Raw genomic sequence first — 288,358 nt, 5'->3', positions numbered from 1 at the left:
AAAAATTTCCCTTTAATTATTTTACATATATATATTGTTTGGTTTTATGATAATAATATATATGCAATAAAAAGTCATGAACTCGGGAATTTTTATTGTGACGCAGTTATTGTGATATAAAATAAAGTTTGACTCATCATGAATTAATTTTTACGTTTAAGACTTCTTTAATAACTTTCATAAGATGATGCCATGAAATTAATATCATCTTAATAAAAAATTAAACATCAAATTTCAATCAAAAAATTTTTAACCAAATAATTTTTACATTGACCAATAATTTTTATACTTTTAAGATATAAATAAAAAACGATAACCTATTAAGTGAAAAAAAAAAAATAAAATAATTCTTCAGGTCATTAATCTCTGATTAATTTTTATTTACGTCACAGATATTCGCTAAAAATAAAAAGTTAAATCAAAATATATATTACACACCTTTATAATCAATAAATTTATAGATAAAGAATAGCCGATAAAAATATTTTTATATCAATAAAATTACACCCAAAAAAAAAATTATTAGATAAATTTAATCGTTGAAATCAAGCGTAAAAAATTGTAATATAAAATTTGATGAGTTTTTACTTGATTTAAACGATTATCATTAATTATATTATCAAAAGATTATGTTTAAACTATGTCAAAAAATCAAACTGACGTCAAAGATAAAATAATTATTAACAGAACAATTATTCTCTATGTATCAAAATCAACATAATAACTTTATAAATTTCATTAACGCAGTTATTTAACGACAGAACCGGTCTGATTATTAATACAATCCAAACACATACATACGGATTCTCCTATATGGATATCGATGTGTGTGATGTGTGTACAGATGTAAACATATATTCATATGCTCATCTCTATTCAGTCGCATTTACAATGAGATAAACGAGCAAACTTGTGTGTCCGCCTCTGTATCTCTCTATACAATTTTCTCTCATTGGTTTAAAGTCATCCGGGATCTATTTTAAGATCGAAGGTTGTACGTAGTAGTAGTACTAGTAGTAGTAGTAGAAGATTTAAAAATCTTGTATCAGAATATTCATCAAGTGTCCTTGATATCATAATAAATTTTCTTTTTAATCGCAACTATTCTATTATATCAAATCAAACATCGATTACGGCTTCATATCACACACTTACTCCCTATCATATTATCCACCTGCGTTACAAAAACATTTTTTTATTGTCACTTTATCTTCACTGTTCAATAATAACAAGCATAAAAATATTCAAGATTGCGAATATAACTCGGGACTTTTTAAATTTTATTTAGTACCAAGACAATGTATTTTTTCTTATCGGTAACTTATTTACGGTTAAGAATAAAATTAAAAAAAAAAAAAAAAAAAAAAACATTAGATAGCAGTGACTAGAAATAATCGGTACACATACTTGCGCTACTGTCAGCGTATTACACGGGGAGATAGATGTCTTTTTATGAAAAATATATCAAGTTTTATTAACTGCTGTAGCCACACTGTCTGCGCCTTTATTTTTGTATTTTTGACTCTGATGTAAGAGTAATAATTTATCTTAAATTAATGAAAGAAAATTTTAATGCGGGTGATAGTGAATTTTAACAAGAAATTTTTAATTGGTTTATATTGATTTGATTTAAATAATTTTATTAATTTAAATACTCCAAAAATTGTATGATGAATTGAGCCAAAATTTGACAAATTTTTTTACATAAAATTAAAAAAATTTTGAATGATTAATCATCTAAATTTTATTTAATATTAAATCAAATATCGAATAAAAAAATTCTCGTTCAAATTAATTTTAATTTTTATTTCAATTAATTTACAATTGAAACGGAATTTTTTCTAAATTTTATGTACATTAATTGATTTATTATTACATAAATGATAAATAATTAAAAATAATGACATCATACGATGTCACAACTTTTAATCTCAATTTTGATTACTAATAAATCTATAAATCCCTTTTTATCATCGACCACTATCAGTTTACGACTAATTATAAATACAAATACTAGATGTATACAATTGTAGGCATTGTAATTGAAAATAAAAATAAAAATTAACGATAAAATACTAATGACTCTTGATAGTTAATATTAAGAAAATCCGTGAGCACAATTAATATAAATAAAATGTAAAAATTATTAATTAATTAAAAATAAATCCACCGAAATGAGCAATTTGGGGGAAGATAAATAAATAAATAAATAAACAATGTAAATGGTTATTTAAGTCGATTATATCAGAAATATAGCATCAAGAGGATAGATGTATAGAGTGAACGAATAAGAGTCTTGACGAGACAAAAGAAAAATAAAAAAAAGGATGAGAAGATGAAATAAAGGAGGCCGCGTACCGCAGAGTTGCTGAGGAACGCGACAGCGGCGGCGGCGCCCACACGATGGAAGGAAATTGAGGGAGCAAGCGAGTAACCGAGTAGGTGAGTGAGTAGAGTGGAGGTCAGTGTACGGCGCATTCCTTCGAGTCAAGTCCAAGGCTACGAGTCAGAGGAGGATCCGGCTGCTTCAATCCTCTTCTTCGATACTTTTTGTACTTTTTTACCTTTAGTTTTCGTTATGATCCCTCTACTTCATTCGCAAGCCCCTCACTCGCTATCTTTAATGCTATTTCAATCTTACTTTCATTTTTGTACTTTTATTTTTTCTAAAAATTCTTTAAAATAATAGTCCGGGTTATTTAAAAAATTGTTCGGACTAATGATAGCTACCTTTAATTAGAATTATTTTATGATAAAAATATGTGAAGTTTAAATTTATCACTCAAGTGCGGTATGATGCAATAAAAAATATTTTAGGTGTGTCTACTGATAAGAAAATTTTATCAATGAGATATATATTACTATAATATAAAATTCATGACTAAGTTGAAGTTGGTTAGTATCGAAATATATCGAAATATCGAAAAAATATGGTCCCCGATTCCTTATTGGTCGAAATTAAGGCGCGCGTATGCGCGCAATTTGAATTCCTAGTTTTATTTTAAAATTAATTTTGATTTATTTATTCACGATTTTAATTATTCAAAAATAATTTTATAATTGTGTTAATAAAAAAAAACAAAAAAAAATTAATTTTTTTATTTAATTTAAAAATAAAAAATTTTATTGAATCGAGTTCTAAATTTTTTTGAAAAATTTTTTCGCGGTTTTTTTTTTTTTTTTAAATCTAATTGCCGTCAAAATATCGTAATTACACGGATGATATTAGGAAGAATGATTAAAAAATTAAATTACTATTATATCCGATGTTTTTATGAAATATCAGTTCCAAAAATAAAACGAAACTATAAGTAATTATTCAGGAATTAAATTGTTATTGCGCAATGCCGCGTGTGAAAAGGGTTAGAGTCGTGAAGCAAGTCATAACGAGGAAACGTAATATAAGGTAAAAATAAAAATGACAGAACGGTTAAAAGATAAGTTGAGAAAAAAAAAAGGAGATTTGAGAGAAAAGTTTCGTTATTCGGGAGTATTGAAAGATAAAGTAAGAGAGAAAAAGACGGAGATGAATTGCAATGTAGAGGACCAAGATTTTCGTGGAACCCGTGGGTTTCGTCGATGATTGATATTACGGCATTCCTCGGGGCACGCAGACCTTTCAAGTCTTCTTTTTGTGCTCAGTGTTACGAAAAAGAATAAAAAGTTCGAAAAGAAGAAGAAGAACATATAGGAATAAGAATAAGTTGATATCTGTTCTATATTGCAGCGTTCAATGTCGACCCGCGGGAACGTGTTACAACTTTTCTGGTGCGATAACTTTATCGTAAAATGTCATAAATAAATTCTTGGGTTTGAAAGAGAGCTTCAATTGGTAGCGGCAATGTTTTATTACATTTATTAAATTTAAGTAAGACAATTTAATTTTATAAATAAATTTATAATAATATTGATATTAATAATAAACATTTAATTACGATGCATTAATGTTAACGAGACTGGAAAATTTGATAACAGATTTATTGAAGTTGATTTTTTTTTTTGCAATGATCATTTTTATTTACAATAAATTATTGATAAATGGCGGGATAATTATTTTTGTTAACAGTTTTATTAATGATTATAATATGTATGTAATAATATTTATCAATTAAATCGGCTGAATTAATACTAAAGTAATTGATAAAAAATTAAATAACATAAAAAAATTTTTTTTTTCCATTATTACCGCGGAAGTGCTTTTGATAATTAACGATCAGATATCAGTAATTAATCGGAAGAATAAAAAAATATAACAAACTATAAGACATTAATGCGGATAATTGCTGTTATTTTTTAAAACTAAACCATTATTTGATTGAAACAATGTAATTTTATTGTTCACACGAAGACACTTACACCAGTCTGGATTGTTAAGGTCATATTTTTTTTCTTATCTTCATTTATTTCCAGCCAAGAGTGTACAGAGACATTACAATATTATTTATATATTTAAAAAAAAAACAATATTGTTATTATATTTTTTAATTATCTTAACTGAATTTCTATTTATAAACGCATTTAAATTCCAATAAAATTAATGTTTAAACGAAAAATTAAATATATGTAAAACAATATTTATTAATTTGTTTAACAAGTGTTTATTGTAAATACTTTAACAAATAAAATTACAAGGTGTAGTTGTATTATATTTAATTAGTATTATATTATATTATATTAAGAATAATTTCCGACGGAATTTGCACACGCAGCTATAGTAAGGAAAATAATAGGTTTGGAAGAGGCATTTGAAGCTGTCGTACAAAATGGCTTGACTTTCTTCTGAGAGGCGTAGCCATCGCCAGTAATTTCGAGACACTCTCGTTCTGCGGCTTCTTCTTCTTCTTCTATACCTTTATTCTCAATTCTTTCCTCATCTACTTCTTCTTATTATTATTACCACCGTCTCTTCCTCGGCTGGGAGTTATTGCACACCTCAAATCGCGCCTTAGTAGTTAAACTATTCGTTTGCTGGCTTATTCAATTTTTGGTCTGACGTAACACATTTTTTATCAGTGCAAGGCTTTTTACGGTGAATAAAGTCAAATATTTGCTTGAAAAAAAAAAAAAAAATTATTGGACTGGTAATTTAAATTAATGTGATAATGATTTTTTTAAATAATTAACATTAGTATGTGCTGATTAATTTCGAGACACACTACACGTTTTATATTAAAATCTTTATCCTCATTCGTATCATGCGCCCTTGTTCCTTATTCTTGTTTCTCAGCTCGTGGTCTTTTGATTCGACCTCCAACACAAGTTGCACGTGCTTGGCTTGCTTGTCGGTTACAATCGAGCGATAGCAAACATACCGCAAATTCAAGGGCAACTTAAGAATCAACAGAGTACGAACGAGACTGTTTGCCGACAACCGGTGTTGTATATACATATTATGAATAATATTGAATTTATTTTATAAGCCAACAATTTTGTATTACTTTTTAAATATTCGACAAATTTTCTTTTATTTTAAATCATCCACGCATTAATGTTTTCATTTCCTGATAAAGTGATAAATAAATAAATAAAGTGTATACATATCGGAGAATTGTCTCTTTATTTTGTATTTTTATCGCGGATTTTTTAATAAAAAAATTTTTAAAGGACAATTTTTAATTAAAAAATGAAAATTCTAAAAATTTTATTATAATTTTTTTTTTTCTTTTAATTTTTATAAAAAAAATTTTTACCAATGAGAATTTAAAGGACATTTTAAAAAAATAAAATACGATGCTAGTTCTGTCGAGGTTATTGCACGGGATAAGATATTTTTGATTCTATCTAATAAGTGTTCAATTAAAAGCTTTTACATATAAAATTCAATTAAATTCATACATATGTATGCCCGTAAATAGACGTATCATTAATAAAAGCATCATTAAAATAAAAATGAGCGAATAATTGATGGCAAAAATTATAAGAAGGATAAAATAGAACGGTGGAGTAGTGTATATTATATATGCTGTATGTTTATATAAAACAATGATAGGAATCATCGCTGTGACGTGAGTTAAATTATTCAGAAAGTATTCGTGGGATAGATTGGTTGATATTTTTAGAGCATCGGATTATCGGTACGAGCTTCAGAGTAATGAAGTTACGTAAATAATAAATCATCCGGCGGGTTTCAAATGACGATATTAATAAATCCAAGCTGTAAAGCTCTGTCACATAGGAAAAAAAAAATTGTGACCTTTTACGTGGACGTAAATTTTTTATTTCATTAAATAAATAAATTTTTTAGCAGATTAATAATTATTTTTTTTAAATGTCAAATACTTTTGTTAAAATGATAAGAGCGTAAAATATAGTTTAACATAAAAGAACTCGTTTTTACTAGCTCATTCTTTGATAAATAATATAAAATTTGATCAAATAAATTTTCCATTGTAGTTTGTAAAATTAATTATAATTGTTTAAACTTGAGAATGAAGGTAATTTTGAAAAAACGTCAATGAGTTAATTGCTAGTAATTAAAAAAATTTTTATCGCTAACATAATTTAACAAGTTTTCTTATCACTTTTGACTTCCTAACTATGACAGAGATAAAAATTACTACAAAAGTCGTCAATGGCAAACTTCATAAAATTCAGCAGTAGAATTTAAATAAAAATTGCAAGCTCAACTATTAATTAAAAATTTTAATTTAAAAAAAAATCAACCCACAATTTTTGATCATGTAATGATAATAAATAAAAAAAAAATAAATATAGATTGGCATTTGGGTTTTATCATAAAATATATCACGAAAGAACGGGATCTTGTTGCTTTACACCACTGGGAAGAGCCATTAATCAGCCGTCGACGATAATATTCCAATAAATCGACAGTAACGCAATATATATTGCGGTCGCGCTTGTCGATTTACAACGTGTGGGCGCAATCACGTTATACACAGTACAGTTGAGAGAAAACCGCACACTCTGAGTAGCACAAAGTCAGCCGAGCCCCTTAACATTATATTACGCTCTTACTATCTTTGTCTGTTTATAGTTGCTGTACTGGCACTTTAACTTACTAACATAATCCAGCCAAACATAAAAAAGTCTCTACGTCTATATACACTCTACTCCGTACTATAATATAATAATATAATAAAACATAAAACATAATACAAGAAAAGTACCCGCTCAATGAGCGGGTGGGTCAAATTAGGGTGGGTCAAAAAAATCGAATAATTTATTTTTGACTTTATACTCTGAAAAATAGGTTCGTAGACACCTAAAAAGAATTCTCTCCAAGTATAAGCTCTTAATTATAACGGGAAGGTCCTCCGCTTTGCGGGTTTCTATTTTTTTCGAATAATCAGATAAAAAAATTTATATCTCGCTTCCAACTGCTTGGAAAAATATTCCGTGGCATAGATTTTGTGAGAAATTGAATGCTTTACAAAAAAGGTCTCTTATGACTTTTTCAAAAACTCAACCGATTAAAAGATATTCATAGTTGAAGTTTGGTTATTTTAAGGAAAATATTCGTTTTTATTATGAATTTTATAAGTCGATGAAAAAAATTATTTCGGATTGCGGAACTCATGATTTTGTAGGAAATTTACTGCTCTACAAAAATGGTCTCTTATGATTTTTGATTAAGTGAAGCCGTTACGAGATATTCATCGTCAAACATTAACGAATATCAATATTTCCAGTTTTTGATCAATAATTCGATAAATTTTAATTTAAACTATGAGTTTCAGGAAAATTTTCATAAATTTGAGTTTCGATCGATAAAGAAATGTTATAAACAATTTTTTTAATATTGTTTTCAGTCTTGAGCTTGTTTGATTGCATTAAAACAAGAAATTAGAGCATTTTTTTCGACATATAGCCAATGATTAGTTTAATTTGAAGTGAATGACATATTTCTTTGTCAAATTTAATATGAAAAGTATTGAATCAAGTGAGAAACAACCAGTATTTAACTTTTTTATAGATAAATTTTTTATTGAATTATCAATTGCAATATAATTGTCTATATTTTTAACATAACAGTACGCTATTACTATAAATAATTTCTTTTATTACAATTTGGGAATGTTTTTGATGTTCTTTGACAACTTGCAATAAGTACTGGAATTGTTCTTCATTTTTGTCAAGCATTGATTATATTCACTGACTAATGCAACAGCTCGCTCTGCTGAATCATTGACAACTTTTAGTTGTTGAAAGTATTCTTTATTTTCGAGATAACTCTCATTAGTAGGCCATAATTCAACATCGACATCAAGAAAGTCATACGGTAGATCGAAGATTTTGAAAAGATTTAATGACTTTTTAGACACAAAGTCACTCAGAGTTCTCTGCGCCAATGAATTCAAATCTTTTTAGCAATTACAAATCTTTTAGCTTTAGAATCTGTACCTTCACGAGTATTAACAGCTTCAACAATACTTTTTTTACTTCTAATGGAACGCCATCGTCAAACAGTGATAAAATGGCAAGTTCATCGCTCAAATACCATAAGTGCGAAATCATTTTTTCACACGTAGCTGAAGAAATCAAAGGATTGATATGTTTGTACTCCAATAAATTTTTCATAAACTGCAAGTCATGATAAGCAGCAGTTGTTGCAGAAGTTGATGAAAACCAAGCTTTTAAATACAATGTGACTATAAAAATACAGAAATGACGAAGACCATGCAATTCTTTCTGAGAGAGTTTGAATTCATCTCTGAATAGATACATTTTCAAACTATAAATGGCCTTAGCCATCCATCTAGCATGATGAACAGCACCAGGACGTTTGAAAGAAATCTTTTCTTGAGGCATTTCTCCAAGGAAAATCAATGATAATTCCAATAATTCTTTATCTAACTTATTATAACATTTCTTTATCGATCGAAACTCAAATTTATGTAAATTTTCCTGAAACTCATAGTTTAAATTAAAATTTATCGAATTATTGATCAAAAACTGGAAATATTGATATTCGTTAATGTTTGACGATGAATATCTCGTAACGGCTTCACTTAATCAAAAAATCATAAGAGACCATTTTTGTAGAGCAGTAAATTTCCTACAAAATCATGAGTTCCGCAATCCGAAATAATTTTTTTCATCGACTTATAAAATTCATAATAAAAACGAATATTTTCCTTAAAATAGCCAAACTTCAACTATGAATATCTTTTAATCGGTTGAGTTTTTGAAAAAGTCATAAGAGACCTTTTTGTAAAGCATTCAATTTCTCACAAAATCTATGCCACGGAATATTTTTCCAAGCAGTTGGAAGCGAGATATAAATTTTTTTATCTGATTATTCGAAAAAAATAGAAACCCGCAAAGCGGAGGACCTTCCCGTTATAATTAAGAGCTTATACTTGGAGAGAATTCTTTTTAGGTGTCTATGAACCTATTTTTCAGAGTATAAAGTCAAAAATAAATTATTCGATTTTTTTGACCCACCCTACCGCTCATACGTGTTCCTTCTCACTATTATTATCCATGTGCTCAACAAAATGTAACGAGAGTGTTATTACATTAAAGAGATTGAGTAGCAGTCAACAAATCATCAACTGCGACAACCAATAAATTTATATGGATATAAAAAAGTCAATCATTCTTATTACTGCTACGATTTTTAATATCAATGCTTATTTATCTCAGCAAGATAATTCACCACTCGCTTTTACATTTATTATTATTGAATTTAACATTATGTATGTATCTCACTGGTTGATGTGTACAATAGCAACAATAATGATAATAACAACGGTCAATGACCGACAATTGAGTTTTATTTCATTCTTTGTCATACAAATATACGCGCAATGTATACACCACATATTATATAGGATATATACCAGTTAATATTGAAAATAAAAATAATTAGGGCCTACACTAATTAAGATAATTGCGTCAAGCATACCAAACAGCGAACTATATACAGATGCATACATATGTACTATTTTATGTACTCTGGAGCATACACAGTCCGGATGTACGCACTTAGACCCTCATTTTATAACTTATGATTAAGATTAATTTTAATACCTCACGCTCTTATTTTATTTATAATTATTTAAATAGATTCTAGTGATGTCATAGACATGAAAGGTCTATTTATTATGCTCATCATCACAAAATAAACTACTGTCAGAATGTAAATGATTTGTAATTTAATTTTCTTTAATTACTTCATTCATTTTCTTTATTTTGAATTTTTTTAATTTTTATAAATTAGACTTTCGTTAAATTGCACTGTACTTTTTTAAATATTGACATTTTTAAAGATATAAGCTCATCCCGATGTTACACTCATCAAGAGCTTTCATTTGAGTACCCACATGTATTTTGATATATTTATATATATATATATATATATATATATATATATATATATATATATATATATATATATATATATATATATATATATATATATAAATATATAAATATATGAAAAATTGATGTGGGTACTCAAATGAAAGATCTCAATAAGTATAACATCGGGATGAGCTTATATCTTTAAAAATGTCAATAGTTCACAAGATACGAGGTCATTTCTTAATTAGATATCTAGAGATTGATTAATTGACATTTTAATTAACGTCGTAATTTTTCTCGATGATTTAAAAATTGTCAAAAAAGTATGCAATATTTTTAGATCAAATATTTTTTGTTGTAAACATTTTTACGCAGCTGATATTAATTGATATAAATTACAAAAATTATTCATCAAGGTGTTATTTAGATATGATAATCAACTTTGATAACTCGTGTAATTTTTATAATCGATATATGCAGATAGCCAAATGTTTCTATCGATTTTAAATTGTTACTTGAAAGAAGAAATTTTTAATGAATTAAAGATACAAAAAAATTAAATTATTCTATTTTATTGATTGCATGAAATACTGAACTAAAAATATATTCGATCGATAGTCACCTCTTCTCAGAGCAAATATTTAACATTTAATGGGCCGGAGGAAATGTTAAATAAATACGTGAATCATTTGATAGACTCATAGCAATATAAGCAGCTATGTAATTTATAAAATTGAAATAGTTAAATTTACAAAATAAAACGTTTAGAGGTTAATTCGTAGAAAACAAAGTATTGTTTTATTCAATGAAAGAGTGAATCACCAGATTATATCGTAAACAATCTAATCGTAATAATATGACCTTACATGCATTATGCAGCACTGTAATGGAAGTTGCATACTGTTTAAATATTCAATTAGCGTCAAACAATAAATATCTATGGATCTCTTAATTAATAACTGTGCCGTTTATTATAAATTATATTTAGGTTACCAGTGAATCATACATTGGTACTTATTTATAGAAGTCTCTATTATATTGTCTGTCGTTGAAAAAAGTTCAGGTATATTAAAGCTATATCCCTTGTATTTTTAATTTGTTGAAAAATATTATTTAAAGTGAAAAATTAAACTTATCATTAAGAATATTATATAGCAAATAAATAATAGGCTTATATTATTATAACCTGGTTGCTAATACGTTAAGAAAATAACAATTTATACTTTACGTTGAACAGTGGCTCATGTGTGGCTCAACTACCTAAGTGCAACTAAGTGCTGCGTAATTGATAGTTTTAACACTATTATATTGTTGGCTTCACTTGTATAATTAGATATATAAGAAATTTCAGTAAATCTTCCTCTTTTTTATTTGTTTATTTATTTATTATTATTATTATTTTAAGCTAAGGATTTTTTTATGATAACAATAATAATAAACTCTTTGACTGGCTAAAAGTTTCTTTTTTTGGGTATTAATTTGGGAAGCCAATTCACCAAAAATTGTCATTAGTTTGTTTGGAAAAAAAATCTGGGAAACAGTTGACTCTAAAGGCCATCTCTGCAACTTCCCGTGAAGCCAATAATTTCCCGAATTAAAAAAATTTTTAATTTTTTTTAGCGGGAAATTAAAAAAAGCTAAATTTACCGTTAACTTTAATTCATAATCAATGTAATAAGTAATGAATAATTGAACACAAAAATCCGGCGGTGAGAAGGAGTAAAAGTATGAACAGTCACGCAAATAATGATTATTGTGTAGGGTCAAGGTGATATTGGTGAAAAAAATAAAAAATTTCACTAGAAAATAATATAACAAGAGTAAAAGTTTTTTATACAACTGGTAGTTTTTGTTGCCCAACTCAACCCGACTCTATATCCATCGCTTAACGAAATCACACGTCAATATTGCCTTGAATATTTGAAGAAAAAATTTTTTTAGCGCTCGCGATTTAAAAATAGTTTAAGACCCTTCGATATAACCTTGGCTAAATATATAAAAATCGCTATATATACAATAAACATTTTTTTTTAACTCTAAAGCTTTATTTATAGCTGCTAAAATATTTTATGAGTAATTCTGAGTAATGTATTTTTACATTGAACTGGCTATATTTGAGTAATTAGTCATTAATCATTAAACATGCCGAACTTGTCGAATAAAAATTTTTAATTTCAATAAAAATATATAATTCGGCGTAAATAACTGTTAAATAGTATTTCGTAACATTATCGGCAAGCGTCTAACTCCCTTTCGGCCCGGCTTTGTCTCTCTTTGTGACAAAATTAGAAATGTGGCAACTAAAAATACGATGGCTGGCGGCTAGAAGCCACCCTGATTATTTCTGTCTTAGGACTTCCACGTGTTTAGAAACAGGCGTCGTTCTTTCTCTCGATTTCGTCTACTCCTCACACACATAACACAACATACTATCATCATCATCATCATCATCATCATCATACACAACAAACATGTATAGCTTAAACTGCTGCACACATCGCCGCGAAATAAACTAAATACATACATGCACACATACAATTAAATTTGATTCTGCCGAGCAGTGACTGCACAAGTAGTATACGCCAGTATAGTGTCAGTGATAGTTTATTTTAAAGTCACTACACACTACTACACATTCCAAGTAATATAATAAACCCAATATAGTTTTTATAGCAATAATAATTCAAAACTACCGATATTTAAGATAAAATGTTTACGTTTAATGTTAAAGTATATTTTTACACCCAGCCAGATAATTTTTCTAACCCAATTTACATTTTTACCCTTTTAATGTTCAAAATTTCTTTGATGTAGTCATCTAGCCAATTTATATTGCTATAACATGTGAGTTTACTTGCGTATATAAATAAATAGACGGACGTTTGAGATAAAATTTGAGTTTTAAAAAATACACAGGTAGACAGAGAGGTCTGTGTCCAAGTGTTAGTGGTATAAGCGAATGTTCGTGTTGATAGAAAGTAGGATTTAAAAATAACGAAGCTAAAAAAATGGGGGTGTATAGTACGGGGGTGGATAAATCTGGTGAGACAAAATCTTTTGGCTTGAGTTTGTATTTCTGTCCGGTGGCCGACTGCTAATATTAGACGCTTGGCTTCTATATATAGTTTGACATTTGTGTACAGTAGCTCTTGAAACATTCTCGCCCGTAGAGTAACAGCGAAGGTGCTGTGCGCTGACGGAAAACTAATTTGAAAAAGTAATAAAAATAGTCGAATAAATAAATGTAAATAAGATTGTTTAATTTATATGAGGATAAATTATTCATTGAAAACAAAGATTTTATAAGAGAACTTTTGAGAGGATTTTTGATACCGACATAATGTATGCTAAAATTAATAAGCAAATGGTGGTTGGTAAATTAATCGTTGCCTTACTTTATGTAATCTCGAGATATGTAGATATGTGTAATATAAATCAAACACGTGCTGTGGATCTTAAACGGTTATTGTTGACATTCGTGAGTTTACATTTTGCGTATGAATGCTTTGGATGATTTAATACCGCGTATAAGTGTCACTTTTTATTGTATTTCGAAGTTTTTAAATGTTAATACCATATTTTAGATAATTTATTCTATTTTACAGTTGGAAGAAAACCAAATTTTCAATTGTTGTATTTAAAAAAATTTTTTTATGCAAAATACTTGTTTTGGTAAATGAAAAATTTTTCTACTGAATAATTCAAATGTCAAGAGATTGAAAAAAAAAAAATACTTTACACGTAGGATTTTTTTCAATGAAATTTTGATTCTATTCTTAATTTAATCAATATTTCAAAGCGTATTTTATTGAAAATTATAAGAATGATTCTTTTATGAAACGTAAACAGGATTTTTGAAATAACTCAGGAACAAAGCGTTAAATAATTCACAATGTTCAGTGCAAAACACTTTTGAAAATTGAACTAGTGCCAATTTTGAACTCGATCAATTTTTATTTGAATCAAATAAACTCTTGATTTTACATTGGAAGATAAATGAAGAATCATTTATAGAAAAACGATACTTTTGATGTATGTTAACCATTCCAATAATTCACTGGCATAAAAGAGAGTCTGTTCGTGTAACAAAGAGGACTTCTTTTTAGATATTATCGGAATAAATAGGATTTGAAATAACTAATTCTATTCTACAAAGATTTATTCGTAAAAATAACTTCAAAGATTCGATAATATATAGCGTATTAGATGATACTAAAATTATTGCAGAAGCCTTGTTCAATTTTTTCTAAAGATATTACATTACGTGATCATAAAAAAAAAAAATGAATGAAAAATTCCAACGCTTAATCGCCAATTGTTTTCTAAAAATAATAGCAATGAGTTTTTTAAACTCGAATTACGATAAACTTTATCCTCTTGTGTAATATTTGCGTTGTCATGTGTGCGTATCTCTTGATTACGTACTTATACTCTAGAAATAGAGTTCATAACAATATAAATGATTAATCCACTATTTTTTTTTTTTTTTTTTTTTTTTAGTTTTCAACATTTAAAATGTAATAATACAGCACACACACTTGTTGTATTGAATTCTGGTTCTTTGTTCTTGAATATCCACCGTATTTTTAAAATGTCATCATGACTTTGATAACGTGAATTTTTTTTATTGTCAATGCGTCAATGTTGAGGCTTCTATTAATAGCAGTGTTGCGCAATTACGATAAAACGAATTTAAAACTCGATCCGCAGCTTTATTTACTAATAAAACTTTTTCAAACAAATTATGATAAAAAGTTGATTTATCTTTTTTTTTTTTTTTTTTTTTTTTTTTAATTGTCCACGCGAATAATAGACCGGTTGTATAATGAAATTGATTTTTTTGTACCACCACTACACTCTGGCTCTGATTTATAAATTAAAAGTTATACCGTGAGCAATGTGACACAGAATGGAGTATAGACCCGAAGAGAGGGAAGTGACAGCTATTGTTATCCTTATCGATCGAGTTATTATTATCCAGACGACTGTATCTATCCCTGAGGCATGTCGCGAAAAATATCGTACAGTAATAAACCTGTGATTGTTGTCTAAGCCATAGTCATTATCTAAAAAGTTACGCAAGTGTACGTACAACTTGTAATACACAATAGCTCCTATAATAAACACTTGATACACGACCGAGCTAAGTTTATTCTTATAGATAATTGTTTATTTATAAACGATGACAATAAAAATTAAATATACGTAACTTGACTATCGATCGATTTATTAAACAGCGAGTGATTAATGATATTTGTATTTATATTTGTTTTGATGCGAGACTAATTTATGAAAAAATAATTTTTTTTTTTTTTTTTCATTATTGTTAAATTTTTCGTGCTTTAACTAAATAATTTTATACTTATTTTTCTTACAAATAAATTTTTTAAAAAATTCATCGTAAACATATTTCTTAGAATTCAAATTTTAAATCTAAAAAATGTCAAAAAAATTTAGAAAATTATTTAGCAGACGATAAAAATAGCTCATTATCGTAATTGGTCAGATTAGAATGGATTATATTATTATTCATTAAAAATTAGTTATTCAAAAATTTTATCTTAAAAATTATAACATAAATTGCATGAAATTAAATATATATTTAAAAAAAAAATTCAATTTTTGCAGCTCCATCTTGGAACATTTATATCAATAGAATAAGTATTTTTTCATTGTTCGAAAGTTAAAATTAAGTTTAGAATCTTGCCAAAATTAAACAACTGAACTGGCCAAAAATTGACCGCTCACATTATCTAACCATTTGACACTTTTTACTCTCTCGAATAAACAGTAATAAAAACAGAGTTAATATTATTGCGGTAAAATGACAAGAAAAAATACGTACCTAATTGATTTGGATGGTGCATGCTAGAGATACCATAGTCCAGGGCCATATGCCCTGCTTTGATAACTTAGCTAACGTATTTTGTAAGAATGAATCACAAACCACACAAAATAATAATATTTTCCTCCACAAAGTGTTATTTTTTTTTTCTATTTAATTTTAGACACACAATAAATTTCCACTTTGATATCCAAAAGATATAAATATGTCACTATAAATTAGAATAATGTTCTATTCTAGTGAATTTAAAATGAAAAATAGTTTATCACCTTTATTGATACGAACTAAGTGTTGAACAGAAATAGTTTATTCTCAATACGGCATTCCTATCACACCTTGTTTATTCATAATTGCTCATGCGTTTTTTCATTTAAAAATCCCCTGGAGCATCTATAATATAAGAAAAGATCAGAGATAATTATAGCAGCTAAATGATTAGATGCTCGCTTTCTAAATAGAATGGGAGTAGACCGAGCCTTGGAAGAAAATAAAAAAATGATGCGTGGGACTTACGTCGACGAAATAATACGTCTCGAAGGTCAGTTTTTTTTTTTAAATAAAATTTTATTTTATTTATGTTCCCTCGAGATATTTAGCTATTTAAAAAAGAGCCCTTTGCTACGCTTACGAAGGAAGATAAAAAGTTTGATGGATATGTGCAATAAAAAATTTAAGATCCATTGAATTTATTTCGTCGCACCGGTTGTATAATACGCAAAGTTGATATAATGAAAATATCAATAATAGTATTATGGAATGATATGGACACATTGAAAGCTGTAGTTGTGATAGAGCAGTTACGCCTTTGCCGTCAAATACAATGAAATAAGTATTACTATACACTCCAGAGAAGTCCAATGACCGCGTAATAGGCGATGTAACGACACTAAGTCAATGTTTAAAGAAATTTTTTAAATTATATCTTTGGATTTTTTTTATTTATTTATTTATTTTTTTGTTGGGAGAAACTTTCGCAGAAGCTATTGATTGTTCGTAACCTTTGATGTTAATATTAAACGACTAATTGAACTTTTATTTTTACAGTACATGTAATTTTATAGTTACTTGATGTATAAACAATAAATAAGGTGAAAATCGCGGGAAAAAATTATTTTTTTTTGCAAGAAAGTTTTTATAAAAATTCAAATTTAATCAGATTTTTTTTTTAGAAATTTTCTTAATATTTTATGAATAAATAAGCAAATATAATTTTAAGTGTGCAAAATGTTCACTTAACTGTCTGTACCACAGAGTAATTTTCTACAGAGTAGACACTTTAAGATAATTTAATTTAATACACAATATCGATTTTACTTAACAGCGAAAATTTTAGCTTTTCTTCTAAAGATTTCTAACCATTTTGTTTTATGTTTAAATTTTTTTCAAGTAATTAATTATTACGGTTTCTTTTTTAATGAGATTTATTTTATTTAAAATATCCTGTTAGTCAGTACTGAGTTTTCGGATAAAAATAGACTAGAACATTTTTACCATCTTAATAATTTATCATAAAGAATTAATCGTGTTCTTAATATAAATCTAATAAATTACAGTGAAAAAAAAAAAAAATGATTTGTAGATTTTAAAAATATTAGCTGTTTAAACATGTGTTCGTACAGTTCCCCTTTATACTATATATATCCCAGTCTTTAAAATCTAACATGGTGACCTCAATATTCTGTTCTTTGTTCAAATATGGTGAAGAATAAAAAAACTCCTAAAAAAAAAGCAGAATCGAAAAATATGATAGTTTAATATCTTTATCAGATCTAGATGCCTTATAAATTCCATTCCTTGAAAAAAAGTTTTTACCTCGCAAAGAATCTAAAAAAATTGCGATAGTATATATATTTATATATTTTGAGATGATTCGAGTTATAACAGACATTATATGACGAGACGATGCGCTGGAGAATTCTATTCTTGGCTCCTAATTTCACGGTTCAATCTGCATGTAATATGTTAGATGTATATCTTCTCGTATAACCCTTTGCCTTGTCTACTCAACATCAATTCAACCCTTATTACCCCGTTGAGGACATAACCTATTTATGAGATATCGATCAGCTTCCCAGATACTCGATTATCAGTTGATTATAATGTTATGCACCATACCAGTCTCTGCACTACTTGATGATCTAAATTACTCCGAGCTTCCCATCAAATACCTCGGGCAATTACATTTATCAAGTTTAGAAGTAGGTGACGCGTACGCCACTAGGTGGTGAGGAAGATTAATCAGTTTTCGCATGTTATTTGTGCAAACAGAAAGGTTATTAGTAAGATTTATTTAAGGCTCACTTTTTTCAAGTCTTAGCAAAGTTTTTTTGATAATTTTAACCAAAAAAATTTTAGTACACAGCAAATAAAAATTTAAACAAAAACTTAACCATGGATTTTCTGAGCAAAAATAAATCCCACACAGTAAAAAATTTTGTGTTAAATATTTAACACTTTTAGGTGTAAATTTAACATTTATTGTGTTAAATTAACACAAAAAAGTGTTCAAAATTTAAAATAAAAATTTTTTGACGCATTTTTTTACAATAAAGATTCTATTTGAATTACTCTATCTAAATTATTTATTATCAATTCTATCTATAACTTTCTACATTAAATAAAAATAAATTTCTTTGTCAATCACTGAATAAAAATTTTTCTAAGTAGTTTAATCATAAAAAAATTTTCTTTGATCATAAAATAAAAACTTTTGATAACATAGCCCATTAAAATTTTATCACAGTATTATAAGTATTAAAAAAATAATTGATGAATTTTCTTGAGAGTAGGGAAGTAAATTAAACAGTACATTTATTTTCTACGTGTATATTTGTCATACGTTCCCTAAGGGGTGAAGTTTTGTGCGCTACAAAACTATTATGTAAAAACTTTTAAGCTGGCTGACTTACATGCAATATACAGTAACAATATTATATTATAGTAGTTTATATGATATCTGACGTGGTATATATATGTGTGTATAAAACATCTAAAGACCGATCGAACGAAACATAACAAAAGACAGCCTTCAATTATTATATGTATATCGTTGTTGACTTATACGATACATATTCCATATTTATAATTCATATCTTACTACATGCATATAACCAATGGCATATTTACAAAACCTACTTCGCAACCGCCCGATACAATCCCCTATAGTATAAATATTTAAATATATAAATATATATATATATATATATATATATATATATATATATATATATATATATATATATATATTTAAAAATGAAATGAAATGAAATATATAAATTTAAAGAATATTTTTGGTTTAAATAAATCAAGTAAACAGAAGACTTTCCGCCAATTCTTTTACCATGTCTTATATGCAATTTTTTATCTCCACGAAATGGCACTTAACGAGCTGCTGGCGGACCACTTTTTCTACCCGTATTCACCGCCTGGACGTTCCTTTACTTGTTGACTTGTTGTGCAAAAGAATACGAGGAAGAGGAAAAAAATAAAACCGAAACAGAAACAAAAACAAAACTAAAAAGTTTAAGAAACGATACTGGGATCACGAAATATTATGAACTTAAAAAAAAAAAAAAAGGTCCAGATGTTAATATATTCATTGTGAAAACTTATAAATAAATTTCTCTAAATAAAACTTTATATATTTATTGCTAAAAAATATATTATAAAATAAAAATTTCTATTTATATCTATAACTAGATTTATTAACGCGATAAAAGTGAAATCGAAATCCAAGGACTTGTACGAGATTTTAGCCATATATTCAAAGATAAAATTTAAATATATATATATGTATGTATACAAATATTTTTAATTTTAAAAAACCGACGAAAAATTTTTTTTATTGGTTCGTTTATTACGATTGATATTTAGAATTTTATGTTTATTTTTACTCTGCATAAAATATTATTTATTCTTTGGCATATAAAGTCAATTTTGTGTTAAAATTTGACGTGAGATAATTAATAAATAAATATATAACTGCGACTGTGGTCGCGTAATCGATTTTTTAAGTTTAATTAATCTGTAAATAATTCCCAACGGTTCGGTCAGGTTGATTCTTTCATTTACCTATCCACTAATTTATTCATCGGTAAATTAATCTGTGTTTTATTTATCATCCATAAATGACTGGTTTTTGTTCTTTATCTAAAAAGTATCGACTTGTTATACAAACAAAAGCCTTTGTATCAAACAAATTGAGAAAAAAAAGTGAAAAGACTATGGATCAAAGAACGATATACAGTAGGTATAATAGAATAGCTTTGGCTGGGTACAGAATTATGCATGTACATCATAAATGCACGTGACCAAATCGATATCGAAATGTTCGTCGAGCGTTAAATCAAGTAGACTCCAAGTAGAAGGAATCATACAATACTATAAAACTTGCTATCTTTTACACATATCATACGCTCATTTAACACATACTTATTATTTACATTTCCGTATTTTAATACTTTTTATCTTGGGCTAATGTGGATGGATATGTATTGCTACATTGATATAAAAAAAATTGACTTGATTCAAGAAACAAATTTTAATTCATTTTTTTTTTTTTGCTTTAATCGAGTTTGTAACTTATTATATTGAAACTTTTAATATTTTATATTGCTTTAAAAAAATAATATACATTTATTATGATTAATCCTCAATCCTTTATCGACCTATTGACAGTATATCAAAGATGTGTTTGTATAAAAGCACTCAAAAAATAAACAAATAAATATTTAAGTCGAGTTAATTTTTCGACTAATATTTATTTTTATTTTCAATATTACCAATATTTATAATTAAATAAAATAATAAAATTTTACATTACTCCATTTAGACTTTTAATTTTTTTTTACTGTTTTAAATTTAATTGAAAAATTTTAACTAAAATTTCTTTACTTGAAATGCAAGTTATACTCCAAAAAAAAAAAATTTTATTGGTCTTAAGAACTTGAGGAATAATTTATTCAACTACTTATATGTACTGTTTATAAACATGGATTTAAACTCTAAAAATTACTCTCAATTCCAGTCATCAGGTAATTAAAAAATTATCATGTCAACAAAAAAAAAAGGAGCAAAAAATTTTCTTGAATACAAACTGTATTACATTAATGAAAATAAAAATAACCAATTAATTATAGATTAATAAAAAAAAAAAATAGATACAAAATAAAGAGCAAATGTATTCAGTGTGGTATGAAAAAAAGGCGAAGGCATGGGCACCCATTAGTGGCGTCACGGTGAATATTGTCAACGATCAAAATTACGAGCCGTCGACACCGCGTCCTCGGCAATCCGCACAACAGGTGTTCGCGACGAAGCCATTTCCCTCGGTCCGTTTTAACGACCCACCGACGACGTTAAGCGAGGTCGCACGAGCCCCAGGAACGTCGACCCCGTGTGCACTTTGATTCGCCTACTCTTTTTATATTACATATTAATACTTTATTCTCATATTTTTTCTTACTCCTCATGACCTATAGGTTTTCCCCCTAACAATGTACGCTGTAAAACTTGTAGCGAATTAACACAGTTCCAAAGAAACTATAACTACCGGGCAATTTCAAACAACAAATGCTTTAATCTAATAAGTGTCTTCAATAAATAAATGATATTTTAATTTTTTGTTCCAATATTAATATGAAATATTTAACTTTTGCTTTTTTATTCAACAAAATATCAAGAAAATAATTTTAAATGTTTTTTTTTTCCACCTAGCGTTTATGTATTTAAATTTTAGTGCTTTGTATTTTTTATCAACTGATAAATTATATTCACTTATCGGAAAATTTTATCGAACATCTAACGGCGTAATTTATATGCGGGTATTAAATTAAAATAGATAAAATGGAGTGTCTAAAATGTTCGACAAATAATATTACTAACATTGGACACTCAAAAAATTTATAAATTTAATTTTGAAGAAAAATTATATGGTAAAAAAATTTTTTTTTGAATTACTGCTGAATTTTTTCATTTATAAGACGAATTTTAAGAACAAATGTTTGCGCAAGTCCCATATCATAAAATTACTCTCCTAAAGACTTGAGATACTCTGAAGAATTAAAAGATGATGTTACAGCTCGAGTATGTTAATAAATAAACGTCATTTATGTATTAAAACGAGGGAAATTTTACCTTGGACTCTGGTCTTGATCTAAAAAAAAAGTCACACAACAGTAAATAAACATAAATCTCACTGAGATGAACAGAAACTATAGCCAATGAGCGTTTTAGATAAAAAAAAAAATGAGTGAAAAGTTTATAAATTAATTAAATTAATTTATATTTGTATTTTTAGTTAATAAATAAAACTAAAAAATATCACTTGGGACATAGGAGCCCAATTAGCGACTAGATCACACGATTGCAAACTGTCTTGACCAACAAAACTGTCATCAGTTGTTATATTTATATACATATAAATATATGTAACACACTTATATCAACAGATACACGCGATAATGAGATAACGCTTGTACATCACACGGTGTTATCACTTACACAAATTCACCGGAGAATTGAGATTTCTGTATTAAAAGCTAAAAAAATTTTTCGACAAATTTTTTTCTGTACTTTTTTATTGACTCGGTTATTATTTATCGATTAAAGACCAATAAAACAAATCGGAGTAGTGATCAATATAATAATTAATCGTACAATCAATTGTCAGGAGATAACTGGTGTTATTATTGTTATTATTATTATTGATATTAATGATAGTTATGATTACTATTAGTAATAAAAATCCATAACGATAATTACAAATAGCAAACTAATGAATCGTAAATATGAACGTTTTCACACGCGTGACGAACAAGAACTGAAGAGTCGTTTCTGTCTTGTAGAACTTTCGCGCCGCGCCGACCAGAGCGCCGCCAAACGGACGCGGTTAGCAACTTTCAACTCTATTTTTAGATCATTTGCATTGTTGCATCCACGTTGTAACTTCGTCTGTGTGGTATCAGTGTGTATTGCATGGATCTATATAATAGTATAGCTATATAATCCTGCCGCTTACCTCTTACCTCTTTCCACTCCGTTACGCCGGTATGTAATGTATGTTATAGTAATGGTACTGTACAGTAGTTCTGTCGTTTACAATCAGGTTGGGTACGTGCTATGGCGTGCAAGTGGTTAAATGAGTATACAGAGGACACTGTACCGAATGCTGGATATATTATCTCAGACATATTTTATTAAAGCGCAGCTATATACGTTCAGTTTGTCCGATTTTTTTCCTTTTTTTAATTTAAGATTCGATCGCTGTCCTGTTAATTTATTTTTTCTGGTAATCAATGAAAAATTAATTGTTAAACTTAAATTAATTTTTTTAATTAATTCAGAACACTAAAAATTTATAAAAAAATAGAAAATATGAAAAAGAAGGAATTTTTTCTGCAAAATTCAAAATTTACGCGCCAACATAAATTAGGTACTCAAAAATTATGATTTAGTATGAAAAAAAATTTTTTTAGAGTTCAAAAATTATTGAGTATCTTTTTGGAGTTTTTCGTAACAATTTTTAAGGCTCAAAAAATTTTTTAAATTTAAAATTATAAAAAATGTAAAGGCCGTTCTAATGGCTGATGATGCAAAAACATAAAAATTAAAAAATTTAATTTATTATGTTTATTGTATAGATTATATAAATATATAAAAACTCGTTAATAATATCTAATGTTCAACGACACCAATTAGGAAACAAAATTATCTAAAATTCGAGGCTGAAAAAATTCCACTTGAATATGTTGTAATTTTGATAACATAAATCTTAATCACAATAATGTAATGGATGGTTATTATTTTTTTTTTTTCTTTAATCTGTGTTAACGTTGAAATAAAAGCTAGTTGAACTATAATCAATTGGATATGTTGTTGATTACCTTGTTATTGTTTTTTCCGAGTAAGCGTTTATCTGATTATTATTTTTCGAGGGTTTATTTTTGGACTTTATTGGAGCCAACAATAATTGATTTTAGTGATAGCAGATATTTATAAACAGAATTCAAAATACTGTGATCAATAAAAAAAAATTTACGGCAATAAACTTTCATGAAAAAACTATTTATACATTTTTTTTTGGTTAACTTACTCGTAATCTTTCATTACTTTTTATTATTTATTAATACAAACTATACTAATATAATTGTACGATTGAATCGAAATAATGTGGGTCAAATAGCTATCGATAAGGACATTTTTATTTGTTCTTTATGTTATCGAGCATTTATATATTTTTATCACCGTTTTTATTGAGTCGCTACGACCAAATCAAATTTTTCTACGTAAAAAAATAATTTTTAAAAATACTTTTGCAATCTTGATTTTTATTGATGTAATTTATTTTTTATAAATAGAGAAAAAATTGCTTATTTCCCTATATATAGTAAATAAACAATGTATTTATTTTTATCCACCCAATATCTACATTTTTTTTTTGTTTTTGCAAAATAATAAATGTGACTTTGCGGACAATAGATCCTGATGAAAATTGATCCAGTAGAAATTCAATATGACAAACATGCTTACTATTTATCAGTTTTATAAGTAACATTCAGCGGAAAAATGCAATTCAACTATTTTTGTGAATGTCAAACGTCAAATGTCACTTTTTTTTTTTTTTTAACAATTATTCCGCAAGAATTTCGAGAAATTTTTTAACAAAAGACAATTAAATTTTATTTTAATAATCTTAAAGTATAAAATTAATAATTGTCAAAATCAATAAATTAAATTAATTTTGACGCAGTCATATTACCGTCCGTGTTCTCTGTTCTCAGCAACATAATAAACTTGCCGTGTTTATTTGCTAATTGTTCAATTATAAATAAATACTCTTGATTAGAATTAACCACAAGTGCTCGAATAATTAAAAAAAAAAATTATAAATAAATAAATAATTAAATAAAAAAAAAAAAAACTAAAACACCGGATTAAAAAAATGTTTATCAAAAAGTCCGTGGGACGTTTGCGTATCCGAGATCATTAGACCGGAAGTTAATTTATCATCACAAGACATGTATAAAGAGGAGTACAATAGTACATTCATAAGCGTTATGCAGCATTGAGTTTTGAAATCTATTAAATAATTACGAAGCAGTTAACAAATACTTACGAGGTAGCTTATTAATTAATGATTACGTGCTGTTACTTGTTATATACATTGGACGCCATTAAACAGAAAAGGAAGACCGATAAAAAAGTAAACAAGGACAATAAAACCCTTGTCTTGGTTATTATAACATATCGGACAAAAATAGACTGCTAACTCGATGCTTTTGCTCACGCTAACCAACGGACAATTACGCCTACGTAGAATGAACACCCTTAAAACGCCCCCTCATTGATCTGCTTTTCATGGCATTGCCGAAGCTCCCATTTATACTTTAGTCTATAATTTATTTACGTTCTGCGGAATCGGCTGGGACACTTTTAAAAAACGAGAATTAAGTACTGCAATATAAGTTGGGGTAGACCGACAATACATTCGTTCCCCTTTTCGCTTTTCCCAGCACAATGTACGATATTATATTGTATTACATTGTCTACAGACGATATGATAGTGTTGAAAAAGTTATTTTTAAAAACCACCATTAATTTTTTCACTCAAACAGTTTGTACACATATTAAGACTATTTATAAGTCGCTCGATAAATTGGATTTATTTTTAGCATACAATTTACCTGTAGCAATTTATTTTCATGTTTCAATCCTTATAAATGACGATATAGTTTATTATTTATTTACCTTTTTCGGTTTAATTGTTTTTTTTTTTTTTTTTTTTTTTTTTTTTTTTTTTAAACGTTAAAATTCGTTCTATCCTTGTCAGTTTTATTTCATGCTATTAACCCTGTTACACTTTTGTAACTCTCACATCAGACATTGGTAGAAAAACTCTACTTACCTGAAACAAAAATAACAATAATAAGATTAAAATGCTGTATGACTTTCACTTTTAGTTTTAGGCTGATAAATTAAAAATACTGGACAAAAAAATATAAATATAACTTTATAAATTATTTATAACTTTTCAGATTAATATTAAGTCAAGATTTTTTTTTTTTTTCAAGAGTATACTAACATAGTTTATATAATTATAAATTTATTTATATCTTAGATGTATAAGAATGATTGTATAGTTTTAAAATAAATTTAGATAGATCTATTTTAAATTTAAAACATCGTCAGTTAATTACGACTTTATTTCGTTACGTATCTACTATACTTATTTAAAGGATACTATGTAAGACTATTTTAGTCAATTTTAATTGACTAACCAAATAAGTTGCAAAACCGGTACGTTGATGGACTACAATTATCACTACGGTGTTACGTTGTTGATAATAATAAAGTTATAAAATAAGCTTACTGTTGCTGTATTTATTTTTAATTTATATTACATAATTAATGTTATTAGATTTGTATTGAAAGATGTTATTGATTTTTTATTTTTATCCTATCGTATTTTTAGGATATGTACGTTTAAATACATCTAAATCGCTTAAATTTTTAGCCGAGCTTAAAATAGTTTTATAAAAAATTGTATTCTTTACTTTAAAAAAAAAAAAAAAAAAAAAAAAATTATAAATGCATTAAAAGACGTCTGCTCTCAGCGTGAGGTCGTGGTAAAAATACTTTGTACTTTTTTAGAAAAAACAAAAAAAAAAAATTATGCGAGACTCACTTTTATGAAAAATAAGGGTGAGTTTTTATACCAAGTCTTTTAAAGTGTAAGAAAAAATTTTTCTAATGCTTCTAAAAAATTTTATATGTAATTGTGCTTTTATTTAATAGTAAAACTATTTTTTTTTTCTGTATTAAAATTTTTAAGTTTTAGCAAAATTTATGTGTGTATAGATAGATATTAAAAATGTGTATTTGTATATGTAGACACTATAACACTCTAAAGAATATTTCAAAAATAGTGACGACCCGTTCGAAAATATCGGATCTAAAAATACAGACAAAAATAAACGTCTGCACGTGTAAAAACAAGCATTAATATTCACTGATGTTTGTGACGATGAAATTCAGGTTTGATTCTTTTCTACAGATTTGAATAAAATCCTCACTAGATAATAAATTTAATATATTGTTTGTTATATAATGAATATTTTAATGTAAAAAATTTATATCTAGAAAAATTTTTAAATCTTAAAATTTAAAAGAGATTTCAAACTATTTAAAAAAGTAAAATTTAAACTATTTTAATTAAAATATACATTACATAAAAATAACTTGAAGAAATAAAATAAAAAAAAAAAGAATATAAAAAATGGTAAATACTAATCTTTATTTATGGTATGCAAATGCGATTAAAACGTTTTATTACTTTATATGGCTCCTTTGAAATCTAGGTCATTTGAGGTCACGTTAAATGCAACTCAGCTTCATAATAACTATTCCAATCATTTTTTTAACATTTAGTAAAAATTTTAAATTTAAATTGCTTCTAAAATTGTGACCTTTATACAATTTACACATATTAATTTAATATAATAAATTTGATCGGTGAAAAAAGGAATTTTATTGTTATTTTTTGGTTTAAAAATTTTTTTTAACCACCCAAAAAAGCCGAGACACTTAAATAATTATTTCAAAAGAGTACCTCAAATAAAAGATGATTGAAAGCCAGAGTAAACTCTGATGGCTTTTGATTATTTAATGTCGCATTTAAATATTACGAGCCGCGAAAATTAGAGTGACTCAACTAGCTCATACCAGATGAGACATCAGCACCAAAGTATAAAGGGAAGGTTGTCATGAACTTGACTTCACAGAGAGAAAGAACATTTGAGTATTAATAGTGCCACTTGCCTCAGAGAAGCAACATATTTCATGTAAGCTCAAATGCTTTCTTTGAAATGGATTTAAAATCAGTATTTTTACAAGATGTAAACATGTGATCCTAACAGGGTGTATTTATTTCATGTTTACTAACTTTTATTTTTTTTTATTTATTTATTTATTGACAGGTACAGCCTCAAGTTTATCCCACTTTTATTATCATAACATTTTAAATGTCACAATATAATAAATACTTCACTGAATTCATCCTCTGCTTGTTCGATATTCAAGAGAAAATTTTAATAGAATTTATTAGAGTATCAAGTAATTAGGCGATATGTTTTAATATGGATCTGGTTCTTAAAAAAATGGGCATGAGTAATCCTGAGTGACGAGTAATTAATATTAATTCCAAAAATACATTCGGCGCCAGTTAAATCGCGGATGAGCAAAAAACCAAGTAAACATCGTATAAATTGTCGACACATTATTTTTAGCGTCAACTTGTCTCAGTTAAACTTGTAAAATTTATAAAAATGATTATTTGACCAATATTATTTCCCAGAGATCGATAGTGTGGATACAGTAGCAGGTTGTTTTCTCGCAATTATTTTTCGTCTAAGTCTATTTGATAAATTGTTCTTGATGGGAATAGAAAGAGGGTAGCGAAAATTTATTCTTGTTTCAACTCGTGAAATCTGTATAAAAAATATACTAAATTCATTTAATTTATAAAATTTATGTCCATCAATTTTGAGAAATTTTTTTTCGCGTAAAAACTTCAGGATAATTTTAAATAATGTTTAAAAATCTATTAGAAGGTTTAAATTTTTTTAATATAATAATTTACAATCTCACGAATCCTTAAAAGGTCGATAGATATTTTATTTATGCCAAGGCCAGATCACAAAATTATCATAAAAAAAATAAATGAATAATAATGCTTAAATTTTAAACTGAATTAACTAGTGCTAGTAGTATAACTCAAAATTAAAAGCTACAATTTAATTACATCAACTACAAGCACGAGAAATAACGAAAAGTGAGACAAAAATAAAAACGTGACTTTTAATTGATAGCCTAAACTGTCTAGTTGTCTGGAGACTTGTCAAATCCAAGTTGTTTCAACCAGCAAAAATTAAAAGAAGAAAGAAAAAAAAAGAATTAAAAACCTAAAAGTCTCAAGTAAGTATATAGTGGCGCCTCGTGTCAGTATGGCGCCATTTTCTGACTCAGAGTTCAGCACGTCGAAGACCCTTGTTACAACCCGCCCGAGCAACAAGAGTACAAAGACAACGATGACAAGTACAAAAGCAATCCGCGTGGGATGAAACCACCGGAGATTACGAGCTGACTCAGGTGACTCAATTTCCTTGACACATATTCTCCTTCCTTCTTTCTCTTTCACACAAACTTTAATCAAAAGATACTATTAATCTTACAGGTATTTACGCCACTCAATTACATCTGTTATTACTGTCATAAATTTAATAATCTCTATTTTGGCTTTCTTCCTAACGACATCAATTTGTCAATTACCGTAAAACCATTAATCAAATTATTTATAATAAATAATCACAATAACAAAAAAAAAAAAAAAAAAAAAAAAATTACTTTATTGAGATCACGACTTGGCAGAACTGTAATTAAGTTTCGCATTCGTTTGTATCAGCGGAGTAATTGTATATGCTGAAGCTCAATTAAATTTGATTACACCCAGAGATCCATCAGAACAAGTTGTCAATTAACTTATGTTATATCTTTTAAATTCTCTTCCCTCTCGTCTATTTGCATGTAAAATTGAAATCCATCGAGGTAGTCGTCGGTTAATATAATACACACATACAGACATATGAATCTGAGTATGAGTGTGGAATTGTGCTGTAAATGCGTCAGATTCTACCACCGGCTGGTTGCCACCGAGGTTGATGAAGCTAGAATCGCACATAAGCGCGGGGTCGAGTTCTATTTATAACTCGAGAGATTTTCGTGGGATGAGGGGTAAGGAGATTTGAAAGGGTGGTTTTACTATAAATAGAGTTCGCGAGTCATCTTATTGGATCTCCTCTTTTTGCTTCTCTTATCGATTTTCTATTTTTAAACATAATACTTTTTATACTTCTTCCTAATGACCTTTACTATAAAAACAAGAACTATCATACACTATATCCTTGTCTTTTATTTATCTGAGCCGATTATTGATTTTATTGTTGCTCAAATTCGATTAAGTGAGTGCTTAAAATGTATTTTTTTTTTTGCCTCCAGTCTTATTTTTAAAGCTAACGTTTAGAAACACTGACAAAATTTAATAATAAAAGGGAAAGTCTCTCTAAACCCTTGTAAGCCTCAGGCGTCTTATGTCAATAATTGGCTCGGAAATAGTCTGGGGAGTCTTTGCTAACAAATCTTTGAGAAATTGCAGTGGCTTATGTAGGGTAATTATTCATGTGTATTTACTGGCGCAATCCCATTTTTTAAAGAGCTTAGATTTGGGGTTGAATATTCCTTATCATCAGACTCAACGGCTGTAATATAAATTACATTGAACATATTGATGGTAATTGTGGACTGACGTTTAATTAGGGGAGTAGAGACCAAGCTCATTGCCGGGAAAAATCGCAATGCGGATGATTGGCAGATAAAACAGAGTAAAACAACCTGTCAGTTAACCCCGAAATTTGGCAGAACGTATATGCTAGAAATGATATTGTGGTATGGCTTCTGTGAGTTTATTTCGTTGTCTAACTGTGCCAAATTTTTTATTCAACCAGTACTGCAGTAATTGCCAGTTACTAAAAGCTCTGCTTTATGTCATACTGTATAAATAATATATCATTATTTATGTTTACCTGGATAATTAATATTTATGTTTTATTATTCAATACTAAAAGTGTTTTAACACTTATATAATTATTTTCATTAATTACCATAATTTTTTTTCCTAATTATATATTTTTTTTTCCAACTATTAATTGTCTGAAAAAATTACTCGTAATTTTTTAAATTAATTTTTAAAGCTCATAAATATTAGTAATATTTTTTTTTCATTATTTATCGTGGTGAAAATAATAATAATTGAGTGTATTAGATTATACAAATAAATAAATAAGTGAAATGTATTTTTGGAAAATCAATAAAAGAGCATAGTAAAGAAAAATAAAAGAAAAAAATAATAGAGGGTGTGTTTAACAATAAAAACCCATCAGTTGTCACCCACTATAGTATTAAACAGCAATACACTAACATACAACAAAATTAGCGCAGCACAATGAGTACCCGCCTTCGCATGAGAAAATAGAATTGGCATTATACCAGAGCCAGGACTCGAATAGATTCAAGCTATAAGTATACCTTATATTTTATCATCTTGTTGTTATATATTTTCCCTTAATATCTCTCAAGACACAATAATTTTACCCCTAAGACTGTATTGTGTCATATTTTATTTCATAAATATATAATATAGTCTTTATTGTCGTGATACATGTTATAAAATTTCCTGTGTGTCTTGTCTCATCTCTTATTTATTCATCCTCTTCTATTTAGCTGTCGAAACAGTATCTCGCTGATAAAAGTTCTCTCGGGATATTATATCATGCTGTATAGGATATTTTTATCGTATTAATGTCACCGTAACAAATTTCGAGATATTTTAATATTATTTTACCGATATTTATTTTTTTTTTTTTTTTAATAACCCGAATTTTTCGGGGTTTAAATTTAATAAACGCGACTAGTATTGTGTAGGAATAATTTTTTTTAAATTATATATAGAGTGACATTTGATCGTGTAAAAAAAAAATTAAAAAATGAAGAATGTAATAGACCAGTGAGAGCTTTTAAACTCAAAGAAATTTAGTCAGCCAATTGGTGATTCTTGGAAAACAGCAACTACGAAAATAAATAAGCTTGCCAAAAATATTCTCAAGGCTCGTACTATTTTGTACACGCTTTTATGTATTTTAATATTTCTACTGATAGAAAATCTAGAGTAGGCGTAACTCACTTAAATTAATGATTAATATTTAGCCAAGGTACGTGATTAATGATCACTATTAACCAAATATCTCAAACATTTAAACAAATAATTATAATATAATCATTTATTTCTGAAGTTACTTTCACAGTCAAGGTAAAACATTTATATGCTTTTAACAAATATTAATTTGTTAAATTATTTTTATCTATTTTCAAATTCATACTGTATTAATTTTTAATGATTATTATTGTAATTAATTTTATAAATATTGTATGAGATTAAAAATATTGATTATTTTTATAATTTGAGAGAAATTCTCTTTACATTAAGCTATAAATTTTTATTTCATCGTATAATTTAAAGTTATATCACATTAAATTCACAACTTCAATATGGCAAAGTGTCGGATTGTTTACCTTAATGATAAATTGTAGTAAAACTTTACATGAATCCAGCACATGTTGTAAATAAAAATTTAAGACAAAAATAAGTTTCAATTTAATATTGTAAGTGAGCATTTTGTCGTTAAATATTTGTAAAAAGATAACGTCAAAGAGTTATTATTTAAAAAATTTTTAATAATCAATATCTGTAAGGCAATAAATAATTCTAATATGTACTTGTGATTATTAATACGTACCCTTGTACTTTGTATAATGAAAAAGAATAAATAAAAAGTTAACATCAAGTTCTAATATATATTATATGCATTAACTTATTTGCGAGATAAGAACATGATAAATATAAAATAAATTTAATTAAACGGCAATATTAATAGACTAGGAAGAGAGGAGATAAGCGCGATATGTATCTTAACATTCTCAATAAAGGAACTCGTTTATCGTGACCTGAGAGACTAGATTCTCGTCTCTTATAGTCGGCGCGGCGACTGTGAATCCTCATTTTCTAATAATAGAGCATAATAGTGTCGTAATTTTATTACCACGTTGCTATGACACAAACATCGTAATTTTATTATCAACATCAATATCAATACTGGTTAATTATTTTTAATTATAATTTATATTTTTGGAATGGCATTTCAATCAATTTTATACATTTAAAATTATTCAAATATTTAAACTACAGCTTTTGAAAAAGTTTTACCAATAAAGATTAAAAATTAATATGAGTACTTTTAGCTTTTTGTAGAGATTAATTATTTTCGAAAGACTTCTGAATTTATTATTTAATTTTTAATAACTTAGTTTAAGTTTAAACACGGTAAATGGAAAAGTCAAGTATTAATCAGAGTTTTTTTAGTTCATATCATTATTATTTATTTATTTGTTAAAAAAAATTTTTTTCATATAAATTTATATTAAAAAATCTCATAGGTACGCGGAAAAAATTTTAATTAAATTATTTAAAGTGTAGCATAACTCAAGACTATTTCCCTCATATTATTTCAGTCAGACGCAAAGTATGCTTGTTCTAATTTGTCGGGCATAAAACTTTTACCTTGACCATAAGGATCAAAAAGTTATAAACTTGTAAAACTTCCCCTTAACTTAATATTATTCTTCTACATTATTATTCTACAGAAGGAAAAATTTCTAAGAATCGATCGATGAAGCGTTTAATAATTTAAGTTTATTTATAATTTTGATTAAAATGCTTTGATTTAATAATCGATTTTTTTTTTTTTTATTTAGACATTGAATAATTTCAATTTCCGTTCATGAAGTGAACAACGAGTTGACTTAAAAACCGTTCCGCGTCACGTCAAGAGCAAAAGTGAGCTCGACAAGGGTAGAAAAGGGGCAATATAGTCGTAGTTATAAGTATATAGAGCATAATAGAGTGGTATATCAATAGAAGCGGTCAATGCTGCTATGGGAACACCAGCACATTTTGCAGGATAGTATCAAGGGACGAGAGGGAGTAAAAGATTTAAATGTTGATAAAAAAAAAGTGAGTTTAAATTTGATAAAACTTTTTTTTTTTTTTTTTTTTTAATTTTATTACTGTCACGGTAAATCTATACTACTGAGCTTTGTTTATTTTTGAACTAATTTTATTTACTTACTAAGGCGTGGATAAATATACAGTTCATAAATAAACACTGATTTTGAAAGCTTAAAATGTTGTAAAAAATATGTTAAAGGCCAATAAAAATATATAACTAATTCAGCGAAATGTCTTTTTGATTTTTATCACGAAGGTATTTTACGATTTTATGCTAGTAACTGTAATAGCCTCAGGGTTATTATATTGATCGTTATACAAATCCTACCCTGTACTATTTCCACTTAGATATCATTAAATATTTTTTGTTCTCTTTTAATACGCATGGTATCAAAAAATAATTCTCTTCATGTAAAGCTATTTTTTATTTAGCTGCATTATTTAAGTGAAAAAGGTTTTTTTATATACAATTTTATTTAACAATTAAATTTAATTTTTTTTTGTCAAGGTTAATGCTTCAAAGTGACCGAATTTGAGGATAATTTGAAAATAAATGAGGGTGTTTTTTTTACTTCTTACTTTTCAAATCATTATCAAAAACTTATCGCACTTTAATCGATGACTCAAATTTTAAATCAAACTAATTAAAAAGAAAATTGGATTATTAATTTTTTTAAATACCATTCACGTAATTGTATCGACACGTTATTACTACAGAGATAACAATAGTCATTTGAAATTGATCACTTATAAATGATTAATTTTTAGTAATCAGCATAATAACATAATTGGTGTGCTTTAATTAAATTTCAATTAAAAAGTTTAACTCAAAAAAATAAATCGATCACAGAAATAAAAAATAAATCGAGAAGTTTTTCTCAGAAAAAATTGAGACAACTCGACAGTGTGTAGAAAGATTTTATTATGAAGAAAAAAAAGATTGAATTTTTTCCGCTGAAAGCTGTCAAAGTTTATAAATAAAAAAGAAGCACGTGGCAAAATGATTCTATTAATCAAGCTAAAGGCTACAATATCGATCGAATCCTCGGCGGAGGGTGAATTTTCCCTTTTTTTGTAACCGAGAGCCTGGTTCATCGGGTGTTAGCAGTTTTCTGATGTATTTTTTCTAAATACCAATATTTTTTCGAAGCAAATAGCCGCTTGACTTCTTGCGTGCCCTCAAGAAATTAAAAAAATTTGCTAAAATTAAATATTATGAAACAATTATAGACAAAAAAAAATTAATCTTATGTTTATTATTCAACAAAGTAAAGATTAGTTACTTAATTAACTACTCGTTAATAATTTTATAAATATATCCAAAGGTAAGACGGAAAATATTAGCATTTATTTACATTATTAAGTGCACGAAACATTTCTTAGTGTTGTGTTAAAAGTCGGCCTTGATTGTTATAATTATTTTTTTCTTTAAATTAAACACGTGTTGCCAGTAAAAATACTCTGATAACCTTCGACATTTTCCGATGCAATTACTATTATTTTATCGTTATCATACTTGATTATCACAACTCGTTATGTAACCTACACTAATAAAATGTTACGTGTAATAGAAACGTACATTGTCGGACGTATCACTGACCTTACTACTCATCAGAATAAATACATCTTACAAGTCATTTCAATTTTTTTTTCATCATTTTTAAGATCCTTCAATTTATTATTTTATAATTTAAATTTACGATCATTTACATTCCAAGTGTATTATGCTATTCGTTTTAAGTTTCCGCAGTTTATTTAGCATGATAAATTAGTATAAAAAGTACTTTTTCCATATAAAAAAGCATTTAGATATTCAAGCACGATAAGAGGTTAGATCGATATTTATAATAATATTATATATTTATAAACAACTATCGAATTGAATTGTAAATTTTTTCCGGTAGACAAACTGCGTTTTTTTTTTTTTTTTTTTTTTTTAAATTCAAAATTCCCGCATGAAGGGTCGATTATCTTAGGGGCAAATCGTAAAAAATTATTACTTTATTTTAAAACTTTCTTTATAGTCATCAGTCATAACTATAAAGCTAGAATTTAAAGTCCGAGACACTTTCAACTTTTTTATTGACGATTTATAAAATTTTGAATTACTGATCTACAATTTTTGATACCATAAAAATTATAAAAGACAAATACAGTCAATAGTTACTGCAAAAAGTAAAAATAAAAGCAAAAATTGACGCAGTAGTAATAATTAAGAAATGTAGTAAAATGTATGAATAAACACCTGTTAAGAGCTACACCATCTGGCAAATTTCCAAGTTGGTTCCGCCAGTTGACGAAGGTATTTATTATTCGCTCAATTAAAGATGACGACAAGAGAAGATGAGAATGTATCTTATTTTAATAATTTCTTTTGATATTAAATATTAAATACTCAAGTAAATAATATTTAATTTCAAAATTAAAATAAAAAATTATTTTTGTGCTTTTTACAGTGGATGCAAATTAATTTAATAATTAAACAATTTTATAAAATAATTCAAAGTTAACCGCTCAAGTTACAAATCTCATTTTCTCCGTACAGTTGATTCAAACGTACAAGGAATGGAAATTTCGCTAACTATAAGGGAAAACTTCATTTTGTACACGGCTAATTATTCGCCTCGGTGCATTTCTAGACTATAAACTCACAAGTAATGAGCTTCTGAACTTTAACAAACACTGAAATATTTATCTCTTGCTTTCCTATCCTTTGTTTTCTATTATTTTACTTTAATCATAAATTCACGTTATTTATTTTTAATTTCTTCAAATAATTTATTTACTTTTCGTTAATTAGCAGCAAAAATATATTAGAAATAATTTTTTATTTAAATGCAGAGCTTATACCAAGCAATTGTAAATAAAATACTGGTCGAAAATAAATATCAAGGACACCTAAATGTATAATAGAAATAAATACAAAAACAATTATTTTCCTATATCATAAGACGAGTTTAAAAAACCGATTTATAATTGTAAATATATAATATAATGAGAATACGTCATAAGGAAGTGTATAAATACTCAATAGTTATACTAATAGATCTTCTAAAGAAGCAAGATGAATATGAATGCATTATATTCTGATGATGAACAGGTAAATGCGTAACACAACCGAGTAAATACGCGGGGGCCTGCATAATCAAGTTTTTCTATTTATACCTACCTCGGATATACCCTCGTGGGCTTACTCTCAAATAGTTACATAAGAGTAACCAACTCTTGTTGTGCAACTGTCATTCAATGTTTGTATCTTACATATTCAACAACAGTTTAAGGATAATATATACTAAGAAGATTGAACAATTTAATTAACATGGACAAGAGATCAATCACATAATAATAAAAAACATTATGAATCAATTGTTTACATGATCTAACTCTATTAAATAATACTTGTTTATAACTATTACTCTTCACACTAATTTATCTGTTAATTTTCCGTTTACTCAACTCTATCATTATTTGTTGTTATTTAATTGATTCTGAGATCAACAGACGTCTAATTAATTTTTTAAATAAAATTCTTGTGAAAAAAATTTTATAAAAAATTCCACACGTAGAAATTAAAAAAAAAATTTTTTTTTATGATAATTGACTTGTTAAAAAAATTTCAAAAATTTTGAAACGTCTGCTGATTTAATGTGTCATGTTATTTATTACTTTTTTTTTTTTTTTTTTTTTTTTTTTTTTACGTATGTACTGAAACTAATATCATCAGTCAAGCTGAAATAAAAGATTAGTTTTGGACAATCGAGTTAGAAAAAATAAATTGAAATACTGCTATCGGTTAAGCTTCAATTTGATAACAGTAAAATCGATTGTTATTTCTGTTTCGTATTTATTTTTCAGATACTCTAAAATAAAAACTTGATAAATAAAAGACTTGAAAGAATCTCAATAAAAAATATTGTGAAAACAATAGAGATTTCACACAATTGTCTAGTTTGATATTGGCAGTTGAAAGGTACGAATTTATGAGTTTTTCGATTAATTTAATAATTTTTGCTAGCATAAATAAAACGTAGGAAAGCTTTCTAAATTTGGATTAATAACAAAGAAAAAAAATTAAAGATTAATAAAAAAGAAAAAAAATTATTCGACCCTTTTATTATTTCGAGTGACTCGAAATAAATTATTATTCCATAAAATAATAATAATAATTGTGTCTATTTGAACGAATATGCTTACAAAAATAAAATCGAGTGACCAAATAAAATATAAATAACAATAAAGATTAATACACAACAATCCGGAAACATTGTCTTTTAGAAGAAGCGATTTCACATACTTAAACAATGCCAAGAAACATATGTCAACTGGTACAGGACAAGCCGGACATCTAATGCATGTCAAATCATTTGAAATCACTTACGGCTTGTAAATATAAAACAAACATACTGAAATAAACTTCTATTTATACAAAAAATACTTGATAAATTTTTTTTAATTTATTTGAGTACAATCAACCCAATAATTTTTATAATGAACGTGAAACTAAGTTCGCGTAATTGTTTTAATTTAAAAAAATAAACAATAAGATCAGCATTATATGAAATATATTTAATGCGACGGAATAAAATTAGAATTTGGGTCGTATATATGTAAAATATAATTTTCCCAAAATTTTATTTTAAACAATAAATAAATAAATAAATAATTTATCTGATTTATTTTACTTAGGCTTGCGTAATTTAGTAGCTATTTATCCTTGAGAATATTTTAAAACAACTTTATAAATAGAAAAAATGAAGGAAATGGTAACAAACATATTAACGATTTCTCTTATATGAGTCGTTAACTTCAGGATGACCACAGCTACATTTAAGTTGGTAAATCTATTTTAGTGAACAGCTCTCACAATTTATTTTAAGCAAAGGAATGCTTATTGCCCATATAAATTAATTATGTCCAATTCCAAATATATATATATTTCCGTAAATTGCCGCTTTATTGATACCTACAAAAGAAAGTATGGACAATTGACTAGATATATTTTTTTTTCATTAAATTTTCTTCTTCCTCTCACAATTAATGAAAAATTTATCAAATAAAAAAAATATTGATAATTTTTTTTTCTACGACACTTTGTCATTTTATGATAGACGTCACTGCGGATAGCGCTTCTCTTAACTTAAGTTAAGTACTTGTCAGATTCAATTATATGAAAGTCTCACCAGTATTAGCTCTTCATCGGCTGACAAATGTACAAGCCAGCAACAAAATGCGCATGTATTAAAAATTTATTCCGCAGAACATTAACTTTATCTATCGAAGTACGTTTAAAAATTAAATCAACTTGTGATTATAGGTCGCGACTACCAAATCACTAGTCACGAAAGCTGCAAAGGTTTTCCATAAATATACAATCATCAAACACCAATGTTGGAATTCTGATTTATTTTCTTAAATATTAAATTTGTTTTTCTACCGCTTACTTAATTTCAGTTTAAAGACTTAGTTGCGTTACATTACTTAGTACAGAAAAAATTTTCCTTCTTTATTATAGTCTGGCTTCTTTAAGAACAAACGGAAGTGGATTTAACGTTCAAGGACAAAATGATACAAATATATACGATACACCCACGGTAAAGCAATAAATGTCATTTAAAGAAGCCAAGATTATTTTGTAAATGTTGTGTATATTACGAAGGTTGAAATTTTATTATATTCAATGTAAATGTACTGTAATAATTGCTGAATAAAAAATCTTTTGTCGTCAAATTAGCAATTTTTTTTTTTTTATTTATTTTATAATACTGTGAATTTATTTTTAGTTTTTGTTAAATTGAAGTAATGAAATACGTAAAGTGTAATTGAATAATTATGTATTATAAAATTTATCGCCTAGACAATTAGTTAAGCCGCGAGCCAAGTCTAGACTTTTAAGACCTATGACTTTCATAATTAGTTGTCTTAGTGCTCTATGCTAGATTCATTTACATGTCACAATCAATTGTCAGTATGGCAATTTGCCAAATAATTGAATTGTATGTTTATTAGTAAGCTTTCGAATGAAGACATATAAAATGAAGCCGTGAAAAAAATGTTTCATTCGTTTCATTCGTACTTTTAAACAAATTTGACTTAATAATTAATTTATCAAAAAAGCATTTTAATTTTTAATAATGTATGAAATTTTTTTTTCAAATAAATATTTCAGAAAAAAAAAATTCTGTTTGTAAAAATTGATGTTTTTTAAACCAGTTAAATAATTATTCTATTAATTATGCAAATAAAAAACCGGCCCAAATTTTTTTTTATGTAAAAGTATAACACATTGTGACAGCTAATTTTAAAAATTCACTAAAATATTTATAAAACTTGTAAAAAATATTTTATAGAAAAATTTACGAAAAAATTATTCAATATATTTTTAAATAAAAAAAAGAATAAATTTTACACGAATTAATCGACGTTGAAAGATGTAATTAACAAAGCAAACACAACACGCAGTGATTGATAAAATTAATTACTATCTCCGATAATCAATAATGAATGTCAATAAATACATAATTAAAATTGAATATAACATAAAATGAAATTAATTTCGATTGAAACAATAGACATCAAACAGCAGCTAATTTAGGTGCCAACAGATAGTCTTTAAAAAAGTCGTGCTCGATTAATCACCGCGATTTGGACTTTTTACAGTGGCTTCTATTTGGTAAACCCTCAACATTATAATTAATTATGCATAGCGTTATTATAGTTTAAGCGTCAAGAAATTCGTGAGAGGAGCAAATACAGAGGTACGAGGCGTTTGAGCGTTTGGTAAACTCTTGGAAGTGGTTTATTTTGAAAGCTTGGCACGACACTTTCGATTAATTATAGTCTTTGGGTATTTAGTGTCTTATATCTCTTAGCGGTACACCAGTTCTTCCCATTAGATATTAAACAATATATTTTACTCGGCAAGATGCCGAATCGTGGGAGTTTTGTGTGTTCTCAAATTATATCCGCTCAAAAGTACTATATGAGCATGTATTACAGCACATAACATGTGTAAGATATTGCATCAGCTTTTTAACAGTAGCTGAATTCCATCCCACTTGATTTTAAAGTTAAAAATTGCTCGTTTACTACAAAATCCTCTTCTCACTCAATAAACAAATTTATTTTCCCACCCAATTCCTTTCTAGTCTGTTGGCAGTGACAGGATCGTCTTGCGCTTCATTCATGTGAAAATACGTAAACAAAAATTAGAATTTTTGTCCCACGTTAGTTTTTTTTTTATTTTTTCCCGCATCGCGTTCAAGTTTTTAATTTATTTATTTTCATTCTCTCACACTTTTATTTATGTTTATTTACGTCACTGCTGATCTGTATTAATAAATCGAAAAAAATCACCAGAATTGTATTTTTGTTTATAAATAATACGAGTTGTATAACATTTCTTACGTTCTAGTCATTATTGGCAGAATAAACCGGTTCTATTCATTCATGCTAAAACTTGCCAGCTAATATGATGCACTGCGAGGAGCTTTTGTCTAATTTGGTCGGTTACACGCTCACCAAGACACTTTTCATGCAAATAAATGTATTTTACAGCGGACATAATTATCTGTATGTACACGCTGATGATGCTTGAAAAAAGGAATAAAAATAGTGCAGAAAAAAGTGACAAACATATGGCTGCCACACGACCCGGCGACTTGCCCAATCTACAACACTATTTCATTCATATTATTATCTCGTCTAAATACAGAATTTTTTGGTCTCGGGTAAGCTAAATATTTTTTTTTTTTTTTTTTTTTTAATTTATATTCGTTAGAAATTTATTTTATTTTTTGTTTAAAGACCGACAAATTGAGGTAATTTTTTAAAATAATTTCAACGTAAAAAAATAATTATTAGTAGCTTGTCTTTTAATTTTAGTAAAATAATAGACATTTTTATTATTGTTCTCGAAAAAAATACTTAATAGTCTAAAAAATTCTAAGAATTTTTTTTAGTGTCAAATTATTAATCATCTAAAAGTATAAATTGGTGAGTTTAACAACCTAAGTATAAAAAAAAAAAAAAAAAAAAAAAAAAAAAAAACTTGGTAAATAAGTTAATTAAATTTTATCACCATATATTTAGCAAGAAGCATTTAAAAAAGTTTATTGTTAAATAAATTATATGAATATGAATATTATTACATGATACATTAATTACATGTATTTTTAAATACTTTCTACACTGTAGTATTTAACACGCTTAAATGCCACTTGTTGATGACAAGTGACAAGAAATAATAACCGTGAAAACATTAATTAATAGTGTGCAAGGTAATTTGTTACGGCAATAATTGACTGTAACATGAAAAAAAAAAAAATATTTTATTTTACTTTTCTTCCGATCATTAGTACCGCAATAAATTTACGCTACATTAAAAAAATAAATCTACAAGAAATTAATTTAAAGAAAAAAAGTTTTCCACCTATTGTTATTATTATTATACAAATGATTTATGATTTTTTAAAGGCATTGAGTTCCAGTAAATAGATCAAAATATTATTTATTAAAATTAAAATGATTGTTTAATTATGTGATTTTATTACAATTATAAATGTGTCGCGGTCATCAGTAGCGAAATGATTAGTATATATTAACGAGACATTAGTCATTCACATTACGTCTATGCTGGGCTATTAAATATGTAATAGACATTAGACTGACATGGCAATGCCTAAAAATAGCTTAACAATAAACGAAATTCACGTTATACATTATCCATACGAATATATCCACTTGCATAATTAAATAGACCCATATCAATGTATATTATATTATAATACTATCATTAACTCGCTTAAATCTCTCTACTCTGGATTTAATGTCTTCGAAGCTCTTGAATAATTATTTAATCCGAAAAATTACACGTAATAGCACTTTAGATTGCCGAATATTTTAATTTATTTTAGGACCTTTTTTTCAAATGTCAAAACCGTGGCTTAATGGGTCTAATTTTGATAAGTGTCGCATATATTAATTTAACTATTGTTTTTTGTTTTAAAGAATATTAATTTCTTTAATACATCCGGCAAAACTATTTTGATAAAATAATTAACAAAAATGTAGTTCTCAGACAAATTATTTATCACCTGTTTATATTTGATAACTTTACTAAAATAGTTACGAAAATGTTTATAAAGTCTGGACGTTAATTAATGACACATACATAATAAATAAGCACATGAATAAAAATATTTGAAATTTAACAACCAAGACATTTGAATTCAATCCTCATGAATAAATAATAACTGTCTATCGCGTAAAAATAGAAACTGATTAAAAATCGCCAAAGTTTTTTTAAACAAAAAACTATTTTTTTAAATTATAAAATTGTCTCGACATATTTTCATGAATTTTTAATAAAATTTCGGGGATTTTTTAACTTAAATTAAAATTTTATCAGTAACCTGAAACGTTAAACTATTTTTACCCGGATTTTTTTATTTAAATTCTCGCTGTCTAACTTTCGGACGCTTAAATCAATCTTCGATTTATTAAAAAATAACTATCGGGAAAGGGCCGGTGTATGTGGTATTGTAAGTACTTGGATATACGGTAGACTATATATTTATCTATCTATATGGATTTATATAGATGTATATAGGTATATATAGAGAGAAAAAGGGAGCCAATGAGAGGGAAAGAGAGATAACGTATTACTAACATGTACCAAAGTGCATAATCTATAAATACGCAAATTATGCGGATGGCAAGTAAAGTATCAGGCGCGGTCATGTGGGGAAGGGTGTGAATTGTAAATGTGAAGCCCATCAACTATAATATACTAACGCACCCCAAGCAAAGCGATATATCTATTTCTGGAGATAGCGTATCCGGAATGCCCTCAAGTTACAATAACAAAAAATAAACTTCCTTATTTTAACTTGTTACTTTTTTTTCCTATAATTGAGTTAGTGGTTCCCAGGATATTTAAATTTGTTCTTATATTGTTTTTTGAAGTATAAATACTGCTCAAAAAATCAGACATCGATCAGATGAAGTTTAAATAGTATTAAAAGTTTTATCGCTGCTTCTTCAATTGCAAATCTTAGTTATTTTTAATTTAAAAAGATTTTTTCATTTTAAAATAGTCATGAATTTATGATAATGAGTATTTAGATGATGCTCTATTCCTCTATGTCAACTATTGACATTTTTAAAGATATAAGCTCATCCTGATGTTACACTCATCAAGACCTTTCATTTGAGTACCCACATCAATTTTTCATATATATATATATATGTATATATGAAAAATGTATGAAAATGCATGTGGGTACTCAAATGAAAGCTCTTGATGAGTGTAACATCGGAATGAGCTTATATCTTTAAAAACGTCAATATTTAAGAAAGTACAGTGCAATTTAACAAAATTCATTATGTAATAAAGCAAAATTTTATTTATCTACAGTTCAAGAGTCACGGCAGTCACATAGTGACTGCAAGGTTTCTAGTAATTCTACTAATCTAAAAATGTACCTGAACTTTTTCTAAAACTAAATAAGTGAAAACAATTAAAATGAAAACAAAATTAAAGTGAAAACAAAAAATTAAAATGCCTAAAAATGATAAAATTAATATTTGAGTAAACTTATGAATATTCATGAAATAAATTACGCCTTATTAATAAATATTTAAAATATTCATAAGATAAAGTAAACATATAAAATTGTAGATATAATTTAAATATTTACCATTAACAGGATTGATGTCTGCTGGCGGTGGCTCACTGGACATATTCTCACAATTACCTCAAATGTCCATCATACACTGCATTTACCACCTGCCCCCCAACCCCCTGGCGACCCGGTACGCCCCCAACACTAGCTAAACGTTTTTCCTTATTGGTCACATGCGTGCACACGCGCTAAAATGAAACAGAGAACACAAAAAAAATGATTTTAAATAACATTCAATGACAACAATCATTGCATGAATAAATACATAATTAAATATTCATTTATAAATTATGACAGCAGTGGATTATATATTTATGTATTACTAATTATTAATATATTTGCTTATAAATTCGTGTTATGATGTAATTTTATATTTATAAGTCTATAAATAATATTTGCGTCTTTCAATGGATTTATTATTACCAATTAAAAGTGTCCTGATTGATTTATTGTTGTATCCAGATCCAGAATATCCAAAGTTATTCAACTTTTTTTTAAATGAAATTTTTTAAATGAACTTTGAATATTATTTTATTTTTTCCAATAATTTATATTGAAGAATTTTAAAAGAATTCAAAGGACTTGTAGAAATTTTATTTAAGTTTTTGAAATAATTTAAAGCGTCAAGAGAATTTCTGATGGAAAATGAACTAAAGGTCAAAGGGTAAGTATTTATCAATACATTTCTGTAATATTTAACTTATTTTGAGTTCTAAAATAAATCTAAATAAAAATTAATTTTAAACCTTTGAAATTTATTTAAACGGATTAAATTCCTTATAAATTTTATAGCTTACGCTTTTTTTTACTCTATTTTTTTTCTACTGTGAATAAATTAATTTTTTATGTGTGATAAAATATTTAGTGCCTCAAAGAGTTTATGTAATAATTACCATCCATTGAAAATTCAATATTAGGTGCTAAGAAACATGTAAGCAAATGTACAGTGTAAATTAAAAAGATGAGACACGTGTTGGATTTTCCCGATGATACATCAGGGTTCCACTTGGCACAAGATGGGACTAGGAATGCTTGTCACTTTCAGGTATATAAATTAAAATACGCGTCTGATATTGATCTATCTAGCTTTGATTCTTTTAATAAATTTTAATAAATAAAATAAATATATATTGAAAATTAAATAAAATAAAAAAAACCACTGAATAATTAAATTAACAGCAGCAGGATGACCCACTTTCAATGAAAGATTATGTTTCTTAAAATAGAATTTAGTTGTTACTTTTCAGCTTAACAATATCAGAATTTTACTTTTTGACTTTTTAAATTTGTGAAGTGAAAAATAAATCAAATTGAAAATATTGAATGCAATTATATAGCATTGTTATTTTATTAGAAGTAACTTTTAATTGACAGCAATCACTAATGGTCTTTTTTATTTTTATTGCGAGTATCGGTAAATTTTTTTTTTTAAATTGATGCAATTGTAAATAAAAGGAATAATGTTTTAATTTAAAAAAATATTTTTTTATGATATTAAACTTTGATGACACTTAACAATTTATTAATTTTATTTAATAAACAAATTTGCTCCGAATAATTATATAAAAAAATTGCAATTTTAATATTTTTTAATTTTTACATGTCAATTTTTTTGTGATAATTTATTCGTTAAAAAAAAATTACTAAAATTGTTAAATCTCTACTAAATAAATTTTAATGTTTTTTTTTAGAGACAATGACAGTATTTTTTAGCTAATAAAATAAAAATGAATTAAAAATGTACCTGATAAGAAAAAAAAGAATCAAGCTATTAAATAATTCTTAATTTAAAAAATATGACATTTAATTTAGCTATCACTTGACAATTTTTTAATTTTCTTTAACAAAAAAATTTGTTCTAAAAAATAATTAAAAAAAAAAAATTGCATTTTTAATTTTATTAAATTTCCACAAATCAATTTTTTTTGCAATAATTCATTTATTAAAGAAATTTAAAAAAATTGTCAAGTGACAGCTAAATTTAATGACGAAGATTAAGTTAGCCGACATTTAAAAATTTTTAGAATTTTTTTTGTTGAAAAAATTATTGAGATAAAAATAAAAAAAAATTTTCACTTGTGAAAAACTTGAAAAACTATGAGTGCAATTTTCATTGAAGTAAGCCGTCAGCTGTCAATTGAAAAAAATTTTCTAACAAATTAATTACAATAAAAAAATACTTCTAAAAATTGTCACTTATAATTTTTATTAATTTTCACGTGGATTTATTTTATACCAATTTAATTATTATAAAATTCTAAAAAAATTTGTAATGTCTGTCAACTTCAGTGTTATTGAGTGCAATTTTTAAAAAATATTTTTTAGCTCAAATTTAATGAATTAAAAAAAATCAATTAACTAAAAAATGTGATCAAACAATCACTGGCTCCAATAATACAAAAAAAAAAAAAAAAAAAAAACCATTCCACTATCGTGATTTTTATTTCTTCCAAGCACGTCTCGAGGTCAATTTATTTCAGATTCCTCAAATCATACCAAAAAAATCCACAAATAAAAATTCAGCTCCTGTATTTATAAATAAATAAACCTAAACATCAGTAAAATAATTAAAAAATTAGTATCCTAAAATAAAAATAAGTGTAAGATGAATTTTATTACCTCACTACTAATCACCTTGAGTAAATGGCGCGAAATACCAAAACACTTGATGATAATAGTGATTAAAACTTGACACAATTGAAACCCAACACGAACTTTAACCATCTAATGACTCGGAATTTAATAATTATTATAAATTACTATAATAAGGTATTTAATTAGGACGAATATAAAACAAAATCCTCCGACGCCGAGTATGTACAACAGTAACGAAAACAATGTGACTGCAGCGCCACCTTGCCGCGAGATTTAAAACTAACGCGCTACCGAAATCCGATTATTGCCTCTACGCGAATGAGCTGATAAAGTTCAGTTATTTTAGATATTTATTTATATTTTAATACGCATGCGTTTATTAATATTTTTATTTATTATTTATTACACTTAGAAATGTCTACCGATATATATTGACATTTCTTTTGTTATTATCCTTGATAATAAAATAATTATAAAAAAAAAAAAAAAAACTCCTATTAGCAATTAAAATTTAATCTAATCTTAAACACTTTGAGTTTTTATTTTTAACGAAACTTTAATCGACGGCTAATTGAATTTTAAGTATTAAAAAATTATTACTTGACTTGCGCAGTAAAAATTTAATGTAAAAAATTCTTTTTTTATTTTATTAATTTTCTTTTTAGCTTTAAATCAATTTTTAATCACTTTTTACTTTCAACGGTTTCTGATTTGACTTAACAATCGATACAAACTATCGATTGTTTTTTTTTTAAATCGATTTTAGGTTTTTTTTTTTTTTTTTTATTATAATTTGTAAAAACTATTTTACTTTATAAATTTTGTATTAAATTGTATTTTAAAATATTTAACACTTTTTTATTGAGGAAAAATTGAGAGTTTTTAATTTAATTAGAAGAAATTTTTTAATTCTTTTAAAAAACAATTGTCATTTTCGATTCGATAATCGACTGTCAGTACAATCGAATCAACTCCCGCTAATATTTCGATAGTGACTAAATAATATGAAAATTAAGTTAGCTATTTAAAAATTTTAATAATATATTTTATTGAAAAATAAAAAAATAATTTTTCAATGTAGGAAATTTTTAAAATTACACATGGAATTTTGTAAAAATTTTTTTTTTGTTATAATTAAATAAATGACAATTATTCAAATAATTAAAAACGTCGGCTAAGTTTAATATTATATTTTTATTAATTTTCTCATGGGAAATTTTTTAATCAATTTTTCTATAATTTAATTGTCATAAAATTATAAAAAAATTTTTAATGTCTGTCAACTAGTGTTATCAATTGTGAAGTTAAAAATTAAAAACAAATAGTTTGTAAATAAAAAAGTTAAGAATAAATAATTGTTAAAATTGTATAAATTATGACTTACGTTGTGATAGAACAACACTGAAGTTAGCTGACATTAGAAATTTTTTTTTTTAATTTTACAGCAAAGAAATTAATAAAGAAAAAATTCTTTGTGTGAAAATTAATAAAAACTACAAGTGAATATTTTTAGGAGCATTTTTTTATTACAATTGATTTGTTATAAAAATATTTAAAATCGACAGCTGACGGCCAACTTCAGTATCATGTGATAATTTTTAACCTTTAAGATCACTCATGTGTTATATATTTATAAACGATTACAAATACTAGAGATATGGGATGCGGAGAACAACGCATGAGTGTCAGCTGTTTAGTTTTATTTTGTCATATGGTGACAAATTAATTAATCCTTGTCCAAAACACTCTCAAGTAATTAATTTCATCGTTTAAATTAATTCAAACCTCAAGTGTGATGTCATTGTGATAGAATATTTTTTATTGGTTTATATTATTTTACAAGTAAGTTTATTTTTATTACTAAATAAACAATTGCGTAGATTATTTTTATTTATTTTACATTCTTTGCACTTTATTTGTTTCTGTACATGTATTTTTACAAATATTTTTATCTATATTGCTTTTAATTTTATTATTCTATTTTTAACCTCAAGTGTTTGGAGCTAAATTGTAATTTTATAAAATTACAGAGAGGAAAAATAAAATTGTATTATTCTCAAGAAATATTCAGTGATTTAACAAAGAGATTTATATTAATTATTAATATTATTTTTTGTTTTTAGAAATAAATCATTTTACCAGCTCTTTATATTATTAAATCAATTGGAGTTTATCTAAAGATGATAAATAATATTTTCTTTATAATTAAAAAAATTATCTTATTAAGTAAAATTAAAAAAAAAAATTATTTTAACCTGATTAAATTTACAATTTAATTATAAAATTATATATTGTACAATTTAAATCTAAATAAAAATTTATAAAATTAATTTAGCAGATATTTAATAATTTTAAGAATTTTTTTAATTTTTTAAATTATTTAAAAAATTTTAAATACAATTTTTTGGAAAAAATCTACTTGTCAAAAAAAAAATTAAAAAATGGTTAAGTATAACTGCTAACTTAAATATCATTAAAAATTTAATAATTAAATAAAAATTCTTATAATAAATATTTAACATTTATTAATGCAATTATTTTATTCAACAGTTTAAAATGTCGTGGTTTTTCGGAAAGAAAAAGAACAAAGAATCGCCAACAGAGTCAACAGAGGAGATATCATCGCCCTCAAGTCAAAATGACAATTATATAATAATTGAAAAACAGGCAAATCCATTCGCACCGGGTCCAGAAGCCTCCGGTAATATTCCATCGGGATCAAGCGGACTTTACCCGACCTTGGGTGGTGATCGTGGGGTGAACCTCCCAATTGTTCCTCCTCTACCTGGATCAAGATCATCGGCTTTAGCTGATCAAAATGCATTAGGTGATACTCAAGCTTATTTAAGTGTGATTCCATTTGAATTGAATAAAGAGTTAGACAGAGACATTGAGTTAGATAGGCATCGTGTTGACGAGATAGCTAATTTTATTACACGTATTATGAGTCAAGATTATCAGTATGACTTTAGCGTTGAAAAAGGTGTAATTAATGAAATGGATGCTGCAACAGAATGAGCCATTATAAATATTTTTTTTATATTATTTACTAGCAATGTAATTAAAAAAAAAAAAAAAAACTATGGAATATTTTTTTAATAAGTTTATTAAGAACTTTTGGTATTTAACTTGCCCATAAATGATCCGATTTTTAATCATTAAAATTGTAATAATAGATTTATAATTTTTTCACAGCAAATTTTAAATCAAGTTAATAAAAAAAATTAATTAAATTATTAAATTATCTGTAAATTTTTGGTGTGTATTGTGCTGCTAAATCAAAACTAGTTAACAATTTGTGTCATTGATAGTAATTTAGTTATTAGAATAATAATGAGATTATTAATCTGCTTAAATTATACGTAACCATGTAATGATAAATTATATGTACTATTGTAAAATTGTAAAATATCGCTCGCATTCTCCTGATGAATAATTATTTTTATAATAAACTTATTAACGTATAATTTTAGTTATAAAATTTTGTGAATCCTGGATTAATTTTTAAATAATTAAACAAACCGTAAATACTTACATATATTTTAATAATTTATTGTTGTTAATGAAAAATTAATATAATTTTTTATTTCCATAAAAATTCCTTAATAGACAGTGATAAGTATTGTTACAATTGTTATGATTATAACAAAAGGCAACCACGTCTTAACAAATCCTAAGAAGCTTAAAAAATAAAGTAATATTAAACTTTATGAATATTCATTATTTATTATGTGTAATACTTTGAATAAATTAAAAAAATATTTATTTACCCAACATATTTTCCTTTTATTAACATGAAGAATGCTAGCTTCACCATGTTCCAATTACTTGAGTTGTCGTAATTCATTAAATTTAAAGCTGTTGCTACGTGCGAATGGCAATTATCACAAAATAAGTTGTGCTAATAATATAAATATATTTTTTATTAAATAATTTAATAGAAGTTAAAAATAAAAAAATATTTTATACCATTTTTTTCTTATAAATATCACTAGCTTCTGAAACAGCAGCATCCCATCCAGCTAGACCACCACGTGCTCGTGAATAATCTAATTGCCAGTATTTTGTTGGTTTTCCAAACGCCATGTTATCTTCAGAAACATGATATGGACTAGCGAAATCACGAATTACACCAGCTGACGTTGATATTCCCATATGACCAATAAATGGAAAAAAATATCTAAAAAAAATTTTTTTTAATAAATTAACCAAAATCAAAAAATCAAAAATGTCGACTAACTTTATTATACAATTTTAATAACATTCAAGTTAGCTGTCACTTGACAATTTTTTAATTTTATCTTACAAAAAGATTTGTTCCAAAAAATTATTTTTAAAAAATTGCATTTTTTATTTTTTTTAATTTCTAAATTTCAATTTTTTTTTTTACTATAATTTATTTATTATAAAATTTTTTAAATGATTAAATATATGCTACATTAATTTTCATATAATTTTATTGATAATACTAAAGTTTAGCCGACGTTTTTAATTTTTGGATTTTTTTTTTTTTTTCAATAATTAAATTAAAACACAAAAACATTTTTTAAAATTTGCATTTACAGTTTTTCAAGTTTTTTACAAATTAAATTTTTCTTTATTTTTTAAATAATTTTTCTAATAAATAAATTGCTGCATAAAAAAATGAGAAAAAAAAATGAACATTTAGAAATTTTAATAAATTAAAAATGAAATTTTTTTTAAATAGTTTTTCGGAAAAAATTTTTTTTGTTAAATAAAATTAAAAAATTGTCAAGCGACAGCTAACTTTAATATCATAATAAAAATATACATACGTCAGAAAAGGTATTGGAGTCCACACGATACAGAATGGAAATTTTTTTCTTGCTGGGTCAATAACAAGGTCTATAATAGAGGAGGTACTAGAAGAATTTGTGGATCTCGCCAAATAATCGCTGTCTCTCATTTTATTTATTTTTTTTAATTTGACAGTGGCCACGTGCTGTCAAATATTTGTAAATAAACTCCAAAAATGTACACAACACTTTTTTAACCTCAAAACATTCTACAGTGTATAGTTACTGTCAAAGCTCTGGATTCAAATGGACACACACTATACTGCGTGAGAGTATATGTACATAGATTAATATCAGCTGATTTGCGTTTGTGTTTGTATAGAGCAGCCATCTCATTCTCCACAGGCTGGTCTGTCTCACTTGTTGTTATCGGAATTAAATTACGCAAATAAAGAAACAAAATGTGAATTTTGACACATTTAAACGTCATTGATCTTTAAAAATTTAAATAGCAAACCTCTCGAGTACAAATCACCCGTTAGTGACGGGTATGTTTGTAATAATAATGTGTTGGTGAAAAAAATTCACTGCTGCTAGAAAATGATTGGTCTATGAGATTTTTCGTCATTTACTTTGCTGTAAACATCAATAAGTAAGTATTTGTTTTACTATTGTACTATTGAATGCTACATATACTTTCGCGACATTAAAGTCAGCTGTCACTTGACAATTTTTTAATTTTCTTTAACAAAAAAATTATTTAAAAAAAATTGCATTTTTAATTTATTAAAATTTCTACAAGTTTATTTTTTTAATAATTTTTTTTTTGCTATAATTTATTTGTTGAAAAAAATTAAAACACTTGTGAAGTGACAGATAAATTTAATGTCATATACTTTCACTTAAAAATTTGTGATAGTAAAATTAGACATTCATTAATTAAATTAGAAAAAATTGCATGAATTGTTTTTTAAATTTTCTACATGTGGAATTATTTAAAAAATAAATTTTTCCATAAAAAAAATTGTAAAATGTCAGCTAATTTTATTTTCATAAAAAATTTAGAAATGTAAAAATTTTTAGAATTTTTTTTAAAAAACTGTAAATGCAATTTTTAAAAAAAATTTTTTGTTTTAATTTAATTATTGAAAAAAAATCCAAAAATTAAAAACTTCGGCTAACTTTAGTATTATAAAAATTTACAAGATATGGAGATTAGTGACAGACAACAAATTAATCATCAATCATTAATGATAATAATAATAATAATAATGATATTAAATTTTTTTTCAGTGAATCTAAGTACAGACTAGTATTTATTAGTTGCTGCCAGTTGTATCGCTAGCTCCAGATATGTATGAGCAAGCTCCATTTATTTTATTATGTTTTTATATTCCTAGACAATAAATTAGTGTATCTGTATTAAATCTTACAATTCAGTGCTTTATGTTTCTTAAAAGTTGGATCATATTATTTTAAAGTAAGTAAATTATTTTTAATAATTATAAATATTAATTTTTATTCAATATTTTCTCTAGGCAAGAAGAAATATTTAATTTTTTACTGACAACAGATTAATTATTTATGACATAAAAACTTACAGACACTTTGCAGTTTTTTTTTTAAATAATAAACTAGATTTAAAAAATTATTTGTAAAAATTTGCACATAATTTTTTAGAGCTTCTATAGTTTGTTATATTTTATTAGTTCAACAATTTTGATTTTGTTATTAATTAAATTAGAACTAAAAAAATTGAAAAAAAAATTGCACGAATAATTTTTAATATTTTCTACATGTGAATTTTTTTTTTTTTTTTTTTTTTTTTAATAAAGATTAAAAAGAAATTGTAAAAATTTCCAGATGTCTAATTTAATTTTAATACAATTACACTAGTCACAAAAATTAAGGGATATAAAAAAAATTCCAAATTTTTTGGTGATTTTCAGCGAGCTGTAACTCCGAGGAAAATGATCGCACAGAAAAAAAAAAAAAAAAAATTGTAGCTCCAAGTGTCTAGTTTTTAGATATGACCATGAAAATTTTTGTCATCGTCAGGTCTGGAGAAATCCTAAGAAAACTACTGAAAAAAATTTTCGAAATTTTTTTCGTCTTAAAAAGGTCTACGGGCTTCAAAAAAATTTTTTCGATTGTTTCGTTTAAAAGCTCTTTTAGTAAATTTAATACCCTTTAATTTGACGTAATCAAAAGCCTGTACGATAATTTGCCGCGGAGTTATCGTCAATCAAAGCAAAAAGTTTTTTTGACTTTGGAAATCAATAACTCTGGAAATAATGACCGTATAGGAAATCGAAGGAGGGTTTTGAAAACTACACAATATTTTCTATAAGAAAACGTAAACCGCTTTTGAAGAAAAAATTTTTTTGAATTGAAAACTCGGACTGAAAAAAGACAAAAATTCGCATAATTAAGGATATTTGGATAACTTGGTATAACTTTGGATAAAATGGATGAACAAGGGATATCGTTGGTAATTTTTTAACTTCAAAGTGTCCCCTAAAATCCCTAAGAAATTCAAAGCGCTGCGATTTTTTTTTCATAGTGCCCAGAAGCTTCAAATTCTGTGTTTTCGCAAAAATCACCATTATGAGCAATTTTGTGATTTTTATTCATTTTTCCATTGAAAAAAATTTTTTTTTTCAAAATTCTTTATTTTTTCGATCAAAGAGATTGATTTTTCAAGAAATTTGAAAAAAAAAAAATTTCAATTTTTTTCGAAAATTTTTTTCGAAATTTTCTCAATTTTTTTCGACTGTTGTTTTACCGCCGGCATTAGCGTTACCCAAAGCGTACCACGTGGAGGTTGCTCGGTCGGATTTACGCTTCTCACACACACGTGTGTGTGTGTGTGTGTGTGTGTCTTTGTCTGCGTGTTTGTCTGTTTGCAGCTGCCGAATGACCTCTGTACGCACGGCAGTAACTGCTCAGTACCGTGTATTGCCACCTCTGTTCCGAATCACAGCTCGTAAACGCTCTTGCATGTTGATGCATCGTCGAACATCACGTTGCGAAATTCCTTGCCAACAACGTAACAACGCTTGAGTCAACTGATGAAGATTGTGCAGTTGCGGATAGTCTCGCCGCAATCGACGCCCAAGCATGTCCCAAACATGCTCAATTGGGTTCAAATCAGGACTCATTGCTGGATGATTAAGCGTTGTTACGTTGTTGGCGCGGAGAAAAGTTCGCGTACGAACTGCAGTGTGAGGACGAGCATTATCCTGCATCAAAATGAACCGTCTTGCCCCCATGCGTGTGCGCATAGGCAGGACGTGTTGCTCCAGAATTTCGTCGACGTACCTATCGGCAGTCAACGTCCCACGAACGATGACCAACGGGGTTCTGGTATTGAAGGACACGCCTGCCCACACCATGACTGATCCACCATTGAAAGCTGTAACTGGTCTCGTAAAACCATCCCGATCTCGTTCTCCACGACGGCGCCAAACGAGAGATCGTCTATCGCTGCCATGAAGACAAAATCGAGATTCGTCAGTCCATAATACACTGGTCCACTGTCTACGACCCCAATGGTGATGATCATGAGCATAGGCCAATCGGGCTCGGCGATGTCGTGGAGTGAGCATAGGCACGCGATTTGCGAGTCTAGCGCGTAGTCCTTGCTCTCGAAAGCGATTTCGAACCGTCGATGCCGATATGTGTTGTTGGGGAGGACGTTGTCGACGATTGCGAAATTGATGAGCGATCGTGTGGGCATGCGCAGTAGGGTTTCGACGAGCTTCTCGAATGATAGCTCGATCATCACGCTCGGTAGTGATTCGTAGTCTACCTTGACCCGGACGACGATCGTAACTTTGAGTCGCGTTAAATCGGGCATAGGCCCGACTGATAACGGACTGGCTCACTCCCATAGAAGCTGCTACTTCCACCTGACTGTAGCCCTCTTGAAGGAGGGTAACAATGCGAGCCACATCTGTGGCAGCTAAATGTCGACGAGGCATATCAAAAGGTGCTTATCAAAGAAAAGCTTACATAAAATTCACGTAAGGAATTTAGGCTAAAAAGAAAACGTAAAATTCAAGTTTTGTGTGAAGAAAAGCCGAACTCCGCGGGGGTATATCAATTTGTTTTTATTGAATTTTTAAAATGAGATTTAAAACTAAGGCAGTTGTAGCGGACAGAAAAAATTGAGTTAATTTTTTTGACAATAGTGAAGCATTCTGAAGACGATAAAAAAAAATTTCGAAAAAAATTTTCGAAAAAATTGAAAATTTTTTTTTTTTTTTTTCAAATTTCTTGAAAAATCAATCTCTTTGATCGAAAAATAAAGAATTTTGAAAAAAATTTTTTTCAATGGAAAAATGAATAAAAATCACAAAATTGCTCATAATGGTGATTTTTGCGAAAACACAGAATTTGAAGCTTCTGGGCACTATGAAAAAAAAATCGCAGCGCTTTGAATTTCTTAGGGATTTTAGGGGACACTTTGAAGTTAAAAAATTACCAACGATATCCCTTGTTCATCCATTTTATCCAAAGTTATACCAAGTTATCCAAATATCCTTAATTATGCGAATTTTTGTCTTTTTTTCAGTCCGAGTTTTCAATTCAAAAAAAATTTTTTCTTCAAAAGCGGTTTACGTTTTCTTATAGAAAATATTGTGTAGTTTTCAAAACCCTCCTTCGATTTCCTATACGGTCATTATTTCCAGAGTTATTGATTTCCAAAGTCAAAAAAAACTTTTTTGCTTTGATTGACGATAACTCCGCGGCAAATTATCGTACAGGCTTTTTGATTACGTCAAATTAAAGGGTATTAAATTTACTAAAAGAGCTTTTAAACGAAACAATCGAAAAAATTTTTTTGAAGCCCGTAGACCTTTTTAAGACGAAAAAAATTTCGAAAAATTTTTTTCAGTAGTTTTCTTAGGATTTCTCCAGACCTGACGATGACAAAAATTTTCATGGTCATATCTAAAAACTAGACACTTGGAGCTACAATTTTCTTTTTTTTTTTTTTTCTGTGCGATCATTTTCCTCGGAGTTACAGCTCGCTGAAAATCACCAAAAAATTTGGAATTTTTTTTATATCCCTTAATTTTTGTGACTAGTGTATTTAATAATATTTTGTTTACAGAAAATGGCGTATCCAATAAATAGAAAACCATTGTTAAGTAATATTGCAAGTGATAGTGAATCTGAAGATATAGAAACGGAAATTGATGACGCTAGTGTTTCTATACCAGATAAAAAACCATTTTTTAAACCACAACCAGCTGACAGGTATTTTTAGAATTTTAAAATAAAAATTTCAGACTAAACTTTACGTCTAATGTTTATAAATTTTTCAGATATCATTTAGCATATATCGTTTTTTATTTACTTGGAATAAATACTCTGATACCATGGAGTTTTTTCATCACTGCCGACGACTACTGGATGTTTAAATTCCGGCAAATCCATCCAAATAACAGCGGAACCAATAATTACACGCACACAGAAATATTAGAGAGTAAAACAGACTTGCAAGTTAGCTTCACTTCGTATTTAAATGTCTCCAGTGCTTTACCCAACATGTTATTTTTGATAATCAATACATTTCTCAGTAAGCGGTGAGTCTAAACTCCAATTAAAGCTCTACTGAAAATTAATCTTGTTAAAAAAAAATTATTTTCAGACTGTCACAAAAATTCCGGATGATATCTTCGCAATTGTTGATATTTATTCTCTTTATTATGACGACAATTTTCGTTAAAATAAACACCGACGAATGTAAGAAATTTTTTTGTAATTAAAAATTGTTTTTAATTACTTCTTCATTAATTTTTATTATTTTAGGGCAAAATACATTTTTGATAATAACTTTGAGCACTGTTGCGATTGTAAACGGTAAGCGGTAAATAAATTATTAACTATTAATTTTGTAAAATAATAAAAATTAATTTTAGCACTAAGCGCAATATTTGGTGGGACTCTAATGGGCATCGTCGGGCGTTTTTCTCCGAGATACATCACAGCAATGTCCGGAGGACAGGCACTTGGTGGAATTTTCACTGCCCTTACCGAAATATGTTCCTTGTGGATCGGAGCTAGCCCCGTAGTATCCGGTTTAGTTTATTTCATCATCGGAGATGTTGTACTTTTATTTTCTTTAATTGCTTACATTGTTCTCGAAGAAGAAGTAAGTATTTGTTTCATAATCTATTTTATTAAGAGAATAAGAAAAATTTTGTCTCCAGTAATTTATTTAAATCCCCAACTGTAATGATAATTTTATTCTGATAAATTTTAATATGTAAACATCTTGATATATTTTATATTTTTTATTTTTAAGGAATTTTTCAAACATCATATGATACAGAAGCCAAGAGAAGAGCCTAATTTTTCAGTCAACGCCGAAATTAGCTTTATTGACGAACCGAAAATATCTTATCGGAGAATATTTAAAAGGATACTGCCCTATGGACTGACAATGTTTTCGGTATTCTTCGTAACCATGGCAGTCTATCCAGGAGTTACTGTGTTAATAGAGAGCCAAGGTTTCGGTCAAGGACACGCTTGGAATGACGTTTATTTTGTACCCGTTGTTACTTATCTTACATTCAGTTGTGGAGATTATGTTGGGCGTCTGTTGTCGGGGATACTCTTGTGGGTTAGTAAATTTTTTTTTTAATTACAAAAACATGATTTTAAATTCTTTATCAATGCTTCGTATTATTTTCTAATTCCAAGTATAAATTTAATTATTAATTAATTTGCCATTTATGTCTTATCTTGGTATTTAAATAGTATACGAAGTAATTTTATTACAACTAAAATGTAAAAAATTTTTTATACGTCCAATATTTTTGCCGCAATATCAAAAATTTTGCGTCATTGTGTCAAAAAATTTTGTTTTAAATATTTATTTATTAACAATCAAGCCCAACAGACAAAGCCATTTAAATTAACACAAAGAAGTGTTAAATATTTAACATAAAAATTTTTTGACGCAAAATTTTTTACTGTGTAATTATTTAATTAATAAAATTATTTTTTTTTTTCAGCCTCAAAAAAAGCCGTGGGTTGTTCTCGCTCTCAGTCTACTAAGAGCTCTATTTATCCCAGTGTTCATGGTATGCAACGCCCAACCACGTCATTTTCTACCAGTGTATATTCAAAGTGATATTTATTATATTTTAATAACAATATTATTCGCCATTAGTAACGGATACTTGTGCAACATTGCATTTATCCTAACTCCGACGTAAGCGATTAATTAGAGCATACAGTATGATTCACTAAGTAGTTATTATTCGTTTTAATATTAATTTTTTTTTTTTTTTTGCAGTGTTGTTGAGTCTCAAGATAAAGAAGTTGCCTCGACAATGATGGGAGCTTTTCTTGGATTAGGAATAACAACTGGCTCGGCTTTGAGTATCGCATTAATTAAGTATCTTTAATATTCCAAAGTATATTAATAGCGTAATTTATTTTTTAAATTATTCCATTTATTAATGATTATTTAACGGATCATTTTTTTAGGATATGTTACCAATTGTTTTTAAGTTTTAATTTAAATAATTTTATTACTAATTAATGCTCAATTGCATGTGCTATTAATTTTAAATTTTAAATTACTGGACTGTATTTTTAATTATCAATGACGTATAATTTTTAATTTATTAAATTTAGAAAGTTTTAACAATATTTTAAAAGACAATTGCTTATAAAAAAATCTCCTAATATTAATTTTAATATTTGACTCGCATAATTATATTAATTTCGTAATTAATCTTATTTTAAAAATTTTTGGATGTACAAAATTTTAATTTATTTACTTTAAAAAATTTAATTTTTTCATTTTATTGACAAAAGTATTTTTTTTTTTTTTTTTTTTCAATTAAATAATTTCTTGTTTAATTATTTTAAATATTATTCGATAAATTTTTTAATTTAAAAATTTTTAAAATAAAAAAATCATATCAGAATTATATAAATAATTATTTTTATTTATATAAAATATTGTAATAAAAAAACAAGATTACGTACCTAGAAAAAATGTTGAAAAAAAGAAATATATCGCGCAAACAAATAAAGTTAAATTAAGTAAAAATAGTATTTATTTAATTATTGATACTTAATACGTATATACTAGTTGAAAATCAGTCATTAAATTAAATTAAATTACTTGATGGTTATTTTTATGCCACTATTGTAATAATTGTTAGATTAATTTATATTTTATGTAAATGTATACAATTTTAATTAAAAATAAATCTGCTGTAAATTTTTAAATTAACAAATCTAATTAATATGTTCCTAATTGTGACTGTTAATCAATTAATTTTTTTTTTTTTTTTTTTTTTTGTGAAAAAAAATCTAAATAATGACATTTAAAAAAAAATTAAAGAAAAAAAAAAAATTTCTTTTCTAAATATTAAGAATTGTTTTGATTAAATATCAGTAAATTGTAGAAAAAAAAAAAAAAAAAAAAAGAGTAACTTATTGAAGCAAACACTTATTTCATGAATATTGTCGTTCTTTGTCAGTCAGAGGTACATAAACGACTCCCATGAGCGATCGTTGTTGTATTTCTCCATTTATTGTTTTATCAATTTGTACGAGTTTTTGGTCAGCACCTTCGGGACCTATTGGTACTATTAAACGACCCCCTGGTGCTAATTGATCAATTAGCTGGAAAATAATTCAATTTGTGTATTTATTATTAAATTAAATAATATTAACTCTTACATTTTTCTTTTTATTAAATTAAATTGTCTTGATGAAGAACAATTTATTTTAGTTAAAAGAAGTAATAATATTATATTTACAGCGTATGGTGTCTCCTTGGCTGCTGCTCCAACGTGAATTGCATCGTATGGTGCATCATTTGGATACCCTTGTCTTCCATCTCCAACTATTAGTAATTATTTAAAATAAAACTTTATTAATCCATAATTATAATTATAATTACTTAAAAAAATACCTGTGAAGAATCGAAACATACCGATTAATTTGACTCGACCACTTTCTAGCAATTCTGGCTTATCAGCTTTGATGTTTCGTGTAGCAAGAGCCTGGAGCTCAGAGATATGATCAATACCAACGGCAACTCCGTCAGGACCAACCATCGTTCCCATGCATGCTGTTAAATATCCAGAACCTGAACCAACATCCAGCGCTCGCTTTCCATTTTTTAATTTGTCCTCGAGATACTCCAATGCATAAGCGTGCTAAAAAATAACCTTTTGTTTTTCTGAATTGTTAATCTTTATAATTATATTTTTTAATATTAAATTAACAGATATTTTACCATTTTTTTAATATTTTTATAAAAAATTTTAATAAAAAAAATCCCACATGTACAGGGAAAGAACAAGATGACACTGGATATCATCCCAGATTACACTAAGTATAATTCCAGATTACAATGATTATAATTCCAGATTATAATGATTATAATTCCAGATATCACTCAGTATAATCTGGATTTTTTTTTTTTTTTTTTTTAAACTAATATCTGAATTTTTTTTTTTTACCACATATATCACTGAGTATTATCTGGGATAATATCCAGTGTCATATTCTTCTTTTCGTGTAGAAATAAAAAAAAAAAAAAAATTGTTTTTTTTTTTTTTTTTTAATTTATTACAATTTAACAAAAAATTTTTTTTCAAAAAAAATTTATTTATTAAATAAAATTAAAAAATTATCAAGTGACTGCTAACTTTAATGTTATAAAAATATTCACCATGTGTGGAGCACTTATTGTCACGCCATAACCAATACCTTGAGGTGAATCTACATACGGGTTTCCTCTAACTACGTACTTTGCACGATCAACAGAACTCATCGCTTCAAACACACGATCAGACTTAATAATTCCTGATCCTGAAATAAAAATATATTAATGACACTGAAGTTAGGCTTCAGCTGTTGATTTTAAAAATTTTTTTAACAAATCAATTACAATAAAAATTTAGTTGTTTACTTACGTTTAAGGTAGTTGACAAGCTCTTGATTAGATCGCCCATTGTATCTTCCAAATGAAGCCATTTATAAAAACAACAATACAATACAATTAAAAAAGTATAAAAATTAAACATTCACCAATTTTTAATTTATTTTTATTTTTATCTGGTTTAATGGAATCGTGATTTTTTGTTGTGATTGTTTTGTAAAACTTGACAGCTAGAGGTCACTTAAAAATATTTTATGAATTTCTTAAAATGAAAACTTTATTACCGACTTAAAAAAAATTTAAAAATTTTTTTTTTTTTTTTTAACAATAAAAAGATATTTTTTTAAATTTTATTTACTAATAAATTATCATAAAATAAAATATTAATCTTAAATAAAAATTTTTAATTTATTTAATTTCTTTTTTTTTACTTAATATTCGGTTTGAAATTTTTCCTTTAATAGATTTACTGACTCCCGAATGTTCAGTTATGCCATTTAGTTCATGGATAATAGATTGTAAGCTTCTTCCTTTTGTTTCTGGTAACATGCAAGTAATAACTGTAAGAGTAAGTAAACCAACAATAGCAGATAGGAAGAAATTACTGTGTATTCCCATGAAATCAACGAGAAAAGGAAAAGTGTTCATATAAACGAAGCCCATTAGACCCATAAAAAGAAGAGCGATGGAAGAAGCTAGTGCAGAAATATCGGAACTGAAAATTTCGGACATGACGACAAAAGGCGCTGGGCCCATTCCAAGACAATATAATATTGAAAATGCCGAAAGTGATATTAGAGGTAGCCAATTTACTGAGGACACGTCGTACGAGTGAGACTTGAGATAAAAAAATACTCCTAAAATACAATTGCATGTTACAATGCCTATACATGAAATTAATATCAATGTTTTTCTTCCAGCTCGTTCCATCAGCAGTATCGATAACCAGCAGCTTATTATTTGGATGAAGCCAATTATAATTGCGCATATATTTGGATGCAATGCACTTCCTGCCATTTCGAAAATTTTTGCCGTGTATGCCAGCTAAAATAATTAAAATTTTTTTATTAATTTTATTTTTATTGATCATGATACTTAAATTAAACATTTGTTAATTTTTATAAGAAAAAAAAAAAATTAATTAAAAAGTTTTTCACATTTAAAAATTGAAAAAAATTCTAAATTTTTTTTTTTTTTTATAAAAATTAAAAAAAATTGAAAAATGTCAGCTGATTTCAATATTAATGAAAATTAAACTAACGGACATTTAAAAATTTTTAGAAATTTTTTTATTGAAAAATTTCATTTGTAAAAAACTTGAAAAACTGTAAGTGTAATTTTTAAAAAATATTTTTTTGTTCTAATTTAATTAATGAATAAAAAATAAAAAATTAGGTGATTTTCGAGAATTTTTTGGACTGAGATAATAAAGGAATTTAAAATTAATAAATTAATTATTAATTTATCAGAATAATACTTACAACAATCATAATTCCGCAAGTTTGTTGGCCGCACAACAGTGTCATCGCAATTATAAAAGCTTTAATAGTGCCTTTATCACGGAATAAATCTTTCAAACTTACAGTTTTTTTAGCATTATAATTTTTTTCAACAAAAATTTTCATCCGAGATAATTCACGTTCAACTGCAGTTTCATCATTATTCTTCAACCACATTAAAGACCTGTAAGACAAATTTTATTTATTAATATTAGTTAAAAAGTAAAGAATGTAATAAAAAAATTAATTTACTCGGTGCTCGCAACTTCTTTTTCATTGCTTAGAAGATAAATCGGAGTTTCTGGGAGAAAATTGAAGCACAAAAAATAAAGAAAACACATTAAAAGTGCGCATACAGCGAATAAATGATACGACAAAAATGCACCGATAATATAACCGAGTAAAATTCCAAATTTAAGTGAGAACATGAAGATACTTCCTAGTTGCCCTCTGATACTGTCACCGGAGATCTCCGATACATAAATCGGTGTTAAAAACAGACTTGTTGTCCCGCCGACACCAGCAAGGTAGCGAGCGATAAGTAAGTGCCAAAAATTACTCGCTGATAAAGTGAGAATCCAGCAGGTTATCAGAGGCATGGTTATCAGATAACCAACTCTTTTTCGTCCATAATTTTCTGATACATATCTACAAATTGGTAAGACAGTAAGTGATCCAATGTACACGATACTATTTAACCAGGAGACTTGATAGTCCGACAAAGGTTCGTTTCCAACAGGTGTTTCTGGACTTTGGAGCCGAGGCATTGTTGGTGAAGGCCATCCAATTGCCAAACCATGCAATAATGCTGATAAATTCACTGAAAAATAATTAACAAGCTTAAAAATAAAAACTTGCAACCTTGCAGTCACTATGTGACTTGTTAAATTGCACTGTACTTTTTTAAATATTGACATTTTTAAAGATATAAGCTCATCCCGATGTTACACTCATCAAAAGCTTTCATTTGAGTACCCACATGCATTTTTGATATATTTTTCATATATACATATATATAATATATATAAATATATGAAAAATTGATGTGGGTACTCAAATGAAAGGTCTTGATGAGAGTAACATCGGGATGAGCTTATATCTTTAAAAATGTCAATATTTCATAAAGTGAAAGGTCATTTCTTAATTATTTATGTAGAGATAATAGAAATTAATTATTGATGAAATTGATATAAAACTTTGAAAAGACATTAATTTAAGTCAAGACTTTTTCAATTACACTGAATTTCATTAAAAAAAAAAAACAAATTTACCATGTGACTATACTGAAAAAAATTTTTCTTATTCTTTTAATAATATAAATTTTTTATTGTCACAAATTTAATTTAATTTAAAAATAAAAAATAAAAACATACCAACAATTGCTGCTAGAAATTGTCGAGATTTACCAGACTCAAATGTCATGTTTGTTCAAACTTTGGTAATTTTTATATAAATTATTATGCAATACAATATCGCGTTGCCAAGAAAAATATATTTTATAAAAATATTTTATTATTACTGCTTGCAAGCTGAAGACTTTACTGTTTAATTAAAGTAAACAGTATTCTGCTGAGCTTGTCGCTTGTCTTCTTACTCTATAACATGTTCTGCTAATGTTTCATTGGTTAGTAAGATAATTTATATTATTAAAAATATTTTCAATGACCTTTACATCAAGTAAACTTTGTTTCATCGATGATTAATTATTTTTGATTAGTTGGCCATCAACATATTTAACGTTCCTTGGACTCGATGAATTTTGTATTATTAATAAATTTGTCTATCAGACCAGATTTTTAAAACAATATATGATATTTATAAACATTAAATGTTAATTTAATAAATTAATATAATTTTACAATCTGTTTCACATGAAATATGATAATCTCTATGACCTTTCCGACAAAGTATACGCACATACAATACATAGGGAAATAACTTTCTTAATATTATGACTAAAACTCAATGTGCAATCAGAAAAACAGAAATTACTGTTTTAATAAAATATATTTATTTATTAAATTTATCTCCTAATTATAATTTAATTTTTTTCATAAATTCGCTAGGTTCTTTTAAATTTAATAATTAAAATTTTCTACTTTGCTAGTTTAATTATTTTGTATATAAAAAAAAAATTAATATATTTAATTATTTAATTTTGTAATTGACTCGTAGGGTCGGTTAATGGCACGTAAGAAACGTGCATCAATTTCGTTTGAGTTATAGATCCATCTTGATCTTTATCCACTTGCAAGAGATCCTGAAACTTTTGAAATCCTTCCATTGCTACCACGGGTATGATCATGCGACCGCCTGGTGCTAATTGTTTAATTAACTGTAAAATACACATGTTAATTAATTTTTTAGACAATCATTTAATAATTAGATTTTTAACAATTGAAAAAATTCAAGTATTAAATATTTAATAATTTATTTAAAAAATAATAAATTTTTTAAAATAACGTTTAGTTATAATCATAAAAATATTTTTAAAACAATTTTAAATGTAAATAAATTTATTTTGAAAATCTAAAAAATGTAATATGTCAAATTAGGAAAATTGTCATTAATTTTATCATTCAATTATATTACACACTAACTGGCAGATTTTATGAAAATAAATCAAATTAATGTTTCAGATAAAAATTTTATCTCTTAAAGTAAAAAAAAAAAAAAAAATGAAGTGAAATAATCAGATAGTCATTTAATAATTAGATTTTTAACAATTATTAAATTTTTTAAAATGACTTTTAGTAATTATCATAAAAAAAATTTTTAAAGTAATTTTAAATATAAATAAATTTATTTTGAAAATATTTAAAAAATTTAATATTTCAAATTAAGGAAATTATAATTAATTTTGTCATTTAATTATATTATACAATAATTAGCAAATCTTATAAAAATAAATCAAATGAATGGATTGAATAAAAATTTTTTCTGTCATAAAAAAAAAATAAAAAGATAATTACTTGCTCAGGTACAAAATCAGCAGCAGCACCAACGTGAATAGCATCGTAGGGGCTATCAGTTGGATATCCCTCCCTTCCATCCGTCTCTAAGTTTCATTTACAATGACCTGTCATTAATATTGAACAGAAATTCGAAACTCGGAAAAATCACACAATTTTAAAAATAATTCAACTCCAAAAAAAAAGAAAAAATTAAAAAAATTTACCAACGAATTTAATGCGACCTTCCTCGATAAAATTCGGACAATCCTTCTGTATGTTTTTGATTGATACTTCAATCAACTCGGGAATATGTTCGACGCCAATAACGCGGCCCTGTGGACCGACCATCCTCGCCATGCAGGCTGTCAGGTAGCCAGAACCAGATCCGACGTCCAACGCACGTGCTCCCGTTTTCAGTTGATCGCTCAGGAAGGACAGAGCGTATGCATGCTGAAATAATTAATAAGATTTGTTTTAGTAAAATGTGTTTTAATAATGAATGGTTTTATATCTTGGAAATTTTCCGATTAATGATAAAATAATTTTTTTGTTCAAACAATAGCGACATGCTGAGATAATACAGTGACCCTGATACCCCTAATTTATTTATGTTTGCTGACAAACGTAGTATCAATTTTTATCGGTGCACTGCTCATTGATTTTGTGATAGTTTGCTTGTTTGAAAATGATAAAAATAAAATATTTTATTGATTAAAAGATTTTAAATTATTATTTATTAATTTATTATTTTTATTTATTTATTGAGCTTTTTTTTTTAATTAATTAATAAATAAATAATTTTTTTAATAAATAAATAAATTACAAATGAAATGAAAATAAAAATTTTAATTAAAAAAAAAAAATAATAATAATATTTAGTAACTGTCCTCTCAACAGTATAAATATTATTAATTTATTATAAATAAGATAATAGGTCATTTATGTAATTATTAATCATGTATTTTTTATCTCAACCCGCTACGAGATAGTTGAGTAATTTAAAAATAATTATTCTTTAATGAATTGACGTAAATTCTTTTAGTTGGTCGATGACTTACTTTAACGATAATCATATGAATTGACTGATAAAATGGTTAAAAGAAAATTACCATGTGTGGAGCACTGATTGTTACGTTGTATCCTATTCTTCGGGGACGATCTAAATAAGGATCTGGCTCGTGGCAGTATTTACCGCGGTCGATTGCTATCATTGCCGCTTCTGCAGAGGCAGATGTTAGAATTTTAGCTTCTGAAAAATTTTATTATAATTATTTAAGTATTTTATGATTTTATAAAATTTTTAGAATTTTTTTTTTATTGATAAATTAAAAAAAAAAATTTTATTTGTAAAAAACTTAAAAAACTATAGATGCAATTTAAAAAAAAAAAATATTTTTTAGTTTTAATTTAATAAATTTGACAATTTTTTGATTTTTGAAAAATTGCAATTACAATTTTTTAGAATTTCTAAAGATGGAATTTTTTAAATAAATTATTTTTGTTATAATTCATTATTTTAAAAAATTTTTTATAATTATTAAATGTCTTAAAATTTTTTTTTTATAATTCTGAAAAAAAAAACTTAAAAAATTGAAAGATAAAATTTTTTTTCAACAGTTAAAACATGAAATAAATAAATCGATGTAAAATAACAATTAAATACAAAAATTGTGTTATTGTTTAATACCTTTTAATTTGTCAATCATCTCTTGATTTGTAGTCCCATTGCAGTGCCATGTCATCGTACAATTATTTTCTGAATTTAGCTTCTATCTGGAATTTAAAAAAAATAAAAATATGATGAGAAAAAAAATGATAAATCTTAATACTGTAAAAAAATTACAGTGGAATGTTTTTTAAAAGATTTAATAAAATAAATAATTACGCGACAATACGTAAGATAGTTTTGCTATGCATTACAATTTTATAAAACGTTTGTATATTTAGAAATTACTTAGATGTAATTTATATTTAAATTTAATATCGTAAATTATTTGTGACAAAAGTTAATCCCGCAATGATAATCTGTAACTTCAGTGACGTTGAAGAAATATTATTAATTTTAATTTATTATTAAATTTAAATCAAAGACAAATAAGATATCTTGTAAGACTTTTAGTTTTTTTGTTCAACTATCAATTAAAAAATAAAAAAAAAATTTTTTTTATATAATTAAATTCTTATTTAAAATTGGATGGAAAAATTTTCTAAAGATTAAATAAAAATTTGGGAATCAGTTGAAATTGTTGTAATTATTCTTAATATTGCAAGTCTAACTCGGTAAATAATGATAAGAACTACACAACCACCTCCGGAGACAGCCAATCGCTATAAATTGAAATACAAAAGATGACTAGCTACAAGTTGCATCAACAGTCGAGCCTCTAACAAACTCAAGACCGACATGTACTCGGTGCTTTTTGTAATTAATCTTTGATAAATTTGCAATAAGTGATTAAATTATTATAATTTTATCAATGAAGTTAAAAAAATCAATGGAAGTTACTAAAGTTTTGCCTCCAGCAGAGCCAGGAAAATTTCGGCAATTTCTGGCTGCTGTTAGTGGTATGTTATCCAAAACAAATTTAATTTATTTATTAAAAATTTCATTTAAATTAAAATTTTTTTTTTTTATTTTTCTGTAATATGTTTATAGTTTTTGCTATCAACATGATACTAGAATAAACAGACGTCAGACAATTCTGTTTAAAAATAAGTACTTATATAATTAAAAAAATTAACATAATAATTTTTCAAAAATTTCCATGAAAATTAAAAATAAATTTTTTTTTTTTTTAATTTTTATAACTTAAAATTAGCAAACTTACAGTCACTATGTGACTGCCGTAACTTGTAAACTATAAATAAAAAACATTTTGATTTATTAAACAATGACTTGTTAAATTGCATTGTACTTTCTTAAATATTTAAGTTTTAAAAGATATAAGCTCATCCCGATATTACACTCATCAAGAGCTTTCATTTGAGTACCCACATGCATTTTCATATATTTTTCATATATATATATATATGAAATATTGATGTGGGTACTCAAATGAAAGGTCTCGATGAGTGTAACGTCAGAGTGAGCTTATATTATACCTTTTATACTTTTTATTAAAAATATTTTTTTTTCCGTATTTAAAATTATAAACTATTTTCTATTTTTAAATAATCAATTTGTTTTTTCTTTTTTCTCCAAGTTAACACTTCAATTCTGGTGTATGGAATGATGCTGGGCTGGGCATCTCCAACAATACCAGTGCTAAAAAGCCCAGAGACACCGGTTGGCGAAACGCCTTTAAACGACGACCAGGCATCATGGCTAAACAGTATAATGCTTGCAGCGGGTATTTTAGTAATCCCACTTTGTGGATGGATATCAGAAAAATACGGGCGCAAAATGACTGGATATGTGTTGAGCATTCCTTGCGTAACTTCCTGGCTACTCACTCTGTTCGCGACTAATTACTGGTATCTTTTAATGGCAAGAGTTTTCGGAGGTTTCGGAGGCGCGATTTGTTTCTTCTTGGTACCGTTGTACGTCGCCGAGATCTCCGGAGACAGCATCAGAGGACAGCTCGGCAGCTTGATGGTATTTTCAGTTAACATTGGAATCCTTCTGGGATTCATACTGGGAGCTGTTTTGTCCTATCAACTATTCGCAATAGTTGCTTTGATAGTACCCCTGGTTTTTCTTGGCTCTTTCGTATTCGTTCCAGATACTCCGGTGTATCTCGTCCGCAAGGAACGGATCGACGACGCTATCAAGTAGGTTTTATTTAAATAAATAATTCTATTTGTACTAGATAGACGGTAGTCTGTCAATTATTCAATTCAATACTTGATAATTATTGAATCATCTTTATGTAGTTTCAAGTTTAAGTTGATTCGGCGCCAAGTGAATAATTATCGTATGATTGCTGGTCAGGTCCTTGATGTGGCTGAAAAACGACGACAAATCTGCTGCCGACCGTGAATTACTCAGGCTCCAGTCACTAGTAAAAGAGAATTCTGACGTCAGTAAAGCCGTCGGGCTCAGAGACTTGATTAGAGACAAAGCGACTATCAAGGGTCTTGTCATAGCCATTGCACTGCTGAGTGGACAACAGACCTGTGGGATTTCAGCTATGGTACGCTATTTTATAAGAATTCAATTGTACTGAAATTGAAAGACATTTGATTGGTTTTAGAATTTTTTTTGTCTAATTGATTGATTTAAAAATCAAATTTTTTGAAGCTGTAAAAAATTTTAAATGCTATTTTTTAAAGCTAGTTCATCTTTCAAGAAAAATAAAAAAATTGCCAAGTCTCTATTGAAACCAAGAGACATTTAATAGTTTTTTTTTTTTTTTTTAAATTAATTATAGCAAGAAAAATTAAATTTTAGAAGCTGTAAAAAATTGTAAATGCAATTTTTAAAAAATTATTTTCTAAAGCTATTTTATTTTTAAAGAAAAATCAAAAAATTATCAAGTCTCTGCTAATCTCAGTGTCATTAATTTATAATACTACAATTGAGGGACATTTGATAGTTTTTTTTTTTTTTTTTTTAAATTAATTATAATAAGAAAAATTAATTAATTAAAAAAATTAAATTTTTAGAAGTTCTAAAAATTTTTAAATGCAATTTTTTTCAAAATAATTATTTAAAGCTATTTAATTTTTTAAAAATTGTCAAATCTCTACTTCTTCCAGTATCATTAATTCAATAATTACCAAATTGCTACTATAAATAATTAACAATGCAATTAAAATATTAAAAATTCCAGCTGACTTATACAGCAATGATTTTTGAAATGGCTGGAAGTTCACTTTCGCCAAATTCCGCAACAATCGTAGTTGGCGCAATCCAATTATTCGGCTCCTGGTTATCAACCATGCTGATGGAACGCGCGGGGAGAAGACCTCTACTTCTCATCTCCTGTGTAGGAATGCTCGTTTGTCACTGGATCCTCGCTTCATTCCTGTACTTGCAGCACAAATCCTACGACGTGTCTTCATTCGGGTGGATACCGCTGCTCGCTCTTTCGGTTTACTGCGTCGTTTATTGCATAGGAATGGGTCCAGCTCCTTTTATTGTTGCCTCGGAAGTCTTCAGTCCGGATATTGCTGCTCTTGCTAGCACTGTCAATATGATTGTGCTGTTTTTCAGCGCGTTTGTGGTCGTTAAAGTATTCCCACTGCTAATCGCCGTTTTAGGAATGTATGGCTGCTTTTTCTTCCTCGGGGGCTGTTGCGGGCTCACATTTTTGTTCACGTTTTTCTTCGTCCCGGAAACCAAGGGCAGAAGTGTTGAGTCTATTATTGACGAGCTTAATGGCACGCCGGGTCAGTTTAATGATAAGGGATACTTTAAAGCGGCTCTTGAGAATGAAAAAAATGTACAGTCTTCTAATGTGTGAATGATTCCTGAGATATTTTATTTTTTAAATAATAATCTAATTTATAAATATATATATATATTTATAGATTAGATGTAATAAATTATCTAGTATTTATTTTGTAAAAAAATTTTTTCTAGTTTTAATTTAACACTACTAATTTTTATATTAATTAGGTGTAAATATTTTTAACAGACTGAATTATTGTTACCTTACCAATGTAATTTATATAAAATTTAATAATCTTATTATTTTAATAAAGTAACTGTTTTTTTATTTAAAAATTATTTAAAATTATAGTCACTGCAATAAAATAAATTTTTTTTTATCGTCATCAATGCCCAATTGTTTAGTGAATAATACAAAAATAAATACCCAACTAAAATTATGATACTGAAATTAGATTAAAATTAATTTAGCAGATATTTTATAATTTTAAGAATTTTTTTACAATAAATTAATTATGTCAAAAAAAAAAATTGATATTTAGAAGACTAAAAAAAAATTAAAAATATAATTTTTCGGAGCAAATTTATTTATTAAAAAATGGTCAAGCGACTGCTAACTTTAATGTCATAAAATTTGCTGATATATAAAAATTATTAAAATTTTTATAACAAATTAATTATTATAAAAAAAATATTTAAAAAAATTCGCACTTATAATCTATTAAAATTTCAACCTGTCAAAGTTTTTTGCTAAATTTTTTTTACTATAATTTAATTGTTATAAAAATTTTTTAAATTGTTAAATTTAGTATCGTCTAAAGCTTAGCATAAATAATTTAATTTTTTCATCACATCTGATAATAATAATTTGTTTATTTAAAGTTAAATTTTTTTCCCAGTGAAAAAATTAAAAAAAAATAATGAAAATAAAGTTGGCCGACATCTAAAAATTTTCACCCTTTTTTTTTTTTAATGAAAAATTAAAAAAAAAAAATTCAATTGTAAAAAATTTGATAAACTATAAAAACAATTTAAAAAAAAAATTTTTTAGTTTAAATTTAAAAAATTAAAAATGTCAGCTTACTTAATTGTTATAATGAAATAAATTAACGAGGTTGATTTCTGAATTTAAACGTGAAATGTCACAACCGTGAAAATGTTTTTGTGTCATTGACCTCATTAACTATAAACAAAGATTTTCTTGAATAACATTTTCCCTGGATGTTAAAAATAAACAATAAAAAAATAATTAAAAATCACATGTAAATAAACTCCAACTCAGAAACAACGATAAAGTTAATTTAACGAATATTTATTCATCAACTTACATGAATGGTGTGTAAAATTTCCTTGATTTATTGTGATGATATAAAAAATGAAAATAAAAATCTTGCTCTGTCTAATTTATGCGCAGCGCCACTGAAAGTACGGCGGCGGACTGTTGGAATTATTTAATCGAATTGCCATGGTGTCAGCACTGTCGGAGTACTGTCAGCTGACACCCAAATTCCAGCAGACCACGTGGTACGAACGGAGCAATTTCATTGGTTAGCAAGTATTTTTAACCAATCACGTCAAGCCTTTACGAAAATTGCTGTTAATCCCATGTGATAATTTTTAAAACTCCAAGCGTTGTTTTCCGTTCAAGTTCAAACTTGTAGCATTAACGGCCACCGGCACAATTGTTGTATTTACAAGTGCACACTGTTGATCACGCTCAAATTAAAATAAGTATTTTCTTATTTATAAGTGCCATATTTTTTTATCAGTGGTTTGTTACAAGTTTGCAGTGGTCTGTTTATTATTCGTGAATTAATCATATATATTTTATTAAATATATACATAAATTATTTATCAGCATCCAGGTTGGTTACTTTATCATTAATCACAATATTAATTATTTTTTTACTACTGATTATTTTTTTTTTTTTTTTTTTAATTTATAGATTTAATTCATTTGTTTATTCTTTCTCAGTTCTAATTAAATCGGTGTTTATTTACTCTAACCTTACTTTAGTGACATTTAAGTCCATAATTGAATTTATTGGTTACTTACATTAAAATTCCTGGATAAAATATTTTTAACAAAAATTTTTTCAAGATGAATGAATCAGTAAATTATTTAAAAAATATATTAAAATTAATTTAGCATATATTTAATAATTTTATAACAAATAAATTATAGTAAAAAAAATTGGCAATTTTTTAAAATTATTAAATATCTTTTAATTAAAACATGAAAATAAATTTAGCAGATATTTAATAATTTTTTTAAAATTAATTATGGCAAAAAAAAAATTGACATAGAAATTAAAAAAAATTAAAAATACAATTTTTTTGAACAAATATGTTTGTTAAAAAAAAAAAAAAATAAAAATATTCACGAGTGACTGCTAACATTAATGTCATAAAAAACTTTCTTAAATAAAATTCCTGACAGTTAAATAAATAATTATATTAATTATAAAAATACTTTCAGATGGAGTCACGTTTACCGAAGCCTAAATTTGGTATAAAAAAGCCAGTAAATGGTACGAGTGTTGCCGGAAGTTCAAACAGTTCCTTACAAGTACCAAAAACCACAACATCAACGACTCTATTAAAAGATATAGGTAAATCAAAGACAATTATCACAGATGATCCACCGAAAGTAACGAGAAAGGAGAACAAGCCTCCAGTATCGCAGCCACCATTGGCTCGAGCGAAAACAATGGCCTCGATGGTGCGTAAGAACACGACCCAAGAGCCAGCGGTCACCCGAGCAGCAGTGAAGAGACCTGGTGGAGCAACGAACCCGATACCTGCCAAGCGCCCCGCAATCAGGCCTCTCCCGAAGACTGGAGCCAGCTCAGCCGCATCTAGCAACTCAGTGGCCGGAAAAACGTCAAAAACAGCCGCAAAAGCTGCGCCCGCCAAGTCTGTCAGCAAGTGGGACTGGAAGGGAAGGTTCGAGCTGGTGAACACCGAGTTAACGACCTTAAAAAGTAAAACTAAGGAGCTGACTGATCAGCGCGACGAGCTGCAGGGTATTGTCGATGAGTTTCAAGAAAAGGAGGACATCAGTACTCAGAAGATCGTGGATCTTGAAGCAGCCAACTCGCAGCTGAGCGAGGAGCTGACGGTGGTGAAGAAGGACATGAAGGAGATAACTGATAGAAATGAACAGATAGAAACCGAGCTGAAGGAAACCAAAGAGTCCTTGGACAAAGCGAATGCCTCGTTGAAGGAGTTCCGGGAGCTCTGCAAGAAGCACCGCAAGACAATTGAAGAGAACGCCGATCAGATAAAAGATCTGGAGACTATTCTGAGCTCTAAAAGTAAAACTGTCGACGAACTCACCGAGCGGGTCAAAGATTTGCAGAACTTATGCCACGAGATGGACAAAGACCGGCGAGTTCTCCACAATACTATCCAAGAAATGAAGGGTAACATCCGCGTCTTCTGCAGAGTGCGTCCGAGGATCGCCAAGGAGTCTGCGAAGACTCTCTGTGCGATAAATTACATTGATGAGAGCACCCTGGAAATCGGACGGGCGGACGGCTCTGACTCGCTGAGCTGCAGCGGAAAAATTCGCGGCGGTAAGCAGGAGTTCTCCTTCGACAAAGTATTTCCTCCCACAGCTTCTCAGGCGTCTGTCTTCGAGGAGCTGTCCATGCTGGTCCAGTCGGCGCTCGAGGGCTACAACGTCTGTGTGTTCGCTTACGGGCAGACTGGCTCCGGGAAAACTTACACTATGGAAGGCTCCAACGACCGCGAGCTAGAGGGCATGATCCCCAGGACCGTCAGGCATATCTTTGACCAGATGAAGGAGTTCGAGCTCCTCGGCTGGGAGTACAAGATCGAGGCGAGCTTCCTGGAGATTTACAACGAGCATATTGTTGATCTTCTGGACTTTAACCAGAAGACTCACGACATTCGCATGGTCGACTCCAAAGGCCAGGACTTGTACGTCACTAATTTGCAGGTCGAGGAGATCCACAGCCCTGAGGAGCTTCACCAGTGTCTGAGAATTGCTCAACAAAATCGCGCGGTCGCTGCAACTAAGTCCAATGAGCGCTCCTCCAGGTCCCACTCCGTCGCGAGGATCAGGCTGATCGGTACTCACACGGAAAAAGAGGAAATGTGCATCGGGAACCTCAATTTAGTCGACCTGGCTGGCTCTGAAAGGCTTAAGGGCGAAGAAGCTGCCAGAACTGCTGAGACTAAGAATATTAATAAGTCCTTGGCTAATTTGGGGAATGTTATTCTTGCTTTGTTGAAGAAACAAGATCATATTCCTTACAGGAATTCTAAGCTGACGCACTTACTCATGCCCTCGCTTGGTGGAAACTCCAAGACTCTTATGTTGCTTAATATTTCACCGCTGGATGATTGCTATAATGAAACTCTCAATTCTCTGAGATTCGCGAGTAATGTTAACAACTGCAAGCTTGGCAATGTCAAGCGGACCAAAACCATGCTCCAAAATCCTAATTCGAGTAATAATACTTCTCAAGTTTAGTTATTATTATTATTATTGAGATTTAATTTTAATTATACATTTTTTAAACTTTATTTTTTAAATCTCATTCTAGATTGAAGTTTTTCAATGAGACTTAGGGCGTGACCGAGATAAATATAACAGCAATTTAGTTAAGAGCTTTGATTATAACTATTTTTTTTTATCTACTGTGCATATTTTTTTTTTTTTTTTTTTTTTTTTTTAATTAATGACAATTTATATGGTTTATTCCTAAATTAAATTATGGCTTAGAATTAGTTAGTGCCTCTAGGCATTGAACAAATAAAATTTTCGTTTTTATGTCGGTCTAAAAAAATACTTTATAAATTAAATGAGTACTGCATTTTTGTATCAGTCTATTTTTATAAAGCAGTACAATATTATTTAAATTAGTAAGTAAAAAAATTTTATACATAAATATGTAATCAAAATAGTTAAGAACAAATTAATGTATAATTAGTATATAATAAAATTTATAAATTTAATATTGGATCAAATGGATTTGTGTCATTTAATTTTAGTAAGAATTTTTTAAATGCCGGCGAAGAACTAATGAACTTATTATTTAAACGATCATTTTTTAATTTATTTTTTAATGGTTTTCTACTGTTATTTTTTAATCTCAAAATAGATTTTGTAACAGCTGATTTTTTGGATTTTATTCTACTAAGTCTGTCTAATTTAGTGTCTGTTGATTTATCGAATTTAACAGGTGGTTTTTTTCCGTAATTTATAAATTTACTGATTTCTAAATCATAAGTCTCAACAAAAGAGTTTTTATCACAGTAACATATTTTTTTTTCATTTAATTTATTTAAATGGTAAATACTTGTATCAACTTCTTTTACTTGGTTTATTACTTCAACTTGGTCTAAATAATTGTCCGTATTTTTTGTGTATGTAATTTCGCTGGAATTATCGAGAATTTTTAATTGCCAGTATAGATCTGGATCTATTATTAATTGTTTAAATTCTAAATTTTTTACATTAAATTTCCCATCAGTGTGTAAATTTTTTTCAATTTGTTGACATGGATTGTCAAATAATTTAATGAATAATTCATTTTTATTGGAATCATTTGAATTAAATTTTGAATCATCGCAGTATTGTCTGTAATTATAAATATTAATTGAATTTAATAATTTTTTAGATTTTTGTAATGAAAAAAATTTTACACAAATTTATATAAATTTTTAAATATCTGTAAATTGCATTATAATTTAATTAAATTTAAAAAACTTACGTCCAATTTTCGCGAGTATTTTTCCTTTTTTTTTTCAATTTTTTTTCCATGCAAATAAATATTCCAATAAAAAGGGCAAATAAATAAGTATCTGTTGAATTTGAAGCAATACTAGCTGCATGACAGATACTTGAGTAAAACGCCGAAAACAATTTTGAAAATTTATTTTCATTGGACAAATTAAAATTAATTTTTTCAGGAATATTTTGCGGTACTCTTGTAATTTTACCTTCCTTTGACGAAGCCGGTGATCGCAAAAGAATTTTATCTGTTATACAAAGAAGAATCCAAAGTCCTAAACTAAATGTCAAGAGTATTCTCCACTGGATGTAATTACTCCACTCCAATTGCAATAATTTATCGTGAAATTTTTTTCTTGCAATATTTAATTTTTTTTAATTTTTTACTCCTGATATTTTTTTATATTTTTTTACCGGCAGTTTTTGATAGCTGATATCTTCATTATTGAGACACGAAGAGTAATTTGACTGAGAGGACAATGACGAGGACGAGGAATGGAGTTGCGACACTTTCATCAATGTTTTTATCACGTTATTCGGAGGTAAAATTCTCTCCTTGGGTTTTCCATTGTCCATTTCATTTGTAAATCATCTTTATAATTTTTAACTATCAAAATTTATCAGCTATGAAGTTATCAAAATATTTTACTGTTTATATCTTCAAGTTTATTTTTTAAAACATCAAAATTAAGTTAGTAAATATTTAAAAATTTTTTTTATTACAAAAATTACATAAAAATTAATTTCCAAAATATTTAATAATTTTGGTGATAAATAAATTATTGCAAAAAAAAATTTTTAAAAATTAAAAATGCAATTTTTTAAAAAATTACATTTTTAATTTATTAAAATTCCTACAAGTCCATTTTTTAAATAATTTATTTTTGCTTTAATTTATTTGTTAAATAAAATTAAAAATTTAATGTCATAAATTTTTTTTTATTTTTTTGTAACAATTCTTTTAATAAAAAAAAATTTTTTAAATCTCGGCCAACTTGATTTTCATATTTTTATGAGTGAAAAAATTATTTTACCGACAGACGTTACATGTCTCGAGTTTCCACTCATGAAAATAAACCTTAAGACAACTGAAAACGTTTTTCATCTAGCAGAAACATAAAATGTGATAAAGTACATAATTAATAAACTTTATTGACGATTAAATAATTTTTTTATTAATACTCACATAAATATTCATTTGCTTAATGAAATATTTAAAGAAATAAAAAATAAATTTGTTTAGTGCAGTTGCATGTTTGCGGGAAAAGTGACAGATTCCCGCGTTCACGCGAATCTCATTGTTGTTAAAAAGTTATAAATATATAAAACACATTTTAATAATCGTTAATTAAAAATTTTATGTAAAAATAATAATGAAGAATATTGTTAATAAATTGGAGCAGCGATACACTGGTTTTGGTAAGTAATAACATTGTAGTTTTAATTTAGTAACCCTTGAACCTTATTATCCGAACTTTTTGAGGTTACAATCTGGACTAAAGTCTGCAATTTATTTATTTAGTATTCAATATTTATTTCAATAATTTAATACTAAATAATATCGTTTTATTATTTTTTTGCAAGTAAATTATTGATGTGAAATATTTATTGACAAGTTGTCATTCATAAAAAAATATTTTAATAATTATTTATATTCTTTCAGGTACAAATTTAGACCATGACATTGCTATCAGACGTTTAATATGTTATTACTGTGATGTTTATCGTGGTGTTTCGGTAAATCCTGACAGTCACCAAGACTTAACGCGAGACCCGTTCATATTCGCTTGCAAATTTTCTACAAGTGCTGGATGGGAAGACACACTGGCTTTGGCCTCTGAAGATGGCAGAATTGCATTACAGGACACTACTGTTAAATCAGAGGAACCTCATTTGTCAATGGAAGGCACTACTGTGAGTATTTATTAAATTTTTTTTTAAATAAAAATTTTTTTCATCAGTTAAATTAGAACCAAAAAAATATTCTTTTATTTATTTATTCAGATTTAAATGCCAAGGCAAAATCCAGATAAAAATATATTTTTACTTGTAAATATTTTAGAAAATAATTAATTTTTATTTCTTTTCAAAAATTTTAATAAATTTAAATTATATTTTTAATAAATTTATTTAGTTAAAAAAAAAAAAAAAAAGTAGAATCTTTCATGAGTTTGAGAAAAAAATTTTTGTACATATCATCAGTTTATCCTATAAATTTTTTAGAATTTTTCCAGACTTCGGTTTCTAATTAAAAAATTCTGATTAAAAATTCTACGCATCGTTTTTTAAATTATTTACTTGTAAAATAAAAAAAAAATTTTTTTGTCATAAATTTTTTTAATTAAAAAAAAATTCTAGAGATTTTCTGATTTTATTTTCATAAATTTCAAAGTTTTTTTTATAAAAATATATTTTTACTTGTAAATATTTTATAAAAAAAATCACTTTTTATTTCTTTAAAAAAATTTTAATAAATAAATAAATTGTAATAAAAATTTATTTAGTAAAAAAAAAAAAAAAATTGGCATCTGTCTGATAACTTCCAGTTACATAATAAAAATAAATATTTTTTCAGGCCCACTACAACGCAATATTTGACATAAACTGGATGCCAGGTGAAATGAAGCTCATAACCGCCTCAGGAGACCATTCAATAAAATTATGGGACTTGGACGAGGAGAAAATCACATTAATAAATACTTTTAATTGTCATGACCGCTGCGTTAAAACAGCCGTGTTCCGGCCGGAAGACAAGTCAGTGTTCGTATCTGGAGCGCGAGACGGTAACATATTTCTGTGGGACATCCGTGCGAAGCACCCGCACGACCACCCGAAACCCGACAGCGGAATTTACAACGCACACGGAACTACCAAAGTCCTAACAAGCCACAACAGCAGTAGACCGCGTTGTCGTAGACGGTCGCTGATAAGCGGAGAAAGAGCGCAAAGTATCACAGGACTAGTCTTCCAAGATGACGACACTCTGATATCGTGCGGAGCCGGTGACGGTGTCATCAAGGTCTGGGACATGAGGAAGCACTACACGATACACAAAAAGGAGCCACTTCCTAAACACACTTTTAAATACAAAGGCAATAGTACGCAGTATGGTTTCACATCACTGGCAATTTGCCCGTCAAGACTGATTCTCTACGTAAATTGTAGAGATAATGTTATTTACTCATACAATTTATCGTCCTATAACCAAAACCCGATGGCCGAGTACTACGGGCACCGAAATGAGTCCTATTATGTTAAAAGCTGCCTCAGTCCAGATGGCAAGTATCTCTTGAGCGGTTCGACGGATGAGTTCGCGTATATTTGGAAGACAAGCAAGCCTGGTGGGCCTATATTCAAATTATGTGGCCATACGGAGGAAGTCACTTCAGTTGCTTGGAAGCCCTATGGTGAGCCAGTGATCGCTACAGCTTGTGACGACGGATATCACCGGATTTGGAGAGTCGGTCTGGAAAACAAAGGCGAGAATGACGAGATTGAAGTCCAAGGACGAGCTGAACCGATTACTTTTACTATGCACCCTCAGCAATCTAAGCTTGAATCTACGCCGACGTTTTCAGGGTTCAAAAAATCACATCTTTTTTGTTCACCTGATTCTGATGTTGCTTACAGTACGTATAATTTTTTTTTTCGACTTTTATTAATTTAAATTATTAAGAGAATCAGCAAAAATTTTTTATATGATTAAATGGACAGTGCAATTTAACAAAATTTTATTTTATTTATTTATAGTTCACAAGTGACGGCAGTCACAAAGTGACTGCCAGATTGGTAGTTTTATTATTATTTAAAAATATAAAAATTTTTTTTTTTTTAATAATTTTATCGTTTAAAATATTGGCAAATATATTTTTTCAATTTTTATTAATTGTATTATTATTTAAAAATAGTAATAATTTTTTTTAATTAATTTTATTATTGTTCTAAAATATTAATTATTTTTTTTTCAATTTTGATAATTTTTTTTATCGCCTAAAAATATGAATAAATTTATTTTTTTAATTTTTTAGGAAGTGATACCGATCACAGTACCATAGAATCACCGGACGTAGGGACACCCGGAAGTTCTGCCAAACGAAAATACTCACAAATCTCCACGGAAAACAGCAAGTTCAAGACAATCCTATCACCGATACGAGAGAATGAGCAGCCGTCCAAGCGAGCACACTTCGAGAATAGAGGCGCAAGGAGACTATTTAGCCCGACGAATTCTCAAGACGTGGCTGGTCCGAAAAACAAATGCTTTGAACCCCAACCGGGCACGTCGACTTCGCCAGATAGGCCGATTTTATTCTCGCCGACGATGAACTTGCCGAACTTCGCGATCGACGGGACCGCGCCACATCTCATACACAGATCGCCGATAAAAAGCAAAGAGAATATTGACTGGCTGACGAAAATACGCTACGAAAGGTTCTTGTCGCAGATTGAAAACAATCCTGGTAATGCTAACAGTAGTGTAAATAGTAATAATAGTAATAATAACAATAATAATAATAATAATAATAATAATAATAATAATAATAATAATAATAATAATAATAATAATAATGCTGTTAATAGTAATAGTAATCAAGAAACAACGCCGGGGAGAAAAAAAGCTCGATCGAGATCGAGGTCTACAGAAACGAGGATCAAAAGTCCTGCGGTTTCATTGCTTAAATTTTTTAAAAGAGAATCTTCCACCGAAAAAGATACTGAACGATAATCAAAAGTAATTTTAATAAATTATAATGATAAATATTGTTAATTATTGACTTTAAGGGATAAATGTGACGTTTTTGTTATCGTTTTTGATAATTAATATTCAAGCTCTCGTCTATATTTAAAATATCGCGTCCCAGATGCCATAATAAGAGCGTATAATAAAAATTTTTTTTGGACTTGGAAAAAAAAAAAGGATTTTTATTATACGCCCTCACGGTATCAGTAACGCGATATTTAAATAAAAATCTTGGAAATTTGGACAGTAAATGAAGATATTAAATCATAAGAATTGCAACGTTTCGCTGATTTATTTCAGCTTCATCAGACAAACTAAAAATCAAAAAAATAATTTTTAACTAACACGAATATTTGACATATAAACCAAAAATCAATGAAAATAACAATAGTTACTTAATTTATTGTCCAAATTCTCAAGATTAAGTTTTTAATAATGTTCTTCGTCTTCGGTGTTCAATTATTCGATTAGTATTTTTTTACTTGAGCCGATTGTTTAAATTATAATTAAAATTCGTCGTTATTTTTTAGAATAGGATAAAGAAAGTATTGATACGTTGCCATGTGTAATTGGAAGTAAAAACTGTCCAGTTAATAAATAATTAGCTTAAGTTTTTATAAAATACAATTAAAAAAATCCGTAATCAATATTGTAAGACTTTTAATTTTAAAATTTGCATTTAAAGATCAATATTATTTATAAGATTTATGACAGTACAAGTTATTTGATATGATTTATTAAGTTTTTTTTTCTTTTTTTTTTTTTTTTTTTTTTAGCAACGGATGAAAAGATCTAATATTTTATATTAAAAAAATTGTAATGATTTTAAACGATTGTTATAATGTATTACATCACATCTGAACAATAAGTAATACACAAAGTATTAAATATAAGGTTTAATCATATAATCGCAAGTTGAATTGATATAAATTATTTTTTATAAAACTTTTTATACTTTCCATAATAAAATATTTTAAAAAAAATTAATTTAATTTTATTTCTTTTATTATTAATAAACATAATTATTTAAATGATTTATCTAAACATTTTAGATTAAAAGAACGATCGTTAATATTTTTGATTTTGGGATTTTATTTTCATGTTTTACATAAAGGCGTCTTCTTTTAATGTTAAGTTCTTTATTACACATATATATGTTAATAGTAAGTGTGTTAAATCGAGTTACGATCGTAAAATGGACTCATTCGTGTTAGTAATTTCGGCGAGACGCTATTCCGATTGGCACCTTCCCAGCTATTAATGTCAAATAAGTTTTTCACTTTCTTTTATTTTGGAGATCGCTGAATTCTTTATATATGTTTTAATACGAATACCACAACAGGTCTAATAAAAAAAAAAAAAAAAAAATAATAAGTGGACCTTGACTTGTTTATTTTTTTCATTTTCCCTCGTTTTGTCACAGAGGTAAAGGAACTGCGATAAAATAACCTTTTTTAGTATTAAAAACTAAATAACGCGGTGACAAAAATTTTAATAAAAAAAAATTTTTATATTGCTTAAATTAAGAGCGACTATTAATGTTCATTACAGGGCAATAATTTTTGATGCAAGCATTTAAATTTTCCGTGATAAATTAACGGCAATTATTTTAGCCATAAGATGACAATCTTGGAGGCCTACTACTGTTTTACACGCGTTTATTATATTTAAGTTTTGTCTGTTGGAAGTTCAGAAGCCGTGTAAAGTTTTATTGATTAATTAATTATTTATAAATGCTAATTTATTATTGTAGTTCGATATTGCTGGAGACGCACCGATTCGATAGCTGCGAATGTACTAAAAACGGGTCATTTGGCCACACCAGATGTGGGTCTAGTGCGGCCAAATGACATTTTTCCAGGGAAATATAAAAAAATAAATTTATAATTTTGTATAAAAATTTATTTTGAGATAAAGGTCCAAAATTAATTTTATGAAATTTTTTTTTTCACTTTTTAAGCCACAAAAAAAATTGAAACAATAAATAAAAAAATAATTAATTGAAGAATTATTTCAAAATTTACTAAATAAAAATTTATATAAATTTTTCAGCCAAAATTTTTCGGTGTAATTTAATAAAATAAAACAGACTAGAAACAAACTAAATTTCACTAAAAAAAAAAAAAAACCGATTTTATCATGTGACTATCTGGAGATTAAATTTTTCTTATTTTCTTAATAGTATAAATTATGACGAAAATTCCCTAAAATAGCGATAAAAGGCCGGCTACAACTGTTTTCTAGAAAAATCTACCTTAATAGCTAGTCTGATTAAAAAAAAAAAAAAAAAAATAAGAACCATTATTTATTTGCGTCACAGCGATAAAAGTAAGAAAAAAATAATAATAAAGTACACACATATTTATGTGCGTACATAGATGGAAAATGTAGAAGTAGTTAAGCCGTAAATCAAGTTTTACTTGGCTATCAAGTTGTTAAAACACCTCCTGACACTGCATGGAGCTTATTTCACGGTCGAGCTGCTCGTGAATGACAAACTCAACATAACAAGACGAGTGGTACATACGAGAGTATATAGGGCATTCTAACGGCAAGAGCTTCTCGATTCACGCCCACAATGTCGTTACACTCGCATGCTGTAATATTTATTATTATCGCACTACCTGGTAAATTACTCCTATTTAACTGTCAACATTTTCATTATTTTATTAAATCACTCTCTTATCCTCTTCTCCATTTTCGCGAATCTCAGTTTCGTTAAATCACCAAGCCATTATAATTACAACGAAGGTTCGGCAATTTAAGTTAATTCACACAACCATTTTCCTTCTCGCATTTCTGTTTTATTAAATCGCTATACCATCAATTTTTTTTTTTTTTTTAATATATATAATAATCATCACTTGTTAAAATAATTTTTTTTAGCATACGGATCGGGTTTCAGTGCATTTAGCGGACGCCGAGCTGCTGAATGTAAGTTTTGAGTATCTTATTATTTGTCTTGTAATAAATTTTATTACCGGTTGATTATATTTAAAATTGAAAATTATCGTAAATATTTTAGATGAAAATTCAATTTGTGAGCCAAATAAAAAACATTTAGACTTGGATGGCTGCGCTGAGTGCATTTGTAAGAGCCACGGGTATGGCAGTTTGTGCGAACAAGTTACATGTTCTAAAACTTTCAAAAGACCGATTCGTAAGTTTATTTTTATTATTAAAATTTATTTATTTATTTACAAAAAAATAAATAAATATTTTTTTTTTTGAAGCTTTGATTTTATTGCTATTAAAAAAAATATATAAAAAAATAAAAGATAATGTATTAAATTAAAAAAAAAATTTTAATAAAATTATTTAATTTTAAATAATTATTATGAAAAGATGATCGAGAATGTACGCCACTAGAAGATTTTTCAACCTACTGTCATTACTGTAAATGTTCAGCGGGTGGAATACCAGTGGACTGTCGCGAAAAAAGACGAGGGTGTATGGACGAATTAATGGAACGTCTGCACATAAAAAGACTTGAAAGAAGAGCGCGACGCAACATGCGAATCAAAGAAGATAAAATGAATCGTCCTTTAGATCGTTCTCTTTTCCTCAGTCTCTTTTAATCAGTTGACAATTATATCCATTATAATTAAATAAATAATATTGTACAACTGTGTAATTTAAGTTAATTAAAAATAAAAGTTCCGTTAAATTGAGTTTACAAAATGATTGATTGATTTATTGGAAAATATTGATTTTTCGATTATGTAAGAACAATGAAAACGATATCGAAGATTGAAAATAAAATCCCATGTAATTACCGATTAATTTTCTCTTTTAAATCAATAGACTGTAGTTTCAACTGATTTACTCGGGTATCAAGGATTTGAGTCATGACTTACGCAATCGCCGTGCCAATCTATGTAATAAACTACCTGAAAAATCATTATTAACTATCCAAGTTAGTATTAAGTGCCTTTCAATGGTTGCAAGTTTTAAATTCACCGGAATATTTTTCTAAGTCTTTTATTTTATTTAGAGAATAAAAAAAATTTTGTTTCCAGGATAGTCATAAAATAAAATCAGTTTTTTTAGTGAAATTTAGTGTCATTACAAAGGTCTTGACTTGGATTTGTGTCTTTTCAAGGTTTCATTTCATTCTTATAATAATTTCTTGAGAAAAAAAAATTTTTTTCATTGAAGAAATGAATAAAAATTGAAAAATTGCTCATAATGGTTATTTTTGCAAAAAAAAAAAAAAAAAGAATTTGAAGCTTCGGAGCACTATGAAAAAAAAATCGCAGCGCTTTGAATTTTTCAGGGATTTTAGGGGTCACTTGGAAGTTAAAAAATTACCAACGATATCCTTTATTCATCCATTTTATCCAAAGCTATACCAAGTTATCCAAACATCCTTAATAATGCGAATTTTTGTTGTTTTTTCAATTAAAGTTTTCAATTAAAAAAAAATTTTTTTGACAAAAGCTATTCACGGTATTTTATAAAGAATATCGTGCAGTTTTCAAAACCGCCGTTCGATTTACTATACGATTATTATTTCCAGAATTATTGATTGTCAAAGTGAAAAAGTACTTTTTTGCTTTGACTGACGATAACTTCGCGGCAAATCATCGTACAAGCTTTCTAATTACGTCAAATTGAAGGGCAATACATTTTCTACAAACTCTTTTCAGCGAAACGATGGAAAAAAATTTTTTTGAAACCCGTAGAATTTTTTTAAGACGAGAAAAAATTTGGAAAATTTTTTTTTAGTAGTTTTCTTGGGATTTCTCCAGACCCGAACACGATAAAAAATTTTCATGGTCATATCTGAAAACTAGACACGTGGCTGAGATCATACTTTATTTATTTAGTGTGTACGGTAGGGCTCATTGTTACATTACAGTACTTATTTATTTTTATGTTTATATTTATATTGTTGCTCGGAGTAAAAAACGAATTGAGTTCTCGAACAATGCTAAAGCTGAACAATGTGCTAAAATATTTTTAGATGACCATTGACCCTTTGTTCTTATTATATGAGCATAGTACGCTGTACTGCAACGGTGTTGGAAGAATTCCCGGCGGCGAAATGCATTACACGACAAGAGGGCGGATAAGCATGCGAAAAATCTCCGATAAAGGTAAACTTCAAAGGTAATGCAGTCGGCGCCTGCTCTAGGTCCCCCCTCGCCTGGACCTGAACCTCGGCTATTGTCCGGGATTCTGATCAACTTTTTAACTGGGACGAAGACATAAAAATTTGTCGGTACTCGGTACTCGGTGTACAGTGCAAGTTTAATTGAATAAGTCGTGCGATCCGTCCGAGGATATAACTATGCTTTGCCTGTAATTATCTTGCGGGTGGAGCTTCGATGGTTGTTCTGGGTATTCTCTGAATTATGGACCTTGCTTCATTGTTTTTGTTGAATTCTTATTAGATTGCGAAATTGCTTTTTATTTTTATAAATAACTTCATTTTTTATAGGCGTATTTTATATTGATTTTATGCAAAAAAAATTTTTATGGGCCATCAATTTCAAACTACTAGGACTTATAATAAATTTGGAATAAAATTATTATGATTTTTTTTTATAAAAATTGGATTTAAAAAATTTTTTTCCAACGTTAAAATTATATCAAAATTTAATATAGTTAATTTTAATTTTTTAATAGTCAAAATTTTACAGACATATTAATTTTTCAATTAAATTCTGATACAAAATCATCTAGAAGATAGTTGTGTTATAAATTATAAATTTTATAATTTATTATTTTTTTTTTAAATAAAAAAAGAAAATACTTTATAAAAAATTAAAAAATTATAAATTTTATAATTGATTATTTTTTTAAGCCACAAAAAAAAAAATACTTAATAAAAAATTAAAAATTAAAAAATTGAATAATTATAAAATCATATATTTTTACTTAAAAATTTAATAAAATATTTTATTTCATTAATTTTATGCAAAAAACTTCCTCATTCTTTAAAATTTGCATTGAAATTAAAAAAAAAATTTATTTTTAGACTTGACAGAAAAATCTTGCCACAAATTTATTTCAAAATCAAAATTTCACCACAAATAAAAATTTTTACGCAAGAATTAAAAAAAAATAGCAACAATTATTGACAGGATAAAAAATCATGTAACAATTATTAATTACTCGAATTGTTAATTTTTTTTTTAATGTATTGGTAGCTGGTAAAAAATTGAAAGAGCCTCGTATAGTCCAGTAAAATAAAGTAGTTAAGCCTTAATTATAGATCAAGAAGCTAGTCAGCGATTTGTAGTCTGAGCCACGACACGAAGAAAGTAAATAAGTCTTGGGATTATATTCGGAAGACTAATATAACACTTTCACGCCCAAGGACGCAGATACATCCCCGGTACGGCTGCTAGAATGTAAGTTGTAAGTGGTTACTCAACAGTCAACAATTTAAAGATTTCACAAATTGGCTTACATTATTTCCAGATCCAGATCCAGCTTCGTCAGCTGGAACGGGCCCGGAACCCATGACTGAATAACAACAAATTACATTTCGGATGCTTGTGTATTTATCGGTATACTGTGTGTATAATTATGTACGCCGTACTTCGTAGTATAGTCATGTGACAGGTTCTTCGGGTTTTTAATCACGTCCATGACATTGCATTTCATTTCATTTGTACATATGTGACTAGGATATTTTATTTATATTTATGAATACATTTATTATTTAAGTTTTTCTTTTGCTTCAATTATCTAATAAGTTATTAGTTATTAGTCAACGTTTTTATGACGCGTATTTAAATAAATCATTTCAATTATTTATTTATTTTAGTATATATTTTTTATATAACTTTTAAATGTTACCGTCGCGAGTAATGATTAATTTAAATTGACGGAAGGATTTTTTTGCAGTGTCAATTTATTTTAAAAATTAATTGCTTGATAATAGAATTAATTACATAGTCCAGTTTAAAAATAACGGAGAAAATAATTTGTAATTTGTAATTCTTGCAAAAAAAAAAATTATCAATTTTTATAAATTAAAATTTTTAAACTACAAAGTTACAATTAAGGTTCTCGATTTAAAATAAAAAAATAAATATTGGATATATTAAGGATTTACGGGTTAAGTTTAATGTCTTTAGGATATATAAAAAGGAAGGAAAAAAAAAAAAAAAAAAAAACAGCCATTATCCTGAAAAGAAGGCAATAAAATAAAAAATTTTTTTGGGCTCCATACCGCGGAGTTAAATTTAATTTAAGGGAAACTCAAGTTACCGAGGAAACTAATTTAATAAGTTTATTTATACTAAGTATGACTTTTATCATAATCATCTCGTTCAAGGTTTAAGAAGACTTGGAAATAACAGTAATCATCCCTTTGAAGATTAGCTCATTTTTATTAGCAAAGGAGCCGACTTTCTTGCTTTATAGTGATCAAAGGGAAGATTTTTATGTTAATGAAATATTTATTGTCAACTTTTTGATGGTTCTCGTAAATGTAACGAATAAATTATTTTTTTTAAACCGTTAGAAGTTTTAAATTTAAATTTCAAGACAAAAAATTCTTGAGTTAAGTAAAATTTATTTGATTAAATAAAAATTTTTTAGCTCAGGAATTTTTCTAATGTTTCATAATGACATTCATAACAATATCAAAATTTTTAATATGAATAATATATGTCAAGGACTAAAATTTTATGAAATTCGTCACCTAAGCCGCGATAATTCTTTTGATTCATATAAAATAATTGAATTACGAATGATTCAGATTAAAATTTCGTATTTCTGATGTGTCATTTTAAAATCAAGGTCACAAATTGCGTCAAAAAATTTGAGGAAATTCATATCATCAAGTTCACACAAGATGCGTGTCGATACTGCCATTATAATACGTCGTATCCTACAAAATTTGATAAATTGACTTTTTTTGAAAAATGGAAGCATAAAAATATGATACAAGTCGTATTAAAATTTTAAAAGTCAAATAGTTTAATTACTATTTTTAAATAAATATTTTCTTAGTCGAATCCTGTTTAATTAATGTTAAAAAAACACAATTATTGATACTTGCAATGTAATTTTGTAAAATAAAAAATCAACTCTAATAAATTAATAAATATAATTTAAAAATAATAGGTTTTTTGAAAACATTTTATTTTTTAATTAAATAAAAATTGCAAGTGTCAAAAAATTGAGCTAGTGTCAATAAATTGGTCTTTTACTCTAACTATTCATTAAAATGAACTCTTAGTAAAAATTAATTCAACAAAAATAAATTAATTGAATTATCCTCAACAATTATTAAACTTGATTCTCCTTTTGAGAGGAAAAAAAATTAATTATTAATTATTTAATTAAAAAGGCGCCTGGAGGATCTGCGTGAGGATTATCAGGTCCTTATCTGAAGGAGAAAGCCTGCAAATGATCCTCTGATGACGGGCTTATCCAGGATGGTACTTAAAATCTCTGGAGTGCAAGATCGCGTGTCACACATGATCCTCAGAGGTTGCAAGCATTAGCGCGATTATTCATTTACTTATATTACTTATTCTCATTGCTTGAGCTGTTTTTCACTCTACTGCACTCAACTAGTTATAGCTGAAGTGTATCTTGTATGTTTATATGTATCTCGGTTGTTTATTTAGAGAGAGGGTAGATGAAACTGAGAGCAGCGAGCAACAAGCGCTGAGAGATCAGCTGTGAGCGGCGTGGCGGCGCCGTCGACCGCGGTGACTGTGACCTGCTGTCAGTTGCCCGAGCCCTGTGCCACGGTTAGGACCGTCACATTATCAGTCTAACGACTGAGAGACGAAAGGCATCACGAGGAGTCGATAGGCAATTTTTTATTTGTTTTTAAAGTTATTGTTAGAAGAATAATAATTATTGTCAAACACAATCAACCTGATTTTCGTCTAGTCGTGAGCTAGAGGTTTTTTTTTTTTTTTTATAAAAAATTGTAAAAAATAAATAAATAATTAATTGAATGGTTTGTGGTGTTTTTTAAAATTCAGTGACTTGTACCAAGTGAAAATAATAAAATATAAATAACAGGGCAGGTCATTGCTCATATCACAGCGTGCCTAAGGATGTCCTGGTAGCGCTGGAGAATCGCATCACTCCCCGGCGAGTCGCGAGAAGAGATGGCGTGGAGATTATCGTACGAGCAAAGCACTGCAACGAGCACGATACTTCTCGTCCTGCTGGTAAGTCCCTGTTGTCCTTTATCCTTTATCTTTTTTGTTACATACACATTTCGTAAGGTTATCTCGCTGTGCTCACCTATGTGTGACTGTGACGTATTTACTCACTCAACTCAACTACACTCTACCACTTTTATTATTTTATTACGCAATTTTCATCAATTGTTTCATCAATTTCTTTAGATTCTGCTCTCTGAGTCTTATTTTTATTTTTTATCAGCTATTATTGGAATAATTATAATTGTTGATAATTTTTATCAATTTAAGGGAGTCAATAATTAAAAATTTCAGGGGTTGCTAATTTTTTTTAATCTATTATTTTATCATCAGGGTTGATCGAATTATTTAAATAAAATTTTTTGCACTAATTTTCATAAAAATAAAAGTCAATTTTGCGGCCCTATTTTTAAATAATTGATTTTTTTTTTATTTTTCCAAAATTTCAAATTCTAAATTTATACAGCCAAAATATTTATTTAAAAAAATTTTTTAAAAAATTTTTAAATTGAAAAAAAAAAAAAAAAAATGTAACAATACCAAAAAATTTTGCAATTAAAAATAAGACAGCGGAATTAGTCATTTGATTGCAGATAATTGCGTAAATTTATCGGTAAGACTGAAATAAAATTTACACTACTGAATCCAAGAAAAAAAAAATTTCTAAAGTATTTTATAATTTTATCAATAATAAAAAATGTTTTTAACAATGATTCACTATCTCTATTATTTATTATTAACTCTAATTGTCATAAATTTTTTCCAAAAAAAAAAAATTAGTAATTTGACTGAATAAAAATCAACGATCCTATATAAATAAATGAGCATGTTAATTTTTTTATTACACCGATTATTAGTAAATACTTGATAGTCAGAATAGTTAGCATTCCATCGGTATTGTTTTGTAAGAGCAGTCCGAGTCATAAGGCTCGAGCCGGTGGATATATAATACATAAATATAAATAGGGTAATATGTCCCGTTTCGCTCATTGCTATCTCTTTATGCCACAGACCAATTACATTACGCTTTCTCGTAAAATTACCTCGCACACGTGTCGGATCAATACAGAATATAACTCTAGCCGAACTCTACGGTAATTTTAAATTTAAACTCTGGTACACATTGTAATGCAATATGTAATCTAACAATACAGCAATATACTTGCCTACATATATTTACACACATAAATAATAACAATAATATTATTCACATATCAGCCTTAACTTTATGAATTGAAAACATAATCCCGTCACTCGGTAATTTCTTATGACCATTCCACTCGCGGTTTGTATAATTCGATCGCGATCATATCACAGATCAGTAATCAGTTCAACACAAGAGACCCACATGGCATAAACAAAGAATCAAACGCACCTACGCGAACGCGTATGTCACTGGAGTCAAGGATATGGCTGTTATCTGGACAATATGAGTGCCCGCACTTGTAATTTTTTTTTTTGTTTATTTAAGTAATATTTTATTCAAATTTTTGACGAATCACGCGGATGACTGTCTCGTTTTTTAATTATTTTTATCTACGATCTAATTTAACCGTTAATGATATTTACACGTAGTATGATTTTAGCTGCTAGTTAATTATAATTAGTAGCATATTATGTGGTAAACATATTTATATATAAAAAAGTGTTTCAAAAAAAAAATAAAACGGAATGTAACCTTGCTAAATGACCTTAGATACTATCAGAGAAAGTGATTGATTGACTCGAAACTGTTGACGTGCTATAGTGTAGATAATAGTAATATAGTAGTATAATATACAACGCTCTGCTGGTAAAAATAAAAATTGGTCTGTCAACATAAAAGTGTTACGATTTTGAGGTCACTCGGATTAAATATTGGAAAGGTTAGGAACTTTTGACCAAAATATTACATATTTTTTATGAGTTAAATAATACTAATCAATAAAAATTTGTGTAATTTTGTAGTCAGATTTTTGAAAAAAAAAAATTTTTTTTTTAACCAAAATTGGTTAATTGAGATTGACAAAAGTGAAAGTAAATTTGTACAGGGTAAGACTCTTGACTTGCAATCGAACCTCAGCTCAGAGAATTTGAATTATTTTTTTTTAATTGAAAAAAAAATTAAAATTTTGAACTTATGCAAAATTTATTAAAATTATTAATAAAATATAAATGCAATAAATAAATAAGTCGATTGACAATGAAGATCAACTTTTACTTTGATTGCAACAATTCTGCGATTATTTAACTCGGAAATTCCGTGCATCTATTAAACATTTATGATTTATATTTATCCTTCCATTTTTCTTCAGGCTTTGGATTATAATTTTAATATATAAATTGTAGTTATATAAATTAATTGTTAAGCGACTGTGAATACATAATTTGATTGATTGAGATCAGGATTCTAAGGCGACTGTGTGCGTTCAGTAAGCCAGTGGAAATAATTAAATGTCGTGACAATGAAGTTGTTACAAATACGATCAATTATTGATAAGAAAATTAAAAGTATATGAATAAATAAGTGTGTGTCGCGGACCTTGTATGATATTACAAACACTCGGGTTAATTATAGGCGCGATTTTCATTAAGTTACTACCTACTGTTGATTTTTATCTCGGTTATTAAATAATTAAGACTCAAAAGAAGGAAACTATATTTGTCTAATATTAACTTATAATTCATAAATTAAATAAAATTAATTTAATTTATTCCTGCAAAGTGAAAATTAGCATTAAATTTTAATTATTATTCGGTTGTTATGTGAGCAAGGTGTAGTGTGAGATGAAGGTAACATTAAGATAAATAGATAAAACCGTGATAGGACGTGTTTAGATGGCAAGATGTTCGAACCAGAGATTTAAAGCGGCGCCAGAAAGTTGCTGCCAGCGATACTGAATGTGCTGGACTCAATTAAATAATATTGATGTGATCGCTGTGATATGATAGTATTAATTCCAGGTTGTTGGTTTCCCGCGGCGTTAACACGAGTCAACTATTTAAAAAAAAAAAAAAAAAAAAAAAAATTATCGGCAATTTTAGCTTCTGGTATATAAATTTACTTTTTTCTATTTTATTTAATTTATTAGTTTCCTTTTTATCCCACTAATTTGCTTAAATTAAGCGACACTTTTAAATGATAATTTGATAGTGATAGTGTTCAATTTCACGTCACTAATTCATTAATTCAGCAAAATTTTTCAGCTAAATTTAAAAAAATAACAAAAACAATTTACAGTTAATATAAATTAAAAATAAATATTCCATATAAGTAGAAGTACAAGATATGTATCCAAATGTACGATGGAACGCGTATGTTCTTCACTTGGAGTAAACTATGCCCGTGAAAATATTCCACTGTTTACTATCAGACGGAGATATCTCCTTAAAGTTGTGTTTCTCTGAACATCTCCGCTCACACCTCGCTACAAGACTCACTACTACGCAGAAAATAACTTCTTGTGGTTCATTCACCATTTGTTTATTTTATTCTATCTAACTGGTTTTGTTTTGGCTTCTTGAAATATGCATACTCTCAACTCTTTTTCCATCAAATTACTTCCGTCTTCACTTAATGCACTTTAATGCAGACTTTTATACTCAATTATCAGTGATTAACTATTTCCGTATGTATTTGTATCTTCAAATTAATTACCTTCATAAAATTATCTTTCTTGTATTAGTTTGATACATTATTTGTCTTTACGTGTGTGGTATATCAAATTCCTACATTTTATTGCGGTAAGAAAAATATTCAATGACTTTTTCTTAAATTTTATCATCATAATAATAATCACTCTGTGACTGCCGTGACTTGTGAACTACAAATGAATAAAATTTTGCTTTATTATGTTACACTCATCAAGAGCTTTTATTTGAGTACCCACATGTATTTTTGATATATTTTTCATATATACATATATATATAATATATATAAATATATGAAAAATTGATATGGGTACTCAAATGAAAGGTCTCGATTAGTTTAACATTGAGATGAGCTTATATCTTCATAAATGTCAATAGTTCACCAGATACAAGGTCATTTCTTAATTATGTTTCTAGAGATAGAGCATTTTCGAATGCAGCCTAAATACTTATCATAATAAATTGGCTATCGGTGAGAATAATGTGAAACTTTAAAAAGGCACAAATTTAAATCAAGACTTTTGCAATGACACTAAATTTCACTAAAAAAAAAATGATTTTATCATGTGACTATCCTGAAGACAAAATTTTTCTTATTCTCTTATTCTCTTAATAATATAGATAATAATAATAATAATAATAATAATAATAAATAATAATAAAAACTATGATATAACAGAAATTAATGAAGAAATTACAGTAACAGTATCAGTGAGAGTAGAGTCACTAATACAATTAAATTTTAATATTTACATAGAGGATGTTATCAATTTAAGTAGGACTCATTTTTTAATGGGATACGATACTTCCGTTGTGTTTCTCGTGACCGTATTAAGCTAAATATATTCATATATGTATAAGTGCATACATAATGCATGTTCTTACAGTAAAAATAAACATATAACGGTGTATTAGTCTTTATACAGTACTTACTTATAAAGGAAATAAGAGTGAATTTAAAGCATGTAATTAAATGAAAAATATGAATTTTAGTGCAAAGACTAGTCATTCTGAAGAATTTCAAAGTAAAACTGCATAATTAAAAGTGCTTCTCCGCGTTTGAGAAGTATATCAAGTAAATATTCAATGCAAATATACAAATCTATTGCATTAACTGATTCCGCACGTGTACGTATAGAATAAATTATCTATGTTTGCAATCCTGAATTCAAAAATCCGCGAATTCGTGGCTTGGAATTACAATTAAATTATTTAACTTCTTTGCTGATCGATTTCGATTGTTAATTATCTTATGAATATTCTCGTAGACTTTGCAAAACTTCTTCATGCAATTAAAGATAATCTTAAGGATTCGAATGTAAGATATGGATCAGTAATCTTACTCAATACAAGATTAATGGTTTGTTTTGGTAAAATAATTGCAGATAGGAAGGAAATAGTGTATCTATAATTACTGAGTTTATCACTTTAATTTGCATATGAAAAAACAATTTATCATGATTAAAATTTCATTTGATGAATAAATTACAAGTAAAAAAAAAAATGTTAATGTCAAATATAATAAATGTCCCCAAAAGACATGAGTGCATTATATTATCAAAACGGTCATTTTATTATGGAGCGCATTAAAAAATTAAAATCTTGACGGGTTTATTGAACGATATGATGAATATTAAGTATATTTCATGTGCAGTCAATTTAAAAGATGACATTAATCCTACCTAACACGGATTTCCTGTTGTCTCAACGAGAGATTTCCTCTTTTGTCCAACGATCATTTATCTTTTGTTTCAATTTAAATAAATTTGTTGTAAATTCTAGATTAGCTACTTTCTAAAGCATATAAGCTTTTCGATAAAACAAACACTCAAATAATAACTAACTATGTGACTGCCGTGACTTGTTAATTATAAATAAATAAAATTTTGCTTTATTAAATAATAAATTTTGTTGAATTGCATTGTACTATCTTAAATGTTGACATTTTTGAAGATATAAGTTCATCCTGATGTTACACTCATCAAGAGCTTTCATTTGAGTATCCACATGCATTTTTAATATATTTTTTATATATACATACATATATATATATATATATATAATATATGAAAAATTGATGTGGGTATTCAAATGAAAGGTCTCAATGAGTATAATGTCGAAGTGAGCTTATATCCTTAAAAATACCAATAGTTAAGAAATTATGTACTGAAAACAAAATTATTCTTATTCTCTTAATAATATAGATAATAAAATAAATAAAATCAATTTGTGGTCAATAGACAATTGATACACAATCAGAAGTGATTTAAAAAACAATAAATTAGCAACAATCGCTTGTAACGATATGTAAGGAGCGATGATAGGCGTGACTGTCAATTAACATGTCAAAGTTTGAGTCGATGGAATATTATCAATCCCCAAGATCGACGATACTTATTACATGAAACGAAACGTCGAGATCGCGATATTTTCTCTTGAAGATATTCCCTTAGCGGAGATCAAGACGCGGATTAACGTGCCGTAGTCATGGGATTTTACTTCGAAGATCTGCTCTTTCTCCTGCAAGTTGAAATCCTCGTGTTTCTTTGTTTTATTATTTATTTCAATACTGTGTCGAGACGGCGTCGCGGTTTCTGTGATACCCTCTGTCTGCTGACGCTTTGTTCACATCTCGGCCACGACACTCTTCATGTTGAAAATTCCAGGGCAATTTATACACTTCAATACCTTTGTCAATGTTGTGTTATTCAATAAATATATATTCTTCTCTTGGTAACTAATTCTCGACAAAATTTTTTCACGCTTTGAAGAACAAAGCCCGAGCTTTTTTTTTATCAATATCATGCACAGAGTCTCAAGGTAATGCCAGAAGACCCATCTCAAGTTATCTTGCTAATGCTCACTTGCACTTATGTTGAGTAAAAAATAATTCAAATGTTGTATCAAGAAATAAATTAACCCAAAAAGGAATAACAAAAGAAGACATTTAATTTTTTAGTAAAAATTTATTTTCCTAATTTGTTATTCCGAAATAATTGTATATATTTAAATACCAATTTATCGTTATTTAAATGTTAAATGTCGAAAAAATTATCAGCTTACTCTCTTTCTCTGTATAAGTCAATGTTCTTTGTTTTTTTTTTTAAGCATGTAAGCCAGTAATTGGTGTCTGAAGTCAAGTTCAAATTCTTCTCACTCAATTCGTCTCGCATGGTGCAGTGCATTATCCTGCTCATGTACTTTTACGTGCATCAAATGACAGGTTGGCATCGTCCCAATAAAGTAAGCCAATCCAGACTGAATTTTTAAGTTGGTCCACCGTGCAGTATTGCTTGTAGCAGCTGTCGGCTTATGTCCGTACGAATATACCGTATTCCATCTTGATGCTTCCGACTCCACCCGTTCGGACGTTCCAGATTGGAGAATTTCCCCGGAGGCAAAAAGGTGGAAGATCGAACAAAAAAGTAAACTACTTATGCTAGTAGGCAGTTTCATTTCCTTCTGATGATCGGGTTTTCCAAGGCCTACGTGTTTTTCTCGCAGAAACGATTGGCCTACGTGATAACCTTCGGAGAGTTGAATTGTACTCTACTCTCATGTCCATGTCCTCATCTCCTATCCCACAGACTTTTGATGCTTTTGTTGAAAAAGGGGTGTAGAAAAAGAGACAAGATATATGACGAAGGTTGCTACATTATAACGCTATAAATTTATTAACTATCCAGTTTATATATATTTTTTGTCCCCACCCATACTCATAAATTAAGTTTTAATGCTTGCTGATATTGTCGCTGCTTGATGCTCAAATTCAAATTCATACTTTTATGAATTAGTAAGGTTTTAATAATAAAATTTCGATTGTTTTTCATGTTACTGTTAAATAATCTAAATTTCAATGGATATTTTTATAATTTATAAAATTTACTCATCGCTTTAAATAGCCGAATTATTTTACTGCCGGAATAAAAATTAATTTTAATACTATGTTCAATTGCAAACAGACGTTAATGGTTATAGTATCAATAAACTTGCTAAAAATGTTTTATTTCACGGATAATTATGCTTTAATATATCAAGGATAACGCGAAGAAGTTGAAGGATTCGCGGACTCAGCGACAGAAAGAAGGATTGAGAATTTTGGACGGTATTTCGACACTATGGAGTGTATGTTGCTGTTTTTAATGTTTTAAAAATATATTTTTTATTTTTATCTATACTAATAAAAAAAAAAAAAAAAAACGAATTCGATTCAAGAATAAAAGTCTTGAATTCAGAAGATAATTTTAAACTTTAAAATTTTGGTTCAAGATTATTTTCCTCGACTCAGATTTATTTTTTTATTAGTACAAAAGCAACTTTAAAAAATTTTTTTCTTGATATTTAAAAATTCGTCGTTTTATAAACGTGAAAAAAATTGCATACTGTCGACTATATTTCGTAAAATTAATAATTTTTAATTTTTTAAATTATGCTACTCATAAAATATATCGGATTCATTTTTTTTTTAAGAATAAGATTTTAAATTCGCGACCACCTTGTGAGAATAATTTCAATGTTTATATATAATACTCTGTATAGCTATTACGTATGATAATTTTTAGCTTCAACATTTATTGACACTTACATGTTGAGATGTGTGTATTTATTCCACCCCCGCAGGTTACCGGCAGCTTGACTAGACGTCTTACGTCAACCGATATATTCTATTTTGTATTTTAATGCATGCTTGTTTTTAACAGCGACCACTTGTTGGACGTCACGTGTCCATCGATTTATGAAGTCCATGTCCGGTTATGCACACATATATATACATACATCTATTACACTACTATATCTATTTACAGTATAGATATAGTTACATAGTTAGATAGTTACATGAGACGTCAAGAGTGATCGGATAATCTCGCGATTAAATTTCTGTCATCCATTTGTATGCTAACTCTACTCTCTAGTGTTATTCCTCGTTCCTTTATTCTTTATTAACTACCATTAATATCAAAATGTCAGGTATTGTGCACTTCCAGTGAGTACTTTTGTTGGGCATTAATCATTTGTTAACATGTATTGTTTATTTGTACGATCACAGGACGGACATTCTCAAGTTTAACTTTATATTTATTATATTAATATTAATATTTATTATTTGCTTTTGTTGTCGGGATGTCGCACTGCGGTATGGTGTGCGGTCACTTTATCGATAAAGATGGCTTTTAATACTGCTTGTGTAAGCTTTCACATTTAATACCGGACATGGATAATATTCATTGAAGGTAGTCTACTTGTCAATTTAGTATAATTAATTTTATTTATGAGTCTAAGGGTGAAATAAATTTACATTTAATTTTTTTTTAATTTTTATCACTCTATTCTTCATTGGTTTAATAAATCTCTTTTTACTGAAGTAATGAAAGTTATTTGTTAAAAATTATTTTCGGACTTAAAGTAAAGATTAATGGCGACTTTTTAATCAAAATAATTTTTCTATACATCAATTTTTTATTAATTTTATTGAAAAGATTTATGGCAATAATTTTTGTAAATTTTTTTTTAATAATAAAACTTTATTTAAAAAAATTTTCCAAATATGCTTATTAGTTTAGTAGCAGCTTATTTTTACCGGTTTTGGGTGGAATGCCATCTGTGGAATGTGAATCCGAAAGTGAATAAAAAACTCGGGAAACACCACCCCAATATAAGATTTAGTTTCGGTACGGGCAATAACCCCGGAGTTCCAACGACCTGTGAATTAGTATTTTTTTTTTTTTTTTTTTTTTTTTTTTTAAATACTAAAATGCCCATGATGTTACACTTTTACGATATCTCAGAAAAATAAAAACAGTATAAGTATTAATTTTACATGTATAACATACTATCAATTTTTATAATAATATTAAATTAGAAAGGAATGGGTTCACCGGAAATATTAAAGCCAAAAATAAACCCGAATAAAATTCCCGTCAATGGACGATAAATAAGTTTGAGAAATTCTTGCCCTTATCAGCAAAAACTTGTATAAAAAAAATGTCCATTATTTTTGGATCACTAAAGTGTTATCTTACCGCATGTATGTGTATAACTTGCGTCATATATTATTTGGGCCATTGACGCGGCGTTAGGTGTGAGACCTCGACAAGGACGAAGACGAGAAACCGAGAGAAGTAAAACCGATGACTTCAGTCCAACGACACACGAATTAATCCATTCGTATAGAAATAAAAAAAAAATGATAAAAAAAAATTTAATACTTCGTCTGCTGTGCAAATAAAAATTAATTTTTCTTACATCGAGTTGAGGTTATTATTGAACATTTTGTCACCTTTCTCTCGATCAATACCACAAACATACATTGTACACTAAACACATGTGTGTTTTGTTGTCATTTTATTTATTCACCTCGTCCCTCGCAGTATCTCAGTATCATCTCAGTGCGCGAGATAGCCCGACTACTTTTATTATCACTTTTATAGCCTTTCTTTTTACAAGCGAGACTAGATGACCCTGTAGTGAAAGAAGACCACACCAAGGATCAGATTTTTTGAGTTCATACGTATTATCCCCCTGTCGCTATTCTTTTCGCAAAATTATCTTTAATACCTCTACCTGTGTCTCTGTTTTCATTCTCATATTTATTTTTGTTGGTATATTTCACTGGATTGTAGGCAATAATTCATGCGGTAACACTTGCTTTAAAGCAATTGCTTTGACACTTCAGAAAAACCTTTTATTTATTGTATTTTGCGCTCACGTTCGCACATCCGGCTAGTTTATTTTTATTTTTTAGTTTTTATGTCCAATATTATATTAACAGAAAACGTGTTTTTCTCACTTGCAATATTAATTAATTTATTAATTCTTCTCACTCACTAAAATTTTTATAATCAAATAATTAGTACTAAATTATCAAGTTCTTCATAAAATAAAATAATACTGAAATTAGCAGTCAGCTGTTAATTTAAAAAATTTTTTTAATAAATCAATTACAGTAAAAAAATGCTTCTAAAAATTTTCACTTGTAATTTTTATTAATTTTTACATCTGAAACATTTTAATTTAATTTTTTTTATAATAATTTAATTGCTATAAAATTCTAAAAAATTTTTTAATGTCTGTCAACTTCAGTGTCTCATAAAATAAATTAATTCCAAAATATTTTATAAATATTAATAAATTATTTAAAAAACTAATTTTAGTATTTATTTTATATACTTTAACTATAATTAATATAAATTAAAAATATATAAAAAAAATTTTTTTATCAATATTTTTAATAATTCAAAATAAATTTTTTTTTTATTAAAAGAAAATAAATCGATAATTTTAATTTCTCTCAGCCTGTAAAAGCCTAATGATCACTTCGTTTGGTATTTATAAAAGTCTCTTGCACAACAAACTCAACAATAGAGCAAATAGCACAATACATTAAAAAAAGAAAGCAAAAAAGCTTATACGAATAAAAAGGATGCCGACCATCAGCTGATATAAAGTGAAAGATCTATTAATAAGTATTGGCGAATACTTTCATTTAAAAAAAGCAAGAGTTAATTCAATTCTCCAGGTCTACAGTTAAGTACAATATACAATATATGTAACAGTAATATAAAGGAAAAGGAATCCTGAGAAGGGTAGTCGGATCGGATAGGTGGCATTGAACGACCTTCGGAAATCGGGTCTTGTGGCTTGTGTCTTGTCTTAACTCTTGCTCCCTTCTATGGATTTATTTGCGTACAAACGTCCTCTTCGTGGTCGTTGTCTTCTGTACAGCTACTGATGGTACTTATCAGAATAGTAATTCAATCTTCTTGCTCCACGCTCATGCCAGACTTCACTTATATCCTGTTACTTCTTCTATCACATTTATATACACATTTGTACCATCGTATCATGTACAATTTATATTAAATTATTAAAAACTCAGTTAACATGTTTTAGCCATTAAATAAAAGTTTTTGTCCGCTTCTTTGTTAATAAATAAAAAAAAAAGTGCGCGCGTTGACAAGTTGCTAATTAATTAATTTATCTATTTAATAAAATCATTGGTCACGGTTGTCATGGTTTGTTTTATTAATATGGATTTAAATATTCAGCTAGTTAATTAATTGGCCAATTAATTGTTCGCGGTGTTTTATTATATTTATTGTATAAAGTGATTTAGTGGCTTAACGCGAAATTTATCTTTTATATAAATTTATTATATTTTTTTTTAATTTAAATGTTAAAAAATTAGAGTCAGAAGTTAATGAACTTTAATTTGTTATTCACGTCATTTAGGCGCCGGGAACTCCTGTCACGGAATAAATTTAAAGTCCGACAGAAGGCTAATGTGATAAAACATCGGTTGTTTGTTTATTTTTGATTCGTGTTTGTGTATGAGATAAAAAAATTAATCATTCCAATTGTTAGATCCTTTTTGATTTATTTAATTCATATTCTGTCTAATTGTTTCAAATTTCAAGTATGTGAAATTATAAATTATAAAAAATAAATTTATATTTTTTTTTTTAATTTTAAATTTAGTAAAAAATCAAATTTTTTATGATTATAAATTTAACCAATTTATAATTAAAAATCTTATCTTAATTTCTATACTACCAGTTGGTATTTCCTCAAGTAATATTTTACAATTTAATTGAACCACTTGAAATTTAGTTAATTAATAAAACTTACTCTCGAGGAATTTTAGTGAAATAAATGTCATAGGCTAGATAATTTTTGGCATTATAAATTTTTTTGTAAAAGTTAAACTCATCAGACTTGATGCTACACGTAAAATAAAATTGCAATTTGATTATAAAGAGCCTAGTGTTGCATGTTTTTAGAAAAACAGGATTTTTGTCTTGTAATTTATTTAAAAAATCATGTTAAATTAATTTTCAAGGATACTCTTGATTTGTTAATTTTTTTTTAAGGCCGTTCAAAGAACTCAATAAATTTCCAAGAAAAAAATTTTTTAATAAATTTTTTACTCTGTGAATTTATCTAGCAATAAAAAATATGATTTTTTTCACTATAAACTCACACCGCAATTCAATAAAGCATGTGAAACATCTCGAAAGAATTTCTCTGAAAGTCATTTCTAATTTAACTGAATTCGAAAAAAATAAAATACCAGAGTGCTGTATAGTAAGTACACATTAAATTAAAGAAATAGCCGGTCGTGATCGTATGTAATTAGCCTATCTGCAAAATCGAAGTCTCTGGAGCTTGTGTGTCACAATAATGATTCTGAATAAAGTGGAAATTAATGTTAAATATATCCTGCATAGTGTTCCAAACGAGTTATCGTCCAGGAATTATCAATCACTTCTTTGTTGTTTTTATGTTTATTTTTAGTCAATTACACACATTACTTTGATTGAATTTTGCAAAACATGTTAGATTTCTCTGTGCAGGATATTTTTATTGAATGTTAATTGCTTGGAATAAATTATTCAAATTAAAACAGTTTCATTTTTGAATAACAAAATTTTAAAAATCAGAGCATTGTAATTAAAAATTTACAATGAAGCTAATTTTATAAATAATTCAACGAATAAATAAATCCCAGGCTTACTACTGACGTACTTGGATTACCAGAGTATCAACTCATTTGACGACATTTTTATTACTCCGAACTCCTTTTTAAATCCAACAACATTCAGACTTATATCTTTATTTATTGATATGAAGCTGTGTGAAGTGAATGCTAAATAAAATGGTTTAACCACCACGCAGCTGGAGTGTTATTTGTCGGCATTTAATTTTTAAAAAACTATAAATAATTACTGACCTCGCTAGCTAGAGAACTAACCTCAACTTCTCTTCTCTGATTATTTATTATCCGTTTATATAGATATTAATATTAATTGAAGATCTCAGCCTTCCACGGTAATTCAATTTTCAATGAATTAATTCACGACGTTTCAAATTTCTAATCCCCAAGATTTCACTTTCTTTAATGGATCCGGGATCTAATTAATAACTTTATTCATCGAATTTATTTTTATTAAAATATTTAGTTAAATATTTTATTCTTGTTCTTTCTGCTGAAAATTTGAGTCGAGTGCCTGCAAGGTGCTTCAATAATTTGCTGTAGAACAGAGTAGTTAGCAATAATGTTTTGAACTTTTGTATAATGTCGAAATGTGCCTATAAGTTGGTCGTGATAAAATAGTATAAAGAGCCATCCTATTATTCTCTTGAGTTACCTGGTGGATACACTAGTGAAGCATGACTTGTGGCTACAATGTCTCGGGATCTTGACCCGTCGCCGTGGGCACTAAATCACTATTCACTATTTCTTTTACCATCTCTTGTCTCAGTGCAGCTAAACACTTAACTTCTGAGCCTTGGAATCATTTGTATATACAAATATGTTATTCAAATCAAATTTATTCATCAAAAATTACTACCCATCCTAGTTTTCATTTTATTTTTAATATTTATTATTGTATTTTTGCTTTAGAAAATTTTTTACAGAATATTTTTGTAGATTTGTTGTAAAAATTTTTATTGAAAAATTTTTTAACACAAATTATTTAAAAAAAAAAAAAAAAAAAAAACATTTCATAAAATTTGCACTTTAAGATTTTTTAATTTTTTTAAGTGTAAATTTTTTTTTTTATTTTAAGACAATTTATTTGTCAAAAATAGATTTAAAAAATCATATGTTATTTAATATCAATTTTTTTTAGTTTTTTTGTAACACATCAATTACTATAAAAAAAATAATAAAATTTGTACTTAAGATTTTTTTAATTTTTTAAAATAATTTTAACAAACAAAAAAAAATAAAACGAAATAATATAAAAGAGTAATCGAAAAAGAATTGAAAGAATTCAAAAAATTCATTACAAATGTAAATATAAAAAGTGAATGAAGATATAAGGAATGCAGACAAGTGCAATGAGATCAAGCAGGCAATCGATAGAAGATAGACGATAGACCTGAAGAGTCTTTTTCTCAAGTGTGCGTGTTTTGACGTGGTAGATAGAACAGTACCTTGATCGAACCTGACTCTGATACTACACCTTTCACATTGCTAAGAGAGTAAATGCCAGGCACTCGAGTTAACCATACGTACCCGTGCCTGTATAATAATAGTACGTACATACGTTTAGTTATAAACGCTAGTTAACAGAATAACACTAACAATATGTTTCTTTACTCTGCTGGTAGCCTGGACCCGTGATAGTGCTGTCTAAGTCCATGGAATAGAACATAATGTAAGTTAGACCAGATGGATAATTGAGCCAGTGCCATGCCGATCCGAGCCGAGGGTCATCGAAAACCGGCAGGTTACGTGTTATGTGTTATTATTGAGTAATCTCTCGGTAAACTTAAGGATTGTTAACAATTGACGCAGCGCATATGAAGAAGATTTTAAAAGGGCGGTTTTGCGAAATCCCTACAATTGTCTATTTTATTTTTATTTATTATTTCTTATTACTTGTTAGTTATTATTTCGTAATGTCAAATATTTACATTGCCTAATAGTTCGGATAAACAAATAACAGCGAATAGCAAATAAAAATATTTTTATGGTTAGAAATTTATTCACTTCGTCAAGCGTGAGATCCTTCATGATTTTTAATTCAATTACGAATTATTCAAGAGAATAATTATTTAATGATAGATAAAAGATTGATTTAGCATTATTATGCTATGGTACACATGACCTTGGTTGAATTTATTTTCAAAATTTTATAAATTTGGACATTGAATATTTTAAATGTACACGAAAAAAAAAAAAAAAAAAAAAATTAATTTTTTTTTGTGAACCTAAATCAAATAAATATTTTTTCATCAATTTATAATAGCTCGATAGAATCAAGTGATGTACGAGTTTTTTTTTTTTTTTTTTTTTTTTTAAATTATAAAGAGGATTTATTAAGTCGTAAGTCGTGACAAAAAAAACAATCTTACGGTGGTATGGAATTAAATTAGCGTGTAATTGGAATATAATTGAGTAACAGCGGGTACCATCGACATCTTAATTAATGAGAAATTCGTGCGGAATCGTCAAGAATAATTTAACATTATTTATATTTTATTATTATTATTATTATTATTATTGAGCCGGTTAATTTTGATGAGTAGTTTAGTTAAGAAGTATAAGAATGTCCGTGACCATGCATTTAATAAAATTATTAATATTTATTATTATTATCACACTTAAAATATGCAACTAGATCTTGATATAAAAAGTTCAAAATAAACTCGACCTTGATGAATTGAATCCGGAGTTATATTTTCTTTGTTCGAGGTTTTTATTGTTCGAAGTAAATATTTTTTTCCTTTCGAAATTATATGAGTACTTGTATTTTTATATTTTTTTCATTTTATTTATTTTAATCCTGTTTTTTTTTTTTTTTTTTTTTTTTTTTTTTTTCGATTTATTAGTTCGAACGGCCTTGTAAATGGTTATTATTGTTATTGCGATAAATATAATTGAGCTACTGGTGTAAAAAATGAAATAATAATAGCCAGCAAAGATTAAAGGGGAGTTGTTCAATTCAATTTGTAGTCCGGGTTTGAATTGGGTATAACCGAATGCTAATGTGTTTCATAATTTTGATGATCAACATAATTACTTCCTCTTGAAATATTTTTTTTTATTACATAAATTTTTTTTTCCCAATAAAATATCAATTAGAAATTAAAAAAAAATGTGACAGATATTTTGAGAGCATTAACAACAAAAAAATAAAATAATAAATGACAATTCATTTTATCTGTTATTAGAATAAAAATTTGACCTACTTAAATTTGTCTGTCACTCAAAATATTCTACATACCACTGGAATTTATTACGCAATTTAAAATATTCTTAAGATAAATTAGCGGGAATTATTGCACTTATAAATATTTATTCTCTTATCTAAAAGAAATATCTTCCGGAAAAAAAAAAAAATAAATAAATAAATTTAAAATTTATTATCATCATAAAAGCAGCGTGAAAACATAACGTGGAAATAATTATAGTATTTTTGACAGATAGAGCGTATATCATTAGTGTATTTAATGTAATGTCAAAAAATATGCAAACACCCGGGGGCAAATGAACTAAACAACACGTCTGCCGCGACCTAATCTCCTTTTATTATTTTCTCCGATTAAAAAACATCAATGTGTGTGTGTGTGTATATATAAATTGTTAACAACACAAATATACAATAATACAATCTTAGCTGAGTCTTGATCTCTTTTCCTTCAAGTAATTGCACAAGGCCGCGTGAACTTAACTCGGACATCGTATCGATCAATGTAACAAACATATGTATCCCTTTTTATACAGTACACTGTTGAATACAGAGATATATTTATTACATTAGTTAGTAAAATATATATGTATATATATAAATATAAATAAATTTATAAAGGTAGATTGTAATAATATGAACACTGAGCTAACGTAAGCTAGTTGTCTACAACACAAGTCTTTCTACAGAACTTCATTAGATTACATTAATGTAGATTAGTGCAATACTTTTATTATTATCAAGAACTTTTATAAGGAATAAATAATTCCTTGGGTGCCGATTGTTATCTCACCGGCTACGCACATCGACTCAACTTTAATTTCTACTTCAGACAACCGATTTATATATTAGGTGATTATTGATCTATTTAATTATAGACTGTGTTGATTGCTACGAAATCTGACACCGAGTTCCGGAATTGCTTTTAGAATTATTACTTCTTAACTATATTTTATTATTATGTTTATTTACATAATAATAATAATTATTATATCGATCATGAGAGGTGTTACTACAATATTTATTTATGGAGAAATTTTTTAAAAAATCAAAGCTAAATTTTTAGAAAATTCTGTTAAAATATTTAATTTTGGAAGGAAAAGAAATTTTTTTTTTTTTTTTTTTGAATAGAAAAATATCTGGGTCATTAAAAAATTCAATTGTACGATGAGCCCTCACTGAAAACCGCAACATTGAACCGTAAAAAGGTGCTTGAAGTGTATTTTGTGTGTTCTTTTTACGGTCGCGGCTTAAAAGATCATAAGGGCGCGTTATATTTTTCCGAGGTAACTTCTTGTATGTCTGGACCCCAGCGGGTGTTCCTCGGCGCCGCATCACCGGGCTTAGTCACAAAAATCCAATGCCAAACCATTAAAATAACAGACTTTTTAATCTTTTTGTATTTATAATGTAAAATATACATACATTTGATGCGTCTTAAATTAAATTCTCGGTGCAGATTCGACGCTCATACTGTCAACAATTTTAATTTAAATATTTTTTACTTCAAGACTATTATTAATAAATTATTCAATAAAAGTGTCGTTAAAAGCTTTTATACTCTTACTATTGACGTAATACTTTTTTACAATTTATTACATTGCAATGTTTCATCGTAAGTCACAACGTCTTTAGACCCTCTAATTGTTATTTATGCTCGAATAATTTATCTTTGTAATTACTGTTATTGTACACCCGAATTAGCTCATAGAAATTACCATTATTTTTTTATTATAATTAAATTCACGATGGAGAAATTATTAAAAGTCAATTTGATTATAATTATCTTGTAACTAATTTTTATGGATAATATAATTATGGCTTGTGTATTAAATCTAGCACATTTAGCTCGTAATTTATTCGTTATTTTACGAATTTTAAGTTTACTTTTACTTTGCTTTCTTATGTCATTAATATAAATTTTTAATAAAACAACTTTTTATTAGTAATAATTCATATTCTGTTATGCAGTTATGACTAGAATGATTTCATGTCTACAATTAGTTGATTAATAAAAATTATCTTCAATTAATCTATGTTTGTGTAATCACAAACTAGTAATTTATTCAGCGTTTCTCTGTTACACTAAATACTATTAACAGCACAGTGAATTAAACTCGTCTAACTTTATCCTACGTATCACACAAAAAATTAAAAAAAAAATGAACTTTTTTAAAAATTTGATCCAACATATTGTAAAATTGAGATTAATTGCACGTTAAAATACAAATCTACCGAGGGAATAGAATATTTGTGTAACATAAACTATATTTGACCCACATTGACTGATTTGCTCTACATGCATAGAAAAATTAAACAACCGTGTACTACCACCGTACTCAATGACATAACCGTTCACTTTACCGCAGTGGTTCATTAGTTATTACACGCTGTATCGTAAATAATATTTGCCAAAGTTAAGTTTGTTGGCTCTGCTTGTGAAATTAAACTTTTAGGGTTAAATGTAATAAATCAAAACTAACATCTAGTATATCAGTATCCGTAATATTAAGTAATTGGCCATTACACACTTCATGTTTTAATTACTCTGCTTCTGGTACTGTATTTATGTACAGCAAATAAGTCTGCTGATAGATGGATTAAATGTCCTTGACACATGAAAGCTAAACACTCACCAATGGAGATTGAAATGACGTGTACTAGCCACTGGTTTTGCTAGAGTCTATTTATGGTTCTAATTAACTTTTTTTGTAATAACGAATCGTACTTGAATTTAAACTTTAATATAAAAAATAAAACGATAATAATAACTTGTCAATCTGCAGTCACTATGAGACTGCCGGAAATTAAGAACTATGATAAATAAAATTTTGTTTAATTATATTATGAATTTTGTTGAAGTGTACTGTACTTTCTTAACTATTGACATTTTTAAAGATCTAAGCTCATCCCGACGTTACACTCATCAAGAGCTTTCATTTGAGTACCCACTTGCATTTTTGATATATTTTTCATATATATATATATATATATATATATATATATATATATATATATATATATATATATATATATATATATATATATATATATATATATATAAATATATGAAAAATAAATGTGGGTACTCAAATGTAAGAGATTAGATAATGAGTCCTACTTAAGACTTTGTAACTCTTAAAATACTGAAGATAGCCTCATATAACAAAAACATTTTTCATAAGAAATTTTCCAAGCTACAACTTTGCATTCTTATCACTTTTCCCAAAAATCAATATTTCAGAAGTTACAGCCATTTTAAAAGTGACTAAATGATTCAGTGTTTAATTAAAAAATTATCTTTTCAAATAATAATAATAAAAACTAATTGTATATATTTATAACTTTAATTTCATTCGCGTGTACCGTACTACTCTTTGTTACTCAATAACTATGTATATTATATATTAATATAATTTAAACAGAAATATTACTATCATCAACGTGTGCAGTTAACTATAGTTGTAAATTTTTTTCTAAAACTAGATCATTATTTATTGACAGCGAGGCAGTAAAAGCCTTATATTAGTTTTCAAATTGAATACAGCGACCCCGAGAAAACCCAGGGCATACGTTCGATGAACTTTACATATTAATTACGATGTAGTTACTCGACGTAAACTCGTACTACTACTTTTAAAAGATCTCTCTCTCTGCTCATTTTATTCCCATATTACTCTCTGCTATTTTACTGTTAAATTAATTATTACCGTCATTATTATTATTATTTATTATTTGTTGTTAGTATTATTATTATCATCATTATATGATAAGTATGTATACTTTATTAGTTTTTAGACTTTTACTATCTTAGTTATGAATATTTATTATTTTAGAAAAAATTTATCACATCATTGTTTGTTTATTTTTTATCTTAACTATAATTATTGCACTTTACTGTGAGAAAAAAATTTTTTTAATAAAAAAAAAAATTTAATTAAATAAAATTAGAACCCAAAAGTGAGTCACAATAAATAAAAAAAATTATAAAATCCGAAAAATTCCATCGGCAAAAAATAATAAATAAAAACACAAAGTGAAATTACCTTTTTACAGGGACATTAAGTAACTTAAGCGCCGCGAATCAGATGTCAAATGGCGCCAGAAAAGTCCACGCGTAACAGTAGGTGATGAAATTCCATTGCATGTTACTAAAATTTACAGAAAAGAGAACACATTAATATGTATGGTGAAAAAAGTAATACAACTTCTTCCCCTTCCGTAATTCCCTCAACATTAACCATTTATTTATCATCTCCTTTATCTCAAAAACAGTTATTTATATTCATAATTATATTACTTAATTTCTTTAATTTTAAATGCCCATTAACAGAGGATTACTGAAAAATAAAAAAGTTATTGGTCAGAGGGCAAAATTGAAAGTGAAACTCCTTCAGGATTATTCATATAACCCAAGCATAAAATGAGAATCTCGTATCGTCTTTCTTTCTTTCTTTCTTTCTTTCTCTGGCTTTAATATCAATAACTAGTTTAGCTCATTTTACCTTGATGCAGTAACTTTAAATTCCAATGCACAAACGAGCAACAAAATGACTTACAGCACCCACGCACTTGAGCATAAAATGCAAGGATGATTGATAATCGATACGGAAGGCCACGTTATTTATTTTTGACCTAAATACTTTATCTTATTCAATCATAAACAATAATTATTTAATTATACCTTTATCTTAAGAGTCTCGAGCGAGTGAATTTATTGAAATAATTCTCTTTCATACATACCGACTCAGTTCACAGTCCCAGTCCATTATCAAAAAATACGCGATTTGTTAGCGTTTAAAATTTAATTATATTAAATTAAAATAATTATTCAAATATTTCAATTTATCGGAAAAAAATGGAATTACTTATTAACTTATTTTTATCTCAATATAATAATATAATATAATATAACCATGTAACCAGTTGTTACTTCACGAGAATTACACAATCCTCGAGAGAAAGAGAGCATTGAATGCCGTATATCCGGATGGCGTAGTCCTCCTCTTTAACAAGGAACAAGGACAACAAAAGATTTAAGTTCACGAGGACGATTGGCGTCCTCGCCGGGTCGAAGATAGTATATAGCGACAACAAATGTGTTTATGTCTGTGTTACACACTTTTGCCACTCGATCGAGTGAATCACCCGATCACGCCCCCGTCGATTTAACATTAAACATTACATAGTCCTATGGTACACATATCCACTAATATTTTTACATACATACATATCTTGAAGTTAAGTATAGAGTATTGTAATCCATACGGTACAAAACGCACAACATAACAGTGTGAAAGTCGCTGTCACTTGGCACTTTACGTTATTAATATTGGCTTTGGCTACTTTTTCGGTTTTGGTTTATTTATTTGTCGTCTTTCAATTTGACTAATTTTTTTATTAATTTATTTTATAGATATTTTATGATATATTGAAAGGATAAGTGATATAGGTGTACCGTCGCGCCGCCTTATTCATTAAAAAGCTTTAATATTAATTATTAAAGACTTATTTGAGCTAAAAAATGAATAAAAAATCTTTTACAAGTCAATTTTTGCCCAAAAAAATTACATTAAAAATTTTAGAATGGATAGATTTTATTTAAAGTTATTTAAAGTAGGGATAAAATATCTAAGTAAAATTTACGAGCTCAAATCAATTTAATAAAATTCTTAAAAATAAATTTTTTGGAGCAAGATTTTTTTTTTCTTTCAATGTAATTTTTTTATTGATAAAATTCGTGTAATTATTTTTTTTATAAATAAATATCGAGCTAGAAAATAATAACTATGCTCAAAAAAAAAAAAAAATGACATTGGTTATAAAAATACACAATGCCATGAAATGTAAATAAAAAATACGAAGAGCTAGATAATTAACTTGACCAAGACCTTAAACATCGCGATTAATTACCCCACGCCTGAGAGTGGCTAATCCCCGTACGTTCATTATATCACAGGAAAATAAATGTTGGTGAATAGAAGTAACGCTTGATTAGTTAGAAAACACCTTGAAAAAAAATGAAAGCGTGATTTCCTCGTTATAATTACAATAATTAATTTATTTTTCGACTTTTCCTACACGATTCAGGAAGTTTCCGAATATTATTAATGCTTATTTTTATTTTTGTTAGCAAAGAGATATTTATCAAACTGGCAGCTGAAGCAAAAATATATTCTGTAATTTTTAAGAACTTGCTTTGCAAGTTAATTACAAATATAATTTTCAGTTAAAGAATTTATGATAATAAATGTAAACAGGTAATAATAAGAGTAATTAAATCAGACTGGGACGGTTAAGTGATAGTGAACGCCTTCGCGCTGGGGGTGCGCAATTAATATCGAAGATATTGAATCAATATTTTTATTATTCGATACTTAATACCCGACATGTATTAATTAGCTGGTCTATCGGGAAGAAAATAAAATAAAATAATTTTTTTTTTTTTATAATTGAGTATTTATACAAAAGATTAAAAAATGTTGATACAAATATTGAGCAGTATCCTGCAGAATGGTAATTAAGAGAGGCTTCTCGGTAATCTTGAGCAGTGTTTTGCCAAGGCCGAAAGCCCAGCAACAGAAACAGAATCAGCAACTGAGTTGTGTGTTGCAGTCAAGTACTAAGATAATTAGTTTGATCGGGTGGGAGCCTAAGATTTGCTGTTCCCAATGGTATGCCATGCACCATATACATGCACCGATTTATAAGCAGTATAGAGAGAGAATGGATTAAAGAACTCACCGTGTGACTTGCATGCATGTGTTATTGGTTATATCGTGAGTGGAATATACACGCGACCAGAAATGTAATGCATGTAGTTACACACATTGTAATGAGGAGCGCAGCGTAGGACTACATGTAGATAGTAAGCTGTGAATAATAAAAAATAAAAAAAAAGGGAATACGATATACATATGTCGCTGGCCAATCAATCGTAACCTTGATCAGCTCTTTCTTGAGATTCCTCGGAAACCCAGTGCATCGACTCTAACTGTTTGTACTTTACAAGAGAATCATTTTCATTTATTGCATTTAGAAGTAGAGTATATTTTTATTAATGAGGTCTAGATACTCTAGACTAACGTGGGATTAACAGGATGTATGTTTGTTGATATGATGCTAAGCCGAGCAATGTTTAAGCGATATGATTGCACGCGTATCAAGTTGAATGATCAGTTTCTCAAGGTAACTTATTCTTAGATACAAATATTTTATATTTTTAACCAGTACCAGTCCAATTAGGTTTATCTTTTATCTGTACTTAATATTGTTGTCTAAAAAGTATTTATTCTTAATCAACTTTTTTAATTATTCGATACTGTTTTATTTTAAAATAATAAAATCTGGTGAGTGTTGAATTATTAATCATGGTCTGAATGTGCCACTGGTAATTTATTTTGTCGTAAATAAATTTCATTTGCTGCTGAGTGTAATGAAGTTATCGAGATTTTACTCAAGGTGGAACTGGTCAGAATTTAATGAAATTTTGTATGGTAATTAATTATGATTATTTTTAAAATAATTCTATTCGTAAATAGAAAAATTAAAAATTATAAAAAATTATAGTTTTTATTTTATTTTACAAAAATTTTATAAAAAATATAATTTAAATATTTTAAAAATATCTATATTCAATAGACTTTTTTATAAATTGTTTTCATCAGGAAAATATTGTTCAGATTAAAATAAATATTGATAAAATGATGAAAAATACTGAATTAAATATTTTTCATCATCGAACAATATGATAATTTTTTTTTTTAATTTAAATATTTTTTTTCACTGCCGCAGATGTTAATATGAACATTGAAGTTATTTACATCTGTTTTTAATTAAAACTAACATGAATCATACTTTTTAATTATTCGGTTTCTTGCATAATTACAAGCATAAGCTCGTTAAAAGAAAGTAATCGTATGATTTGACATTGAATTTTATTACGACATATTATCTAAAACTTATTATTTAACGTCACATTGTCATGTAAGTGAATTGTAAACAATTTTTCAAGTTATATAACACATATTTATTTATCAAATAAATTACCAGCAGGTAACTGGTATTATTCAGTTTGTAAAAAAACACAAAAAATAATACATCAAAAAATTATAAGGATGATTAGCATACGAAAATAAGTTTTGTTAATTGGTCTAAGTCGAAAAACTCTAGGTTATTAAGTCTTCAATCTTAATAAATCAAGAGCATATGAATATGAATGAATAATAAGTAAGTAAGTCTTTTGAAACGCAATCCCGTTTATAATAGACAGTGGCATATTACGGTTTGCCTTTCAACATTCAACAGGAAACCATTCTAGTTTCACTGGTCACTCTGTAACCGCAAGAACAAGGAGACATAAAGGCGTACGAAGAAACGCCTACATTTAAATTCGTTTTTGCCCTTTTATTACCACCATTGTATCAATACACATGTGTAATAAATGTAGATACAATTTTACAGTAACGAACCAATCCATATCCATCTACGAATGCCCGGAGAGTGTCTCTATAACCGAGATTTATTTTATAGGCCCGTAAATAAATAAAACTAGCTCATTCCACTTGATTGATTAAATAAATGGCATTTTTATGTTAACTATCGTTTAAATAAAAGCTGACAATCGATAAATTAATTAATTAATTGATTATTACATTCAATAAAAGGTTAATTTGGATCAAAAGGAAGAAATTGCTATTTTTATTTTATATCTTAATCAAAAGCTTCATAAGGAGCGAATAAGTAAATCAAGTAATTTTTGGCCTTAAAAATTATGTCGAGCCAAAATAATTCACAGTAAATCAAGATAACCTTTTGTTAATTAGCATTCTGAGTAAAAAAAAATAATTAAACAAGCAATAGAGAAGTTGAGTAGATAAATTTATCAATCTCAATAAAAAAGTACTTTATATTAGCATAATTACTTTTTTAAGGAATCGCAAGAGATTCAAATCGTGTGCATCAAATATAGTACGGGAAATATAAATAAGACAGAGACAGGGAATCAAGGTCAGGTGAGTTGATATCTTGAGTTGCATGCGGGTCGAAAGCGAAGAGATCGGATGTCCCTGAGGTGGTGAGTTCGACTTAACTATGTGCAAATGTCACACTTTATTGTGGTTATAGTCTGCGAGATGAGCCAAGATGGGAAAAAAATATAATTATGCATATATGTATATGGGAGGATATTATCGTGACTTAGATGCATATCGCTCACCATCCCTTTATTAAATTTTTAACGGTATTTATATGTAATTTATCGCTTTTTCAAGCTAATATTTAATTAAAATATGCAAGATTTTTTTCTCTAAAAGATTGATTGAGTGATAATGCTCCTAAATGACCGCAATTAGGAACAAGTCGGCACTTTTTAATGGTAAATTAGATTTTTTCTGATTAAAATTTTTGGTTAAAAAATTTTATAAATTAAGATTTTTATTTATTTTTTATTGTAATATTTTGATCGTATCTGATGTGCAGAAATAATGTATTTAGATCGTTGCAATTATAGAAATGAGTCAACTCTTTTTTTTAATGTAATGAACTCATTCTCAGAAAAAAGTGATGGGATATGTTGAGACATTGACGTATAAATCCGGTTATATTCTTTTTCGTAACGACGTCTACGTCTTTATCTACGTTTTCAAATAATTACGCTCGAAAAATGCGTTGCAATGTGTCAGAAAAAAATTTATCTGCTAAATGGCACGGTGGAATGCGAGAATCTAATTATTTTGCATCTTATTTAAATCTGACTACAATTTAAAATTTTTGTAAGTAGCTCTAGACTACGCAGGTATAAATATTTTTATAGGATGATTACTGGCCAGTAATAAAATCCACGACAACTTAATTTAGCTTTGTTTGTCGATTGTAAAAAAATTTTTTACTTCCTTTCTTGGAAGCAAAAATTTAAAATATTTAAAACTTGTAAAATTTTATTTAAAGTAATAAAAATTGAATGATCAAACAAAATATCAATTTAAAATTCACTTTTTTCCTCTGACAAATTTTATTATGCTTTGTACACTGATAAATTCACAGTTACTTATTTGTATATTTCACACACAAACGTCTATGGTAATTTACAGCAACAGCATCTCTGACAGTTTTAAATTAAATTCGAGCAACTTACTCGTACAAAAATAATTCGCAATTGTTATTGAAAGCTTAAAAAAAAAAAAAAAAAAAAAAAAAGTTAGTCTTCCATCTATATCAGTGTCACGGACTTTGCTCGTTCACCACACATGATTTATGGGGTATGCAGCCAAGTGACTGCTGGTAACTCGTGAACAAGCTTCGTACTAAATTTTATTTATTATTTTTTTATAACACAAGCTCCATGCCAATTTGTTTTTTCTACAACCAAAGTCTTTGTTAACGCCCCATTTTATCTTTCATTGCTTGTAGATACAAATGTTAAATTAACATCTACATTTAATTAGATCACTCTACATTGATAAAACTTCATTCCTTTCATCATGATAATCCAAAATGACTGATCTAGTTGTTTGCAGGATAAAATGCAATAATTAACTGGCAACCTGTCGTCACTAAATCACGGTTGAAAATTATAAATTATTAACAAAAAATCTTTGGTTGAATGATTTTCAATGATTTATAATTGGAAAATAATATTGCGATCATCAAATCCATCATTGAAAATTTATTCAAAAATACGACGAAACAAATAAATATTTTGTAAAATTAACAATTTTTTTTAAAACTGCTTTAAAAATTTAACAAAAACAATGTTTACTTTTTTAAGTCAAATCTTTTTCAATAATAATTTTTTTCATTGATAATCATTTAATTAAAAAAAAAATTTTAATTTATATTTTCAGGTACTGCTCGATGCAACATTCGTATGGAAGCAGGTAAACGCAGCACCAATAAAACGCAACGACGTTTCAGCGGGGACTGAATTTCTAAGTGTATTCATAAACGGTGCAATGGCACCAACACCACGGCGTCGAGGTTTCAGACGCAACCAGCACTCGATACAGGACAATGCAGTAGCTGAATCTCGACACAACGAGGCATCAATTTACCGGATATCACGCGCACCCTCCAGTCCAAGGCCAACGACATCGCGACCGAGTCACCGGGAAATCGGCACGAAATTCTACCCAGTTAGCCACAAGTCTTTGGAGCCGCACAATCGAGAGCACACGCATGTGTCTGACGAGTTGGGAACGGAAGACATAGTCCGTTTGAAACCTCTCATGTCGGTAACGCATCACCCTTTAAGTGACAAACGTGTCAACGGAAACACAACCAAGCCTAAAAGCGTCAGCAGAAAAGTTATCGGGGTTAGTGTCACGTCGACAGTCGAGGCGACGCCCTACAAAGTAAGAGTCGAGCACTACGACAATGAGCAGCTGACAATGATAACAAGGCCGCCAATTAGCGGGTCTTATTTCACCGCAAGCAGTGGCAATTTAGCGGCAACCGGTATCGGAACCGGTACCGCTAAATCGGGCTCAATGATCACCGAAACTTCAACCTGGACCACGTCAACTATCCCGACGCCCGTAAAAACGTCAACTGTTAAAACGTCGACCCCGATTCCTGCTAAATTAGTGACCGAGGAGCTCACCAATATTGTGTCGGAGTCGAACCGCAGCGAGTTTTCGGTGGACGAAGGCCTTCCGCGAACCAGTTGGCGAGCAAGGTCATCAGTGACACCAGAATCGACGATCACACACTCAGTGCCATTTTCAACTTCGTCAAGCTTCCCGAAATCACAAGAGCACAAAGACTCTCTGGAGATGGCCACTAGCTCCGAGCCTGTCGAGCAGAGTTACGAGCTGCCCGATGAGAACTCGGAAATCCACGAGGTCCAAGATGTTGCTCACCTGCAGGCTCGCAAAGCGGGCAGGCACTATGACAGCCCTTTGTTAAATCAGCCGCCCAAGGTCTATCCCCAGCCCTCGAAAATTTACGGGAAACCCTCGCGGATTTATGGAGAACCTGCCAAAGTCTACAGCGAGCCGGCAAAAGTCTACGGCGAGCCCGAAAAAGTCTACAGCGAGCCGGCTAAGATTTACAGCGAGCCTTCGAAAATTTACAGCGAGCCTTCGAAAGTTTACAGTGAGCCCTCGAAAATTTACAGCGAACCCGCGAAAGTTTACGCAGAGCCCGAAAAAGTCTACGGAGAGCCTGCGAAAATTTATTCCAAGCCTGCTAGGGTTTACAGCGAGCCCGCTAAGGTTTACAGTGAGCCTGCTAAGGTTTACAGCGAGCCCAGCAAAATTTATGGGCTGGACGGGCAGCCGATCAACCACGAGCCCGAAGAAGAGAACTACGAGGTCGACGAGGCCGTGAGTGTTGGCAGTAATGGAAATGTTCATGGTCCCCAAGTGGTCACAGAAGCGCCTAACTCGAGTGCAGTCGACGCTTCTGAAGACGGGCACAACAAAGTTGGGTACGTAGTCGAGGGAAGAAATTATCGCAAGTACCGCGTCGAGGAGCGTACGCCTGACGGATTTATCGTCGGGGAATACGGCGTTGTTAGCCATGATGATGGTTCTTTAAGGGGAGTTCGTTACACTGCTGACGGAACCATAAATCCTCGGCTAATTTACGACGCGTTGATGAAATTTCTTGCTCTTTAATTAATAGAAACTTTAATAATCGCATTACACAGAAAAAAGGCTAACTTGAATGAGAAATTTCTTTAAAAAATTAAATAATTAAATTTTTTAAAAATCTTTTTTATACAGAATTAGTTTGATAGAAATTTTGTCAGCCTTTAATTATTTAAAAAATTATTTTTATAGAGAAATCTTTTGATCAAGACATCTTTTTTCTCTGTACAGCGTTTTATAGGGTAATAATATGATAAAGGGAAGTTTAAATGCCGTTTTCATATAGGCAATAACGAACACGACTGATTATTATTTTCTTCGCTCTTGCCAACTCAACTGCCTCAACTTGTAATATTAAATAATTATAAATATATAAATATAGATTGTAAGATTTTTTCCCTCTCACCCTTGACAATATGACCTTTTTCATTTTAGCAGTAACATGTCTCAATTGCTAGTTTACTTTTATTTTATTTTATTTTTTTTTTTATATAATTCGTGTTATATTAAAAGGAATCGATCATTAATGATTCTTATGAATAATAAAGTAAAGTTAAAGGAAAAAAATTCATTAATAACGGTCAATTTTCCTACCTACGGTTTTATTATTATAGAGAAACACGAGATTAAGTTTTCTCGATAATGCCAGATTGAAGGCGTCCTTCTTATTATGCTTTAATATAGTGAGAAATGATGTTCGGTCTACCCTTTCGCACGGTAGATCAGAGTTACGTCGTGACTAGCTTACGGTTTATATCCTCCTACTATACTTGTATAGATTATTAAGTTTCGATACTGTGGGATTATTAATAATTGATCGACGCTGATGATCACTGACAAGATGCACACAAGTCAAGAGTGTGTGCGTCTTGTTTCTTGTAGAAACGCTTCTGTGACGAAGAGGCTTATAAATACTAATAAATTAAAAAAAAAAAAAAAAATAATCATTAGCCAACTTGTCGCGGCAGCGTTTCCACTTTTTTGTAATTTTTTAAAAACCCTAGTCAAAAGTCTCGAGTGAGAAATTTTGTGGGGTTCGTAATTGTTATTTTATTTTAAATAATTAATTATTAATTACTTTATTTCAGACTCCTCTCATTACCTCAATTATTGAGATAGTTTTTCTTGCCTTTTATTTAGCAATAGTTGTGATTCTGGTGAAACTTTAAATGATTGAAAATAATAAAATTGTTTAAATTTTACTAAATTATTATTTTAAAAATTTTTTTTATAAAATTTTGTATGTGAATGTTAAAGTGGTGCTTGAGATGCAATCGGCAATTGCCAATTGATATTTATATTTAACATTGATATTATGAATGTAATTTAATTTATATTTAATATAATATATATTTAGATTTTTTTTTAACTGTTGGGAGTAAGTGTAAGAACGATAATGTGCTGTTGTCAAATTTAAAATGTGATTATATGGTAAAATTTTGCAATACAAGTGTTCTTAAAAGTATTTATTCTATCGAAGAAGAAAATTTAAAGTTAATTTAATGATTTTAATAAATTTAAATTAATTTATTGAGTTATTATTATGATTTGCGAAAATTTTAATTGTAATTATTGAAAATATTTAGGATAAATAGTTTTAAAAATACTTGTATGTACGATGTACGTATTTAGCCATTGGCGACTGATACTCGATTGTAACTTTGTATAAATAATCTGTAATTGAAGACAGTCGAGAATGCTCAAGCGTAATTTTATTTGATTTCTTCAGATATTGTAATTAAACTTAATCATGTTATTACATGTTATTATTTGAATATTTCGACAGTTGAACCTTTTTTTAAAATAAATTGTCATCTGTATCTTGGTTTAAGCCGTATAATTATTTTAAATCATTTTTAGAGTCATACTTTTTGTAATTTTAGTTATTAAAACTGTCAAAAAATGAGTAGTTTTAAATGATATTTAAGGAAAAATGTGCCACTATTGAAAAAAATTGTAATAAATCTATTATTTGTAAAAAATTGTTTGTTTTGGTTTTAATATTTTTTTTTTCCCGTATTTCGTAATAATTTTTATCGATAACTTAAAAAAACAATAATCAAAGTATATCGTAAAAACGACTTCTTAAAAAATTACACAATTTTTTTTTTTTTTATTATTTTAAGAAAATTTTATATTTAGCCAAGTGAAAAAATTTTAAAAGCCTTGAAAAATTACAGGCTAGTAAAGAAAAAATTTGGGAGAACAGAGGCATATAAAACGCGGAAAATTATCAGTTATCTGAAATTTTTTATTAAAGATCAAAATGTGAAGGCTTTTTATAACTTTGGTAATAATCGGAGGAGCTTCTTCCACCAAGCCAAAATGTGGAATGTGTCCTACTATACCTCGTGAAGACATTGACGTAATTAGAGTAAGTATTATTCTCGAAAAAATTTGTATTTAATGATAAATTTTTATTTATATAAATTCTTCAGTTAGTTGGCGATTGGGAGGAATGGGAACGTAGTACCAACACTAAGGATGATACTGGGAGTTGCGGAAAACTGTCCTTGTTCGCACCTGCCGCCAACGGTGATGTACAATTGACCTTTTCCACGATTTCTACATTGTAATTTGAAAACCTTTTTTTTTTTTTATCTTTATGTCACTTTTTTCTGTATAATTTTATTTGATTCTATTGTGTGCCCCAGAATAGGAGGCAATTCCTCACTCCCTGGTATAGCGAGATTTGATCAAAATAAAGTAACCGTCGATCTTCATTTGCCGGTTTTGGGAATTTACAAAAATATGATCTTCTACATAATTGAGACCGATTATGACAATTATTATATTGTGTGGAGTTGTCAACAATTCGAAAAGGGATAGTAAGTTGTCAGATAAAAAACTATTTTTATTAATTAAGTGTCATCAAGCTTGATTAATTTTATTGAGGTTCCAAATCTGACTGATATTTGTTTTCAGTATACCTATAGTTTATGTTAAAGTTCGTAGTCTAGATTCAGTAGATGGTCTTGAGGAGATAGTTAAAAATGCATTAAAGAAACGTAATCTTCCGATGGTAGAGCTGACCAGAGAAAACCGAGCTGGTTGCGCTGATTGTCCTAGCGACGATTAAAAATTATTCATCGTTATTTTTAATTATTGTACTGGCAAAGTGTGCAAGTTTTAAATAAATTTGAAATAAATAAATAAATGTCTCGAGAATTTTCTTCCTATGACCTTCTAATTTTGAGCATTAAATTAATTAGATTTTAAGAACAAATTTATTATCGAAATTTAAATTCTGATAAGAACTAAAAGATACTCTCAAATTGTTTATAAATTATTTAATTAAAAAAATACAATATTCTATTCTAAAAATTATTATAAGTAAAAATATATTTTTATTAATTTTTAGCAGACATACTATTTTATTGTGAGTAAATAAATTTTTTTTTTCATTATTTCAATGCATTTAATTAATTTCAATAAAATATGTATATAAAAATAAGAGTATAACTTTCAATAATTCGGTTAGAACTTGTTAGGAAATCCGATTTTTTATGCAAGAAAAATAGTTTTTATTTTTTTTCAATTATGGCGTACCGTTTTATAGATTTAGATATTTTTTTTATATGATTTAGATATTTTCTACTGGAATTTTTACTTTGCTTGTCCCCCTATAGCCTTTCTATGGATCTCCAAAGGGAAATAATTTTTTTTTGCATTGATTTGCATATAATATTGCGTAATCCGAGATTCAGCCATTAAATTGAAAAAATATTGAAACAAATGTCGATAAGAAATGAAAATAAAACTCAAATGCAAAAGATTACAATAGCCATAATACAATATTTATATTATCTTCATTTTAGAAATACGGATATTGATCAAGAATTTTTTCGATTGTTTGGCCATTTATTTACGCATAAATAAACACCAAAAAATATTTTTTTATTAGATAACTTCTCAAAGCTGATGTCACTCAAAAACTAAGTATAAAAAGGCTCCGATCGGCAGAGTTAAATCACTTGACAAGAATTTTTTGCTAAGAAATCACTCAAATACTAAACAAAAATGTTGTACTATTTGGTAGCTTTCTGTGCCATTGCTGGAGCTTATGCTCAAACAATGGAAAATGGTTCTTGTCCGTCGTTCAGCGCCAGCCGTATCAACGCTAACCAAGTAAGTTTTTCGTTTTCTGGTTGTTAATTCATTTATTTATGTGTTATAATTAATAAGTTTTATCAAAAATAGTTTATTGGAAGTAAATTTTATTCTCAAAAATGATTTGTTTTTTTAGATGGTTGGAAAATGGTACGATTGGGCTCGTAGCAGCAATAACCCGATGAACGGACAAAGATGTGGATGGGACAACTGGAACACCCCCGTCAACGGTCTATCAAAATTAGTCCAATCTGCTATTTCCCCATTGTATGAAGACTTCTTTATATAATTTATTATTCATACCACATTATTTAAAAGATTTTACTAACGAACATTTTATGGTTTAGCATCGGTGGTTGGTCACGAGTTGTCTCTGATATCCGATTCATCAATGACAGCCAATACAACATTGGATTTGAAATCCCGAATATTGGAACCATAACCGTAACCCACGCCGTCCTCGACACCGACTACCAAAGCTACGTCATCTACTACCAATGCCTCAACCAAGGATCCACCTAGTAAGTATATTACCAAAAAAAAAAAATCAGTTATTTTTTCATGCTAATTACTAATGTTTGGCAAATTATTTTTTTTATTAGCTCCACCTCCCTTTGGATCAAGACCAGAGCCCAATTCCCAGGATCTCAAGTAGAAAACCAAATCCGCAATAGATTGGCTAGATACGGTCTCTCGTACGTGCCATTGACCCGTGCCAGTCAACAAAACTGCTAATCGAATAATTACATCTAACACTTGTATCTTTGAAATGTTGCCAAGTGCCACATAAATAATAAAATTAACAAAATATAATATTTAACATCTATACATTTGATTTATTATTTTTAAACCTCTATTTTTTTTTTTTTTTAAACCTTTAGTTAACTTTCTAGAATTTAATATTGCACGATTTTGTATCCAAAAACTTCTTTTGAAGTTATTGTTGGAATGTTTTTTTTTGAACGAGTTGGATTATCTAATTTTTGAGGGGTATGAATTCTGCGAAGCAAATGAATTTTTTCTATTATTGATATTTATACGAAGAAAAAAAAATTGGTATTTTTTCTATAAGTTGATATAAAAATATTATTCATTCGACGCAGTTTTTTTTTTCAATTTCTTCTGTCTTAGATCTAATCAGATCTAAGTTTTAATTAATCCTTTCGAATGAGGTGTCGTAGAATTCAATTGGTTGATTCGTTTTTAAGAAACCGTTCGACAAAAATTTATTTATACACACACGGATACTCTCTGATGCTTCAGATCATGAATAATGCAACATATAAAAAAAATATACCGACATTTTTCGCATGAATTTGAATATATTTTTAACACATTATTTTTCACTTTTCAAATATACTCAGATAATAAGAATTCAAAGATAAAATTTCCAGATTTGAATTATTTTTATACGGCTTTATATTTTTTAAAGGTATCTTTTACTGTAATATGCTTTTATGGAATCTATAACGCAAATTTTTCCGACGACAAGATGTCCTATATGTGCATATTATATATATTAACAATAAGATTATTCTTATTTTATAAGAATATCATTTTTAAAATTATTCTAAAAATTAAAGTAGATTGTGAAAAAGAAAGAAAATTAATTAAATCGAATAAAAATCCATATGAAGTATTTTTTTGAACAGTTTTTCTTAAAAATGTTTACTATATATAATAGGAATGATTTATGTCAATATAGGTATTAACCCGTTTTATATAGATATTTTTCCTATATTTTTATGGGAAGTATTCCAACATCAGCAAAGAAACAATCCCCATTTCTTACATAAGCGATTCCTACAAAATATTATGTAAAATAAATTCAAAAGATCAATTATAATTTATCAAGTTCTAAAGTATTTACTTTGCGATAATCATAAATTATAATTCTGATTTTTATGAAATTATTTTATTTTCTTGCAATCACGACAGATAACAATATTAAAACAAGTTTAAATTTAGAAACGAGAGTCCGGCAGGTTACGGTAATATTTTTTTAGCAGCAATCGGACATTAAATAACACATGAATAAACAAATCAAACATACATTGTTGGTCTATTTATTATAGTCAATCAGCTACTGAAACTGGATATATAAAGGTTTTGACAAGCAGTTAATAAATCATCCGACGCAAGTATCTTGTTCAGAAGACACTAAAAAATAATTCTGTGCAGAATGTTGTACTATTTGATCGCTTTTTGTGCCATTGCTGGGCTCGGAGCTTCAGCTCAATTTCAAACCAATCTATACCAAAACTCTTAATCTCGTTCTTGTCCTTCAGTCCGTTTCTTCAACGTCGACTTAAATCGAGTAAGTTAATCATTTTAAATTAATTGATTTTTTAAAATTAATAAATTGCATCAAAAATAGTTTGTTGGAAATAAATTTTGATCCTAAGAATAATTTGTTTATTTAGATGTCTGGCAAATGGTTTTTACAAGTGGTTAGCAGCAACAGTGTTGTTAAGAATGATGATGAAAGTTGCAAACAAGATTTTTGGGACCGACCTGTCGGAAATACTGCACGAGTTATTTTGTCTGCCTACTCATCATAGTATGAACATTGCTTTCTATATAATCTATTATTCATTTCTTATTTAATGAGAGATTTTACTAACATAAATTTTATGGTTCAGCCTCGGCTATTACTCAGAAGTTGTTATTGATCTTTCATTCAACCGTAATGCATAAAACATGACCGTCAGAGTACCAGGTGTCGAAGGTGTATAAGAAATTTTTATAAACAACTATTTAATAGAAATAATAGCTTTCAAAGAATTACTTTAATTTCTGCACTTATTCTCATTGCAAATAATACCGTCGATTAAATAAAAAACACTTGAAGCCAAATAAAGGAACCAAATAATTGAATAAAGTAGTTACCTCCGGAGTATCGCGGCAATAAAATGACGTGTAATTTAACTTGATCGATGAATTAAAGGATAACACAAGAGACTCCTTATTGCAAGTTTAATTTACATAAACATATCAGTCGTTAATTCCCGGTTGGGGGATAGGGCCTTGATCAGTCTTCATGTGGCTCAAGGCATGGGCGTACTCCAGGGAAATTCTTTTATTTGTGATTTAATGTACTCGAGTATCACTATCTTACGATGACGCAGACGGTAGACCTCCCTCTGATAATCATTGTCCTTTAACGCAGGACCTGGTCATACCTTCCCCATTATTTAACGAGTAAAATTCAGCGCTCGACACTTGTTAATCATTTTTTAATTTTATAATTTTCTGTACAGCATGTAAAGTTTCGTTCTTTTAAATAAAAATTCAACCAACTACTGGTATGTATAGTAGCGAAGAATTTAAATTATTTAATAATTAGGTTGCTAAAAAAAATAATTATAATTATTTCCCATAACTGGAATTTTTTCTCAGTATCTTTAAATACATTCACAATTAAATTGCACGTGTTCATTTAAACTTTGTATTGCTTTGTATATTTATTCGATTCGATTTGATTTTTTTATCATTATTTCTTTTGCTCTCAAGTTACTTGTTGTTATTGTAGTTATTGCACAACAAAATCACAGTGGGCCTAAGTAATGTAATAAAAGGGAAGGAACGCGGCTATAGATATTCGTGTATCGGCTGTAAGTGCTCGGAGCTTTAGCTTTTTACACAAATACACGTTTATACGAAAATATAAATCCTGTACGAATTATAAGAATTAAAAAAAACGAGGATCGTACTATGTTATTCGAGAATAAACTCATGTTATGTAACTTAGTGCTGTCTTGGACACACATTTACTCGTAAACAACCCCTTGTGCAATGACATTTAATTAAACAACTAAATTGACAAAGTCAATTATTGAGTGAATTATAAATTATAAATTAAATAAATCATGTTGTTTTATTATTTATTTAATTCAATTTAATATCCTTGTTATTATTTATTATTATTGATTATTTTCATTACTCTAGTTCTAAATTATTGCGAAATTTCATCTTTAATAATTTATAAGATAAAAAAGTAACGATCGATTCCTGTGAAAAATTATCCTACGCCGAGCTAAAGACTTTAGTCACGCAATGTCAAAGTGCACTTTAAGTAAATTATGATTTTTTTTTTAATTTTATTATTTAAGCTCAGTATTAGTTTAATTATTTCACTGAATAAATATAAGTATTAACATAAATTTTGTTATTTTTACTCAAAGCGTACTTGAGCAGTCTAGATTATTTTGATTTCAAGTTCAACCTTATGTAAACAATTTTTTTATAATAAATTATTCATTGTGATTACATAAAATTATTTACCATGCCTTCCTTAAAAGATTAATATAAAAAAAATGGATTATTTAATTTAAATGATTATATTTTCAGAAGTCAAACATTAAAAAATTGAAGACTGCCCGAGGGCTGACAGCCTCTGACAACAGATTGTCAAGAGTTTTGATCAACTACAAAGCGATGTAGGCGATTAAAAAATCTTTGGATAAATGTGCATTAATAAAATACACTTGTATTAAATAAAAAAAAAAATTAATACACTGTGTAAAATGAAATGTATTGAAAATAAATAAAAGAAAATAAATTAGGAGTACGTGTGGCGCCATGAAAGACCAAGTATTCAGGCGTGTACCCATTACGATAAAATAAAAATAAATGGATAAATAAAAGTGGGAGAACACGAAAAGCCCGTTAGGTATGCACATGTATTTTTGGTTGACGAGGGCACTGAACGTCCTTGGTCCTGCGTATGGTTCCGTTTATGCCCATGCTACTTATACCGAGCTGGACGATACCCTTTTATTCCAGTAATTGCTTTGTGCTTTCACGATAAAATCCACATTTGCATTCGACATTATATAAATAAATTTCAGATACTTTTTATCATCTCTGGGCTAAATTTTTATCGTTACAATAAGCTTCGTTACTTCATCTTGATAAATTTATTATTAATTGTCCTTGCCACAAAGATTCAATAATTTTAATCCGATAGCAAATATTATTAATTGCTTAATTATTGGTTTATATAAATAAATAAATAAATTGATATGTTCTTTATTGACTCACTGTATTTTATCTGCATCGATATCTTCATCTACAAATTCATGACACTCAAAATAGCAGACAATTTTTTTATGTATTTTAAAATGATAATTAATTTAGAATATAGTTGATAATTTTAAGAATTTTTCTAACAAATAAATTATGAAAAAAAAAAAAAAAATTATTAAAAAAATTGACTTTTAGGAATTTTAAAAAATTAGAAATGCAATTTTTTAAAAATAATTCTTTGGAACAAATTTATTTGTTAAAAAAAATTAAAAAATTGTTAAGTGACAGCTAAATTTAATGTCATTATTTTAAAATATAAAAAAATAATAATAAGTCCGATTTATGAATTTTTTATTTTTTTTTTCTTATATAGAAAATTTATGACTTATAAAGTCAGCAGTCACTAGAGAATTTTTTGATTTTATTTAACAAAAAAATTGTATTTTTAATTTTTTTTTAATTTCTAAATGTCAATTTTTTTTTCTAATTTTTTTTGCCATAATTTGTTTGTTAAAAAAAAATTATTAAATATCTGCTAAATTTATTTTCATAGAAAATTTATTTAAAAACATAAAAATTGCATGTCTGCTCGAGTATCATCCTTCAGCTTCATCCGGCACCTGTTAAGTAGTAAAATAAAATTAATAACTTAATTTTACAACAATTACTCAAAATAACAATAATAAATAACAATTTAAAAAAAAACTCATTATTATTAAACAACAATAATTTAATCTCCAAGGTTATACTCAGCAATTTTCATCCCGGAAGATCGCGTGCAAGTTTGATAAAAAAAAAAAAATAACCAAAACTTGACATACCAATTTGCATAATGATACACATTTAAAAGAAACTTTACTTTTGAAACATTTCATTTTAATTCACTGAGTACTTTCCTCGACAATTTAGTTTGTAATTAAAGTCACCAGTTGAATTTAAGTTTCTATTAAAAATAATAATAATTTAATATTTTTACACGGAGTAGAACGATTGACACACGACGGTACAATAAGCGACTGAAATATCGATAGCCGACATCTTGCTGCTCAGTTGCGCGGGGAGCTGCGCAGTTGGTAAAAAAGTGACAGCGTTCAAAAATAACGGTCAGTGCCGCCATCTTGAAGTCATCAGTGTTACTTGAGTTCGGGAGTGAGATAGACAATGACATTAGAGTTTTGATAATTTTTTTTGATAAATAAATTAGTTCCAAATAATGATTTTAAAAGAAATTGTATTTATTATGTTTTCAAATATTTATAAGTTCATTTTTTTTCTAATAATACTCAAGTTAGCTGCCATGAAATTTAATTTAGCATATATTTAATAATTTTAAGAATTTTCTAACAAATAAATTATGACAAATTTAAATATTCATTTGGAACAAAACTTTTTGTTAAATAAAATTAAAAAATTGTCAAGTGACTAACTTTAATGTCATTAGCTATCACTTGATAATTTTTTTTATTTTTTCTAACACAAAGTTTTGTTCTAAAAAATTATTTTTAAAAAATTGCATTTTTTTTTTTTTTTTTTTAATTTTCTAGACATCAACTTTTTTTTTGGTTATAATTTTTTTTTATTTTAAAAATTATTAAATATTTGCTACATTAATTTTTTTTTTTGACATTATTTATTATTAAAAAAAAATTATTAAATAAATTTTTATCGAGAAAAAAATTGCCGGGCAGTGAATGTAAGTGTGTGTAATTGTAAATTGAATCGTATGTAAACATAGACACGCGACTGTACTCGATATTGCAGACAGTCGTTATTATGAGCTGCCATTACATGGCGAAGCTGGGATCGGAATAAAAAGAACAGATAAAAATGACAATAATGACAAGAAAGAAGACAGAGGTTTATAAATAAGGGAGAGAAAAGGCTTTGACACTCTCATTGTACAAATAATTGAAATACTAATCCTAACCCAGTACATAAGGACGAGTTGGCGCTAGAGCGGAGCTACTTCCAGAGCCAAAGTACATACGCACCCCCTGACGTAACGTATAACAGTGAATAGTAGTATAAAGTTCGCGGAATGACAGTCGCGATAATCGAATCAGACAATGGGGCGTTTAGAAGTGGCCGAGCCGAAAACGGCAGGGGCGCGACCCCGTAACGGATAGAAATAAAATAGATTCTAGAGTTTAGTTGTATATCCCAGTGCCAGTGGTTGATGTCATCAGGAGGATTCTGATGAGTTAAAAGTAAACGGACAACGTATGCAGAGACCCCAAAGGGCCACACGTGACTTTTATCCCTCAATATCTGTATCTCCAATGTCTATATCACGAAGCAGTTGTTAAGTACGATTAAGTCTGCTTACGACCAAAATCTTTTTATTTTTTTAAACGTCGATCAGACTTAATTCCTCTAAACTCTAAACAAATAAGGTATTTAATCTTTAAATTAAATAAATTAATACCAAAGTACGATCTCTTTTATAAATTGTTTTATTTTTTCACAGTGGAGCTCAATTGACAGGAAAATTACGACTAGATCAACTTGTTTTTTATTTGTCAGCGCTGCAGGACTCCAAATTTATTTCTGTGATATTTAATTCAGCGGTTTGTAAGCGTGGAATCAGTTGCTGCTCACAAAACAGCGAGTAGAAGAACTAGAACAGGTAAGTGGTAGTTGTACTTGGCAAACATAACAATGAAAGTACCGTAAACAGTAAATAGTAAAGGAGTTTTGTCCTTGGTTGGTTCTTAAAAGGATAATGATGAAAAATTAGTGGTGCGTAAAGGTACAAAAAAAATAAAATCTTAAAACACGATATCGTGTTGTTAGAGAATGTAGGCGAAATAAAAGCCTCGTATGGATTACTACAAGTACACATATGTTCACCTGTGTTGTTTAGTATCCTACGCTGGTAACCCATCACTTGATCACTTGTTCAGCATCAAATGCTCCCGATGATATATTTATACTCTACTTGGTAGCATATTACCTCTCAGCGTTTTGAGTTTTGAGTCTTGAGTCTTGATCATCATCTTCATCTCGCGTTTCTTGTTTCTTGAGTATACACCGGTATTTAGTTGAGTATTGAGTGGTGATGCAGAGATGGAAGATGAGAACGCCTCCAACAGGACAAAAAGATTCTAACAGAGTTCATACTGGATATAGCATATAGCATATATTCAAAGCAACATTGAGATCTCGACTTGATAAAACATTGAATACCTCGCTTCTTGGTTCGCCATTCAACAGCCATCTCGTCCATTCATCCCCTCTTCATTACTCCTCAGCTTCTTTTTTTTATACACTTATTATGTGGATGCATGTATGCTATCCACCTATGAGAAGTTTACCTTCAAGTATAAGTAATACAAAATAAACTGGAAATGTCATCGCTTAATAGTATAGACGGTAGACGTTTTAATCTTCGTCATCTAGCGTCAGCACATCAACCATCAACCTCTACACTTTTTTCAATTGAATTCAATTTTCTAAACCAGAATTTTATTATTTGTTTAAAATATTGAGAAGATTTTTTTGGCTTAACTGATTTTAAGATTTCTCTTGATTTTTTTTTTTTTTTTGTTGGGATATTTCTTTTTGTGTATTCACACATTGCGACTTGTTACTTCCTAAGTCTTAAATTTCAGAAGTTTATTGTTGCCTGACTATTTAACATTTTTGTTTTCGGTTGATTTTATTTGTAAATATTTTTTGAAAATTTTTTATAATTTTTTTTGTGATAGTAAATTTATTTAAAACAATTTATAACAGAGTTGTCTCGGTGTATATATTCAAGTATTTTATCAAAACGGGTAGAATGTGACGGATGATTTTTCATTCTATCCGAGCTGAATGAATTCTAAGTGCTCTTGGATCTAAATCCTCTGCTATTTTATTTTAATAAAAATGTCTGGTAATGCAGGAACATATAAATATTTTGAATAATTTTTCACGTCAAAAAACATTTTTCTTTTAGTATTTATGAATAACTAGGGTAACTTGGCTCCACATTCGACATTAATTTAATTTTTTAAATGAAAAATTTACTCTTGAAACCATCTGTTTAAAAAATAATGGAAAAAGTGGATGTAAATTTTCATCATTAAATTATCTTGTCAATATTTTTGATCCCTTGAAAAAATATTTAAAGATCACAAGTAATAATTTAAAAAATATTGAATTAGAACTTGGAGGAATCAAATAATTCATAGAAACGTATAAATAAACCTCGATTGAATTATTCACAATGTAATGTTAATATAACATATTTTAACCCTTGCCGACTATAGACCGCATCTATCGTAGGGTATATTTTGCGAAGACGATGCGGGTCGATAAATGCTACCAAAGGATCCAAGAGGAATAAATGATAACAATAATAAAAGAACGACCTCCCTCGAGTTCGTCCAGTACTTGTGCCCGATGTACTGGAGCACATACGGTACCAAGTGCGAGGAAAAAGGACAGATATAGGGGTAGTTTCAAAAACCGGTACACCAATTCCACTCTTAGAACTTCTTTATTATCGCATTTGTATTTGGTTTTCTAAAAATATATAACATCAGCCCGACCCGGATGACAGACGGAACAAAGTAAAGAATATATAAACCGGAGTACCTTCCGCCACGAGCATTATATTTACGACCCTCGACACCTCTCTACTTTGCCTCCTCAATCAAAAAATAAAACACTTTTTCTCCTTTTTTTTTTCTCGGTCTTCATGAGTCTTACACTTTAAAAATAAATATTTATGTCGTAAATGCTTGGTGGATTGTAAATCTTTACAAGATTTAGCTAAAAAATTTACAGTCCATGTAAACATCTAGGAAAATTGACTTTATTTAAGATAATAAATCTTGAACCAAGTAAAATTTTTTTGTTCAATAATTTTTCTTTTTTATTTTGTACTTAAAAAAAATTTTTATTTGTTTTTTTACGATAATAACTAAAGTCACTTTTAAAAAATTAATAATTAATTTCAAAGCACATATTTGCGACACAATTATATTGTATCAAGTTATAAAGCTTAGAAAAAATCAAAATATCAATAAACATCTCGTAGAAATATGAGAAAAAAATGATGTGAATAAACAGGTAACATCTGATAGAAATTTTGTCGGATCCCCGGTGACTAATGATCACCATCTGATGATTTATTCCCTGGTTGAATTTTCTCATGGGATCGTATGTCACGTGTTGAAATTGTTCATCATTCAGATTACTATGTACAATGTACAGTACATACAAAAACAGTGTAAAAGTAGAAGTGTTCGTGTCATCGGTGGCGCGGTAGAGTTAAACCCGTAGTTGAAAGAGACAGCGAGTGCGCGAAACACGTATGTGGGGGTGTTTTAAGTAGGCGTGGCAAACTAGAACGCAACCCTCGGATGCTTACCCTCTGATCGTAACATCAACGCCTGGAACCTTGTATTCACTTTAAGCGCTTTGTGCTGCATGCTATTTTATGCGTTATAGTTACAATAATCTTCATGCAACTGCGGTGCCCTTTCAACTTCACCAAGTCATCGAGTATATAATTTTCGATGCTTAAAATTGCAGTTTAAACTATCATTTACTCACAAGCTATGTCATTATGTACTTGAATCATCTACAAGCTTTAATTTTTAATCATTCAAGTGCCGAAAGATTTTCTGATTTTTTGCCAAACTTTAATTTTATTTTTTTAATTAAATTTATTCATATTTGTTATAATTATTACTTTTTTTTTAGAGAGAAAAATCAATTTATAATTGATCTTTCTATTGCAGATTAAAATTTTTAAATTATTTTAACTAGCAACCTTGCAGTTGCACTGGACATAAAATTTTTCTTATTCTCTTAATAATATAGATGAAAAAACTTGTTAACGTTTGAAAAGTTTTTTATGATGAACACATTTCATTTTTATAAAATCATCATACAAGATACTTAATACATAACACATCAACAAAATTGTATCCAGATAATAGAAGCTCCACGGGGATTCTCCGATACGGAAGAAATAAATTGAAATAGATAAACGAGCTTCTACATACAAAGGATGATAGGTGTCGAGAATAGATTAGATTGGTGTTAATAAAAATGGTTTTCATGTGAACACTTGTATTCAATAGCATATGTGGAACATCGTGAATGATACCTTGTAGTTCTGTAGATCAATGTTTATTTCTCTGTGATATAGATGTCTATCCATAATTGGATTTTTTTTCTGTCACATTAACGGTAGTTTATTGCAAATTAATTTTATTTAAAAAAAAATGACTAGGCAAATTTAATCTGTTGCAGTCATAAATTATGCTTTGGTCTGTACAATTTTTACATTTGTTTTTAATTACTTTTTAGTACTGGACATTATTATCGTAACCCGATTATAGCTAGCAGCATTGTAAAATTTTAATGGCTGGGAAATTTTTTTCCTCAGGTAAACTCAAAACCTAGAACCTTTTGCTGCAATCAATATTACTAACCTTGTCTTTGGGACTCCCGTTTTTACAATTTAAGATGTATTAGTTCTTTGGGTCTTTATATGGTTCTAGATTTTAAACTTAGACGGTAATACTGAGTTTTTTGTTTCTTATCTCGAAGATTTTACATTTTCTTGGAACTAAGTAAATGATACAGGTGAACATAATGCTTTTAAAACGTTCTTTATTTCGTACTTATCGTAATTTATATAATTTACAAGCCAGACTACAACTTTAAATATTTTTTATTTTATGAATAAAAAAATTACGATTTTAAAAAATTGTTTGGAATAAAATCAATTTTTGAATGATTGGAATCGATTTTTATACATAACACAATTACATTTACAAGTGTTTAACTTTATATTTAACGGTGTCCTTCAGAATAATGTTCAAATTATGTTTTAGGCTTAGAGAGAAGACAAAATAGGATTAGTTGAGAAATATTACATCCAATAAATTTTAGACATTTTCAAAAAGGTTGTGCTTTGAAAATCTAAACCTGTCCAAGAAGATTATGTACGTTTTCGAGATATTACTTTCTTATTTACAGTAAACCTGAGATACACTTCAAGTAGTTTGTTTAAAGTCTTTAGAAGGCGCAAAAATTATTTAACGTTTTATAAAACTTAAACGCATAAAAATAAACAGCTTGTGTACATACGGGTACAGTAAAATCTATTTTAGTAACAACGAGTCAGAATTTTAAAAGTAATTTTTCCTATTTCATTTCAACCATTTTTTTTTTTTTAAATAATAAAAGTCGTTTTAGTGATTTTAAAAATTTAAAAATTTAAAAATTTTTAAATATTTGTTAAAGAAAAAAAAATTCTTTTAGTCGACTTTAAATTAGTAATTTTTTATATGTGATTTTATAGATAATTAAATAATCATATTTTAAAGTTTTTAAAGAAAAAAATCATTTCGTTATAAAAAATTGATGTTGAAAGCTCAAATTTTAACTGATTTCTCTTCTGATTGTATGTAGGAAATATCTCTTTGCCAACATATGCTATATTCAAAAATTTTAAATCATTTAAAACACGTCAAAATATTTCAAGTGATAAAAGTCAACTACGATAAGACAATCACAATATTTGACTCTTAAAAGTCAACAAAACTCCCAGAAATTTTGTCTCATTAACTTACCCATAAATAATGTGTAAAATCATCTTTAACTCAAACAAAAAGATCGGCTAAAATACAAAAAAAATCATCTTACTTCTTTGTAAGATCCTCTAATTGTGGTTTTAAAGGCCTAACTGCTGAAATCAAGAAACAATAAAATTGAATTTTTTATTTTAATGACCTAAAAAAGTTTTAAGGTTATTCACCTAAAAAAGATTTCCAAATTAGTTGCTCGAGGGAATACAAAGTATTAAGAAAGCAAAAACGTCTATTTACTTTTAGCTTTATCTTTTTTTCATCTCGCCCTCAGAATAAAGTATATTATTTGGGCATGAAAAAAAAAAAAAAAAAAAAAAAAAGACAAAAAGAGAAAAAATGTCGAAAATCGCTTAAATTCCATGTATCCTAAACTCTGGAGCCAGGAGTCTGGCAAAATCTTGGTCCTGGAGCCAAGAAAACTAAACACCAAACGTAAGAGAGAAAATCATAAAGAAGCGAGTGAGTGGTACCTGCCCTTAAATCTCATATACTTCCGGAAGCTCTTTGTTGTCGAAGGTATTGAATAACGCGGGTTTCAAACTAAAGAAGCACTTCGTCAAAAGGCGAATCGCTGGAAGATGCAAGTGGGAGGGCTCTGGAGTCGTCGGTATGTTGTAGAAAATACACATAATATATGAGGCGAAAATAAAATTTTCGTGTGTATACATCCACTCTTACGGGAACGGTAATTTGAGATGTGGAAGAGTACAGCCAAAATGAGAACACTGCGGGCTTTCGTTTATACTTGATGTATAACAGGAACGAGTGGATGAGGCCGAGTGCAGACTAGTGTGGAGTATAAGTAGGATAAGGCACTATTGAGAGACTGACAGCAGCACTGTCAGCATCACAGTGACGCAGGGCTCGAGTTACGTAACTGGCTGTACACCAGTACAATGTATGCTGTTGTGCTTTTTCAGGGTCCATTCACCAATCGCCTGCTGGTTGCTGGTGCGGGCGAGATTCCGAATCACGAGGGATCCTCAAACGCCTCGAGAACCCAACAGTTTACACTTTTTGCTATGGACGACTTTGCTTGACGCCATTTTTAGATACCACCGTCTTTTTAGTCATTTTTTTAATTAATTTTTCTTGAATTGTTCTAACAATTATTACACATTGAATTTTTTAGAACAATTGTTTCATCTCTCAAAATTTTTATATCAAACTTATTTATATTATTAAAGCATTAATTTTTGACTATCGAACTTACTGCTAACTCAGTAAAAGTTCTGTTAGTTCAATCGGGGCAAATTACATGGTTCAAATAATACGAACAGAGCAGAGCCGTTTATTGAATAAAAAGAAGCTTTATCAACGAACTTTTATTCGCAAAGAATGTAGGAGTAACTAATTGTTCGCAACACTTATTTTTTTTATTCAAATTCTATTTTTTATGGTTTAAATCCGTGAAAAAAATTTTTAAAAAAATCACCTCGTTAAAAAGCAAGTCCGTGAGTAAAAAGATTTAAAGAAATTCCCACCGGTTGACATACTCCAAGTTGTTATGTACCAAAAAGAAAAAAAAAATGAACATGGATAGGTGAATACGTAATCGGAGGCCGGATGTTGACGCCCAGGATGGGTGTACGTATGTCTTGCAAGGTCTTCTTGAAGACGTCTTCGCCTTGTTCACTCCATAGTCCTTCTATTGAATCCGAGCATTGTTAAGATAGTCTCTGATTTCTGATCTACCAGCCAGTGAGCCAGTGCAACTTGTCATCGTTGTGACGCGTTACGCCCACTTATCCCGGCAAAAAACGTTCGTTATGTCAGTCAGGACGAGAATCTCAGTCGGTTATTGCTTTAGCATATTTTTTAACATTAAACTTTTGTTAATTTTAGTTTTTAACCGACTCTTTTCACTTACTCTACTCTCCAGTCTCGTCTCGTGTCGATCCACGCTCTGATTTTCATAACATTGAACTTCCTGCCGACTAACGGACATTAACCGGTCGCCATCAATGTATATATTTTGCCGGTCGCGAGCCAAAAACGTGAAGACCTAAAGATGTGTATGTCTTTTATATGAGACAAGAAAGATTTCAAAAGAATTTTTTAAAAATAATAATGATATTGAAATTATTTTATAACCGTCGAACTTTTTAATCAAAATTCAAGTAGCTTTTTGCCTTTTTTCTCTCTGAAGACTGTGATTTATATTTTAAACATTCATTTTAACAAAATCATCGACTATTGATTAAATAATTTATAAAATAACCACTTGCATAGATTGAATTTGTTCTTGGAATTTTTTATTGAATAATCATATGTATAAAAGAAGTTTCTTTATAAGTATATATAGACTTATAATAAGAGTATAATTTAAACGTAATAAGGTGGAGATGATGGGTGCATGAGCAAATGAAAATTAAATTCATATCGACATAAAATGGAAAAATAGTAAAAGTTCACTCGGCAAACTTCCCATGTTAAATTAGTTATATATTAGTTGTAGCTAAGCGATGAGTGTGTAGTTCTCATGAGTTTATAAATTTCACATATGGTGAAATATCGACAATCATTCCGTGTATCGTGCCGTGGCCTGTTCACTTTTTCTCCCTCACCCTCAACTAGGTAGATGGATTATGTATACCGCCGACCGCCACCCTGTTTGTCAGAATACGCACTATACTACAAAGTGATGTGTAATGCGCTCGGTGGAGAGCTTGTTGAGTGTACATTATATGTATACAGAGAATTAGAGCAGACTAGATCATCATTTAGAAATAACAATCACTTGCCCATATGCCTCGAGATTCCCATGGCGCCCCCGCGAGTTTTTAATTCATCGATATTTTACGGAAGGGAAACAGGTTGCGGTCTGCCGTCTTTTTTTAACCCTTTGTTTTATTGTTTTGTTTCAAATTGAGTCATTAAATTGTTTTTTCAAGTATATCTATGCACGGTATGGAAATATATTAATTATATTTACTTTTATTTGGGGATTTTTGATATGAAATTAATAAAATTTTAATTATTGCTCAAAATTAAAATAGTTTCTAAATTTTTTTATACAAGTAGTACAAGTTAATGACCGAAGTAATAGTAGCAAATAATTTTTAAAAAGCAAATCTGGCTTTTTTTTTTTTTTTTTAATTTTTTTATTTTATTTATGAGCCATTTCATTTCAATTTTATTTTTAAATTAATATTTTGAAACAAATATGGCTTTATTATAAATTTATCAAAAAATTTTTTAGCTGATCATTTCAGTATTTTTTCTTCAGCTGATTTAAATCATAAAAAAATTTATTTTTCATTATTACTACTCATTAAAATAATTAAAAAATTTTAACTAGAATATTTTCTTTTAAAATGACAGTTTGTTTAGAAATAAACCGAAACTAGCAATTATGAGATTTTAAAGTTACTAAGCAGGTGAGCAAAAATTTTAAGACGTCATTTGAGACCCTAAAGTATGTATATAAGAAACGGAAGGATATACACACAGACGTCTAAATCTAAGCTAGTGTATATGTACAAAATATATATACAGAGGGTGAAAATATTTCTTTAGCAGAGTCAGTCCTTCACCACGGCTTATCCTCCATTACGCGGGACTAGTCTGTGAGTTTTTGAGCTCCCTGCAGTTATAGAGTAGCCTACAATACTTATTTTCAATTTCGAGTCCTGACGGACACTAGATCCTACAGAGACTAACAACCCAAGCGTATCATTGCCATAGGATTACCGCGACTTGTCGTTCTCTCGCTCCAATGGGTACAATGTATCAGGCGCTTCTTAACAAATATATGTCAACCTAATTTCGCTAGATCCCTAATTCTGTCGATCGCTAACGAAAAAAATTTTTCAGTTCTGTATCTCCCATTGCCGACATTTAATCCCGACAAATGAGGAGAGTCATACGTGTAGATTAAAATACAAAAGCGCTATTCATTTATTTATTATACAGTAATACCTATTTAAATTTTCTTAGTTCCCATCAGCCAGCAATTTTATAATCGATGTTTTAATTTTTTTTCAATCAATTAAATTACATTAATTCGTATGCACACAATAGAAATAAAATTTTATTTATCATCATTAAAATATTCAAATTTATATTTTATTTAGGGTTGCTTTTCGACACTTCATATAATTGCATCTAGTATGTAAAAAAAATTTTTTTTTAATTTATTAGCAAGTCTAATAATAATCGACGAGTATGCATAAAATTTACTCACGAAGATTTACCTTCAATTGACGTAAACCTGCATATTGAGAAAATAAATCAAACAGCTTATTGATTTGTTCAGTCAAGTAGGGGAATCCTGTGCGGTATTAGGGGAGCGGAAATAAATAAGATAACATATTTTTTGTCAGTTTTCGATGTACATAATTTGAATTAATGAAACATCGTCATATTTTTGATTCCAGACAAGAAAAATTATTTTATCAAGAAAAAAAAAAAAAATATTTATTCATGGTTGTCTCATTTTACTCTGAATTGTTATTCAAAACATATCACTTTTTTATTTATACTGACAATGATATACCACCATTAGTTTTTCTCGGTACGCATTTTTACCCTAAAATTTCTCTTTCGTTGATTTTCTCCCTTTTTTAACACTCAAAATGTCAATATTGAAGTTGAAAAATAATTCAAGAGTTTGTAAAATAATTTTTTATAAAATTATAAATAAAAAAATTGACGATAAATAAAAAAACGTTTGTAAATAAATAATGGTAATTAAAAATCAAGTACTACAAAAGTATTGCAAATAAAAATGACCATAAAAATGATCTTTCTTTGTTAGAAAAAAAAAAATATGACCGAAGACTTGAGTACAATGTTCGCAAGACACCTTTCAGGTCCTGTGAAAAAAAGGCCGCTTTACCGGATGAGCTTAGAGGCAAAGAAGTAAGGAGAACGTCTTGTCACCGCGGCAAAGACGGGAGAGCCTCGTTAAATGCAATACCAGTAAAACAAGGCGTAAACAGTTGAATGCCCAAAGAACTAGGATTACAGAGGGAGAAAAAGAGTAAGAGAAAACTATCCTTTCTCTTCGTTTTAGTTGGTTCTGATGGTCTTGATCTTTGGCCGACTTCTTTTGGACTCTTTGGTTTTATTCCTTCATTATTCTCTATTATATGCATACATACAAATATCCATGCATGTATTTTGGATACTGGTACGGAAGAGGAAACAAGATGATGAAGATAGCGGCGACTTGAGAAGTCTTGGTATACCTGAATAAGGGATGCTAGTGGATTAAAATTTTTTGGACGCTAAGCACGAGCCTCACTTCCTATTTCAATTGTATTCACCTATGCTTTCTGTCCTGGAGTTTTTATAGTTATACTTCATTATATACTGGCGTCGACTCAATGTGATTGAAGAGAGACTTAGAACCGAAACTGGCTAGTGTCGCGATTATTCCTTCCGGTTCTAAAAGCGGATTCGTGGAGCCTTGGCGTCTGTGTAATTTACAAACTTAAACTCGAGATAAAAATTAAATGTGCTTCAAATATTTTTTTCTTCAATTAAAAATTATTAACTTCATTTAAAATAAATTACATAATCATGAAAAATATTTCAATCCATTTTTGAGCTGACAGTTTTTTTAAAAAAGTAAAGTCTTCATTCTTTGGACAGACATCGACGCAATTGTTTAGAACCAGTACACAATCACTCGTAAAATATTTAAAAAATAACAAAAAGCTCTTTTGTCCGTGTTTGACAGCAATAATCTACTAAAAATTGACCATTTATAGAGTGAAAATAATTGTGACTAAATAAATAGTAAATATAATGACAATAACCCCGTCAACTGCTGTCGCAGCAGTGCATTTAAGTCAATGTTTAACAAAGTGACAAAAAATACACGCGACATTTGCTCTAAAATAACAAAAAGTCCGAAACATCGGTGCCCAAAAGTTCTCTACTATTGTTACAACAAATATATTTTCAGCATGCCCGTAGCAGCTTTCATTGAATCTGTTATTATCAAAAGCAGCATTAACAGACTCGACGTTGAATAGCGATGAGATGAAGTCTTATTCTTTGGCTTTTATACACATTTAACCCCTGTCCGGACAATCGTATTTTGATTTGGTCCCCATATTACCAGCCGTTTAGCCACAGAGTTTGCCTTCTTGACAAAGCGACTTGAGTCTCGTATTTAGTGTTGAAGGTTATAGTGCACTGGATAAACCCACACTCATACACCCATGGAAAAATAAATCCATATATATATATATTAACAGTCAGGCCCACTGATGGCAAGCCGACTCGACGCACGGGAATATAAACGCCTTTGTGTTTAAGATTTTTGACGGATAGTTGCGTGGATAATCTTCCCGACATATTGCGCTAAAGCCAAAATGACGTATGGTTCACCGAGCATACGCCAAACCTGGTGAACCTCTGCAAGGCATCCTTACCCACTTTTTCAGTACAGAAAAAATATCTGTATTATATATCCAGAAGTTTTTTTTGGTTTTCTTCGTCTTGTTTTTTGCTCAGGGATTTATCCTCACTCTCTCATTCTCTTCTCTCGATCTCAATCACGATGAAAGTTGCCTTGAATACACATGCTGCCTCCTAAAATGTGAAGTGCCACATCGCCGGGAATACATGTCTATTATATTGAGATGCGGACATACATTTCTATTATTCTCTCTGTATATACACGAACATTCAGTCCTGGAATTTTTTATAATTTAAGTTTAAATTCACAAGTCTTGTCTTGTTTTTTTAAGTGATTTTTACGATTGATGTGTGGAGTTTTTTTACTAAATATTTTTATTTTAAAATTTGTTTGAATTTTTTAAAAATATACAAACATTTTCAGTCAAGTTATTTTCAACTGAATTTTTTTTTATTTTCAAGCTCAAGAAATTTCTTTAAAAAAAAAAGAATGAATAAATTTTTTGATGCATAACTTATTGGACAGATGAATTATTTAAATAAAAATCTCTTGAAGCGTTAATATTTCTATGATATCATTTACGAGTTGACTATGCGATTATATTCACCCCCTTGGGTACTTGTAAACGATGATAAAAGGGGATCGTCTTGCGCATCGCCAGGGGATCAACCATCAGATATAATTCAAGATGGAGTCATAGAGTCATATCGCACAAAATAAAAAGTTAAAAAAAAAAAATTAAATCAACTCACTCTCAAAGCACACATTTATTTATTGAGTATATATGATACACATGTAGGTATAAATATATATATTTAGGGCACATCTGCAGGAAAATATTCCCTTACGCGTTCTCCTATTCTCGTCTTTTTGTGTTTTGCTCTCGACGCATACACCGCTTTTGTACTCTCAATGCAGATACCGAACATCAGTTAGCCCTCGGGGTAAACGATTGCGTGGACTCTGATCTCATCGTATCCCAGGATGAGATACTTACCTGTGTTATACTGACACTGACGTCAACGGTAAATTAGTGGATCCCATACTGTACCTTTATTATAACAATACTCAGCACAATAAGAAGTACATGTTGCCCAAGTTTTCGCCTTTGACTCGCCGTAGAAAATTTGACCGTTTCTGTATTTAGTTTCTTCAGGATTTTTACCAGAAAAAAGAACCAGCCAAGTAGCGCTAATTTGTGGTTTCAAATTTTCTTTTTATAAAAATTTTTATGTAATTTCTACTATTACTTTTGTTTCACGTGATTTAGTTTTATGAATTTACATTGTAGAAAATAATTAATGTCAATTTTTGACCATATATTATAAAATTTTATTCATAAGAATAATAATTTCAAGCACTCAATTATTTATAAATTTTAATTCATTTTTTTATGCATAAATAAGTGGATTTACATCTACAATAACTCTTGTACCAAACATATTTTCAGCAAAAAATGTACCCATAAGATTGCTATCTACTTGTTGTAAGGGCAATTCATTAGGCAAATCTGCATCATAAAATAAGGATGATAGTTTTGTTGATGGCTTTTATTTCGTACTACATTCATGTCTTATATATGTGTATGTAGTTTGTAATATATGGAAGGTATAGAGTGTGTAATAGAAGGGCGCGTGACAGTGACTTCTTTTTTGTCAGTCTATATCGCCGCAATGAATAGGGTGAGTTACGTACTTGAGGGGCGGCAACGTACGCTCTTCTGGGGTGGCCAACGTGACGGTCAATCAGTAGCAGAAGCAATGCTTGTGTTACCTCTAACTAATTTATTAACTATCTTCCATGTATCTTTAATTGTAAACGCGTCAAAAAATACTCCTGCACAAAAAAAAAATAATTTTAATATTTTTCTTTAAAATTTCGTTGCATAAATTTTTTTCAATGATTTTTTTACTAGCACCTTTTTTATCACTAAAATGTAATTTATCTGACTTGTGAGGACAAGGTTATAATAAATCAAAAAAAAAAAAGTAAAAATTGTACGTCCAGGCTTATGACGAGGTCTTTTCATAGTAATTATGAGTCTTAAGTTGTATTTTAAACTTTAATACTTCAAAATCTTAATACTTATTATCTATTTAAAGATTAAATGTAAATTTTAACTAACAATACAACATTAGTGGCAATTGTAAAAGATCATTAAGGCGACAAAAGTGGGATGGAAAAGTTTGCTTTTATCAAAAATAGTCAACAAGCCGCCTACTCATTAGATCTCATTATCTCGAGATTTGTTAGTTGATTTATTATATGTGTAATGTATAAGCCTCTATTTATTTATTTAATGTACATTTTTTTACCCTACGGGTGTAAAGCGTCAACTTTAGCCCCGCTGCGCTAAACCAAGTTGCCGCTTTTCGCCTCCGTCGAGGAAAAAAATAGTATACACTCCTCGGAAAGTAAATAAGAAACCTTAGATCACATTTACATGTGATCTGAGACATTTTTTACTTTACTTCCCTCGGAGTGTAATATACTATTTTTTTTTGTTAAGTGCTTAAAAAATTTTTTAATTTAATTAATTCTAGTATTCTATAAATCTTGGTCTCAAAAATTTAAAAAAGTGTTTTACTTTATAAAATATAAAAATTAAACTATCTAAAAAAAGAACTAAAATATATTTTACTTTATATTTTTTCTATGCGTACACTTGGTTTAAGATTTTTTTTCTCTTAAATTAAGATAATTTTTCTATCAGTGTAGTTACAAACTTCATAAACTTTCATACAAAAATCTTACAAAATGAATTACTATTTATTAAAACAATCAACTAATTTAAAACTTCTATAAAAATTGTTTGTAAGAATTTAAAAAGTAATAATTTATAAACAGCAAAAATGGGTTAAATTTGATGACATTGTTAGACTTTAAATGAATTGTCAGACAACAAAAGGGTCATAGTCATCAGTATAGTTAGCATAGTACATTTTTATCCATACATGTGTGTATAAACACATGTATGTGGTAGCACAGGGTGTATGGAATGGAGCGAGATGCCAACTGATGTTCGTTGCCGCGCGTAAAGCTCACCGTTCAACCTTCAACCCTCGAGCAGTGGTCGTGGGCTCAAGGAGAGGGAAATATTATTCTATATACATATACAATCAGCTCTATATACTACAAATTGTACATAAGTCCTCGGTTCCGCCCTTTTTCTGGGAGTAGGGTGAACTTCGGCCAATAGGATTGAAAGCTTTTTTCAAAACCTACCCGACTTACCATCAAAAAGCCTCGACTCCGATCATTGTCAGTCACTGCTCATTCAAGAGTCTGCGACGGAACTGTCTCAGGTATTCAGAGCTCATCCATCGTTAAAACGCACGCGACTTAAATTTTGTCAGATTTTTCTAACCAATCTATATGTCTGCGCTACTCGTAACAATTTTAATAGCTCAGAATTATCAACTATTATTAACCTAAGTGCTAAAAGTGGTGAAAATTAGAACAGAACTAACTTTGTTCTTTTTTCATTTGTGTATTTGATTATTGAAACGTTTCAAAGCTGGCGAAAGAACGGAATTCACTCATGAGTTCAGTTGATAATCGAAGAACACAAATTCCCAATAGAAAAATGCAAACACAATCAAGTAAGTGGATTATTTATTTTTTTTTTTTTTAATAATAAATTTATTTCAATCGGGTGGATTTGAGAAAATATTTTTCTTGTTAATTTTTAAGTAAAACTTTTATTTTTATTGTAAATTTAATTTTTCTCGTAAATTATACTTTTGAACTTTTCTTTATTTTATTTATTTGCGACTTAAATTTACATTAAACATAAATCGAATGAACATAAAAACAAACAAGTAATTATTTTCTCAGAACTTTGATAAGCCCAGTGTTAGTAAAGTACACTGATAAAAAAATTGACTTGACTCAAGAGCCAAACTCTTGAACTAAGAATTCAATTTTGAAGAAAATCATTTTCTTGAGTCAAGAGAAGAAATTCTTGAAACAAGAAAATTTTCTTAGACCAAGAATAATTTCTTAGCTCAAGAATTTATTCTTTTGACTCAAGAAAATTGTTTTCTTCAAAATGGAATTCTTGGTTCAAGAGTTTGGCTCTTGAGTCAAGTCAATTTTTTTATCAGTGTATAAAATAATAATCGTTTGAAAAGTTTTAAGCTCATATATTTATAAAATTCAAACCTTTTATATTTTGTCACTTTGCAACAAAGTATATTTAATATCATCGAAAAATAGACGAAATTACTCAAAAAAAATATATTTGCCATTTAAAATAGTTAATTAGATTTTTCTATTGTAACTTGACCATAAAATACTATTTACTCAACTTTTTCTCCTCGTAAATAAAAAAAAAAAAAAAATCGTTATTGCTTCAGTGAATTTTAATCAAAATATTCTTGACTAAATCCACAAAAAAAAAGTTATTCAAAAGTACACAATTTAAGTCAAAGGAATATAAATTCAATTTTCTCTTGCAAACATTTTTCCTTTCTTAAATAATCAACTTTTAATTCGAAATCCTGATTAGGGCTTATTGTATTGTATTTATATTTTATTTTATATGTCTAATCTCGTGTGAAACAAATAGCATGTGTATTCCTGATGAACCGAGTGACGATAAATATTTTTACAATTTAAAGTCCATGAGAAAATAACGGCAGATGTTTCGGGGGCGATAGACAGTGGGATGCGTGCGTTAAATAAACCTACGAATCACATCATATATCAATTAACAGGTTGCTGGGTGTCATTTGGTCGGCAATCAGTGCAAGCTTAGCAATTGCAATAATATATAATGTATAAAAATAAAAATACTATTAACGAAGCATGTGTACGGTAGTCAGTAAACGTGTATCAAGGGTTCGCTGATGATGAGGTGGAATTCTGGCGTAGGTAATCGACCCGCGACCCCCAGCAAACTTTCAAGTGGGGCAACAGATGACGGTGTCGTGCGTAAAGTATCCCCTTTAAATATTTATCGAAATAAATTTACCTTGTTAGATGTAACATCTAGTTTTTTAAAATAACACATGACGGTGAATTCCCATGCTTCAATGACTAATCACACCTGATATATTCTTGATAATTATTAATGACTGTAAATTATCAGAGGGATAAAATGAAGAAAAAAAAAAAAAAACGGGACAGCTAAAAAATATAAAATTTTCACAATTATTTATATTTAACTTTTACAACTAAAATCATTGTTCTTTAATATCGATTATTGTTATATTTACTTAACAATTGCTGGTCATACATTGTCTATCTCCATTAAAACAATTGTCGCGTGCAATTTGCCACCAATTTGCTATATCAGGTATAGTCTCCTCCAGCAGGCAATTGACTATAATTTTCTATAACTTTAAATACAGTTACAAAACTTCGCAGCCGCCTGTGACAATAAAAAGCCAAGAAACTTTCAAGTTTAAGAAAAAAAAAAAAAAACAACTAATGAACCCAAAGCGTACTTCAGTAAATGACACGCAACTACAAGATACTTTTTTATTTCTATTAAATTCAGCTCAAGGTTTCGCCCTTCACAAAAATATTAATTTTAAGAGTGAATCACATATTCGTACAAATTATTATTCGTAATTATTAACAACTTGCAATTACTCGATTTAAAAGCATGCATTAAAGTTCGTCTCTCGGATATTTTCTGGTATAACTTTTGAGGTTGTTGTCCTTTTAGGTTACTGGCCTTTTAAGGTTAAAATTTTGTAAATTAATAATAGCCACGAGAGTGGACACTTTACTTTTATGTTGAAACAAACGAAAACTAAAAATGTAAGGGAGAAATAACGCACTCGGAGTGCAGGTTACAAACGACCTATGGAAGAAAGACTTGCGGGGTATCAAAAATTCACGCGGTATACAAGTTGTTGAGAACGCCCACAAACTGTCCTCCAACTCGCATTAGCATCTTCTTTTTCTTATTTTTTATTTTTATAATAATTACAATATTATTCTTAGTCTTTTTTACTAACTTTATAGTTATTATTCTTTTTAAATTACCGGTTCGGTTGCTGTGTGCGTGCGTGTTTTGCTTCTGAAGCTCAAGCTTAACTTCAGTTTCCTTTCTCTCTATTTTTTCTGTATGTCCATATATACATGCGTCAATACTTTCCCCAGTGAGGAAATACTTACCCTGTTATTGCGGTGCTTTGAATAAGCATTAATATGAATATACATATGTGTGCATGTACATCATGAGCTTCGATGCAATGCTCACTTCCCTTCGATGCACTTGATGTATTACCTTACTATTAGATTGATTGATTATTCATAGAAAATTCAGTATATACTTAATGCGTATAATCCAAGACAAACTTTTCTTCCAAGTTTTCGGAAGGATAAAAATAAATATACATTTTTCTATCGAAGGGTAAATTTTTTAGACGACTCGATGTCTGGCAATAGTTTTACGAGTATAAATATTTTTTTTTAATTCTCCTCAGACTTAAACAAAAGTTTTTAAATTAAAAAGTTCATAAAAATTTTTCGACAGATATTTTTATAATTTTTATTAGTAAATTTTTAGTTTAATTAATTAATTAATTAAATTTATTATTTTAATGAATTATAAATTTTTTTTTTAATATTTCAATAAAAAATTATAGTTAGTAAATATATAAATTTATTATAAAGCAACAATAGATTATTTTATTGACGTTAATTTTCACAGTAGTAAAAAAGAAAATAAAAATATTTTCACTCATATTGATCAACCATATATTGTCACAAAAATCAACTTATGGTCACGGTGCGACGTGTATTATTGATGTATAACAACAACGTCAGGTCGTGACAAAACGGAATATTTAAAAGGGCTTTTACGATTTAAAGTTTGGCAGGACAGCGTATACTTTGTGTTAAAACCCGTTTACGCGAAAAAGGAAAACATATACACATGAATGACACATTGAAAGTATATTGTTGAATGGATCGATTTGCCGTTGAGTTAACTGGAGAGTTATCCATACATGCCTGTCCAAGTAATATAAATATAATAATAATAAAAAAAAAAAAAAAATAAAAAAGATGATTCTACAATGACATAGAAAAGGCGCGTACGTTTCTCACTGGTTCAAGAGTTTATAATAGACTCTCGGTTGTACTCATGCTCGGTGCTTCTGTCATTTTCGCGATCCGCCCTCACACCATTCAAGCCTCCTTTAATACTACCCCTACCTCGGGTTGTAAGTATTATATGTGCAAGATAGTAAAGCGTAAATCAAACTAGAGAGACAGAGAAAAAGCTAGAAAAGAGCTTATGAATAGCGCTGTTTGAATAATGGACCGGATGTGGCTGCTGGCATATTCAATAGCCAAGTGAGCAACCAGAAACACGACACTCCATCGTATCACGATCTCCCAATCAATCCTCAGGTTCTTTATTCCTATTTAAACGCCCATTTAACTATATAATGCTAGTACATACTTTTCTTCAATGCTTTATTTCAACACACTCTACTATTTTCTTTTATCCTCCTTGCTTCTTATTCCTTCATTTAATGTCTAGTTCCTTTGATTTTTTTCTCGACTCCCTTGTAAGGTGGGCAAGGTGTATGAAGTTCCAGATCAACAACAAATATACTTCCAAGTTGTAAATAAAATTTTATGGTCTAAAAAAATTCGAGCTCTATTTTTTAATTTTACAAATTATTTATTTTTAGATTAGATTTTAAAATTAAAATTACTTACAAATAATTTTTGTTTAGGCCGCATTTTGTACGATATACCTTGCAAAGTCTGTCGCGATCACTCATCAGGTAAACACTACGGAATATTTGCCTGTGATGGCTGTGCTGGCTTCTTCAAACGATCTATTCGACGCAACCGTCAGTACGTTTGCAAAGCCAAGTCTGAGGGTGGATGTATGGTTGACAAAACTCACCGCAATCAATGCAGAGCTTGTCGGCTCAAAAAGTGTATCCAAGTTGGCATGAACAAAGAAGGTACGGGTCGTTTTTTTTTTTTTTTTTTGTCGGTTTGTTAAATGTAAATATTAAATTAATATATTAATAAGCTGTTTTTGTTTTGATTTAAATAGCCGTTCAGCATGAACGGGGACCCAGAAATGCTACACTCCGTAGACAAATGGCTTTGTACTTCAAAGAACCTGAAGCAATCAACAACATTACGGCTAGCATGATAACACCACCGCCACCGGCTACCGTATTGGATCTGGCATTACCGAAAAATCCGAATGATCAGATACGAGCATCTAGTATCGGGAATATGGCTCCTCCCGCTCACATTCATCTTTACTCTGGAAGTATTCCGCTACCCAAAGTCGGCTCTTATCGATCTTATGTAAGTATTTTTTTAATTTATACTCTAAAATTTTTTTTAAATTATAAAAATATTAGTGCAAAAAAAAATAATCTTGATTTTTTTACAAAAATGTAAAAAAAAAAATTTTAAGTCAAAATTGGATTTAGCAATTTTTTTTTTATATTTATTTATAATTTTACTGAAAAATTTTATTTAATAATTATTTTTGTACGTAAAAAAATTTTTATAATATCTGAAAGGATAAAAAAAAAATTTGGCTCACTTTCGATCCAATTTTTAACATTTTGAACTTTATTTAGATTCCTGTCAGTATGCCAGCGATACCATCGATTTCATTGGCAAACTTCTTCACCCCAGACGCAGTCTGTGAGCAAGCGGCGCGCATATTGTTCCTAAACGTCCGTTGGGCAAAGGACTTGACCATGGGCACGGGTCTCTCCTTGGAGGACCAACTGACGCTCCTCGATGCGTCTTGGCGCGATGAATTTCTCATATCGACAGCCCAAATGTCACCCGGACTGGATCCAGGTGTTCTCTTAACCTCCGAGCAGCAAAACAGCCCTCTGGTACTGGAAGTTCACCGTTTCCGCGAAGTAATGGTAGCCATAAACGCCGCAGCCATGGACCCCCATGAGTTCGCTTGCTTGCGGGCCATCGTGTTCTTCACCTCCGTTCTCGAAGACAGCAAAAGACAAATTACTAGCCAGAACAGTGACGGGTCAATGTCACCCCCTTCAGCAACTCTAGCACCTGGGTACCACGTAAAGGACCTCCCTACTATCATGCGGCTGCGCGACGGAGTTTACTTGGCACTAGGACAAATGCTCAGCCGCTCATCCTTCGGGGCTTTGAGATTCGGAAGAATATTGCTATTGCTCCCCTTTTTAAAGTCTGTTTCGAGTGGTGCTATTGAAACGTTATTTTTCCGTCGGACTATTGGTGTTATTCCTATTGAACGGATTATATGTGACGTTTATAAGTCGCAATGATTTTCTTTCAAGGTTACAATTTTATTTTTTAATAAATATAGTTGCAAGTCTTGAAAAAAAAAACTTTCTAAATTTAAAGAACAATTTTATTAAAATTTAGAGCGTTTTTTTTTTTTCAAGGAAATCTGTAAATATTATTTTAAGTGAAGCAAAAGCTGATGTTCAGCGACCGTGTATAGATTACATGCTGTAAATTGTACCTGTAAATAATTGTTAAAGATTATTCATTAATCATTGTAGAGTTTAAATAACTGTGATGTTGACATATCACTAATTTTATTACATACTTGCTTTTGATTAAACATATTATATAGAGTTATTAACATTTTTAAGTATAGAATATAAAAAATTATTTATATTAGTTGATATGCTTCAGCAATAAACTTACTTTTAAGTTTAATCGATAGGTTTACTTGTAAATAGTAGATTAACTACTTGTAAATATTCACGCGATTCAAAATGGGGTTATGGAGTAGCTTAAGAAGCTTAAAAACTTGATTTTTGAGCAATATTTTAAAATTGAAAGATCGGCATTGAAAGGGCGCTCAGAGTTAGAGACTAATTTTTTCCGATAAAATTTTGTCACCTATTTTTTTAAAATTAGCGGTCAAATTTTTTAAAAATAGTTTTTTTTTTTTTTTTTTTTTTTTTCCCCGGTTGGAAGCGTATATTGTCAAAATTGCAACTTTTAGTTTTTTTTAACCATTTTCAAGTTCTTGATTTACTTTTACAACCCTTTTTTATGACTTACAGCTTGAATCATTATTAATAAGCTTAACAAGATTCAAATTTTTTTTTTTATTTCTACCTTAGCTTGTTAGTAATGTTCGACCTTTGTAAAAGAGGGTTGTACCGAAAATCAAGAGCTTGAAAAAGCTTAAAACTGCAATTTTGACATTATACCTCTTCTACTTCATTTAAAAGATCCAAAAAATTAAGTCAAACTTTAAAAAATTTTTTTTTAATTCCGAGCGCCATCGCTCTTTATGATTCTTTCAACACCGTATTTTTCAAATCATTAATTTTATTTATTTATTCAATTAATTTAAGTTTCAAAAACGCCTAGCAGAACCCTAGTTAAATAATGTGTAAATAAAAATTAAATGCATGCGCTACGAAATTAATTGTAACCTTAAGATTAATACTAGTAATACATTGTACAGAATCGCTTCAGCGATTATTAATAAATAACTAAGACTAAAAAATTTTGACTTATTTTTATTAAAATTTCTCGTCACAAATTTGGTTTAAATAATTTGGGAAAAAGCTAAGGTATAGTTTAAAAAAACCGGCCTGGAGATTGTTAAATCTTACCTGGGTCACAATGGCCATGATTTTCACGAGCATTTCACGGTGATTTGACTGGTAATCTTGGTACAAAGGCCCGCAACTCACAACTCTGTTAGCAGTGGCTTAATTCAGTAACATTGTCCAGAGCCTGAACATAAGTTTCATTTGCTCGGGGCTATATAACCCGCGGTACTGTAATCACTAAGCGAGCAGGTAAATAATCGCCTTCTAAACTTTTCCGACTTAAAAAGACTTTGGACTCCAGAGCTACTTTTTATTATGGACGTGAGAGTCTACACACACAAGGTCTGAACTTTTATTTTGTGGAAAAAAATTTTTTTAATAAAAAACGGGTTAGTATTTAAAGACGATTATCCTTGGAGACATATTTTGTCACGCTTTTTAAAGAATCAACTGCGTATTTATTTATTTTTTTAACAAAATCATTTTTTTTATTAATTTTTAATATTTTTACTTGCTAAGAAACAGTTTTTTGTAACGTTTAATCTTCAATATTATTGTGTAAAAATTTTTTTTTCTCAAGTGTAAGTGGATAGCGCATAATAGAAACTTGAGAAAATATATTCTCACGAATTTCTTAACGGAGCGTATGTTAACAAGGATCTTTATATAAAGTTTACTTGTTGCGAAAGTGATGCGGGATAGAGAAAAGCACCGGCGCTCGTTCTAATGGTTTAAGTGACTCTTGTTCTTCGCATGACTGGCTTTTCAAATGTTGTGCCACTTATCGTGTATACGTATACGCGGCACCCTGTGGCATCCCCTCAATTCATCGTTCAACGTGTTTACGACAAATACTCGTTATCGCAAATTGCCAATGAATGGAAAAAAAAAAAAAAAAAAAAAAAAAAAAAATAAATAAATAAATTCCTGCAGTATAAAAATATAAATAAAAATAACACTTAAAAATTATTAACGGCCAAAATAAATAATAAAAAATTGAAAAGTCAACCGTAAAATTTGTTGAAGCAGAATTTAATTCACTGTGAGATCAATGCGGTGTCTAATATTTATTTTTTAACATCCAACATCTGTATCGTTCTTCAGCGGCAACATCAATATAATATATGTGACCGTACTGCACATTATATTATATTTAACATAAGTTTTTTCGGCAACAATTTTAGTGAAAACCTCCAGAGACCGCCCGTTGATTCGTTTCGGCCACTGTAGCCATCATCTAACGTCACTATTACCCCACCAACATTTCACTTTGCCCGGATTTACCCTCGCTATTGAGTCCATTATACTTCCTGACAAATTACTCAGGTAAACAGCCCGCCCAAAGATATCTATGAATGAAAAATACATCCTGTGAATTTACCGCTCTAAGCGCCTAGTGTGACAAATAATTCGTTTCACTTTCTATGCTATCTTCTGACCATTCATTATACTATAATGTCCATTTCAACGAGTTGTTTAAATATTTACACCTATTTACCGCAATTATTGTCCATTCATTTATTTTCTTTCTTTATTTTTGAAAAAAATCACTTATTATTTCTTTTATAAATTTTTAACCCCGGTTAAATTCCAGTTTTGCGTTTTTCTCTATTCAATTCTATAAGTAATTAAATTTAGTCATCAAAAATAAACAAAAATCCAAAAAATATCGAATCCAGTCAATTTTTTTTTAGTTCTGCATTTCCACAATTTTAAATAATTACTGCAATTATTTTCCATTAATTCAATAAAAATTTTCTTTCAGAATTTCAACGAATTTCCAGTTCAGAATTTCCAGTTCAATTCTATCCAGTGTGGTGAGTAATTAAACACAGTAATTAAAACTACTCTATAATAATCACACCGTATGGTAAAAAAATCCGTATGTTTTCGAGCACTAGCGAATACTTGAAACAAACAATAAAGCATAAAAAATATCCATGCATTTAACAGTAGCGCTTCCAGACGATCGAATAGTAACAAACTACTCACACTTGAGCCGAAAATAATTAAATTCATCGGCAATTAAATTAACCCCTCAATATTTAGTTACATATTGGGCGTTTCTCCCTCTCCGATTCTCCGAGACTCTTTATTAAACATTTGGCTCGAATAGGTGAAAAAATTCCAGCAGTTGAAATAAAAGGAACATGAAATGTGGGACCGAATAATATAAGTGTGCATGCGTTTCAAATTTAAACGACAAGTGGTTCCCACCGGGAATGTTACACCTTGCCTCCACGCCTATGTGTCGCGTACATGTATGTTTTGCTGATTTACACAATTGAGGGGTGAGTTTCTGCGCGGGAGCTCAAGAGGCTCGTCGATTGAGGATCGAGGGGCGAGGTAGGCCCAATCTTTAAAAGAAATGCCCAAGTGTAACAGTAACAAAATATAAAACGCTATCGATGCTTGTATATATATACATACAATGAACATTGCCCCGCTGTAATTGCAATTCGGCGATACAATGAACCCTCGACTATGTGTTACATCAATTGGTCGGTCAATTCCCTCGGTCATGCCGGCAGTGTATCAATCTGTGCCTCTGGTTTGTATATTATGTTAGAAGGTCCTGAGATCTACTAAGTTCAAAGCTGCAACACTCGAGAGTCGGCATTGTTTCGAGGCAACAAAACAGAAAAAAGTGTGCTCATGCTCTCATGAGTCTGAGACTGGAGCAGCTTCCATACGTCAATTAATTAATGTGGTCGCGTGATGGGGTCGCGGTTTTGTTTTTGCTCGATCAGCTTGTCATCTTGCCTAGTTTTTTGGCTTATTGTTAAATCGACTGAAAAATCGACTCAAGTATTATTGTGTTATTATTATATGTTATTGATATCAAATCTTCCGAATGATTTAATCTCTATTGAGACTTCAAACGTTCGAACTTTTTAACCCTTGTAATTATTATTTTTTACGCACGCTTTTCTTAAATCGACACTGATAAAAATATCAACGGAATTAGAGAGTAAAAATCTAGAACCAAAAACGTAATTTTGAAGAATTTAATCATTTTTAATCAAACAGAAAAATTCTTGATCTAATAAATTAATTTTTTATTTCAAGAATTTTTCTCTTAAATCAAGTAAATTTTTTTATCAGTAAATATTAATTGACTGAATTTTCTGTAGAAAAATTTTAGTAAATATTTTTGTATACAAACATAGAGAGAAATTTGTGCAATAACATTGTTAGAATTTAAAACATAAACAATAGGAGTAATTTAACAGATATGTACAATGATAACAGTGTAATTGAAGGCAAGTTATGCACGGAGAATTTAGCAGCTGAATCTCAACAATAATAAATTCTATCCTTATAAATGAAAGAATTTTATTTTATAAACCAGAGATAGAGTGTAGAAGCTGGCGTTGAGAGAGCCAACGAATCAGGAAGTTTCTTAAGTCATCCCCGAGCAGTGAAACGCCGTGGACCCTACGCGAAATATTTGCACGTGCGACGCGCCTCGTGTCAGGAATTTAATAAAGCAAATCCGAGCTAGCGACTGAGGTGGGCGTACATTTACCTTGCAAATTATTTACATCCACACATATAACTCAAAATTTAAATAAATATATAAATTTTAGAGAAAAATTGAAAAAAATTTTTTTTCGGTGTAGAACAGCTCTATTCGTTAGGTAAAAACGTAAAGACAGGCGTTTCTATTTCAGTTGCTTGGTTTAATTCTGCAGAAGCAAAATGTTCTATTGTTGGCTCCCGATGATGCATCCATTATGTCTATGTTGATGGGAACAGATTATATGTTGGTCGCTCTAGCTGTCATTGAGGGGTTCATCGCTGTCATGACACGGATGCTGCCTCCAGCTCCCAGAGGGGGTCTTTTACGGAAAAAAGACACTGGTTTATACACACTACTCGTATAAATTATCGAATCTGTGCATGTACATGTGAGCGTGTATTTCTATGACATGATAGTAATAATAATAATAATGAAAATAGTGAGCACATGAGTGTACAATATCCATCAGCTTATAATAGTTTGGCGTATGCCACTCTTCCGCAATACTCTACTTCATTATATATGAGCGAGCATGAAAAAGAATGCGCTCAAGCAACCACCCAGTATTTTATTGGCTATTATTTTCAAAACAAATCAAACGTTTTACTTTAATTGCCATCGGTTCAATAAATAATTATTGTACTTACTGTTTTTTGGGCATTCAAAAACTCATTTATCATTTACATTTGGATTGGAATATTAAACATCAATAGTATAATATATTTTCTCATTAGAATAAACGATTTTACAGTTGGTATGGTGGAAAGAATTATTTATTGAGATTTTTATTATAATTTATGAAAACTACCCCTGCAAAAAATAATTTAAGCCTTGTCTTAAATTTATAATTGAACTTACTTTTTTATTTCACATATTTTTATAAAAAAATTCAAATTTTAAATTATAAAATAGTAACTGTTTAAAAATATCAATTCAAGGATCAAATTCATCATGAAAATTTTTTTTGCATATTTTTAACTTTGAAAAGTCTTAAAAAAAAATAATAGTGATGGAATCAACCCGACTTTTCTCTTATCGATTACCAAAAGTGAAAATAAAGACAAACAATGACATAAAAGCAACCTCATAATGGTATCAACTGGTTTGTCCATAAAAGCCTTCTGTATTTGTAAGACTAAGTCCATCAGCGCCAGATTATTCAGATGGCCAGTATGTCACATGGCTATTATTAGATAGACTAAACGCATCAGGAGGTAGACCACAATCTTCACCTGATCCTGTCACATCCCATCATGACGCAGCAGATTTCCTCGGTCCTTCCATCCTTCCCGAAACGGCTCTATTTCCTTCTCTTTATCTTCCCCGACTTCGAGGAATATACACCCAGGATATATACAATCAGACTTGATTAAAGGTGTCATTGCCGAATGGTTGTCAAAGATTTCTCATTTTGTCTTCTCAAAAGATTATGTTTACTAAAGTCTTTGGCTTTTGAAACACTTTTTAAACGTCTCTTAGGACACTTTCAACTTTCAACAGATACACCTATTTTCATTACGGCCCAAAAAATTCTACCACGCTTCAACGAGTTTTCCCGGCCTTACATGAATCTCGGAAAGTGGTAATCCGTTGACTTTTATTGTTTTCAAAATGACAGTTTTTCGATGCTTATTTTTCTTTTTACACCAAAAAGCGATACTGTTTCTTCATTCTCTACAATGGACAATGAGATTCATCATACCTGCTTAAAATTATTATCTATATTATCCTTTCCAACAAAACTTATTTTTCCACTTATTGTATGAACTGAATTCCTCAAATCATAATAAGTTCTTTTGATTTTTTAATCTTCAAAGTCATCAATTTCACCCGTCTGGAAAGATCTCCAAAATATATCTATAACAGGAACAGAGTCACGTTAAAAAATGGACTGAGTCCTAGAAACCATCAGTGGAAACAAAACAAAATAAGCTTTCTTTTAGATAAAAATATTCTGAATTCTCCGAAAAAATCAAAAGTTTGAATTTTTGGAAATTCAATCCTGCTAGCTTCTTTATGTCCCATATTTTATTTTCTCAACAATTAAATCCACAAAGGAACATCTGTTTTCCAGCATGTAAACTTAAAAAAAAAATTTGGAACAATCCATTAACTCAAAATTTTAATTGCAAATGCGAATCATTTCATCGAATTATAAATATTTTGGATCGATGAAAGCTTCGTACATTTTTCGATTAAGGTATTTAGTACTTAAATTATTCTTTACAATACAGTATCGCTGTTGAATAAAGAGAAAAAAAAAAATATTCTATTTGCCAACGGATACTGATTCCAATTGTTTGGATTGCACGATGAAGAAATGTATCAAGGGGTGAAACTGGTTAAAGTTTTGAAGTCAAACAAGACTATGGAAGTGTTTTTTGTGCCGTTGAATTAGGAGAAAAACTAGTCTCTTTTCATAATGGCTGACTTCATGAAGGCAAAAATCACAAAGTTAGGGACTGCTCGGCTTTCTTAAAGGCCTGATATGATGCTGGATATAGTTTGCCGGCGAGGGGTGCACTATTTAGTCCCGAGGGATGCGCAGCTGTCATCTAGTGCATCCTGATTGGCCATCAGTTACCGTCGGCCATGCTGAATTTTTACGGTCTAGCTTCTTACTACAATGAAATCAAACGTGTTCAAAAAGGATCACTGATGATGCTGTATTGGGATCCAGGATCATCGTCTCCTATTTCACCGGAGAATTAAAACCGTTTTGCTCTAAATAGTAGGTGGCTTTTTTTCTTCAGAGCCGACGTCTATATTTATTTTATTCTTTTATTTTTCAAAAAGTTAACGGATTTACGAATGTATTTTCAGGGCCGCTAAATACACAGTAAAAAATTTTGCGTCAATGCGTCAAAAAATTTTGTGTTGAAAATTTTATAGTGTTAAATTTTTAACACAAAATTATTTAATCCAATGATGAAAAATTTTTTACTGTGTATTGTGTGTATTTTAAATAAATCCGGCTGGACTCAAACGCAAACATTTGAGTTTTCGGTTTGTCACTCTTCAGTGTTATTGAAACAAATCCTGAGCGACGTCGACGTTGTCGTTAATGCAACTCGAGCATATGAAAACGTTTTCAAGTACTTGAGCTTCGAAGGCACCCATTAATGTATATGTATATGAATATGTGTACACGCAGTACACAGATAAGTGTTTGGCTGATATTACAATAAGACGCGGTATGTGCAGTAGAAAGGATAGGAGATGAGAGTCGAATTTATGAGAGGGTTACAGGGATATCATCCACCGCTGGCGGGACGCGTGTGTGGCCACCCTCGTAAGGATTAAGCGCAATTATTGGAATCGCGTACTAAACCACAATGTGATTCACACGCTTCTTCTCTATACAAGATGCTATTTTTTAAATTTTATTGTTTATTTATATTTTGTGAATAAATATCTCTTGTAAAATCAATCAAATTAATTTCAAGATTAAAAAACTTTGAGTTCTGTTTTTAATTTTTTTTTGTGTCGAAATATTCAAAAAAATTTAAACATTATAAACTTAGAAAATAATGAAAAAATTTTTTGACCAAATATTATTTTAAATTTTAATATATAATGACATTAATTATTTATTGCAATCAATTTATTGAAAAAAAATTTTTTTATTTGAACCAAGAAAATTAATGAAGAAGCTTTTGGCTCAAATAAAATTTTTTTCAAAGCCAAAAAATTTTTTTATAAATATTTTCTTGTATTAAAATATTTTTATAAGGAAATATTTAATTTTTTTTAGCTTGCAATAATTTTTAGATTCATTTTTTATTTCTAGATCTTATGCAATATACAAAAATAAATTAATTAAAGTAATAAATCATGAGAATATAAAATTATTGGTGGTATATTATCGATAATACTTCTTAAAAAAATTATTGAATTGATATTCTGACTAAAATAGATAAATTGATCTGTAAAAAAATCATAATTTCAAAAATAACCCCGAATTCTTATATAAAAATCGAAAATGATTTAACAATTTAGAGCTCCAAGCAACACAGTATTATTGTCGTCTTGTTTAACCCCCTCAGGACCCTCCGAGCGACTGGCTGATGGCTTGTTAGGTATAAATAACTCCGATAATTATGTTACCAATGCGTCGAAGGACAAAGAGCTCTTGAAACGAGTAGAGATGAATTGATGCAAGGAGAACTCCAGGCACGAGAGCAATGAGCGTGGATGATGGTTGATGGCTCTACTTCGCAATGCCCGCGATTCATAATGTGTATAAGTATATACTAATACGAGTTCAACAAAACCACCACCACCACCACGACCCACGAGGACGACGATTACGATGATGGTTAGCCTGGTAGCCCAGCTGCCGGTAATCCTCCCTTTGTAATTTACTTCCATGCCCCCCTGACATCAGTGGCGCGGGCCCTTCAGGAGTTTTCAATCCTATACTACAAAGTACACTAAAAGTGCTTTTATTTTTACTAAATTAAACCCAACTCTAACTAAAAAAAATTTTTTTAAACGCATTTCAAAAATTCGTAAATAAAAAATTTTTTTTTCATACATTTATTCATTAGATTAATGACAAAAATTTTCATCAGTCGAAAAAATTAATTTTTTCATCAACAAATTATTAAAAAAATTGTTTTTAATAAATTATTAGACTTCAATAAATTTTTAAGAAAATATCAAGATAAAAAATAAATTTTTTGGAGCTGCGCCAATGCTTGACAGTTGATGTCACTATAGACGTGCCCTACGGATAATAGAGTCCGCGACTTTAATGGACTCGCTAATCCTCTTCCCTGTTTGACGGTGAGGGCACTTTATTGTACGTCACACATATGTGTAGTGTGTATTTATTATTATAGAGCAGATATAATAGAAAATTACCGAATACATAGAAGAGACTGGAGCAGGGGTGGTGACTGCGCGGCTCAAACTTAGGGATGAACTGGCCGCACGTACCAACTCTGTCGACGCGTAATCGTCCTGCTTATGCTGAAAGGATCATCAAAATAGGGACTGCAAAATAGGAGCGATGGAGGCCAGAGCGACAGTACAGAGTTTAAGCGTAAAGAAGACAACTTCAATGTAGAAAAGGACGGACTTTAAGAGACACGTCAGGATACATCGCTGTATGTAGCAGATACGCCCCTTGTGTGCAACCACTGGTGCGATGATACCTTGATTTCTCAAGTGACGAGTCAGGCACCCTCTCACTACTCTGTGCCAAGCAACATACACGTGGTTACTTGTACACACATCTATATATTTAGCCAAACTTACCTGTGATACAAAATACGGATTATATTTTGTTTGATTTAATTAATTCGATACAAATTTTTTTTTTTCAATTCGTGTTACTTAAATTTTTTAATTAAAAAAATTTATTCCTTCATTCAATATGTTTTTTTTTTTTATTTTTATAAGGGTAAAAAAAATCTTACGATTTAATTAAAACCATAGACTTGCAATTATTTTTAATTACCAAGAATTAAGAATTTTTGTTGAAGAAATTTAAGCTCCATTATTTTTTAAATTTCATTATTTATTATTTAAATAGTGTTAAAATCAATTCAATTGAATTTATAGGACCAATAAATTAAAATTACTTCAAAAGATTATAATAAACTTACTATTGTTAAAAAAAAAAAATTACATAAAATCATGAAAGTGCATCTATTTAGGAGAAGACAAAAAATTATTCTTATTAATTAAATTATTTAAAAAAAAAAAAAAAGAAAAAGAATATTTATAATTATTAGTTAATCAAACTAGCTAATAATCATTTTATTTAGTATAATTATTTTTTTAGTTATTAATCCATTATTATTAATTATTAATTAATAATCCAAAAAAAAATTATTTATTAGCCATATATAATAGCTAAATTTGTCATTAAAGACAAATTTTTGGGAATTAGGGAAATAAAGGATAAGGGCGAAGGGGAGGACCTTTACTCAGTAGGAATTTTCGGTAACTGAAAAAGTAATTCGGACAGCCCAGACTGGGAATCGAACCCGGATCGTTTGGTTACGCGCCAAAGGCTCTATCAGTTAAGCTATCCGAGACACTGTCCGTAATTACTATTCACTCACCTAATAAGACCTATCGGGTAATAAACGCCACCGTCCATCTTACGGTAAAGAGCCATATATAATAGCTAAATTTGTCATTAAAGACAAATTTTTCTTTATACTTTATACTAATTATACTTATAATTTTAGAAAAATAATAATTATAATTATTGAAAAGATAAATAGAGTAAAAATCTAAACTGACCATTAATTAGCTGAATAAAAGCGGCAATGAAGAGAAAAGTAAAAAATTCTTTATTGAGTGTAGCTTGAATTACATGATTAAGTAAGTGATCTTAATTATATTAATCATATATCATTACAGAAAATTACACTGAAACAAAGCACAGTAACTAGATTTACAATCAGGTCGCGAGAGTAACTACAAAAATATATATCTACATACATATACAGAAATATGCAGTCTAGTAAGTGAGTAAAGATACAGATCGAGCGGTTACTCCACTTGCTCCCTCCTCTCCGGCGTGTGTTAAAGTGAAAGCAATTGTGCAGGAGAAACGAGCCAGGAAACGTGAGTACTCTAAGCGCGGATTCATTGGGTCAGTGAAACGAAAACTAAACTTGTCAGCTTGAATTTATGTATTAAACAATCGATTGTTCTCTTAAATTTTAAATTAATCTACACAATAACTTTTAATTTTTTTAATTGATAATTAACAATTATTTTAAACACTCTACTGTTCTATTTAATTTAATTTCTTTCATTTAAAAAATTAGTTAATTAATTATTGTAACGATTAATGATAAAGATACTTGAATTATCCCTGGTATTGCGGGTTCGCTTGAGGGTACTGAGGTTGGGGCTGAGGGTACTGAGGCCCAGGAGCTGTTTGGGGCTGCTGAGGCTGCTGAGGTTGGTACTGGGCCGCGAACGCAGCAGCTTGATTCGCGTAATTCGGCTGCTGCGGGTTGGCGCCGTACTGCACTTGAGGCTGGTATTGATGGGCCGGAAGCTGACCCTGGGCAGTCTGGACCGGCTTGGCGGGTGTCGCGGGCCCCAAATTAGGGACAGGCTGCGGTGGAAGATGGATCACTGGCTCTCGTGCCTGCTGGAGCTGGAGCAATTGCTTTATGTTTGCTGGCGCTTGAGAAAATGGTCGATAATTCAATTGCGGCTCTTGGTAATTTTGTGGTTGAGACTGCGCTTGTGGTTGAGCCTGATGTTGAGCGTTAATTGTCATCACTGACGCTAAAATCACAGCAATCTGCAAAACAGAGCGAAAAGTATTTAAATTCCTTTTTTTACTTCGATATAATTTGATGATTTAACAGTTGGGTACTCAATTTAATTTATCGCAAAAAATTAGTGCTTAGAAAATTTTAATAAAAAAAAAAATCACTTGTTAGCAGATAAAAATATAAATTAAAAAAACTTACTGAGAACTTCATGGTTGTTTATTTAATTAGCAGAGCGCTTTGGTCTTGGTGGATTGGGTTTAAAGGGAGTCCTCTAATCAGAGGACGAGATTCTGAACGAACTGAGACAAAACAGCTTGAGGAGACTTCTATATGGGTGTCGTTTTCCATTACCCTTTACTTAGCTTACTAGAATATATCAGCCACCACCAACTTTCATGCACGATTGGCCACAAATTTTTAGCGCAAACCTCGCGATACATTATATTGTCATTATACAAAATATATAACCTATCACGTAATCCAACTTCTCGTTTACCTGCTTCTTGACAGCTTACAAACCAGGAAATGATTGCAAGTTTTATATTTTATTTTTTTCGTTTCCTAAGGTTCATTAAAACGGGAAATATTCACTTCTTGTAATAATTATGCATCAAATATCAATATTTTTTTTTTTTGGTAAAAAAAAAATTTTTTTTTCTGACCATATTCATAAAAGTACAGCCACTAACATTACAAAAAAAAATATGAAAAGAAAAGTGGTTTTTTTTTTCAAGTATGTAAACTAATTTTCTGACGCAATATTAAATTTACACGTCAATAACTAGTCGCAATTTATTTTTACGATCATATTTATCTAGATGTTAATTTCATCAGAGTCATTATCATATTTCTTATTGAAGTTCATTGCCCTGAGTTCATATAGTTAAGAAAAAAAAAAAATATATAAGTAAAAGTACAATTTGAATTATAAGAAAATAAATTTATTTATTTATACAAAATAATTTTATTTTTCAATAAAAATATAAAATCTTAAAAATAATATTTATTATATAAAATAAATGAAATTGATTAAAGTTTTTCTAGTTATACATATTTAAACTATCACATTGCGTGAATGAACCAGTTTTGCTCACCACAGCTGCAAGAGATTATGTTATATATTTTTAACCGTCGATAATATTAATTCTCCACCAATCGGTGTTGATTAATAATTAGTTATTTAAAATAAATAAAATAAAAATATATTTTTATCGCCGAAGAAAAAAAAAAAATTTCATAGATCGAAGTTCAATTACTTGACACTCAATACTGATTTTCGGTAACAGGACGAACGTTATTTTGTGGTGGCTGGGGGAATTGCGGGTACTGCTCCTGAATTTGTCGATTAAAGGCAGCGGGAAGGGCGTTTGGGTGGTATTGCGGCCGGATGAGTTGAGATTGAAGGTTTCGCTGTTGATTGAGTTGATGGTTGGCTTGTTGGAACTGGGGCTGCGCTGGCAAGCCGGGTTGGTAGGCTGGCGACTGAGGTTGAGGTTGAGGCTGCTGGTAGAAAGAATTTGGCTGCTGATACGCTTGAGATTGAGGTTGAGGTTGAGCTAAAGGCGATGGTTGATAAACTGGAGCTACAGATTGAGGTTGCGGCTGCGGATATTGGGGCTGATACTGGGGCTGAGGTTGTGGAGTCGGTTCTTGGTAAATTGGCTGAGCTTGATGTTGAGGCTGTGGTTGCTGTTGGTAAGGCACAATTGGTGCAGGCGCAATTTGCTGAGGCACATAAGGCTTGTCTAACTTGTAACTTATGCTGTTGGCGATGATATCGTAAGGAACTTGAGATTGAAACTGGAGGAGCTCTTTTATCGAACTCGGGAGGTTTGTTGAGTATTGGGGGGAGGCTTCTACTTGTGGTTGAGCTACTCTGCGATACTGAGAAAGATCAACTTCTGCTTGAGATTGCTGATTAGAGTACCGCAGTGCTTGGCGCTTTTGTCTTTGATTGCCAATCAGTTTAGCGGCGCTGTATAAGACCAAAACTCATTATTAGCTGCTAATTATTAACACAAAAATTTAATAAAAATATCTAGCCACCTAAATTGTTCAGGAATAGCACTGGTATAAGGAGTTTGTGCTAAAAACTTCAGTAACTGTTCAATATGAGCTGGGCGATTCGTGCTGTAATGAGGTTGAGGCTCGGCTGCGGGTTGTTGTTGAGCTTGACGCTTTTGACGTTGATGTCCTTGTTGAGCGGCTAGTCTTTCGTATCTGAAATTCGATTTGTTAGAGAAGGTTGATGGTTGATAGTTAATAAAATTAAATGCAGTACCTCAAATGTTCTGGAATACCGTTGACATAAGGAATCTGGGCTTGGAATTTCAATAATTCTTGCAAATGAGCTGGGAGGTTTGATTTGTACTGGGGTTGAGCTTGACGCTTTTGACGTTGATGCCCTTGTTGAGCTGCTAGTCTTTCATACCTACAATTCAAATGATAAATTCAATTTCTAATGAATAGAAAAGATATTTTGAAGTTTTGTACGACTATTCAAATATCAAATTCGAACATGAAATAATTTTTAGACACCTTAAATGTTCTGGAATACCGTTGACATAAGGAATCTGTGCTTGGAATTTCAAAAGCTCTTGTAAATGAGCTGGAAGACTTAATTTGTACTGGGGTTGAGCTTGACGCTTTTGACGTTGATGTCCTTGTTGAGCTGCTAGTCTTTCATACCTACAATTAAATTTTCAATCCATAGAAAAAACAATTTGAAATTATATCGGACTATTAAAGTATCAAATTTGAGTATAAAATCATTTCTACACACCTTAAATGTTCCGGAATGCCGTTAACATAAGGAATCTGTGCTTGGAACTTCAGAAGCTCTTGCAAATGAGCTGGAAGGCTTGATTTGTACTGAGGTTGAGTTTGCCGTTTTTGTCTGACACGTTGGCTGTGACGTACTGGTTCTGGTTCAGGTTGTCGTTGGAATTTCGGTTGGGGTAATTCTTTCTCTTGAGCTAATAAAGCTTCGTATCTGCAATCAAATGGATCAATTATCCAAATGATCAAAGTATTTGTCAAATATCATCAATAAAATTACCTCCATTGCTCAGGAATATGATTTACATAAGGAATTTGCTGTTGGAAGTTGAGCAGCTCTTGAATACGAGAAGGAACATTTGTCTGAAGTTTTGGTTGTGGCTCAGCTGGTTGAGGTTGTTGAGGTTGTTGATAGTTTCCTTGTTGACGACTACGACGAACCTGATCAGCTTGACGTTTCTGTCTGCTGTATCCTCGAGGTCTTCCGCGGTATGGACGAGCTCGTTGTTCAACTGGTTGATGAGCTTCTGCTGGTACTTCATTGACAGTTGGTTCCGATGTTGGAGCTGGACGTGGCGCTGGTGCTGGACGTGGTGCTGGCGCTGGCGCTAGTTTGGATTGACCTTGTTGCTGAGGCGAATACGCCAATGCGCTGTTAAAATCATACCTGACAAGGAAAAAAAAATTTACAAGCATGAAAATGAATCTAATTGATAACTTTTGAACTTTAAAAATTTTTTTCACCTGAATTGTTGAGGAATGATGTTCAAATACGGAATTTGCTGTTGAAATTGCAAAATTTGCATAATTTGTGGTGGCGCTTTGTTAAACACTTTGTAATTCAAATTCTGTTTTTGAACTGGAGCTTCTGGTTGTTGCTGATAAACTTGTTGCTGTTTTTGCTTCCTGCGTCTAGCAACTGGAACTGGAGCTGGTGCGTATTCTTCAGAATCCGCAGCAAGTTGGGCTCGGGGGGTATTGTGGTAGGACCTCCAGTTTACATTAACTCCTGAGTAACACACTTTGCTTCAATAAAATATTCTAAAAGATCAATTTATCGAAATAATTACCGCTATTAGGATCTCTGTACTGCAAAGCACGTTGCGCTCCTTGATTACCGTCATAAGGACCTTGAACAGAGCTTTGACTATGTCCATCAGTGGCTCCTTGAATCTGGAAATTGGCGTTTCCATCAGTAGCACCCTGAATTTGGAAATTAGCGTTTCCATCGGTAGCTCCTTGGATTTGGAAGTTTGCGTTTCCTGCCGAAGGTCCGTAGTACTGAGCCCTACCGTCCGTAGCGCCATGGATTTGGAAATCAGTATTTCCGTCTGAAGCGCCTTGGATATTGAAATTAGTGGTTCCATCACTCGCACCTTGGATTGAAAAATCCCCAGTGCCTAATGAATCTTTTTCAACAAACAATTGTTAATCATTCATTAATAAATTCAATCTTTCAATGTAAAAAAAAAAAAAAATTCAGTTGTGGAGTCTCTGGATTTACCTTTTTGGTCATCATAACTAATTCCCTTTTGATTATCATAGGTTAATCCTTGAGCTTTTCGATTACCATCGCTCGGTCCTGAAATTCTGAACTGAGCTGCACAATATGGCAGTACCACCAGTAGTAATACCTGCAAAGTTAATTAATCAAGTAAAGCAAGTTAATAAATAATTGTGGAGATTATTAAGATAATAAGAGAGAGTAAAATACATTTCTAATAGACCCCGCAGGTGGCGGAAATTAATCAGGAAATTATAAAATGATAATTAACGTCTTGCGATAAATATTTGTCGTGTTAATTTTTTAAAAATCATTAGACTTATCTAGAGTAAGTAGGCACGCGTTTATATTTATAGAGGCAATAAACTATCTTGTTTTCTCGGATAAATTGGCATAATGCTGCTTCGACAAATAAAGTGGAAGGGAAAGTTGCTGGTTCACTAACTGCATTTGCTTTTGCTTGTATTATTTGTAAGGACTTTGACTTACATTATGTATTATATATTATATATTTACACGTATACACAGGAATGGCAAATCCACAATAATGATGAGACTAAAATGCAATTTAACCTTTATGAAATTTAACAAACGACTTGCAATTGCGGTTGATGTCTTTGTTGGTTATTTCACTTTTATGGGGCTTCATCATGTGAAAATTAATGGTTGAGAAACTTTCGATGTTTTTATTCGATGATTGAGTCTAATTCAGTTAAATAAAATATATATAGGCGTATCATTACTCCGATATTACGTGAATAGAAAGTGAAGTATAATTTAGAAGTTGCCTTTCCTCGTATATGTTTATTTGCTACAACTTTTCTGGGCGTGTTATATGTGTTTATGATAAAAAAAGAGACTGTTATTTTATTTATCTAATTTTTTGTTTCTCAATAAGTAATAAATAATTTTACAAAGAAATATTTTTAATAATTACAATTAAATTAGTAAATAATTTTCAATTAAATTTTTGAAAATTCGTTCAATATAAATGAATAATAATTATTTTAATTTTCCGGGAAAAATAATTTATTTAAATTTAATAAAATCAAAATCACAACAAAATGATTTTTAGAGCAGATTAGAGCTCAAAATTTTTTGCAAAAAACACAAAACACTTTTTGAACAAAATAATAAATTAATAATTACTTCACTTTGTTTTTTTGATTAATTTTCAAACAAAAATTAGTAGAAGAATGGTTTATTATTTAATTAATTATTAATAATTGATAAATTTGATTATATGATTAGTATTTTTTTTTAATTATGAATTAAAAAATCAAAAACTATCGCGCGAAATAAAAATTAAATAATTAAACTAAAAATACAAGTGCAAAGGTGTTAATTGGATGCAATATATAATATTTAAAATAACTTACGAGCAATCTCGTCATGATGAAGAGGCAATGCCCTGTCATGCTCAAGGGTGGAGTGTGTCTGAGGCGGGCGCGCGGCTCTCGAAACCACTTTATAGGCGAGGGTAATAGGCGAGGGGATGTGACTCGTGAAACCCACCTCCATTCCCTTTTAAACGGCTGCAAGTTACCCAGCTACTGTCTGATAACTCCACAGATACAATCTTCGCGTCTCTTTCTACAAATAATACCACTAATAATTACAATAAATCATAAATTATTATTATTACACTTGTAATTTATTGTTTAGCAAGTTGAGTTACGGGTCAGGTTAAAATCTCCGACTGAACAAACTAGTTGGACGTCTAACGGATAAACCATAACGTTTTTCATCGCCGCAAGACGTAATTACGAGATTTTTTTTATTTTTGAACTTTAAGTTAAAAAGAAAACTCACTGAATTATAATAATAATAATAATCATTATTATTATTATTATTATTTATAAGGTAAAGTAGGCGAGTAAGTTTCCTATTATAGAGCGAGCATTTTATATCGTAAGAGTTCACTTTTTAGCGGAAGTTCTAATATGGATTAAAAGATACCTCCGATGTGTGTTCAGGAGATCAATGAACTTGTTATAAGTAATTAATAGCTTCAAAGTTTCTTAATTGTTATTTTTTAATACATATTTCGCAAATGTGTAATGGAAAATTTTTGGAAAGCACTTTTACACGTTACATAATTTTTTTTTCCATTTCAAATATTAATTTCCGATTATAAAATCTTATGTAACAAATATTATCTAATTTAAAAAAAAATCAAAATCTTAAATGATGTGTATTAATTCAAAAATTACATAGATTATTGATGGTATGCAAAAACGAAAGGAACATCCAGCATGCGATAGTTTGAACGAGTCCATGTAAAGTCAGTGCACCGTGAAGGCCACGAAAGTGGATCGCTTAAACGGCATACAGCCTTCCTGACCCGGAGAAAATCTCACTATCCTGTTCAGTTCTCCAAAGTGAAATCCAGTAAAATTAACCCCCACCCTCTCCTTCCGTACATTAGATTTATTGATAATTACTGATTAATGATGTCCGAAAAATTCCTTTCAATCAATAGCGCATATTAATACGTCGCGTATGATTTCACATTTAACGTCCATTAGAATATTTAATTCCTGCAATTTTTCTCTTCTAAATTTTTTACAAATACATTCTTATTTATTCTTATTATCCTTTAATTTTCCTCACCAATTGATTTCTATTTAGATATAAATACAACCATGAATTTTTTTATTTAAATTCTTACTTGGAAATTTTCTTTACACTTTACTTAATAATTTCCAACGAAAGCGTCAATTAAAAATAATTCTTTATTAACAACATTAATTACAACGTTTTTTTATATGACACATAAATTGATAGCATACAATCAACGTCAAAAACATTACAATTTACATTATAAATTCATAAGAACTGATAATTTATACAACTTTCTACAATAAGATAAATCAAAGTCCCCAACTAATACTTATAATTTTGCCCACTTGAGGCCTCTTCGGGAGGATGGTCGACAATTTCGCCATCAGGTCGCACGTAGTAAACCTTGTTAGGATAGTGTCCTGAGTATTGGATGTCATTGGGAAATGGCTGTGGAACAAATGGTTTTTTGAACTCGAACAAAATTTGGTTCGCGAGAACATTGTACGGAATTTGAGCCTGGAACTGTAAAATTTGGCTGATTTCATGGGGCATATTTGGATATCCTTGGCTGGGTTTTTGTTCGTAATTTCCCAAGTCCTTTTCTAGAGACCGTTTGCCTTGATCTTGGAGGGAGTTTGCCGATGATCGATAACCAAAACGTTGATGGTTTTGATTTTGATATTGATTAGGAGTCAGATCATTTTTGTACTTGATTTCCGCCTTCGGGGTTTTCTTTATCGAAGCTAGCGTGTGACTCGGGTAATTTGAACGATGATTTAGTGAATTTTGTTGGTTTTGGTTTTGGTTGTGATTATGACCAGCAGGAGGCGAATAAATCGGTTGTCTTGTCGATGGGGACCAAGATTCTGGTCCAGAAAGTTGTTGAGACGCCGAAAATTGTTTGGATTCTTGGGGTGGTAAATATTCTTGTTGGTTATCTCCCGAATTATCTTGAGCGAGCGTTTGCATAGGATTGATGTTGTAAAAAAATGAATGAGGATTAACATACGGCGCTTGAGGTGTGTAATAATAATTCAGTAGTTGCTTGATGTTTTCCGGAATCGCTGAGTATGGTTTGTACTGATAAAACTCCTCTGTCTGTTTTTGAACTGGAGCTCTGGGTTCTTGTCGCGTGTTTCGTCCTTGCTCGCGTGCTTTCCATTGAGAATTAGGGGTGAATGTTTTTCCGTTTACTTGGTATCCTGAAATGAATAATTATTAGTGATAAATTGATAATGATAGGGATAATAATTGTGATTGGAAAAATGGTTGACTAACCATCTGGAGTCTGATAGTCAGCACGACTTTGCTGCGGCGCACGAAGTCTACGGTGTGGAGCATCTTCGGCATAAATAAACTGGGACGAAACAGTCACCAAGAGGAATGCCTTGGAACAAAAAACAACAGTGCATGTAATATAGCTATTCAAAAGGTTATTTGCGATGTTACTTGATGATGTAACTCGTGGGTGAATCTAATGATAGAAAGTATACACATGCTTCATGCGCATCCTTGAATGTACGATTCTTCATACATTAAACATACGATGTTTATCGTATTAATAATGTTAATTTATAATTTACATTTTTTCATTCACGCTACAGTTAATTATTTACTACGAATAAATAATTGTAATTTTATTTATTTATTTGCTAGAAAAATGCAATTTTTTTTCGTAGATTCTAAAAAAAAAAAAAATAAGAAAATTCAAAAGGAGTAAAAATAAAAAATTTCGACAAATATTTATTTTTTGAACGGCAAAAATTTGGAATTAAAATTACAATTTATGGATTCTTAAAATATTTTCGGGAAAATTAATTTTTGGAGAAATTTAAACACTCAAATAATTAATAAGAGACTTTCACTTTAATTACAATCATTTAGACTCAAAATTGGTTAATTTATCACTTAAAAAAAAAAAAAAATAAAAAAATCACACCACGATTTAACTTGTCTATAAATAGATTGCTAGTAAAATAATAAAATAAAAATTATAAACTCACGGTAAATAATACCATGATGTTAAAAATATGTGGAGATTTTTTCTCGTGGATGTACGACACAAGTTTTGTCGAAGAAATCAGCCGCGGAGACTCGAGAGACTTCTTTATAGAGGCTGAGGTTCTCAAGTGTAAGCGGTTCTATTCCCGCTGCTTTGCTTTACTATTTACTACTTTTGAGATAATGTCTGCCGAGGTAAAAAGTTTCCATCAAGTAAAAATACTCGTAAAAATTCACAGGTTATTATATTATAGGATCTCTTTCTATCTGATCAGTTAAATATTGTAATATTGTTCGAAGCTTTTGAAATGCATTGTTACTGTAACAATAGTAACAATAACTATTAAAATAAATTCAATGATATTCCGGAAGTCGGGCTGGATTTTTATTGTCCCTTTTAAAAATTTATGATGATCATTTACTGTATACAAATGATGCATCTACTTAAAATGTGCAAAAACATAAAAAGTTCGCTCAAGAATTAATCCATTGTTTTCGTAAATTTTGAGTTCTTTTATTTGCTGAAATTATACGATAAAAATTGTTGTTAAATATGGGAAGCAATAATAATTTTATTATTGTATGTTTTATTTAATTATGAAAGCGTATTACATGAGAATTTTCTGAGTATTACATTTAATGTAGTTGAAAAATTTTATTGTTCTATTGAAAATAAAATTTTATTTTCACTCAAGAGTCCTAACTATGCAATCGATTATGAATTTATTTATTTGTTCGAAGTTTTCTCAATCAATTTTTACTGCAAACATTAAATGTTAGTAATTTATAATCATATTTTATCATTTACTGCATTGTGAGTGAGCAAAAAGTTTTTTCATTCGATATGTGATCATATGAGCAAGAAGTAAATGATGGTAAAATCAGCGCCTATATTTCCAGGTTATCCAGGTACTTATCAACCATCGAATAAATCCCAAACTTTCATTTTTAAATTATCATCTTTAAAAAAATCCTATTTTTTCAAAATTTATGTCTATTATATTTTTATTATAATTCTTTGTATTTTTACACAATTCATTAGCTATCTTCATAATAATTTAATAAATGAATTAATTATTAATATAAAAAATTTCTTCAACAATTTTTAATGAAAAATTTTTTAAGACTCAATTTAATAGATACATTTCATATAATTCACAATTCATAACAAATTAATACGTCGTATTTTTATTGTAATACTTATTTCGCCTTCAATCAATTGGTAAGCACAGATTATCGGAGTGAGCTGTAAAATGATCTTTACACTGGCATAAACTATTGACGCACTTAGAGTGATTGGGAAAACATACATCGTCTTGGTAACACACATGACCTAGCGGTGGCATGCATGTTCCGTTTCTCTTTTCATAAAGTGCAGGGCATTCACACTTATTGTCGCTGTTACAATTTGCGTGTCGGTCATTACAATCTTCTTTATTATAACAGAGTTTAGGGGGTTCAACTGAAAATATCCAACGAGATAAATTACAGATACTTATAACATAACTTATGATAATTATTGATTTAAAAAAAACCTACTTGGTATGCATTGATCATTGGACACAGCTATGAACTTTTTTTGGCACCTACATTTTCCATAAAAACATTCAGAATGATCAGACAAACAGTCATCATCACTTAAACAAATTCCGCCCAAAAGAGGCCTACAATTGGTTTGATTTTCCTCAACGTACGATGCTGTACAAACACATTTGTTGTATTGCGAACATTTTACATAACTCGTAGTGATGCAATCAGAATTTATCACACAAAATTCTCCTAACGGCACTAAAAAAATGAAATATTCCACCAAAAATGAATCAAAAAAAGTCTTAACATAGATTTTTGATCAAAATCATTTTCCAAAATTACATTTTACGCAATGAGTAGAAGATAATGGCACAAAAGAAGGTTTACATCGACATTTATTTTGCATACAAACAGAATTATCTGGAGCGCATTTTTCATTCTTCCAACAAAAACTGCCCAAAAGTGGCTCGCAACTAGAACTGCTTACCGCAATATTGTTCTCTCTGCAAATACAAACATTGTCATTTGAACATTTTGAATGATTTATTTCACGGCAATCTATATCCATTTCACAAGGTTTTCCCAACAGAGCTGAAACAAGTATTTTTCAATGAAATTTGTAAAACACTATGATTCAAAAATTTTATTTACCTAGTACACATTCAGTATTGGATTGAGCTACAAACCCTGATTGACAGTGACATTCATTTTCGAAGCATACAGACCGATGTGGTGCGCAATCTTCGCCACCAAGACAAAATTCTCCAAGCAGTGGCGCACATCGTGAGCCGTCAACTACTATGTGATTCTTTTTGCAAACACATGTTTTATTATCTGAGCACTCTGATTGCCAAACATTTCCACAGTCTTCATCCTTGTTACAATTTTTATTCATAGAAGCTTAAATGACCAAAATCATTAAAATTTTTCTACATGAGATGGTATTAATTCAAAGCTTGATACTCTAAATTACAGAATTTACCTGAGGCACATTGAAATTTTGACTCTTGAACAAATCCGATCTTACACTGACATTTTTGGTTGACACAAATCGAATTATATACTTCGCATTCTTTATCTTCAATACAAAAACCGTTCAATAATGATCCACACGTTGTATCATCGATTGCATAATGATTTTGTTTACAAACACACAAATGGTCTTCGGAACATTTTGCGTATCTGATATCTTCGCAATCTGCATTAACCTTGCAATGCTGCCCCAAAAGTTCTAAAATGAAAATTATTCACGATAAGTGTTGCAGTTAATAGTAAAAATCAAGTCAAGTAATTTTACTAACTTCGTACGCAGTGATTATTAGACCGAAGTTCAAAATGTGCTTTACATGCACATCTATCACCTACACAATTAGTGTTAGCAGGTATACAATCTTCGTGACGCCAACAATATCCACCCACTAACGACACACATACTGAGTCTTCAAATGGAGTATGATTTTCTTTACAGACACATTTTTTATCTTCAGAACACATTGCTCGATCAGAATCAATACACTCTTCATCTTTGTTGCAAGTTTTCCCTAAATAAACTGAAATTTAACGAGAGTTGCTTGTCAAAATCGTTGTTTTCAAATTCTGACTAAAAAACATAGATGAAAATTGAACTTACACAATTTACATTCACGATTAGATAAAGGCATGTACATGTAGTCGCAAATACAATCATTATTTCGACAAATGGAATTTAAAGGAACGCAATCGGAATCTTTGGTACAATAGCCTGCTATTAACGATAAACAAACATCATTATCCATTCTTGCAAAGCTGTTTTCTCTACATATACATTTGTGGCCATCTGAACAAGTTGCTCGGTCAACATCAAAACAATCTTGATCGGAGTTGCAAAATCGTCCAGTGTAAGCTAATAATTTCCAAAAATTTTTATTAAAAAAAATAATTACATCGATAATGTAAAACATTTAAAAACTAACTTTGAGCGCATTCATTTTCTGTAACAAAGGTGAAATCAGGTTTGCAAGCGCACGCTTTATTCACGCAATGCGAATTTTCGGCAACACATTCCTCATCAACTTCACAGCCACCGTTTATTAATGATCCACATGCTGTGGCATTTAATGGCGCAAAATTTTCAGCGCAAACGCATTTATTTTCAGAACAAATTGTGTTCTGTACCAAGTTGCAATCTATGTCATTCTTACAAAAGTCTTGTAATGTGCCTAAATTAAATCAAGAAATTGTGATCAAGAAACGAAGGAATTTAAGAAAAAATTAATAAGTATGAGGATTATTATTTTGCCAACGTACCATTACCTAAACAGTAATACTGATTTGGCCAATCATAGAAGTCACAAATGGTAAAATTTTCACAGCATGGATTTTCAAGATCGGGGTTACACTATAAAATTTTTATTTATGACAATAATAATTATTATTATTAAAGATACTTACAAGCCATAGTGTCTTATGGAAATTAATACTTACGAGAAATCCATGATCAACGCATTCTGTTACCTCAGAATAATCTTGAATCTCCAAATCTTCGTCAGCAAATATTGGACTTGGAGCCAAAATTCGAAAAATTATTGGAAAGATCAAACACTTCATACTTACCATTTTGGTTTTTAATTATCAAAAACCAAATCGGCAAATATTTGAATAATAATAATAGGAGAAAAAATTATATTTGTTGAAAATATTAGTTAGTTTGTTACTGATTTTAGATTGACACTGTTTAAAAGAACTCACCATTCAGTAAATGATATATTTCATCAAAAGTTATTAGATATTATAGGTAGATACTTAATGCGAATTTTATTAGTTAAAGTTATTTTTTCTACAAGGTCGGAAGAAATAAAGCTTGAAATCATATTTATTTTAGGATAACTTTATCGATAATAGCACACTTGTATTCCATAGTAGTAAAAAACTATCTATCGAATAATCGATATGCTACATCTCAACCTTGAACATCACTAACATATTTTTTACTTAAAAAATATTACTGCTTTAAAATTTTCGACAAATAACTCTTACAATATTCAACTGCTATAAAAAAAACCTTTATTATTAATGTTACATAATAAGATTGGATTACATGAAAAAATTATTTACAGCAGATTGATATTCATATATTTATATATTGAATTAATATTTGTTATAGTGCTTCAAAATTTTATTTGTTAAAAAAAAATTATATTCATTACATTTTAACTCTCGGAAATTTGTGTGATTGATATCAGCTTAGTAATTATCAGAACTATTTATAGTGTTAATAAGTTTTTTAACGTATCTAATCACTAATTGAAGCTCTGATTTTTTTATTAAAAAAAAAAAAAAAAAATAGAATTATCTTTTTTACATCTTTTCAAAAGAAATTTCTGCAATATTTTTTTATTTACTGAAATCGACTTCTGGAGAGTAGAAAAAATTTTATCGAAAAGCCTAGAGTACATTTTCCATGTAAAGACACTTGTAAGCAATAATTTTCATTACAATATCGCACACCGGATACAATCGCCGTGGGCTGTAACTAGTTATGTCTGACACACCTGTTAAAAATGTATTGCTAAAAGAAAAGAGCTTCGTTAATGATAAACCTGTCTATTAGCGGCTACCTGGTCTCTGAAATGCATTTGCCTAATAAGTTATTACCCAGGCGTGGCTGGAGCGTATATTAATCATCAACAAATTAAAAAATTATCATTAATAATTTTGATTTTGATAAAAAATTCAAAATTTATAAATTACAAATATTTTGCAACCCTGCGCAGCACTTGCTTAAGTGATTCGATAAATAACAAACTAACAATGATACAATTCATGACGTCGATTTACAATTGACTGGATAAATTCTGGAGAAGCGAAAGAGACACTTGGCTGCAGAACGATCAAGGCCTTTTGGCCCCGCAGATCATGAGAAACTCGAGAACTCTGCCCGGTATAAAACGCCCCTCTTGTTCATTCCTGGTGCATTATTGTTGTTCCTCCTCTTGTCGAACGTCTCGACATTAGACACATCAAAATGTATCTTGTCTTCGTAAGTTCCATTTATTGTAAAAAAAATTAGGCGATTTAATTTTCATAAAATAGTGAGCTTGATAAAATAAAATAAAAATGTTTGTAGATATTAGGATTAGTCAGTTCTTCAATAGCTCAAGATTTACGGCAACCTGCGATTGTATCCGAGGCGAGGTATCTTTCTGGTGATGGTACATTTGGTGCAGCTTATACGCAGGATGACGGTGTACAGTTTAAAGAGGAAAGTGACGCTAATGGTGATCGTAAAGGTTCTTATTCTTACATAGATCCGAATGGACAAAGAAGAACTGTTTACTATACTGCTGGAAAAAATGGCTTTCAGGTAAGTTATTTATTTTATTAATTGAATTATAGTTTCTGTCTTTGTAGAAGTAGTTTTTACAGTTTTTAAAAATTTGTAATTATTCCAGTTTTGTAATTTAATTTAAGAGCAAAAAATTGTAATTTTTTAATTCACTAGAAAAGGATTTTTTCCGTATTAAAATTATTTAAATAAAACCGACAATTTTTTTTTCAATAAATCATTTATTTTAAATTTTTGTAAGTCAGATAATTTTATATTTTTAAAAAATCATTAATTTATTCAGATCGAATAAAAAAATTATTTTTTCAATGAAAAAAATTTTAAAGTCTCTTACTTTAATTTTAAAATGAATTTAAATTAAAAAAAAAAAAAAGAACTTTTTTAAAAATATAATTTTAACTTACATTTACTCAAACTTTAATTTTTTTTTTAAATGACATTAGTTTGTATTACACCAATAATTCCAATAATAAATTACTTTTAAAAAAAATCAAAATCAATATTCAGGCAAGCGGAGACGGTATCCCCGAAATAACACCACCGACACCCGAGTACGAGGCTCTACCAGAGTACAACCCCCCGGACTACCAGCCACCACAGCCTCGATCGTACAAATTCCAAAGCGACCCAGACATCAGACAACTCGCCTACGAACCGGCCTCTCCTGCCTCACACCCACCCCCAACACCTCCTCCCCGTCCTCGCCAACACTTCCACCCCCAGCCCCACTCGCAACCGCGACCCGTCCGCCCGCGAATAGTCTTCCAGCCCCAATATCACCCGGAATACTCGCCTGTGACTCCAACACCAGAGGTCCACGAGTACCAGTACGAACCTCGTCCAACTCCAGCTTACAAGCCGCGATTGCAGATTCGGTACACCCCCGAGCAGCCTCGACAGCCTCTTCAGCCTCTACAGCCTCTTCAGCACCAGCCCCAACTTCATTACAATCCTCCAAGACAACAACCTCAGCGATTCCAGCCGGAGCCCGAGTCAGAGCCTGAGTACAACGAACCGGAGCCTCAGTATCAACAAACAGAGCCGCAGTACCAGCGACCTGATGCTCTCCGACCTTATGTCGAGTACTCTTTTCAAACGGCTACAAATCCAGCGCCTCGACCTCGCTACAATGCGATCACGACTCCTGCGCCTCGGAGGTTTTATCCGCCAGGTAAATTAGATTTTACCAGAACTTCTGATGGCTTCTCTTATACTTTTAATAAGAGTTAAATTTTTAATTATTTTTTTTTTACCATTTTGATAGATTTTAATTGATTTAAATTTAGTAAAAAGATTCTCAAAAAAATTTTGATAAATTTGTAATATTTTTTTTTTTTCTTAATAATTTTTTCTGTCAATATGGCGCTTAAATTTTTATTTAAATATTTATAAAAAATAAATTAATAATTTTCATGTATTTATATATTAATTTTGTAACGATAAATACTTGTAATAATAATAAAAATATAATATTAAAAATAAAAATGTATCGATACAATGTAAAGGTCGACGAGTTTATTTAAATTGCGAGAAGTGTAGGAATAAAATCCGACGTTAAATAACTTCCGTACGTACTAGTTCAGTACGCAAATAATTTATTTAATATATTCAAGGAATTAAGTGATAGTGATAATGCTAATTATATATTTAAATGACGAGAAAGTATGCATACTTACGGAGTACCGGTATAAAAATGAATTATTTATTAAAATCAATAACCATATTAACAATTGTCGTGAAATCAATCATTCGACTACGCTCTGAAACAAAATGCTGGTGGAAATACAATCAGTAGGCAATACTTGCAGTAATCTTTAGCAAAGGCTGGTGTCTTAAGTTCAATTCACATCACTTTACTTTACTTTCATCTTTTAACCTTTGAGACTCTCCCTTTGCGATGATGCAACAGACTCCGAATCGGTCGGTTCGCAGCCCACGCTCTCCGTCAATTCGCGGATTTTAATTTAACAGCGATCTATGAAAGAATTGGATATGGAAATCCAAATGGCAATTCCATGAGTTCAATACTCGGTTGTTGGTTTCATTCTACTCTATCATTAATCTGTCGTATGTAATTATAGTAATTAAAATAACGGCTTTTATAAGTCTTTTATTTATTTATAGATCATATTAACTTTTTATTTATCACTCGAGTAATTATTAGTTTCTTGGTTTTAGAAAATTATTTTTAATCTTTTAAGTCTCCATTAGCCTTTCGTAAGAATTTATCAAATTTTTATATTAAAAATAATAATTGATGATAATTGATAAATTTTTAATAAATTAATTTTTGAGCTTTTAAAATTTTAATTTGTTTCGATCATAAAATCTTAAAAAATTAAATTTCATCAAAATTTGATAATTAATTCATCTCTTGATTAAAATCTGTGATTTTATCTAAATTGAAATTTTTTTATCGCTAAAATTAAATAATAATTTTTTTACAAAATTGAAAAAATTTTTTCAATTAAAAAAATTAAATCACAAATAAGTATTTTGAATTTTATTTATTTATATAAAGATATTATGAGTATACAGTTGCATTATAATGATTATGGCAGTAATATACTGACTCTTAGCTTACAATAAGTGACATCAACAGTATAAAAGTAGATAAAAACAGCTGCTAGAGGCGATGGCATTTTAATACAAATTTCTTAACAAAAATAAACTTATACAAAATAAAATAATAAAAAATTAATAACTAAAAAAAATAATAATAATGCTTATATAAAATTATATATTTATATTAACCTTAAGTCTATCTTTCTACTTAATAATTATATTGATAATAAATGCGTGCCAGTGTGCCTCCTTTTCACATTACAGTTAAATCTAAGACACCTAAATTATTTAAACAATAGTAATAATAATAAATTCACATTACGTAGTTCCAAATACAAGGCACTATGCGTCTAATAAAACAGTTTGTCGATTATTATTTATAGTTAACTTTTTTTATATATCGTTGCATATTGTTTATCTATTCACACGCTAGTAATTACTATTTATTTTATAATTTATCATTTATCATTAATTTGTATCTTCCTTTCAGTAATTATTATCATATTCATATCAATATCCATATAAAAGATTATCGAAGCGCAGAAAAGTTTCATTTAATCATTATTCAATTGCACTGTAATTTTATTTTCACTCAACCGAAAAATTTTTTACGTCACCTTGTCTATTATTTAAAAAAAAAATTAAATTCAAAATTAACAAATTATCTTACTCGGTAAAAAATAAAGTACTTTAAAAAACTAAGGGCTTACTTGATAAAATCACTGAAAAAAAATATAAAAGTATTATTATTATTGTTAATAACCAATTTTTAAATTTACATTAAAAATATTTTAAGCTAAAAAAATTTTCACTATTTTTCTCTAAACATTTTACCAACAAGTTAGCTATGTACAACCACTCAAACATTTTTTTTTCATCAAAAAACTTTCATTCTATTTTAAATTTAACGTGAAATATTAAAATGAATAATAAACAAACAAATTAACTCTTAATTAACTATTTAAAAATAAAATGGCTAAAGTCTAGTAGCAATCAGTCGTTGGCCAGTCCAAATAAAGTGGAAAATTAATGGTGTTTGCGTAGGAGGCACGGCAACTTTTGCATACTCATTTTTCAATTAAATTCTTATTTTTTTACTCTACATATCGAATGAAATTAAAGTAATTATTTAAATTTTATGTTTATATTTACGAAGACGTAAAGGAAGAAAGCGATGTTTAAAGCAATTTTTTTTTTTTTTTTAAGCAAATATAATTAAAGATAAAAATAATACATCGCATTATAATTTATTGTGGAAGCTTATTGACTTTTAATTGTATTATAAATTATTAATGACATTAGTGTACGAAAAAAAATTTTTTTTTTTCAAAAATTTAATAAATACCTCGATAATTAAAATTTTTAAATATATAATTGATATAAGAGGTAGTAACAGTCGCTTTTTATTATCCTGCATTGAAAAAAATATTAACTTGATTTAAAATAAAAAATTTTGTATTTAAATTAATTTTTTTAATTATTTTTTTGCTTTTGAATTAAGATAAAATTTTTTTTCAGCGCGGATATTATCAAGAACAATGACGACTATGATAAATATTAAATATATTTAAATTATCGTGGTATTTAAATTATTCATTTGAAAATAAAACTAATTTTTGAACTGTACACTAGTGTATCTTATTAATAAAACATGAAATAAAAAAAAAAAGAATGTAAATTAAAACTTAGATACCGACTTGACAGTTAAAAAAAAGTCATACGATACCTAAAGATAGCATTCAATATTTATCCGCAGAATATTTAAAAATTGCGATAAAGCTATCAAGTGGTACGCAATTAGCACCCACTCAATCAACAATATTATTTAGCCAATGCATTTTCATGCTAGAAAAATCAATTAAAAAAATTAAAAAAAGAATTATAAAAAAAATATATCTAAAAATACGATCACAAAACGCACGGTGATGCAGCCGTAATTACAATATGTGGATTAATAATTATAATTATTATTAAAAATGTTATTTGTTTTTTTTTATACTACAGTAAGACACGTGTCGACGTTGCTTTACGATAGAGGAAAATTTTAGCTGCACAAAGTAGGATCAACCATTCCGCGAGCTATCATTTCGGCAGTAGCCGGGTCTTGTTTAATCTGATTTTGGAGTGTCTGTTGTGAGGGAGGAAAATGAGTCCGTATGTGGAACATAAACTCCTCTTTGTCGGGGAAGTCTATGCGACACATTAAACAGTAATTAACTCCCGTGGTGTAGGTCTGTGGTGGAGGCGCCGAATTAGGGAAGTATGCTGCTGCATGTTGAATTTGGGCTGGGGCGTCGACTAAATGGGATCTGAAAAGGACAAAAAAATTATTATAAATTATCATACATTTTCTTTCTCAAAGTATTTTTTTTTTACTACACGGTAAGAACAAAATTACACTGAATATCATCCTAGATTATACTGCGTGAAAAAAAATTTCAAATAGTAGTTAGTATAATCCAGATTATAATGAGTATAATCCAGATATTACGCAGTATAATCTGGGATGATATCCAGTGTCATCTTGTTCTTTCCGTGTACTAAATTTTTTTTAATTCTTCACCAAACTTAAAAATTAAAAATTATATTATTTTTTATTTTTTCTTCTATTGACAAAAAATTGAAAAAAATTTTTGCTAAAAAATGAATAAAAAAAAAATTACCGTGCATGCTGCGTCCATTCTTCTCTGACAGTAAACACTCGACTGCAAATTTCGCAAACGTAAGTAAGAGGTTCTTCTTTCAATTTATGAACAGAAACTTCTCTACGTAATTGTTGTTGCTGTTGTTGTTGCTGTTGCTGTTGCTGTTGCTGTTGCTGTTGCTGTTGCTGCTGTTGTTGTTGTTGCTGTTGCTGCTGTTGTTGTTGTTGCTGTTGCTGTTGCTGTTGTTGTTGCTGTTGCTGCTGTTGCTGTTGGTCGGTATTAGGAGCAGTAGGCGTTGATAATGGAGTGACCCCCGGTCTGTGTCGCAGTTTATTCATGTGAATCACAAGCTTATCACGTCGAGCAAACGCTTTGCCTGAAACGTACAACAAATTAACAAAAAAATTTATCGCTTGATTATTATAATCAATCATTAAATAAATCATTAAGTTAAATGAAGCGTAATTAAATCGGTAAAAGTATATAAAAATAAAAACGTACCACAAACTTCACACGAGTAGGGTTTTTCGCCAGTATGTATACGCATGTGTATAACAAGTTTATCCTTGCGAGCTAAACCTTTACCACAGACTGTGCAAGCGAATGCTTTGGTCGTTGGCTCCCCAGTGTTTGTTGCCTTCGATACAGAACCAGGACGAACACCGCCTACATTATTTGTCGTTCTTAATGGCTGGTTTATTGTCGCGCCTCGATTATTTGAGAATTGCTGATCTGTGGTACCTGGAAACACCGACATCACTCCGCTTGGTCGGGCCATCGCTGCTGAATAATCTGGAGACCTTTATAAATTTGAATTTCATTTATTAAAAAGTTCAAGAGTCCAATTAAATTTGCACGCAGTAACATCTTAATTTTTTTCTAAATTTTGTAGATAGCAAATTTATTTTCAGGCTCAAAAATGCTTGCTTACTAAAATTGCATTGTCAAAAAATTTTTTCAGTAATGGTCAAGATGTTATTGCTTATTTATGTCCATTTATTGGTGATAGAAAAATTGTAGCGACGTACCACGTGCCAATCGACCGGAGAACTCGGTGTCCATCGTCGTAACCCAGGCCATCATCCGGCAATGTGAAAGTAGGATTAAGTGGCTGGGGTGCTGACGGGAGTCCTGGACCAGAGAGTCTCGCTTGAGCTACTTGCTGAGCCATGTGTTGTTGCAGTGTCGCATGCGCTGCTGCATGTGCTTCCACGTATGACGGACGTTGCTGTTGCTGCTGCCCGGTTGTCGACATTTTGTCTTTATCGTTCTGTTAATTATTGTTATTATGATTTTTTTTTCATTTTTAATTACATTAAATTGAAGGATACTTTGTCTGATCCAAAATTCAATTTTTTTTTCATAGACTTCATTATTTTTTTTTATATTTAAAATTCTTAAAAAAAAAAAAAAAAAAAAATTAAAAAAATTAATTTTTTTTTACTTGTAAAAATTTTTTACATTTCATTTGATTTATTTAATTTTTTGTTAAAATATTAAATTGAGAATATCCGAAGTTATAACTGAATAAAAATCTCTATTAAAAAAAAAATTATCAAAATAAAAAATCATCAATCTCAAATTTCTTAAAATAATCGTAAAAAATAAAAAAACAACAACAAAATTGAACCTTTTATCGTCCAGAGTATCTTAGAATTTATTTATTCCCCGAAGCAATTTAAAACTGCGATGTTTCAGTTTTTAGTAGCTAAATTTCCGATCCGAGGCAACTTATATACAGCGAACTATAGGACCCGTACTTCGTGTATCCCACACATTAACTTACGATGCAATACAATAGTAACTCTATACACCAGAGCGATCAATGTCTCAGCCCTAGTGTACTCCGCCCGGAAATTTAACACATACAAATAAATTAATCCTCGTTAATTTCAATCTAGATACCTGTTCCCTTGAGTAAATAAAAAAAATACCTCCTATTATGGTCATAAAACTAGACCTAAGTCATTAAAAATACTCCCGACTATACCAATAATTCGAATTATTTATCAAACGTTTTAAATTGTACCAGGGTAAATTGTAATTGTAAAAACATATTCGACCTTCGATCAATGCTGACTGGATTCTTCAGAGCGCTCCGGCAAAACCGATGAACAATCAAAAAATTATCCTTGATAAAAATCAAACGATTATTTATCTCACTGTCTTGATAAAAAAATTTACCAACATATTTTTATTTATTTATTTATTTATTTATTTTTTTTTTTTTGATAAAAGTTTAACTAAGCAAGTCTCACATACGACTACATTAATCACTTATCAGTCCTTTGATTGCTTTAAAATAAAATTAAAAAAAATTATTACAATAACAAATTTGCAAATTGTTGAATCCGCAAAGAAAAATAAAATTGTATTTGCTATGTAAAAAAAAAAATAAAACCGTACAAAAGTGAAAGGACCAGAGGTAAAAACAAATAAAAATAAAATCAAGTAGTTAGCACCGCGATGCGTGGAGACAGACTGGCTAGAAATTTAGAGCCATTTTTACCCTGCACATTAATATATCAATCTAATCACAACTGATAAATAAAATACGGATGTTTTAAAATTGCGGATCTATGTCATATAATATTAAATATTAAATATAAATATTTAAAAAAATGAAAAAGAAGAAGACACGTAAACATACACTTGTTAAACAGAAGGAGGCACGCGGAATGCAGCGTGCCGGACGAGAGAGGAGAGACTGGCGCGTCCGACGACTGTAACCGTCGTCGAGTGTGCTATGCCCCGAAACACGAATCGCTGTGTGTTGTGTGTGATACCAGTGGAGGAGCACACAACGCTGAAACAAACTTGTGGATACAAGAAACTGTGAAAATGTATATAGCGAACTGTATACTGTATACAGTGTGTCCATGAGACTGGATGAACCAACACAGATTGAAAGAGAATGAGGAAAAAAAGTGGAGGGTCTGGGGCCGCGTGAAGGTCCCGCCACCGCGGACCTCTCAGATACGTTTAACGTGTATTACGACCAGCTAAAAGCTACTTTAACTCTTTAAGCCTTAAGTACTCCGCAAGTAATCACAATCACGTATCCTTTCGGTACATCATTTATCATTTTCATTACCCTTCAACTTCTTGCACTCTGTTAGTCAATTTTTTTTTTTTTTTTTTTTTTTTTGGGGGAAATATTGAGGTACTTTATCTAGCTCACTGTCTGACGTAATCGAGCAGACCACAATCAGTGCCTCCTTGATGAGTAACTTTCACTTTAGTACGCTGTCTCATCAGTAAGTGTGATACTTTACAGGACCACTGTAGGTAATATTCTGTCGAAAAGTTGCAGATGCAATTTTAACCCTGAGTACTCTACTTTCTTGCAGATACAATGCATTACTAGGTAATGGCTACTCAATTATACTGGCTAGATAGAGACCCGAGATATATTATGGATGGTATGATAACTATTCATGTAATCGTGTAATGGGTAGACGTAGACAGACAGACAGACGGCTAACCATTACCGCGCAGTGCGTCGGCCCGGTGACCTTGACATTGACATTCAGCCCGACAACTTGTATTTTGTATTGCTCTCTGATTAGAGTTTATCTCAGGATTTTGGTACTAGTCGTCTAATTTTTATCTTGGGTTTGTGGAATTTTATTTTTTTGGCAATAAGTAGTCTCGCTGAGAAGTTTTGATTTGAATTTTTTTTTAATTAAATCAAGACGAAGCTTTTCAAAATTATTTTATTGACTTAGGATTTTTTTTCTTGAATCAAGTTAATATTTTTTTAGAGTTTATTAAAGAGCAAATAATGTTTTAAATTTATTTGATAAATAAAACGAAAAAAAATTTTCATAAAGGTTAGTAGAATATTTTTTGTCCATTAATATATTTTTGATAAAGAATTTTGATAAGAATTCAAGAAAAAAAAATCGAAAAAGTTGTCTGTTGAATTCAGTAGGAATATTTTTAAATTTACGACCTAAAATATTTATTTTTGATGCTGAATTCTGATAAAATAAAAAATAAAAATTTCATGAATAACATAAATATTTTTTTGGTGTAAAAATATTCTGTCAAAAATTAAAATACGTGGAGTAAAAAAATGGTGAGCATTGAATTTTTAGAGTCAGCAGAATGTCATTGTCCTGAATATGAAGAACCAGATATTTTATTCAGATGCTAAATGTTTTCGTTCTTTATTTGGATATTATTCGTTGTTTTATAAATGTTGTGTTCGTTAGTACTACGGCTAAGTATTATGATATTTTATTTTATTTAAAAATTTTTTGCCCGAGTACTGCGGTTCTCGAGGCGAGGTCTCGGTACCTCAAACCTCATCCTCCAATGATCTCTCGTCATTTACAAGCGACAATACTTGCGAAGGGTATTGTGTGTTTGTTGTCGATCTTAACGAAACAGGTTTTCTCGCGGATAGTAGCAGCCAGTACAACCAATACAACCAAGTTAAGGAAGGTAGCCGGAGCACCTGTACCTCTCTCTACTATGCTCAGCTAAACGGGAAAAAGAATATCGACTTTTACTCTTTATATTGTTACTCTACTCAGACTCTCCTCAGCGTATAACAACCAAACGTGTAACCAATTTTAGACTCAACTTTACTTTCATTACATTTTGCATTTACACTCATAAATCCAAACTTAAACTTATTATTTCTACTCTACAAAAAATTATTATAAATCCTAAAATTAATAAAAAATTGACAAAAAATTTTTTCTTCCTTATAACAATTAAAATCTTTCTGAAAAAAATTTTTTTTTATTTTAATTTTAATTAAAATGCACTTTTGCATTACAATTAAAAAATATTGCTGCAATTAACACTTAAAAATCAATTTAATTAAAAAAAATTTCCTCTTATTATTATCAAAATTCAATAAAAAAAATTCCAATGCATAATAAAATCAAATAGTACCCCAATAAAAATATTCTGATTAAAATCAACAATCCTATTCGACTATTGTTGCTCTCACGCAAGTATGCGAAGCAAAAACAAGTAAAAGTATCCCAAAAAAAAAGGGTTCTATTGGAGACATTCATGCTTTGTTGGTTTAGCTTAGTCAGTAGCCATACACCCAAGCTACGCATACAGATCCCGAAGTCCGACAAGGACAGCTTGAGGCGAGACGTCGAAGAAAGGAGAACTGACTTTCGCTTTCGGAGCGCGACACAGCCCGCGCCGATCAATAGTACAGCGATGCTCTACCATTTACCATCTACCAAGTTGCCACCGTGTGTGTGAGGGGGTGGAATTATTGAGATGGTCGCCCGCATCGGGAGTTGCTGATATAAACGAGGGTACGACCGCTGAGACCCGCGACACCTACGTTAGGGTCACTAACTATTGGGATTGTCTCCGCAACTACGCTCCCGTCCAGACTTATGGATCACCCCTAGGCCGATAGCGTCGCGCCCCGCTGAAGGGTTGAAGGGTTGAGACCGGAGAAACTGAACCAGAGCGATCACCAACGCCTGAATTATTTTATTCACCATTATTTTTTACATTTTATGCCTATAAATAGATTGTTATTTATGGAAAAACACGGAGCTTGTACGCATTGATAATTGCTACGTTAATTAGAGTCTTATGCGCTCCCGTGGATAACCACGTGTTGTATTTACTTACACGTTTATGTTTGTCTACATGGATTATATTTTTAAGTCAGTTTTTCTCGACGCAGGTGGGTGTGAATGTGAATGTGTTGCGCGGATGTAAAAGTACCATGTAAGCAAGGGCAAATGAATTTACACCTCTGCTCCTAAAGGGATGACAAGGTCGAGAGGATGCCGAGAAATAAACAGAAGCTAAAGACCTGAAATCGCAACAGCTACTGCCGAAGGTCTTGACATTCTCGACGCATTGCACATAACACAAGTTCATTTATTGACGAGAACGAGTATTGGAATTTTATTCTACGTTTTCACGAAATTAAAACGTCAAAATTTTTTTATAAAATATTTTTTTACCTGATTGCTGACTGACTGTGCAAGTTGCTTCAATGTGTCGGCATAATTTTTTAAAACAGTTTCGGTGGCCATACAGCTTGCCCGAAATTCGAAAAACATGTCCAATTTATAGAGACACTTCTGGCAAATATTTTTCGGCAAGACATCCTCCTTTGTTGTCTGTGTAATTAATTTATTTTATTAATTTCTTATATTTCATTTTAATAACTAATGTTATTATTATTAGTTTAAAAACAAATGACTTACCACAGAGCCAATGAGAGTGCGAATTTTAAAAAGTATTTGCCTCTGCTCGCCTTCTTTGTCAAAAATTTGTAGCTGATGATTTGTTTTTAATGAGCACAGACGACACAATTCGGAGTAATTAAAATTTTCATTCATTGCCATCGTCGAGAAAAGGGAAATTTTATGAACGTAATAGGTTGTTAGGTTATAATGTCACCGAAGGAAATTGAAAGAATTTATACTACTTTATTTATATTTACTATCACTTTAATACCGACGTGATGAGTGTTTACACTTTTTGAATTATCACTGATTTTATCGGAGTAGTTATAGTGGTGAAGAATTCGAGACCGGATTTATTAGATAATTGTTGTTTATAATGTCAAAATCGCACATTAGTACAAGTACTCAATGCCGGAAGGAGTTAACAGTCGCCATTTTTGAGACCCTTTGCAACCCTATTCAACATATATTCCATGCTCGTGCTCAGTGGGCTTCAGAAATCGGACATTTTTAGACATTAGTGTAGTTTTGCATTAAGGACTCACTGCGGGAGAAATTCAAAACTCCTGAAGAGTTTCTATTGGTTAATGAAAGTGACGGTCATGGCTCGATTGTCAGTAAGAAGATAGCTACACTATCGGCGGGCGGAAGAGTGGGCTTTCAATCTGAAAGTAAACTTCTGTGCCATGCGACGCGCAGAAGGATAACTGCTGTATCAAGCATACAATTTCAGTTATTATAGAAATTATTATTACCATAAATCGGTAATAATAATTCTTTTTTTTTATGGATACTGAATTTTTAACCATGCATGGTAAATATTAGACAGCCATCGTTTATAGTAACTTGCATAAAATCCAGAATCGGAATTTTCAGTCAATTCCAGGAAAATGGTTAAAAAGGTCAAAGTTGTCGAAAAGTTGACTGCAATTTGGGCACAATTGACTAAAAAAAAAAAAAAAACTAGAGAAGTTATTGAAGTGAACTTGTGACAAAGTTGTACTATATATTGTACTTCAAGTTTGTCTTCAACTTGTCTTAAATTATCGGCTGAAGAAAAATGTTGCTAACGAAAAAACTCATCGTAAACTTGACTCAAAACTCCAGATTTTTTATTTTCAACTTTTAATAATGATTTGTCAATATAAAGTTTACTTTTGATGGCAATTAAACTGCGACGTTATTGAAAGTAATACTTATTACTTATTATAAATTACTAAATGGACTCGACATAATTAAAATCAACTAGAAATTATTTTGAATTCATTAATGCTTACTTCTTTAACTCATAAAATTAAAAATCATAACTCAAAGCCAGAATAACAAAAGTAAAGATAGTAAACGAAAAAACACTTTAATTCACCACAGTTTCATTTACCGGCGTGTCATTTTCTTAAACGGTTCGCGAGGGCTGAAAGCATCACTTGTAAACGAGTCGGGTGGCAAAAAAGTGGTAAACTACACCAGTAATAAAACAAAAAGAAAAAAAATAACTAAAAAGTATAAAGAAAGATTTTAGGTTAATCACATGGCAGTCCTCGCAGTCATAGAGAAAGATATAGAGCAATAAAGTGTTAGGATTGATGGAGTTGCCTAGTCGTTGAGCTCATATTTATAGATCTTTTTATGCCCAAGGATGTAATAATTTATACCAAGAATTTCTCTCAGGCACACACTTTCCTTACTCTGACTCACTTTTCGTGGCAACTGGTTCGTTCTCATTTGAATGGTTTTCAAAATCGCGAGGGGAGCCGCGGCAGTTTTTCTCAGTGATTGTCGAGTAAAGGAGCAAAAAAATGTAAATAAAAGAAAGGGTCGCCAATGTTCTCTTTTTTTCTCTTCCTAATACATAACACAGTGCTCACTTTTAGCGGCCATGCGTGTATTTATATGCGTGCGTGCACGCATCTCTACTTGCTTTAATATTTTTTTATCGTCGGCTATAACTCACCGCGAGGGTATAAACAATAAACTTTTACCATCAACTCAGTTAGATTATTTTATTTATAACACAAAATACAAATTTTTTGTGACGGTCACTTGTATGTGTATCACGAAGTAAATAGAAATATAGCGAATAAAAAATATTTTAGGTCAAGAATGTGATTAAGAGGGCGGTTTTACTAATAATTAAGTGAAATAAACTCGTTTTTTATTTTTTGTTTATTTTTCAATAGTTACGAATTTTAAAACGTTAAAATTAATGTCTGGCATGTTATGCAGCTAAATGTGTAATTTTAACGAAAATATTTCTCATAAATATGACAATAGGACCTTGTCGTGATATTAATACTATAATATCAGATATCACAACTCGAATATACGAATATGAGTTTTCTCGAGTTAAATAAAGGCTCGACAAAATTAAACGAGCTACGTGTCACTATTTTCAGCAATTTCAATGGTTTATTTCAAGCAAACTTATAAAATTATTACACATTATTTTACTTTTTGTATCAAAATATTTTAATTAAGATTTTGAAATAAAAATAATAAATCTAAGAGAGTATATTAATTAAAGCGACGAGTTCAACGGGTCACTGACAAATTTTATTAATATTTTTAACGACATCAATTAATTTAAAAAAGTTTGTTGCTGATATATCAAAGGGAAATTCTCACTTAGAAAAGCCGCCGGGTGTAGAGGTGTGTGAAACGCTTTTAAAACTCGAGAAAAAGTGAGTAGATTGCGAATAAAAAGTAGAGGAGAAAAGAATGGTTAAAAAAAATTGTCCAATTAACGAGAAGGGACCCACTCGAGTAAGAGAAAATTGCGGTGTAACTGATGTAAAGGACACACCTGATAATTCTTCTCTCTCGCGCCCTCGGGCGTCTAGCCTTGGCGAAACGGCTGAGCTATCCTTTGATCCTGTAATTGGAGGTGTCCTCGACCAATGAGGATTACGCGGCGAGACAAGACTCGCGGCTGTCCGAGATATGTAATCTGAACCCACTTTTACACCTTTTTTTTTTTTTCTCTTCATCTAATTTGCAATTTTATTTCATAATCTCTGTGATATTATTAATAATTATTATGAAAATTGTGAAGAAAGTATCTCATAAAAAAATTTTACCTTATTCATTTAACAATGGACGTTAAAATTATATTGATAAGAACTTTTGTGGAATAAAACTTTTTCAATTTCACGTTTATTGATATAACTTGGTCGGCCAGTTGAAAATACGCTCTATACACGCGGTTAGATTTTATATTTATATGACTTTCTCTATACACAATATATATCTATACGTACTTGATATAATGATAATAAAAATAATAATGATAATATGTAGAAAGAATAAGAGACATGAGAATTCGTTCAATTCAACCGATAGTGGCGGAACATTCGAGAAAAATCTTTTTACAGTGCACTTGGCGACCAATTTATCGTTAAAGAGAGGACACTTTACTGCAGGATGTAAAAAATAAGTTTACTATGTATAGTAGAGAAGGGAAAGTAGAACAGAGGGGTAAAAGGTACACAGAAAAGTAACCTAGGGGTTGAAATGTATTTTTTTTTCTCGATTTTTATTTTTATTTTATACATCAGAAATAATGGAAGACAGACCACCCAATGGTTCGGCGGAGACGAGGATGACTTCCTGCGGGACGTAGAGATGTATAATGGCTAATAGGAGAAACGGGATCGTAAAATCATACGCGCCCGTAAAAGTATTTCTGAGTCAATAACGACACGATAAAGGTGCATCATAAAAATTCTGTTGGGCATTTTATCGTAAGTCATGTGGATATTTTTCGTCGTTTGAATTTTTCACCCTTGCACTCGGGCGTGTTCTATGATTCTCTTCATACACCAACTACCACTACCAACCTTTTTTTATTATTTATACTTTACTGGTGCAGATCTTCATCGTATTTTTTCTTTCTTTACACATCATGTGCAACACCAAATCATGCTTTTTATTACTAAATGTAGGGTATAAATATTTATAAGGTTTATTATTCATAAACAACATGATCAGACATAAATGTGTCTCTGTAAAATCGAGAGTTAGTATTTACTTTTCAAGAGTTCATTCATAAATTTATTATTCCTTATTTTCTTTAAAAACATTTTCTGAGGAATTATTTTTTGAATTTTCGTGAGCTAAAAAAAAAGAATTTATGCTTTAAAAGCGATGAAGTACTTAAAAAATTATTGTACAAGTCTTCAAAAATTTTTTCGGTTCTTTTTTTAGTACTCGAGTATTTTACGAATTTCAGGATAAATTTAATTATATCGACTAAATGCGGCTGACGGGTTCATATACCGTTCAAAATCTATGTAAATCAAGAAATCGAGTAGAGAAATAATTGGATTGCATAACACAATTTTGCAAAAATTAAAATACGCTTTGACAGAGAAAATTTCTAAATCAAACGTAAAACACACCGAGTACTTTGTAAAAATAAAAAACAATATTTTTTGGTAATTTGTAATCGAATAATCGTTCAGCAATGATTGCTTCGGCCAGTCTAGACTTTATATATCATTTAAACAGCGAATAATTTAATTAATTTTGATAACTCCTGCCGATAAAAAATATTTAATGATCAGCTGACGAGTAATAATATTTATAGCGTTCAATCAAGCCAATATCGTGATCGATTCTGACCCAGAGACTATAATAGTGGCAACGTCTATAAAGATAAGCGTAAAATCTAACGGCTAAACTTGATTTGCTCATCGTTATCTTTTTGTGGGTTCCCACTTGTCCTCACATTCTCCGGCACCTCAAGCTCATTCTACATCCACTCGTCTACATTCACTTTATTCTCATATCCTTTCTCGGCTACTTCTCGAGTAATTCGGCTCGTTCAGACCAGCACGAGCACTTTGCCAAGATGAGATTTTGCGTCCGCAAACGCGTTTTCTCCTCTATACATCTACATCTACATCTACTTATTACAAATCCTAAGGTACATCCTTTCTCACTTATTTTTTCCACTTTCATTTCGCAAACGCTTTTCCACATGCTGTTCGACAGTCTTTCGATCTACCCAACGTACACACACTCGCTCGCTTCTATCCTCTCAAAACGTACGTGTGCATGCATTTTTAAAGGATGCGCATTTATGTATATTACATGTTAAGGAATAATATCAGTAAAATGAAAGGGTGAAAGACTCAGCATGCTAAGCTGGATCAACTCTTTAGCTTGATAGTAAACATTAGGCACTAAGCGTAAACTCAAGACTGGAGTATCCAGACTTAAACCTAGACTAAACTTTAATTCAATGTTCGTAAACGTTAGGCATGTGACATTATTCAGAGCTAGAAATCTTTATTGAATGATACATACTAATCTTAGGAGTAAAGACTCCTATCTAGCTTCAAATATAGCTCCTACATGTCTTATATATTCATAATATGGCTTAGACAGTTTCGGATATCCGATTAAGCTGTCGCTCGATCTCCTGTCATTATCAGAATCCTCTAATCAAAGTTTACGTTATAAGCTCACTCATCTCTGGGGGGTATATCAAAACAATCATCTCACAGCATGCAGTTTTTAGTTTAAACACTTAATTAAACTGGTTATTTTACGCTCATTTAAATATTTATTCTCAATAAATTACCGAGAAGAAAAAATAATTATTTTTCTAATTTTCATTCTTGAAACAAGAACGCATATTTTTAAAAATTTACTTTTTTGTCTCAATAATTGATTAGATTAACTAAAATAATTTTTTTTTTTAATTCAAGTGAAGCTGATCTTTTTTATTTGTTAATAATAATGACAACAAAAATTTACGTTCTTTTGTTAAAAAATTATATCATTTTTTTTTCTCAGTAATTAGAAACAAAATTCAAATGGTAACTTTTTAATTTTAAATAATTTTATGAGCTTAAATATATAATTATTTGAGATGTAAATTTTAATAACGATTAAATACGCTCCATTTCTCCAGCTGTGGACACTCGTTCATGGATCGTTGCTCTTGATCTACGGCAACAGCGTCGCGCTAGCGCGTATGTTGGAGTGTGGGCGGGTATTATATACGTATGAATACCTATATTCATGTTAATTCCATGGAATATACTGTAAGTATATATGTTATGTAATGTAATGTACAAACGGGATGATAGTCGAAGCAAATGACTGGTTCGAGTCATTATCGTCCTGCCGCACGATCATCAGTGAAAAGCGCCGGCTATTTCCCCTGAATCGAGTGAATTCTGTATCGTATCGCATCATCCACCGATTATCATCCACACTGTACGCTAGAATGTGTTTTAATGACGGTAAACTATTTATGTGCATGAATATAGACGATGTAGTGGATCGCGTCGTTTGCTAATTCGTAACATTAAATTACACTATTCATAATTTAAGCGCTTGTATGATGGCGATCTATTTATAAATATTTTATAGCAAATTTTAATGAAAATTTATATTGACATAGAAGTGAATTTATTTCAAGATAAATTTAAATTTAATTATTTTTTTTTGGTTCAAGAATTTTTCTCTATAATTAAATTTGATATTATTTTCTCTAAAATTTATTTGTAGCAGATTAAGCTATTGTTGTTCTTAAATGCTCAGAAGTATGCCAAGGGAACAAAAGGATGATAAACATGGTCTACAAGTTAGATGCCAGAGAGTTGGAAAAAACAGTAGAATGATTTTGAGATTTAAGAGAATAAACTTTACTGTGGCACATGAAAATATATCTTTTTTTTAAATGTGCATTTTACTGGCCATAAAAATGATCATACGATTCTCGAATAAATCACACAGTCTCGCTATTGAAATAAAACCAAAAACAATACAAAATAACATATTGAAATTTCGTGGTTGTCGAGTTAACAAATCCAAAAGAAAAACCTACATATAAATATATTTACAAGTGTTCAGTGTAATAATAATCGATCGATGTCATTTTTTTTTTCGACCCAAAAAATATATTCATGTAATAAAAAAATCTAGGAAAAATACCAGTTGACATTTGGATATCGTCATACTTGAAATGTCTGTTAAAAAAACTCAAATAAAAAACTGGTAACGAAAAAACGAGATAGTGCGCTCTTGGATTAAAAACAAAAAAGTTTAAAGCTAAATAAAATGCAATCCCCGATGCTCGATCGTTGGACATTGTATACGCTGAGTATTCAGCGTATCGGGCTTTAACCAAAAAAAAAAATGATAACGAAACATAACCCGAGTTGGTGTACATTTGCTACCCGATAAACAGAGAGCGCAAGTGCAATATAAGCAGGAAAAAAAATAGCACAACTTCGGAGTACACCGGGCTGCTCGCCGATCAGCGATAACGATTCAACGACAAATTTTAAAAAATAAAATGAATACACTCTACATGCATAAGCAGTAAAATAACAAAAAAATTAGGAGCAAGTAAAAAACAATAGCCGAGAATTTTTTTTTTATTTTTATAAAATGTCACGACTATAAACTACGTGAGTTTATTATTCGGAAAATCGCGACATGAACTGAGAAAACGTAACGATGAGAAAGATGATTTACTCTCGGTCCAGCGAGAGGATTTCCAAGCAACGTCGTACGTCCTCTCAAGTAACGCGGATCAACCAGCCGGTAAGCTCTCTTACGTGCGGGCAAGTACGTGTGCAAGGATCCCAGGACAGTGGAATTTTAAAAGTCATAGTATTAGTCTCGAAGACTCCTTATATTAGTAGCTGTGGTAGTACAATAGTTGCTGTATGTTAGTGAGTTTAGTCCTCGTTTTCCACAACTATACACAACTCTTGTCGTCTTTTGTCGTTCACGTTCTCCGCTATTACTACACTAGCTCGATTTTCCTGTATCCCGTGCAGTGTATAATCCACCGAAGATCTCAGTACAGAAACGAGGGATACCCCGATGGCATCCAGACAAATTTCGCGAGCCAAGAGCTCATAAAAGCCAAAAAAAGCTCCGACTGCCGACAAAACCGCCCCTTGCCAGCGTTACTCGCCATCTCCAACCCTCTGTAATGTGTAATGTGTATCTCAATCCATATACATACATGCCATGGCTATTTCGCAGTATACTTTGCTGCGCGGACAACTTCTTTTTATATCGTCGAGTTGGTGTGCTCTTGCGAGGCTGTGATGCTATTTTATTCTGTGGTTCGGGGCAACTTTCAATGGACTTTGCTTAATAGTCTGGAGTTCCTATCCGCTCGGGACCCAAGTCTAATAAACAATAAATCCTTCCCTTTTTATTCTATGCTGTACAGTAATATAGGCTATAACGGGAAAAAGTCTTTATGATATTTTGTTAACCCTCAGTCACTTTGCCATTGGCTTCAACTACTCACTGGCGCTATAATCTTGATGAAAAAGTTATGTTTATTGCTTTTATTATTATGCATATACATATATATATATATATATATATATATATATATATATATATATATATATATATATATATATATATATATATTTACTCTTATTTGTATTTTTTGAATAATGTACTTGAGACGTTTAAATTTTATTTTCTTTACTTTTGGATTTCATATTCAAAGTATTATGCCTGTAAAATTTAACTGTCCGTGATTTATGTTTCGTTTAATTTAACTAAGTATTTTTATCGGCAAAAAGTTAAAATAAAGAGCGCTGACTGTGCGTGTGTGTGGATAAAAGCAAGATTATTGAACGAAAATGGAAATTTGTCTCGACAGTCTGCGCGACTACTCAAGTTTTCGTAAATCTCCATAAGGAGAAACTGCTTCCAATGTTTATACAGATATCTAAGGAAATTTGTATAAAGCCACCCACCAAAGTACGCTTGCCGTACTGTTACAGAAGCGAGATAGGAAGGGTAGGATGTAAATACACATAAGGAAAGGATGTGACGGAGGATGAATGTCAGAAGTTTTATACGCGTTTGCATTGGGACTATTTGCCCCGCGTGAATGGTCGACGCCGGAAGTAAGCCGACTATGTTGTAGGAAGTCACGCAGGGAATTTCAGACGCAAACACCACTATCTTCTCATCCTCTTCTTCCTCTTCAGCCTTATATTACTCCCGGTATCCACCACTTTCCCAGATTCTCTCTATTAAATTAATATCCCTCAGACACTTTATTTGTCGAGATATTTGTGCTACTTTTCCGGTATCCCTTATTACAGAGCTTGCGGCTAAATTATTTTCCAATTGTGGAAAATATATGTTTTCATTTCTCCTGTTCGAGGTAAATAGACTTTAACAGCAACTGAAACCGTAAAAATGATTTACTTTTAAATGTTAACAAAGAAAACGTAGTAGATATTTTCTCCAGTAATAAATCGTTAAAAGAAAATACTAATTTTAAAAACTATTAAATTTTATTTGTTCTCTTTATCGCTTTGGTTTTATTGTAAATTATCTAATTTATAAAAATATCTGAGATTTTATTAAAGTGCCGTTTTGGAGTGTACTTTCCAAGCAAGTACTCTATAAATAATTCAGAATTTCCCAGTAATAGCTCCAGTAAGAAGTAATTAGTGGACTCGTGTGTCCTAGTAATTAATACCCTCCGGTAAACGAACTGAAGCACAAGATCAAGACGATTTTCGAGCCCCTCAAACGAAGAATAGAGCTCTCCTTGATACTACACACCCTCGTCCCAAATACCACCGCAATTATCTCTCTCTCGACATAGAAAGGAAACAAAGCATCACGGAATCGTATTTCGGAGGGTTTAGTCAACGTGGCGCAAACCGATAAGAAACTCCTGGCAGCTCTGCTGTGCCTACCAGGGGGTGTCCGATAATACAGTCGCCCATTTCGTCTATGCAGAGACATTTCGCACAATATACATATCTCTGGGTTACATCTGTGTGACTACCGTAAGAGTATTAAAATCGCGAGAGTACACAGACACACATCTAGATATTTATATAGACATTTGTCTGTGTGTGGAGAGTATAGTTGGGTTTGACAGGACGAGAAAGGAGAAAGCGAGCTTTCGATTGTTAGAGGGTGTTAGGGGTAGCATATTGTCCGATCCTCGGTACAAGTAGGGTCGCCACCCTTATCTTTAACGTACAGTATTCCAATCGAAGTTTGTCCATGTGGTTATACATATATACACAACTCTCACTGAAAATTTTCTCTCTTTTTATCACTCACTCGCCTATTCTTTTTATCTTCACCCCATACTCTTGGAATCATCAACCCCTAGTCCAGTGTGTGTGTGTGTGTGTGTGTGTGTGTGTGTGTGTGTGTGTGTGTGTGTGTGTGTGTGTGTGTGTGTGTGTGTGTGTGTGTGTGTGTGTGTGTGTGTGTGTGTGTGTGTTCACATGTGTATATGTATATGTATAACTAGGAGAATACTTCACCGGTAGACTGGCAAACACAAGCTCTAAACGAGTCGTTCGTCTCTAATGAATGGGGTTAATGAATGTCCCGAGTGTCGAGACGCTCTGGGAACTTAATCGAATGGAATCGAACGGGTACAATGCTGGAAGCTCTGTACTGATGTGTTAGTACATGCGAATATATAAAATAAAATAAAATTGAAATTTTGCTTATGAATAATATAAACACTCGCTACTGAATTTATGGCAGTTTTTATCTTTGTCAATTTTATTTACAATGATGTGTGAAGAGTATTTATTTTAACGTTTGGTTCTCTCGATGAATTCCACTTGATTGTTTGAAATGAAAAATATCGATAGAGTACGTTGGTATTTTTTTAAATTTAACAAGTCAACTGTTGATGATATATAAAAATTGTAGATTGTTGTCATTGTATAGGTTGCAACTTAATGGATGTGAAATTTAATCACTTTAATTAATCTCGAAGGTACATGGGTGTTTTAATTTATATTCCGTACGAAAAAATACCTTTCAGTTGATTTAGTTGATGAGAACTAATATTATGACAAGAAATTTATTTTTAATTCTTTAACATTATTGGATTATTTTTTATTTTCAGACCGTATATAAATAATGGATAAAGAATAGAATAATATTGAAAAATGTAAATTAAAAAAGAAGTGTATCTCATATAATCTTTGAGAATATAGATGAGAGCGTTATTGAAGTTTACGTAATGGACTTTTAATGTTGTGTGCATCAGAAAATCGATTTACTGATCGTCTAACATTTTTCTTTGAATGAGTTCTTTGACCTTGGAATATATTTACATAATATTCAGGCGAGACCTATCAACGTCTGCTTTGTAATACAAAGCTTTGGATGGATAGATAGAAATTTGCGCTGAGAAGATTCGGTATATGAGTAATTCTCATTTCTGGGTACAATAATTGAGAAAAAATTTCAGAATTTATTGATTTTATTGCTTACTTGTTTTTTTCGATAAAATTCCTGCGATAACTTGAATAATTTATTTGCTATAAGTTAAAATTGTTTAAAAAATATCAAACAATTAAATTGAAATAATATACAATCAAATAGTTTTAAACAAAACTTATCAGAAAGTAAACATGTTTATTGAACGCAATGTACTAAGCAAATGAAGTACGTAATGGAAACTTTGTATGCATACGAGAGTTATGTACCTGTCGATGATGTTGTTGTACGGATGAATCATGCTTTACTAATATTTCGCTATTTATCTATTGCTCTCCTTTCAGTGGAATATAATTTCTATTAGCTCTCGTCCTCTGTGTGCATGTATAGTTTGTCCGATGCAACGTACCTAATTACCTAGCAATGATATAAATCAATAGAAGTTGCAATGGAGATAGAGCAATGAAGGGAGCGGAACCGACAAAGCGAGAGACACAGCTCCAAACAATCCAAGTTATACCGTACATACAGCTGCATATACACATATCATATTGTGGCTATTATATACGTTTATATATATTATGTAGGCGGAATCATTGAATATCATTTTGTGAGCAAAACTTTGATGAGCGATAGTTTGCACCAGTAAACACAAGGGGGCACTAGCGAGTAACAATTCTACCGATTACTTTGTTCTCTTTTTTGGTGAAATAAAATACAAAGGTTTACTGTGTAATTAATAGCCTTTTTCAGTATTTGTTTAAACGGATTTATTTTTTAAATTTTGTTGTATGCTTTTAATTGGATATCGGTAACGTTAAAAAAAAAAAAAAATCTATACATATATGAATAATTATTTTCCTAAATTTGAATTAAGAATTCCGGTAAAAATTTAAGATTATTTAATTATTTAATTATTTTTACACTGATAGAAGGATTTGTTTATATTCAATAAGCTTTATTAACTGTTAATAAACGATTTTTTAACATTATAAAATTTAATAAATATTTATTAATGGTTAATGAATATTTTGTTAACTATTAATAAATGTATTTTCCTCCCAAATAAATATTTATTGAATGTAAAATAATATTTATTAAAATTTAATAAATTAAATAATTGTCTTCAAATATAATTAAATAATTAATATTTAATAAATCCTTCTATCAGTGTACTTGATTAAAATTGAAGTGACTTATTTAAAAAATTTCACTTTTTTTATATCATAAAAATTCTAGAGTAAAAAATTTTAATTAAAATAAATTAATTATTAATATTTAATGATAAAAGTAATGCAAACAAAAATAATTTTCCACTAAAATAAATGAGACTTTCATTAACTTGAAATTGTGGGTTTTAGAATAGGGATGGCAGATATTAATTGAAGATAGAAATGTCCAGCTAATTTTGTGGCATACTGTATAAGTATAGAAGTAATTCTTGGCGGTTTGTACATTATGAAGGATAAGTAGTTTGAGACTTAGTAAAAGGGACAGAGGGAAAAACAAGCGCTTTGATTTCATCCCCGAGATGAGAACGAAAGAGAGGGAGAGGGAGAGAGAGAGCATCGGTAGCTGTAGCTGTGCACTCTTATTTCGCCTCGGGGCGATTTTCTCAGTGAGGCGTGCGCGATTAAATGGCATTCCGTATATAACGTCACCGGGGAAAACTTTGACGCGCGCTCGTTCGCACCGTCGGGCAAGGAGTGTACAACATCAGCTCCGTGCACCACACGTTTCAGCAAATAAAGAGAGACGAAAGAATATATAATATACATATACAAGTACATTTATAAGTATACATACACATCGAGTTCATCTGTACTTTCATATACACATAAACACAATCCGTTAACACTGGAACTCAACTCGACGTTCTCGATCCGTCGCTTTCTACAAAATTCACTCGACCCTCGTTAATGCTACGTTAACGCTGAATCTCATGTCGAATAATAATGCGCATTATACCTTGCTTATGGACCTATATATATATTTTCATGAAAATACGCTAATTCTGCATATAAGGAATAAAATAATGAGTCGAATTATTAAAATGAAACTCCAAAAAAATTATAACTACTTATTTTTACAATATATTGTGCAGTACATTTTAATATATTAAAAATATTTATAAAAAGTTTGTATTGCACTAAATCAGTTATTGAAGTGTATCAAATTAATCTCGATTAAATTATCTTGACAATAGTATGCCAAATATTTTGATTCCGTGAATTAATAAGACTATAATAATAAAAATAATTGCCGAAATGAGGCGAAAAAAATTTTTCGACCGTAAAGCACTGAAAATTTTTATCCAAATGATTTTGATCTACTGATAAAAAATTTTGAACTAAAAATATATTTTTTAAAGAAATTGATTTTTTTTAGTCAAAAAAATAATTTGTGAACAAAATAAAATTTACATAAATTGAACTAAAAATAATTTGCTGACTCAAGAAAATTTTTTTTTTTTTTTAAATAGTATTCTTGATTTAAGACTTTTTTTCATGAGTCAAGTTAACTTTTTTATCAGTGTATCTATTATCAATAATTATAAGCGTATAATTTAAATTATTCATTACACTGGTTGCACACACATATATTTATGCCAGAATAAATAAATAAATAAAGTTGATCTATTGAAATGTATGCCTGTCATTAAAAATTATACCGAAGAGTATAATAATTACAAACCGGAAAATCGCAACTCGACGATAACCACAGAAGAGAGGAGAGGCAACCACTTCACTCGTGGTGCCACAAATTCCAGGTGGTCGTCAGCGAAATTCTGCGGCTAATTATCGTGCGTTTGAAATGTTCTGTAGTGGATGTGTTATTACAGTATACGCAGACGCGTTTACTCGGATCAGTCTATACATACATGTATATGCATATTATATATCGTAGACATACCGTGGATAGTACATCTAACCAATGGGAATTATTACTAGAATTCATGATTGAACGGAGATCGATATTAATTACAGAATTTAATGACCCAACTGATTGAGAGCTATACAGAACGTTGCGTCTCGAGGATCTTGTTAGTCTCGCATCGAAGGTCAATTTCTCTCTCTGCTCGGGTGTATATTCCCTTGCAGCCTTAGTTTAGCTCGTGTACTCGTCAATCTACATCCACTTGATCATTTGCTCTCATCAAAATTCACACACACGCGGGAGCTGTACACAATTGAGGCGGAAATTTAAATGTCTCAGCCACAGAGTAAATGTAAGCGATTAGGCGCCATCAATTTTTCTTTGTATAAATTGATTAAAGAGACTGAAAGTTGTTAATCAACGCGTTGATTTATTCATTTGGTCTGATTACTCGTCCAATTAGAATTGATTAATTCACGGTGTTAATTGTCTTTGAAATTGAAAGAAAAGAATTAGAAGCCAGCGACAAAGAAGAAGAAGAAGTAAAAGTATAAGAAGCGAAGGCAAGAGTTTTACTCTGTTAGTTTTCTTATTTTCTATTTTCTCTTCAGTCTATGAAATGGAGTAGTACAGTCAACAATCGTCGATTTAATTTGTCTAGCTCTTATGTATTTCTTCGGCTGTCTTACGAGTGTCGTCTGCAATGATATAGATGGAAGTATATAGACACTATAAATGTATATAGTTTGTATAAACTGAAGAGTGGATATTATTCTTGAATATTACACCGCTTGTTCCTTTTCTTGTGAACAAAAGTTTTAGTTATATATAGCTAGAGAAATAACGGTGGTGATAGACGTAGACAAGGAAGCAGTTGTTCTCCTCTTTGAATCAATGACTATCGACTAATGAGAAAAGTTTAAATAATTAATGAAACACGAACGAAGGGCTCCGACTGTCCGACGCGCCGGCTGATCGATATGTATGTCGTGAGTGTCCTTTGTATTTTTGACCTCAAGAAGTCGATAGTCCCGTGGTTATATACACTAGTCTAAAAATAAATAAAAATTTTCAAAGGAAAGTAGATATCAGTGTCTACATATGTTTCCGCTTTGTGATTTATATTTTATTTCCTTTACAATTTTTTTTATCATTTTTTATTATTTTTTATTGCTTTGTTTTGAGGTATCCGTTTAAAACAGCCTCTAGGTACTCATAAAACTTGTACTTTATTTATTTTTGTCATTATATTAATTGGATACAATTAATCGCGAGTAATAAAGGCTTAATAAAATAAAATCAACATAATTTGGATGGAATATTCGTATTAAAATAAGGTAACTGTCATCACAAATAATTACAGTTTGTAATAATATTCATAGATTAAAATTTGCATAATTACTTTCAAATTTGATTGTATCGATAATTTATTAAACATATTTACAATTACATTTAACAAGATCAACAAATTTTGCTCAAAATAATTACATATTCTCATTTATATGGTTATTATTTAAATAGCGGAACATTTTCACAGGCCAACAACTGAATAAATTTAAAACATAATAAATTTTTCGTAAAACCGATGAGACAAATACCGTTTTATACATAGCCGATGAAATAAAATCGAAGAACAAAAGAGAAACGAAAGCAGAAGTTGAAGCAAAAAACTTGAGAGTCAAAAAGTTTAAGAAATAACATCTTAAAGTTTAGTGAATTTATCGAGTACTTCGTTAAGTTCATTGAAACAATAAATTTATGTAAATTTTAGTTTTCGTGAGCTCGCGACTCTTTATACACTTGGTACTCGGTGGTTCAACTTTATACCTTTATCCTTATGTAAAACTTAAACTTTTGGCACACAGAGTCTATTTAACAAAATTCATTTATGATAAAATTACCCAGTCTAATTGTCAGTACTAGTTAAACTAAACTTGTTTAATTTATAATCCTTTTATTTTATTAAATTACTAAAAATTCAAACTGCGCGATCTAATCCTACAGGGAATCGGGGTCCATTTTTTCGATTAGTATCGAAAATTTTGATGCTAGATTTCACAGTAAAAAATTTTGCGTCATTGCGTCAAAAAACTTTAACATATAAATTTTTAACACAAAATTTTTTGACACAATGACGCAAAATGATAAAACTTTATACAATTCTCAAATGCTTTGCAATCATTCTGTTACTCATACCAATAAAACTATTGCATGAATTTTATTACCCGTATCAGATCGCCAGTCATTAGGCTACTAATTCGTCCGATTCTCCGTCGTAAAAAAAAAAAAAAAAAAAAAAAAAGAAGGAATAAGAAAAAAGAATAAAACACGCGGCAATTATGCCCCGATCACTAAAGGGAATACTCGACATTTGGTGATATTTCATTAAATTTAATTAAGTTAATTGTAACCCAAATGAATCCTAATTAAACTCTTGTTTTTCTCACTCCTTCTCAATCACATTCATTAATTCCCAACTATTTTCGGATTCTCGGGAAAATCATTCTCAGTAATCATTCTCAGTAATTTAAACTAAATCGTGTCTGGGAGATTTTTGGCGAGCGGAGATACAGCGACAGACTATTAGACAAAACACGTCCAACTGTCCACAGCATCAGGAGCAGAGTAGAGGGTGTTAAATGAGAAAGAGGATACCGTTGAGGGTTATACCACCAGAGTACACACTCAATAGCTCATCGGTGTAGAGTAGTACTGGCAATACACCAGCTACAGACGTAAGAGAGAAAGGGTGAGTGGAAAGGAGAGCGAAAGAGAGGGTAGATCGGTACGAATTGTCACCAAGGGATCGGGATCGCACGTCTATTTTAATTAAATTCTGGCATTCGTAAACCCCGTGGTGCTTACTCGGGCGCGCGCGTTGCTCTTGCACGATTGAAAATCCATGATCGTCCGATAAATTAATGCGACAGCCACTGTATTTTTATTTTGTATGTATAAAACATCCCTTTATGCACATATTTTTTCTGGTTTTTTTTTTTTTTTTTTTTTTTTTAGCTCTTGGTGCTTCTTTTGTGGATCCTCCTCTGTATAGTAGTTTGGCTGTTTGTGTCTCTGTTGCAGTCATTAATCGCGATGCGATGCTTTTTGATTGCGCCTCTTGTTGCCAGCTGGTTCACACCCAACCGCAACCTTTTACTCTCGCGCCACGTGGACGCTCAAACGTATGACTAAAAAATACATAAAGTGAATATAAAAAATATATACGACTGTATGCTTTCCATACGACCGTACTGTTGGTTAAATTCACTTCCGATGGTTTGATATAAAATTTATACATTTACTGAAAAAAAAAAAAAATTATTAATGCCAGAAAATTATTTTCTAAAGTTCAAAAATTTTTTTCCTCGTTAGTATTTAGGCTGCATTCGAAAATGCTCTATCTCTAGATACATAATTGAAAAATGACCTTTTATTTAGTGAAATATTGACTTTTTTCAAAATATAAACTCACTTTGACATTACACTCGTCGAGACTTGTCATTTGAGTACCCACATCAATTTTTCATATATTTATATATATTATGTATATGTATATATGACAAATATATAAAAAATGCATGTGGGTACTCAAATGAAAGCTCTTGATTAGTGTAACATCGGGATGAGCTTATATCTTTAAGAACGTCAATATTTAAGAAAGTACAGTGCATTTTAACAAAACTCATTATTTAAAAAAGCAAAATTTTATTTATTTATAGTTCACAAGTCTCGGCAGTCACTCCGTGACTGCAAGGTTGCTAGTTATTATTATTACTATCTATTTTTTTTTCTGAAAAGTATAAATTGATTTTATATTTTTAATTAATGAGTCGGCAGGTGAAATGAAATTATTGAATCAGAATTTCTAAATGAAATAAATGTTGACAGAAGTAAAATAAATTACCTGGTTAAATTGATAAGGTATACAATGCAGACATGACAAACCTAGAGAGACTTATGTGGGACTAGGGTTATCCACTAGTCCAGTAGCAGGTAATAGCAGTAGGAGTTGCGGCTACAGTAGCAGGGAAGCCACGTACGCACGATTTCCGGAAATTCGTCATTTATCCGTTCATCCCCCATCCAAACTGCCCCTGGGAGCGGACTATTCCGCGGGCCGCCGAGTGAGACCGAAACATTGAAAGAGGGTAGTTTTAGATATATCTATACAAATATCCCGACGCCTGCGCTAGAAGTGATATCGTCGAAACCACACGCTGGGCGACGTTTCAGTTGCGTCTCGACACCGACGTCGACGACCTCACGCAGTCTATCTGCATCCCTACGCTTTAATACTCACGTTGCCTCACCACGTGTCAGCTGAGTTTTTTAATAAATTTTCTAGGGACTTTATTAATATTTTTTTTTTTTAATTATGGATTGATTTCACTTCTCGCAGGGGAAAGATGTTATGCGCGGTCCCTCGGATTTGTTTATTATTTTTAAATGCCATTCTTTAAGTGCAAATAATTTGAAAGTGAAAGGTGAGATCCTTTACTGGATCGGGCAATGAAGGATGTGACAATGCAGTGGAGTCCTGTTAAAATTTTTAGGCTTGGAATTTTTTTCCTTCTTGTTATTGTTGGGTGTAGTGACGGGTATCTCAATATTTTTATCAGTCAGTCTCAAGTTATGAAATTATTGGGTAAGTTTTCATTAATAATTAATACTATCCAATAAATTATTGAATTAATTATGAGACAAAATATTAAAAAAAAAAAAAAAATTTAATATTTGCCTTAGTTTGGATCAATTTATCATCGGATTTATGATCAAAAAGTAATTGAATAAACTTTTAATTGAATTTAAATGTAACTGAATAAATCATCGGTGAATATATTTGATGAAAATTAATAATTGGGCATTTGTCATGTAATGAAATTCCATAAATGTCCTTTGAATAAATTAATGAGCATAAACAATTCAGTAGTATCATTTTGTTGGATCACTTCCAAAAGTTTGTTTGAATAAAACAGTTTAATTAATGACAATTAAACCTGATGATTATTTTCATTAATAATTTAAAAATCGGGACTTTTAATTTTAACATCAAGCTGAGCAAACTTTGAATATTAAATTAAATCTGGAACTCTTGTTTGTTCATTCGTCTGCTTGTTTTATTAATTTATTGTTTACCAAGGTAAAAGGCCAATTCCAGGTCCGACCTCGAGCCTATGTAGATAAAACTTTTTTTTTTAATTTGCACAGAACGGCAAGTCGAAAATAATGAAAGTCTATTTTTTTAGCTGACAGTTTTTGCTCACATTTTATTTTACGTTTCAACACAATTTAATGAAATGTCACTGGCAATTGACGTAAAAATAAAAATGTCATTTTATTTAGAGTTACAAATTGCTGAATTTTATTTTCAAAAATTTTTTTATTACACACGTAATAAGTCAAAATTATTATGGTCAACTAATGAACAATTTTTTCCGACTGACCGGTGGAATAATAAGAGGACGTATGGTGCGGGGAAACGATTTAACGTTCCATTTGAAATAACCAATCGAGTAATATATATTTATGTAGGCGAAAACTTTATTTCCAATATATTCAACCACTAGAATTACCACAACGAACAAATGTATGCTTCACTGGTATCTACTTCCGCCGCAGTGCGAAAAAAAAATTTTTTTGTTCACAAATTTTTATCCCAACAATTTCATAAAAAATGTCAAAGTACTGATAATTTTATTTTAATGTGTAAAAGCTCTTTTAACTTTGGATAAAAATAAACATAAATTCATATTAACATGAAAAATTATTTTAATATAAAAGTAATTTTTAGTATGTGTATAAAAGTTGAGCTGGAACAATATGTAGCAGCTATTGAAGCATTTACGAATATAGGAAAATGAGCTAAAAAGTTAATAAAATTATGAAACAAGAAAAACACAGCGGCGTTGTTGGAACAGAGTACTTTACTGTCGGAAGTGGTACAGAGTACAACAACGTATATATAAGTAACGCGTGTGATATCAGCAAAACAACCAAGAGTTACTCGACTATATGATACAATAATAATAATTATAATAATGAAATGTACATAGATACACATCCATATGCATTTAAGTGTAATACAGTGTATACAGAAGTACGTATATATTACTTTACGAGGTAATAATTCATAGTTAAATGTATGTAGGTACACACTGGGCGGAGACTTTAAGCGACGAGAGCTATTCATTAAATGAAAACAAAATATCGTTATTGAAATAGCACGTGCCTCGACACACCCTAAACTAAACTCATCTTTTTGTTATTACTTTTTTTTTTTTTTTTTTTTTTTCTGGCACAGTATTTTTGCCACAAACATAAAAGCATACCGCGAATTAAATCCATCAAAGTAATGAAATATTTTAGTGAGAAAAAAAATTCAAATTTCATTAGAGATATAAATATTATTGTTGCTATTTTTATTAAAAACGATTTACACTTTTTTCTCTTTCGTCTTCTATCGGACAAACGGAAGTATCTCTATCACACTTTTACAATAAATAAAATTTTTAAAACGCATTTAAATGGAAATTTTTAAAAAAAGTGCTTCGCTCTTCGATGAATAATTTAATTTTCTTTAAATTCTTACTAATACACGTTTGAAAATTAATTATCAATTGTTCTTAGACTTAAAATTGTACGAGACTTTAGTTGGGGAAAGGAAGGGGATATAAAAATTTTTTTCGCATTATATTTGGTTGGTGTGTTTCTGAGTTATCGACGCGAATGAAATAGTTTTGCGGGTGATACTTTAGAAGGATTCATCGAAGCTATTAAAGAGTAGAAAGCCACTCAATTTCCGGATTGGATGGAGCTAACAGGTTACAAGTTAAAGAGCAGAGATGAAATTTCAAACAAAAGTTTTGTACAACTCGCGTTTCGTGTCTCCTACAAGCGCGACCAATTCAACTCTCTTGAGTATTTCAAGTAGAGAAAGAAAACTAAAGACTAAGAGTTTTACTGATTTCTTTTTTTTTTAATTTAATATTTATTTTATTTATTTTTTGTCTTTTGAGCTTGGAAAAATTATTTGAAATCTGTTCTTAGATGAAAAAAATTTTCAAAATTCGTAATTAATTAAATGAAAATTGAACATAAACTAATTCTCAACCGGATAATGTTTTCACTGTGATTATAATAAAAAATTTTAATATTTTTAAGTAACTGACTACTTAGTAATCTGGCAGGTATGCCCTTAGTTTAATTTAAAGAAAGTCATTCGTCCGGAGAACGTCTCGTTACTAAACTCCGTAGCAGGTCAAAATCGCAGAGACCGAGCGGAGTTTTAGAGAGTACATATATAGAATGCGAAGCACTGAGCCTGGTGGAGTCTCTCTTGGAAGTCACTTAACTTAGATTGCACTGGTGAAATGACTTTACTTCCATGGAAAGTTCTTTCTCCATAGATCGTCAGACACGTTGGCATAGAATGGATCTGCCATGTATACGTACCCGCAGCTCACAGAGCAGAGACGAATAATAATAACTGCAATAATAAAAAAATTTAAAGTGAAGCTTCTACGATGTAGCGCCGCAATGTAAATAATATTAGTTATAGCGTATAGCAGTCTATATAGGATTTAAAATGGTTCTTGAGTAAAAATTGCTTCTTTTCAGCGGATTAATTGGAACTATTCAAAAAGAAATTGCAGCCAAGTGTCCCTTGAGTTTTTTCTCAACTTTAACCTCTTCAACTCTTTGCTCTCGTAATATTATTAAAATTTATTATTCTATTATCATTATAATAACTTTTTGCTTTTATATTTTATTATATTTTGTAATAACCAGCTTTAGTCTGGCTATTAATTAGTTTTGTGATTAAAAAATCTTGATTATTATTAACAGCAAAGATATATATATATATATATATATATATATATATATATATATATATATATATATATATATATATATATATATTTTACCGGAACAATAAACCGTTTGAAATTTCGTAATTGCATTTCGCGGTTTGTTCGATGAATGATGTGGTAATCCTAATTCTAAAACCAATTAGCAACACCACAATTATTGTGAGTGCTTTAGTATGGGTTATCATCCAGATAAATTAATATTGATATTACCGAATACTCATTTTATAGGTCAACGTTCTTGAAATTCATTTGAATTAAAGGGCCGAGTATCCTTTTATAAATATCATGCATAATTTTCTTTTCTCGTTCAATAAATTGATAATTTAATTTTTTTAATTATAAAATTTTTATTATTTTTAAATAAAAATATTTCTACAAGCGTAAAATCAAAAAATCTAATCTTTGTACAGATTTCTATGGATATTAGCTTAAAAAAGTAATCAAACTGGAAGATTTTAATTTTTTCTAGCGTATATACTAGGGTGATTCAAAAAAAAAGAATATTTTTTTTTTCGTTTGGTACTCTGAAAAATAGGTTCCTAGACACCTCTAAGAAAGCCTCTCCAAGCATGAGTTCTTAATTGTAACGGGAAGGTCCTCCTTCTTACAGTTTTCTATTTTTTCTTATTATCAGATAGAAAAATTTATATCTCGCTTCCAACTACTTGAAAAAATATCTTGTTCCTTAGATTTTGTAGGAAATTGAATGCTCTACAAAAAGGTCTCTTACGATTTTTCGTAAACCCAACCGTTTGAAAGATATTAACGGTTAAAGTTTGATTATTTTTGGGAAAATTTTTTATTTCTTATGAATTTTATAACTCAATGAAAAAAATCATTATGAATGATGAAACTCATAGTTTTGTAGGAAATTTACTGCTCTATAAAAATGGTCTCTTATGATTTTTCGATCAAGTTGAGCGTTTACGAGATATTCATCGTCAAACATCAATGCATATCAATTTTTCTAGTTTTTGATCAATAATTCGAAAAATTTCAATTTATTCTGTGAGTTTCAAGGAAATTTAGACAAATTTGAGTTTTTATTATAAAAGCAACTCCTATAGATGTTTTCTGTTCAAAAATTCATTTGAAAGTTTTTATTCTAATAATATTTTTTTAATTTTATCTTTAATAATTTAAAATCTTAATCGCGTTGTCATTTATTATTATGAAATTTGTTCAGTGCGTATTTTTAAATTGTTTTTCACAAAATATACATAAAATTTTCGTTCGAGGGGATTTTTGTTTTGAATTCCATTTCTTCTTCTGTTTGTCTTCTGAAACTAACGCCATCTATGTTTTTACTCTCAACTATCTTCAGTATCTACCCATTTAATACCGTATTTTCAGTGTTCCTAAAACTGATCATCTTGAATACGTAATAAAATAATTCATTTTAAATAAGTCTTATAATCATCACATAAATTTATTTATCATCAATTAACCTACAATGAATAAAGAAATACGTTTTATCGGAATACCTCTACAAAGAATTTCGGAACGTAAGTTACCAAAAGTGAAAGAGGTTATGCGTGTGTTTTTCTACCAACTTAAAATTTTAAAGTATTCAATCAAACAAAGTGCTAAAAATTTAGTTGACCAAGTTATTGAACTGTGGAGAAAAATCAGATTCCAACTAGTGGAGCTCCTAATGCAGTCAAAAATTTCTTCGCTATCACAGTCAATGGTTAAAATTACAAAAAAATTTCGATAAAAAGAATTCAGCGCAAAACCAAAAGGAAATGAAATTTCAGACTGATCTTGAACAATTATTCGACATTGTGAGCGAAAAATCCTTAAAAGTGCTTGATGATAATATTAGAAAGTTGTATTTGGATCAAAAATTCGGTACCCATAAAGAGATTCTTTCTAATAATGTACCTGTATCAAACTTAACCACAACTATGATGGGAATAGATGAGAGTAGTAAGTATCTGAGATATTTAATTATTATAAAGTCAGGTAGTAGTGTAACTTTTCATAGATGACTAGATGACATTTGACTAGACAATTTTTGGAGTCCTTTCTTAATTATTTGTCATCAAAATGAATAAATTCTATACATTTTCTTCGTTTAATTTATAAAACAGATCTTATTCCAGACTTAGATCAACCGTCTACCAGTCATGCGATTGTTCCAAGTGAAAAATCAGAGTCGTTCTCTACGTATACATTAAGTGGAGTTACAAATTTTGGATCTGATTCAGAGTATGAACCTCCAATTCCGACAAAACGAGCAAAACTTGATGTCTTAACTCCTGAAGTCATTTTTGGACTCGACCGAGCTAATGTCAGCAGTAGAAATGCGATGTTTATTATTGCTCCGGTTTTACTAGCAGTAGGTATTAAAATTGAAGATACAACGCTCAGTTATAGTTCAATTCAACGAGCTCGTATCCTTCAAAGAGAAGACATTGCTAAAGGACTTAATGACAACTTTAAGACACACGATAAATACGTTGTGCATTGGGACGGAAAAATGCTGAATGACCTTGTTGGATCAAAATCTGTGGAACGGCTACCAGTTATTTTAACTGCATTTGGTACCGAACAATTACTTGGGGTTCCAAAAATGAATTCTGGGACGGCAGACAATCAAACATCAGCCATTTTATCGACATTGAGTGAATGGGGTATTACTAATTATGTTAAGGCGATGTGTTTTGACACGACGGCAGTTAATACAGGTAACTTATCAATGATAATTTAATCTAAAAAATATTTAATTATTAACGTTCTAGTTTAATTTTTATTGCTTACTGAATTTCACTTTTGAAATTATTGAGAATTATTTACTCATTTGGATTTTAAATATAATCTACAATTTGTTGAAAATATTAAATTTAACGATAGTTATCTATTTTCTTTATACAGGAATTCATAACGGTACATGTAAGGCAATTGAAAAGACTTTGGGAAGAGAGTTAATCTGGTTACCATGTCGTCACCACATTTTTGAGATCATATTGAGAAGTGCATTTGAAGTATATTGGCCTGTGTCATCTGGGCCAAACGTACCAATGTTCGGAAGATTTAAAAAATCATGGGATGAAATAAATAAAACTAATTATAAATCTGGAATTGAAGATACTGTTGTTGCTGATATCATTTTGGACAAAAAAATGAAATATCTAGTTTAATTGCACAATCCTTACAGGTATGATTTAACTGCGATTTTAAGAAAAAAATTTTCTTTGTTTCTGACAAATTTTTAAATTGTTTTTGATAGTTACTACAACCCCGAGATGACTATAAAGAATTGTTGGAATTGTCGTTGATTTTCCTTGGAGAAATGCCTCAAGAAGAAATTTTTTCAAACGTCCTGGTGCAATTCATCATGCTAGGTGGATGGCGAAGGCAATTTACAGTTTAAAAATGTTTCTATTCAGAAATGAATTTAAACTTTCTAATAAAGAATTGGACGGTCTTCGGCAAATTTGTATATTTATAGTTACACTGTATTTAAAAGCTTGGTTTTCATCAACTTCTGCAACAACTGCTGCTAATCATGACTTGCAGTTTTTGAAAAATTTATTCGAGTACAAAAATATCAATTCATTGATTTCTTCAGCAACTTGTGAAAAAATGATTTTGCATTTATGGTATTTAAGTGATGAACTTGCCATTTTATCATTATTTGACGATACCGTTTCATTGGAAGTAAAAAAATATTGTTGGAGCTGTTAATACTCGTAACGGTACAGATTCTAAAGCTAAAAAATTTATAATTGATAAAAACGATTTGAATTCATTAACGCAAAAAGTCTGAGTGACTTTGTTTCTAAAAAGTCTTTAAATCTCTTTAAAATCTTTGATTTACCATATGACTTCCTTGATAAAGATATTGAATCGTGGCCTACTAATGACAGTTACATTGAAAATAAAGAATACTTTAACCAATTGAAAGTTGTTAATGATTCAGCAGAACGAGCTGTTGCATTAGTTAGTGAGTATAATCAATGCTTGACAAAAAATGAAGAGCAATTCCAATACTTATTGCAAATTATCAAAGAACATCGAAAAAACTACCCAAACTGCAATAGAGGAAATTATTTACAGTAAAAGTGTACCGTTATGTTGAAAATATTGAAAATTATATGGCAGTTGATAATTAAATAAATAAATTCTTCGATAAAAAAGTGAAACACATGTGAAACGAAAAAAAAAATATTCTTTTTTTTTGAATCACCCTAGTATATACAGAGAGGAAAAAAATCGACTGAGTGCTGAGTGTTAGCCAACAGCACTTGGTAATAGTTGAATTGATTTTTGATTTGCTTTGGTGCAAATCCTGACAACTAGACCCCGTCGTTATTTGCTCTGTCTGGGTGGACATTCCAGGTTCAAGAGTTTCTCTGATGATGACTACAGATCGACTGTACTAGACTAGACGTCGAGCCTCGCACCATCATATCAGTAGTATGTAAACATTGTCGAAACAGTATCAAGTGAAAGAGAATTCCCAACATCACTTTAAAGCTAAATCAAAACTAACAATCGTTGAACTATAGTTTACATCTAAACAGATCCTCGCTCTAAAATTCTTTCTATAGAAAAAAAAAAATTAACTCGATTTGAGCAGAAAAATTTTTCCTGATTTAAGTAAATTTTTCTTCAAAATTATTTACTTGGTTCAAGAATTTTTCTTTTGATTATAGTTAATTTTTTTTTAGTGCACATAAAAAAAAATTTTTGGCGCCAGGAAAATTTTAAGGAAAACAAAAATTATTTTGGAGCAAGAAATTTTTTTCAAGGAACTTTAACTTCATTTAAGAAGTTTTTAATCTTCTTTAATATTTTTTTGAGCCGAGAAAATTTACACTCCAATCAAGAATATTTTTTTTCAGTGTGTATAAATGCAAAGATTGAGAAACTGAAGGACCAGTCAAAAATATCTGGATTTCATAAGCAAATAATAAATAATTTATAGTTTCCAACAAAAAGGCTTGAGATTTACGATGAGATATAAATGACGTTGAAATAGAGGTCGTAAATTAATGATCCATAGTTGTGTCCTGGTGTCAATCCCATGACGAATGCCCGATCAATTTATTACCGGTGGATTATGCGGAAATATAGGAGTCACGAGACATAACTGGATAGGAAAGCAGACATTCGTTGTGTACAGTGAATATAATATATGTTCAGTTATCTGCATCTGTATGCATATATATGAAGGTAAATTTGTACGTATTTGTATGTAAAGAGGTAGACGATGGATGAGCAGGATAACCGACAGCAATGGGCTCTGGACAAATGTCCAGGAGGCCATAAACCACACCGGTTTACGTTATCACCCGACCGGATCTCCCCAGTCGATGAACTACTGCAATTTGGCTAACTCACCACCTCCGACGCGTGTTTGTCGGTTAAATTGATGGTCTCCCGTTACACTTTTTCATCTAAAATTTTTATTTTATTTCGATCTTTCAACTTATAATTACATTTATGCTTTATGGTCTCCATGCTGACCGGACTCCCAGCAGTAAGCTCACTTTTAATAAGGATCAGTTCGATTGGTCGAGGTTTTATTTTTGCGGTGACTAATTTTATTAATAAAATTCATTTTAAGTAAAAGTTTTTCCGCGAAAAAATAATAAACTCTGTTGTTTTGAATATTTGAGACACTTTCCTTAAAACTCGCGAAAGAGAAACTAAAGCCAAAAGTTTATATATACATACACATATATATATATGTATAGACACAACGTGCATAAGTCGAGTATTCAAGAGCTCGTTAATTATTCATTCGGCTTTGGAGCCGAGTAAAATGGGGATAAATAATAAATGTCTCCATCGTAAGCTTTTCTTTCCTTTCCTCGCCGAAAACTCTGTAACAACCCGAGAAGGTCGAGATCCTAGTTGTTGTTGTTGCTCTGCCTCTTGTACTTCATTATAACTTTATTTCCGCTTTATCTATTATTTATTTATTTCCCTTTTTTTTTTCCGTAAGTAAACAAAAGTTTCAAGTGTTTTTTTTTTAACTCGTTCGATATTCGTTATAATTTAATGCCAAGAAATTAACAAATAAATAGCTTTTATTTTGGAAAATAAGCGCAGAGGAATTCGCAGACCCAATATACGATGATACGCGATGCGAATTGTCAAGCTAAAAGTGCCGGGGCTAGATATCGAGAGAGCTGATTCCCGTTAGTGCCTATCATGGCATATCAATTATCGATCGCCCGAGCGCTTTATCGTGAAACCGATTCGATACCAAATGCATCAACAGCAGAAGCACTTGCTGCAGTAAGCAATGAAAGCACCAAACGATTGCACTAATAGCTCTTGTCTATAGAGAAAATTGATATACAAATCCGTCCGAGTCTTCTATATATGGAGTGAGTTACTGGTTTGATATGTTTCTCTATGATTGTATATCAAGTATATTCACTCAGTAATTTATGGAATTTCATTCCGGTGCTTGAAAAAATTCTTTACTTCACAAATTATTATTTTTTTAATTAATAAAATGTTTATTTTTACTTAAATAATTTGAACACTTAAATATTGATTGGATCCCAGTATTTAACAAGACTAGATTTTACAAGCACGACTGATTGTAAATAAAGTTGTTGATGTGAACCGTTTTATTCACTTGGGGATGCAAATGCTCGACAATTACAGGTGTAACGATGCGCGGTTACGCCGATGATAACTCGAGTACTCCCACAACCGTGAGAAACGTCTGCATAATATCTGTTTAATGCAAATCACATTTGAGAGTTGAGTTTCTTGTCCCGTGACGGTATAAACTACTTTTTCTTTCATTTATTTTTTCTTTAAATTTATTCACTAAGTATCTCGTTAACTTTCTCGCTCGTAAAATTTTTTGTTTACTGCCATCATATACATTTAATATTTATGTATTTATTTATTTATTACATTCGCGAGATTTGACATAATAAATTATGACACAACTCATAACGATCGATTAAAAAATACTTGACACTAAAATAATCACAATTTGATTTAATTTAATCCACCAAGTTGTTTATTTATATTATTTGCGGTTGAATTTATTGGAAAAATATCACGGGAATGGAAAATGAATTTTAATTTAATTAAAATGCAATTACCCCAGGGATTGCGCATCAAAATGTATCAATAATAAAATGAATATGAACTAAAAAAAATTATATTTTCTCACGTCGCCTATTTTTTTTTTTTTTTGTAATTACGTTCTATATTTATCTTCAACTCCCGACGGTTTCTGTCTGCTTGAGATGATAATTTAAAATGTTTTTTTTTTTTTTTTTTTATTTATAATTTTTTCGCTATTTATTCACTGCATAACACACAGAGGAGTTAATAAATATTGAGCAGTTTGCGTGCCGAGGAAAAGCAAAGCTTCAATCATCTTCATCGTCATCTGTTCTGTCCTATCCTTCTATCTATCGGCGTCCTCATCTGAACTCTCATTCTCATCCTAGTTTGGTTCTCTGCTGAGTCTGCTTCTTTTTGTTGTCCCTAGCTCTTCCACTCAACTATAATACTGTATTACGGAAAGTTTTGTCGCTTGGGCTGGAAATAAAAATAAAAATAAAATAATAAATAAACGGGAGAGTCATCGGGGAAATAAAGAATGAGAAAAAAAAATAACCTCGTCAGTTTTTCAATAAAAAAATTCCTTCTTAAACGCGATATTGATAAGACCAAGTACGCCGCGTGATTGCCAACGAGTCTCTAATTAAGAAATTTGTATATATATATATTATATCTATATAATTCAGACCGGTAATGCGTGAATTGGCGTATCGATTGATTTTATTCTTCGGCTTTGAAATTTAATTCAAATTTTTTTTTTTTTTAAATTCAACTATTTAAAAATTAATAAAAATAGTCTGATATTTTTCTTAATTTTTTGTGAATAAATAAATAAATTGAAATTGATTTCTCGTTTGGCCTTTTAAATTTTCAATCAAGCAAGAAAATTCCGGGCGTTATTGAAAAAATATTAATAAAAAAAAAGCATTGATAAAAGAGTGAAAAAAAGTTAAGTAAAGTGGAAGATGATATAATCGAGTTTGCTTGGCACTAAAATCGCTGAACGAGAATATGAGCAAGAGCCAAAGTAATCGCAAGGTAGCCGTACTAGGTATAAAGACGAACCAGGTATATACTCTGTCTTCAAAGTCTCCCCAAGTATCCGTAATAAGTCCGCGAGGAGCGGGAAGTTAAATGCCAGATAGTATAAATAGTTGAGAGTAGGCTTAGTCCTCGTTCTCAAGATTCAAGACTGATCTCGTCTTAAATTTAACCTTTTATTATTAAACAATTTATTTATTAACTCTCAACTTGACGCTCAAATCTCCAGATAATGGATATACTTTTTTAATGCTGTGAATATTCATAGAATCGCTTTTTGGAATTTTGTTATGTATCTGAATATCTCAGACGACAGTCTGAGCTGTTAATTTCACTTGATTCTTACATTATCTTTTTTAGTATACTTTTTGTAAAACGAGGAAAGTAATGCTAAAGCATTTTCCCCCAAGCTTGCAGGTTTATCTTATTTACAGGCTCATTGCTGTTTCATTTTCTCGATTTCTGTATTCATACCTTCAATTCAACATTTAACATTCCAAGGAATAGGATAAAACTCCCTTAAATCTTACTAAAAAGTAAAAATAAACTCCTCGTACTTCAAGTACCATTATAACATCTTATTCAATAACTCCACAATTAGTTTTTTTCATGTTACCCTCTTACTCTACTCTTCCTTTAGCTCTACATTAAGCAAAACAACCCACCCAGCCAAGTAAATAAAATAAACTGAGTCTTTACCGTGATTTTTTCACGTGAAATAATTTTAAACGTCGGGCTTCATGTCTATTGAAATTTTAAATTTTATTCTATTTATTCCGATAAATTATTTACTGAGAAAAATACCAGCTCTCTGATTTTTCTTTAATAATTAATTACTTTTAAACCTTTCAATCCGTTTATAAATATTTGTCTATACCGTCAATGTCAGTCACAGTTTCTAAAAGCATACAACAATGGAGCCCGTATTTTTAACAGCTCATACCTTGGGCTATTATTCGTTAATTCAATTACGCTCGTATATTTTCTATTTCTCTCTTTTATAGAAGACTCTTTCGATACCACAATTTTCTCAAACCATTGGTTTTACTTTTTTTTTTCTTTTTATTAAACCTCTACTTCACTAGTTTATACACGGTTTCTCTTAACTGGCAGTAATGTAAGGTAAAATAAAAGGAGTAAACAATTGTGGAAAAACCAGCATCTGTAGATTTAACTCCCTTTGAACCCATTTCACTCATTTTATTTTTTATTTTTTATCTAACTATTTTTATATCCACTGTAACAACCTTTGTTTCCGACTGTTATTACCAGCTCGTAAAAGCCACTTTAATAGAACGTACATGCGTTCAATGTTACAAATTTTATTTCATTAAAGAAAAAAAAATCTTATTTTTGTTTTATCTTTACAGTGTCTGTTAAAATGGGTGTAATAATGAACTTAACTACCAGATTATTAACAAAAAAAAAATATATATATATCCGAGGTACGCGTTCGAGAGATAAAAACCCATAATTTTTTGTTCTATTTAATGGTAGTGTAATTACACGAAAAATTTCTCGTTGGAAATCTGAACATAGTATGGAAGAATAAAGAAAAGTGTTGGAATTGTTGTTGAAAGGAGTGTAAGAGAGAAAATATTCAGTTGTTTGAATTGTACGGGCAGAAAATCGTAGGTGTCGGGTGCAATTGTCGTTGCCGACTGTCAAGTAATACCACAGCGGTACTATACACGTTAACGAGTTATACAGTCTTTTACACACACACGCACACACACACACACCAGTATGTGTGGCTATAAAGGGTCTATCGACGCAGACGTTTGTAAGTCAGAGAAAGAACAAACTTGACGATAATTAGCTGAACACTGCGCTGTTTCATTTGTGTCTCTGTCGTCTAACAATTTAACTTTCTACCTCCCTTTTCACTCTCAAGTTTTTATTTTATTTTACATCCTACCGTTTTTTGCAGATAATTTTATTTCATTTCATTTTATTTTGTTTCTTTTATTCGTTTCACGGGCTTTTCTGACACTTCAATGGCATTCATCGGCGATTGATTTATGTCGAATGTGTGAATTGTTCGTTTCACGATTGTTCGGAGTCTGTTTTAATATATTATGAAATCGTTATAGAGCTTCAAAGCCACGACAATATTTGTTTTTTTTTTCTGAATGCTTTACGATTTTTTATTTAACTCAAAAATAAAACAATAAATTTAGCCTTTTTAATTTTATTTCAACTAAAAGATTATTTTTTTGATTTTTTTTTTTTTACATAAAAACACCAATTTATATTTTTCGGATAACTTTAATTATAAAACATTATTTTTTCATATTTTTTTTATTGTTGACATAATTTTACATCTCAATATGTTGTATGTATAAATTTTTGATGACTCTGATGATTATTTAATAACAATTATTCTGATTAACTGGTTTCGTAGTTATGTTGAGGCCCAACTGCTGTTTTAAGGTTTCAAAACGTTCTTTATAATTTGAGCATTGACTATGATCTTTTGCGAGCATCCAAAGTTTTGGAATTCTAGAAAATTAAAAATTTATTTAAAAAATATCAGCGGTAAAAATTTAAATAAAAAGAAAGAATTTTAATTCTTATGTGTTGATTAATTGTTCTTACGATTCAGGATCGTTAGGGTCGCAACTCCAATAAACGACGGATTTATAGTCAGTGTACAAAATCCAGAGATTCAAAATGAATGTAGTTTCAACCAATGAGTTGTAAGTTACTTTTATATGTTTTTCTTCATTTACAGTACATGCAGCTGTATATGATTCTAGGTAACCAGTTCTGAATAATCGAGAAGATAAATATTTATATTAATTATCATTCATTATATAATGTGAAAATAGAATTTAGAATACGAAGTTACTTCTTTGAAAATCCAGAAAAGATTGAAGACCAGCCATTGGGGCCGTTGGGTACCAATACCAGTGAGGTGCAACTCAAGTCAGGAAAATTGGTAGCACTCTCTTCACATCCATAAAACGTACCATTAAGCTAAAATAATTATTTTATCGTGAAAATGTCTAATTTAATTATTTTTCCAAAAAATTTTAGTAAAAGCCGTTTAGATAAATTTAAAATTAAATTTTTAACGCATACCATGGGAACTTCCATATTCGGCATAGGTGGAACCCCGGGACATGAATAATTTCTTGTTGACGGTGACTGTCCTTCACCGTAAGCCCCAGCAATAACACAGAAAATAACGATGAAGAAGTTCATGTTTCGATTATTATTCCTCAAAAAATATTTTTGAGAACTGAAATGTGACTTGAAAATCCTCGGCTTATATTCGGATGTTCATACGACTGCAGAAGGGGATTCGCGAATTCAATTGGGCGAAAAAACCATGCGGTAGTTATTACTAGAATATTTCGAAATAGAATTGGATGGAAGAGAAACACAAACTATTAAATTCGTAACTTGTTCTTTTTTTTTTATTTTTTAAAAGTTTTGAGCACTTTTTTTTCTTTACTAATCTATATCAATTTTTTTAATTGAAGTAACTAATGTCAAAAAAAATTAATTAAGTTTTAGAACCTATTTCGATAATTGATAAAAAAAGTCGTTGAGATTATACTTTGCAACACTATTATTTTTTTCTTTAATTACTTTGTTTTTTGATAAAAATTGAATTGTTTTTCTGTCATAATCGACTAATTAATTAATAAATTTTTATTTCGGAATTTTTAACTAAAGCTGAATGTTGAAATAATATATCAGCAAAAAAAGTAACAATAATAATAATTATTATTAATTTAATTGCTCTTTTTTCTATCTCAAAAGTTATTTTATACATTCTCAATTTTTTTAAATAATACTATAGAAAATTCATTTTATTATTATTGCGATTACTTTCGTATAAAAAATATGTAAATATAATATTTACTTCTAATAATAAAAAATTGAAATATATTTTTTAATTTCTTAAGAAGAAAAAAATTGCGGAAATAATCTGTGTGAAAAACAATTAAAGTTATATTTTAAAATATTTATTTTTTTGACGATGTCAATTTTTGCAATTGATACAATTTATAAAGTAAAGCAGTACTAAGTTGATAGTAAACTTAATAGTAAACACATCCGGACTGATTAATTGGAGTCATGATTTCGTTTATGCCCAAAGATTTCATTGCACTTGCTAGATCTTCTTCATCATCATCGCTTGAGCAGTCTTCGGGTCTTCTTTTGTTCGACCAAAGCTGTAATTGGCTAGAGAGACAAAAAATGATTTAAAATTTAAGTATTCAATTACTGATTATTTATTGAACTTACTGTTGAGATCGTATTTGTTCGCAACTGACAACAATGGCTTTATGGATATAATCTGTGCTCATAACCCAGTACGTCTTCACTAATGGTACCGAAGAATTAGTGTTGTAATTTACAATGGTAGTTTTTTGGTCGACAATCTTGGCAGTAGCAGTAACTGATAATCTTTCGTTCGTTCTAAATAATTTAATTAACCAGAAAAAATTATACTAGTGCAAGGAATTGATAGTACAATAGTAATCTATTCAACATCTATTTACTTCCGTGAGATTCCAGAATATAGTACAGCCCATTGGTCGGCACCATGACGTTGCAATGTTAGTAAAGAACAATCGACACGGCCGAGAATATCAAGGGAATTTTATTTGGCTCCATACCAATTTCCGGAAAACTTTAACAAATATTTTCATAAATATTAATTGATTGAGTTAAATTTTTTCGATAAAAGTTGAATTAAAAAATTATATTTTTTACTTTAGCGATATCAAAAGATAAAGCATTCTTGATATGGGGACATGGTCCATCTCGTAAAGCCGACGAATGATCTTCACCATACGCAACAACGATAATGCCAAAAATAACTATGAAACTGTTCATAATTCGGTGATTATTCCTCAGAATTAAATTTTTGATAACTATTTTGTGGATTAACGCTCTGTCTCATTTATACTCAGGTTGCAAAATTAAAGTAGGGGAATCTACATTTTATTGGTTGAAAATAATTAGGCTTCAGAAACTATTAAAGTATATGAACTAATAACAAAAAAAAAAAAATAACAATTAAAGTCGGATATTTCGGATTGCTTTTTAATTTTTTTCTTTTTATAAATTTTACTGTATTTTTTTTTCACTGTATCATGATTATTCTTGAGAAGTAAATTCTTGATAACTGTATTGCAAGTAAAGATTCAGTTATTTAATATTCAGAATATTGAATAATTATATAATAAATAATAAAAAAATAATTAAAGTTTATTGATATTACTTTTAAAAGTTTATTGATATAGTAAATTAAATGTTTGATATGAGGGTTGGTTTTCTCAAATTTCTTTAATATATAATTGATAAATATCCAATTATTATATTTCAAAATTTTTATCTTAAATTTTATTAGAAGCATAAAAAATAAAGTATCAATAACAAATCTTAATTACTTTTTCATTTTAATCGTTAAAAAAATTAACGATAACAAAATCATAAATTCCATTTCTATTTTTATAACAGCTATTATTATTTCTTAACAATACTCTAAGAAAAAATCAATTAAAAGAAGTCAATTGGCTAAAAGTAAACCCCTGACTTTAATAATTATAATTATAAATAAATAATTAACCCTTGTGGCTGAGGAAAATGATAATTTTAGCCGGCGGTATTATTAATTACCTTTTTGTGACGAGTAATTGTGGTTTTCCGTACACGGTAAGCATTAATTAATTAAGCTGCAGTACATTATTAAAACAACAAACAACAAACAAGTGTCACGATCAACATAAAAGACCCAAAAGTGGGAGTAAGGGAGAGAGAAGAAAATTGTGTTGATGATTAAAAGCTCGCCGAGATAATTGAATATTAAGAACTCCACTTGACAAAGTAGTGCCTCTCCATTGTCTGTCTCTTACTCTTAAACAGTGTCTTCTTCCCGAGCTCGAGCTCTGGTATTCCTCGTACGAAGGGTAGCGCCGGAATCGCGAGCTGGAAATGGGTTGATTTTAATTAAAGACAAACATCATCTCTCTACAACTCACGGGCTCTTCCAGCTGAACCACTCCGTGAAAACAATACATTCTACTTGCTCCTTTTTGAGATTCTCCGCTCTCTCCTCCTTCTCCCCTCGCTCTTTATCTCATCCCTCATCCGTCTCCTTCCATCAGCTCGTTCCGTCATTTTACTATTTACTCAGTTCGCAAAAAAACAACATAAAATAACATAAAAATGTTAACCCGTAAAAAATCTGGTTTACGTCCGTTGGCCCCATCATCGGCATGTGCTTGGTACACTCAGTACACTTATAAATTCATAACAAAGACCTAAATTAGTGACGTAAAAAAACTCTGGAGCCTTTTTCAAGGCGACAATAATTTACACCGGAAAAAAAAAAAAAAAAATCGGTATCTTTTTTTTTTATCATTTACGTCGTTTTTAAGGCGATATTCCTCAAAGTTTTATTTTTCTCAAATGTACTTTTGATCTGAATGGAGAAAAACTCTTCAGCACTCGATAGTGAAACCCAGTGGGGTCGTAAGTGGAAGCAAAAGTGTTTACAAGATAGAACGAAAGAAGAAAAAGAAAACAAGGTTATTTAGTTTTTCAAGTGCAACAAATGAGTCGTGATTGTCCTTGCAGATTGAAACTGTCTTAACCTGAAGCTGCAAATGAAAACAAATAAGGTTAAGTAAAGTAAAAAAGCGATCCTTGAAATTAATTGGAGAACTGGGTAAGCTCAGTTCTAATCGAACGTGATAAACGATTTTTCCACGGAAGGTATTTTTTATATGGTACCTTCGTGTTTGGTAAACTCCTCACGTACATACTGTGTCGTAAAGACAAATAATCCTATCTCTTTCTCCATCTTACCTTTACTTAAAATAAACTATTTTTATTTTACTTCATTTTATTTTCTACTGCTAAATAAAAATAAAAAATAAATAGTGATAAAAATAAAAATAGCTCCACCTAATGAAAGTGGGACGTCCGACAAAAAGATTTATGGACAAAAGCTTTTGTGGCTGTGGTATTTTTGTTTTATTATTTTAAATGATAAAAATATGAATAAAAGCCATAGTACGTAGTACAGATATATTTATATAAAGAGGACTTTTATCTATAGCGATACATGTAGAAATAAATATCAAATTAAATGAATTGTTTTTTTTTTTTTTGTGAATGAGAGAAATTAAATTGGACGATTCAATTTCAAGTTCAGCGGAGCGAATAAAAAATTGCCGGATGGAAAAATTTTCAGTAACTTTGTATCCTTCTGTGGAGTATATGTTTTTTTTTGTTTTTTTTTTTTTTTTGTAAATGAGTGTTATGTACATGTATGAAATAAAAATAGCGGGTATAAAGGTAAAAGTTGCGTCGAGAGTTTTCCCTAGAAATTTCATCCCTCAATATCGCGAGCGACAGAGAGTGTAGAAGAGAGTGTACCCGAAGTAAAGTAGCCCGCAGAGCCGCATCGAATCTCGTCCCTAGACAGGATATTCTCCCGCAGGATGTTGTATCCTTAATGTATTTACCTTGGCTCCTAACCCCTATCGAACTACCACTAGCTCCTTTGATGGCCCCCACGGCCTTACGATCTCAACCTTACAACACGCTCTTTCCTTTACTCACCCACTCGCTTGCTTTCGCTCTATACGCTCTTGTAAATTGTGTTTAGATGTGTCCTCGACACACGCCACAGCCAGAGGGAGACCCTGAGAAGTCTCCTCGATGTCGTAAAGATCCGTTTAGCCTTTACCGAGGGATTAGAGACGAATATATATAGATACTTGCTCCAGAAGATACTTAATCTTACGTTTGTTTATACAATATAAAATAGTAAATTTTAAATTAAAGTTATCTATTTATTTTTATTCTTTAAAATTTTTTTAAAATTATTGCAAATTGATTAAAAATATAAGAAAATATTTTATGTTGATTGCTTGAAGGTCTTTAAAATTATTTAGAATATTTTATAGCTAATAAAATAATAAAAAATTTTAGAATCAAAAATTGATAAAAAAAAGTAGCTTACTATAAAATTTCAAACACAATTAATACTTTAATTTAAGAAATATTTTCCGTAAAAAATAACAAACATTATTAGACAGCCTAATTACGGTAACAGAAAGTATCTTGAAAGTTAGTTATCCAACAACAAGTATTTAAGATGTTTAAGAAAAGTTTATCCGTGTTATGTTATTTCTAAATTGAAATAAAAGTGTCAGGCAACAGTTTGAGAAAGTTTAGTCTCTCGGCTGAGTGCTCAGCTCCGACGTCGAGATGAGAGGGTGGGTGGTCTGACGGCATATATACCCCGGAGCCACGTGTGTACATCGTCTTCGAATTAGTAAAATCCCCCGATGCTAATTTCACCTCATTAGCATGTCGCAGGGTGTGCCAAGGAAATTTTACCAAAGTTTCACAACCCAATGCCTTGGAGTAAAGGTGTGTCTCGAATAGTGCACCAGAGTCTGTTTTCCTTCTCTCCTCTTGAGAGTTTGAGTTTGCTTATCAGTGTGAAGTCGGGCTAGCGGTGTGTCCCCGCTATTTAGATGTGCTTGCGCGTGAGATTATGTATAAGGAATTCTCTGTACTCTATTCTATCCTTAGATAACGATAACGATAATAACAATAATAATTTAATAATAACAATGATGATAATAGTCACAGTAGGAGTAGTTGGTACTGGCATTAACAGTTGGCGTCGTCTGCTTCTGGCAGGAGCTCTTCATACGCCAGACACGATTTTCTACTTAGCAGTGGAGCCGCATCCAGCACGTGGAGTCGATGATGGCATGACGTCCGACACCGAATACCTATCTATATAGGATGGACCCTGTTATATTGAGAAAAAAAGTCAACCGGGAAAATAAAAGGAAGGAGAGAGACCCGAGAGGAAAAATGAATAGAATAAAAGAACAAAGATGAAATATTCCCGCGAGACTCGTTGAATAAGACTGATCGGAATTATTATATATACTTGAGAGCAGTAGGTAGATAATACTTTCTTTAATGGCTTTCCGGTGCACTTTCGGTTTATATGCTAGTGTGAGCGACCTTCGTAACCCCAATGTCTTTACACTTGACGGCTGTTCGGCAACCCTGTGAGTTCTGAGAGTGATCGATAGCAAGAGACACAACTCCATTGATTTATTTTCTCTCAGTGGAGTCTATACTATTTTTGTCATAATATTTGTTGTACTAAAATGTTTAACGTGGCTTTAGCTTAATATATACCACACAATGTGGGTTTTATAAATATCTTTGTGAAAACAGTTTTAGTACAAGAGTTTTCCATCGAAATTACAATCTAAGAAAATAAATTAGATCCAATTGAGAGTCGTTAGTAAAATTATGTATTGATAAAATTAAGAAGGTCAATAAATAATTTTTTATTATCAATTTTGAACCGTTGAATGTTGTTAGTTTTATAAATTATTATTTTTTATTTAAATAATTTTTTAATTTTTAATTTAAAAATTATTAAAATTAATATCCAAATATTAATATTTAAAGAAATAATTTCAATAGATACTGAAGTAAATAAATTTTTATCAAAAAATCAAAGTACATAAATGTAAAGTATATATAAAATTTCAACAATAAAATCTTCAAAAAAATTTATCTTTATGGAACGATATTTTAATATTTTTTATTCCCAATCCAAATTGGATGTATATTATATAAATACGTATAAAATACTATTTCCAGTAGTCGAGCCCCCAGGAAAGTCAGACTCGATTTTCTGCTCGACAGCGAGCGTCTCAGTACACCGAACAAGAAGTGTGTTACCTATATAATATCCCCAGTGCAGTATTACCTATATAATATCCCCAGTGCAGTAGTATGGAGTACAGAGCCGAGCTTATACCACTACCTAGTATACTTACTACCGTAGCGTATCCAATACACGTTGGTTAGCAATGCTACTTCAAGCACTAGATTCGTATTCGTCGTGCTTCCATTCACCTTGTTGCCATTTACGGGCGAAACATTTCCAAGAAAAAAAAAATATACTAAGTCCACACGGGATCCCAATTCTTTTCCATCCGAAATATTTCCTCTTTAAACCTGTCTCTTTATATATCCAAAGGCGTTAGAAATGTCTGATGTCTGACTGTCGCAGATCTACAAGAGCACGACGTTTGCGAATCATGATATCGAATTGCGTAGTCACTCGTGAAGACACTCAAGAGTATAATATAAGCACATATAACATGTGCGTGCATATACATATGTTCATATGTTCATCCGAGATTTCTTGTACGAAATTCAGCTCTGTACTCTAACATTGAGATGTATTTCAGTCTTAGATATTTCTCGCACTTGGTTTGGCGAAATTTTCGCTTGATCGGCACCACAAATCCCGTTCCACCTTGATGAACAACTCGGCTGGTGAGACTGGCACTTGTGAAAAGACCAGACACACCGGATGTGCCACTGATAGCTACTACATAAAGGGCGATGGTTCATGAGCACACCTCTCGTCATTTATACCTACCCGCCGTACTCTACATACATAAACTCATCCTCTCAAAATAGACACCTTCTCTTTCTCTCGTCGAGACCTGTCTCTGGAGCCTTCAGCTACCACGAACATCAACGAGCCTTACCACCTTATATCTAGACATAACGTACCTTTTAAATTTCTACTTGATATTCTCTCTGCGGATATTCCACTGTGATTTCGTGGGATAAAACGAATACGTCCTACAGCAATTTACCCGAACAATTTATCATACATAACATGTATATTTAAACGTCTTTTAACTTATTTTTATTTCTATTTTTTCTAGACCAAATAATTGTCTATTGTCAGTGAAAAAACAAAATAAAATACGTATTTTTCAATCGAAAATAAATTTTTTTTTAAGGCTTACATTTTTTATGGACCTAGAAAAAATATCAAAAAGACCTTTTACAAATATTTTTATTTTTATTTATATAAAAAAGTTTATTCAAAAATAAAAAACTAAATTAGTCTGTTTATATAAATGTATGTTTGTACTAACAATAAAAATAATTCTCCGGAGATTTAATGGATCAACCTAATTTTTTTCTTATCAGCTTTAGATTCTTGTGAAAAAAAAGTTTATCGGCTATTAGGAGCGTAATCCTCGTAATATATTTTTCAACATAATACTCAAACTTTTTTTCAAACAATAACATTTTATATTTTTTGTTATTATTAACTTCATTGTATTACAAAACAATAATCATAAACAGATAAGCCGAGAATCAATTACCGGCAAAGAGATAAGAAAAACAATTAGTAATATCTATCGTTGGAATTTTTATTATCTCATAAAAATATGAGATATTTTTTTTTTTTAGTATAAAAAAAAATAAATTAACTCTTATTGTTGTATTTATTAAATTGATCTAGCTGTTAATTATTCATGAGCATTAAAAGCGTAAACAGCTCTTCGTTCAGGTTCAATAAATGAATTTAATTAAGCGTAATTGTTTCAGGTTTGGAAGCCGAATTGTATTACGTGCGAGAGGGCGTAGTGAATGCATACGCAATGTCATTTGTAGTTCCCGTTCCAGCGAACATTGCAGACTTGGAATTTTCTTGGAAGAGTTTGGCGGGCATTCCTGTAAGTAACTACATAATAATAAATGTACTCAATAATCCGGTAGTTAGTACTCACAAGCCGGGAGTCAGAGCTGGGAGCTGGGAGCTGGGGGGTCAGCTATATTAGTAGCTGCTCGCTATCAAGATTCAAGAGATTGAGAAAATAATGCGAAGATAAGAAGGCAATATAAAACGTTAGGAATTCGGATTTATGTTGTTAGCAGGACGAGTAATAGAGGGTGGGTGAAGATCTCGCAGGCTCTGGCTCGTGTTAAGGGCCGTGTCACGAGTGCTCTCAGGGGAACTCGGGCTCGGTTGATTGCACTTTTCGCAACTACATAATCGTCTATGAAACTCTGTTATACATTTATTATTTATTTTCATACTCATTATTATTAACGAGCCAAAAAAATTAACCCGAAACCTAATCCGTTAAAATATTAATCCATCATTAATTTTTAACGCGATAAAATTTTTTGTTTTTTTAGTAGCATCACACATCATATATCACGCATCGCTATTTTTTATTTACGAAACAAAAATATCAATTCATCAAAATAGTCTGGCGTAAGCTTGATAAAATGTATAATAATAGAATTCAAATCCCCAAAAATCTCAAACCCAAATTGAGCCGAGATAAACAATCGTGAAATCACATCGTCCCCTCGAAAAAATAGAGCTCGCGGGTCATTCAAATCCACATGTATCTATATATCTATATGTTTATATATATATATATAGACTAATATACACATGGTAGGAATATACAGAGGGGTGAAAAGTGAAAGTATCGTGTGAGGGGGATGAAGAAAAAAAATAAAACAGGGGCTCGCATTAACACACTCGTGACAATGGAAAACAAAGTAAACACGTGACAACGACTATGACAATAGTACATTAAAAGTTTGTGTCGTTCAGTAGTCCAAGAGTAGTCCAAGAGTAGTCCGCTGAAGGAGCCTAAATGCTGGCCTAAAAGTCCAAATTTATTGACAGCTGATAGGACGGTGTTGCCCTTGTCAGGATTATTCGATACAGATTCGAAATTGGAGACTGCCAAAGACTGGAGATGAGGAGAAGGCTGTGAGCGGTTGAGGGGCTGTGATGCTGAAATTGAAGGCTAACGCGTATATGTAGTTATAGTTAGTGTGTTACGTACCAGAGTCGTGAAAGTGTGTGTTGTACAGCATTATAGAGTGTATGTATAGCAAAGCAGAGCTCGAGAGCGAAAGATCGGGTGGTTAGTAAAACCTGTCGGTCTCTCTTCGAGGGGGAGTATCAATACTCTATCAATATGAAATACAAACAGCCGTGGCGGTGGTTTAGTTTCGGGGTTGAGGTTGGAGATGGGGCATCCGCTGCTCCCGACTACGCCACGGTCGTCAAGGAAACCAAACGTTCTGGTAACGCCAGCGTGAAGAGAGAACCTACTGCCGTCCTCCCTTGTTTCCTTGTTTCCTCATCCCTCAGTTCGGTTTCTCATCTTTACTCTTACTATTTCCTCAGATACCTCTTTTCCACTTGTATACTTTCAACCGAGCCTTAATTCTCATTCCCTTTATTTTCAGTCAACCCCAGGGGCCCCTTTCTCCTTCCTGAATGTCTGTCTTGCTTCCGCGACGTAAATGTGCCATTCGTTTCTTCCGTTTTGCCCTCAATCAGACGTTAAACGACAAGGAAATTGACGCTGCGCTACAAGCTGGCTCTTTTGGTTATGCTCGGCAAAGAACTTGCTGAAGTGGGGGATCAGGAAAACGCGGGGTCTGTTGCGTGGATTCTCCTCCTTGTGATGATCAAGTGAAAGTTAGGAGCGAGGAGATGATGAAAACCGTTAAAGTGTAAGAAGGAGAATGCCAGAAGTATACAAAAGAAAAAAATAAAATAAATGATGGAAAAGCGTCGCCGATGGAGATGGGATGGGGAAAGTCGATGAGGGAGAAAAAAATGAATTTGCTCGAGGACTCAAAGGGAGTGATAATTGAAATGTTTTATATACAAGAAAAATCAACGAGAGGTATTTAAGGGCGAGGGCAACTTTTTAAACAAAAGAGGAGAAAAAGGAAAAGTTAACTGTTGTGACATTGTAAGTATCCAACTTTAGAAAATAAAGTTTTAACGGAGATCGAAATTCTGTAAAGTTACTGAGAAAATTGGTAATTATATAGCCAATAATAATAGTAGCTGCGATAAAAAATATCGGTATAATGAGTTTATTATGCGAGAAGTGAACTCAAGTGAGAAAGTGACTAAATTTATACGAAAAGCTCGTTATTTAGTAGCCGAGGAATTTCGAGGATATAATAGAATGAATAACGACGTGACACTGGAGTTATGGTTAAATAATGAGTAGGATTGTATACGATCTGGTCAGAGAAGCTCAGTAGAATGGAAGCTCGTAAACGGCGAGATTTAGTTTTCGATTCCCTAACTGATGTATATATATATATATATATATATATATATATAGATCCATAAGTATCGGTTTTACCTAAATTTACCGGCTAAACCGCGAGCTAAATTTGATACCGATACCCGGTAGCCATAAAAGTATATTATTATAATCCCATAATGGTTTTACGAATTATAAAATACGAGGGCAAATATATTTCACCTTTTTTCACCGGACTTTAGGCGATAAAAATTAAATTAACGTTAACTCAAAATTATTGCGTATTTGCTGATAAAATTTATCTCCTCTTTATTTATTTTTTTTTTTTTTTTACAATAAATTCAATTTCTGAAATTCGAACCGGATTTTTCAAACCTATTATCGTAATAAATATTTATGCGGGTTATATTCCGAGTTTTTATATCACGTTACGTTATATCGCGTAACTTTCAATAGAAAGGTAGAATAAATGTTATTTCAAGTATGGAACTCGGATAGTAATGATATCAGCGAATTTATAAAAGTTATAAATAAAAGGGGAAAAAGCTATATGAGGAATCAAATGCATTTGCGACTTTCCGACCGTGAATAAACGGAAGAGCGTATTATATCTTGGCCACGGAATTCCTGGATTACTCTAATTTTCCGGGCCCACTCAGAAAATTTCGATCAGATCTGTTGTATATCTCCGGGCGTACGAAGCGCAGAGGCGATGAGAGAGTCGGGTCAAAATGGCAATTGCAGGCTCATGCATACATACATAGAGACTCCTTTCTTTACATATGTATAGAGCATTTGTGAGGACGTTTGGAAGAGCAACGATAGCAGCCGAATGTTTATCCTTTGCTCTTACGCTGCACTGAAACAGATCTATATCCTCATTCTCCAGTCTCTTTTACCTCTACTCGGTGGACCTGGTTTTTCTCATACCACTAACCCAGGATAGTCGGGTAGCTTGAAGCTTCATCCGAGCATTTTCCATCCCGTTATCTGTGGGATTCCTCGTTCCAGCAGAGTTCGTTAGTCCGACAGGAGAAATGGAGAGATGCTCAGAACTCAAATCCCGGAGCACCGCAGCACTCTCCGATGGTAATCTCCGAGTGACTCGCGTTCATTTTATCTTTTATTTTATTTTCTAGCTACTTTTTTCCAATTCGTTGTCCGCGACAAGACGAAAGAGGGTTCCGTACCGATTCGTTTTATCATATTTTTTTTTTCCACTTTCAGCCACGGCCTCGTCTTTTATTACTGTGTTTTCCGCGATGTTTCGATCCAAGTTTTATTTTCCTTAGCTCTGTATAAATTTATCGGCGCGATTATTGTCGTCTGTTGTTGTAACACTCAAGTGGCTCTACTCGGGAAATATAAAAATATGGCTCCCAAGGAGAAGCTCCGAGGTATAATCTGGCTTTACTTAGCGCTCAAGTATACTGCAGTCTGCTCTGTACACGATATTTATCTCCGAAGAAGTTTGAATTATTTTCCTCCCGAGTCTACTAATCTCAAAAATTATAATTAAATGTTACCTTAATAAATTAACCCTTATTGGACATTTTTTTTATAAAAAAAAAAAAAAAAAAAAAAAAAAACAATAATATAATTATTAATTATTAATTTAAAATAATTAATCATTTTAAAAGTAATGTTAATTCTTTAAATGTGTTAAGTATAAAGGCAAATTTAGTAATAAATGAATTTCTAAAACCGGGGATTTAAATTCAGAGGTAGAAAATTCAGCAAAAAGCTTATTCTGCATCATTGCCCCCAGCATTATTCTCGAAAAGTAAAAAACCAAAGCAAAAACCTCAGATAAAAATCTTTTAAAAAAAAACTAAAGGGATTTGTTTCCCCGGTTTATCAAGTTTGATCTCACAAATTCTTGGTCTCGAGCACGTCTTCGGAAAGTAAAAGGTGGAAGGGGTAGTATGTGCGCTTTTGCACGTCGGCATGCTTTAACTCACACCACATTGATTTATCCTTTAGCCCGTTTCTCTTATTTGGTTTATCTCCGATACCATCCGCCAATTCAGCGGCGATACTATCTCTTCTAGGATCCTTGATAAATTTTTCCTCTTTGCGCATTCACTGGCGTCGAAGCGGTAAATGCAAACGCCGAAGTTGAAGTACTAGCAAAAGTAGAAGTACCAGCGGAAAAGCTTCCACGAACTGCAATGAGTCACAAGCTATTTGACTTTATCAAGATCAATCCTTAACTTTCAGAACCCCTGTAGACATTTTCAGACAACTACGACTTGTACCACCAGAACACCCATTTCTCTTATTCTCCCTATTGATAACTAGGGATGTCATTCTATTCTATTCTATTCTGTTTCTATGGCTGTTTCTTGATAAATATATATCTATAAAAGACACATAAATCTGTAGGTAGGCAGAGTAGATAGAAGATTGTACAGCAGAGCAACATTCAGCAGTTTTGTGGCGTATTCTTATGTATATCGCTAAGATTTTTCCCGAGTGATTATCCGGCTGAGTCATCCTCGTTTGCGCCGTCTTAAAAGTTTCCTAATAAACAAAAGTCATAACATGTCATGGCCCTGACTTATGAGCTTGAGTCATTCCGTCAATTAATCTTCAGCGGCCTTAGTACCCATCAACATCCTTATCTCCCGTATCAATCAATTACTTTAGTGTCTTGTAGCATAACCAATAAAATTAAACTCGACAATCGACCCTCGTCTTCGTCCTACTAACAAGTATTCTCTAGATTCATTTTATGGTTAGATAAATAATTTTATACATTTACGATACGCAAGATAAAATATAAACAAAGTCAATAAATTTTTTTTTATCATCCCAGTCGTACTAGACTGGAAAGTGCAAAACATCTTATATTATCGATATCTCAGATTTATTACAGTTTTTATTCACAGATAAATCAAATTTTTCTGCTGTACTGAAATATTTCAATATTTAAGGCTAGTTTTATTTTATTGTCCAACTTTTTTGGGGAATAAAATTTTACTGTAGATATGTGATGTGTATTTTTATTGTCTATTATTATTTTATTTAATAATATTTGTATAAATTTTACCAATCCTAGTATGGGTACTGTATTTTTTATTTATGCTGATAAATCATCAAGTTTTTCAATTTGGAGAAAAAATTTGCTGTAATTTTTTTTTTTTATTCTGAACTGAATTGACCGTATTGTAGAAATGAAACGACTTCATAGTTTCTTAAAAAAAAAAAAAAAAAATAAAAATTCGGGATCTCCGATTGCAGCAATTCCGTAACGTATTATCGAAGTTATAGCGTATTTTCTTTTGGAATATGAGTTTATATCCCCAGGATATAAACGCCATTTTGGTCATGCACCAATTTATTTTTCTAAAAAATATCTTTAAAATCGTTGTTTTGCGCTATATATCTTACGTGCTACAGATAAATTAAAAAAAAAAAAAAACCCTTAAATTTCTCTGAATTATTTTTTATCGTAAATTTAGCAAAAATATGATTTAGACATTGTTAGTTCAATCACTGGTCAATTACTTTACTATCTAATAAATATTTCAAAAGCGATTTGAGGCACTTAATGGTATTACCACTGGGCGGGTCGTTGTGAGGTTTGCTTAATAGACAGGCACGGATAAAATAGAACTAAGAGAAACAAATTAGTTCATATGAATATAGGGGCACCAGTATATAGATTAATCTTTAATATAGTTTCACCCCTGAAAAAGTTTCTGCCCATCAATTGTCACATCTGTGACTACTGTGCAGCGGATAAAGCTCACTAATAGTGAACACGAGGATCGTGAGTCACTTGTCACCTTAATTTTCCCACATTGAAGATCGTCACGATCTAGTTAAGTCTGCACTACAAGTACGTTCGGCTAAATAGGAGTCGAAGCGTTAACGAGATTGTAAGCGCTTGTACGAGGGTAAATCAAAATGCGTTTGTCAGTATATCTATACATGTGTGTTTTCGAGCCGAGATGTAAGAATCTTTGAGTGTAAGCTTATATATACGTCTATCTCCAGTGTATAAAAGAGCCAAATGAATACGGGCGCGAATAAAGTTCGTAACGTCTAGTTTAGTTTTCTCTCTTATTCGCGACACCGGAGAACTAAGTTAAGCTGCGATACGAGCAACACAGAGAGGATAGCAAGAGAAGAGAAGAGAAGAGAAGTACCAGCAATTGGGGATGATTTGTGAATCATCCACTTGTTAGACGAAAGTTCCTTCCACTTTCCAGTGGAGTAAATTTTCGCGCCCTCCTCTTGGGCTTTTTCATGTGAGAATTAAAGGGGCCGGTGGGAGGGGGACCAAAAAAGAGATGAGGAAAAGCCAAAGGAGAACCGTAGACGAGATCTGGAGCGGGAGCCTGTTTTCGACGCCTCGGGGGGCCAAATGGTAAGTAAGGGACTACTAGAGAGAGACAGAGGCGGGGAAAAAGAGAGAGAGAGAGAGTTAACTTACCCTACGGCGACAATTACTTGTAATACTGTCGCCCCCAGCGGTGACGGGGACTCGATGGGGCGTACTCTCGATAAAAAAGATATTACCGGGCTCTTTTTATTCACTCCGCTCCCGCTTTAGAGGTCATAGTAGTGTCTTTCAGTTGACAGTTGTCTATATGCGGGACCCTCAGCCCTTACTTACACTCTACTTGGTTACTTACGCGCTCGTCTTATTCCACTTGGTGATTATTAGCACAGTTTGAATAAAAAAAACTTTTTGGGATTCGCTGGGATTATCATAAGCATATGATCATGAATCACTCATATTTTATTCAACAGTTTTATTATTTTTTTTTTTGTATTAAAATTTTGATAACGTAAATTTTGAAATCTTATCTGTGATTCTGATACAAGCTTTGCAAAACTGAGATAAAATTTTCATATTAAATTCTTTTAAATTTACATGATAAAGTTTTATCAATGAAATCCGTTTTATTCATTAGATTATTATAATTTTTGATACTATAATTTAATTGTTATTTAAAATTCACATCCGAGCTCTAAATTTCAGACAAAAAGTTTCTAATTAAATAGTACAAAATGAACTTAAATATTTATCTTAAACCTATTAGTCAAGTAAAAGTTTCTATCTCATTACTGACTTTTAGATGTAAAATAAGTTTGATACCATCCGTAAAAATTTTTAAATTAAATCAACTTGAAAAACATTGATCTTATCAAGGATTTTATAAATACTCGGTTGAAAAAAGTAAATAGTAAAATTTAATTAGATTCTGGTTAATTTTAAGTATTTTAAATAGTACATCAGACTACCGTAGGAACATCAATTTAAATTTTACTCAACATTTTTAATTTGATACTTAAAAAAGTGATTTGTAGCGGTTGCTACAGTAAATAACGACTTTTTCTTTAAAAATTATTGTTTTAAACAGAAAAAAGCATCAAGTCAATAATTATAGTTCCATTTTTATCGCTCCGTGTAAAAATTTAATACCTTACCTGCTAAATTATTAACATTGGCTCCATTAAAATTTAAAATTATCTCGATAAAAATTAAGTAACCTTTTTTAATATTTTTTACGTATCATGCAATAATTTTTTTTTTTTGCTAAATATGATAAAAAATTGAAGTTTAAATAATAAATTCCTACACTTAAATTTTTTTGCCAATTTCATAGCTTGTATTACTGTTTTATTTAAAATAGTATTTATCCTGAATTTCTTGTAATTTAATTTTTTTCCGTGTAAGTGGCAAGATAAAAAATGAGTTAATAACATGAATTATAAATTGTGACATAGATTGTGACACGAAGTGGTTAAATTGCCGCAGGAATAGACTTAGGTCCAGAAACACGGGCATATGTGGAGTGTGCAGCGATCCTTCATCATTATCTTCACTGACTCCCGTAATAATACAGCTGGGAGGCTCGGGTGTCTAGCCGACATTCGGTAGAGTACACCAGCATCATCATAACTGTCAGCACTGATGATAGCAATTTCAAATTAATTGGGAATTTACTGAGATCGGATCTGGCGACGCAAAATGATTAATTAACTACTTCCAGCATCATCATTGCATGCCACACGCTCGACCGAAATATTCCGTGTGTGTAGACTGTTACACAAAGTACAGCAGTGCGTAAACGGGACGCAGAAGTACGCAGAAGTACATATATGTCGACGAACTACTAATACAGAGTGGGACGAAGTACACGACATATATCTGTTGGAGTAGCGTGGTAGCGGTAATGCACGCAGACCAGCAAGCTTTACTCGTGATGGCATCAGCGCGACGGCTAGCTGCGATAAGTCCTGTGGGATAACAGCCTCGTGTTTCGGATAACAGAGAATATCACGGTACACCCGACACCGTGAAACATACCGCGTCGTGGCCGTGACAAACACTCTGTTACTGGTATGCCATTTCTCTACCTTCTATCCTCTCTTCTGCTCTATTCTACGTATCCGTGAGCACCAGTCTAGAGGCCGTCGTCCGCCATAGCCATCGCCAGTTCAACACCCCCAGCCCCGGGAACCCTAACAGATTATACAGCATAATCACTAGAAACTCGAGACCTCGGCGTAATTCCCATGAAATTATTCGCTAAAATTTATATACTCACTGTCAGACGACAAATAACTGGGTATTAAAATACCATATCACGGATTATTATTTTTTAGAGATTATGATACCACTGTTAATACCTAAATTAAACTCGTTCAAATATCACTCTCGTTTTTTACTTTATGTTTGTTAATTTCCTATCGGATATCTGTTTACTCGCGTCCGATTGATTTTATAAATTATCCGAGGCAATTACTATCACATCAATTCTATTAAAAATAAAAATATAATCCGAAAATACAAACATAAGTACATAGAATATTTACATTTCAATATTATTTAAATTGGAATAATTTTTTTTGATGAAATAAATTAAATTATTCGTAGTTTATTTCAAACTTTTCATATTTTTTTTTATGATTTTTTACATTAAATTTTTCTTTGAAATCAGAATTTTTACAATTTTATCAAAGAGCTTTATTCAAATTTAAAAGATCAAAATTTAGCTCTGAGCTTTATAAAAGTAATAATAAATGCTATTTTTATTAAAAATTCAAAATAAAAATAAAATTGTAAATATATCAAACGCTTAAATTAATATAGTAAAAAATATCCCGTAAAATCAATAAAATTTTAAGCAAACTATTTAACAACTGAAGAGTGCCTTGTTTTAAAAAAAAATATTTGTGCTTAATTTTTCACGTCAACGTCAGTTCGTTGGTAGTTTTTTTATATTTTTGACACCCCGACTGTGTAAAGAAACTTCATCGAGCGCGATAGATAGGACAAATAAAGGCGAGAAAAAAATGAACAGGATCTAAAAAACATAGTTTTGGCAGCCCGAGACAGCTGAGCGGATCAATCGAGGAAATTGAAAATGTTGCTCCTTGTTTAAAGTTGCTATCGGTGGTTAGGTGCCGAATGGCGACCCTTCTGTTCTGCACCGCATGGCCTCTTTCACCAGAGGCTCGGCAGCTAAAGCCGTACGGTGTGGTACAGTAATCGAAGACTCTCTCAGCATCCCTCTGTACTGGTTGTGCTACACAACAAAAGTGTCCACAGACTCGACCTCCACTCCTACCTACCTATATCACTGGCAAAGCGGGTACGTGTCGCTCTGTATAATGTATCTCTCCATTCTAGTCGCCTGCCAAATAAAGCGGCTGCTTTCCACCTCCTATCAAAAGGTGTCCGTGTGTACTTTACTATAATAGAGGGAACATTATGCCATGTACGCGTGCAAGATTTCTTTTTTTTTTTTTTTCTAACGTCGTGCATCGTATGTCAACTTCACAAAGTACTAGGAGAAGAAGATGACGCAAAAGAAGAATAAAAAAATTTTAAGTCAGAAAGAAAGAAATGCCACCCGTGTACCAAACGATTTTTTATTCTATCTCATACAAAACGTAACGAGAATTTAAATAAGACAAGCTTATGTTTAAAATATTTTAATATATTTTTTACAAGTTATTTGTTGTTTATATTTAGAAATAAATTTAGCTATTAATATTAATATTTTCAAAAAGTTGGTGAATAAAAATAGGGAATAAATTTAAGGAGTTAATGTAAAAGATTTGTGAACAGGAGGAAAAATGCTGAAAAAATTAGTGTGAGTGGATTTGAAAAAAGTTGTGCATTCCTCCATTAATTTTCCACGAGAGAGTACTTCGGGTCGGCGGCCAAAAAGAAGGAGGAGGTGGCGAGAAAGATTGGTCTTACGAGTGAAGGAAAACTGTGGCAATGTATGTAGTATAGCCTCGAGTAAAGCTGGTTAGGTATGGCGGTGGGTGTAGTCGCGCTCTCGACGTCGGGTGATTGCGCTGTAGTAGGTGGCATTGAGCGATCATCTCATCTCGCGACGCAAAGTTAGATGAGGAAATTTGTCCCTGCGATAGGTTTGCTGATAGTTTGCTAACTCACGGTGAGAGTAACACCGGGGAAAGAGAGAGGAAGCTATTTTTGTTATATAAAAGCTTTCGGCGTGCGTTTGTCAAGGCTTTCCAGCTTTCCAGGCTATTATACTTTTTTAGGACGCTGTATTTTATTCGTACGTTGAGTTATATCACTTGTTTCAAGTCTTATTCCTGTTTACACTCCAACGTAATCGCAGAATGAATTTATGAAAGTATATATTATTTTAAATTTAACTTTTTTTCTTGTTTTATGAATTTTTGGAAATAATTGAAGTACTTTACTATGAGTATCGCTCATTAATTAGTGTTTTATTGAAATAGTTAGAGTTGGGTTGTATCCAGTAGTTTTGAGAGTAGCTGTTGACGATCCACATGACAGCGTTGTATCTAATTACACACCTGTTCCATCGAACGGCAACATTAAACGGCGCAGTGGGTAAACCGCGTTCGCAGATAGAAGCACTTGAAGGAAATCGAGTGGTTGCGAAAATTTAGACGCTTTAAATTAGTTGCAGCTTGGATGAACAACACAGTGCTTGCTTTTACATAAATATATGTATAGGGACCCGCATAAATATGTATGTAAGTATATATTCCTCAGGATCAGTATCAGTAGCTCATTTATCAAGTGAAGGATTTTGAATGTCTGGCCTACGTCTCGGTAGGATAAATTTATCGGTTTTATAATTAAGCAGGATCCAAACCCCGCGCAACTACTGGCTTCCAAATAACGTACAGTAACTCCCGTTTAATTTATATCTTTTACTCGGCTTGCTGCACATTAAATTCATGACGACGAGACGTCGCGTATTATTGAACACAGAATGACGAGAAAAATAGTGAGTCTGGTTTGGTTTAGTTTAGTTTCTGGTGTCTTGTATCACTGAAAATTATACGAAAGACTATATATTTAAAAAAAAGGTACCGTTTAATTTGGAGCTTGTGAAAGTAATCTCGGATTTTGTAGTTTCCAATTACAATTCCAATCCCTAGTGAAAACCGCGATAATTATTTTTACGTTCTACCACTTCTCTTTTGTTCTTTTATTTATTTTATTTTACCCTTTGTTGAGTTTATTTCGCCGAGCAAGAGCGAGAGAAAAAAATAAAAAAAAGAAAAAAGCTCCGACCGTGACCATTTGTAGTATTGAGTTGAGATTTCGAGAAAAATAACCAGAAAAGGAGACTGTCAAGAGCATTAGAGATGGTAATTTAGACTCCTGTATTGATCAATCCAAGTTACTTTAATTAAACTGCTTTTTGAATTTACAGGGCTTTTAAATAAACGTTTGGGTTAACGCGCCCACGAGACTGCCACTGGAAATTTGAGACATTAAACACACTCACGTTTTCCGCTAAGCTTTACTGTTATTCGTCAAAACGTACCTGCTTTTATGTGTAAGACTGTCGTTATATTTTGCAAGTAAACAAGATTTTCGAGCTTTTCCAACAAAGTGTTTCATAAATCTTCCGTTCTATCGTAACTATCTGCAATAAAAGCGACTGAAGAATCAAAAATTTGATAGATTACTTTTTAATACACCACCCAAAAGTAATTAATTTGATTAAATAAAAATAACTTTGTCTAAAAAAAAAAAAATGATTTTATAAAGAGATAAGTCCGATGTAGATTTACTGGCAAAGACAACGAGATTTCTTGATTACGTTTTGGACAGTCTCCACAAAATGTTAAATTTTTTACTCAAACAGAATTTTTTCACTTTTATTGCTCTAAAATCTAGATAAATCTGGTAAAAATAAAACAATGTATGCGCAATTCTCTAGTACATTATTTTTAAAATTGTAGCATTTTTTTTTTATTAAAAAAAATGTTTACTTACGACACCGTTCCATTCGGCGTGGCTTTGCCAGATTTATTGCTAATGGATTGTCATACCATGCAGTATTATTTCAAAACATATTTTTATATACATCGCGTTACATATTCAACAGAAATAATCTGCAATAAACATATCTAATTTACATAAAAATATTTAGATAAACAACAATTATTATTATCATCATCTGGAACATAAATAAAAGCAAGAAACAAAATAACACCAAAGGACTTTATCGCAAAAAAGCAATTACTAACTAAAGCAAATTTTAGAAGCAGTATATCACAATATCCCGACTTACTCAAATTCAAACTAGACAACTCTCTCTTCTCCTTGTTGGTATGACCTCGACTGTTATTACACTAGCGCCACGAGCAGCAACAACATACTAGATTCGACGAGTGAGTTTATCAGATGTGACAGCTAACACAACGCAAGGCGGCAACAATCCAATGTCACTTTGCTTCCCCCCGTGTTTACGCAAGGATCCATGCGAAGCGACAAGGGTCAAATCTGCCGGACCTCGAGATCTCGACAAGGGACCAGACGTGAAACCACATCCTCCTCTCAGCCTTCCTCCTCACCCACTCTAGTCAGTCTTCGGAACTCTATACTCTTTGCTCTTTACCCTACGGCATATGAAAGAAACAAAGCTGCCGGCGAAACTTTTCTCTAACAAGCTCGTAATTACACCCAAAAACGATTGGATATAACAGAGTGTCGTGTGCTGAAATGGAAATCCAGGTTATTTAGTTCCCCAACCCACTCCACCTTTGCTCCGCTACTCATTACAAATTTATGCCGCCAGAGGGCTTTCACACGCGTTGTTCTCTCGCACGTGATAAGCGTCATGAGTTTATATTATTCCTCTTAACAACGAACTTCTCTCGAGTATGAGTTTGAATATCTTTTCTCGTCTGTGCCCGTGGATGCAGATAATGAGGATGAGGATACTCCTCAGTGCCATCAGTTCAAAAGGACAAAAGGCATTATTGAGAATAGAAACAAAGTGAGATGAAATGATTGGCCCGGCTCTGAGTTTAGAGCTTGTTTTAACAGTCTGATGCTGCTCCATCCTCTAGGGAGGATGGACAGGGGGTTGCTATGACGATCACACCCCATCGAATTACACGAAAATTGCCCTACGTGCCTCCTTCCATTCAATTTGCTTTTGTGCCTCCTTCCTCTTTCTATCACACACGCTAGATACAAGCTACAAGCTACATCTACATGATGATCATTATCCTCTATCTCTCTATTCTCTCTATTCCGTGTATGCTACTTATTTTGTGTACTTACCCCTCTCACTCTCGCCTAAAACTCCGCATAACAAGTGAGAGGTTGGATTGAACTCATCATATATATATATATATATATATATATATATATATATATATATATATATATATATATATATATATATATATATATATATATATTGCAGCACACATGCATTAAAAGTTTCTCTATACTAGTTAGAGGCTTCAGTTGCACTGCACTTCGTATTAGATGTACACCAGTGTGGGTATAAACGTTTCTAAACTGCGTTTGATAAATTGCCAGCGAGTTATATGTAAAATGACACTACTACTAAACTACAATTACTGAAACGATGCCCCTGGCTGGCTGACTAGCTGACTGGTTTCCTTTCAGATATGTTTTATGTTATGAAAAGGAGTGTGTGCATCCCTCTGTGTGTGTGTGTGTGTGTGTGTGTGTGTGTGTGTGTGTGTGTGTGTGTGTGTGTGTGTGTGTGTGTGTGTGTGTGTGTGTGTGTGTGTGTGTGTGTGCCAATGGCTTTGAGCTAGATGAAATAACGCAGAGTTTCCGGAAGTGAGATGCGGATGGAATATAACGAGAAGTGTGCCAGCCTGAGAGACGTGTTATTAATTACACTCGTGGTGCGGGATTTTGATAAGACTCCGATGTTTGTTTAGAGATGTGTTTTGTGTGCATGAATTTAAAGTAAATTTGGGTGTATTTGTGTTGGGAATTGTTGGTGCTTAAATCGCGTGATGTTTCGTCAGCGGTTTTACTATCTCTGCTTACTTTTTTATTAGGCAAATTTGATTACTCTGTATGTTTAATTAGTTCTTTAGTTAATTAATTATACCAGGTTTTAATCTTTTCAAGGAGTTATAAAGTTTTTATGCTCTTTTTTGTTAATTTTTAATTTTCCTAATAGTTTAAAGATTTTTTAAATATAGGCATTGGAAATTATTTTTTTAATAAAAAGTAGAAAATTTTAAGCATATCATTTTGCTGCCTTGAAGTCAACATTTATATGAATTTTATATTATGAAAAAGACTAAGAAGAAAATTTTCACCGTATCTTGGATGTCAACTTCATCATCTGGGATTCAAACTAAAAGAAAAAATGTTTGATTAATAGTGAAAAGTTTGACTGGAAAAAAAGCATAAGAGAAGTTAAACCAAGAGCATAACTGAAGCGATCTTGATCCATTTTGTATGTCATTATCATTAAGTCCTCATCCAATAAACCTGAATAGATTAATGTAATTAAGAATCGAGACTAATTGGTCTTTATCATTTATGTAAATAACTCAAATATGAGCTAAAAGCTTGTCTCGATTCTTTAGTTGCTCCATTCAGATTTTTTTTAATTAATTTGCAATTTTCTACAAAATGTTTTTATTTCAATCAATTTTTTAATTGGATCAGTTGTGATATTTTTTAAAAATTGAAGAAAGTAAATCAACAATAATTTTTTAACATTATTTAATTTTTGTATAAAAAAAATAATTGAATTATTTATCAAGATTGAAAATGAATAAAATAATAAAAAATAGCAATTATTATGGTTAGGTGTAAACACCAATTGATTTCAATTAAGTCGGATGAATCCAGTGGATTAATTGCCTATACGTGTTACTCATAATCTCTATGGGTTGGTTGGCAGCGGGAGTCAGAAACACGGATTAAAAGATTATGTCTGGCAATATATATAGTTAAGTTGAGCTTGGTGAAAGTTGTAAGTCTGAAATAACTTTTATACAACAGGAGACTTTTCTAGCACCAGTCTTTTATTTATTCTTCACAAATGGAGGATACATCTTTCATGTATATCCCCGTAATGTTTTCACATTACGAGTAAATAACAGACCGTGTAGACACAGAATTCTACCCTTGGATTCTCAACACTTATTTCCCTCTTTAATCAACTCATGACATTCTGTTAATGCGTCCCTTGTCGGCAATTAACTAACATAGACCACAGCCAAGTGCACTCGGTTAGCTTTCACACAATAACAATAACAATAACAGCAGCACCACTGACAACAGCCACAACTATAGCCCGTATAAAAGGTCGCTAAGTAAATTGATTGCGAAAATTATGGTCTTAATTTACTTTTGGTTTTATCCGATAAAATACAAAACACTTTTACAAATAGACTCTAGTGAATTGCTCTATCAACGCTAACTCAATTCCATTCTTTTCTACTTCACTCTACTCTATTTTTTCTCCTCTATTTAGTTTTTTATTTTTTATTTTGTATTGACGGAGGATAACATGACTGGGGTATTGTGTTTCTTTTTTTTTATTTTTCGTGGCAGCATTTCCATTATCGTGGTTAAACGAAAAAAAAAAAAAAAATTGTTAAAGAGAGCAGGGTCAACGAATAGACTATCGTGCGAGAAGTTCACCAGACCTTGAAAAAGAGTCAAAAAAAAAAAAAAGAAATTGTTCTATCGACAGGAGCTAATTGATTTTTTTCCCCGAGACTAGACGTCGATCTAAGGCCGAAAATTCTGTCTAATTTATATGACCGTAACTCTGCTATTACTACTTGACAGATTTTTCTCTTATGTCATAATCATTAAATTATTCGTTAAAAAAAATATTTATAATTTTCGTACGTGAAATTTTGGATTCTAAAAAAATTAATAACAAAATTTTTTCCGAAAAAAATTCACATGAAAATTTTATTAATTCATGTAAAAAGAAATATCGTCGGTGGAAAATTATTACGGATCACTAGTATTGTGAAAATTACCTCACATTCCTCATTTTTATTTAAAATAAATTTATTTTCATGTTAAATTTATATTTTACATTTTAATTAAATTTCCATTGCTGATTGCGAACAGATTGATCAATTAAAAAAGCAATACTATTTTAAAATTCAGCAGCAGTTAATTTTGAAAACACCGGTACAAGATTAATTGAGGAAAAAGTTTAAATAAATGAGAAAATAAAAGTGTCCTCTCAATCGGTCAATAAACTTGCTAGTGAACTAAATAAAAATTTAATTACATTTTAAGTCAAACGGGATTTAATTTAGCAGAGTAAAGCTGCGTAATCACGTCTATCGATCTATTATCGCAATATTATTACTCTATTTTTCCACAACCACGTACGCATAATTGAATTACCTTTTATAAATAATCAAGAGCATTTTATAATGTGAAGACCGAACAAATATGAGTGAATATTTTTCACTGTCTCTCGGCTATTTATAAATTAAAAAAAAAAGCTGATAATTAAATTGAATCAATATTGGAAATTAATTTCTGCATATCATAAAATAAAATAAAGTATTTATCTATCATGTTAAAATTAAGGTAATAAAAAAATAACAATTTATCCTGTTGTTTGTTGAGCTCATAATAAATCACTAAAAAAAATTTGATACAATTAAATCTTTGTTTAATTTAAATCTTTGACGGAATGAAAATAAGGAAATAAACATCATGATTAATAAATTCGTATTAAAATTCCAGTGAGCAAGTATGATTTTCCGATCCCAATTTTATCGAACGTGCTTTACATTTAAAACGGATTACTATCACACACGAAGCGTGGGAGGATGTATGAATAAATATAAACGTGAGTGGAGAAACGCAAAAGGTATAACCAGAGTACTCTCATGAGTGCGATAAAGAGTAATAGAGACGGAAATTGAGAACGGGTGAACGGAGAATGATTGGTCGACAGCTTATTGCTTATCACGAGGCTGCCAGGAGGGGCGCTTTTGGTGGCTGTTCATTCGATTGTCGCGTATTAACGGTCTAGAGTATTATATTGCGCGCGTTCGCCGCTACAAAGGACCTGAATTTGCTTACACCCAGACGAGAGAGAATCTAGGATCAGGGTTTAGTTCAGTTATAGAAAATAGGAGCTGAGTTGGGAAGTTTAATGCAAGGGATGTTGTGAGACCCAGTACTGTAGACCAACTCTATTGAGGACTAGAATAGACGTAGACGTAGTGTAGACACAGACATAGACGTCGAGAGTTATATTACGACACTCGTTAACACACGCAAGCGATAAAGACTTATAGTGATGAGAGACCGAGTGTTACTGTGAAAATTACTCGATTCACTCTACTCGCACTCGGTCTCACTCCTATACGGACCAACTCTGTCTCCCAGTGACGAGTGGAGCGAAATTCGGAGTTGGGGGTGTATTGCGTTAGCGCCGAGGGTGCAAACAACCTCTTGTCTCTCGAGTACAGTCGGGCTAATAATTAAACCGTTAAAAGTACTCGCTGAAGCGCGTCAGCCCTATATCAGTTTCTATTAAATTTTCATTTTGGAATTTAACTCGCGAGGTCTATCAATCTATTTTTTCATTAGAAATTTTTTTTTTTTTTTGTTGAAATTAAAAATTATTTATTACCAAAATATCTGGACGTCAAACAGAATTTCTCAATAATTGTAATCAAACTTTTATAATTAAAATAGAAATTGAGGTTCTGTAAAGTTATATTTTACGGATGATCCTAAGTTAGTGAAAATAGAATCTTCTTGACTCAACGCTTAGTTCAAAATTTCAGCTATTTACTTTTCTATAGTGATCAACAAATAATTATTTAAAAGTTAAAAATATTTTAAAAAAAATTTAAATTTACAATTATTTTGCGGCTAATTATATAACTAATTATATTTTCATTCACTTGAATATTTAATTTATTAATTGATAGTATAAAATTATTTTTTAAAAAATAAACTTATGATAAATAATAATTTATGACTGTTGAAAATCAATGAGAATAATAGTGACAATGACAATGACATTGTATGTAAACCGAAAAGCGCGGTTTCGTTCAAACCACGTAAACGCGCTCACATAAAGTATAATAATTAATCCACGTCATCCGATGACTGCGGTCGCAGTTGATTTGTCCGTAGGGTTACTCTAAATAATCCCCGGAAATTTTCGTGTATGCAAATAACGGGCCAACGAGGGAGAGACACCGCGCGCATAATTTATGCTAATTTTATTATTATTTGCCAAACTATATAATATATTTCCTACGATTTATCCCTTCTTGTCTATGAATTGTTTGTCTGATCGATACCAAAACATCCGCTTGAATGGTTTATTGTATTCCTTGATTTATTCTCTTCCGTCTTCAGCAGACCCCGACTGTAGTAAACTCAAATTCAAACGACAATTTGTTCAATTTATTAGTGACCAATTTTTTTTTCAAAATCCGCCGATTTATTTATTGGCAAATTTAAATATTTGAAAAATAAAATTTTCGTCGAAACCATTTTTTAACTTAAATTTATCCGTTGTTTATAAAATTAATTTGATATAAATAAGAGAAACAAAAGTATTTCATTGTTATTTACTATTTTAAGTAAACATATTTATTTTCTTGAATGACGTTAGTAGTAAATTCAAAATCACTGCTCGAGAAATCTACTTTCATGTCAGTGACACTTGACATAAATCGAAAATTTATTAGAGAATAAGATTTGTTTGATCTGTTACTTCCAGCGTTTGATTTTATTATTCTCAAATGAAAAAAAAAATGAAATAACACGGGTGTACATGACCATTGAGAAATAAATATTTTATTGAAATATTGCAGGGTCTCAAGTGTAGTAGGTATACCGTTGTGAGTTCTCGCGTGTCCCTGAACAATCCGCGAATAGATGCCGAAACACATGAAGGCCCCGGGGAATTTAGTTGCCTTAATTTTTCGTAGGCAGTATGTAATGTGTCACGCGAGGTATAGCGTATAAGTGTATAATGCACGAGTTTGTTGCTTCGGCTTAGTGTATTAGGATATCAAGATACGTCGATGTAGACTGACAATATGGATAAAAAATAATTCAAATATTCATGAACACTTACAAGTCCCTTGAGACTCACGTCCTCGAAAAATTTGTAATCCAAAAATAATGTCTGTGCTCGAGATAAATAATTGAGTGAGTCGTCTGTAAATAAATAAATAAAAAAAAAAAAAAAAAAAATGTGCTGCCGTGATTTTTTGAGTGTATTTTACGACAGAGTATCTTTGATGAGGGAAAATAAGTATCAGACACTGAAGTAAAGTAGCAAAAATAAGTATTGAATGTCACATTCCAGGCATGTCGAATTTAGTTCCGAATCGTTTATGTCAAAGACACCTCGATTAAATTTCCAACAGCTAAGGGAGGAATTTCGTCATCATTCCGTAACAGTTGTAGGTAAAAGCTCGTTCTCGAGAAGAAGAAGCCGGAGTTTGAGTTGGTTCGCGAAGTAAGGGACAAAGAGGAGAGCTAGAAGCCCGAGAGCGGGAATGAAATCAAAGCGTGAATTCGCAACTTTCATTTCATTTTTACAAAGAACGGGAATAAGGGAGAAACCAATGGCATGTCGTTATTGCACGCGGCCAAAGAATGAAAATAAAAAAATAAAAGTTAAAACGGTAAAACCTTTGCTCCCCTTGTCAACCTGATTTTTTACGCTTTTTATCATTTCTTTTGGTATGTTTTTTATTTTTTGACTCGACCACGGACAAACCGCTGTCCGAAATGGGATAAAATGATTCTGGTCTTTCTACCACCGAGTACAACTGCTCGGTCTCACTCACGCCCCCACGCTCTGATCTCATTCTGCCAGAAATTACTTTCTGAAATCGTATTAAAAGCTCTCCTACCGTGAATAATATCAAAGTTTGTCAGTGACATTTATTAAAAAAAAAATAAGGAAGAAAATCCAGTTTTATCGCAATTAAAAAGGTCGAAGAATTTTTAGAATCCTTTTAATTGAATTCAATATTTGATTAATTTTTTTTAATTTAAACCGCAGTTTTTTTTTTTTTTTTTTTTTTTTTTTAATCAGAAAGATTCACTGTTTCATTTTAAATCAGAGTTAATTTTATCTGTTAAAAATTATTATTTGAAAATACTAAACAACTAAATCGCTGTTACATTAATGGAAATTTTTTAACGACGTTAGCAAAGTTGGTAATAGTATTAATAATAATAATAATGATAATAATGATGATAATATTTGGGTGCAGCATACAAAAGTTTGTTGAGTACACAGTGGAGCTCGAGGGGTTGTTATGGATATAAAAGGATGAGAGCAAACCCAGTGTAGAAGGGGCAGTTGGGGTAATTTTAGAGGTGAACGAATACCAGGACGGGGGGATTGAAGTGCAAGTGGAGGTTGAAAGCTTGTTCATCGGGCGCCGGAAATGGCTGGCTCCATAAAAGTAGTATGAGTACTACTACACAGGAAGTAGTCTAAGTAAAAGTACAAGTAGTAGTAGTAGTAGTCGTGGCAGAAGTGAAAGAGAAGTATATAGAGGTATAACGGACGCTCAGCGAGCAAACATTTTTACGCTATTACTGAAATTCGAGAGTGGATATTAAGCAAACGCTTGGAGCTGCAGAAAATTACCGAGGAGTGCAGCGCGTACAAGCAATCCTTCAATTTTTTCCTGCCAGAAATCGATTCGAGGATTCAACAATTTTTCTACGTGATGATACTACCCAGCAGCATTTTAAATGACTTTATAATTTGATTTGTAGCAAGTGTATCTGGCGAAAGGGACTAAAACAAACTGCAAAAAATATAATATATTGTGAGAACTTTTTAGTTTGTTTTTTTTTTTAACTTTTTTTTTTCAATAGTAGAATAAAAAGAGTTTTTAGCACAAGTAGTTTGCCTCTTTGTCTCTTTTGCAAACGAGACGGGAACCTGAAGGCTTCTCTGTAAGTTATTTTCTCGGGGAATATAAATTTTCCGTCTTCACGTGTCGTCTTGGGGTAATACATTTCGGTGAGCTGGTCTTGTTGGTCTGTATGTGTATCTAAGCGTATGTACAGACTCAGCCGAGAATTTAAGCTAACAGACCCGATACTGGTTGATAATAATTCAACCAGTCGACACATTACTCACTATCGATCGATATTTAAGCCAACGAGTTATCGAATTTTCAATGGCTATCCCCATTATATATTCATCATTTACTACTACCGTAATTGGATATTCAAAACTGATTCCATTCGATTTACGTCCTACTAAATTACTCCTCCCGAGTTATACTTTTTTTATCTGTCAATATTTGCTGATGACTCATATCAGTTGATCGATAATCACTATCAATGATATCTAGTTCATTAATTTAATGATTAAAGTGTATCCAGATAGATAGTATCATCCATCAACGTACAAAGATAATGACACTCTATTATAATTTATAATTATCTATATTATTAAAAGAATAAGCAAAATTTTGTAGCCAATTTATTTAAATGATAAAATGTCTTGTGAACTATTGACATTTTTAAAAATATAAGCTCATCCTGATGTTACACTCATCAAGACCTTTCATTTAAGTACCCACATAATTTTTTCATATATTTATATATATTATATATACGTATATATGAAAAATATATCAAAAATGCAAGTGGGTACTCAAATGAAAGCTCTTGATGAGTTTAATATCGGAAGAAGCTTATATCTTCAGAACCGTCCATAGTTTAAAAAGTACAATACAATTTAACAAAATTCATTACTTAATAAAGCAAAATTTTATTTATTTATAATTCACAAATAAATAATTTTTTTACCGTTGTTATACAATTTAAATCAAATATTTTTAACTGTCTAAATAATTTTATTTTATAATTTAAAAGATTTATATCTCTATTGATTTGAATCCTCAGTTACAAGCGCTGAAAAATTAATCTAAATTGACTTTAATGACGAAATTAGCATAGAACGCCTAAACTGTAATTAGCGTAATAACCAGCATTAAATAATCTAAGCAAATAAATTACTCAAAAGTAGTTATAGCCTGTTTGTCATAGATAAAACAATCCGCATTAAAATAAAATAAAAAAATAAAATAGTCTAGTGTATTTTGTGTATTATGTTTCAGTATTGCATTAAAACACAATCAGAGTTGATCAATATCAAAGCATAATTGAAGAAAATAATTACATCACCGTCGAGTTTCGCAAACATTTAATTCAGCATTATCAAACATCACTAACAATTTCAGCATTGTTCAAATTCGACGTGTAAACACGTCACGAAATACTTAAAAAAAAAAAAAAAAAAAAAGCAACGTCACACAAGGGGAGACTGCATGGACTATTTGAATGCAGAATTGACAATGTATCAGCACAAACCCTAACCCTATTATTTATGTCACCTCGTAAAACTTGTGGCGTGTCATGAGCTCATACTCGTCGTTAACTCTCTCCTTTTCTCTTCTCTATTCACTCATTCGTCTCCGTTGTTTATTACTTAAATTCAGTCTGCAATGTCAACGCAACCTCGTGAATTTTCTCCTTTATCCATTCAAATGTACCGACCTATTTATATATTTATTTATAAGCAACGACGTCGAGAGTCGTAACGCAGGATTGTAGCCACCATAAACTCAAAAGTTAACCAATGAGTTTCGTCAATATAAAATTATTTTATTTCACTTGCAAAGTCATGCTAAAATTCCCTGCATGCGTGCGTTATTTTTCTCGATCTCTTCTGTAAGATTTTATTTAACGTGACTTGTAAAAAAAAAATATATAAATAATCAGCAGAAAATTCTGGATTACGTTTTACGTTAAGTAATTAAGCATTTGCACTTGCGTAGGTGTGATAAATAAATATTAAATCCTGGACACATAAGTATGTGTCCACATATTGTGTTATTTTTTCTTATCACGGAGGGACTTTTATCAGCTAATAAATAAAGAGCATTGTTGTGGTACTGCCAAAAAGATATGGGGATAAAGAAAGAGGTTAAAAAACTTTTTTTTTCCACATTAATTATATATTTTTTTTCGTGATAAATTCAGATAGTGTTTAATTGAGCTATTAATCATGTCGCTATATGACTTATTCTAACTGAGATATTTTTTATGAATTTATTACAGCTCCCGTACTCTATGGAATTAGATTACGATGTTGTGGGAGTGCAAGGTGGTAATCCCGAGGCAGTGGCACTGCTACGACCGCAAGTAAATGTCTCAGCCAAAGGCCAAGTTCCAACAACACTTCAAGTCTTTAGAATACGTATTCCATGCTCGGGTTTACTTAGCGCTGAAATACCGATGGCGTTACGGCTCAATATTTCGGCGCCTCCTGGTACTAAGTATAACGATACTACTTTGGTGTTTAGAAGGAACAAAATTTGTCTTAAAGGTAAAAATTATATTTATATTTATTTAATTAATTTTTTAAGAAAAAAGTAAATTGTGTAATTGATTAAAAAAAAAAAAATAATAATTGCTTGACCTTGACAAGTCTAAAGTATAAAGCACAACGCGCTATGAGGCGTGTAAAAGTTTCAATTGATTTTGAAATTTTAATAAACGTTCACCGACAAATAAATTTTATGAAAAGAAAATAAATAAAAAGAAGCATGATAATAACAAGTAGCAAGTATAATAAGAGTAAATATTTAAGTTAGTAAGTCTTAAGATGAATTATTAGTTTGTAGAATAAGTTTATAAAGGTAATCGATCAAGTGTAAATATTGTCCGAAATATCTTGGAGCTTTTCAATTACTTATAAAAGCCCCGGGGTATTCTCGGATACTTTTAGTGTATGATAGAGGGAGCCTCAGTAGTGGTATAAGTATTAGTAGGGTCCAGAAAGCCAAGAATCCTTAAATTTTTGCTAACCCGGCGGCGTCTTAACCCTCACCAGGATGTTCCGACGTTATTTACGCTTATACCCAGTACCAGTGCTAGTATTCCATTCCTCTCCTCTTCGGGTGGGTCTCTTGATCTCCGACGACGCCCCTTGATCTTGATGCTCGATGGCTTCGAGAGTCGGATCTCTTTCATTAAATCCCGCCGACGAGATTCAATTTTACCTCACGGATTGCTTTTCCCTGTTCCGTCTCGCCTTGTAACCGGATCCGTTTTTACCGAGTCTTTCGCGAACTCAAATCTTCCCGTCGCTGTCGCTGTGCCGGGTGATGCGACACGACAATCACTTTCATTTTATTTTTTATTTATTCTCCCCCCACCTCTTTTGATTTTTATTTTTGTTTTTTCCCTTCTTTTCACTTTTATCTCATCATTTTCAACTGTCCAGTCATCTTTTGGCATTCGATACTTTATTCAATTTTTAAGTAATAAATCGAATGAAATAAAAAATTCATGGCTTAAATCGAGTTAAACACTCGGCTTAAATCAATGTCAGGCAAGCAAAAAATACCCGCTTGTAATTACGTTTTATATTTTTTTTAAGAATTCATTTAATAAAATTTTTATTAAAAAAGATACAAAAAGTGATAATAATTGTAAAAAAAAAAATTTAATTTAATTGTCAAAGCAACGAACAATTAGCCAAGAACAAAGGCTAATTATCTTTGTCCTCATTTTTTCAAAGCTGTACAGCCATAGCCAATTTTATTTCATATCATGCGGAATAATATGATTTCACATCATCTCATCCGTATAAATCCTATTTTTTACTTTATTTATTTACTTGTTATTTTTTTTTTTTTTTTTTTTTTTCAAGAGTTTCAAATAAAAAAGCTAAAATAAAAAAACTTTGATTAAATAGAACTATTAAAGTAAGAAAGAAAAAGTAATCCACAGTAAATTGGAAAATTACTTGATCCAAGAAACAAGTTTACTTTAACACACACCCATACACACCCACTCACTCACATGTTAGGCCAGACAAGAGACGCGGAGTGATTTATACAGCAAGCCGTTGATCCCGAAGGACTTAATTCTGGTCAAGCGTAAATCTCGGTTAGAGACTGTTTGATTGTGGCTGACCACTCACCGCGGTTACTACTGGTACGCGCTCGTCGTCCGACGAAGACGCTGGCATTTCTAACTTGTGGTGACAAGGAAGAGGCCAAGACCCAGAAGCACAAGAAAGAAGTAGAATAGGGTTAAGGGGCGGATCAGGTTAAGGATAAACCACCAAGCGAAGGAAGGATGAAGACAAAATGACTGCGCAAGTGGAAAGAGACTATGCAACACCAGACGTCGCACGATACTTATAACAATCCGGATGATCTGAACGCCTCTTCGGTTTTGTCCTCGACATTTGTCTCCATTGGAAGTTTAATCCAACAATATCTCAGCTGAACTTGCCGGTTATTCAAAGTAAATGCTGCCTCAGTGCAAAATTTACAGCAACATTCAACTGGAGAAACTTGATCAAAATTTATTATTATAAAATTTCAATGATTATAATTTTTTATTTTACTTTTATCACTTTCGGATGCATTTTTGGACTGTGGAATATAACTCTGGCTATTTTATTATTGTTAAAAGTTTTTACGAGACTTTTATTTGTTATTTGTTGTGTTTTTTGTCAATTGTCACGTCTCAGATGATACGAGATTTCTCCCCCGGTGGGTTGTTGAGAAAACGAAGGATTTTATCGTTGTCAGGTCTCTGGTGCACTTTGTAATACTCGTTTTCAAGTGAAGTTGAGTCACGTACAGGAAACACACGAGCTAGACAGGGCACGAATTTCGTTCCAATTTATACGACCAGATCGAATCCTCTTTTCTTTCCTCGTTTCTCTTTCTCCGTTGTTGCTTTCCTCCCGATTCTCATCTGAGAGCTCTCATCTACCGGGTACTCGGCGAAATGTCCAGTCAGGTAAGACTGCTGCTTTGAAACCAGGATTGGGACAATAAAATGACGATATACAAGTTCAAGTGGATCTTGAGGTACAAGGATCTCAGTACAAAGTACTGAGAAATGTAGAAGAAAGAGAATGAAAAATACGTGAGGTTAGATTGCTCCAATTTCATACTTTTTTTTAGAAAACTACCGAGCATACCACCAGATTGTATGCTAGCATTCGGAGCTTATATTTCTTTCATTCTGAAAAACGTAACTTGATTCGTTTAATTTTTTTCATTTTAAATTTCGCTTGTTACAAGCTAAGCAAAAAAAATATTCCAGAAAGGTCTAACAATTTTTACGAGTCGATTTTAATCCGTATCAAATTTTCTTAACCAAATTTTTAATAAAATATTTTATAAATATAAAATATCACTATTATTATTGATCAAATTGCAGTTGTTATTGTTGTTAACTTTGTAGCTTATACTTTGGCAAGTGAAGAAATAAGTTAACAAACAAGTCGCGTTAAGAGTTCGAGAAGATTTGAAAAAGTTTTACTTGTATTATTAAGCAATATCGAAGACTGAAATAAATATCTGTGTACCCGTAGTGCAGCTTGACGTTGAATTGCGTTTGTCTGGAAATATGGCGTCCAAGCTGGCACAGTTTTGCCGGAACTTTTCTCTAAGAGTTGTTTGCCTCGGGCGTTCGAACAAGATCTCAGTAAACGGAACAAGTCTACAGTACCGTTCACTGAAAAGATACCAAGGAATATAAGTCAGTTGGCTGTGTCTGTTATAACTGAAGATGAGTTGTTCTCAAGAAAAATTCTCGGTGTTGAGTTAAATGCAAGTATAAAGCGTCTGCCATGAAACTGATATCTTGAGTTCGGAATACAGTGAGCTCAATATAAAGAAAATGAACAAGTTCGGAGCAGAGGTAGCGGAGTTTAAATAAAAAGGAAAAATAAATATGAGGGTACAGTATAAAATGGAAATAAAAAAGTTGAAAAGCCTTCCGGGCAAGATCTCGAATACACGGACCGCTCCGAATAGGAATGGAAAGTCGACGTAAATAAACAAAATAAGATTCCCTGCCACACTTTACTTGGCTCTGGCAGTGTGTGCTCTAGTGAGCGTCCTACACTGTAGACTCGAGATGTGCCGTACTTCTATACCCGTTTGAACGAATGCTATACACCCGAATACGAACAACGAAATCTACCCGGTGATTTATTTAACTAGTTCTTTTTTTTTTTTTTTTTTTTTTTTCACTTGCACACGCCTCATCACACCCGAGCAAACTCGCCCTCGCTAACTTGTTCTCGTTGCCCCTTACTCATTCCTTTTTCTTCGAGAAGACTTTTTATCCAAACCTATCTTGTCTTTTCTTACTGCCATTTTGTCTTATGTATTTCCTTTTTGTTTTGTCCCATTTACCCTTTTCCCCATTGTTTTCCATTTTTCGTCCATGTTCTTTTTCTGCTTAGAAATAACCGCTTTACGTTTGTTTACCTGTCTGCAATTGTACGGAGAATTATTTATATTTTTCCCAACTGTTCTTCCGCTAAATTCAATTCGATTCGAATTGGAATTTTTATAAAAACAAAACATTTTTTTTTTATTTTTTTTTTTTAAGGGAAAATCGAGGAAAAAAAGATTTATCGTTATTTATCATTTTGCTATCAATGTAAAATAAATGGTGGGATTGCTCTGTTTTTACTTCTTTTATATTTTTTTAGCGATTGTTCTTTCACGGGGTTTATCTACGGTGTATTTATCCCGGTGAAAAGAGAGGAAAAAAATGAAATAGTAGTCCTCGACTTTCTCGGCACTGACGGGCAGCCCACCAGCTGCAGCGGTGTCGGAACAAAGAGCCGAGGAAATGAGAAACAAAAAAACCCCGGAGAGAATCATACAGGATAAAGAGACGACAAAGCTCGAGCGAGATATCGTATAAAAATGTGATCACCTAACTGGGGGACGGAAAAATAATAATATCAAAAAGAAATCCTCGAATTTCCCAAAGGAATAAACTTCCTATTTTTCTGCTGGACATTGTCAGCTGATCAAAGACTTGTCTTTAATAAACTCACTTTTCTCTTCAATGGGTTTATTGTAGTAATAATGATCAATGAAATTTTTTATAAATATACCGAATTTATTTTTATATCAAAACATTAAAAATTATTATAAAATATATTTATACTGTAATAAAAAATAATTTTGATTACAGGTGTTGAAGCACCACCGAGTAACGACTCAATTCGTTTAGAAGCCGGTCCCTTCATAAATGGTACAGGTGCATTATATCTCGCAGCAACCTGCGCGTGTGCTTTTATCCTTGTTGTTGGAAGTGTTGGCAGCGCTTTGTATATACGCAACAGCAAGGCTCGAGTTCAAGAATCACAGTAAGTTTTGATACCTTCACAATCATAATTCATAATTCATAACACCAATTCTCGTCAGCAATTTTCAATTGAATAAAAAAATTCTTAATTATAAGTTATAAGAATTAAAAAAAATATAAATATTCGAATAATAATCTAAAATGAACAAATACTTTCTTTGCGTAAATAAACTTAAAATATATGAAAAAGTGTAAGAAATTTGTTATGAAAGAAACCGTTAAGCTCTCAGAGGGTCCGTGGGATTTTTCAGAAGGCTTTAAGAAAAATCAATTGCCAACAAAAGAGGTGTGAATCCCTGGGAATCCTTCTGTAATAAAAAATAATAATAAATGATATGGAAAATGTGTAGTGGCTAAGGCTCAACTTGGAGCTAAAGCCAAGAAAGCCTCAATATGAGTTAAGATGAAGGAGATGATTTACTTTTTATTTTTTATTTTTCCACGACAAGAGCCAAGAGTCGGCATGTGCAGCAAAAGAGTTTGAGGGGGGGGGAGGTTTTCTCCCCAGAGGTTTGATATTTTAGAAACCGAACAAGAAAGCCGACGGGGAAGAAAAAGTATCGGGTAAATGGTAGCAGAGTGTGGGATGTAGTAGGATAAGCAGGATAGCTCGACTCCGGGCGGATGAAATATCCTTTCAATAAGTTGGGTGATCTGTCGGTCGGTTGGCATCGCTCCCGACATTTTATTACACGGGTGCAATGCTGGCCGGATTTCTTGAAGGATTCAGTGCGGGATATAAGGCTGTTGGATATGGCCTATAAGGATAAGATAACGGGACGAGGACCTCTTGGATAGGAAATGAGCTTATGTAGGAGGAGGCTGAGGAAATTTCCATTCGGAACCCGTAGCCACGACGCGTCGAGGGCAGAAATACTGCGGTAAGAGGGCTTGTACTGCTAGCTGAGGGAGCCAAACGATTGTCTCTCACGGGATATATTAGCTCTTTTGAGGCTCCGCCGGCGGGATAACGCCTTGGCGGTTCGGGACGGGGACGAGGATAAGAGTGAGGGTGATGCACGACCCCTCTAGTTTTGCAGGGGGATGGATTCGAGTTCAGCTATAAGGACTAAGTACAAAGACTGAGTTATCGTGTTGTAGCAAAAGTACAAGTACGAGTAAGAGCAAAGCAGAACGAGCTGAGCAGCAGTCTCGTACGCTCGGCAAAGCGGCAAATTTAACAATGGTACTTGTTATGAAGCATCTCCTCGGACGCATCAACGTGTATTGGTACTTTAGTCGCTCTCGAGTTGTCTTTGATCCAATTGTAGATGAGTTGACGAGCACAATCCAAGGGCTATGCTTCAGTTATTACTTTTATTTAATTTTTTAATATTTTTTTATTTAAATATGAGAAGTTTTGAATTTTTTTAGAGGCATATAAATTATTTTATATGCGTATAAAAATGAATAATAATTATTATTATTAATGAAAATAATTTATTTGTATAATTAAATCACAAAACAATTAAAATATCGGTGACATAATTAAAATTTCGAAAAAAAAAATAATGAAAAAAGTTTCAAATATCAAGATCAACTTTTATTGGAATTTCCCATGTGGTTAAAGGAAATGTAATAGTTATTCGTATACAACTATTCACCCTCGCAATAATCCAGCATCCAGGATAGCGCCTTTGATCTTTTTTATTTTTTTCGATTGCGATATAATCGACTAGGCAACAATTTTATGGACTTCCAAAACCAATGACAAATAATCGATTATAACTCTCTCTTTTATGAATTACACATATAGATATCCATCGCATACATATATAGATGGAGATATATTTTTCATATCACCATCGGTCCGTCGGATTGTTTAGCTAACATATATACACACAAACGCGACGGAATATTTTAAGCTTTCCCCTCAGTGGTTGCGTGTCTCTCTTGTCCGCTCGCTCCGTTCTTAAATTCTCTTTTTCTGGGCACTCTATTCCAATAAACGCGCACTAAACTAGGGGCTTGGAGCCCTCCCACGCAAATCTCTTTGCCGTAGGGGCTAAAGCACTAACTTCAGATACAAGTGTTCTTCAACAGATCTTGAGTGTGCATAGTGTGGAAATTTTCACGTTACTTTACATCAAATTTTAAACGACTATAAAATATTCAATTCAAACTTTAAACTTTTACGGACTCAATAAAAGTGAAAATAAAAATAAAAATACATTACATGCATCGTCATATCCTCGCTCATGATAACTGCCGCTTGAGTGATTTTCAAACCCAAAGTTTAATCGAATGAATTAAAAATATCGAAATTTCGAGTGCACATTATTCAAATGTTTTATTGTTAGCAGCACAACTGACGGTTAATTAACGGACTGATTAAACGTCTCGCGGAACAATACACACCGCGATATATAAGGTACGAGAGGCATGAGGTATGTAATTTCCGTATAAATGATGAGAGAAACTCGTGGGAAATCAAATTCATTGTTATGGTCATTGGATCTCCGTTAATCACAAGTACGTAGCAAGCATCGTTGATAAGCATCAATCCCCTCTTGTACAAAGCGGACGAGTTAACGTGTTTAAGGATCCACTTAGGCTCTCCCTTCATCTCAGCCTCATCTGTTCAATGCATAGAATATATATATATCTATATACATTCTACAGAGAGTGTAGGACGTCGTTACAGAGGAAACTCACCAGATACAAGGACGTGTGGTAATGGTTGTGGTAGATGATTAGATGTAGGACGTAGGACGTTGAATAAAGGAGGTTCGAGGAGGACAATGCCCGAAGATGTTTCGTACTTGGCAATTCTGGAGTAGACTCTGCTCGGTGAAGCAACTTGAACCCTTCAGATGAGACGGAGCTACAGATCTCGCTTGCTACGGCGATCTACGACCCTCAGGGTAATATGCAAATCATCCGACAATATCACACAACAACCGTCTCCGTTCTTATCGAATTCGACATAATACACCTACATCTATCCATGTAGATATGTATATATATTTATTATTGGTAGGTATGAGTTAGTCTCAGGGTGTGAGCCTCTTCTCTCGAAATGGTGATGACGACTGGATATTGAGGGTGAGCCAAAATTTGTTCCTGTCTTCTTTCTCCAGTTATTTTTTATCCACCCTCGCTTTTGCCGCTGCTACTGCGGCTGCTGCTTGTGCATTACCATATTCAAGAGGATTGTTAAAAACCAATGAACATTCTTTCTATTATTTTCTCCCTCGTCAAACGCTTGGAATTAAAGCTAAATATGTCAAAGAGATTTTTATTTTTTTTAAACTTTTCACGATAATTATTTCAGCTTTTATAATCTACGAGAAATGGTTTTACTTTGTTGTAAAAAATTTATTAAAAACTATCAAAGACCGACAGTTATCTTGAGTCTAGTCGACCTAGAATTTTTAATGGTAAAATCTTTGGTTTAAATTTTTCATCCCTCTTACAAAAGTTTCTTTTTACTTTAGTTGATATTAAAAAAAAATTTTTTTTTAACAAAGAAAATTTATTTTCAGGAAGTAAACGAATTTTAAATATGCACTTGGAGTAAATAAAAAAATAAATTTAAGTGAAAATAAGTAACTTCTAGTTTTATATTACAAAAACCGGAAGATTTAATTGTTTAATTATTTTAAAAAATCTAAATATTTTATTAAAAAATAGGAAAGTGTTGCATAATTGCCGGTGATTTCAGGAAAACGCTGCCATGCTGCAGCTACTCAGCAGCGGGCACGGGCGGAGTGACCGGAAGTTCTGTGCTGGTAAGGGTGGACCCAAGGCCAGGAAGCGCCAATTCCGGAAGTTACGCGACTATCGCAGACCTTGAGCCTTTGTACGCGCGGCCCTGTGGTTCCCGAGCAAGTTATTACGCAGCCAGTCACGTTACCAACATAAGCCAGGTGAGAATCTTCCATACACCGCCCATTCATCCAAACATATATCCAAAATACCTTCAATACACATGTCCGCTTAATTCATAGCGCAATAAGTATTACTTTGAAACAAAAAACATCCTCTGTATGGCCGCATTAACCCAAAGAGCCATCATTAGCTCCAAGAATGATCATTACAAGAACAATAATTATCAGAACAATGCTCGTTGAATAAAGTATTAAAGTATCAAAGTATCAGTGGCTGTATTAGTAAGTTCAAGCGAACAAAGATAAGACTAAATCCGCTGGCTTAGTTTTTATTTTATTTTTTTTCTCCGCTCCCACAGCGCCGTATAGACAAGGGCGAGGGTAAGGGTAGGGGAGTGCAGACTAACTACACTATCAAAAGACATTCCCGGTTGGGTATATCGCGATATGCAAATGGGAGAATTTTAAACAGGTACATTTGGTTTGCGGCGTACTCTATTGCATTACATCACCTTAGGTACTATATATTCTGTATACACGCTGAGAGGAACTCGTATCATATCTCGGGAGGCTATTGTGCAGGTTTGTGAGTCTCGTTGTCTCGGTTGCCATTCAAATGACAGACTCAAAGACGCTTTCTTGAGTACGACGACACACCGGATGCCGGAAGGTGGTCCAAGTGAAAGACTTGACGTCGAGTTGTAAGAAGAGATAGTATGTGTAATGTAATAGTAAAGTTATACTGCGCTCTTGATATCTTATCATATGCATTCAGTCTACCAATAAATGCACACATGTATTGTCCTAGCTAGGTATAATGTTATATTTTTATATTTATGACAAAAAAAAGTAGACTGGTTATAAAAAAAAAAAATTATTTAAAACAAATACACCTCTCTCGAGCTCCCTGCGGTGTTATGTTGTCACTACAATATTCAGGAAAGCAGGTCGTAACAACTTACGCGTAGTTGGTGAATTATTGAGCTCCCTAAAATGCAGGCACTAGTCTACTCGTGTTTCGTCGGCACACAACACAATATAGAAACAGTGCACGGTGTCGCTACAATATTTACCACCCAGGAGTGCTGTTGCCGTTATGACGTATCATCTTAGCAACAAGATCCGAGAAAAGTCTGAAGAACTAAGCTTGTAGCTTAAAAGTATTCGCCCCGACACTAGTGTTTGCTGTTTTCCACTAACGGAAAATCCGATTTCGTTGTAACTGAGCAATTTTAGCTCTAGGTTCTCTACAGAGCTTTTATTCCATCTTAACCCGAGCTAAACTTTTGTACTCGAGTTACCTCGCCGCTTAGATGGAGGCTCTCCTCCTTACCTGGCGAGCCGGCTCTGGCTCTTGGATCCCCAGCAGTATTACCAGCCCTCAGCTCTCAAACAGTTGAGCGTCTCTTGATCCTTTTTCTTTGGTGAGTGCGCACCGGAAGCGGAAACCGTGAGAGACGTAGATCCACGAGCCAGAGTAGAGTAGTGGCTCAAAAGTTTATCGAGTTTGTGGTCGAGTGAATCGCTTTCCATGAACAACTTTTCCTCCTCCCGTCAGTCCTCCCTGGTTTGCCCTTCGTTTACTCTTGCTCTTTTTATCTCAACTCCCTTTCTCTCATCTAGAACTCCGGATTTCTTTCTGTCCATCCTCGGCGCATACTTTTCCGGCTTTTATTCACCCATTTCAACCTCCGTCGATCGCCGACACAAGCCACTCGGCATTTTGTACCAACTAACTCCAGTCAATATGTTTTCTCAGTCTTTTTTTATCTTCTCTCCTTCTCCGCTTTCAATCCCTTTAGTTTTTATTATTTCAGAAGCCCAACTCGCCAAATTTCAAGTTTTTTTTTTTTTTTTTTTTTTTTTTTCACCTATCCACATAAAAATAAGTTTTATTTTACTTTTTTCTCAAAGTTCCATGAGCGATCCGGACGTTTGGCTCGCTACTCTATACTCTATACTTTTTCGCCAGTACACTCTCTTTGAAGCGCCGCGTGCGAGCAATGGGATCAAGAATAAAAAAAAAGCATACGCGGGCTTACAGCAAAAAGACGCGGCAACGATGCTCTGTCGAGAGTACGAGCATTGCAACTAGAAGAGGATAAAACGAAAAAATAAAGAATCTTAAAATAAAATAAAACAAAAGCCGCGTTTACTTTTACAGTTCACCCTACGACTATTTCTTTCATCTCTGCTTTTCTCACTCTCAATTTTTCCTCCCTATTTTTCTCTACCGCTACCCTTTTCTTTCCTTTCCTACTTATTATTTCCCTTGCCACGTGCGTCTTATGGTCCGAATAGCATTCTCATTTCAGTATTTATTTTTCCAGCATGTCTAATGTCTTCTTACCATTATTTTCCGTCTCTCCCTCTCCCTTTTCCTCTCACCCTTCCCCTGACTCCGCCTTTAGTTACACTTCCAAATAAAAGTGAACCGAGAACATAACAACTATTCGTCAAACGACAAAGTCTCGACAAGACAGACCTTTTATATTAATTTCCTTGGCAAACAATGAAAATTCTACTGGATACATACATAAATATTCTCCTCTCTCTGCTCGTGTTACTTTACAGTGTGTAGATATAGATACATATATCTATACACTATATATATTTATCCATCTTGTGACTCTACCTCAATGACTGCACGGCTTAGCATATCCCAGAGGGATATCTTACCCGAGTAAACTCCGTACACTCGATACACAGACCGGAGAAATTTCAAAAGCCGGTGGTAGCAGCAGTAGTTAGATAGAAGAGAAGGTTACACACGCGGTTGCTTCTCTTGAGCAATCCCCGATCGAGAGCGTGAATCCGAAGAGTCAGAGAGGTGCGACAAAGACTGTCTAACGGCCGGATGAAAGTTGAGACACAGAGGTCGTGCCAGGCAAGAGCAAGAGCAGCAACGAAGAGAGTACACGAGTATAGTAATAGAGTAAGAGGAACAGTTTCGATGTAGTACTACGTAGGACGTAGTATGGGTGAACTTGCAAGTGGGTCCTGTGATTGTTTTGGCTTTGATCTTGGATCAATTTACCGGGTATACGCGTATGCCTTTACTGTGCTCCTCTTATCTCTTTACTCCCCCTAAACAGCCTTGGAAGCTTGAATGTCTTCTCCAAAGCTCCAGCCCACTGTCGAGGTAATCGTCCTTTCAGAAAACGGTCTCCCTCTGCTACTGCTCGCTCTTCGGTTCTACCATTCGTCTTAAACTCCACTTGCTTCTATTGATGCTGCACATCTTCTCTCGGGCCAAACGATACGGTTGACATCCTCAAGACTATTTTATCAACGTATTATGATGACTACAGACAGACTCCAAGCTGCTGACTGTTAGAATCTACAGAGTACAGTCGTCCCGGTAAATACACACCCCCGGTATACAGCTTTTGAGTTCTCTTGAGTTTCCGGAGATTCAATAGACATTTATATACCCAGTGCTTTTATATATTTGATACTTGAACGGTGTGCTACACAGCACAGTACAGTATGTTTTCTTTACTTTATTCATGTGTGAATAAACCGTGGTGCTTGACGGATGAAGAAAGTTTTAATCAAGTTAGTCTCATGTATTTTACTCTCTCTCTCTCTTTCTCTCTCTGGAGTTTCGTGAAACCAAATCTCGAATACTAGTGAGCAGTCGGTATAACTGACTAAGTATACATTTGTACTTGTATGTGTGTTTATTAAAGGTACGACATGCTTTTCCGACGCTGACTGAGTATTAGTCTCTAGAGTTTATTACTTTTGATAAAATATGTAATGTTATTATGTGGAGAGAATATTAAACAAAAGTATTCACAAACTTCAAAATAATATTATTATATAATTATTTTGCGAAGCGCTCATGTGCAAGCAAGCAGGCTTTAAAAGAATTAAAAGTTAATTTTAAAATTTAAAATTTTCCTTTATTTAAATAATTATTCACTGTAAATTTTAAAAATCAAATAAAAAATAACCATTGGAATTAAACGTTGGAATTTCACTTAGTAACATTTGTGAGCTAAACGATGAAAATGTATTTATTCGATTTAACAGCTCGTACATATAAATGTCCGTTAATATTGTCCGGCAATGTGTAAGCGTGAATGCGCATAACGAGGGCTCTCTAATAATTACAGGCCTCGAACCCACCATAAGCCCGTGGAATTAGCGCATTTGCATTTAATGCGTTTCGTCGCCGCGCGCGGGACAGCTCGTGCGAACTCCCAAATGCTGGGAGCTGTTGGTTGTTGCTCTCTAGTCGGCTCTTCTCGAGCTACAACTACAACTATAACTACAACGGATTCGTAAATTATTTCCGATTCCATTATTGGACCGGCTGATTGCGTATTGCCGACACACTCGCTTTTCCGGCATACAGCTACTTTTTTTTTATTTTTATTTTTACCGCTTCCTTTGTAGTCCTTCCTTCCTCTTGCCTACTATTCTCGATTACTTTTATTTATTTTTGCGTATATATTTTTTGCTGCATCTTTTTTAGTTGACCCAACTGCTGAGAATGGGACTGCTAAATTGTAACTATTTTTCAGAATTCTCATTCTCATGCTAATGCACTTGACGATACAACCCCTCGAGGACTGAGAATAGTAATCCATTTCCGCTACTAACTTTTTAACAATTTATTTCAATGTCATTGTGTCCAAACAAACGATTATGTACTGCTATTATTTTTTTATATTTTCATTTTCATTTTTTATAACTTATTCAATTATAATATTTTATTTTTATACATTTATTTTTTTTTTATAAAGTCAACTCCACTCAAAAATAAATTATTATTTTTTTAATATTTTCTTGACTCAAAAAAATTTATTTTGAGTCAAGAATTTTTTTTTTCTTTTAAATAATTTATAGAAAAAATTTTGGCTCTCATGTTTTTAGAAAAAATTAATAATAAATTTTTTTGAAAATTTGTTAGAATTGTGATAATCACCTTTTTATCTTAAATTATTCATTTTTTTACGTATTTTTCATAAAAATAAATATCTCAACAAAATCAAATAGGAATTTTATTAAAAAAAATGATTGGCTCCACTTGTAAATATTTACCAAAATTTAATTTCATGACAGAAAAAATAAATAATGACTAACACTCTAAAAGTAACAAGAGCAGCATAATAATAATTTTAATTATGTCAAAATATTTAAGTAGGATTTAAAAAGTTAAAAGAAATATAAATAAGGTGTAACTTGAAGAAAAAAAAGAAGTTAAAGGAAAACATGATAAAACTTTTAGCACGTATTTTATCATATACAAAGTTTTTTAATAAACCACCTTAAAAATTCGCGCATCAGGGGAATCTCTGTGTAACGAAGAGAATGGTGGGCGATGAGAGGAGCTTTCTCACCCTCGATTATATTTAAAATCCCCTTGTTGATTTCAATATCATACAAAGTACAAGAGGAGGGTAATGGATAACAGCTTCTCAATCCATCTGTCCTGTCTCTCGGTTAATGCATTTCAACTTTTTTTAAGCTCTCACAAAAGCCAAATAGCACCGGGAAAAACTCAAACATTTATTTCTACACATATATACATCTATATATATTGTACCGAGAAAGAAATGTGTATTTAAAGAATGATAGAAACGCGCGTAAATTGTCGAGAGCACAAAAGAGAGAACAGCGTCAAGAGAAGAGGAAGTCGATGCTGATGGACTCGATGCCAAAGGCAAAACTCCGTAAAATTGAAATTAATGAATGACCAGGTCTTCCCATCCACTCCTCGCTCGGCGAGCTGATGCGGCATACTACCCTCGTCTACTCTCAACAAAGAGGGATTGATATCCTCTGAGGATGAAATGCTATTCCTACTGCTAGAAGCTTTACTTTTCCTGACAGTACAGTCCTCAAATATAATATATATATATATATATATATATATATATATATATATATATATATATATATATATATATATATATATATATATATATACATTTATAAGTGAGCACAGTATCTCCAGAACAGAATTCGTATCACTGAGAAGCCTCACCGGCTAAATAATAATGGTACTTATAGATACACAGCATTGTTGTAAGGAGCTTTAATAACGTAATATCGTTATTACAGATTTTTCCCTCAGGTTTTATATAAAGGTCCAAGAAAATTATTTTTACCTCTCTATTATCTTTATGCTTTTACTGAAATATGTTTTTATTATCATAAAAAATAATCCAATCTACTGCAGATTATCCGTAATAGAATTTTTATTATTCGATCCTTTAATCCATTACTTTATATTAAGGATAAAACTTTCATTTTTTTTTTTTTTTTTTATATTATTACTTCAAGTGATATTGAAGCTCTAGAAACGTGAAAGTTTTTTTTAATCTAAAAATAATTTTATTTACAATAAAACTAAATAAATTTTCAGACAACCGACCCGTGTGATAAAGCGAGAGCGATGGCGATCCCGAGATCAGCGCTCTATTGCCGAAGTGTCATTCAAGAAGGCACATTTGGAAGAGTTTACAAGGGTTCGCTGAACATCGCCGGCCGAGAACAAGAAGTTATCATCAAAACGGTGACAGGTGAGCCAGCAGCTTTCACAGCATAAACACCCAATCTCGTGTATACCTATATATCCTTGCCCCAAATCGCCCGAGTTGCCTCATAATATAATTATCCGGGATCAAACTTTACTACCTGCGGTAAAGTAGATAACAGCATCTATAACAATAACTTATCAACTTACGAGGACATAAATATTGATTCTGAAAATATTGAGCAACAATAACGGGTAAATATTTCAACAGAAGTGGCGTCAGCTTACCAGGCCTCACTGCTGGTGGTGGAAGGCTCCCAATTAGCGGGTCTAGTACACGGGAACATAGCGTCACTGGTGGCTGCATGCCTGGACAATCCATGTCCGCTGTTGGCTTACGCGAGTTCACTCAGCGAGCTAAATCTCAAGACCTACCTTACCGACGGGCTTCATCATCCAGTTACCCGCGATCTGGTAAATGTCGGTGTGCAGGTGGTTCGTGCTGGCGCTTTTCTACACGGCCGCGGTCTCTTGCACAGGTAAGGACTTTATCCTTGCCTTCTTGTACTTGAATTAGTTAAAAATTGCTAATTATAGAGAATAATAACAAAAAATAAAATATTTTATTGAACAACAGGGACATTGCAACAAGAAACTGCTTAATAGAGCCGAATAACTTCCGAGTACGTTTAGCAGACGCAGCATTGGCCCGAGACCTGTTCCCCCAGGACTATCATTGTCTCGGCGACAATGAAAACCGACCAATTAGATGGATGGCTTTGGAAAGTCTCGAGCACAATCAATACAGTACGGCTACCGATGTTGTAAGTTATTGCAATTACCGTCTTATCATCTCCTCGAGCCTCAACTTAGCATTAAGCTCTGCTTTGTACACAGAAAGAAAGAAAGTCTTGAGTCAAGCGTAAATTTTCTTAAATCAATAAAATCTTAAGGAAAACTGAAAATTTCTTGAATGAAGTTAAAATTTTTTGAACGAAGTTAAATTCTTTTAAGCCAAGAAAATTTCTTCTTGCTCCAAAATAACTTCATTCTTCCTTATAATTTTCTTGGTTCGAGAAAATTTTTTTTTCTGTGTACAATTAGTCCACTGTATAAAATTAATTGCTGGTTTTAAAAACAACTGTCAAATTTTAAAAAAGTGCACTTACATTGAATGGGGAGCAAATGAATGGGAAATATTATTTTTCAGTGGTCTTTTGGTGTGTTCCTGTGGGAATTGGCAACAATGGGCGGGCAGCCCTACGTAGAGGTGGATCCCTTCGAAATGATGGCCTGCCTGAGAGACGGCTACCGACTTGTTCAACCCCGCCCTTGTCCAGATGAGCTTTTTGCCGTGATGGCAGTCTGCTGGCTGGGAATGGCTCGGGACAGGCCGACTATGCCCCAGCTTCTTGCCTATCTTCAGGAGTTCTACGACGCGCTCGGTGGATTTATCTGAGGTGTTTGTTGAATAATAGACGCTAATAATTCAGAGATATAGGTATGAGTTGGGACTAGAGACATCTAGTCAGCTCAAGATTTATATGGACAATTTTTAATTAAATTCGTACTGATATTTTGAAGCCAGGAATGTTAACTTTCAGGGTCGAACATTTTTTTTTAAATAAGATAAATTATTATAAATTTTAATGATGTATTATATTTATATATATGGTGACAATTAATCACGTGGATTGTTCCGTGCCCGAAATTAAGCATAAAAACTGCACCATTTTTTTTAAATTCATCATTTCAATTTTTTTTCAATTTAAATACAAAATTTTTAAATTAGAAATAATTTTTTCAGAGAAACTTTGATAAGAATTATGTACGTGTTTTTCGGTTCCATGATTAAGGATAATCTTTCAAGTTTTTCTGTACAATCTTTATTGTATAATGATACGTATTTATTTTTCTACGCCATTAAAGCTCCAGAGACATTAATTAAGAGGGCAATAAGTCGTAAGATAACTATCGCTGTCTATTTTATTTTTTTTCTACTTTTATCAGAGCTTTGAGTGGAGTAAAAGTCGGAAAAGCGGGCACAGGAAAAATAAAAAAGGACTACTTTTTATTAAAGACAATTCGCCAAATCGAGCACAGAGTATTATTTTTTTAATTTTTTGCTCATGTCGCCGGCAACTAGCCAGAAGTGAGAGGAAAAGGACGATGACGAAATAGGGTGAGTTATAAATTGCATTTCGAGAGTGCCACTTTGTGTGTTAGGGTTCACGAAGATAAACAAATAGCAAAACAAAAAAATTAAACTAAGCAATTAAAATTAAAAATCTTAACTTAGATTTTAATATAATTTATAGTTAAGATTGAGAAAAATCTAGTGACTTTGGACTTCTTTCTAGCTGTCGGGGCTAAATGTCTTGGGCACGAAGTGTTGATACGATCCACGTGGAGTATTGATATGTAAAGGATGTTTAAATTTTATTTAAATCTTAAATATTATAGTAATAATATTATTAACAACAGCAACAACTATTTGACCCAATCCGGGTGGTATTTTCCAAACGCTGAAAGTAAAAGTTGTGCTATTTATAATTGACGCTCAACCGCGAGCTGCTTTAATCAAACCGTATCTCAATAAGTCTGATGATTAAACGAGATTAAAAGATTTATAAATTAAAATATGAATAACAACATAAATCAAATATATATCTTGGAATTGAAAGATAATAAAATACTCTTTATTTTATTATTATTATTATTATTATTATTAGTATTATTAGTATTATTATTATTATTATTTGTTTGCGTAATGATAATTTAACAGTCGATTTATCGGAAGATGAATTTTACAAAAGGTACTGAATAAATTATTTTGAGTGTATATCAATATAAAAAGTGAAATTATCTAATTTTTATTCTCAATTCCTAAAAATATATATAGGTATTAAAATATATTGAATAAACTACTAATGAAAGTTTCTCCGTGCGTTTGCGCAAACATTTATACATATATATGAATGTATTTATGTTATGTGTATATTTGAAGTAGTAATAATGAGCGTACAGATCATAAAAAATGTTTGTTATTAGCTTAAACACCACTGAAAAAATCGATATGACATGAATGACTTGAATAAATGAATATGAGTAAATAAATTAGATAAATATATATATTATTCAAAGTGAGTAAGTTATAATAAGTAAAGATAAATCTCTTCTAGTGGGTAAGGATGAAAGACAATTGATAAAATCACTTAGAGTGGAATCAGCGAATAGTTGTTGTTAAACGACTTGTTGATTTCCGTAGAGGGAACGAGGCCAATAAATGCGAAACTCGATCGCTCTTGACTCACGTAAATCTTTCTTTCCATCGGAGCGCCTGTCCTCAATTACGAAACTCGGATATTTGCAAGCGGCATTCAGTACTGCTCTGTACTCTGTACGACAATGATGGCGACCAACTGGAGAGATAGATTTACTGGAGGTACTCTAACAGACTTACTCCTATTCGACATATATATATATATATATATATATATATATATATATATATATATATATATATATATATATATATATATATATATATAAATACATTTTATATAAATGTACGTATTAGTTATTTGCGTTTTAAGTTAACACGATTAGGCTCTCACAACTCGGAAAATACCTTGTAAATCCCATTGTCGTATTTGACCTTCGATTATATAAATATTTATATATATTTATTTAGTTAAATACGAATAAATATAAATACTGTAATAGGAATTAAATATTATGAAAAATTGCGCAAACTAATTTTTAATTAAGGATTTATATAGTTATCCGTATAAATATTTCTAAGGTTTTGATAATTGGGTGAAAGTACTTTGTCATGTGCGAAAATATTGTTAAGGCTTTTTTTTTTTTGGAGTTTTGGGAAGTTTTTTTTTTTTAAAAATGCGATAAAAACAAAGATTTAGACGGAAAATCATTTTAATTTTTATTTTTTTTAACGAAATTTCTATTTGATTTCATTGATATATATTTTTTTTCAAATCCATAAAAAAAATGTTAAAAATCACAATTTTAACAAATTTTCAAAAAAATTTTTACAAATTTTGATAAACAATTTAAAAATTTTTCAAGTATCTATAATTAAAAAGCAATGCGACAAAAATTTCTCAGGTTTTCAATAATTAAAAAAATCAAACACTGCCGATAAAGAGCAATTAAACAAAAATTGTTCCACGTCTAAAAATATGATAATAAAATTTACCACTGCCTATTAAAAAAAAAAAAATGAGCTATAAAATCATCATAAATTAAAAATTTATAAGTTTAACAACAAAGACTCGTTATGTACATGCTTGGTTGCTCTTTTGTATGGCGACATTTAACCAAGGTTTTCTCTATTATTTTTCTATTTGCGTTTTTGTTTCGTTATCTCTATTAGACAAGAATTCAAGGATATAAGGTGTTTTTCTTTCTTATTTTTTTGATAAAGCGTACTTTTGATATCTCAATCCTTTGTTACACTTAATATATTTAATAAAAAAATAAAATAATCGACCTTCAGTGTTGTAGTCAGAAAAAGTACTCGACATTTTTTTCTCAACGTTTTGTTTGATTGAGAACAACATAATAGTTAAATTAATAGTAGAATTGAAATTATAAAATTCTTTTGGTAAGACAACTAAGTAAATTTAAATAAATATTTTTATTCTTATTAATTATATTTGGTGCTAAGCCATGCAATTAAATCCTCCGCGCCACCTACTTGCAAATTTATCTTCAGTAGCTGAGTAAAAAAATAATTGTAAAGTATAATCACTAGTATGAGGTGAGAATTGAAGGAAAAAATGATAAATATATATATATATATATATATATATATATATATATATATATATATATATATATATATATATATATATATTGATAAATAAATAAAAAAAAAAAGTTGAAACTATAACTAAGTATTTTATAAGTGATTATTATTATGATTATTATTATTTATTATGATTATTACATTCGTGAATGTTTTTATGGAGGAACAGGGTAGGTTAGAGCTGCACACTTTTTTCGCTATACACCTTTGTACACGTGGAAACCGCATGTTTCCCTTCTTTTATTTTCATTTCGTTATTTTATTATGTTATATGTTATATATTCGACATATATAATGTAATATATTATTCGCCGCTTGACCTTGGGATCCCACGAGAGATAACAAAGTAAAATCGATGAGAAAAGGATGTAACCGATTTTTTCTTCCTCCATTTCTCAATCGATTTTAAATCTATTTTCAATTTTTTTTAATAAATTTTTTATTTCTATTTTTATTATTATAATTATTATTATTATTAAAATTATGTAATATTGTATTGTATATGTAAAAAAGACTGTTCCACGTACACTGTAAATATCTAAGGGCGAATAAGTGATATACGCTGAAATGAAATAAAAAAAATAAGTTGATTTGTGCAGATTCTATTATTTCTTAATTAAATATATTTATATGTATTATATCATAATAATATGTATGTATGGCATTATTTTTAAATGGAAAATAAAATATACGTGTTAAAAATAATTTTTATTATTATTTTTATTTGGTTAAAATTTACCATTTTTTAGATTTAAAATTTATGATTGCTCTACACAGTAAAAAACTTTGCGACATTGCGTTAAAAAATTTTGTGTTAAAAATTTTTATGTTAAATATTTAACACTTTTTTGTGTTGATTTAATCGAAAAAATGTTCTGACATCATCAGACACCTTAAAATCTTCCAATATAAAAACACATAGTCTTTAATTTACAAAAATTACTGCGCATAATATTTTTTTATCTACTAAAATATTTTTATTTATTTTAATAAAACTATTGATAATTAAAAATATTTTGAACTAAATTTTGCTCGTTGAATTTTATAAATCTTATGATCTATTTTTAAACTTAAAAACATTATTTCATAAAGATAGATATAATGCACTAATTGTAGTTATAAAAAATACTCTAAGTACTTAAGATAAAATATTTTCGGAAAAAAATTTTTTTATCATTAATTTAATTGAATAATTTTTTCACTATGCTTTTATCTATCAAATAAATGTTTAAAATTTTTTAAATCATCAGTAGAATAAAATAAAGTGAATAAAAAAATTAAAAAGCCTTTTTATTTGAGGTAAAAAAATAATACAATTATTATCTGAATTACATTAGAAAGTTTTATCAAATAGTAAAAGGTGTTAGAGGTGCTAAAGAGTATATATAACACGTAACATGGACTTAAAAAAAAGATGTAAGAGTTAAGATTAATTTAATACGGTCAACTATGAACTACTTTCAAAGTCTTAAATAAAATTTCACCACTTCCCTAATTATCTCGTCATCAAATCTCTCACTGGTACAAATAAAACAGCAGCTGAGTAAAGCAAGAACTTTAAATAATGATCCTTAAAATTATACATTGTAATTTTTCAAGTGGTTACTTGGTATTACATATAATTTATTTTTTTTTTTTTTTATATAAAATATCTGTAACATTGTTAAATTGACTGGCTCTGCGTAGCGTTCAATTGTATTACAAAGAAAGAACTGTAGAAAGATAAGTAGCCCTTTCTAAAATTGTATCTGCCGCTACCGTTCTATAACAGTCGTAGGTCTTGGTGTACATTGCTCAAGCAAGGATAACTTTAGTTGTATTAAGTTGTTTTAATGTTAACTTTGCCGTAGTAAGCATAAATATAGTAAGCACAAATAAGAGGCCCATAATTTCCTAATCTTACTTAAAGGGAAATGTTTTATGTATTGTAATAAATTTATTAAATAGTATAAAACATAAAATATATTATATATAGATGAGAGACACCCGGCCCAACCGAGTACTGAGTAACCAAACGAAAACGAAAGTAACGGGGAAAGTTGAGCATTGTTACGAAGCGTAAAATACGACGTTGTAACAAATCGAATATTATTTTAATTTTTATGTTTGTTTAAAAAAAAAAAAAACAAACATATTTGGTAAATATTTACAAGTGGGGTCAAACATTTTAATTTTCATTTTTTTTAACGAAATTTCTATTTGATTTTATTGAAAAAAAATTTTTTTTTTAAAAATACATTAAAAAATTGGTTATTTTTATCTAAAAATTATTTAAAGGATAAAAAAAATTCTTGACTCCAAAATAAATTTTTTTTACTCAAGAAAATATTTAAAAAATAATAATTTATTTTGAGTGGAGTTGACTTTATAAAAAAAAATAAAGTATTGTAATTGAATAAGTTATAAAAAAATTCAGAAAATTTTTCATTAAATTAAAGGATCAAAATATTGAAAAATTTGAGTGTAAAATTTTAAATAATAATTACAATAATTAGATCTAATGTAAGAAAGTAAATAAATTCCTTGACTCGCTCAGTTTTCATGATATTGATAGCCTAATCAAAGTGATCGTACAGTGGGTCTTTTGTTCGTCAAAGACAATGCTGAAATTTCTCTTTAACATAATACTGATATGTAATACCCAAACGTTTACAGCAAATATCCTATGGGCTCTATATACACACGCTGTTTTGTATTCCCAATGAATTTAAAAGTGACGTTATCATTTAGCATATTTAAATTAAACATTTCCCCATTTCACCGATAAATAAAGCCGTTAAAGTACATTATAATACTACAATAAAAATAAAGCAACATCCACCTAGAACTTTCACCTTTTCTCATTTACAATATTGATTCAATATCTTATTCTTTTACACTATATATATATAGCTATCCTCGTAACTATATACATAAATGTCATTTTTATTTCTCACGATCTATTACAAACCTGTTGATCCGTCTTATCAGATAAATCGGATATAAATTTAATATAAATTAAGTTAATATAAATTTAACTAAATTTTTAAAAATTTCTCAATTAAATGTTGAACAAATTATTATTTTGAAATTAAGGCAAAAATCCTAACCGTAGTAATAAATAATAAAATACTTTCATCCGACGGTATGTCTCTTGATTTATATCTCCCAACAATGAAAATAAGTGCGGATAAATTTAATGAAAAGGCATCATGAAAAGGTCTCTCTCTTTCGATAATTTTTTCGTCTTCAAAATGCCAGCATTAAATAATTTAATATTTAAAAATCTAAAGTTTAAATTAAATTTAATAATTTATAATATCATCTAAAGTTCATCCAACTCATTATTTATTTAAAAAATAATAATAATTATTATTGAAAAATCAACTTTAGTGTAAGGCGCGTAAATTCCCACCGTAAAATAGCAATAAATAAATGTTTAAATAATAATAATAATTTAAAAATGAGTGATGATGGTCATGATCATGAAGCTCGATTTATTATACAGTATATTAATATATTAATATAATAATATGTGGCTGTGAGCATCACTTGGTGAGCACATGGTCGAGAAACGGGAGAGGCGTCGACGAAAGTATGTTACATAATATTCGTATAATAAGTCTGAGACTACTAGAGACTAAGACTATACGTCCGTCCTCGACCAACAATTACTATCCATATAATCCTGCTTACAGCAGACCATATATACCATATATACCATATATTACATACATATATATATACGGTACAGTACATACTTGACATAATATATGAGACACAAGACGTAAAAAGATTTAATTGTGCCTTTATTTATGTTACCGCTGTTTTGGTATCATATGTATGAAACAATATAACATGTAACATAACAATGTACAAAGTATCAAGTGCATTTTGCAGATAATTTACTTTTTATTTTATTTTAATTATTATTGCTGGTATTATCGATACAATTAAACTATATTAATTAATGTTGTGTCGAGCAGTGTTTTATGTTAACATTTAAGAGATAAAATTTATAATATGGAGTATAATGACATAAAAAATTTATGATAACATTATAATCAACTGTGTATCTGTTATGAAATAATATAAAAAAATTTGTTCCCAATTAAGATATATTAACAATCGAATGTCACGATAATAGTTGTTAATAGACGTGCCCATATGAATAGCCTACCCAGGTACTACGTAACTCGATGGGTTTGGCGACTAGGCACTCTACTCGGTTACTCACCATTAACATACTGTAACATACATCATGATCATGGTATAAATATAAATCGGCACACATTCTCAATCCGCGATATAATAACGAAGGAAAAAAAAATATAAAAAATGACCTCTCCTTTTTTATTGCCAGCCACACTCTCATCGGCGATCGTTATTGCGATTGGAGAGTGCAGAGCGGTATGTGGAGATGAAATTGCAACTTAACTACTTTACTAAATGGGTTGGTCTTTGCTGCGTGTACGAGTATTACAAGACACATATATGTATATTTGATACTATTATTTTTATTACTTTAGACATTGTAATGTGTGTGAGTGTAGTTAATACTTTTATCACATTTACAGATTACTACTACTGTGCAAACACTGACTGGAATAAATGTGTGTACGACTATTAAAGAAGAGTTTAAAAGATAATAAGAAAGAGTAAGAAAGATTATATTTAAGTCGAATAAAAAAAACTTACTTGTGTGTATTTCAAACTCAAGGACAGACTACTGGTGTCAGTAAATAAAATCGCATAATGTAGTTTTTATATTTATATATATATATATATATATATATATATATATATATATATATATATATATATATATATATATATATATATATATATATATATATATATATATATATATATATATATATATATATATATATATATATATATATATATATATATATATGTGCGTGTGTGTGTGTGTGTGTGTGTGTCTGTGTGTGTGTGTTTATATACACATGGAAAATAAGGACAAATTAATGTATGTACACTTGGGGAATGGATGTGTATATTTTACAATAAATGCGTAGACTTTTATTGAGTGTGGTATTCTTTTATGTTTTTTAATTTTTTAAATTCTCGATGCTATTGTATTGTTGTATGTGCTTATAGATATTTTTTTTTTTTATGTTTGCATGGACTCGTTTTATTTTTAATATTTTACTATTTAGTTTCGACGGATAAACTTTTGTGAGTATCAAATTGGGTCACCTAATTTTTATTATAATTTTATAGTCAAGTGAAATGATAAGCCGATAATCAAACAAGTTTTAAATCTATTTTTTTTTAATAAAAAAAAAAAAACGATGAAATTTTTTGAAAAATTATTTTTTAAAAAAATTAAAATTTAAACTTTATTAAATTACGAATAATAAAATTGACTTGAAAATTATTGATAAGATGTATAATTAAAAAAAAAAAAAAAAAAAAACGATCAAATTTTTGGAAAAATTATTTTTTAAAAAAATTAAAATTTAAACTTTATTAAATTACAAATAATAAAATTGACTTGAAAATTATTGATAAGATATCTAATTAAAAAAAAAAAAATTATTCAATTGCGACAAGAAATTTTTTTGGGCCTATCACTTTTCCCCTAATTTAAGTAATTAAAAAAATAGACCGTAGATAGTAATACAGTATATTAATAGTCTACAGTAAGCATCTTCACACTTAAGTAAACGGTTTGGGAATTATGATACGCCAGAGTAGAGTGAAGTATAAGTGTGTGGCTTAGTAGTACAACACCAGGTTTGTAGTTTATAAATGTAGATGTGTATTATTGTACAAAGTGAAACACTTTAGCTTGGAAAGGTGGCTCAAGACTTGGTTAGCCTTGGACGCGTTAGATTGCCCAATATTAATGCCATGCTTATGTGTTATGTTACTTATTCAAGTACTATAGAAAGATACTTTTATCGCCGGCCGGACCACGGTGCTGGCTTTCGATTTTATTGTTCTACGCGATCTTTTGATTCATGGATAATAGCTGATGGGCGCTGGAGGGAACAAGGATGAGATTTCAGATAACACATGCGCTAAGAACGTGGGGAAAATAATTTATCCATTATTTGATTTTTATTATAATAAGTACATCTATTCTATTTATATTTTTTTTAAAATTATTATTAAAAAAAAATTAATAGAATTTTTTATTCCCAAATTTTTACCGACTTACACTTCAAAGCTTTTATTAAAAAAATAAATTTCAAAACAAAGCGGCAGATTATGTAAGACAGAATGAGCGTGAGAGTAATTTTTGACACCCGAAAAAAAAAATAGTCATAGAAAAAAAAAGGTTGTAATAAGTGTAGGACGTAATTTTGAGTACAGTAATGTCTTCAAGGTTTTAATTTTGGGCTCCGATTGTACAATAATGCACTAAGTACCTCTGAATTGAGAAATCAACTCTAAATATTTAACGTTTAAAAAATTAAAATTATGAATCAATAATTTCACAGAGAAGCAATAAATTTCAATCAACTTAAACATTATAAGATACATATTTGGTTAATTGAATAATGTATTAAACAATGCCAATTGTAGTCAGTAATTTACTTGATTACAAGAACCATTATTACTTACGATAACAATTACTTTTAGATACTGCGACAGTACTCGGGTGTCAATTTAAATAATTAGTTATAAAATTTACAAAGAAGAGAATAATTACTCTCGACTTTCAGCATTGATTGAAATTTCTCTTCATTGTCAATTACAGTAATTTCCACGATTGATTTCACTAAAAATTTATTTTTAGCCATGAATTCAGATTTCGATTAAAATAAAACTGCCTTATAAAAACAATTATTTTTATATGAAACATCTCCATTTAATTCAGTTCCAATTACGGCAAAGTCGCCGTCCTTCAGCATTAATTTTTTCGGTTTAAAACTCTATAAATAATAAATAATTAATCCGAGACATAAAACAATTAAATGAGAAAATTAGTAAACGTCATTACTGATTAGTCATTACCCATAAGCCATTAACAATTATTATATGGTTTTTTTCCATAATAATCACCATGAATAGTATACGGAGTCTCTCACACTCTGTGAGACTTGTCTCCAACACTTGTCGAGGATTTATGACCGCGCCACGCACGCTGAAGGGCGTATCATCATCTTTTTTCGTGGCCAGAAGCATCAACCAGGGTCCAGAGTAGAAGAGAGGAGTGTAGAGGCCTGCTCGTGAGGTTGCGCTCGTTATCCACTTCTCATACTCATAAATACTCGAGTATTTTTATCAGGGTACTTCTACTTGTACTTATACACATACTTGTTCGTTTACTTTTTCTTTTTTACCTATTTGATCCTATATATCTATACCACACACGCTGTAAACGTTCTTGCTGTTGCTGATGTTGATTTTGTTGTTATTTCTGCTACCGTAGAGTGCAGTACACGCGTACAGGAGCATTATTATTCTCAACTCTCTTTATTCAGCAGCAGTTAAACCCAGGAGTGGACTCATGCGTTCCCTCATTGCTAGTTTGTTTTGGTATCACTGTTACTTACGTCTACACATACGTAGACCCAATGCAACTTAACTAAAAGCTGACTCTCTGAGTGCAGGTGCATGACCGAGATGTAAAAACTAGCGCACTTATGCGCCTGCAAGTTATCATAATGGTACACGTGTCGATACTCTACAAACAACATTTTATTAATTCTTCGCCATCGCTGACATTTTATAATTCTATGAATTATATTTTATACGCTTTATTATTTATAACAATAAATATAAAGATTTTATTGCTCTCTGGTTTTATTTTACAGCATAACTCGCTATTATTTATTGCATATAAATTTTTATTATCCAATTCCAATATATATATTTTCAGTTTTTGTTTTTGTCAATAAATATTTTACTTTCTAAGATTTTAGAGTGTCACAAGACTCCGATTTTACCGCGGACTAGAAGTCTATTAGAAACTTCGGTACTACGTTTTAATATTACATTTAAAATTTAGGGCTCACGAAACAAACAGGCGCTTAATAGTTCACGTCTTACTCTTTTCTTTCTCATTTGTCATAATGTTAAAAATTTTCATTATAATTTTACAAACAATATTTTCAAAATTAATGGACAAAATTTTTAGCCAAAATTTTAATGATAAAAAATTTAGAGTTTGTATTTTTACAAAAATTTGGTAATTATTTACAAGTGCTTGTTTTCACAGCGCATTTGTAATAAAAAAATGTCGTGAAAAAAAAAAAAATAAAAGGTTTCGACAGCTTTTTTTGCCTTTAAAAGTGGGAAAAAATTTTGACCTTTATGTTTTTGGATAAAATTCCTATTTCATCTTTTTTTGATTTTTTTTTTTTCTAAAAAGTACGAAAACAAATGAACAATTTAAAAAAAAACTGATTAATTTACAATACAGATATGTACCAAAAAATTCCCAAAAATTTTTAACAGTAATTATGGATAATTAATTAGACAATCATTAATTTAAATACATTTTTCTCAACCATAATACATATGAGTTTAATTTTAATAATAATTATTTTTTGCAATTTTAATACCGAATAATTGAGACATCAAATTGATAATAGTAAAAATAAAAATTAAATTTTTGATTCGCTGAATTATTTTTGTTATTAACAATCAAAGTTCGGCTTATATTTAAGTATAAGATGAGAAAAAAATGTATAATTGTGTGATAAATTAACAAACGCGGAATAAATGAATATTTATATAATAAGTATAAGCGATTCTGGTTTTTACATAACATATATATATGTATAAATTGTAGATTGCGCCTCGTCACGTTGACGGTCAACCAAGAAAGTCTTTAGGCATGCGAAAGTATCAAGAGTCTCGTATCGTGTTATTTAATATTATATGTGTAAGTGATGTGTCTGCATGTCGATGTTTATGTCGATGTGTGTTAGGGGAACCAAGCATGTTTGGCTAAAGCTGCTTGTATGTATTTAACTTCTTGATAATGTGAGTGATTGTGAGTCATCAGTGTGTTGGTTATGACATAACGACGGCGTAATGTATACGTTTAAAAGAGACCAGCGGGGCTAAAGCGCGAGCGCTCACGGTACGCGGGGAAAGCAGTTTTTAGTCGGTATTATACATTCACTTTCACCGTTTCTTAAACTCTATTACTGTACTCGACTTCTTACGGTCCCAGTAGGTCCTTTATACCGATGTAACTGTATTATACTTACCAGTACTTACTACTTATATTCATTCTTATATAGTTATACTACTTACATTGTTTAAATTCTGTCCACGTGCAAACTGCGATTTATTTAACCACTGACAACGCAAGCCTAATCTTTCGATTAATTCAATTTAAAAAAAAAATTTCATCTTATTTTATTTTTTTAAGCGTATAATTTAAAAATTTGATCTTTTCATATTTAATTTTTGATTAATTAAAATTATTTAAAAATTCAATTTTAAATTTTTTTCTAAAAGAATTTTAATTTTAACAGTAATAGTAATAATTTAGTGATGGTATTGAAAAAAAAATTTACTCTAAGCTTTTTTATTAATTTTACATAATTGAATTTCCAAAAAAAAAAATGTAATTTGTTTTGTAACAATCACAGAAAATTCATCAAACGACTATATTATTTTTTATCGGCAATATAAAATAATAAATAAATTCTACAATTAAAAATAAACCATTTATTTTCTCCTAATTATATTTTGACCTTCATCGCCAACCTCACGAGTAATAAAAATAAATTTATCGTCAAATAATTCACTTACAGAGTCTCGAAAAAATATTAAACACTAAATAGTTACAGACCACAATCGCCCATTTGTTCGTCTATTGGAGCAACATTTAAAACCAAAACAAAGCGGTTATGTGTAAAATCGTCATAAACTATTAAAATATAATACATACATTGTATAATACTCGACAATAAATCCAAAAGATCTCGTAGGAAAAAAATCAAGCACAAAGCTCGATTAAAAACAAAGAAAAAAAATATTTGACTCGTGAAATGCCATCCATTCCTTGTCGCCTAGGTATCGGATAAGTGCGTGGTGTGCGTGCTCGCGTTTCTCATAACTGTCGAGTGCCCAGTGCTCTCTACGACCTGCAAGGTAGCTTTACTTACAATTTGCAGTATGTTCTCGGTACATATATGTATATATTCAATACCACAAGATTAAACTCGAGCTTGAAGGTGGCTTTTTCTCCACACATTTACACATCAATACTCCACATCCAGTGTAAGTACTATAAATGTAAGACGTAAGTTCTCGGTACTGTGCTGGGATTTATAAGTATTGATGTAAAGAGTAGGTCCTTAATCTTTGCCTTCGACAAATGCAAAGGGAGTGCCCTGTATAATAGCCTCAGCACGACTTTCCTGACACTCAATCGCTAGGCCTTTGACTCCCTCTCCTTCTCCTCCCTTTCGTAGACGCCGATAATTATTAAATATCAGTTTATAAAAAAATAATTAAATATTTAAATAAATAATGAATAAAATATTAAAAGCCATTAAATAAATCACCAGTCAAGTAGCAAATAGTTATTATAAAAAATAAACAACTCTAGAGTGCATTAGACATTAGACATTAGACATAAAATATACTAAAATAAATTTACTTGTAAAAAATATGACTCGAGTATCTTTAGTTATGTGTGTATGTATTTATTTATCCATATATATTTATATATATATATATATATATATATATATATATATATATATATATATATATATATATACTCGAGAAAAGTAAGGCGGGCACTTTCGAATTGCATAAGCGCAACCCGCGCCTTCATGCGGTTATATCAGAAGAAAGCTGCCGGCTCTGCAGCCAAGCCACGCTGCAGTACTCTCTCTCTACTCTATATTACATCTACTCTGTACTCTGTACTGCCGTAAACTGTATATAATGCCGCTGGTTAGGTTAGGTACGGTTGTCTTTACTCAAGCACAAGCTGCCTGGGAAATTTACTTCACCAGGTACAACGATAGTGTACAAGACGAACAGAGCGACTCGTAGAACAAGCGAGCCTCTGTAGACTATGTACAAGACTCAACTAAAAGGCTCAAGAATCGAGACTCTTGACTACACAAATGTGTGTCGGTGTGTTATTATTACTCACACAGATTATTATTACGTGCATGTACACTTACCTATACCAGGAGCGACGGTCTTATTCGAAGGCTATAACCAGACCAAAGACGTCTTTAAACTTTATAAATAAACGGCCCAGTCTCCCGGGCCGCTACAGCCACCATCACTTTCCCGGTTATCGTGGCTGCTACTACTACTGCTACTACTACTTTTTATTCTTAACCATATACTGTGTGTATGTAATAATCTGTGCTTTATTTACGTAGATGCTTATGCTTATTCCTTTTTATGTATGCGGACACAACATATATATATATATATATATATATATATATATATATATATATATATATATATATATATATATATATATATATATATATATATATATATATATATATATATATATATATATATATATATATATATATATATATATTACATGGCTTTGAGACGACCAAAACGGAGAGAGAGTATTTTTTACACCGCCTGGTTATGTGTAAGACCGAATATTGACATTAATGCCTCTTATTATTTCATAATTAACATCTTATTATCATTAATACGTATAACATTACATGGATTTGTTCATTTTTATTTGTGAATTAAGGCGTCATTATTGTTATTATTATTATTATTTTTTTAGAGGTCTAAATTTAATTTATACATATTGAAAGAAAATTTTTTATATAAAAAATTTTCTAGTAATTCTTCATTTGCGTAACACCAATATTTAACTCTTAATAAAATATTTAATTTAGGCACTTTGGTTCTGGTTAACAACAAATTAAATTAAAAATAAACGTAACTCTGCATGCGTAGCCTTAATTAATTTTTTTTTCTTTTTCCTTAGTCATTAAACTACTTTGTCAAATTACAATAATTAATTAAATATAGAAATTTTAATTTATACAGTCAAACTTTTACTTAACTTTTTTGCTCTGTCAAAATTATCAACATTGTAAAATTAAGTAACCCTGTTATTGGCCCTTTAGGCTGTTGGGTTTATGTAATGTTAAATAAATAATAAAATTACTTTTAAATTTATTTCCGTGGACTTAATTTCAAGCTTCTACGGAATAATTAATTTAAAAAAAAAT

General features: G+C 30.3%; 23 protein-coding genes, 1 long non-coding RNA gene and 1 pseudogene across 29 annotated transcripts in view; 13 read left to right on the top strand and 12 right to left on the bottom strand.

Annotated features, from left to right (window-relative positions):
- Nucleotides 1–22,906, bottom strand: part of Hdac4 (histone deacetylase 4) — a 47,028-nt gene extending 24,122 nt beyond the window's left edge. For both annotated transcript variants that reach the window (XM_074247145.1, XM_074247146.1), the window contains exons 1-2: nt 22,247–22,906; nt 16,112–16,501 (exon numbers count right to left, since the gene is read on the bottom strand). In XM_074247145.1, the coding sequence (XP_074103246.1) occupies nt 16,112–16,160 (49 nt within the window). In that variant the 5' untranslated portion in view covers nt 16,161–16,501; nt 22,247–22,906. The remainder of the gene's footprint in view (nt 1–16,111; nt 16,502–22,246) is intronic.
- A 25,636-nt stretch (nt 22,907–48,542) lies between these two features.
- On the top strand, nt 48,543–50,529 carry LOC141530070 (uncharacterized). Its single transcript, XM_074246933.1, has 2 exons — nt 48,543–48,904; nt 49,613–50,529. Exon 2 carries the CDS (start codon nt 49,619–49,621, stop codon nt 50,078–50,080), a length of 462 nt encoding a protein of 153 aa, XP_074103034.1. The 5' UTR covers nt 48,543–48,904; nt 49,613–49,618; the 3' UTR covers nt 50,081–50,529.
- On the bottom strand, nt 49,927–52,143 carry LOC141530069 (transmembrane protein 222). Its single transcript, XM_074246932.1, has 5 exons — nt 51,859–52,143; nt 51,032–51,242; nt 50,833–50,963; nt 50,598–50,743; nt 49,927–50,066 (listed from the first exon to the last, which is right to left on the bottom strand). Exons 1-4 carry the CDS (start codon nt 51,987–51,989, stop codon nt 50,665–50,667), a joined length of 552 nt encoding a protein of 183 aa, XP_074103033.1. The 5' UTR covers nt 51,990–52,143; the 3' UTR covers nt 49,927–50,066; nt 50,598–50,664.
- A 79-nt stretch (nt 52,144–52,222) lies between these two features.
- On the top strand, nt 52,223–60,150 carry Ent1 (Equilibrative nucleoside transporter 1). Its single transcript, XM_074246926.1, has 10 exons — nt 52,223–52,471; nt 53,113–53,299; nt 56,939–57,084; nt 57,153–57,413; nt 57,479–57,573; nt 57,640–57,690; nt 57,750–57,982; nt 58,136–58,453; nt 58,848–59,047; nt 59,132–60,150. Exons 3-10 carry the CDS (start codon nt 56,942–56,944, stop codon nt 59,241–59,243), a joined length of 1,413 nt encoding a protein of 470 aa, XP_074103027.1. The 5' UTR covers nt 52,223–52,471; nt 53,113–53,299; nt 56,939–56,941; the 3' UTR covers nt 59,244–60,150.
- A 77-nt stretch (nt 60,151–60,227) lies between these two features.
- Nucleotides 60,228–61,995, bottom strand: LOC141530068 (protein-L-isoaspartate(D-aspartate) O-methyltransferase). Its single transcript, XM_074246930.1, has 5 exons — nt 61,779–61,995; nt 61,535–61,674; nt 60,791–61,016; nt 60,615–60,700; nt 60,228–60,477 (listed from the first exon to the last, which is right to left on the bottom strand). Exons 1-5 carry the CDS (start codon nt 61,837–61,839, stop codon nt 60,307–60,309), a joined length of 684 nt encoding a protein of 227 aa, XP_074103031.1. The 5' UTR covers nt 61,840–61,995; the 3' UTR covers nt 60,228–60,306.
- A 145-nt stretch (nt 61,996–62,140) lies between these two features.
- LOC141530064 (facilitated trehalose transporter Tret1-like) lies at nt 62,141–64,812 on the bottom strand. Its single transcript, XM_074246925.1, has 4 exons — nt 64,617–64,812; nt 63,496–64,063; nt 63,226–63,427; nt 62,141–62,788 (listed from the first exon to the last, which is right to left on the bottom strand). The coding sequence occupies exons 1-4, from the start codon at nt 64,663–64,665 to the stop codon at nt 62,153–62,155; spliced, it is 1,455 nt and encodes a 484-aa protein (XP_074103026.1). The 5' UTR covers nt 64,666–64,812; the 3' UTR covers nt 62,141–62,152.
- A 419-nt stretch (nt 64,813–65,231) lies between these two features.
- On the bottom strand, nt 65,232–129,391 carry LOC141530067 (protein-L-isoaspartate(D-aspartate) O-methyltransferase). 3 transcript variants are annotated; one of them, XM_074246928.1, is made up of 7 exons: nt 129,253–129,391; nt 111,556–111,660; nt 67,885–67,970; nt 67,307–67,446; nt 66,422–66,647; nt 66,216–66,301; nt 65,232–65,578 (listed from the first exon to the last, which is right to left on the bottom strand). In XM_074246928.1, the coding sequence occupies exons 3-7, from the start codon at nt 67,937–67,939 to the stop codon at nt 65,396–65,398; spliced, it is 690 nt and encodes a 229-aa protein (XP_074103029.1). In that variant the 5' UTR covers nt 67,940–67,970; nt 111,556–111,660; nt 129,253–129,391; the 3' UTR covers nt 65,232–65,395. The 3 variants fall into 3 exon arrangements, with proteins under 3 accessions (XP_074103029.1, XP_074103028.1, XP_074103030.1); XM_074246927.1 differs by lacking the exons at nt 111,556–111,660; nt 129,253–129,391 and adding an exon at nt 72,858–72,990; XM_074246929.1 differs by lacking the exons at nt 111,556–111,660; nt 129,253–129,391 and adding an exon at nt 72,614–72,633.
- On the top strand, nt 68,551–71,864 carry LOC141530063 (facilitated trehalose transporter Tret1). Its single transcript, XM_074246924.1, has 4 exons — nt 68,551–68,762; nt 69,401–69,968; nt 70,129–70,330; nt 70,970–71,864. The coding sequence occupies exons 1-4, from the start codon at nt 68,675–68,677 to the stop codon at nt 71,600–71,602; spliced, it is 1,491 nt and encodes a 496-aa protein (XP_074103025.1). The 5' UTR covers nt 68,551–68,674; the 3' UTR covers nt 71,603–71,864.
- On the top strand, nt 73,193–76,256 carry LOC141530061 (protein claret segregational). Its single transcript, XM_074246921.1, has 2 exons — nt 73,193–73,394; nt 74,009–76,256. The coding sequence occupies exon 2, from the start codon at nt 74,009–74,011 to the stop codon at nt 76,028–76,030; it is 2,022 nt and encodes a 673-aa protein (XP_074103022.1). The 5' UTR covers nt 73,193–73,394; the 3' UTR covers nt 76,031–76,256.
- On the top strand, nt 78,409–82,954 carry L(2)dtl (WD40 domain-containing protein denticleless). 2 transcript variants are annotated; one of them, XM_074246497.1, is made up of 5 exons: nt 78,409–78,712; nt 78,957–79,207; nt 79,869–80,922; nt 81,322–81,753; nt 82,811–82,954. In XM_074246497.1, exons 1-5 carry the CDS (start codon nt 78,667–78,669, stop codon nt 82,828–82,830), a joined length of 1,803 nt encoding a protein of 600 aa, XP_074102598.1. In that variant the 5' UTR covers nt 78,409–78,666; the 3' UTR covers nt 82,831–82,954. The 2 variants fall into 2 exon arrangements, with proteins under 2 accessions (XP_074102598.1, XP_074102597.1); XM_074246496.1 differs by lacking the exon at nt 82,811–82,954 and having other exon boundaries at nt 81,322–82,681.
- LOC141529923 (uncharacterized) lies at nt 84,448–85,692 on the top strand. The gene is made up of 4 exons (XM_074246678.1): nt 84,448–84,661; nt 84,921–84,968; nt 85,060–85,194; nt 85,380–85,692. The coding sequence occupies exons 1-4, from the start codon at nt 84,613–84,615 to the stop codon at nt 85,610–85,612; spliced, it is 465 nt and encodes a 154-aa protein (XP_074102779.1). The 5' UTR covers nt 84,448–84,612; the 3' UTR covers nt 85,613–85,692.
- Nucleotides 90,863–122,031, top strand: LOC141530062 (uncharacterized). Its single transcript, XM_074246922.1, has 2 exons — nt 90,863–91,186; nt 118,354–122,031. The coding sequence occupies exons 1-2, from the start codon at nt 91,124–91,126 to the stop codon at nt 120,124–120,126; spliced, it is 1,836 nt and encodes a 611-aa protein (XP_074103023.1). The 5' UTR covers nt 90,863–91,123; the 3' UTR covers nt 120,127–122,031.
- On the top strand, nt 122,362–123,201 carry LOC141530101 (uncharacterized). Its single transcript, XM_074246978.1, has 3 exons — nt 122,362–122,473; nt 122,538–122,671; nt 122,754–123,201. The coding sequence occupies exons 1-3, from the start codon at nt 122,432–122,434 to the stop codon at nt 122,926–122,928; spliced, it is 351 nt and encodes a 116-aa protein (XP_074103079.1). The 5' UTR covers nt 122,362–122,431; the 3' UTR covers nt 122,929–123,201.
- LOC141529945 (uncharacterized) lies at nt 123,737–124,987 on the top strand. The gene is made up of 4 exons (XM_074246742.1): nt 123,737–124,227; nt 124,346–124,476; nt 124,557–124,730; nt 124,812–124,987. The coding sequence occupies exons 1-4, from the start codon at nt 124,120–124,122 to the stop codon at nt 124,942–124,944; spliced, it is 546 nt and encodes a 181-aa protein (XP_074102843.1). The 5' UTR covers nt 123,737–124,119; the 3' UTR covers nt 124,945–124,987.
- Nucleotides 129,392–129,807: 416 nt separating the features above from the next.
- LOC141530156 (uncharacterized) lies at nt 129,808–130,216 on the bottom strand. The gene is made up of 2 exons (XR_012479715.1): nt 130,059–130,216; nt 129,808–129,857 (listed from the first exon to the last, which is right to left on the bottom strand). It is a non-coding gene; the product is annotated as an uncharacterized LOC141530156 (long non-coding RNA).
- Nucleotides 130,217–130,421: 205 nt separating this feature from the next.
- Nucleotides 130,422–274,831, top strand: LOC141529394 (tyrosine-protein kinase Dnt). 2 transcript variants are annotated; one of them, XM_074245898.1, is made up of 12 exons: nt 130,422–130,468; nt 130,782–131,630; nt 131,705–131,863; nt 155,494–155,545; nt 232,082–232,209; nt 255,968–256,235; nt 260,876–261,050; nt 264,714–264,918; nt 271,259–271,415; nt 271,641–271,908; nt 272,007–272,193; nt 272,580–274,831. In XM_074245898.1, the coding sequence occupies exons 5-12, from the start codon at nt 232,135–232,137 to the stop codon at nt 272,826–272,828; spliced, it is 1,584 nt and encodes a 527-aa protein (XP_074101999.1). In that variant the 5' UTR covers nt 130,422–130,468; nt 130,782–131,630; nt 131,705–131,863; nt 155,494–155,545; nt 232,082–232,134; the 3' UTR covers nt 272,829–274,831. The 2 variants fall into 2 exon arrangements, with proteins under 2 accessions (XP_074101999.1, XP_074101998.1); XM_074245897.1 differs by lacking the exons at nt 130,422–130,468; nt 130,782–131,630; nt 131,705–131,863; nt 155,494–155,545 and adding exons at nt 191,660–191,793; nt 209,086–209,331.
- Tll (nuclear receptor subfamily 2 group E member tailless) lies at nt 146,466–153,680 on the top strand. Its single transcript, XM_074246471.1, has 4 exons — nt 146,466–146,807; nt 150,909–151,145; nt 151,241–151,503; nt 151,785–153,680. The coding sequence occupies exons 1-4, from the start codon at nt 146,747–146,749 to the stop codon at nt 152,472–152,474; spliced, it is 1,251 nt and encodes a 416-aa protein (XP_074102572.1). The 5' UTR covers nt 146,466–146,746; the 3' UTR covers nt 152,475–153,680.
- On the bottom strand, nt 165,550–170,307 carry LOC141529715 (uncharacterized). The gene is given in 11 exon segments (XM_074246392.1): nt 165,550–166,479; nt 166,551–166,724; nt 166,786–166,935; nt 167,043–167,192; nt 167,287–167,496; nt 167,563–167,949; nt 168,027–168,291; nt 168,353–168,691; nt 168,787–168,916; nt 170,166–170,279; nt 170,281–170,307. Coding segments are annotated over 11 exon segments (2,658 nt in total). The 3' UTR covers nt 165,550–165,767.
- On the bottom strand, nt 171,504–173,511 carry LOC141529442 (uncharacterized). Its single transcript, XM_074245961.1, has 3 exons — nt 173,355–173,511; nt 172,630–172,738; nt 171,504–172,553 (listed from the first exon to the last, which is right to left on the bottom strand). The coding sequence occupies exons 1-3, from the start codon at nt 173,367–173,369 to the stop codon at nt 171,673–171,675; spliced, it is 1,005 nt and encodes a 334-aa protein (XP_074102062.1). The 5' UTR covers nt 173,370–173,511; the 3' UTR covers nt 171,504–171,672.
- LOC141529392 (uncharacterized) lies at nt 174,379–177,505 on the bottom strand. Its single transcript, XM_074245896.1, has 10 exons — nt 177,346–177,505; nt 177,169–177,259; nt 176,835–177,080; nt 176,513–176,764; nt 176,184–176,432; nt 175,865–176,113; nt 175,534–175,782; nt 175,225–175,473; nt 174,892–175,140; nt 174,379–174,814 (listed from the first exon to the last, which is right to left on the bottom strand). The coding sequence occupies exons 1-10, from the start codon at nt 177,475–177,477 to the stop codon at nt 174,564–174,566; spliced, it is 2,217 nt and encodes a 738-aa protein (XP_074101997.1). The 5' UTR covers nt 177,478–177,505; the 3' UTR covers nt 174,379–174,563.
- Cpr19 (cuticular protein 19) lies at nt 178,413–180,612 on the top strand. Its single transcript, XM_074245906.1, has 3 exons — nt 178,413–178,900; nt 178,988–179,224; nt 179,714–180,612. The coding sequence occupies exons 1-3, from the start codon at nt 178,886–178,888 to the stop codon at nt 180,434–180,436; spliced, it is 975 nt and encodes a 324-aa protein (XP_074102007.1). The 5' UTR covers nt 178,413–178,885; the 3' UTR covers nt 180,437–180,612.
- LOC141529776 (uncharacterized) lies at nt 181,699–191,063 on the bottom strand. Its single transcript, XM_074246470.1, has 6 exons — nt 190,623–191,063; nt 190,377–190,535; nt 185,445–185,686; nt 184,918–185,216; nt 184,435–184,792; nt 181,699–184,080 (listed from the first exon to the last, which is right to left on the bottom strand). Exons 1-6 carry the CDS (start codon nt 190,761–190,763, stop codon nt 183,816–183,818), a joined length of 1,464 nt encoding a protein of 487 aa, XP_074102571.1. The 5' UTR covers nt 190,764–191,063; the 3' UTR covers nt 181,699–183,815.
- LOC141529339 (uncharacterized) lies at nt 214,249–217,901 on the top strand. Its single transcript, XM_074245839.1, has 3 exons — nt 214,249–215,247; nt 215,435–215,652; nt 217,773–217,901. The coding sequence occupies exons 1-3, from the start codon at nt 214,869–214,871 to the stop codon at nt 217,899–217,901; spliced, it is 726 nt and encodes a 241-aa protein (XP_074101940.1). The 5' UTR covers nt 214,249–214,868.
- Nucleotides 223,018–223,855, bottom strand: LOC141529366 (uncharacterized). Its single transcript, XM_074245869.1, has 4 exons — nt 223,733–223,855; nt 223,500–223,627; nt 223,247–223,417; nt 223,018–223,150 (listed from the first exon to the last, which is right to left on the bottom strand). Exons 1-4 carry the CDS (start codon nt 223,853–223,855, stop codon nt 223,018–223,020), a joined length of 555 nt encoding a protein of 184 aa, XP_074101970.1.
- LOC141530164 (lopap-like) lies at nt 224,656–225,502 on the bottom strand (annotated as a pseudogene).
- Nucleotides 274,832–288,358: the final 13,527 nt, after the last annotated feature.

Source organism: Cotesia typhae, unplaced genomic scaffold, assembly GCF_013202065.1.
Source record: "Cotesia typhae breed Kobodo isofemale line unplaced genomic scaffold, CoteBio_Ctyphae contig_48, whole genome shotgun sequence".
Taxonomy (NCBI): domain Eukaryota; kingdom Metazoa; phylum Arthropoda; class Insecta; order Hymenoptera; family Braconidae; genus Cotesia; species Cotesia typhae.
Note: the sequence above shows the minus strand (reverse complement) of the source record. Positions and strands in the feature narration are given on the sequence as shown.

Excerpts from the sequence above, each read along its gene's own strand:
- LOC141530070 (XM_074246933.1), top strand. The coding sequence starts at position 49,619 with ATGTCGTGGTTTTTCGGAAAGAAAAAGAACAAAGAATCGCCAACAGAG.
- LOC141530069 (XM_074246932.1), bottom strand. The coding sequence starts at position 51,989 with ATGAGAGACAGCGATTATTTGGCGAGATCCACAAATTCTTCTAGTACC. Across the intron at positions 51,243-51,858 it reads ACTCCAATACCTTTTCTGAC|ATATTTTTTTCCATTTATTG; the intron begins GTATGTATATTT and ends AATTTTTTTTAG. Across the intron at positions 50,744-50,832 it reads ATAAAAGGAAAATATGTTGG|CTTCTTAGGATTTGTTAAGA; the intron begins GTAAATAAATAT and ends TTATTTTTTAAG.
- Ent1 (XM_074246926.1), top strand. The coding sequence starts at position 56,942 with ATGGCGTATCCAATAAATAGAAAACCATTGTTAAGTAATATTGCAAGT. Across the intron at positions 57,983-58,135 it reads ACATTGTTCTCGAAGAAGAA|GAATTTTTCAAACATCATAT; the intron begins GTAAGTATTTGT and ends TTTATTTTTAAG. Across the intron at positions 59,048-59,131 it reads GCATTTATCCTAACTCCGAC|TGTTGTTGAGTCTCAAGATA; the intron begins GTAAGCGATTAA and ends TTTTTTTTGCAG.
- LOC141530068 (XM_074246930.1), bottom strand. The coding sequence starts at position 61,839 with ATGGCTTCATTTGGAAGATACAATGGGCGATCTAATCAAGAGCTTGTC. Across the intron at positions 60,701-60,790 it reads TGGTCGAGTCAAATTAATCG|TTGGAGATGGAAGACAAGGG; the intron begins GTATGTTTCGAT and ends AATTACTAATAG. Across the intron at positions 60,478-60,614 it reads CCAAGGAGACACCATACGCT|CTAATTGATCAATTAGCACC; the intron begins GTAAATATAATA and ends ATTATTTTCCAG.
- LOC141530064 (XM_074246925.1), bottom strand. The coding sequence starts at position 64,665 with ATGACATTTGAGTCTGGTAAATCTCGACAATTTCTAGCAGCAATTGTT. Across the intron at positions 64,064-64,616 it reads ATTTCTAGCAGCAATTGTTG|TGAATTTATCAGCATTATTG; the intron begins GTATGTTTTTAT and ends ATTATTTTTCAG. Across the intron at positions 63,428-63,495 it reads AAAGAAGTTGCGAGCACCGA|GTCTTTAATGTGGTTGAAGA; the intron begins GTAAATTAATTT and ends TTTGTCTTACAG.
- LOC141530067 (XM_074246928.1), bottom strand. The coding sequence starts at position 67,939 with ATGACATGGCACTGCAATGGGACTACAAATCAAGAGATGATTGACAAA. Across the intron at positions 66,648-67,306 it reads CAATCAGTGCTCCACACATG|CATGCATACGCTCTGTCCTT; the intron begins GTAATTTTCTTT and ends TAATTATTTCAG. Across the intron at positions 65,579-66,215 it reads CTGATTTTGTACCTGAGCAA|TTAATTAAACAATTAGCACC; the intron begins GTAATTATCTTT and ends TGTATTTTACAG.
- LOC141530063 (XM_074246924.1), top strand. The coding sequence starts at position 68,675 with ATGAAGTTAAAAAAATCAATGGAAGTTACTAAAGTTTTGCCTCCAGCA. Across the intron at positions 68,763-69,400 it reads ATTTCTGGCTGCTGTTAGTG|TTAACACTTCAATTCTGGTG; the intron begins GTATGTTATCCA and ends TTTTTCTCCAAG. Across the intron at positions 69,969-70,128 it reads CGGATCGACGACGCTATCAA|GTCCTTGATGTGGCTGAAAA; the intron begins GTAGGTTTTATT and ends ATTGCTGGTCAG.
- LOC141530061 (XM_074246921.1), top strand. The coding sequence starts at position 74,009 with ATGGAGTCACGTTTACCGAAGCCTAAATTTGGTATAAAAAAGCCAGTA.
- LOC141529923 (XM_074246678.1), top strand. The coding sequence starts at position 84,613 with ATGTCGTTACACTCGCATGCTGTAATATTTATTATTATCGCACTACCT. Across the intron at positions 84,662-84,920 it reads TATTATTATCGCACTACCTG|CATACGGATCGGGTTTCAGT; the intron begins GTAAATTACTCC and ends AATTTTTTTTAG. Across the intron at positions 85,195-85,379 it reads AACTTTCAAAAGACCGATTC|ATGATCGAGAATGTACGCCA; the intron begins GTAAGTTTATTT and ends TATTATGAAAAG.
- LOC141530062 (XM_074246922.1), top strand. The coding sequence starts at position 91,124 with ATGGCGTGGAGATTATCGTACGAGCAAAGCACTGCAACGAGCACGATA. Across the intron at positions 91,187-118,353 it reads CGATACTTCTCGTCCTGCTG|GTACTGCTCGATGCAACATT; the intron begins GTAAGTCCCTGT and ends TTATATTTTCAG.
- LOC141530101 (XM_074246978.1), top strand. The coding sequence starts at position 122,432 with ATGTGTCCTACTATACCTCGTGAAGACATTGACGTAATTAGA. Across the intron at positions 122,474-122,537 it reads AAGACATTGACGTAATTAGA|TTAGTTGGCGATTGGGAGGA; the intron begins GTAAGTATTATT and ends TAAATTCTTCAG. Across the intron at positions 122,672-122,753 it reads TTTTCCACGATTTCTACATT|AATAGGAGGCAATTCCTCAC; the intron begins GTAATTTGAAAA and ends TGTGTGCCCCAG.
- LOC141529945 (XM_074246742.1), top strand. The coding sequence starts at position 124,120 with ATGTTGTACTATTTGGTAGCTTTCTGTGCCATTGCTGGAGCTTATGCT. Across the intron at positions 124,228-124,345 it reads GCCGTATCAACGCTAACCAA|ATGGTTGGAAAATGGTACGA; the intron begins GTAAGTTTTTCG and ends TTGTTTTTTTAG. Across the intron at positions 124,731-124,811 it reads CTCAACCAAGGATCCACCTA|CTCCACCTCCCTTTGGATCA; the intron begins GTAAGTATATTA and ends TTTTTTTATTAG.
- Tll (XM_074246471.1), top strand. The coding sequence starts at position 146,747 with ATGAGTTCAGTTGATAATCGAAGAACACAAATTCCCAATAGAAAAATG. Across the intron at positions 151,146-151,240 it reads AGTTGGCATGAACAAAGAAG|CCGTTCAGCATGAACGGGGA; the intron begins GTACGGGTCGTT and ends TGATTTAAATAG. Across the intron at positions 151,504-151,784 it reads TCGGCTCTTATCGATCTTAT|ATTCCTGTCAGTATGCCAGC; the intron begins GTAAGTATTTTT and ends AACTTTATTTAG.
- LOC141529442 (XM_074245961.1), bottom strand. Across the intron at positions 172,554-172,629 it reads TGACTATCAGACTCCAGATG|GATACCAAGTAAACGGAAAA; the intron begins GTTAGTCAACCA and ends TATTCATTTCAG.
- LOC141529392 (XM_074245896.1), bottom strand. The coding sequence starts at position 177,477 with ATGGTAAGTATGAAGTGTTTGATCTTTCCAATAATTTTTCGAATTTTG. Across the intron at positions 176,433-176,512 it reads TAATCGTGAATGTAAATTGT|TTTATTTAGGGAAAACTTGC; the intron begins GTAAGTTCAATT and ends GTTAAATTTCAG. Across the intron at positions 175,783-175,864 it reads AAAATTTCAATGTGCCTCAG|CTTCTATGAATAAAAATTGT; the intron begins GTAAATTCTGTA and ends TGGTCATTTAAG.
- Cpr19 (XM_074245906.1), top strand. Across the intron at positions 179,225-179,713 it reads CTGGAAAAAATGGCTTTCAG|GCAAGCGGAGACGGTATCCC; the intron begins GTAAGTTATTTA and ends ATCAATATTCAG.
- LOC141529776 (XM_074246470.1), bottom strand. The coding sequence starts at position 190,763 with ATGGCAATGAATGAAAATTTTAATTACTCCGAATTGTGTCGTCTGTGC. Across the intron at positions 190,536-190,622 it reads GCACTCTCATTGGCTCTGTG|ACAACAAAGGAGGATGTCTT; the intron begins GTAAGTCATTTG and ends TTAATTACACAG. Across the intron at positions 185,217-185,444 it reads CTCCGGTCGATTGGCACGTG|GTCTCCAGATTATTCAGCAG; the intron begins GTACGTCGCTAC and ends AAATTTATAAAG.
- LOC141529394 (XM_074245897.1), top strand. The coding sequence starts at position 209,196 with ATGAAGGATGTGACAATGCAGTGGAGTCCTGTTAAAATTTTTAGGCTT. Across the intron at positions 271,416-271,640 it reads TATCATCAAAACGGTGACAG|AAGTGGCGTCAGCTTACCAG; the intron begins GTGAGCCAGCAG and ends ATATTTCAACAG. Across the intron at positions 272,194-272,579 it reads ACAGTACGGCTACCGATGTT|TGGTCTTTTGGTGTGTTCCT; the intron begins GTAAGTTATTGC and ends ATTATTTTTCAG.
- LOC141529339 (XM_074245839.1), top strand. The coding sequence starts at position 214,869 with ATGTTTATTATTGCTCCGGTTTTACTAGCAGTAGGTATTAAAATTGAA. Across the intron at positions 215,248-215,434 it reads CACGACGGCAGTTAATACAG|GAATTCATAACGGTACATGT; the intron begins GTAACTTATCAA and ends TTCTTTATACAG. Across the intron at positions 215,653-217,772 it reads AATCTGGAATTGAAGATACT|ACGATGGATGAGCAGGATAA; the intron begins GTTGTTGCTGAT and ends GTAAAGAGGTAG.
- LOC141529366 (XM_074245869.1), bottom strand. The coding sequence starts at position 223,855 with ATGAACTTCTTCATCGTTATTTTCTGTGTTATTGCTGGGGCTTACGGT. Across the intron at positions 223,418-223,499 it reads TTTTCTGGATTTTCAAAGAA|AACTGGTTACCTAGAATCAT; the intron begins GTAACTTCGTAT and ends TCGATTATTCAG. Across the intron at positions 223,151-223,246 it reads GACCCTAACGATCCTGAATC|AATTCCAAAACTTTGGATGC; the intron begins GTAAGAACAATT and ends TTAATTTTCTAG.